The sequence below is a fragment of the Sparus aurata genome, chromosome 1, assembly GCF_900880675.1.
Source record: "Sparus aurata chromosome 1, fSpaAur1.1, whole genome shotgun sequence".
In the NCBI taxonomy this organism is placed as follows: Eukaryota; Metazoa; Chordata; class Actinopteri; order Spariformes; family Sparidae; genus Sparus; species Sparus aurata.
Window position 1 is genome coordinate 7826611 of NC_044187.1, and position 280941 is coordinate 8107551.

A 280941-nucleotide genomic window follows, 5' to 3' on the forward strand; every position below is an offset into this window, starting at 1 on the left:
TTAGCGGAGCTTGTCAGGCTTTTGCAAGAGCAATGAGGAGCGATGGAAGGAGGAGGGATATGTTGGCGGTGGAGGTGGGAGAGGAGAGAGTGGAGGAGAGGAGGGAGGGAGGGATGGAGGAGGGGAGGAGGGGGGGGCTTGTTCCCATGGAAACTGTGCAGTCAGCACATCTGTACGTGTTGTGCGCTGTCCTCTCTCATCGGCATCCCGCGGCCTCTCTCCACCACAGCTGGACATGACAGCACGCGCTCACATGCAGGAGACGCTGGCGCAAAAAATATACGCACCGCCGCTGCCCTGACCCCGTTGCCATGGCGACCAAAGAGCCCCCCCCCCCCTCAGCCCATGGGATGCTATCGTAGTGTACGAACAAATAAAACAATGCATATGTGTGTGTGTGTGTGTGTGTGACAGAGACCAGACATCCACACAAGTTGCCGCTGGCATTTGCCCTCCTCGGTTTCATCACCAAGATTTTATCCTCCTCCTTTTTTTTTCTCTCCCTCCCTCCCTCTCTCTCTCTTTCCATCACCCTCTTTCTCTCCCTCTTTGCTCCGTCTTCTTTTTTTTTCCCCCCCTCTCTCCCTCTCTGTCTCTCGCCCCCTCTCCCTCCAAGCATGAGGAGAATCAATATGTTTTCAATTTGCAGCAGAGCCTTCCTCCTCTGCATCCTAATCAGGCTCCACTGGCCCTTTAACTTCCAGAGAGAGAGAGAAGAAGAAGAAGAAGAAGAAGAAGAAGAGGAAGAAGTGGGTAAAGACCTCAACCAAAGGACATTTTCTAATATGCAGCTAAGATTTCCAAGTCAGGATCAGTGGAGGATGTGCTGACGAGTGTTTTTTTTCTGCAGTTTCACTCCGGGCCACATGAAGCCTACAGAGAGCAGAAGTCACAGCCGGGTTATCAGCTGTCCTGTAACTTCAGCTCAACACTGTAACTCACTGAAAGCTCTCATCGCAGATTTATTCCATTGGTCCTCCTGGAAATAAAGTATCTTTATAGCACTTGGTGATTTTTATTAGTGAAATTGTTTGTATTTAACACAACCGAAGATCATGTGGAAAGGCAACATTAGGAACTTTGTGAAAAAGGGCCACCACTTTTAAAAAAAACGCTTGGCAGGTGATTGGACGAACCGTCTGTCTACCAGCAGCTGATTAAATCAAGCTCTTGCTGATGCCGTTGACAGTAGAGTGGAAACATCTTGACCATCGAAAAAAGTTTCCATTGTGGCTCTTCTGTCAATGAAATAAACTCCCTGGTTCTGATATAACTGATGATATAGCAGCATCCGTCCCAACCTCTTCAGGAGCCACCATTGTTTTTTTTCCAAACATCACCTCTGTCACTGGTCGTCCAACCTAAACCACTCCCATAGTTTCCCCAAAGGACACTGATTGGTTTTAACAGATGGGGTTCGGCCTCAGACACGTAGCTTGAAGCTTCAGGAGATGGATTCGCGAGATGCACGATCATGTGATTGCTCAAATCTGCCTGGCAAGGTAACGATGAAAGCAATTCTTAAAATGAATGAACCAACACTAGTTTGATTGATACTCCCTGGAGTGCACATAAAAAAAGAAAAACATGATTTAGGAGAATTAAACTAAAAAAGATACATTTGTTTTGGGAAAATTAACTGTGAATGGTTGTGTGATTTCAGAGTTGATCATGTGAGGGTTTAAAAATGCTTTACACTGACAAAACAGAGCTACATATTTATAATTTGGGTTTGATTGTCAAGGTTCATCTTTATTCTACAACACACAATATATTTGCAATTAGAATAAAAACAGTAAAAAGAGGCCAAAACAGAACAAATCTAATTATATAAAAATATAAAAGTAGCAGTATCAACATGTAGCGTGCGCTTTATGACATAATGATGATAATATTTCAGTGCAGTACCAGGGCTGGATTATTACTCATTTGTATTATTATGTTATTACAGCTTTGCACAAGGTTTCCTCTTAGTTCTGGAACAGACACCGGTGGTTCTGGTTTCACGTCTGTTCTCCTCAGATACCCGTCAACCATCTGACTGCAGTGGACACGCCAGCAGCCGACAGTTACACATTTAGTACAGTTCATTCTGAAAAGGTGCCCCGTGGTGTTCTGGGACACTAGTGGTGCTGTTTTGATGATATATGCTTATATTTTCGTTATTTCGTATTCTATCCATTGACCCTTCTTATATTTCAATAAGAAATATGTTTTTTTAAAACTGGTGGGTGCGTTACAACTTCTGCATTCTGTCTTTATTGGCTCCTGTCGCTGCTGTATGGACAGTCATTATCATCTTATCCTCTTGTGCTCGTAAAGCAAATGAAGTCAAGCTGATTCATTAAGATATTAAGAGGAATCTCTATTTGTCACATCCATTCATACAACAGTACAACATAGTGCAACTTGGTCAGTGTATTTAACCCTAACGGTGCCGTTCTAAACTCTCTTTTGATAGTGACAGTTCTTTTGACTGACGGACACAGCCCGATCATCGGGATAAGTCCGAGCTTGACATCTGAACCGAACGTGGCATATTGCGTTGACATCATATGCCTGTTAGCTACCTTTCACCTGAGGAGGTGGAGGGGAAGGAGGCGGAGTTATTCCACCCAACAAGGCTTGAAAATGGGCGACTGCAGCTCGAGTGTGTGGGGACCTTTCGGACCATCTCCAGGTGTTTTTCTGCCGGACTAAAACAGGCCTTTCAAGTCAAGCCATGACGTTCTCTGAACCCTAATTAACAGGTTTCTGTGCCTAAGATGAGCAGCAGTACAGTATCATCCACACGAAAACAAGTCAGGAACACACTGACGGAGAGAATCTCCAAGAGGAGGTCACGTTATGAAATGAAACGTTGGGTGAGAGAGAGAGAAAATAGAAAAAGCTAAGGGTGAAAAGAAGAGTAAAAGACATCTTGATTGAGCTCCTCGGTCTTTCTCTCCCTCCGCTCTCCTCTGCCCCCATTAACACCGACTTCTGAGGACGGAGGACCACCTGGGACCTCCCTCGTTCACCCAGGAGACGAGCGGAGAGAGGAGTTCACCTCTGTAACAGCAGGGTCTGGGAGACAATACCTCAGAGGACTGAAAATCCACAGCAATTAGCCCGTCTCTCTCTCCCTCTCCTCGCGCTCATTCCTGCACTTATCTGCTTATTCAAATTGTACCCGTGGCTTATAAGGACGGAGGCATACGTGTTGTCTGACGATTAGCTCTGCGACCTGACAGCCCTGACCTCGGACGTGAGGCTTTTTGTAGGTGACGAGTCGCTCATCATGCGTGAGAAAAAGTGCTGATCACGCAGTTACACAGGATTTTTCAGCCTAGAGGTCAAGAGGGTGAGCAAGGTTTTATAAAGTCTAGAAGGAAACTTCACAAACTATCAAAACTAACCTTGATTCTGAGGCCTAAACATGTTCGTATACTTGGTTTTAACAGGACAGTGACATTGTAGTCATTTCTCACGTTTAAAAAAAAACACTGAAATAAGATTAAAGGGATATTCCGGTGTAAATTTAATCCATGGTCTAACACACCGTGAAACTGTGTTAGACTCCCTCTCGAGAGATCAAGTTAGCAGACCGCTAATTTACGGAGTTTTATCAACCTCAGAAACGACCGCACGACAACAATACACTGCAGTAAATGGATCCAAATATAAACCGCCACCAAAAAGCCACAAATAATGCTCAGAACAGCACCAAACTTCAGCAACAGTACAAATAGGGTCTCAGCACATAGTCCGGGGCATCTAACCTCCGCTAGCTTAGCTGGATTTCTATTGTGACGCTAAAAACAGATTTCAACTCTCCTCCATCAGCTTCCGGGTCGGGGAAGTCGCGACGCGACGATTACCGAATGCGATTAGAAATGATCAATTCTGTTCTTTTCCCTGTCCGCTCTCAATAATAACTGTTATAAACTGGCAGGTAAGACACATATGAACTTTGATTGCTTTTCCATGGAGTCATAATCATACATTTTCATCCATGAGCTGCGGAACTCTACTGCACTCGGTAATCGACTCGTCGGGACTTCCCGTCAACAGGAAGCTGCTGCAGAAGAGTGATAAATTTAGTCAGCTTTTCAGTAGAAATCCAGCTAAGCTAGCGGAGGTTAGATGCCCCGGACTATGTGCTGGGACTCTATTTGTACTGTTGCTGAAGTTTGGTGCTGTTCTGAGCATTATTTGTGGCTTTTTGGTGGCGGTTTATATTTGGATCCATTTACTGCAGTGTATTATTGTCGTGCGGTCGTTTCTGAGGTTGATAAAACTCTGTAAATTAGCGGTCTGCTAACTTGATCTCTCGAGAGGGAGTCTAACACAGTTTCACGATGTGTTAGACCATGGATTAAACTTACACCGGGATATCCCTTTAACATGGAGGTTTCTTGTGTCTTCAGTCTGAGCTAGAACATTATGCATTACATTACATTATCAACATCACTTTTCGTCCGTATTTCTGTTTTCCGGTTATAACTGTGTCTTCTTTGGAGTCACAGAGGACAAACGCATGAGGCTACAAGGAGAACGAGCACAAACATGTGTAACACAAACAGATGTCATGCAAAAGAAGAAGCGCGAGCTGCACAGCACTTCAATTAAAGTCAACTGTTAATGAATGCAGAGACGTTTTAAGGCGTGAATACACAAGCGTGCGGTTAGCGCACTGATAAAGAGCGTCTGCTTGTGATTTTTTTAAATTTGTGTTGCTTTTGAGGATTCGGTAAGCCGTTCTACAAATACCGGGAGAGCGCCGATGTATAATTTATGTCATGCAAATTATTCCTGAAAAGGAGGTCAGGTCAAAAACATCTGACCAAGAAAAAACACACACAAAAAAAACTTGCTATCCCTTTAGTTAAAGAGAAGGAACGACTGCAGATACCTAAAGTTAGAAAAAGGACACACTCGATATTGATACCTGTATCTCGACAAATCGTGTGTGTGTGTGTGACAGAGAGAGAGAGGGAGATTTGGGTGAAATCACGCCTAAAGAGCTTTGCATATTCTCTCATAAACAGATACATTTCGAATAAATAACCAAAGCTGTAGCGTCACAGTTTTTTTTTTTATTCCTCATAGTCTCATGTTTGGGAGTACAGTGAGCATGCTGCTGTTTACCCCTCAGGTAACGGCTGCTGATAACAGTAAAAATGTTTTCCGACGGGGTCAGCTAAAGACCAGAACGGGAATAAAGTCAACTTAGAATAAAGCTGCTGTAACGATATGTGAGTAGAAAAACTGCTAAATTATAAGAGCTCCAGTTTTTTCACACAAACACTCTGACCTATTTTTAATTTGGCGTACCGGCTCGCCTGTTGTCTCAGTGATGGTCTCATTTGTTCGGGGCAATTAAAGTAACGTCTGAAAACGAACGTGGACATGATTTATTTAAACGACTCCACTTTAACTGTAAATTAGAAAAGCAGCAAAACAAAAGAAGTGGAGCAGCATGAGCGAACTGAACGTTTTTTAACGTCACGTCTCCGTTTTTTTTAAAGAGGAAAAACTCCAGAGAAGAAAAAAAGAACAGCTGGACAAACAGATGTGGCGGCATCCACTCTGAGAGGCTTTACAATGTCTGGTTTTGCTCCATCGCTACGGCGGGAAAAAAGAGCATGAACCCCTTTACATCAGCACTGGCAGGAAATTTTCCATTGTTCTCCCTCTGAAACAATGAATAAACCAGGATGCCCTCTGCAGCGCACTGCCACGACGTGAATGCAGCACGAAGTGCTCTTAAAAATATATTCAAAGCTGCACACTTTTCCTTTTCTTTCGCTCCTCTCTTATCTGCTCTTCCTCTCCCTCCACATTGCTAATTCACCAGCCCACCACCTCTTTTTTTTTTTTTCCCTGTCTGGCTGTGACTTTGCTGGTGGCGCTGGAGCAGAGCAAGAGGAGGAACTTTCGAAGTAGGCCAGGTTGCAGCAGGTAACGCAGAGTCATTCATGCAGACTGGAAGCTCGCGATGAGAGCGAGGAGGAACAGGACACCCTGGCTCACCCTCAGGCAACGAGCGGGGAGAGACAGAGGAGGGGAAGAAAAAAAAAAAAGGAGGAGGAAGGCGGAGGAAGGATGGAAGAAGAAGTGTGAGGGAGTGTGAGGGAGACAGTAAGAAAAAAGAAAAAAAAAAAGAACCGCGAGGGTAGAAAGGAAAGATAAATCGAGGAAGAGAGGAGAGGGAGGAAGGGAGCCGAGCCACGTTAGCCTAAATTAGACATGTACAAACGGGACTCTTGTCTGTGAGTTCTGCGGGTGCATCGCTTTGTGTGTTAAATACTCCCAGATCCACATGAATTATAATTGTTCTTAAAATTAAAATTCAGCGCACACGCTCATGCAGCCACCTTCTGCGCGCTCACACAGACGTTCACCCGCAAACGGTTGGAAAACGCAGCAGGAGATACGCAAAACGGCTGAAATCGCTCACACAGGGCAGGACGCAGTTCATCCAAGTTCAATTTAGGTAAAACTTTGACACATTCAGTTGTCACAAATGCTAATATTTAAAGCTGTGATTGAGTGACTGAGCAGCGATTCCAATCTTTAGCCATTTGGGGTCAATGGAAGATTAGAACACAATACAGACATAAGATCGTCTTCACAGAAACATCCCGGTACATAAATGAAGAGCAGGTCGATACACAGAGACTCAAAATGACAAATATGACCATTGCCAAGATGACATAGCCTCATCAAGTTATCACTTTAAATCTGGAGACAGCTTCAGAGGCCATGACGCCTAAAAAGCTCGACTTCCTGGGTGCAAAATTTCCCAGATCTCCTCCGCTGTGAGGCCTGACACCGAAAAGATCGAGCTAACTTCCGGTTTAGCGCCCTGCTCTCTTGAATGGGACTAAACTAATTTATATGTGCAGCTCATCTACTCTTTCCAGATCAAATTATGATGATGATGAAGCCATTTTTCATCTGTTTCCCCGTGTAAGCTCGTGCATCACGTGACGGTGTGGCTACTACTGACGTTGGCCTGGGTTGGGCCTCGGCACCACTTGTCCCAGTTTAAGGAGCGATTGCGGTTTGAGTTACGTTACGTATGTGACAATCAAAACATAACAAAAGACATTTTGTAGGATTGCATCGTGGGAGTTGCTGTCTTGATTGATAAACAGCCATCATTTGCTGGTGGAAATGTTCGAAACAGTGTTTTTAAATGTTGATGAAACACTTCGAAACAGTGTTTTTAAAGTTTTTCCCACAATGCATTTAGTTTTTCTTTGCCTTCCTCGCTCTCTGAGTTTCCGGTGGAAGTTTAATAAAAATGATTGATAATTTGAATATTGTCTGGTAGCTTTAGAACCACTTGAAAACTTTATAACAACAACGATTCCCTTTTTTTACGAAGGAGTGCGCGAAAAGAAAAAGCTTGAGTGTTTGATGTGCATCTAACGCCGCGTTCAATACGTAACTTGACAACGCAACAAGACCTTTCGAAGGTGAAGGCGATGAAAAACGGCCAAAACAACAGACAGAGCCGCAGGCGCGTCATCGGCGCGGGAGATGCAGCGGCGACAATGCAGCAACAAACGCCACGCTGGTCATGATTAAGGGATTCTCTGCGCCTCTCCTCTCGTCTCTGGCCATCAGTAACCGGAGTGTAGCAGGGACTTGAGGCTGTGGCTGGATGAGAGGAGAGGAGGAGGAGCAGAGTAGAATGTTAAACATGTCCTCTAGACCCCAGAGGAGGAGGAGGGAGGGCGGCCAACATGGCAGACTGTTCACTCTCTGCCTCTCTCCTCTTCTCCGTGGCTCTCTGTGTTTTGTTTTTTTTTCTTTTCCATCCCTCTCTCTATCTCCTTTCTCTCACTTTCCTTTTTTCACTCCCACTCCATCCGCAGCTCTCTTCTCCTCTCCAGTCCAGGAGATCTTTTGCATCTTTCGTTCTGGGAAAAACCGTTCGCACGTTCATCGTTTTTCTGTGTTTCGCGTTTTCTCCAGAATGTCCAGGTTTAGTTTTGTCACTGCGATTTGTAATTCACTCGGTGTAGGAAATGTTATTAGGCTAAAGGATTTGCGTCACCGAATGAGGTAACGCTCATTTGAAAGAAGTTAAACCTGTTCCTTCAGAATGATTGATGGAGCAATATCATAATACCCTCGCCGGACGCTTTTAGAGCACTTAAATACCCTCGATTAACACATCCAAACTGTTTTTTTTTTGCACATTTAATCATCTTTTTAAGACATTATAGGTGAGATTCTTCAACAGATTAGGACAAGCAGCAGATTGTGATGGTACTACAAATGCACAAAGGAACTCAGTGACACTTCCAAATGATTTATTTTGATTGATACGGCTTTTGATTGGTGGATTGGACCTCCATGGCTGAGGTTGTGTTGTATTTAGGCAACTAAAACTACTCGTTTCATGTGAGGAAGGATTCTTGTTATGGTTAAAAATGAGATTGACACATCAGGAACTATTCACACAATCACAAGAGGGAAAATGCATTTTCATATTTTTCGACGCACACTTCTTTTACTTGATTTAGCTGTGGTTATAAAATTAACAGACTACATTCTGGTATCCTGTGCTGCATGACAAAAATGTAAAAGATAAATGTGTCAGTTAATTGTGTTGAGGATTGAGACGAACTTAACATTTTGTGAAAAAGTTGCTTCTTGACAAAACAGCCAGCAGCACCCGGCGAACTTGGAACAAGGGGAAGCAGCGAGCCTTGCCCTGCACCCCTAACGCTCATTAATTAGCATTTTATATACATACATCTCTTATATGGTCCTTAAAGGTCCAGTGTGATGGATTTAAGGGAATTTAAGCCTACCAGTCTCACGCCAAATCATGTAAGAGACCACTAGTTAGTGACGGTGATGGTCTGGCTCGCCCTGGTGCCAAAAGTAGACATGCACATGGCACTAAATCCTACATACAGGACCTTTACTAAAACCTAAACAAAGTGTAATTATTCTGTGACTTTGCAAAACCAAAGATTAGACATAACCCCCTGTTATTTTGCTAAGCTAAGCTAACCCTCTCCTGTGGCCGTTGCTTCATATTTTGCTCATAGACACGAGTGTTGTCGATCTTTTCACTTCTTGTCTGAGCAGCCATAATCCACACTGTCAGAGTTTTCTAGGAAATCTATAAATAAATCTGACAAATACCCGTTCCGGTGATCTGATGCAGGAGTTCTTCAGCTTCATATGTGGACCGAGACATCACCACGAGCACATGTCACCACCAGCAGTCGGTGCAGGCAGCTGTGGGCCAATCGGCGACGGGACAGAGCCTCCCGCATTACATCCAGATCAGACCACTGCTGCAGCAGTTGTGGCCTTTCAAAGTTTGAAGTTCTGACATTTAATTACAGCATCCCCAACAGGCAACTTAGTGTAATTTCAAAAAAACGCTAGAACAATACCAAGATCCCTCTGTGAAGATTCTCAAACAGAAGCCTCGCTGACGTCTCAGGCCTCATCTGAAACATGTATGAATTTAACAGCCGGCTGAACCGCTCGCTTCGCTTTCTCGGTTCATACATCCGCTCCGAGTCTCCTGAATTTCTATTTCAGGCCGGCAGCCTTGTACTGTATGTCGAAAAGCTGTAGTGAGCGACTTTGCATATCAGAGGCTGCAAATGGCAGCGAGAGATAACTGTGGAAAATCTGAACTTTGGTACCTAGAAATCATGAAAAATGTGTAGGAATGGCACCTCCTCTGTGAGTTAGCCTTTGTACCGTATAGCCCACAGCGACGCTGCTGCTGCTGCTGCTGCTGCCGCTGCATGTGTAGGATGTGAGCTCCGTGCATCTGAAACGTCACAACTCATCTCATCTGAAAGAATCTGCCTCTCAGTGCCAGCGTGGAGCCATAGATTAAGATTTGACTCTGCATATCCAGAGCAGTGCAGCTGTAATTCATGATCATGTTAACAGACAGTTTTAAATATCCTTCACATTTCAGTTTTCATGGAGACCTACGTGTATGTTGACCATGTTAAAGGGTCAATCCAATGATTTACCCATGTTTTATTTTTAACTGAAAACTGGAAGTGGTGTGTTTGAAAGAAGTGGGCACTTTGGACGTGGGGCGGGTCTGACAAACATGTTGCATGATGGGATATGAAGGATCCAGTGCTTTTGGAGCATGACCCGTGCTTAGGACTAAAACTTGTCCGTCTCTTGCGAGTCCCCGAACTTAATAACCCGCTTGTTCTCACTCACAACACGTCAAATACTGCAGCCTGGTCAGGGGCCCAAATTTAAGGTAATTCCCTCTCTAGCATCACTTTTCAAAGCACCCCCGTAGTGCAGTAATACAAAGAGCTAAACAAAAGTCTCATGTTACGCAAGCTTTATTTTGAAAGTCTAACATAGTATGTATTAATGCTAACTTAGAGCACGGAGTCCTTCCCTTGCAAAACCCTACAGAGGTATGAAGAGTCAGGTAGGTCACCTTTTTTAAATCTTCTTTCTTTTTAAAACCTGGTGCCTACATTTCCCACAATGCAACTTAGACACTGAGTGATATCACTTCAGAAAATGCATCCGATTACATTCCGCTTCTTCTGGAGCAACAATCGCTGTATACTACTTTTTTCAATATATGCTGCAGTCCTCCCCAAGACCTGTAAACACCCTATAATGTGTAAAATTGGTGGAGTTACCCTTTAACCTTTTAAGGCCTGCTTAGTCCCCATTTTTTTGGGATTAAGCATCCTCTTTTCTGGCAACATAAGGCCAAGAAGAGAAGCACTAATAGTGCTGATCAATGAACATGTGAGGATATTATCTGGATGCATCCATGAACGACAAATCAACATTATCACCAACAGGCTGAAATATATCCTCAACCCGTCCTCGCCTCCAAACATAAACAGTTTGTTACCTCGAGGCCAGCCTGCTGCACTGAGAGTGTGTCTGTATCTCTGTGTGTGTGTGTGCATCTGTGTCTGTATCCCTGGCAATCCCCATGAAAATACCATGTGGCTACGGAAGCAGCCTATCACAAGAGGGAGACAGTTGCCGTGCTTCTGGATCCGGAGAGGGAGCTGTCCGTTTCAGCGCCGCGGCGAGGAGCAGCAGTAACCATGGTGCACTGCGAGGACGGACAGGATGTGACTAATAAAAACACAAACAAACAAACAAAACATGCAGGGACATTTTTACACAAACACGACGAGTCCATTTGCAGACATAACCGCACATGTCCGGGAACGATCCCGCGTCGTTCGCCACCTACACCTACGGCTGACGTCTACGTTTGCATGCATAATGTTTTCAGGCAACTCATTTACCTTTGAGTTAACACACTGGAACGTGTGTAGTCTGTGTGGTCGCTGGAACACGTGTTTGGATACGATAAAAAGGATATTTCAGCGGTTTCGACAGCAATCAGAATCATTGCCTCCCCCTGCGAGGCGAGGCGATGTGAAACATATGACAGAGTCAAACATACAGAGCACGGATCACTGAGCTTTACAGCCCATCCCATCTATTTCTGCTGAACCCATCCAAGCCCTTAACCGCCCCGTCAGGTGTTTCACACTCGCTGCTCGCCCCCCTTTTTTCATCATCTGTGTCTCGTATCCTCACCATCACCACCACCACCACCACCACCTTCGCCAGGAAATTAAAATACACGTCAGTCTGCTGGAAAAATAATAACTCGGTCATGATAATAATAATAACGCGACGCCTTATTGATCCCCATTGGAGGATTGTCTCTTTTTTTATTCTCACCCCAAGAGGTCAGAGGTCAGAGGTCGGAGGTCGTGGGGCGGTGCCTCCCTGCAGGATACTTCAGTAGCCAAGAGGGATTGGACATGAAGCATTAGTCACACCTGATGTCTCGGGAAAAGCAATCCCAACCGTGCATGTTTCTTTTTAAATTGCCATGTCTGATCTGACCGGAAATACATAATATGTCACACAATCTAACCCCAGATTCATTTGGCAATTTAGGGCAGCTGCACTGCAAAAAATATCCGCCTTACCAAGCTTCTAATTCAGGTCCACTGCCACCATGCTCTATATATCGATGACTTACATTTATACAAGTTAGAAACATGCACTCGGGACGCTTTTCAGTGTGTTTAGACTGTACATCTTTACATTTGATCACATGTAGTGCAGCAAAAGAAACACCTAATGAGCGTATGTGTCTCCACCAGGAAATAAAACGCCAGAAGTTCATTTTGCTTCCCAGGTTTCCTTGAGATAACTGTGATGTAATTGGGTGCTAAATAAAGGGGAACATGGAGCAGCTGTTGATCTGCAGCTGAGGAATTTATCCAGTAAAGGTGGGACTCTAACTCATAACCTCTGCAGCAGCTACTGAAATCCTGTCTGAGTCGAGGGGGATTATGGAGATTGTTGCACTTATTCTGAGTATTATTTCATCTAATTACAGCACTATGAGTACAATGTACCTGATTCTGGATTGTTTTGTTTTTCTAATCTCATTATGTTCTGTTTCTGTTGATTTAATTTGGCTTTTTGTGGTGTTTTTTAATGCATTTCTTTGCCTCACGTGGAGCACTTTGAGTTGCAAATAAAGTTGCATTGCTTCGATTTCGATTTGAATATATTGTGAAAGGACGTCAGGACAAAATGAGTCTGGAGACAATCATCCAACAAACAAGTTGATGGAATGCATCAATTTTTTTGTCACCGCGGATCCACAGGAGGCTTTTTCTGTTTCTTTTTTTGTTTTTTTTTCTGTCTTGCTCAGAGAATTGAAACAGTGAGATGCAGCATTACATGAACTGACTTGTTGAAAAGGACATTTTTTGCAGTGCGCTTGTTTTTGCGTAAAGTGCTGCTGCTGCTGCGCACGGAGCATCTCTCTCTCTCTCTCTCTCTCCCTCTCTCTCTCTCTCCCTCTCTCTCTCTCCCTCTCTCTCCCTCCCTCTCTCCCTCCCTCTCTCTCTCTCTCTCTCTCCCTCCCTCTCTCTCCGGTTGTGTCGATTTTTTTTTTTCATCCTCTGCTTCTAACCATCATCCACCCCCTCCTCCTCCTCCTCCTCCTCCTCCTCTCCTCTCTCCACTTCTATCTCAGCTCTGCGAAGAAGAAAAACGAGGAAACCAAAGGATTGGTGTGTTGCTCGACTTGAAATTTTATATATATATCTATTTTTTTGCGCACATTTTCCCTCACGCCTGGCAGCCTCGGCAAAACCAAAATAATAATACTAACAATGATCAGCGCTTTTGATGATATCTGATCTTTTTTTTTTTTTTTTTTCTTTTTTAATGTGATGACAGTAGACGGGCTGTGTGTGTCTGTGTGCGCTCGCTGTGCTCCGGTTGGCCGTGATATAACCGTGTAGGATCGTTTGGATGCTGGAGGAAGAGGCTCTGACGCTCCGGGAAGCTTCGTCCATCCCTCCGTGTCCTCCTCGTTCCTGCGACCGGCTGCATGACCGGTGATGCTCGGCCTCTCCGCCTGGATGCGCCCCTCTCTCCGCGGTGTGCCGTCGGTACCGCTGCCTGTATCCCCCTATAGCAGATTTCCAGTGTCGCCGGAGAAAGGTCTAGGGACCACATATGGAAACTGGGGATCAGAATTTTAGGAAAAAGGAAAACTAAGCAGGCTGTCGTTTGATTTTCATTAACTTAATATTTTTTCCTCCTCCTTTTTTTGGCTTGATTTTTTTTTTTTTTTTTATTTGGAGAGAGGGGTTGATCGTCCCTGGTTGGTTTTATTTTCCTTCATCTCTTTAAGGAATGGCTGGTTTTCATGGCAGTCATGGTACCGGCTGATTATTTGGCATTATTTATCACTCTGTCCTTGATTTTTTGGGGGGAGCATTTGATTCTGCTGGTTTGAATTTGTTCTTTCATTTTCTTTCAGCACATCCAGTCCTTTCCTTTCCTCTTTCTTTTTTTTTTTCCCAACATATTTTGGGCCCTGCCTGTCTGTCTTGCCTGTCTCCCGTCACCCTTCTTCCCACTGAATACATGTGATAGGCTGATTCTCTCAGAAAATGCCTGTGATGAGCCTCCATAATTCACTGATCCACTGGGTTGCATCAAGGTAGACAGATCTCATCCTGAATTGTGCCATCATCTGTTAGAGGTCTCTGCTTCTGCCTCTTCTGTTTTATTTTTTGGGGCCATTTTAAAGAAATCAGGCCGCCAACTGTGTTAGTCTTAACCACCCTCCACCCCCACACCCCGGTGTTTCTTCATCCCTGTTCAGTATGAATTAATTCACACTGCGTGCATGCGTGTGCTCGTCCGTGTACAGGTGTGTGCCAGTGAAAGTTTGGCTCTGTGAGCGAGTGTGTGTGTGTGTGTTTGTGTTTGTGTGTTTGAACCCGGAGAATGACAGCGTAGGTTGTGTGTGTGACGGCCTGTGTGGGGAAGAAAAAAAAAAGAAAAGAAGAATATCAAGCGCTACATGCACATCATTCCATACATCACCGTTGAAGCTGTGAGGATTGTAATACATGTTTTTAGTCAGCTCAGAAAGCCAAACGCAGGCCTGAGACGACCACGGAGAGAAAACAGAGCAAAGTCCTCCATCTTCTCATTATCTCGGCCTTTTTCTTTTCAGAGTTTGACATTTAGAGGCCTTCCAACTCAACAAAGTAGGCCTAGATCCCAGACCAGGTCTCTTGTGGGATCTGCTAGAAGCCTGTGTTTTTAGGTCAACATTTTTTTTTCCAGAGCAGGGCAACTTACTGCCACTTGAGGACTAGATTTTAGAAACCTCTGCAGCTGAGGGTTCTGTCATCCTCGCCAAAGTCTGTGTGACCCGTCTGTCGGGCCAAACAGCCTCCCATCCACTCCCCCCCCCCCTCCCCAACCTCACCGTCATCTTAATTTTCACCTGTTTGCTGTCCCAACCCAAAACCAACCATACGATTTCCCCCGAGCTCCCCTAACTCCCCCGCCCCCCCCAGCGGCCCCCCGCTACCGTCGTCCGCCCGACACCGCCCACCCCCCGTTTTCCGAGCTGGCGTGGCGACGCAAACTCACAAATATTTACTTCCTATACATCAAGAGGAAAGGGGGCCCCCCTTTCGTGGAATGCGGCAACATGGGCGTGTTTGACCGCGGAGTTCAGATGCTGCTGACCACGGTAGGGGCCTTCGCCGCCTTCAGCCTTATGACCATCGCCGTGGGGACAGACTACTGGCTGTACTCGCGCGGCGTCTGCAAGATCAAGAGCACCAACGAGAACGAGACCAGCAAGAAGAACGAGGAGGTGATGACGCACTCGGGCCTCTGGAGGACCTGCTGCCTGGAAGGTGAGCCGAAAGATGCCGTATATATACATGCACAGATGCACCGGCAACGCTCAGGCAGATCGATTCCTACATGCCCACACACACACATACACACAGTCCTGCATTTGCACTCACATGCCTACACATACGCTCACATGCCCACACTATTCTGTATGTCCTCTGCATCCATTTCCACTCATGAAAACACTGTCTTTAACCTACACACACCTCTGCTCTCGCCATCTATCTATCTATCTATCTATCTATCTATCTGCATGTCAATCTGCTGCATACTTCTGAGACAAAGTACTACAAGTCCTTTGGGTTCATGCACAAATTGTATACACACTTGTGTATTTCACAGTTTACCTTTGAATGTAAAATTGCAGCAGTCTTCTTTTGTAAAGCTACAAAGAATGAACCCTGATCTGAAACCTTTAGCGAAGAGTGCAGCACCTTCCTTCCAGACCGAAGATGTTTGGTTGCCTTCTTGTTCAGGGTTTCAGGGTTGTTGTTTTTGTACTCTGTCTTTGGCCGGCGTGTAGATTGGCCTATTAATTGTCCTAGAAGACATCGGCTTGGCTCACTTAGCTTAACGAACACACCGGACTCCAGAGGACACGGATGGTCCTGGAAGGTATACAGCTGACTCAAACGGTCGTCGGTCCTGCTGTTTGCTTGTTGCCACTGTTCATCTTCATGGCTGATAAACAGAAAAATCTCCAGCGGTCTGTGTTAAGATTGGTGCAGATTTCTCAAGTCCACCTTCATTTCATATTCCTTGCTGGAGTCTATGTAGGGCATGTTGAGCTATCTCACTAATCCTTCCTCCTCTCCAGACGAGCCTTGAAATGTTCTGCTGTAGGAAAGAAGGATCCGAGATCCTGAGTCCAGGCATAAATGTTGTTTAAATATGAACCAAAGCCTTTGCAGTTTTCTCTAGTGAATTATTTTATCATCATTTGAGTCTAAATTCCCTCTGCATTGCATCTTCCTCGCTGTATTTGTGGCGGGGGTGAACTCACGGATGACAGCTACCTCCATTGTTCTGGGTAGTTGTTTGCTGAACCATCAAACAAGGTTAGACTGAACATTGAAGAACATTATTTTGCATAGAATAAGAGTTTAAGACTCACATAGGTCCAATATACAGATGAGGTAGGATTACAGAGATCCTAAACACATATTTTCCTTTAGTCAGTGGTAAAGTTGGGGTCTGACTGCAGCACTCAGTCTTGTGTTGGCGCATTATTTGGTTGTTTGGAGGGTCATTGTGTTCCTTCGACTCCTCTGGGCTTGTCGACAAGAAGCTGAAGCACAGGCTTGTTTGGGAGATTAATTCTTGTTTAAATGTGTCATAAACTGAGTTTGCCCAGCATCACATATCATAAGACATCACATACAGAAAAGTCACAAAAACAAGTTGTGTGCGGTGCAATGTTATGTCCGTGTGTGTGATATGAGCGTGTCCGAGTCCTAATCTCAACAACTGCCCTTAAATATATTGCTAACAGTTAATGTCAACCTGTCTAACTTTACTGACAAACCTAAACTCTCAGAGAGGACTAAACAATCCTGAAGTTGCGAAGTTTGCACCCACACATACACAGGAGCATACACACACATACTGCAGAGAGTCAGGAAGCACGCACACACATATGTGATCCATCTCCATCCTGAATCACATAAAACACTTCCTTAGATTAATTTGATTTGTTTTACTGATGACAGTTTCAGTGCATTTGTGTTTTTTCCTCCGATGATTCGGTTCGTCGTCTTTTGGTGCTCGCCGCATGCACGGCACCTGTCGTGTCATCTTGATCTTGACCTTTACGCCAAATTGTGCAAAACTTTTGTCCTAGTTTCCAACTTTACGCTAACGTTTATGTGTATGCACTATGAATATGTGAGATGGTAGCTTCTGATTTGCCATCTAGGGATTTTTAAATACATCAAAATGAACATTGTGTGACGTGGACACACAATGCTGAGTCAAACCTCTTTCTATAGGAAGCTGTCTGTCATTACAAGCACCTACCTATTACTCATGTGCTGTGTGTTACGTGTTCATGTGTGTGTGTGTGCAGTTTTGTTTATATATACTTGCACTCACGGAGGGAGGTCCGACAGCTTTATAGGGACCTAAAACGCTTAACCCGTAACGCAAAGCATTATATTTAAGGATGAAGACTTTGGTTATGGGTTAGTCTCCAGGAAATGAAAGTAAGTCTATGTAATGTTCCCACAAGTGATAAAACAAGGATGTGTGTGTGTGTGCACTCATGCATATCCAGTCATGGTGTTGACGCTGTGACGTGACTCTCTCTTATTGTGACCTCACATTTGTCGCATTGGTTGAGTAACACAACCTGATCCTGTCACACACCTGGTTATCCGTTGTCACAAGGCCCCACCGTTACATTAAGATGTGTGGGTAGATTAACTATAACAAGCTCCTCACCTCAGCTCATGAGTAATCATTGAACTATAGTGGCGTGTATGGCAGAAGTCACTATATATATTTATTTTCGGTACCGCAGCTGGTTCTTTCTCTAACCTGATGTTGAAGCAAAGAGATGTAATAGAAACACTAAGCTCTTTACAACACTACAACTGAATTTCCTGATCTGACATTTAAAAAAATTTCAAAAGATTGAGTTCAAATAAAGCACATTAATGTACTGAAATGTAATGAGTAAGAGCTAGTGTCAGTTTAATGTCAGGTCACTCTGTCATGGACGGTAATTGCATCGCTTAATTCATTCAAAAATGTAAATCATGTAGAGTTGGGGGTTGAGGTTGAACCCAAACATGGCTTATACATACTCACTCCATCTTTACAGCGCTGTTAATTCACATCACAATTTCACATTATGCCCAGATAACTTTTAGCAGATGTTTTGTTTTCTTGTTTTGGATTTATAGCTGGTTAAACTTTTCCTAGATGAGTCTTTTTCAGGTTCAGACAGGTGATCTTCTGCAGCTAACAAGGCAGCTATCACAGTCACGATGTGCAAATGAAGCTGAAACATTATAATAGGCAGACAGCTCTTTAAATAGTAATAAGTAAATAGTACTGAAGATAGATTTTGTCAGCTTTCCTAAGTACTAAATCCTTCCTACATCTTTATTCTGTTATAGTAGCAAACTCATTTTTCAACATACATATGTGTTGTGCTTCCTTTTCTGCATGAAACACTTTTATTATTGCCAACATTTGATGAAAGCTTTGCTCCTACATTTCTAAACTGTTGTGCTGAGACGGTGATATCTTGGCGATACCTTTATCTGAGTAAAAGACTGATGGTGTCCTAAACTCTGCATCCTGCATGAAACTTGTGGCCTTCATTGGTAAAAGTTTGTTGGGTTTAGACTTGTGGAGTGACATGGGACGGATTTAGCCAAGAATACCAGGGTAAGCCAATAGGGCAAGGGGAATATTATAGCTACCAGTGAGGAAAAAACTTGTTACTTAAGTGAAATCTCAATATTTGGTAGTTGCAAAAAAAATGTGAGTCTCTGGAAGATGAAAACAAAGCTCCAACTGCTACAAAATTATTGACATTAGCAGTAAGATGCTAATGCTAGCTATGTAGATAAACTGCTCAAAAAGGCAGAAAGAGGAAAAAAAGGAGACAGTTGCTGGACGTCAGGCTCCTTTATCAGGTCACTTACATCAACCAGAATGAAGTAGAACTAATGATCATCATTTTTTTAAGCGAGCGGAAAAGAGACCCACAAAAAATGTTTTATTTAGCTCATGAGAAATGAGTTTTGCTCTTTTCTCCTGCACTTCGTGACCACGTTCTTTTTCATCCTGCATCCCGAAAATTCTTCTCAATGATTTAGCCGTGTTTGTTTGAAATCACCTCAAAAAGAAAAACAGCGTGAAAACTTGTTTCACCTCACTGCTTTTTTTTTTTTTCCTGAGCATCCGTTGAAAATGACTAATTTGGTGCAGGTGTGATGAAAGCTACCTGTGATCGACCATGTGACCGCGTTATGTAATCACACTAAAGGCAAGGTCACGGGAATGAATTCACTGCTGCAAGTTTGGAACTTCTTCGGTCGCTAGTTTGCAGTGAGTCTGAGGACAAAATGTGTTTATCTTTTTAAGACAGAGAACATGAAATCTTGGCAGAGGTTGCAAAATTGTGTCACATCACCAACACATTTGTCGATGTGAATGCAGCCACGCCAACTCACTCCATGTGATATGCTTATTCTCCCCGCTAAGTGGCTTTACTTTTCACACTCTAAGCTCACTCGGTGTCCTTGGCACTGGAGATTTGAAATGGTTAAGAGCAGAGAGGAATCTGAGAGAGATCCAGCTCTCGCTCTCTGTGTGCTTCGCCTTCAGAGCTACAGTTGCTTTATAGCTGCGTGGTGCAGAGAGGAGAAAGAGAGAGGAAGAGAGAAATTGGGAGGTGTTGAGAAAGAGAAAAAAAGAGGGAGAAAAAAAGAACAAGAGAGAGAAAGAGCAGGCAGCCCTGGTTTTCTGTCACACCCCCTCAGGCATCCTGTGCTATCTTTAACACACAGGCCTACGTTCTATCTAACCTATCTTGCCCCGGCTTTTAACATAATACGTCACAGTGTGTGCTTTTATTTTAATGCTCGGGACATTATGTACACGATTCGCAGATACCAGTGAGTGATGGACTGTTGTGGTTCTGTCATCCCGGTAACACGTTAGCATCGTAAAAACCGGAAAGATCACACATGACATTTTCACGTTGAAGCCCTGAGTTACACGTTGCAGATTTGATTATGTTTCTGCTTCATGCTTAGGCTTTCTTCACAAATGTGTGCGTGCTTGAGAGTGTGTGTGTGTGTGTGTGTGTGTGTGTGTGTAAGGCAGGCTGTCTCAGAGTTGGAGTGCATTACGGCGATGACATTAATTATGCTAATAGCCATCAGCTCCGTTAGCTTTGCAGTGCTGATCGTCAACAGAGCCTCTCCACGCTGCCTCTTTATCTAAAGCTCCGGCTAGTGATACGCCAGGATGGGGAGTAACTAATTACATGGAATCAGATTACAAAAAAAAAATTATCTGTTCACACGAAGGAAACACACACACACACCACCTCTTTATCTCAAGCTTCCAGTTAGTGGTTCAGTGGATTGGGGAGCACAAATGACATGTAATCTGATTACCGAAGTAATCTGCTTGGGAAAAAAAAAAAAAAAAAGAAGATCTTTCATATCAAGCAACCAGTCAGACTAATTACAAATTACATGTAATCTGATTGCAAAAAAAACTTACAGTGGTGCTTTATCTGAGGCTTCATTACGTGATATGATTGGATTGGAAGTGATTATTACGAGCCGATTTATTCCAAATTTGTGTGATTATGAGTGATGTGGGATCTGCGGGCTGCCAGATAGGAAACAATTCTGGTGATGAAAATACAGACAAATTAAATGACGATTTGAGGAGATAGTTCTGTTAACACTCCTCAAATTACAGCCGGCACTTTAAGTGACTAATAATCACCTTTAATTTTCTTCCCTGTTCTGGTGGGTTCTCAGTGTACTTGGTTAGATAACGACCACATCTGTGCGTCTGGGAGAGTTACAGGAGACGCAGATTTGTTTTGGTTATTACTTTTGTTGTGCGTTGTTATCTAATCGCATTCAAGGAGGTAACAAAGCAGTTATCACAGAAGCTACGACAATGATAATGTTTGAGATCAGAGTTTTCCTTGTGTTAAAATACGAGCTCACGACAGCATTCATTCATTGTGTATCATATTGCTGTTAGGCATTAGAGAGGCCCGCTCGGTGTGAAAAGAGACACATCCTCCCACTATGTATTATGGGACCAGTGAGACAAGTGATTGTAACTAAACTACAGTTTAGAATTTCTTATTTGAGTATTTCCATTTTCTGCCGCTTTTTTTACTTTACTTTACTTTTTTTCTCCAGTGCATTTATTTTATAACTTCTGTTATTAGTTACTTTGTAGATTGCACGCTGCATCACAGCTAAATTGATTTATTTTATCAGCAGTCCGATTAAAAAAAACCCAACAAAACAGTGATATCAGAAATCAGAAAAAGATTATCGATAACCAATAATCATTAACAGTATATAAATTCATGCAAATGTATCTTTACATGCATGTGGATATATGTGTTATTTACTTGTACTTTTGATACTTTAAGTACTATTTGTATTCCTGAAAGTATCAAACATGATTTGCATGAATGAGACGTCTACACTTTCAAAAATTAAATTGTGAAAAGAAAACATTTTAATTGAGGTTTTGCGTCATTATTATTGTAAACAAACTAAGAAGTTATTGCAAAAAAAACATTGTGATTGGTTCTATTGCCCCTTCTTTGCAGATGGTGTTTTTAAGGGTCTATCCAACCTTGTGAGCATTTCACAGACTGAAACAATTGTTGGAAAGCCCTTAAGCATTTGATTTCAATAATAATGTTAATGGTAGATCATCAGAGAACTATGGCACTCTTAATAACGTTTATCATGATGGAGATGTATATTAACGGACATCTGAACACCATCACCTCCTTCACATTTTGCATTTAACTGCCAAAGAAAGACAAAATGTATTATTTCCACACATTTTTGACATCACAAGTAACCGGCTTCTAGCAGAGCAGAGGTGAAACCCACAGTCCCTTCATTAAGATTCAAAAAGATCTAACACGCTATTTATGGTGTGTGATGGAGGAGTGCTGGGGAAGGAAATAAGAGCCATTGTTCTGCCTCTGCACTGAAGCTGGCAAACAGTCAGCATCCAGCAGCGCTCTGTGGGCGTGCTGTTGTTGATACTGTAATAGAAGTGACTGACAGGTCACGGCAGCTGTCAAACCTCAGCCGTCAATGTGCTGCAGCCGCCCAACTCCTGGAGACTTCTTCTTCTTCTTCTTCTTCTTCTTCTTCTTCTTCTTCTTCTTCTTCTTCACGAACCCCACAAAAACCTGTTTGAAATTATTTTTAGCTTCATAACTTATTTAAATTTATTTATTTTATTTTTTTTCCGTCTATCGTGTAAAGTGTACGCCCAGGAATATTTTATTATTATTTATTTTTTGCAGTAACGGCCAGTAAATTCTGGAAAATCATACACTCTGTTTTGAAAATATGTTGCCTGGGTGTGAGTTTCTTTATTGGTGTTTACTGCTGTTTTCCTCACAACAGCATGACATCTTTTATTGCAGCGATATCAAACAGATAGTGCTCAGTACTCACAATGTGCTATAACAAATATAACTGGAGAATAGTCTTGTATGAACTCCATAATTACTCATTTTTGGAAGGGAAGCAATTTACAACATGTTCAGTTCTACACTTCAATGTTTTTAGTCTTTTTATTTTTCTAGCATGCTAGCGTAGCATGGCTGTAGCGATGGTAACGCTGGTCAGTGAGTCCAGATAAAGACTCACTAAAGAACCACTCAGCTGATTGCCATGAATTTGACATTCGTGGTCTACAGAGAAGGATTTTTAATGACTTTTGTGACCCACCATCTATAACTTTTAATAGGCTTATCATCTTGTGGGAGTCCAGTAAGTTTCTAACATTTTGATAGTGTTAAATGGCAATAAAATAGTGTTTGGTTTACTGTTTCATTAAGGTAAATCTGAAGAGAGAGCATAATATATGTACGCAAGATATATGTAGCATTCAGCTAATGACAGTTAGACTTATTCACAGTAAAGGTTGACAAACAAGAATATAATCTACAGAATAAAACAGGAAACAACTACAAACCCCAAAGGTTACAACAAGTTTCAGACGACAGAACTGACTTTACACTAAATCTTGTGGCGCTGGAACTTTATTTTTGTAGTTTTAAACAGCGATACCTACACAGGCGGCGATGTGTGCATGGATAAACATCACATTGGGTCTCTTAACATAGAAAAGAGCTCATTCTACATCTCTTAATCTATCTCAATCAATCACACATACAGTTTTAAACTCTGTGATTGTGTATTTGTTCTTAAAATGGCATTGATTTGTATAAAAGTGCACACACACACACACACGTCTCAGCCTCGGTCTGATATCCATGCAGCCATCACGCGTCCCGTCGGACCCCCACGCTCCTCCATCCAGCAGCTATCGAGTCTGCTCCAGTTGGATTCGCTCTGTGTGCCTGTCAGCCTGGACGGATGGCCCCCGTGTCGGTGGTCCAGCTGTGGAGGCTGGCTCCAGAGATCCAGCCTGTCGTGGTCTTCCCGTGATGGATCTTGCCTCAGGACAGTCTCCCGTTCCTAGGCACAGACCGGAGCTGCCCTGGGGGCCCCAGCCTTGACAGGTGGAGCTCAGCAGGCTTTAAATGCTGCTATTAATCTCCATCACGGCGGGTTTGAGAGCGAGCGAGGTGTGTGTGACAGGAGATATGTTTCTGGGAATGAGGTGTGAGTGTCTGAGAGTGTGTGTGCGCCGTGTGTGTGTGTGTGTTTGTAGCAGCATTCAATTTTAGCTTTCATCACACTCAAAATCATTTTGTTACTGGAGACATCTGAACCCTTTGAACCTTTGAAAAGCTCACCACCTTTGATAATTTCCATCTAAGCAGCAGTGGCCTGGATTGTCAAAACACGTGATCTTCTTTGGATGGGAGAAAAAATTCACCTTTGGACCCTGGGTAATTTCACAGTTTTAAGAGCAATACTTATTTTCCCTGAGCTGTAACAGACACATGTTGAGACGTGGAGGTTTCTTGATGACAGCTAGAAGCAGAGCAGTCATGATCTAAAGTCTTTAGGTCGATTCAGTGTTATTTCAGCCTTTGGAGAGAAAGAGGAGTCACAGAAAATCTACATTAGACCTACATTTTTATGTTTTTATGTTAGAAGACTTGTAGGGACGAAGCACAAAGGTAAAGGACAAACCTTTTTCTTAGAATGGGTCAAAGTCCCAAACCTCTACAATGGAAGTGTCGAGTACAAAGTCTGAATCAGAAGGGCCACCGAGCAAATTACTGAATATGTGAAAAGAGTAGTAAAAAACCCTTTTGCTGACTAGAGGAAGCTGCATTTCTGCTGCAATCTGATGAATTGCCTCCAGTTGCATTGTGGGTAATGTAGGCACCAGGTTATAAACACCAGTCCGTCAGTGTAGCATTGCGATGTCATACCACTGGACTCATTGTGGACGGTTTAAAAGGTTGAATATTAAGATGCTGTCGTTCATGAGTTTTTCTATTTGTAGTTTGCAGGATTTTTTTAGGAAAACTCTACGATGGAGCCAAATGGTTTCCCTACCTGAATGACTGAATAGGTCACAAAATGACACACCTATATGGTCGAGGAGAGTACCAGAAACAAGTACTGGACCTTGGTTGTCACATGGTTAACGTTGTGAAATTGTATATTGGTAATTTACCTTACTTGTGTTACATAAGTCAGCGCTGACTTCTAGTTTCACACAGGTCAGGAGCATCCATCACAACCTGATCTTCACGTCTTTATACTATGGCGTCTCCTTTGCTCCCGTCTTAATGGCCGCCAGAGGTCATAACATAAATATGTGTCGTACTAAGCTGCAAAATGTTTGTTTTTCTGGTCAGACACCACAGCATCATGTAATCCAGTGTGAACATCAGTTTAATTATTGAACATGAGATGGTACATGTGTCAGCTGGTATGTTTTTACAGTACATATACATCATATTTATTATCTTTTTATCACCCAGCGGTTAAATCCCTAATGACCCTCTGCTCATTAGCTAATTAATGCAGTCGATCTGCAGCAGCCCTCCTCGTCCTCTGCCGCGGCGGCGCCAAGTATCCACGGCCGCGTGTCGCCGTGACGATGCGGCGCTCGGCTGGCGGCACAAGGCCGCCTGTCAAACAGGCATCACGGCCTCTCAATCAAAGAGACTGTTTACGAGCACTCACACACACCTGGGACTGACACACACACTCGGCTCCGCACCACAGGAGGGACATCAATCACACACACACACACACACAGGAGGACACAGGGCACATTTACATGCAGGAACATGCACACACATAGTCACAGGTGCGGCGGAGACACAAGGACACGCAGTCGTAACACGCAGCGGGCGTTTACAGCACGTTTAATATTTAAAAAAATGCGACGACTCGCTTCGTAGGCTCGGCACAAGTATTCCATCACACAACATGTATCGGATGATTGTTTTTCACTGTGTGTATTATGATCCAGATGCAGATTAAAAATGTATAAGCACGTTCTATTATTAAAACAGAAAAAAAGAGAAAAACTGAAGATTGTGCTTTCTAGTCAACAGCCTCACTGTTGACTAGAAAGCAGTAAGCTGGATGCTAGAGGCTGTCGGATCCAAAACACGCTGAAGAAAATGCTACTGCTGGTATATGGAATACATTTTTGTTGGGATTTCTTTTTGTTGTAGACCTTTAGCCTCAACTCTCCTGTATATATACTGAATATATAGAGATTGTGTTCTCTCTCAGGTTTAGCCAGGGGTCCTAAGCTTCAAACTACAACACTGTATAGTGGGACATTTGAATGTGCGAGGCTTCACAGACACGTTAGCAATAATACATGCAACGTGTGGTTGGGAATATTAACAATAGGAAATAAAAAAGAAGTTTTCTCCCCATCTGTGCTTTTCTTAAATCTTAAATCTAATCTGAAGAGAGAGAAATCACCCTTGAGTCGAGCTGGACATCATCCATAAACATATGCAACCTGTGACTGTCATTGTAAAAGAGCCACTAGCATAAAAGGTTTGGAGATACTGGACTAGTTTTAAATCAAGTCCTGGTGTTTAAAGGGATATTCCGGTGTAAGTTTAATCCATGGTCTAACACACCGTGAAACTGTGTTAGACTCCCTCTCGAGAGATCAAGTTAGCAGACCGCTAATTTACGGAGATTTATCAACCTCAGAAACGACCGCACGACAACAATACACTGCAGTAAATGGATCCAAATATAAACCGCCACCGAAAAAGCCACAAATAATGCTCAGAACAGCACCAAACTTCAGCAACAGTACAAATAGGGTCTCAGCACATAGTCCGGGGCATCTAACCTCCGCTAGCTTAGCTGGATTTCTACTGAAAAGCTGACTAATTACCACTCTTGATGCAGCAGCTTCCTGTTGACGGGAAGTCCCGACGAGTCGATTACCGAGTGCAGTAGAGTTCCGCGGCTCATGGATGAAAATGTCTGATTATGACTCCATGGAAAAGCAATCAAAGTTCATATGTGTCTTACCTGCCAGTTTATAACAGTTATTATCGAGAGCGGACAGGGAAAAGAACGGAATCGAGCATTTCTAACCGCACTCGGTAATCGTCACGTCGGGACTTCTCCGACCCGGAAGCTGATGGAGGAGAGTTGAAGTCTGTTTTTAGCTTCACAATAGAAATCCAGCTAAGCTAGCGGAGGTTAGATGCCCCGGACTATGTGCTGAGACCCTATTTGTACTGTTGCTGAAGTTTGGTGCTGTTCTGAGCATTATTTGTGGCTTTTTGGTGGCGGTTTATATTTGGATCCATTTACTGCAGTGTATTGTTGTCGTAAATTAGCGGTCTGCTAACTTGATCTCTCGAGAGGGATGGATCAAACTTACACCGCACTATCCCTTTAATATGGGCTGTGTCAACTAGGTCACAAGAGTCCTAACCAAATAAAACTGGACTCGCTCTCCGATGTTCAAGATGTTTCATCAGCACAAGACCAAAAAAAAAGATGAAATCCCGACTTGTTCTCTGCTGTATTTTGGGGCTGTTGGTTCCCATTTCAGATTTCCATATTCGCCCCCCCACAGGATCTTCAGTTTATGCAGAAAAATAAAGCCTCATCGAAAAAACACTTCACATTTGTTTGTGTACAAATTGAACTAAATCTCTACCGTGAATTAGGAACAATGATAACAGCTCTGTGTGAACAAACGAGTGCTCACTCGTAACTCCGTTTTCCTTCAGAGATTAATTTGATCAGCGATGGTAAATTACGCCGTATTTTACTTTACTCTGGAGTAATAGTGAATCACGTCATGTACCGTATCGTCTCTTAGTGTGGACACGTTTGACCAAAGACTTTCAAGAAGAGGTTTAAGAAGCCTGAATATATAAGTTTTCTAACAATAGACGGGAAAAACAGAGAGGAAACAAATACAGTATGTTGTGTATATTTCTCTTTAAACTATCTCGTGACCCCTCGGATCTATTTATTTACACCGAGAACCACAGTCTGGCAGTATAGTCACAGCGTAATAGTGTGATTTTCCACCATGATAACAGTTATGTCATGTGCTGCGTTTTCACAGTGGAGTCCGGTGGTTTAGAGTAGTAACAGTATGTCACGTTCTTTGTTTTACAGTATAGTAGGTTGAGCGTGGTGTAGCAGAGAGCTGTTGGCACCTCCACACAGTCTGTTTAACGCCTGGTGGGAGAGGTGCTGACAGGCCGCCTGCTCCCTAATCCTACAGACATCAGGAGCCAACGGGAATGACCAGGGAGCTCAGTGTGTGTGTGTGTGTGTGTGTGTGTGTGTGTGGGCAATACGTATGTACAGTATGTTTCCCTCTGCATAGATAGACACGCTAAAATTTGGTGCAACAAGGTTTGTTAAATACCCCCTGCCAACCATATCGCCAGTATTAATGGTGGCTACTTTTGGAACATTTCTGCAAATCATGGATTTATTGAAACCTGAACCACGAACCATGTCTGTTCTTTTGTTATAAGTTGTGGCAACACTGTGCTTGCGGTCTGGTTAAGTTAAGTCACTGGAAAAAACTCTTGGTTAGGGTCAGGAAAAGATCTTCCCGGCCTCCCGTTGAAGGTAAATACTGGCGCTTTGGGTTGGTATGTCGGGTAGGACACCAACGCAAAGCGTCATGTGACAGTCAACAATCAACTGTCTTACAAAGTCGTAGGAAGCAGTGGCGGTTCTAGACCAGTTTTAATAGGGGGGCCAGGTTGGGGTCGGCTTTTTTTGTAAGGGGGCACATACAACCCGGAAAAAAAGATAAATCCCTCATTCAGACAAAACAGTGTTTACAATTTCAGCAACTTTGGGAAGTAAACTGCTGAGACACTTTATTTCTGCCTTTCCCTTCAAAACAAAATCATTGCAAGAAATCTCTCATTGTATTACTGATGCAGACTCCCTGTCAAGGGGGCCACAGGGGGGTCCAGACTTGGAGTTACCGGGGCACTGGCCCCTGTTGGCCCCCCCTATAACCGCCCCTGGTAGGAAGTGTCTTACGGAAGAGAGTAACATTAATCTTTTCATCATGGTTTGAAGGCGGGGAACCTAGTTTCAATTGGCTTTTTTACAATTACAAAATAAAAGAGAAGAGCCATGTGTTGTTCACACACTGTGTGTTGGTGTAACCTGGACACATGTACTGTTCACAGAACATCTGCTTTTTCCTCAACACGCTTTCTCCATGTTAAGCCCTTTCTTTGGTGCCAGAACGAGATGTGTAGGAAGAACAACAAGACACCTGAAGCACACAGTGGCAACAGTAAAATCGAAGCACCAGAGTGGATAAACGATGAAGACGTATAACTTTTTCTGTCATATTTTTCACCTGCAAACTCTCCCAAGATCTCTTAAAAGATATTTTGCTTTGGTTGCCACTAAAACAGCTGGCCATTTTATTCTGGCAAAGGAACACCTGACAACACAAGAGAAACTCTAAGATCATGCATACGTCGGCTGTGTTTGTGTAAAAGGGTCTATCGATGCCGGTCGGAGCCCTCGGTCCCGCCCCTCCATCAGTCAGAGCGGAGTGACGGATCGACCGAGCTGCTCTCAGTGGGAACGCAGGGTGAAGCCGCTGCCGCCGCTCCATTATGGAGTTTGTCTTAGTCGTAACATATGGTCAGACTGATGGAGTAACAATGCTGTCATCTGTAAGCTGCATGAGTCATAAACACACACTCATAAACACAGTGTCTCTCTGTGTGTGTGTGTGTGTGTGTGTGTGTGTGTGTGTGTGTGTTCCCACTCTCGCTCGCCTGTATATGATACATTAGCCCATTGATTACTGATATGCAGTCAGACAAGACGCCTCGAACAAACCCAGACACACACACATACACACACCGACACACAAACATGTTACAAGACACAAATTGCATTTCCTTGTTTCTTATGATATTTTACTCCCACTTGCACATTGTGTGAGTAATAATGGATTGAGCATTATGTAATCATTTTAACACGGAGCCAAAGTGAATCAAGGACTTCCGGGGTTTGATTACAGAAACAAATAACAAAAAACCTCGATCAAAATCCCCTTTTACACTTGTAACAGCTCTAATAACTAAAAATCCACTCTTGGAGCGGCGCCTTCTGAGCAATATGTTGTCTGGCTTACTTCAAATGCTCAGATCAGGACAGCTCTTTGACAAACAATCCTAATACTGTTGTTGATTTTTTTGCTTTTTATAGCAGCATTTTTAAAAACGCTGTTTCACATCGGCCCCGGATCTTCATGGTCTGAACGTCGCGGCTCGACAGTCACACAGGTGCATCAGTGTTTTCTTAAAAAAAAACAAAAAAAAAAACACAAGCTCGATGTTTTTCTGTGGCGGGTTTGCTGTCGACGACTGTGCGTTTGTGTTCATGCATCCACCTTTAGAAGGGTCAGAGCTCAGAGGTTAAAGGTCAAATCTGTTGTCTTGTAAGGTCAAGTGATGTATTATGCAAGAGGACACACTCTCTCTCTCTCACACACACACACACACACAGCTAGCTTAAATGAGCAGAACCACCTAATTATCTCACACACCTGAAACCATTTTGTCAAAGAGAGCATTCCTCTAATTTCACATGTAATGAGCTGAATATCTGTACTCATATTTATTTATGTTGAAAGTTTCATGCGCCAAAACAAACAAGCAGAAACATGTGAAGTAGTAAACAGGCTGCTCTAAAGCTGTAAGATGATATTTATGTAGTTGCAGATGGACTTTTGTTGGATACAATCCAGGACACGCAACGCAAACGCACCACCTGGCGTGTCATCGAATACACCTCCAACACCGGGATATTTAACAGTGGTGCTGGACAGAGTGCAGCTGCAGAGTTTAAACTGCACAGAGAGTAACTCACACTTACAGTGCAAACATAAACAGACAGTCACTGACGTATAATAATAAAAAAAGGCATTTTATTCTGAAGGAAAACAACCTAAACCTGTAAATCTTTAGTTGCATTCATGCTTGTTCATTTTCCTTCTAGACACAAGATATTCCTCTGTTATTCCTGTTAATGTGTAAAGGCAATGTTATCTTTTCTCAGTCTTTCATTATCCTGTTAAAGTGCACACACTTATTAGATCTCCATGACAACGCTCCATGAATGCCGACTGCTCCAAAAACTCAAGATCCGTTAATTTCAGAGTTGCATTGACTGATTGTTTCTGCCAAGATGTTCTCACTCCCACCTCATCGAACATGGCAGCTCTGGTAACTACTACTACTACTACCAGTGAACCTGTGGATACTCCCAGTCACTGGTGAAACAAACAGCTCTATGATCTGCTTGTTGACTGCGCGAGGTAGCAGCCAGATGTCTCCGCGGCGAGGCGTCAGGTTCGATTCATCAGATTTTTATGGTCGCTGGGATGAGTTTACGGCTAAGCGCCAGATGTGGCGAACTCACGTTAACGGTAATGGTGCAACATTAAGCGGGTTATGATGAACTCTGGTGTCTGTGTTTTACGACTGGCGGTCCGCAGTAAATCCTCAGTGTGTTTATGTACTGTATAGTGTGTCTGTGTGTGAGTTTGCACTCGTCAGGGAGGAAACTATGTATACAGTGTGTTATGTGCCCGTCAGGATGCATGTGAGTGTGTGTGAGAGTTCTGTCTTTGTGTGGATTTTACAGATCATAGTGTGTTTCTTGGTCTTGAGGAGTATTCGACTTACGTGAGAGAAAAAAGTTGCATTAGGCATTTGTGCCTCCAGACGAAGACGCACAGAATCCGAAAACCTGCCTCAGGTGACGTCACTTGAGTCAGTTGCTGCTGAAGACAACCGGGAAAATGCAAACAAATCCAGGGATGTGTACTAGATGATTTAAAATCAAGTTTCAGGACCTTTGTGGTTCAGTTACGTTAAGATTTTTGCCCATCAAACATATGAGAGCAAACTTCGGTTGCCAGGTTGAGTCTCTGAACTGAGTAAAGGTGCCATCGTGATGTTCCAGAGATAAATCTCACCTTTGGCTCTTTTTTAATGTCTAATGGCTGAACATTGCCGTTTGCTTATTCCCTTGTTTACTCGTCGTTGTGGAGTTGCGGCTCCTTCGACGCTCGCTTCTCAGCGGGGTGGCGCTCTGAGCGTTAACCCTGAAAGAGCAGCGAAAGGCAAGTAGGAGGTAGCGATTACTATAATTAGCAGGTGAGTGTTTTTCCTGAATTAATCCGTCATATCCTCCGGCCTTTTCTGATTCCAGCGCCGCAGTCACGGAGCGGAGGCTTGTGCATGAGGAGGAAATGGTGTAGAGGAAAGATTAAGCCTGAAGAGATGGAAAAACAGACCATAATTCAGGTTTTGTAATTTACATGAATTGGCTTTAGGCTGTTCTCTCACAAGAAACAGTTACCGTTGCTTAGCCTTTTGGGCACGCACAGTGTCTCAGGTGTAGATCCTAATGGTTTAATCTAAGCTGGTTCCAGAGAATTCATGCTGAGCAAGACATCTCCATCGGTCGTCCTTAATCACAAAGCAGAAGGAGATTTCCTGCGTGCTTCCTCGCTGTGAAATAGGGCAAATAGTCTTTCATGAGAAGTCATGGATAAAACCGGAAAAAGCAGTCTGATTGCAGAAGTTTTCAAAATGAATGCCAGGTCGGTTGCTTCATTTCTTCGGCGCTCATCACCTCCTGCAAGACTGAACTGGAGCGGCCGCAGAGAGACGTACAGTAAGTAGCTGCGGAGAGAGTCAGTTACTGACACTTTTAAACACTCGCTGATCAATCGCAGCGGCTAAATGAGCCAGTGAAACACTGTGGTTGTATTGGGAAGGTGGTGGTGTGTGGTGGGGTGTAAACGCCACAATGAGCCTGCTAATCCATTATTCCCCCTGTTTAAGCCACTATGCAGTCTTTGTTACTCCAAATGTCCTATTTTTAACAGCCGTGTAACAGAAGAAACACATTACCAACACGGTTCTTCCTGTTTTGCAGTCCGAGGTTGGAATCTGTCGCTTAGCTGGGGTGAGAATTTAGCAACCCGCTCTGCAGAATGAATGTTGGCAATGTTAAAGTTAAAGCAGCATTATTTTTACCTTACCGTAAAGTGTCTCTGTCACTTGTTTCTGCTCTATGTACCTGTAGTGAGAGGATCATACACAGCATCACATACATGTGTACTTCAGCATACAAGTATTTAACACATAACATAACAGTGTCATGAAATAATGAGTTTTGTAGTAAGCAGGAATTTGTATTTACAACAGTGCACAAATGCCAATTTCTACAAAACCACATGTATGTTTAAGCTTCTCATTTCTTTATGTTGCCACGGTCGTTGCTTATGGTCTAGCTAGGGTCATGTTCCCAAATTTCTAAGATTTTTTTTTCCAAAATTAGGCCCTATGTTCCCACATTTCTAGGACATTTTCAAAATTAGATCTTGTGTTCCCACATTTCCCTTCAATTTAATGGTTAGGGTTAGGGGTTAAGGAAAGCCTAACTCTAAGGAAATGTGGGAACATAGCATCTAATTTTGGAAAAAGAATCTTAGAAATGTGGGAACATAGGCACGCTCCCGTCTTGGTTGCCACTTGTTCTGAAATACCTGTTGTTGGTCGCCACAAACACGGCAGGCGACATCCCGACATCTCGTCCAAAATATGTATATTTTGTCACAATTAAAAATGCTGATCTCTTGTCAAAACTATCCAGTGGTTTCAGATCTACAGCACCAGAGACCCCAGGAAAAAATATCTTGAACGTGAGATCTTGGCAAAAGTGGCAAATGTGCATTTACGATTCAAACTTTTCTAATTTCAAGAGCGTAATTACCACTGGTGATGGGGCGACTTGTCCCCTTCAGTGTGACTGTTGGCTTGTTGGTTTTTTTTGTGTTTTTTTTACTAAAAGTCTCCGTGAGCAGCGTCCTCACTGTCCGGCCGTCATCATCCAACTGAGAGAAGATCTGACTTGATATAAACAGACTTAAATTTGTACCATTTTTAACCACAGTTATGCCAAATATTGTCCTAAAAAAGCTAATGATCTGTCAAAGCCAGAAATCCCTCTGCACTGAAGACAACATCATTCCCTTACCTCTGAAAAACAAACCTGCAATCTTGCTCTCTTTGCTCGGATGAAGATCCAGTTAACGTAAAGGGATTTCGATGTGTAAGCTGGATGTGCTTTACTCGTTCAAACAGCTGATGACATGGATACAAATGGCGATTGGTGCTGTTCTTGAGAGAGCGGGGAGCTTCTTCCCTACCGCAGGTACTGCAGCGCACGAGTTGAGTCAGAACATGAAGCGAAAACGATTCAGCAGTTTCCTGAAGCCCTCTCAGACGTGTGAGCTCAGGTCAGTGCAGTGACGGCAGCGTGCGGACACAAAATGGCCTCCAGCTAGTCTGCTTGTTTTGTTTGTTCGGTAGCCGCGCTCGGATGTGCTGACGGACAGGTGACACACGCAGAAACGACTTTATTCGGGGCGGGTTTGCAGTGAATATGTATTCATGTGTGTGTGTGGACTTTCGGTGTGTCTATATGAGGATAACATTTAACCCTCATTAACGTCGCATGTTCCGTGTGTTTTGAAGCTCCAGATTGTTTGCTGATCTCTCCCTTCCTGAAGACTTCCTGTTAAGTATGTAATGTCAGGTAAAATCTTCAAAACTAGACGCACAAAAAAAACAGATGTCACAACATATCCAGAGAAACTGGGTAATTTTTATTGTAATTTTAAATGACTCGCCAACAGTGAGCCAATCAAAGTTATTAGAAAGGTTGAAAAGACAAAAAAAGCTGGAGTTGTGTGATAATTGTACGGTTTAAAAGGCTGTCTGTGCAATATCTGATTGATTTTGGTGTTTTTTTGCGTTTTTGTGATGCAGCTGTGTTTGTTTTGTGTCCACGGTTGAGCGCAATGTTTCCTCCTTTCGCCTGCAATGTGTTTTTAAAATGTTAAAAGCCTCACTGTGGTCTGCTGAAGTACCTGGAAAAGGCACCTCTGTCCAAGTAAATCAACAGAATCACACATTTGTATCAGTGCTTCAAAGCAACATATGATCATCGCCCGCCCAGTCTCACGGCAAAGTGTATTTCAGACCCGCCGATCAACTATGGCTTACGTTGACTTGGCTTAAAAAGTACATGCACGTATGAAGGTGTAGTACCAGCAGGGGGCGATATTGACTGACGCAAAAGGACGAGCCTAGCATTAGAAGAGCAGAAAGTTCGCAAACCAATATTTAGCCAAATGCTAATGCTAAATGTAAATTTAGCATTAGCATTTGTATTTGGTTAATACAATATTGGTTAATACATTTCTATTTTCTTTCACGTCTCCATTAAACTCATGTTTGGTAGCTGCTGCTCCGAAGTCTCTGCAAACTCTCCTGTACTGCTTGGAAACACTTTGACTTCTGTGATGATGATGATGTTTCCACCACAATAAATCTAAACCCTCTTTGGCAGATGAGAAAATGGAATACGTTTGGCGTTTGTAGTGTTTTAACAGGCATGAAAAACCGATATCATCCTGTCGATTGTCGGGTTTGGATGCTTTGTTTTGGAAGACAAGGACAAAATACATATTCTTCAATTTATTTACCATGTGGGACGAAATCAAAGACAAATCTATGGACAAAAAGAAACATATCGCTCAAAAGCTCAGAAATGTGATTTCATTAACAAGCTGCTTTTTTTAAACGAACAGGTGTCCCACCGGAAAAGTTTCCATCTGGATTCTGAAAGAGACTCGGCTCACTGTGGTTGTGCCCTTGCCGAGGAGGAGGCTGGTGTTTTAATATGCTCCTTGTGATATTAAATGAGAATTATTGGGCTAATTTTTTTCCACCGCTGTTGAATTAGAAAGTGTTTTGAAGTCGTGGTGAAACACAGCTGAAGGCTGGCCTCGTGGTTTCAAGATATTTATGGATCTAAATAGTTTATGAACTTTAGGAGGGGCAAATATTTTTGTTTTTCTTTCCTAAGCAGTTCGCCCTCCCGCGCTTCTTTCTCTCTGCCCTCGGTTCCTTCCTGCTCGTCGCAGAAACGCTCGGGCGTTTTTTTTGTTGAATATTCACAGATAATTTAGGCGGCAGAGGACACAAGGAGGGAGGCGGAGGCAGGAGGGGGAAGGAGAAGGAAGAGGAAAAAGGGAGAGGAGAAATAAAAGGAAGGGATGAACAGGGGAGGTGGGAGAAGAAGAAGAAAGGAGGGGTGGATGGAGGTGACCTGGCGGATTCCAAACTCTGCACCCATTGGCTTCTTTTCTTTTTTTTTCTGAAACGAAGGGAACCAGAGGCGAGAGCTGCAGCGAGGCGCTCCTCAGAATACTGGATGCTCCCTCCTCCCCTCCCTCTCTCCCTCTCTCCCTCTCTCTCTTTCAATCCCTCCCACATTCTCAAGGAATCAATAGTCGCAAATTAATCATTCTGCCCAGAGCGCTTTGAGGGAGAGAGAGCCGGAGAGAGAGGAAGGAGAAAGAGAGAGAGAGAGAGAGATGGTTTGCATAAAGACAGCGAAGCAGCAGCAGTGTGCATAATCACACCTTCAGTGCTTTGAGCCTGATTAGATGTTATTCATTGTTGTTTCACTTGTTTGGGGATGAGTAATCATTGTTGTCATGGCGATTGTTGTGGCGCCCCCGTTAGACACTCTTTATATCATTTTCAGGGGAGGAAAATATCTCTCGGTCTCCCGGTCTGGAAATCAAACAGTCGGGGATTTTAAAGGCACATCGGCTCCGAGATACGAAACCGAAGAACGGAAGTGTCAAAAGTTTGATATTCAGGTTTTCCGTCTTTTTGATATGTGAACCAAACCTATTTAAAATTATACACAATCAAAACAAAATTGTATTCACACGCGCGTCACATATTTGTGCACGACATACACTTGAAATACGTTTTTTTTTTCCTTGAATTTCATCAGCTATCAGCCTCGTCTTCTTCTTTTTTCCAGATTCTAATTTGTCATCGCTCGATTACGTTTTTAATGGATATTGCTGCATATTCTGTGTGATTGTTTGAGCATGTGTGGGATGTAAAAACCTTTGTGTCTCTGACTGGTTTTTTCATATTCCAGCCCGGTCTGATTGTACGCTTAATAAGAGAGCTTCGATTTATATCCTCAGATTGTGTATGCATCAAAATCCAAGAGTTGAGGATGTTTGTATTTCTGGTTTTGTGTCACGCTTTAAAGAACGGGAGTGAAAAAGATCCGGATAAGATTTTTAAAGGGTTTCCTCCGAGCTGCACTGTCTTCACACTTTTCTGTTTTGTTTATGTTTCCCTGTATTTTCTGCTGACTCGCAGCTCCCATTTCAAGGCTGATTAATCTATTGATTATTCAATCAATCCTTTAGTCTATAAAATGTCAAAAACAATGACAAATGTCGGTCACAAGGTTCCGCCGGAGACCAAAATCATGTCTTGCTTACTTATTGACCAGCAACCCCAAAAAAAAAAAGGCAACAACAACTCGTGCACTGAAATCCAAAAACCAAAATAACTGAGAACTCGTACTGATTGAGTGTATTCTGACTTCTTCTGTGTGGAGTATCTTGACATGTTGGTGCTGCCACGGACGTCACTGACATCCCACAGGCAACCAAAAATAAAGTGTTTTTATTGGAGCTGCATGATTATTATTTGTACTCGGGAAACAACCACATCTTCTCCTCCTTTTAATATCTGCAGCCCATCTGCCTAATCCCCTCACTCGGAGATAAGCGCTAACTTTCAGTACGCGGCGCGTGTAATTAGCATTTTAGGACGTCGTGCTCATCACCATCAACTTTTTTGTGAGAACAAACTCGTAAAATGCAAATTATACTTTTGCTTCTGCTTTAACATTTAACTGCGGTTGCTGCAACTTTGTTCTTCCGTGTAATTCGTCTGGTTCTTTTTTTTTTTTTTTGGCCACGTTTGACGGTGTTTACAAGATGCAGCGATTTGCGAACAGTTGCTCATTTACACATCCAGCAGTTACAAATTATCATTATTCGTTTGGAGTCGCTGTCTTGCAGCCAAAGCGAATCCAACGCTTCCAAAATGTCCAACTTCGGTACCAGAAAAGAACAACGGAACGCCACTCAAAGTCCTACAATTTGCAATGGCACCAACCACAGAGAAGGAGTAGATGTATTAGTAGATTACAGCATTTGTATTAGGCTAATGATTTGAATATATAGATACGTTTCCAAGTATAGAATCTGGCTTCAGACATATGTCCAATATTAACTCTTCACTCTCTTTGAGCTCTGTTTTGGGTCTCTTTACCAACTCCTGGGGTAAATATTGCGCTTTTTAAGCTGACATGTTCCGTTATGTTCAGCAGCTAATCGCTAACTTCGTCCGTCTGCCGCTGGGTGATGAGAAGGTAGTGTACAGAGGGTTTGTAGAGCTTTTTTGCCCAAAAAGCTGACTACTGTGGCCGGAACAACCCTATGGGAGCAATGAGAATGAAACAAAACAGTAACCTTATGGGTCGGAGGGATAAAGATCGAGCTGGAACTTGTTAGAAAGCTCTGTGATCTGAGGGGGATCTGCAGATTGAATGGTGACTCATTGTTGGTTCATCAATGTGAGCGACCCCGTCCAGATTGTAGACTGTAGAAGCCCTGAAACTGGTACCAAATAATCCGCAACATTATTCTACAGCTAGGACATATAAACATATATGCCCACACACTTGCACGCTCTTTTGCCGACCCTGCCCGACCCCGTGTTACACAAACACGCGCTCAGACAGCTTGCGTGACGGTATGTGTTGCTTTCTTTATCGAGGCTGCGAGCACATGACTGTGACACGACACCCCCCCAGCCCAAAACAACAAGTTCTTCTGTTGCCGCGGGACGCTTTTCAGTTTCATTCTCACTGCGGGAGAGATCATCTCTGTCCAGAGAACATCTGGGCAGAGGAATGAGACGGAGGGCTGGTGTGTGGAGGGGAAGGGAGAAAAAAGAAAAAAAAAGAGGGGAAACGAACAGTTTGAACATTTGGGCGCGCGTGGAGAGGGAAAGCGAGGAAGTCGGAGGAAGGAATGAGGGGTGGAGAGAGGAAGGGAAATTGGGAGACGGAGCAGATGGAGAGACAAACAGAATCTGGAGGAAGACGAGAAGCTGAAGTGAGAGAGAGAGAGAAGGAGTGTGAAAGGTGCGGGATGGAGAGAGGCAGAAGAAAGGAGAAAAGAGAAGAGGAAGACAGGGACGGGTAGACATGTGCCAAACAACATCTGCGAAGGGAGGGAGGAAGAGGAGAGGGAGCCGTGGATGCGTGCGGGGAGAAAGCTTTCCAAACAACATCTGTAATGAGAGCAACATCTGTAATGGGAGGAAGGGAGGAGAGGTGAGGCGAGAGGAAGGGAAGATCTCAAACTGAGAGTGTGGCGAGGTGATGGCTGACGCCGCTGTGAGTGATTCTTACTCATAGTTAATGTTGTTGGCGCAGCAACCAAGTTGAAAAAAGAAAAGAAAAAAAAAAGCCCGACCACTGGAAGCTGCGGCCGTAACATCAGCTGACGGTGACCGGCAACACTTTCATCTTGTTTACTCCTTCGCTGAATTTGGGGGGAAAAAAAACAAAAAAAAACAACTTCACCCCAGCTGAGCTTTTTGGGAAACATCATCCATCAGCAGCAGGCGCCTCAGGTAGCACGGAGCTAGCTTTTAGTCTGGACGGTCGGATTGTGACACTCTTTGTGTAATAAAGACCGCAGAGTCGTCCTGCTGTGACACGTCCTGTTGAGTCTCGCATTTGGCATTACGGCAGGTGACATCTTGGATTTTAATAACCAGTCATGAGCTATGGATGAGAGGGTGGAGCTGGGGAGGATGTCCTGAACTGATCTGACTGAAAAACCCAAGAACTCACCGTGGAAGCAACTTGTCAATCGGAAGGTAGCAACGCCCTAAAGCGTATACCCTGCAAGAACATCACGCTGTGTCGAAGAAGACTTGAAACGAGCGATTGAGACCGTAAAATCATTAGGAAACTGTTCACTGAGGGGATAAATCAAGTGACAAGGAGGGTCATTTCCTCATAAGCTTCAACTTCAAACAATCAGACTTGTTTCTGCAACCAGTGGAGTCACTTTTGCTGCGGTGGCTTCACTTTTTCAGACGTGGAAGCCTTTTCTACAACCAAAAAAAGGTCAAGGTCCGTAAAGGTTGAGCCTCACAAACAAACTGACTCGACAGCGTGACGAAGTTTATCGTGTCGAAACAGCAGAACAAAGTTTGTGATAGTCTGACTATACAGTATAGCTCGGTTCTAAGCACATCTGAGCACAAGCAATAATCCAGCAGGGAAGTGAAAAGGATGGTGTTTGGTACCAGGGGAGCTAATTAGAGGAATTAGGGGCAGGTGAGGGTCATGTGACAGGGGAACAAACGTTAGAGGTCTTTGTGTTTACCTAAATCAGCAGGCATAAAGCAACATAAGTCATTTTTGGAGTCAATATTCCCTCCCAAATGTAACTCATTCTTCTTTAATGTGTCCTTCCACCTCTTTGATTGGCTTATTAGCTGATTAGTTGTTAGAATCAAACACTAAATACAGGTGAAAACAGGCACATTTCTTTAACGTAAGTCCTCCATTAATTGTCGTCGTTGACGTTCAATGGTTAATATCTATTTCAACCAAAATAAGAATACATTTAAACTGCCTCCTGCAGCTTTCAGTTTTCTGGTTTGATCTCCATTAACTTCCAAAGAATGTATGTGGCTCTGTCGTAACGATCATCACCTTACAGCCTTACAGCTGACTTTGAATTGATGCATGATTACAATTCATCAAAATGCTAAAATTGTGACTTTAGACTTCAGACTTTTATTCATCCCACATTGGGGAAATCCACTTGTTACAGTAGCAGTTAGACAGACAATAAGTACAAGACTTAAAAAATACTAAAAAAAATTTAGATACAAAATATAAAGGACTATACGCTTTGTGCATTATATACAGGAGGTAAGTGTGCATTGTATACATTTAAATAAAGTGTAAAAGTATTGCCTTGTTGAAGGCTGGATGCATAAATACAGTTTTTGAATTGAACAGACTCAGTGTAAGAATATAATAAATAACAGTAGATAAATATATCAACTACAAAAATCAAAACAATGAGATGAAAGTTAATAAAATGTTAGTACACATATTCATTTGAGCCATTGTCAGTGATTTTGGTTGAGGTTTGGGTCGGAACATTATTGACTCGTTTCCGTAGTTTCTCGTTCAGATTTCGTACAAAAACTTTACATGAGATCAACTGTCTACTTGACAACTCTAGCGAGTGTTGTGTGCTTGTGAAGTGGTGTATATGTGAGTTTCTGGGTCCCTCTGACCTGTTAATAGCGTGTTTATAGGCCACTACACTGTCAGCAGTGGTTGCTATGGACCTATATGAGCTTTTGCACAGCCGTTGCTATGCAGGGAGAGAGAGAGAGAGAGAGAGAGAGAGCCAGAGGCCCATGCAGTGGATGAGTCATAGCCCCCCCAGCCCTCCCTCTCCTCACGCTCATACCCCCTGCTTCCCTTCCACTGACTCAATGGGACCTCACACACACAAACACACACACACACAAACACACACAGCTGGGAGTACACATGCATGTGCACGGACACACACACACACACATGCACACAGAGCTCCTGGTGGTTTCTTACCAATCCTCTCACTGGTCGCCAAACCTGTTAACATGTCTTCCCTGTGGATAACAGCTAATGGCTCATGTTCATATGCATGCGTGCACACAAACACAGCATCCACGCGCGGACGTGCTCGTGGACGCACACGCGCAGGAATGCAGCCGCAGATATAAGCACGCAGGTGCACGAACACAACCTTTTTTTTTCCACACACGCACTCCTCCCTCACCGCATTCTGCCCTCGACAACCACCGCCGAGGTGTTTGAGGGAAGCACTTAACCTCGTGGCTGCTCATTGAAGGGCCGGTCGGACTACGAAAGCTCAGAGGTGTGAATGTGTGGAGCTGAATGAACGGGGAGCGCGACAGCTCATCGGCGCTTCCTTTATGAATTAAGATGAGGGAATCTGCATAATGTAAAATTAGAACCATCTCTGCATGTAAGATTTAGGGACACGTGACCGGACCCACGGATGGGTGGAAGTGGGATGGAGACGGGGAGACACAGCTAAGGAAACATTCAGCGATTAATTAGGCGGCAGCGCTGAGCTAAAGGGACGCTTCCCCACATTTGACCACCTTTTTTCCAGTTTTGCCATTATTAGCAAAACCGTAACATCCATGAAAGCATCTGAAATGAGACCAATGCAGCGCCGTACAAGTCTTGGGTACGGCACCGAAACTTGGGGGATGCCGCGTTCGTGTTGACATAAAAAACCCTATATTTTCAACGGAACATCTGGGTCCATGTTTTTGGTGACCGAAAAAAGGTATCATGAGTCAAGAACATATATTTTCCCGACTGTTACCAAGTGGTTTGTGTGACTAACCTGAACCAGATCATAAGCAAAACATTACGTCATAATCTGCAACTGAACGTACATTGTCAACGTTTCTATAAAACACTCTCATTTCCACCTCTGGCTCATTTACTGGCCAATAGTTTTGCTCAGTAATTGCTCAGATAACATAACAACACGCTGCCAAAGGGAAGCCAGTGAATGACCTTTATGACTGAGTGACCGATCCGGGCAGCCAGTCAGTGATCTTCCCAGCTCCCCATGGATGAAGGCGTGATGATGATGATCATCTTCTAAAAATCTACTGACAGTCAGAATTATTGGTACCAGACAGCAAGTGAAGGTAATTAAGATGAAATGAGGCTTTATGTGACAAGTTTTCAGCCTTTATTCTGAAATGTAACGTGAGAGATTTCAGGATGACATCACAAAACAAACAAGAAAAGAAAACGTACGGAGATCGAACACATCTGAAGTCGTCGAAAGCACCAAAAAATCTTGACATCTGGTGAACATCTAGTTTGGAGGATGAATCTGCAGATTCCGACGCCGTGACTTCAACAAACAGAGCAACAAAAAACAAACAAAACAAAAAAAAAAAAAAAGCCAGACATGAGGCGAGATATGGAGGGAAAGGGGGGATGCTCGAAAAAGAAAAGATGTCGGGACGGATGGAGTGAGAGGAGGAGGAGGAGGAGGAGGAGGAGAGCAGACCAGTGTTGCTGCTAGTATCTTGGTTATTTATAGTTTAAATGTCCTGGCTCCTTTTTTGCCTGAATTCATTGTCTGCCCCTCTCTGTCTCTTTCCTCCTCTCCCCCTCCAGCCTCTCTCCCTCCCTCTGTCTCTCCCTCTCATTTTAACTCCCTCCATATCTCTCTCCCTCCCTCCCTCCCCATTCTTTCCATCTCTCATCCCGCGCGCTGACTTCACCTCCGCCCTCTCCATCTCCATCTCCATCGGTCTTTATTTCCCTCCCTTCCCCGTGTCCCCCCTTCATCGTCTCTCTTCTCTTTCATTAGATATTGGGTCAGTGCTCCCCACTCCTCACCCTCCTCCTCCCCCCCCTCCCTCCTCCCCAACGCACTGATGCTGCTCACTGGTGTGGCGTTTCTTTAGTAATGTTACGCAACGGCCATCACAGACACACTGTGGGGCATGGGAGGGCGGCGGGGGATGAGGGAGATGCTGGATCAGGAAGAAAGGCAGAGGATGAGAGACATGAAGGCGCAGAGGGAGAGAAAGAGAGAGAGAGAGGGGGGAGGAGGGAGGGAGGGAGCTATTCATTGCTCATTGACCCACTATCTTTACCCGGTCTCGTGGTCCCGTCAGTCACATCTCAACCTTCATGAGCTAATGGCTGATTCTGACCCATTTTACACTCCCGAGTTTTCCACCGGAGCGTTAATGCGTCTTAATGCGGCGTAATGTGTGACATTATGACCGCGAACAGCTTTTCCATTCAACTTTTTGTTTGTTTTTTTTTTTTTTAGTCCGTAAACCAATGCACAGATTTCAGGTCATAAATACACAAATAACCTGTTTGTATGCGTGTTTTCGCGGCCTACGACCGGATGCGTAATATTCAAATGTTTTTAATTGCGTCGTAGCAGCAGTGAGTCACTCGGCGCGCTGAGAGTGAGACCGCTGGTTAAATCATTTATTAGATCAATAGGCCGCTGCAGTTAATTTGCATTGGCTTTTTTTTTTTTTTTTTTTTTTAAAAGCAAGGGGAATATTTTAGGCTGTGTGAAAAGGTTTATTCTAACATCTTCAACCAAAAGGCAAAAATATGAACCTGTGCTAAAAAAAAAAAAAGTGATTATGCAAAGATGTTTGGATGACTCAGGACTCTGTAAGAGGGGTTAATTAAAAGCTAAAAATATTATGCTGAAATCCTCACAGTCTGAATGTCTCATTAGTGCAACAGTAACAATGCTGCGGCTGTAAATAAACATCGTGTTACCGAAGGGATGATACTGATTTTACTTTTACTTTGACTGCCTGCGTTCTGGAAACTCAGATTGTGTTCCGCTCGAGGCATTGATAGGCAAGTAAAGTTTGAGAAAAAGATCAGGTTTTATTAAGAAGCTGAAGTGTCTGCACGCTCACCGGCTTTATCCCTACGGAGGATTGAAACTGCCAAACAATAGAATAAACAGATAATTAAAAATGGCTCCTTAAATATGTAAATTTGCCAAAAACAAGACTACAAATCAATGTCGGCATTGGTTCATTTGTAAAATCTGACATAAATTAATATTAGTGTTTTGCCTGTGTGTTTATTTACCTTTTTAAGTACTTCATATCTTTATTTATTTTTTATTTCTGACTGTTTCATCCCTCCACACGTCACGCGCCTGCAGCTGCCTCACAGTCAAACCCATCCAGACCCTCCGACAACACCTGCAGCAACGGAAGGCAGTTTGACTGATGTTAAGGTCTTTAGATGAGTGTCACGGTACGACGACTCGCACAACAAAAGCAGTTTTACCCACCACCACTTTTAGACAACTCATTTACACAACAGCATTGACATATGGAGGATAAGGAAGCATAACGAAGGCCAGATTGTGTTTTCTATCAGGAAAATGTTCATTAACGTATCTGCAAAGATACAGAGTGCGGCGAGTAAATGCTTCCTGCTTTTGCAAAATGTTCCCATACGATACAACTTTTTAGAGCCTGAGTGTTTTATTTAATTATCACAGATATATCGGCATGAGTGAATGTAAATAAAATAACTTGCTTTTAAACATAACATAATGCAGAAAAAGGATCCTTAGTGTGATTTATGATAATTAAATTTCCATGGAAGTTTACCATTTTGGCGCACTAAACTGTAAAATATCCTGTCTCTGCAAAATTTTTGCTTGATAGTCACATTTAAGGTGTTGTTGCAGAAAAATGTGCATTCATGTATACAGTATATTCTGTACATATGAGAGTATCAGCGAATATATCTTCATCTGAATGTTTTTACTCCCTAACATCGGCCCCAAAGATCCAGTTAACGCTCTAAAACTTTTGTTACTTCCTGTGTATTCTATTAACATCTACAACAATCTTTTCCCGAACTTTAACCTTAACCGTGCTTTTGTAGCATGAATGTTTTAAACAATGATTTGAACCTCCAGTCTCCAGTGTCAGAGTCCTGCACCGTGCACACCCACTACACAACACCATCCCTGGTGTATGACTTCTCTGAGGTTCGGCACTTCCTACACTTGAAAAAAAGCGTTGCCAGGAAACATAATCCAGGCGGCAATTAGGTTTTCCTGCTTAAATGTAATTGGGACAAAAAAAAACAAATGAGTAGTATATATATTTCTAGGAGACAGACTCAGTCCCACAGCATCAAGTTACTGCAAATGAGTCGCGTGCCCCGTTTATGTTCGTCATTCAGCGTTCGTGCTGCAGGAAACACTGGAATAGTAACCGAGCAGTCAAAAAGCCAGGAAATATTGGGGTTTTATTTGCCTGCCCTTACTGGAATGCATCACCGACATCTGAGTCAGTCTCTCGGATTCTTCAACACTCTGGTTGTTCGGCCAAGCGTTACTCAATTTCACAGACCTTTACTTAAAATTCTTGAGCGGATTTCAAACACCTCATATGTTCATAAGAAATCAAGTTAAAGTGTCGAAACGTGACGCAAAAAGACAAGACAAGAATTTTTCAGTTTCCTGAAATCGCCGCTGACAAAAGTCATGTTGAGTTCTTCACATTGATGCAGATATGCCAGATCTAAAGAATAGTCAAAGCCTGACAGTCTCCCAACTATTCTTTAATTTCTGATGAGCTGCCAGTGTAACGACACAGCAGCATTAATCATAATCACACAGTAAGAATCAGAGCGCTCATCATCGTCCTCTCGGGCTCCGCCGGCCAGCTCGTTGTAACAGAGAGGATTTTGGAAGGATGTAATGTAGAGCTGCAGAATGAGGCCAGGTAGCTGTTCCACATATAGCTGCCGGGTGTCATTTTACACGGGACTAAACATCTGTTGCCTCATTTATCAATGAGCTTTGCCGGGACGCTCGCTAAGTTCTTTCGTTACCGTCACCTCTCCGTCTCTCACATCTCTTCTGTCTGCCTCCTCTCTTTCTGCTCTCCCTCTCTCTCGCTTTTCATTACCTCGTTTTCCTCCTTTTTTTCCCCTCGTTCTCTCCCTCTGTGCCATATGAATTCATCTGGAGGCGGGGAGGGGGCGGGGGGGGGAACATTGCAGAAAGTTTTCACTAAACAAAACTAGGATAGAGCAGCGAAGGGACCGGAGAGAGCTGAGGGACTTCTCAAAAAAGGGGGACAGTCTGGTTGTTTGCAGGTGGTTGCTGTTACTCCTCCATTAAAGCTCGTTCAGCCCTGTTTATTCACTGCAGCGTTTCCCATACCATCGCCTTTGGGGGCGAAATGGTCTCCTCTGTAAGAAACAAAATATTTTATTTATGTCGTTACGTTGTGAGTTCTTCACTTTTCAAAGACAATTAGGCTCAGAGACTCTCCCTCTATCCGCTATGTGTTTCTGCGCTCCTTTGCAAGTCACTGATTGTGTCAACTGCAACACCGCTAGAAGGTTTACGTAGCGAGATAATCGATTATTTTTAGCAATTAATGATGTTGCACTGTCTAGAATAAAGCTGAAAGGTCTGGTGCATGTGTGTTTTACCCGAAGTGGAGATTTGTCGCTCAGAGTATGAGGAAAACCTTGAGAAAAACAACCGTAACATTTTGTGGAATCGCGTACATTTTTAGACAAATATTGGTGAATTGCGTGAACGTTTTTACAGACGGACACAACCCTGAAACTTCCCAAGACAGTTACTTACATTAGGACACTTAGTTTTACAAGCAAATGTTAAAACAAACTCATCAATGTGTATTTAGGACATTTAACAAAAGACGTGTTAAAACCGACCACTGCATGAAAAAGCAAATTCTGTAGAGAGACTGTAAAAATGAGCCATGCTAAGTACAGAGCTAACAGGCTACGCTAGCTAGCTTGTAGTAATGTATCCCAGTGTGATTTATGTATCCTGATCTAATTTTTCAGCCCGTTTTCAGGCGTTTATTTCATGGGGGCAACAAATCACAGCTGTGCATGCTGTCCTTCCTTTGTACTTTTAAAAACTAGAGAGTTGTGCACCACAAAGCTGTACATTGGTAGTTCATGTAGTCTACTGTTTCCATTCTGCATTTAACGATTTTGAATACCAGAGATGGAGCAGTCCCACCGAGTTAAACCAAAAGTCCTTTCAGGAGAGGTCTTGCCACTTGGCAGCCATCTTGGCAACACCCACAGGCAGTTGTTTGGGGCAACCAACACCTGGCCCTTATCTTAGAAAGTTTGGTGACTTCAAATTAATGTTTAAATGCTCGTGGATTACACACTGCCGTGACGTGACGCCATCTGCTTATTCTCTAATGTTTGGATAACCTCACCCAACCTCCTCCTCTTCCATGCTTGGTAGAAGTCCGTCTGCGGCTGCACCAAATTGGTTGAAACTGTGAATATTTACCGAGTTCTCCGGTCGGTGCAACAAGGCAGTTGGCTGTGTTTGTTTCCTGGCTCAGCTGGTGAAGCAGACGATTGGGTTTTGAAGTGAACTGGTAGGATTCAACCTCGGTCCTGACAGTGGTGACTTTTGAGGGAACGGAGAGCTGGAACCATTTCAGCTGTCTCGCACATTCTAGTTTAACATAACCCAGATTTGCTGGAGAATAAAGTGCTATGCAAAAAAAAAAAGAAATGTGAGACAGGAGGAGATGGTTCTTCTCGAACTAATGCTGTTAACGTATTGTCTGCTTCGTGACCATGGGAGCATCAAAGTGCGTCACCTAGTTTCTGGCACCGTCTACTTTGCAAGGACGAGTGAATGAATTTCTTCGCTGTGGCCAGACACTGTGATCCTGTTTCCACCATGCAGTTGTTGTCGCAGTCACTTTGAGAGTCGGGATTCGGTAAAAAATGCTTTATTTCCTGCTACGGCTGGCAGCTTCAGATTGCTGCACATGTTTTTTTTGTTGTTGGTGGGGGGATAGCGAGGCTGTTTAACGTGCTCTGAAAAGCTGCAACCCTTGTTTGAGAGTAGTAGGCACTCACCACGTTGTTACACTCTTGTCCTGAGAGTGCTACATGCCGGTGACACAGCTCTGTCCCTAAAAGCGTTGCCGTTGCTCTCTGAAATTACACAGATACGTCTGCCAACAACAAAAAAACAGCCTTTTACAGTACAAATCTGATTTTATATGTACAATACAAAAGAGAGCTGTAGTTCTACAGTCGGGGAAATGCACGAGGGGAGATGTCTGCAGCTGCTTGACTGATCCGATGCATGATGGAGCTAACACGCTTCAACATTTTACACCACACCAGTGCAGATCTAAGTGCCCGTGGTGCTCTTTACATGTACGTTAGCTTGTAAGACACACGACTACACCCGGAGAACAGAAAGCACCGAGACAACGCAGTGAGTGAGGTTAGAAGCAAGGCTAGCCATGAAGACACAGGGGTCTCTATTACAAGCAATACTCGTGATAAGTTTTGTGTAGGTCAAGGTAGAGAGAGTCTCTTTTCTCTTACTTTTCCTCACTGAGTGTTCAGAAATGTTCCCGTTCAGTATAATTCGGGGGTTTTGCTGACTTGTACTCTTCAGTCTTTCGATCGGTGTGGGTCGAAAAGTTTCCTCCTGCTTGATTTACAGCCGTTTCAGTGGTTCCCAGTGATTCCAGTGTGACCCAGTTTTACAGTGAAACAAATTATTCCCACTTTAGAGTCTTCAGGCATTATTCGAGATGGTTACTCTGACTGTGAGCCTTGTAGTCTCATCATTTTACTGCAGCCTAAATTACAACCCCAAATCCGGTGAAGTTACGACCCTGCGTAAAACATCCTGGCCCCGTCCTTGACTGTGAACGGCTGAACCTTACAAGGATCACGATGATATCACCTGTTACCAACAAACCTTTTTACCTAATAAATGTTCCAAACAGTTGTTTTTAGAGAATTCAACAACTTTTCCAGTCTTTTGCTGCCCCTGTACCAACTTGTTTCAAATGTGTTTCTGCAGAAAAATTCTGAAAAAGTACAGATTTACAAAAATGTATGACAAAATTGTTGTATTCGTACTATTTTCAGTTGATTATATATCAAACAGGATCGCATTATATTTTATTTATGAGTCTTATTTTTTTTCAGAAGAAGATTTGCAGCGATTTTGTAAATAATTTGTTCATACTTCGTTCATGATTTTCCACCAACTGTGAGATATTGGTCAGAAATTCCATATTTTTCAGAGAAGCTTTAGTGACTTTTATTCTACTCATACTTACGTTAGTAATGATTTGATGTCAAATCAGAGAAAATCGCTGGAAGTCTGAACTCGTACTGAGAGAAGTGACGACATTACACCGATGCTTGCTGTGTTTCACTGCTTTCCTGTGAGTTTTTAGAATTGATTTTAAGATATTAATGTTTTTGAATCTTCCTTTAAATCTATCCCAAGACATCACATCTGTCTTAATCATTTCATATTGTTTTGAGTTTTTATTGTAAAACACATTGTAATTTTGTTTGTTTCTATAGGTGCAATATAAATAAAGTGATATTATTATTAACTGGTAATCGTCCGCTCACACCTTTGCTGATTACGGCCAAACAGAGTGCGCAGCGTAAAACGTAATCACCATGCACGACTCTGTCAGGTTCAGAAGTGAGCTTGTGCGTTACACATTAGAGCTGCTCGCCTCATTCATTTTAACCCTGAGGGAGATTTTTAGCAGCGATGAACTCATTTGGACTGAAAGTGTGAACACCTGGTTGTGGAATAGTCTCCGACCACCTGGCCTCTTTGGTGGCCTTCGCCACGCTGCTCCTGTCCTGCCAAATTACAATTAGAAAGCCGTTTGTGCTGCTGTCACATTAGCAGCTTCTTGTTTTGTGCCACATGACAGCACACTGCTCCATTTCTCTCCAAAAAATCAAAGACAGGATGGTGCCTTTCATCAGCAGCGAAAACCCAGCAGTTTTCTTTCCTCTGTCACATCTACACATCAAACTAATTTATGTGTTGTGTGCGCACACACACACACACATACGTGCGTGCCTGCAGACAGGAAAAGTAATTGCTTACTCTAAATTAGTTGGTGCAAGTAGGGTGAGAATCTAATTCCACATTTATTACAATTATCTTTAATAGGTCTCTCTATTGTCGAATGTGTTCTGAAATTGTGCGGAAATGAATTGGGCTGTCCGGGTTCAAAGATTAAAATGAAATACAGCTCACAATGAAGTCGTTTAATGAAGTGAACGCTTTTCATGCGACGCTGTTCTTGGCTTCGTGAAGTGGAACACATCTTGGATGTCATGAGTTTTTATCTCGAAAGACACGAAGAGCTGATTTTTTAATTCACGCTCGTCGATTGCTGAGCATTTTCAGAGTACGACTGAATCAATACACTAGCGCGTATACGTATGCATGGCAACACACTCGATAACGAAGATCCGAATCTTAAAAGAATAAGATGTCTTCCAACCTTCAAAGCAAGAGGTTCAGCAATGCAATGAATCCATGAAAATTTTATGGGGGTTCAGTCGTCGAGGCTTAAAAATAGTGTATGACCTGCATCACTGGATTCCTTTGATGGGCTCTTATAGTTTCTATAGTGTTCATGTGGATCTGCAGTGGCAGGTCACTTTGGAGAGTAAGGCAGTCTCTCCTTATCTGCAGCATGGACTAATAAAAGAACAGAACAACGGAGCTGATTGTCAACATAACCTGCTGGCACTGGCTGTATGACTGGTTAAGGAATAGTTCAGCCTCCAAGGTGCAACCTGCCCTGCACCGTTTGCATTGACAGGAAGACTTCACTTCACCATCAGTTCTGGGTAAAGTTCAGTCCAAACCCACAAAATCCAGAACAGCCAACAGCTACAAATGTAAAATTACATTACTTTTACATCTTTTACAAATGAACCTTACGTCTCGTTTTGTTTTGTTCATGCAGTTTTAACTAGTGTGAGTATGTTCTCCTGCACTGTAATGTGTCCTTGGGTGTCTCCAAATAAAATGTATTATTATTTATTATTAGTGATCAAAAGGGTCCAGCTAAAAAATCCAGCTAAGCTAGCGGAGGTTAGATGCCCCGGACTATGTGCTGAGACCCTATTTGTACTGTTGCTGAAGTTTGGTGCTGTTCTGAGCATTTTTTGTGGCTTTTTGGTGGCGGTTTATATTTGGATCCATTTACTGCAGTGTATTGTTGTCGTGCGGTCGTTTCTGAGGTTGATAAAACTCCGTAAATTAGCGGTCTGCTAACTTGATCTCTCGAGAGGGAGTTTAACACAGTTTCACGGTGATTTAGACCATGGATTGAATTTACACCGGAATATCCCTTTAACTGCCTGCACTTTATCCTGGAGATTTAGCTGTGTAGTATCGTATGTATGGCATCCAGTTCCGAATACAGTCATATGTTTTAGATATCTGTATTCAATACAGATGGGGAACCTACAGTGCACGAGTAAATGTTTGCAAACGCGTGAAAGCAGAACAAAAAAAGTGAGAAAACCATCTCCTGGATGAATTAACGTTAAAAGATCAAGAAAAGAACAGCGACACATTTTTCCGTGCATCACACCTGTAAGTCAGCTGAACTGAGCAGATAGCCATCTTTTCTGTGCAGCACGTCTTCTTTGAGGTCTCTGATGTTCATCCCACCTTTGCAGCTGAGGGATTACTTTAATGGCATTTTAGCATACAGATTGACTGAGCCATAATTAGCATAAAGAATAAAGACACTATGCCGAGTATTTGCATAACACACAGCGCTGGTTCAGAGGAGGGCGTTTGTACTTTACATTACATCTCTTACTCCCCCACACACACTCAAACACACACTTCTACACACACTTTCTGCAGTGGGTTAGGGTGTTAATTCTTCATAAAGGGACGTCTGATAGCGTTTCATCACACTACATTAACTTATCCTTAACAGCCACGAGGTCAGTCGACAAGCAGGCCTGTGATTGGCTTGTGACAGCAGAGGGGTCACCAGGGTCTCACATTATTGGTATAAATCACCTGCGGAGTGTCACGTGGGGCCGTCGTGCTGCGAGGATAAGTGGGTGATGGAGCTGTCCTGACCCCTGAGGTGCAGGTTGGTCTCAGAATAATAGTATCTGTTCCATGTTTAAGCAGGATGTATAATTTAACAGGGGCAATTTGGAAGAGCGACACCTCATTATGACGACTGCAGGGAGAGGAGGAGAAGGAGAAAGGAGGAGGAGGAAGGAGAGTGTAATGAAATAGTTTATTTCAATAGTAGAGATGGCAGCACAGTGGTTTGACTTTTATTCATACAATCACAATATAGAGAAGCTGTACAGTGCAGCTCAAGTGTATGAAGTATGTAATTATTCATGTATTTTAATATATAGTCTTGTTTATATGTGTGCGTTTATATTGTACTTAACACGCAGATTAACAATAAAACAACTGGCGATAATTAGGTGGAAATTGTCGTAAATTGAAGACTGTTTAGTGCCGACTTGTTTATTTGTTGTTCTAAATTAAATAGTGTGTAAGTCAGCAAGACTTTAATTTGAATTTCAACTCTATTCTTTATCTGTACAGGCTTGCGAGTAAACCTTCAAACTTCTTGTCACACGCCTGCGTCTTCGGGCATAATTTGGCAAAATCTTATTTGTATATTTGTCCAGAGGCTGAATGTTCAAGTTTGTATTTACATTTCTTTTGCAAGGATCAGCTTTTGGTATTTGTGTAGCGTGAACACGTACGGACTGTTAATAAAGTTGTCAAACAGCTGCGGTTTAGACATAAAACTGTCTGGTTAGTTTTGAGAGTTAAATCACTCAGTTAGGTTTAGGAAAACATCCTGCTCTGTGGATGAATAACGTTCACTTCCGTGTCTTGCGCTGAGTTGCGTGAATTCACTTATTTACGCAACGTGACTTAAGAACAAAATTAATGTAGGCGCTTGGTCATACAATCCGACTCTGACGTTTTCTTAACCATTGTACTTGAGGGGAGCTTTCAGAAAAGAGACTAGAGGGAGTTACCTGGAGGGTCAAATTTAGACGCGTTGGTGAGCTGACCAGGCTGCTGTATTTGACGTGTAGGGGGTGAGAACAGGCTGATATATTTCAGATTTGCATAATAACTGTACATACACAGCAAATTAGTGATTTAGGAAGGATATGGAAATTTGTTTACACATCCATGGTACACCCACACAGCTGTTTGCACTCATTTTCCCTGATTAGACGTCTTCTCAGCGCCGTGTAGGTGTTCAGACCGTGATTGATTGACATCTCCTGCACCTGTTTGTCAGTGTTATAACAGCCAGTGGTATAACTTATTCCTTTATGCTTCTTATTTTTAATTTAGTGGCCTAGCATAATCCTAACTCTGCCCAGTGTCGACCTGATCTGAAGTTTAATCAGTCTAAGTAAATGACAACACCTGTGTTATGTGTGCAGGGTCTATTATAAAGCCCAGGTGTTCATTTAGTAATTACATTAACAACGGCCTCAGTGTACGCAGAGTCAGCACGCACAAAACCAGGATCCTAAAACTGAAGCAGCAAAATGGAATCTACCCATCAATAATTTATCACGCCTGTGCTTTTTCTACAGCTCAATGTTGAACTGCCGTTTAAAATTCCACCAACGTTAATTCTTTCAAAACCAAAATAAGTTTTTCATTAACAGTCCTGAGAGTGGTTGAGTTTTAAATCGCTGGTCTCATACGTAGCATGAACAGAAAGACAAAAACATAGTTCATTATAAAAATACAGGAGCAGTCACAATAATGATACTTGATTTCATTACAACAAGGTTTTGGCTAGGACTTGCAGAACAAGCGTATATCGACATGAAATTTATGTTAAACATGAGTCCACACATTTCTGACTACATGCCAATATATCGTCTTTTTCTTCAAGAATATATTACAAAACATAATCAGTATACAGTTTGATAAAACATTGGTAATATATCATGATATGTCTGAAAATGTATCTGTTGAAAAATATATGTTTTCCAATATGTTACTATTGTTGTGCAATGTATGAAAATGGCAATTATTTGGATCTTTGTCAATTCAGAGAGAAAATATCATTCTCTGTATGCAATTAGCATATAAGTACATATTACAGTGAATATAATATAGTATAGTATTAAATATATTTTTGAATACATTCAAATATGACACCAAACATAAGCTTGTGTCATCTCTTCACATCAGTGTGAAAATTATGAGTTGGATAATTGTCACAACACTGTTTAATTGACACAAATAATGAAAAAGAAACTTAGAATGTTAATATAAATTAGATCTACAGGAAATTAACATTTATTTCTGATGCATAAAGGCTGTCTGCTCCTGAAGCCTTAATGACAAAGATGCTGTAAGTTCACATTGTGTTCCTTTAACTGGAGATCTACATGCATTTCAGTGTTGGCAGGAAAACTATGTGCCAGTTGTGACTGATTTATCAAAAAAAAACATTATGATGATTATGAGTAAACCTCACAAAACTGGTCTCGTAGTCACAAAATCAGAACACAGACAGGAGGAGCCGATTGACTCATCTGATGACAAAAGAGTAGTAAGACCATTTGTTCTTGGGTAAACATGTGACACATGAGAACAGTGTGTGTGTGTGTGTGTGTGTGTGTGTGTGTGTGTGTGTGTGTGTACAGTACTCTGATAACTACAAGTGACTGTAAAATGCTCATGACTGAGGCTCATAAATGAATAAGAAACAACATGCCAAAAAATGTTCAGACCCAATTCATGTGTTTGTGGCCGTCTGTTGAAGCCGGTGCCATCGCTGGATCTCAGATGATGACATAATGCTCCACTTGGGACGCACAGGTTTCATCCCTGTCGAGACAATAAAGTGTGCTCTTGATTTTGAATTGCAGGAGGAAAGAAAGAAAAGAGAGGGAGGGAGAGAGGAGGAGGAGGAGGAGGAGGAGGAGGAGAGGAGGGCCGAGCTGCCAGCTCAGTTCAAATGGGAATCTGGTCCTCGGGGTACATGCACATGTATGCATGTGAGAGACAGATAGAGGAGAGAGAGAAGGGAAAGGGAAAATGCAATTCCAGATTACATGTGCTTGTGCTGCAGCGTGGGTGGGCATGTGTTGGAGGGAGTGAGGGAGAGTGTGAAAGGCAGAGAGAGAGCGAGAGAGCAGTGATTGAGGAGATGATGGAGATTCTGCCCGGCAGTGAGTGTGTGAATTGCTGTGTTTGACATAATGTGGGTTTTTTTTCTTCATGCGGAGTAAATTAAAACTGAAAAACCAAACACTGATACAACGAGTATTATTATTAAAGTTGAGGGACGAGATGATACAACACTGTTTTTTTTTTTGTTCTGTTTTTTTTTTTTTTTTTTTACTGTGTCTTCTACTTTGCACATCTCCTAGCAACCACAACAGACACCATTTTGAATGTTTTATAACAGTGTAGCTACATGTGAGTTGGATGGTTGAGAAAAATAACAGAAATCATGTGAAGACGGGAATGTTAAAAATGAACGGTGAGAGTGGGAGGGAAACTGAATGAGCCGATATGTTGTCTTGTAGTAAGCAGTTAACGTTTAACCTGGTTTACAGACCCTACGAGGACTTGGTGAAACCTGCAGAGACACGTCACATGTACTGACTTCCGCTTGAAGTCCATTCACTCCTGCAGGGACTCCTTCAATACAGAATGACTTTAGGGAACTCAAGCATGTTGAAAAAATGTGTGGTGGATTTAAGGGAGACTGTATGCCACAGGTTAGCGTTACAGTGAAAGAGTTCGAAGGCAAAAGCTGTGTTTCCATAAAGCATTTTGATGCTCATTATTAAGAATATCACATTCGAAAATTCATGTTCCAGAAAAACAACTTCTTCTAAATCATAAAAAAGTTTGCACGCTCGCTTGAGGTGTTTTTTTGTCCTTTGCAAATGGGAGTCAATGCGATTAATGTTTGATGGAAACAGATTTGCCGACAGTGAACTCTGACAGTGAACATTCAACTCACATGACTGATCAGCTGTTTTTCCGCCATCTGTCATTGCATTTCTTTGTCATGCAACATGGCCACCCGATCAAAAGTAATTCCTGAAGACCTCTCTCCGTTGTGTCTCTGGGTCTGTTTACCTCTAGCTTCTGTTTACTTCCACATCCACATGTGACGTAGCCACGTAGCCCACGACGCGTCATCCTTGGACTAAATTACGCTTTAGGTAGCCTAGTTGATTTGCTCAAAACAGTTTACGAAAATGCACCAGATTCACACTTTGACATTTTTTTGTATCTTGCAAAATTTCACAAGTTTGCTTAAAATTGGCTTGACACTTTATGGAAATGTGGCTATATTTAGCATGCTGGCTGTGTGACATATGCATGCATCTTCATACTATATATTCTCAGTGTTGTAATCAAGAGCACCTAAACTAAATCAAAGTTATGACCAGAGTTTACCGAGACCAATCGAAACGTGTGTGTGTGTGTTGACACTTTCATTTTCAATCATCACCTTTTATCAATGAAAGTGTTCAAAAAGGTGTTTTTGGGCTATACCACAACTTTCCCAGTCTTTTTTTCATGCCTCTGTCCCAACTTGTCTGAAACATGTCACAGGGATCACATTCAGAATAAGCATATATTTACAAAAAATCCTTTAAATTGATGGGATAAAACATCAAACATATTGTCTATTATATTAAAAAAAAGGTTTGGCAAATTATCACAATGTGTTTTATTTATAGTTTACACAGAATTTGGGTAGTATGTTTGGTTTCAGCACTCTCAGAAACATGTCATTCTCATCATATTATCTGTATCAGGAGTTGACAATTATATCATGAATGCAGCAACGGTGCTGACAGGAAACAACTGGGACTGTACCGTTATTTATAGACGGCATTATCTCAAGACAGCGCCGATAAGATCCACCCGTAACAAACCTCCAGTGGAACAAATAATAATGTTTTCGACGCTGATGACTCAGTCTTTTTTAAAGAAATACTGAGACCTCATTCATGTCCCCTGGAGATCAAACTACACCACCCGAGAGACCTGAGCTCATCAACACTTTATTTCTCCCCTTGACTAAAAGCCTCTCGAGTGCACACAGCATGAGTCAAGTCTATTTAACTTTGTAGTATCCCTCCCATCTGCACAACAAATAGTTACAGTAAGCAACTGAGACAAGAGGCGATGTGAATGTGAAGCTATTTCCTCAGCGCTGTTGGTTCATCACAGTCCTCTCAGAAACGGAAAAAAAAAGAATTTCAGCACCGAGCTCCACACAGTTCACGCCGAAATTATAGAATGATGAAAGCGTTTTCGCTGAAAGGTTTCCGAGCCGCATCCTGGTGAAATATCTTTAATGTATCTATCAGAGTCTACGTGATGAAAAACACTTTGTTCGCCTGAGTGTTTGCTGAGGTGTATTAAAGATATGTAAATATGAAACAGGCTTGTGGTAGACTTCTGTCATCATTTTTTCTTTCACTTTTATGTGTCGGGCTTTGGTGTAAAAATTGTTTGTCTTCTCCGTGGCCATGATGAAAATGCAGAATATCTGAAAACTTAGCCGTCAGTGTGGCTTCTCGACAATACGGCTGATGCTATAGTATGTGTGTGTGTGTGTGTGTGTGTGTGTGTGTGTGCCTGTAAGTGTGACACATATTGCGCAAGTGTGTGTGTGTGTAACCGATGCCCATTTGAAAGCCGGGCGCGAGTCTTTCGTCCTTCAATCGCCAATTAACAAGGGCCCATTTAATTGCAGTGGTTTGGGAGGGCATACAATTACCACTGGAGCTGAACCAAGCTAAACACACACACACACACACACACACACACACAATTCTTCTTAATGAGCGGCACTATCAGCTCTCCTTTCTTCCTCTCCTTCATTTGCATTTTCGCTCACTCTCTCCTCCTGCCTCCTCCTCCTCCTCAACTTCACCCTCCCGCCTGCTCTGTCGAGGCGTTTAAATTGAACTCCTCCCGCTTTCTTTCCTCCTCTGTCTGTCACTTTCCGTCCTGTGATGTGTTTCCTTCAAAGCTGCCAAACCTCTCGTCCTCTCCTCGATTCCTTTGTCTCAAATGTTGCATCTCTTCTCCCCCTTTTCCTTTTTTTCCTTTTTCGCTCTGCTCCGCTTCTTCTCCGTCTTTGTGTTTTCCCTGACTCCCTTCCTCTTGTTCTCGTAGACCCCCTTTTCTTTCATCCATCACCATCTCAGCTTTGAAAGTGATGAGTTCATGGACATTTAACTGAGCAAAGAATCACAAGAGGCAACACACACAAACATGCATTTACATAAACATTGTTGGATTTGATTATGTTTGCTTTAAACTGTTCCATTTCTCCAGTCACATCAAATGAATTCAGTCGTTTTTTGACTTCTGTCTCGTTATAACTGTTCTGCTCTTTGTTTCCGTCTCTCTCACACAGGTTCTTTTAAAGGCATGTGTAAGCAGATAGATCACTTCCCAGAGGACGCTGACTACGAGGCGGATGCTTCCGAGTACTTCCTACGTGAGTCCTTCTCCTCCATCCATCTCTGTATTCCCTGAGTTTATTGTGCCTCATGATCATAATTACCTCAGCCAAGGAGTTTATGTTGTCACCCGTGTCTGTTTGTTTATTGGTCAGTTTGGCGGTTTGGCGGTTTGGCGGCAGGATTACACTTAAAAGCTGCTGAACTGATTTACCAAAAAACTTGGACGGGGCATGGATCTCAACTCAGGATGGACCCTATAAACTTTTAGTACCCATCCAGATAAAGTGACAGATCCAGGAAGAGTTTCTCTCACATTCTTTAACATTGCAAGATTGGGTGTTTTTCAACATTTTCATGAATTTCCTAGGAAATAAAAGGACGAATCTTGATGAAAAAACAAGTCAGTATTTAGCTGTAACTGAGTACAATACAACTGAGAAGCAGATCCATCTACAATACATGTCACATCACATTCACATTACATGTTAATGACCTGATGTTTGTATTGTGAGGTTCGGGAGAAAAGGCGAGAAGGCTGCCCAGCCAATAACCGCAGGTCGAGGCTGCATTTAAAAGGATTTTGTTAAGCCAGTGAATATTTTTAAGGACATCTTGGGACAATTTCTAGCTGTTTTTGTGGCGACAATAACCAGATTTTTTTGATTGGAAGTCGGGACATCTCCAGCTGTGTTTGTAGGGGCGAAAGCTGGCATTTTAAGCCAAAACATATTTTCCAAACCAAATGTTTTGTATAAGCCCAGCATTGTCTCATCATATAAATTGGAAATGGAACCTAAAGAAACACTAAGATTTAACATAAAGAAATGTTTAAGTACAACAGCTTTATCTGTGGGATGATTCGAATTAACATGATTGAAGTTTCAAGGACTTTTCAGAAGTTTCAGATACAAGAACAAGTCAGTATCAACTTTGCTATCGGAAACCTTGAACTAGGGGGACAACAGCCTGGGACAACGCGGAAAAAAAGGAGGCAGCTGGGGCAAGAAGTTAAAGGTTAAAGAGAAAGGGCGATGACAAAGAGTTGAGATCAGAAACTAGAGGGAGCTGTTTAAAGGTGGAGGTCCTCAAAAGAGGAGCTGGAAGTCAAGGTCTGAGGAGGAGGTCATTGATGTGGAAAAGGATGAAAGATGGGCATCCAAATGGAGGATGAAGCCTTCGAGAAGACAGATGTTGGGGGTGAAAGAGGACAGGAGGACAAGGTGGCAGAAGAAGGCGAAAGACAAGGAGAAGAGAAGGTGAAGGAGGTGAAGGACAAGGAGTAGGGTACCAGTGCAGTGCTGTTGCTCTCCCAGCGGCTTGCCAATTAGGACACTTTCTTCTAAAAATACTCCAGGCTCCGCTATATGGGTCACACCTCTCCCTCTCCTCCTTCCTTCTATCCATCCCTTGCCTCCTCCCTCTTGCTTTCCATCCATCTGTCTGTCCATCTCCACGGAGGCCTGCACGCCTGTCTGACAGCTGGTGGATGGAGGCTGCGGGGTCGAGCGAGGGGATAATGGGGAGCAGGACAGAGCGGGAACTGAAGTTGCTGTCAGAATCCACTTCAGATGGTTTTTAGAAAGTTCCAAGAGAGTTTGATTTGAACAAAAGAATGCACCAGAGTTGCTGTCACAATGAGCCACAGTAGTCTGACAGTAGTCTGACAGTAGTCTGTCGAGATTTTATGAATTTTTTACTTTGGCGGGTTTTATGGGTTGAGCTGTGATTTCTAAAGGTCCTTTAGGACTTTATGAGTGGCTCCTCTGTACAGCACCTTGTTGGGTGAAGGTGGAGGCATTCAGATTAATAATCCGAGACAGAGATTAGACATTGATCAGTTGGTGGTCTGGTGTCCTTTACACTTTTCTAGCAACTAAAACAGCAGTCACCATTTTGGGAATGGAAGACAGAAGATACTGTTCATTTTGAGTTTGTTACATTTTTCCCAGGTGAACCGCTTATCCTGCATACCTTCTTTACCCACTGTGTACCACTGCAACCATTTTAAATACCTGTTCACTAGTGTGTTTGTTCGAACATGAGGCTAACATTGTCAAATGGTTGCAGCTTTCGTTTCACACAGAACACAACATAAACATCCTGGGTGACAATCCTATAAGCAACCCATACATCCAAACCCACCTACTCCCGGTCTAATCTTGCCATATTCTGGTTCACTTGAGTTAGTTGAAATCCCGGAACTTTCTTCATCTGTAAAAGATGCCATTGAGATTCACTATATTGCCAAAAGTATTCACTCACCTGCCTTGACTCGCATATTAACTTAAGTGACATCCCATTCTTAATCCATAGGGTTTAATATGACGTTGGTCCACCCTTTGCAGTCATAACAGCGCTCAACTCTTCTGGGAAGGCTTTCCACAAGGTTTAAGGGTGTTTATTGGAATTTTTGACCATTCTTCCAGAAGCGCATTCGTGAGATCACACACTGATGTTGGACAGGAAGGCCTGGCTCTCAGTCTCCGCTCTAATTCATCCCAAAGGTGTTCTATCGGGTTGAAGTCAGGACTTTGTGCAGGCCAGTCAAGTTCATCCACACCAAACTCTCTCATCCATGTCTTTATGGACCTTGCTTTGTGCACTGGTGCACAGTCATGTTGGAACAGAAAGGGGCCACCCACAAACTGTTCCCACAAAGTTGGGAGCGTGGAATTGTCCAACATCTTTGTCAATGGACGTGATTGGAACACCTGATTTCAATCAGATGGATTGGTGAGGGAATACTTTTGGCAATATAGTGTATCTGGGAATGAGAGAGACCTGATCTCTTAATCTATGAGATTCAGGAGGGAGCATAAACCGCCTACAACTAAACTAATGCACTAAACATAAAACTTCATAACTGGTCGGTAACAAAGGCGCTTTGGCTGTAAACCCCGGCTCCAATTGTTGCATGTTCTTGTACCGTTCACTTCTCCAAGACATAAATATTTAAAACGAGTCACTCTGTACTTTCATTTGTCTTTTAAACAACTGGGCTTTGTAGTTTTGACCAAACATTACTTACAAAAGAGAAAATAGGCCATTTTTTGGGGACTATTTTCTGCATTAGGATTTTATCCTCATTCGGTGCACTGGTCATAATTTGCACCACCAATTGATTGATTGAAAATAAACTAGTTGTTCCCATGTTCAAGCCAGTAGAGGAACATACATCTAGTGTAATGGTGTGGTGGTGTGCGGATATCTATAGTACATAATAAAGTAAAGCTTAGCTGCACAGGAAGTAAGTCGAAGGAAAATAAAGAATACTGCCAGGCTTATCCTTTATCTGTCTTAAAAACATATCAAACCCAGTTACCCCTGTTTTTGCATATGCACAATGTTAAGATGAGTCACCAGCTTACTAGTGAGCTGTTCAGCCAATAAGAACCACTTCTAGTCGTGATAGTGGAGAGCTACACGCCGCACATATTCAGCATTGCTGTGTCAGGTCGGTAATTGTATGTGACTGTGACCATTTGACAAATCGTCCCTTCTGTTCTTATTCCGCTCGTTTTCTGAGCACCACTTTAATAGAGTGCAAGATCACATAATTATTGTAAACGCACTCACACACTGACTCTTGCACTGCTCGCTTTTGGTTTCCTGTAATCTTCAGTGATATGGTAATCAAAGCTCATTCTACTGCTGCACTCACTATAAGTCACTCTGAATCACAGTGTCAGCTAAATTACCAAAATGACAATGTAAAGTGCGGATGATGATACGTTCTGACAGATGGAAATGATGCAACATTTGTTTATCACTCATACACATTCCCTCCTGGAAGCTTCCCAACGAAACCACAGTCTTACAAGTGGCAGCCGAGCAGCTCTGCTGGACTGGTTGAGCTCCTTGTTACCCATTCCGTGAATGAGGGGAGACCACTGCTCTTTCATAACCCCCCCTAAGAGCCTCAATTGTCTGTTCTTTCATTTCCAGGCTGCCAACTTGAATTTCAATCATATAGTTTTTAATGGCCAAAGCCTGGGATAATGATACGAAAAAAGATTGCCGCCGATCTGAGAGTGCAGCAGCTTTTCAATTTTAGTGGGAAAATCTTCATTCTCAAAATGACTCAAGCCAATTTCTGGAAGAGATAGACATAAATATCACAATTCATGAACAGACTGCCACAAATTAGACCACTTGTACCAACAGCGGTAGACCAATATTATACGGAGGATGAAAGTTGTCATTCATTTTGGATTCTTTACACTCTCTACCCTCTCTCTCCTTTCCCAAGAGTCTTTTCGATCTCTCTCTCTCAGTCTCTCGCTCTCTGAGCCGTCTCACCCTGCCACCCCCACCCTCCGCACTCTCTGGGTGAATTTGTACATGTGGTTATGTAAGGGCGAGCAGTCAGCCTTCCTCCTGCAGCAGTACTATCAGCCGCAGCCACAGAGAGAGAGAGAGAGGACAGAGCCACCACCCCAATCCTTCACTACAGCATAAAATAGAGGACAGGGATTACAGTTTACCATGCTGGTGTATCCATGTGAACCGCAGAGCAGAATTGTTGGAAATATGAGTGATTCATTTATAAATCATAAACGCAAGCACAGCTAATATGTGAGTGAATCTGAATAGATCAGATACTATGATCACATGGTACGTAAATAGCATGGTGGGAGAAGACGTTTTAGGAGATCAATAATGTATGGAACTCATCCATGATTTGATTTGACTTTTGATTTGAACATTTTTTGCTGAGTGTATTGCATCTGTGTTTGGAAAGATCAACAGATCGTTGGTTTTATGTCCTAACAACAGTCATTTACATTTTCAAATTCCTCTAAAATTACCTGGGTATTTAACATCAGCAGCTTGACTTTTTCCTGATGGCTAGAGTTAGGCGAGCTCAGATATTCCAGAGTTAAATTGTTGTTGTCCCCTTCTGAGATTAACAATAAACAGAAAAAAGATAGAAGTTCAGTTTGCTGCAAATTTTTGATTTTCCAGTCTGCCCCGCGTAAAACTCATTTTTCCAACTGATCGATAAAGGATCTCAGAAAAATAAACTAAACCTGTCAGCGTTACCTCCAGTACCACTCGATTGATGGTCTAAGGAAAAGGATAAGTGTTGGAAAGTGCAGCCTCAGGCTGGCGGAGAGCGAGCTTTCTCATCTTTGAAGTGTTTTTTTATTTAAAATTTGAGTATAAAAGTACTGGTTGAACCGCAGACTCTGCTTTTGATTGCGATGGTTAAAACTGAGAGCTCATTTCAATTCATGTGATTTAGAATTGAAATCGTGACACCTCTTATCTTCAGTCTATTGCACTGTTGCAGAATGCTTTAACACTTTTAATTAGTTCTCGTCTTTGATATACAAATCATTATACATATACAAATCACATTTTTGCACATATACAAATTATTTCAGAACAGATTTAAATACATACAGTGATTAATTTAGATTTAGTTCTTTGGGTGTTATTGTCAAATTCCTACTTTCATTGATCACAGCTGCTTTGGTAATTGAAAGCACATCACGCCGGTTGACATGAGGTCTCTTTTGGTCTCTTTTACGCATGTGGGATACGACTTTCATGTTTTCATTCTGGATCAGGTCCAACATTTTTTTGAACCCGTGAAGACCTCTAATTCACATTCTTAGTGGACAGACTAGAAACATTTGGGAAATATCCAAATAAATGTTATCCTTTAGACCCGTGGTGACTGGAGCTTTTGGGGCTGTTGCACTGAAACTATTGAATGCTCTGCCAGCACTCTTACACTCTGCTGATTCTGTGGATTATTTTAAAATGCAGCTAAAATCATACCTCTTTAGACTGACCTGTGTACACTATGTCTGCATTTCTTGTATTAACTGTATTTCATGTATAGATTTTATAATATATATGGGCTTGCTAGGTCACTTCATCTTTTATCATTTCTTTCTGTAAATTGTATGATGCCCTTGTGAAGCTATTTGTGAGTCTGTGAAGTCACTCTACAAACAAAATTTGATTCTGAGCTTGAAATCATTGTCTTTTGGCTGGTCAGTGGAGCATTTCGAAAGTTGAAATGCATTCAGAAGTAGAGATGAAATGCAAAAATATGCATGAGACTAAATCAAAAACTGGGGCTGCAGGAGCGTTACATCCAAACTGAAAGAAAGTGGCAGTATTTAATTAACACTTAATCAACACTTAATTGACACTTCTTCTGTCTATTAATAACCTTTTTTATCATAATCACAGAATGTCCTGGTAAGTGTAAAACACTGATATCAGAAACTTTTCCAAAAGTCCCAAATCATGCCGTAACCAACAATGGCACTGCACCAAACAACACAGATTTCCTCATTAATTTCATCCAGACCATTCATTTCAACGTGACACACAAGTGACAAGCTCGACCGAAAACAAAGATGATACGAGGACATAACATTCACTTCGGCCTGCTGAGGCTCTATGATGTCCTACATAAGTTTGATGTATAGTCTAATGTGCAACATATCTCTTCTGCTGTCTGCTATTATTGCACATGAACTCCTGCTGTCCTTGAAAACTGAGTTGCTATTTGTTTTATCGTACAGTCGGTCACTACACATCTGCTGCACCTACAATCAAATAAATCCATACCATTCATAGCTTCATTTTACTTTTTTCTATATTTGAAACACAATTTTACTTTGATGAAAATGTTATGAAATAGGAGACATGTCTGAGGCATGGTTATCTTTGTGAGACTGTTTGTGGGCACATCACAGAGTGCTTTTAGGCTGATAACAAACATACGGTGTGTGTTTGGGGGTTGATTTAAAGGATGTGATGTGCGCAACACTTTGGTGTTTATGAGCCAATGTGTGCATGGTTGTGTGTGTGTGTGTGTGTAGTTATAGGATAGTATGTTGGCTGTGTGTATGCAGGGTTAGATGGAAAGGGTGTGAAATATATAACACAGTGTGTGAATGTGTGTTTTTGTAGGTGTGTGTTTGTGTGTTGTATCATGCATGGAGCTGTTGAATGGGATTAGATATGGCTAACAGCTCAGCTCTGGCCCTAACTGGCTTGAACAAGGCACAGGAACACACACACACAAACAAATACACACACACATACACACACACACACACACACACAAACATGTACACACATATGTACATATATATTTGAGAGGACCATCACTGAAAAATGTATAACTTTGTCCCTCAACCCAACATTTAAAAAAATGTATTGTTTATTTGGATAAATCAAAACAACACTGTCGATCACCAAGCACAAGAAAAAGGAAACATTAATAATAAAAGGGTACACACAATGTGTTTTGCTGAGATACAGTGAATGTTTCTTGACAAAACTCCACAAGAAACCTTTAAGTTAATACCAGAATGTCAAAATATTCAAATACAAATTAATACCCTGCAATAAAAAACTAATTAAAGTGGCAACCGACAACTTTTTCCCACAACAGTTTCTAAGTGGCATTCGTGTTGGCACTGCTTTTTTCAACTTCATCTTATTTGTTTTCCTGAGAGTTGCTGATACCACCACATGACAAAATGTGAGTTTATTCAGTCATTTAGTCTTTAGTACAAATGGAATCACCAGATAACCTTCCTTTTCCTGGCTGACCACGTCAGTGAAAGACAGAAAATATGTATAGTTTTAGAGAAGTTTGAGTAACACTGATGGTTATATTATTCTATGTCCATTACATTGTGCAATCAACACATACTTCAGTGATACATTGGAGAAGAGAATACTGGCAGATTGAATAAACTGTTGGAGTAAAACAACAAATAGTTCATATCAAAATTAAATTAAAATTATATGAAATCTTAAATTGTTGAAAATGATTTCTGCTGTTTTAATAATGGACAGTAACGTTAGTAGTTCAACAATGCACACACTATGTGTAAGTATGATTTATAAAACTGAATACGTTTTTCGTAGGCAGCCTGAATCTACAAACTCACTCTATACTGACTATAACTGTTGCAAAAGTATCATGAAGTAAAAAGAAGAAGTTTTAAATAATCAAGTAAAAGTGCCTCAAAGTTAAGACAAAACAAATGAAGTTTTTTTAGTCCATTTATTTAGTAACTCGACACCATTGCGCAAAAAGCCGCTTTGAAAAGGGAGAATCGTTCAAAGTGTCCCCACTTAACAAAAATGTCCCCACTCATATCATCCACAACTCGGTCCTCACAAAGATACAAATTCAAGAACGTAAATGCACACATACAGACACAGTTGTGATTTGCTCTGAACACTCTGACGTGGAAGCGGTGCGCAGTCTTGCCGTTGCTAAAATTAGAAAGCTGGATCCTCGTACATAATGCTAATACTCCGGAGCGGGAGGAGACACGTGACGTCACCGACTGATGACGCCATCCGACTCACTGATGTCACCGCGGCTATTTTGGGGAGCGGAGTTGTGACATGGAGGCATATCACGATTTACATGAGTAATACGGCATGATAATGACTGGCAGGCTGTGCAGGCACCCTAGTGTGTATGTGTGTGTACGAGCATGTGTGTGAATTTGTGTGTGTGTGCGTGTATGTGCAACATTCTTGCAACAACACACTGACACAGGCACGTGCAGACGCACACATCTGCCTGCTGTGTGTTCATGCTGATATTTTTCTTCTTACCCTCTAAATAAGATGCGTTCATTTTCTAAATACGATTCCACTGGTGAAAACGTCTGTCAGCTTAACATGGACACACACACACACACACACACACACACACACACACACACAGAAGCACACTCACTCATGCAGTTGGTTATTCCCCTGTAGCTGTTTTGCCAAGTTCCCACAACCACATGTTCTTTGCTGCTGGGCTCTCCCACGTGGGCGAAATGTGTGTGTGTGTGTGTGTGTGTGTGTGTGTGAGAGAGAGTGAGAAAGAGAGAGAGAGCAGATCGTTCCTGCGTGGGTAGTGTACAGTGTGTACGGGAAACACCCCACTTTGGAGCAGTGGGTAGCAGAGTGAGCGAGTGAGTGGGTGGGAGGCTGATCGATGAGTGTGTTCACTTTGTAGCTTGTTGAGCTGGTGTGTGTGTGTGTGTGTGTCAAAGTAATGGTGCACTGTACTGTAGTTTGTGTGTATAAATTAAAGTGAGTGTGTGTAGGTGTGCGTGTGTGTGTGTGTGTGTGTGTGAACCCAGGGAGCTCCCAAGGTGGTGTCCACCCCCGCCTCTATAATTCAGCCACAATTACAAGGCTCTCCTCTGCCGCAGCTAATGAAACCATAAGTCAGCCAAAGACCCACACACACACACTTACACACACACACACACACACACACACAAACACACACACACACACACACCACTGCAGCAGAACCAACCAAGCAGTGGGAGAAATAAAGGGAGGCTGAAAGTGTAACAGCAAGATGAAAAAGGAAAGAGGTTTGAGAGAACGAGGAAGTTTGTGTGTGTGTGTGTGTGTAGGTGTGTGTGTGTGTGTGTGTGTGTTCTGCCTTCTGTCTGTGCGTTGTACCAGAATCATAGCGCACAGTAGATATTGTCACACACAGTGTTGCTTAACTTTGTTCATTTGCAGAGACTCAGCCAGAGGTTAGAAGAAGAAGACTAGCTTAGCATCAGCTTCTTGTCACCTGTGTGAACACGCAGGTTATGATCTGTGAGGTGAAAGATCACACAGCTGACGACTGGTTATATTCATGATTAACTGCAGTTCTACATTATTGCAACAGTGGCATTAACATCAATTTTCTCTTCCCTTCTTCCTCCTCCGGATGATTGTTTCAGTACGTACAGGAATGACGCCGACTCTCTTCCGGTTCTAAATAGCATCAGTAGAATAATAATCCTCCACCACCGCATGATCCGACAGGGAGACATTGCAACGATATTACATATCATTTTGTACTCGGATAATTAGCAGACAGGGTCACTAGTCCAGGGTATACCCCATCACTGTCTTAATATGAGCTGGAGCTAATATTAATCCCCCTGCAACCCTGTACAAATAAACGGGTATAGATAAAGGATGGATTGATGGATGCAGGTAATCAACTGTTGATCCCTTTGCTAGTTATGCTCGCTTATTGCTTAATAAAAAAAAAAAAATGTTATACAAGGTGCACATTATAGTATGAAAGAGAGTGTAGGTGTTAAGAGCCTGACTGATACTGGATTCTAGGGGCCGATGCTGATACTGACATTAGGAAATGGAAAATACTGATGTCAATATATCGGCTGGTGTTCACACATTTTTTGCAATGATCCCTCGAGTGTGGTTATCTTTGTCGTACAGTCGTAGTTTGGTCTGATTTAGGCAAGAAAAGCATTTGGTTAGGTTTAGGAAAACATTGCGGTCTGGGTTGAAAATCATTACGTTATTTCTGGAGCTCTCATTAAAAACACAATGACTGTTGGGTCGGACACTGGACATGAAAGTCATCTCCTAAATGAAAATCCTGTCCTTGTTCAACCCGACCAACCATCCCCCGACTTCATTCTTACATAGACTTCTCACTTTTATACTTTTTCTCCAAACCTTGTCCTTTCCAGCTGTAGTAGTACCTACGAACAATAAAAGGTAGCCAAATAAAGATGGGTCATAATAAGCTGCTTTCACTTTCTGCCTTTAACACTTGGGACTTGTAACAGCAAACTTGGTTTTCTAAAATTACATCAGTGCACCGAAACAGTGAACTTCATTAGAAATGTAATCATTTCAAATTAGTCAAGCATCTTTTACTGAATTTTAATTTCATAAAAATGTGTGTTCATGTTGGCACATAACATCCACAACGATACTGATAGGCCGATAAAATCAGCCAACCAATATATTGGTAACCAATATATCCAGTATTAATAGCGCTTGCTCAATTTTACTTTTTGTAAAAGTGAATTCTGACTACATTTATCTTCTGTATGTGCCGTAAATTAATATATACTGTTTATTCTATTTGATCGAGAACACAGTGCAGAAAAAAAAACTGCTAATTATTTATTTTAATAATTTAAAGCTAATTAATCAGCTAGCTATTTAACAAGGGACATTTAAAGTGTTAAGACACTGTATAGATGTGAACATCTGACAGCCGAGCACAAGTTCTATTATACACGACTGGAGCAAAGTTTCAGAACAGGCAAAGATCTAAATAAATGGCCAAGGAACAAAATTCTTGCCGCAACATTGCCTTGGACAGCAGATGTTTTGCGAAAGCGTTTGACTGCTGTAGTTGTGTTGTATGCTGAGGCAGAACGGCCTGAAGTTTACAGAGATAATCACACAACCAGGAAGTCAGAGGTTCAATCCCCACCGCAGCCTCGAGCATCCTCGACAAAGAAACCAAAGACATACTGCAGACGTCTCCTCACACTGCTGCCGAAGCTCGTTCACTCTCGACTCACCTCTCCTCTCGCTCCGTCTCTGAGCCGTGATGTGCTTGGTGGCAGGGTGCGCCTGGAGGCCGGCGCATTTGGTTAAAAATTCTTCCTTTTAAACTCCCTGCCTTCTGCTTAGAGCGCTAGTGCAGAGAGGAACGGAGAGAGAGAGAGACGGAGATTGCTTGAGGCAAAGCAGCTTCACAGAGAAGTGAAGGCCTGCAGTCTTCTCGCTCCTCCGCTTGTCTCATCTTTTTTTTTTTCCTCCCGCTTTCATTACTTTCGCTTTCCTATTCTTTTGTCTTTTTCTTCTCACTGTCATCCCTCTATCCCCTTGTATTTTGTCAATTTTTGCTTCCCACCACGGTTTCCCTTTTTGTATTGTCCTGTATTTGGATTGCCGGTTCTTGAAAGCCAGTTATTAACAGTGACTATTCTGCTATCTTTGATAACTCAATGCATTCCTTTCAGAAAATAAATCGCAGTCAGCTGCAAAGATAAATTCATCTCTAATAAAGAATTTAAGATTAGAAATGAAAATGTCGGCGCCTACATTCTTACTTTATAGTAGTGTGGCCCTAACATACGATACCCAACAACGCTTTGCAATCTAAAATGTCTGTGACATTCAGTTCCTTCCTTTTGCTAGCTTAACTAGCAGCAACAACTCACTTTATTTTGTCCAATGTGTAACATTTAACTCAAATATATAATGTTTAGAGACAATGGTGCTTGCAAAATGCTGCATAAAACAGAAGTATAAAACATAAAATCCCAGTGAATAGCTTTTTTCTTTCTTTCTTTTTTGTCCTGAGAAAAGACCTAAAGTCTTTGAGGGCTCGGCGATCATCACTACCTAATATGCATGTCTCGCTGACAAACAGTTCACATTTAATGACATCTGACGTTTGGACTGTTAGTAGTGTTGTGAAACGGCCGTGGTTTGGTTAGGTTAAGGCTCTAAAACTATTCAGGTTTAGGACAATACCATATTTTGTGTTAAGATAACTACAGTCAGACTTGACGTGACACATCGTGGAATGTAAAGTGACGCCCATGTTATTTATGTACATAACTTATACATAACTTATAAAAAAAAAAAATCGCAACTGATTCTTCGTCACAAACTCAGGAAACACCAGCGCTCAACTGATCCTGCTCCTCCAACCACCGACCAAGCTGCCATGTTTGACGCGTTGGGAATGAGAACGCGCTGACGGGACAAAGTGCTGCGTTAGCATGATATCATGCTTGCAGCCATCAAACCGGATGTCCCTTCAACAAGCTCGTGCAGCTAATGTCACAGTAGTTAGCTAGCTTGCTACAGCTGATAAAATCTGCCAGCAACAGTTGTCGATTCAGCAAAAAAAAATCAGTCAGTGGGTGAAAGTGGGAAGCTTGATTTTTTCTTATTATTACTCTCTGAAATCCAGGACAAAATGTTTTAAAAAGAAGTCTGACTTTCTAATGGCCAATGTGCCGCTGTCGTCATCGTACACTGCATACGTTGCGTGCTGAGACTGCTCAGCTCGACAGGTGTAACAACAGTTCCGAAGGCGAGCGGGGTTTAGGATGTGGTCAATACAAATCTGATTATAAAACACAACCTTGCCGCCATATATTACCTGCTGTCCAGGAATATATTCTGTGCGTGCGGGTCCATCAGCATCAGCAGTGTGTTCACCTCTAGTGAGTGATAAATCAAGTGTAGTACAAGTGTGTGTGTGTGTGTGTGTGTGTGTTCGAGTGCATTAGTGCTTACTCTGGAAAAAAAAAAAAGACGGGTGTGCGTACAGTATGTCGCTTGCATGAGGGGCTTTCCACCTTGAAGACAATTTGCCCTGACAGCACATGTCAATGAAGAAGAGGAGATGGGGTTAAAACAAATAGGATGGAGGAGGAGGAGGAGGAGGAGGAGGAGGAGGAGGAGGGAAAGCTTGGTGCAGTGCCAAGACTGAGGTCACCTTAATATTTGATCTGCTTCAGTGAATGGAAACATCTCAGTACAGAAAGAGAGAGAGCAAGAAAACAAGAAGGTAAAACAGAAAGTGAAGGAAAAAGGAGTTTGATAGTTATCTTCGTAAGTGACATGTTCTTTTTCTCAACGGCGGTTTTAAAGGAGCTCTTGAGCAAGGCAGCAAAGTCTGGGTGATGCACTGGGAATCTTATTTTGCTAGTTTTGACCATAATTATACTGGAACTATTCAAGTCTCACGCCAAAGCTTGTAATAGCCCTGTCCATCCACTAAAGGTTAGGGTGTGGGCTTGACAGATTTGAAAAATGGTTGGGCACTATATTCATAAGACTTTCACCCAGATGACCAGAAGAAGTCCCACGTCAGACCAGTGGACAATTTTCCTAAACCTAACCAAGTTATTTGATTTTAATTGAAAATGAAAAGAGCGCAGAATGTTTATTTTTGGTTACTTGACCACAGAAGAGAGAGTATTATTTCTGATAAACAGGTAGAGCAGGGCTATGACATGGTTTGGCTTGATATCTTGTTTCTGGGTCGACATTTCAACAACAAGACATGACGGGGGGGGAAACACACTGTGACATGTTGTAGACCAGCCAAGATTCCAGACAGGTAAAAATCACTTTACTGAAATATTCAGGAGAATCGATTACACATGTTTTTTGCCCCGTTATCGTCCCGATTCTCCAAATCGACAATCTTGAGTTGTAAAGATCAGATCATTTTACATTTTCAAATTCGTCTTTAAAGTGATGTGCGATATAACCGCCATAATCTCCAGTTGATCCTGCCTTTAATTTAGACGATCGAAAGTGAACGCTCATTCCGACCGCTCTTCAAATTTAAAATAGAAATTGTGATACCCCTGAGCCCCATTACACATTTTAATGTGATGAGTACAACGCTATTGTCACTGATAAATAGCATAATAATGAGGGTAATAATGACTGAACCCACAAGGAAAAGTAACAAGTTGTGAACAAATGGAATCATCATCTCAGATTATAGTTAGATTCTGCAACCTACTGCAAAAAAGTACCAACCACCCAGAGAAGTTTTAAAATAGACAAAGTGTCTTCCAGGGAATGTTATATATATATAAATATATTATTTACTTCTGTACACAAGTTGAAGATTAACTGAGAGCAGAGCATTACATGTGAAGTTTATTATTATTATTATTTATTTTCTCTTGCTGACTTTATCCGTTTGCGTTCGCGCAAAGAAAAAGAGAAAATCTGTTATCTGTACCGAGGGAACAGACCTGCGCAGGGAATCGTATCGGCATGAAATCCGCTAAAAGTTCAGGAATGTGACATTGGTCGCCTCAGAAACCAGATCAAGCTCCGTGACCACGGCGGCACCATGACAACCCCGAGGCCAATCAGCAAATCAGCCACGCAGAGGGCAAACAGACAGACAGCTGATGGACAGACTGATAGGGGAGGGAGAGAGGACGGAGAGTTGGAGAGATGGAGTGATAGAGCGAGGGAGAGGGACACACTGCACAACGGAGGGGAGATCTTTGATAGCAGAGTCAGGAGAAAGAAAGGTGGAGGAGATTTTAGAAAGTAAATACACTTTAATTATGAGAATTACGAAGTAGTCAAAGCAAATTAGGATATAACGCAGAATATATTTAACTCTGAAAGGGTCTTTAAAGGATCATATTGCTGATACGACTCTTTGCTTCCATCCATATCATCTATTATTTGGTCATTCAAACCATTTGTGGTAATGATATCTTTAGCAATGACCGTTGTCCTTCTTCTCATGTGTGTGTTTGTGTCCAGGCGCTGTACGAGCCTCCAGCATCTTCCCTATCCTGAGTGTGATCCTGCTCTTCATGGGGGGGCTGTGCATCGCCGCCAGCGAGTTCTACAAGTCACGCCACAACATCATCCTCAGCTCCGGCATCCTCTTCGTCTCCGCAGGTACGGAGGGAAGGAGAGAGGGAGGAAGGCAAGGAAGGGTGAGGGAAGAGGGGGGGAAAAAAGGAGCAGGAAATTGGATTGAGTAAAATGGAAAAAGATGATGTTAGATGAAAGAAGAAATAAAAGGTTTGGCCAAATGGAAAGGGGAAAAGGGAAAGACAGAAGGAGGGTAGAAGTGTATTGGATGTTCTTTAGGAGAAATGATGGAAACTATAAATGAAGGCATCTTGAGAAAATCAATTTCCTTTTGGATTCAACATATCTGTGTTTGAGTACTGTCAATCCAACGAATGGATGGAAACTGATACAAAACTGGACGGAGGACAATACAAAGATGTTACCCTTGAACCTGCTCTCATTGATTTTTTGGGGTATTTGAGGGCAGTATAACAATGTGCAACAACTCTGGCACTTTGACTTTCAAACTGTGGCATCGTGCCGTCACTGAGCAGTGTTATCTTTGTCACGTCATGTCTTTGGCCACGTGATGAGTTTAAATCAAAAGTTTACTGTTTAATTATTTTTCTCCAACAACTCCTGCAGGAATTTTCAGTCTCTAGATGCTAAATGCTCCACTATGTTCACAAGCTTGTTGCTAATTTTGTCCATCGCTTTGATGGTGTTCGGCAGTCATATATAGAGCGAAGACGGAGCAGAGACCCCGTAGTACATGTAATGCTCCATAAAACATTGAACTAAGCCTACAATAAAGTCTAGCTAACTGGCAATATGTTTGGATTATACGTAGTTAGTCACACTTTCCCATCCCAGGTCATCAATACTGACGCCTTTAGCATGTGTGCAGCAGATCCTTACTCCCAGAAGACCTTACTTACATTATTCCTTGGGAATGAGGTCAGCCTGAGTTAGCTAAATGGTTTGTTTTTATGGATAGGCACCATGCAGGGAATTAGCATAACGTTAGCCAGCTCACATGATGGCAGTCATGGGTAGACTATCATCAATGTTGTGCAAATTATTATTTTTTTAACAGTTTATTTTCAGATATATTATGATTTTGGGGAGTCTTTGATAAAGCTGCAGGCATTACAACCAAAACAAAGAGCTGAAAGGTGAAAAAATCCTCTGTAGAGTGTTGGGAAAATTCAAAATTCATCTGATAAATAAATGTTGGTCAGTCATTAAAAGTTACACTTTTCACATCAATAACATGTCAAATAGAAGTAAGTTTCTTTTGTATTCCTTGTGTTTCTTCACCATTCATCTTTTGATTCTGCTCTGCACAATGTCAGTCACATACGCATAGAAGAAAACTGAAAAGATGCTGAGGATGAAGAGGCACAGTATCAAAACAGTTGAAATAAACACAAATGTCTGTTTTGTGGAGCAGCAACAAAAAACAAAAGATAATATAATAAAATAGCGCTCCCTGACCAGCAGGTGATGTGTTGCGTAGCGTTTCACATGTTCCGTTCAGCGATCGCCTCAGGACGAAGCTAGGGAGACAAAGATAGCGCAGGTTGCCATTTTGCCGGATAGTTTTTGTGTTTTTTTTTTGCGAGTGCATGCATGTGTGTGTTTGTACTCTGGTTCTAGGCCATGGCCTACTGTGCTGCACTAGATAACTAGTTCCCCCTCCAAGTCAGAAGTGAGAGATGCAGTTCTCTCTGTTTCTCTCACTCTCTTTCCCACTGTGTCTGTCTCTCTCGCCCTGTTGCTAGGCTAAGAGGAGGCCACTGGGATTACACTCTAAAAATAAGGTGTCCCTGATACTCTTCTGCTCTGATCCATCTCAATCAGGTCCTCGCAGGCCTCGCACCTCGGTCTGCTTTTCTGTGTCTTCATACAGTATTGTTTTCCACTCGTCGTGTGCTTGTTTGTCCTTTTGTCTGCCTCTCTGTCTGTCCGCGTGTCTATTTCTGGCTACAAACAGACAGAGTGATGATTTATGACAACGTCAACATATGATCCAAAAAAAAAAAAAAAAAAGTGGGGAGGGAGGAAAAGGAAAGAGAAATGGAGAGGAAAGGTGAGACAGGATGAGAGAGGTTGGCTGTGAATTTGAACATAGACTGGGGAGGGTGAACAACTGAGATGCAGAGAAAGATATTCAAAAATAAGAAAGTAACGTAAGGTTGAATCTGCCCCATTTTGCTTCTCAAAGAGGGAGAGAAAGCTATCGGGAAAAACAGAATAAAAGAAGAAGAAAAGAAGAAGGAGGCAGGTTGCTCCACTGGAGACAAGAGAAGAAGAGTGAAACTTGGCAAAGCAGACGAGCTGACTCTTTATCTTTGGTTTTTTTGTGAGCACTAGTTTTTTGTCAGTGTGCTTAACAGTTAATTGTTCAAATTCAAACGTACCTGTTCTGCCATCACGTCCACCCACTTAAACGACTGGATAGGTTGATTGTCAGTGACTCTGACACAACTTGACCGTTGCGTACCAGCGACAAACAAGACCTTTATCGTACACTTGCAGTTTTAGGTTTGGTTGAGGCAAGAAAGCTTGGTTAGGTTTACGCTCTATCAACTCCGCTACTTATAAGTCTTGAGTCTTCCGATTTCCCTTCTTGAATGACGAATACAGACCACCGCCACCTGGTGGTTTGGAGAGTCATTGCCTCTCACAGTTGCAGAACATGGAGGGTATTCTTTGCAATGTATTCAAGCGCAGCTTTTTGGGCAGAGACGACATTAGGCGATGCGACAGTCGGCCTTCGTTGGTGTTCTTTGAAGTTAGTTTGGTTTGTCTTACTGTTAAAAATGCCCACCCAACGTTTTCATTGTGGAGTAAAGGCCCAATGAAAAATGTCGAATCTGTCCATGAATGTGGCTGTTTTGCCCCTAAACTCCCGTACATGTAGATAAAAGTTCCTCTGTTGAAATTTTAATTGATTTGTGAACCACTCGCACAATGTTACACTTCCTGTTTTTCAGCTGACAAAGATAATAGCTGTGGTGACTTTGGTTGTTCATTGTGTGGGCCTACTTGAGTAACAGTTTGGCTGTGTTTTAGGTTTGATCTTATCTCTCTCCCTCTTTTCTTGTCCCAGGCCTGAGCAACATCATAGGAATCATTGTGTACATATCAGCCAACGCTGGGGACCCTTCCAAGAGTGACTCCAAGAAGAACAGCTACTCCTACGGCTGGTCCTTCTACTTCGGCGCCCTCTCCTTCATCATGGCCGAAATGGTGGGTGTGCTGGCCGTGCACATGTTCATCGACCGCCATCGGGAGCTCCGAGTGGGGGCGCGAGCCGCCGACTACCTCCAAGGTGCGGCCATCACGCGCATCCCCAGCTACCGCTACCGTTATCGACGTCGCTCACGCTCTTCGTCCCGCTCCACAGATCCCTCGCACTCCCGCGAGGCATCACCGGTGGGCCTGAAGGCCTTCGGGACGCTGCCCTCCACCGAGCTGTCCATGTACACGCTGCCCAAGGGCCAAACGGGCACCCCGACAGCCACCTATAACTCCACGGAGAGGGACCACAACTTCCTGCAGGTCCACAACTGCATCACGAAGGACCTGAAAGACTCAGGCAACACCGCCAACCGACGCACTACTCCTGTATGAAACTGATAGAGGGACCTCAGACACTTAAAAAAAAAATCAGAGGGAATTTTGGGGGGAGGCGGCAAAAGACAGATCACGGTGTAAGGAGACGGGAAGAGGCTTAAATGGATAGATGGAGTGAGGGGTAAGCGGCGGCGGGGGGAAAGTTCTGAGCGCTCCACAGCACCTCAGATGATCACTGAGTTTCTGTTTAAAAAAAAGGAAACAGAGAAAAAAATGCATAAAAAAAGAAACATGCATGATTTTCCCATCTACCATTGTTTAACAAGTTTTGAACATGTTTGTAAAGATTTGAGGGGGAGGATGGGGAAAGAGGAGTTCGGGAGGGGGGGGTGGCCGGTGGATGTCTGTCTCGGGGCTGTGGAACCGTGGAGTGGTGGGCTGGGCCAGACTGCCCGATAAAAGGCGAACTTTATATTTTTTACTCTTCCTCAGTCTGATGAAAAAGGGGGCGTAGTTGACCCCTCAGCCCCGCCTATGATCCCGCCCTCGCACTACCATCCCACGAGCCCCCCCAACACACACACACACACACACCCTAACCTCCCTTAAACCCCACTCCTTACTTTAGTTGCTGTATCTTCTTGATTTCATTCTTTATTCGCATTAATACTGTGAACCATTGCGGTGTGGGATTTTAGCAGGGAGCAAATTCAGGCCGCAAAAAAGAAAAAAAAAAGGAGAAAAAAAACACATAAGTTAATATATGTATTGATTATATATAAATATATGAATATATATGTTAATAAATCATGACTAGACTTCCCTGGCGCAAAAAAAAATATATCAACAAGGAAAAAAAAAAAAGAAAGAAAACAAAGCAACCTACAAGTGAAACTAAATCAAGTCGTCATGGAAACCAAACCAAGACGGGAGGATTCATCGTGACTGGCTCATGTGACGGGCAAAAGGCTTCAGCCTACTTGATAAACTGATATTGGTTAGTATTAGACACATCATCACATTCTTTTACAACAACAACGAAAAAAAAAAATCTTTTGGCCTTCCGCCGGAAAACCCCTGGCAGCCGTCGTTGTTCAGGGTCAACTAGAGGTGAAAAAGTTGACCTCACCTTTTTTTCTTTTTTTTTTTTTGTTGGCTCCATAAAGGGGCGGAGCGAGGAGAGAACTCTGGGTAATGGAGGATCTCTCAGCAAACTTGAAGAAAGACTGTGGACAGTGAAAATGTCACTACTGCCAAAGACACAAAGTAGTGCGTGAGAGAACATGGCTACCAGCGAGGTGAAGCTAAGTGACTCCAAAAAATTAAGAATTTACATGCATGCTAATCAAAATCATCCGATCTGCTTTTAAGGAACCTATGTTTTGAACAATTGAACAATGATACCATGTAAGGGCAGTGGGGTGACAAAGTAGAAATTAATGTTACAGTACTGTGTCTATTTCAATTTTTCATTTCTTTTTTGTTTTTGTTCGAGTGGGTAATCTGGGGTGGGGCTTCATTACGCTTGAAACAAAAAGAACAAACTTTGGAGAACGTATCAAGGCTTTTTTTAAACAGAAGAAAAATCTTATCTTGCCTTTTATTTTTTCTCTTTCATTTAATTTTACTTTCTCGGTTCCTTTGAACTCTCACACAGCCTTAGTCTCTTTTTCTTTGTCTCATTTTTTTCTTGTTCTTCGGTTTTTGCGTTGTGTTGTTGTAAATGAGAATTTAAAAAAAAAAAAAAAAGCGTAATGTCTTTCAAGGTGCCAAAACTGAATGATTCTGAACTTGGATGCATCAAGTCCTGATGACGAATAAAAATTGAACCCCCCCGTAGGGAACAGAACGAGTCTACTGTTGTATCATGTTTGGTCTTAAAACAGAGTCCAGTTGAAACCAGCACCTTAACCTACATCAGGATTTAAGGCATTTTAGCGAAACAAGAGACAAGCGAAGGACAGGTAAGAAAAATGAGAACACAGAGAGACAGCAGAAGGGTGACTCGCATTAATTCAACCCTTTAACGCACAGCAGTAAAGAACTCATCTGATGGTTACGACCCAGTGAACACGGTGCAACACAAAGCCTGTGAATGAAGCGGTTATAAAGCATTGAGGGATAACAGGCGACTCAAGAACTTTAAATGTGCACAAAGTGATTCTGAGTCTTATTCCCAGCTCGTCAAACGAACTGCATGTCACTGGCTGCCCTCGTTGAATGGGTTGGATCAGTTTAGGGGGAATGAGGTTGGTTAGGTAAAGGGAAAAAAAACCATCAGGGCCAGAGTACGGTGGATCTTGTGAAGAATATCAGTGGGATCCATAATAATGAGACAATCAACTGTCTTTCTCCAGAATCGCTGCACATTTAAACTTTGTGGTTTTGACAAACAGCCGATAAACTCATAAAGAAGTTCAGGTGGTTGACAGGAGGTACAATTTTTTTTCCAGGTAAAAGAAAATATCTGTGGACGAAGAAGATCAATTTTGTGAGTGTATCCAACCAGTTGTGGGTCGATTATTAACAGTACACATTTATCGCTGATAAACAAGCAGAGGTGATCGAGCATTGTGGAAAAAGTTTGCCGCAAACATTTATTTCTCGCAGCGTAGTTCACCTGTTTATATTTTGTCTCAGCGCCCTACCTGGGTCAGATATCACTCAAACATGTACACCTGCCGTATTTAGATTGTTAACTTAACATCTGGGCACACGCCACTTCAATCAGGTCGTGGGCTGCCAGGTTACAGTGACAGATGCGTTATGTGTGTGTCTGGCTAAATTATGGATCTGTGTGTGACGATTATTCATAATAAAGTTAGAAAAATTCTGCTTCCCAGGAGAAACAATGAGATGGGAGATTGCCTCGCAATACGGAAGATATCCGGGGAAAGTGTTGGACGGTCTGCATCATAACGACAAGGCTCTCGAGTCTCCAACGCCACCGCCTCATACTGCACATTTTCTCTCACAGAAAACATTAAAGTTGCTTGTTGGGTTAATAGCGGTGGAAAAAAATGCAGCAGTACATTGCAGCACAGGCGTGACTTCCTGAGGGTGCAAACAGTGTGTACCGCAACATGTTGGTGCGGTTTATTAATACTGTTACACACTGTGTTTTTTTTTTAAAATCCTGGCTCCACAATGAACACTCTGTCCTTTGCACTTTCTTACTCAGTCATCCACGGATTCACTCTCGCCCCATCGCTCTCTATTCACCGTCACTCATTCACTCTCTCATCTTCATTCATTCACTCCCCGTTGGCTCTCCAGTAGCCGGCTGACCTGTCGTCCCATCAGCTGTGGAATAAATGTCAAATTCTTCAACATCAGCCTCGATTGTCCTGCTGCATGATACTCTATGTGTCTCTATGTGCTCTCTCTCTCTCCCTTTTTCTATCCCTCCTTCCCTCCCTAGCTCCCTCCTCTCTCTCTCTCCCCCCTCTCCCTCTCCTCCCCTGGTGCGATGATCAAAGTGGCTGGCATGTCTCTCTGCAGTACTGCTGTGATCACTGAAGAGAGGCGAGCGAGCGAGCGAGGGAGGGAAGAGGAGGGAGGGGAGGGGAGGAGAGGAGAGAGAAAAGGGAGTGGAGCGCTCGGGCAGCCCGATTCAAGCAGCGCCACACTGCCCCCCTCTGGCGTGGAGGTACACGATGATGTTATCACATCAGCGCTTCGAACTCGATGACCTCGCCAAAGTATATGGAACATAAATCTTCGACGAGAGTGGAAGCGCCATGAACATAATGGAGGGTAAATCCAGTTGACAATCTCATTTGCAGAACAAGAGTCACTTCCCCTTTTAAGATTAAGGAGCCGGTTGAGGGTTCGCTTTTTGCCGATACCCCAGAAAATATCCCCCTTTTTCAACAGCCGGTTGGCAGGTATGTATATTTCTTTTTAAAAGGCTGTAGACTTATTCATTCCAATGATTCATTACAGCCTGACTAACACTTGGGGAGGTCCAGGACTTCATGAAGCGTCTCAATGTTGAAGCTCATTTATCTACCTGTCAACACCTGTCTATATACTGGTGACCATTTGGCCTCTGACATCTCACTTGGGATGTGTTCCAGGTTTTAAGTCCTACAAACACAGGGAATCTGACAAACTGCTATCATTTCATAGCTTCTTGGGTAAGCCTACCAGGTATTTACCTGCTAAATTCATCGTAACACAAACGTGTTACTCGGTATTTACCAATGGTAATAAAGAGTAAATACAATACCTAGTCACACATTTTTGTTACCATATATTTACTGCTTATTACCAGCAGTAATTACCCAATAACACACTATAATTTACCATATAGTTATCAGGTAAATGCGCAATATTTTGGCCATAGTTTCATTGTATTTACTTTCTTACTACCATTGGTAATTACCTAGCAACACTTTTGTGTTACCATTCATTTACCAGGTAAATACCTGGTAATTAGGGGACTGTAAAAGAAAGGCTTACCACTTCTTGATTGATCTGCAACTGAGAAGACAATGGATAGTGTAAAATCTGGAGAGACTTAAATCTCAGGGTTGGTAGAACTCAGTGGGGATGTTCAGCACACATCGTCATATTTGCACTTCAGCCCAGCTCAGTGGACGGAGCCAGGCAAGCTGTTCCCACTTTTTTTTCAAGTCTTTATGCTATGCTAAGCTAACTGGCCAACTGCAAAACAGACAGATGCAACACCGATTCTCAAATCTGTCTCCATACTAGAAATGGAGCAACGTGAACTATTCCTTTAAGGGGTAACAATTAAAAATGAATGGGACCCACTAATTAGCTGTCTGTTTCAATTCATACTACATAACTCAGAGTTATTTTTGAGTACACGACACACAGACGGCACAACACATAGACTTCTTAGTCATTTCAAAAACTATATTACAATATATTTTCACATATAGCCCATACAGGTTACCTAATCCTTTTTTTTTCCCCCAACACAGGGCATCATGGTTTTCGGCAGAACCTAATGATAACAAAATTAATTGTGATAATGCGGGCGAACTTGGAGGCATTGTGGGTAATTTTTGTCACGCTGCAGTTGAGACAGGAGGGTAGCAGATCTGGGGGAACAGCTGCTGTGTCCTCCCTCACCTGCAATTAGCAAGCTTTTTAGGTCATGGACAGTTAGGGGCTATGGAACAGGCCATGCTTAGACACACACACACACACACACACACACACACACACACACACACAGACAGACAGACACACAGAGCAGGAGAGACAGAAACCAAGGTTGAGGTCAATTCAATCAAATTACTACATTAATATGAGTTAGCATAATTTACAATTACTGTATAATGGAATAATGTGGTCGTATCGCTACGGGGCACGACTTGATATAAACTGCAAAGGAACATGGGAAAATGCAGGCAGGAAGCCGTTACTTAAAAACTCAAAGTGTTGATGATCGAATGGACAAAATAAGTGAGGCAAATCAGCAGACAGGCAAAAGAGGTGATGCGCAGCAAACGAAGCGAGTGTAGGTGTGAGATCTGAGCTGGAACTCTGCGCCCTGTGCTCAGGCTGGGTCATGAATACAAACCCTCTGTTTGTCTGGGCGAGGAGCGCTGCGGTGAAATATTGCTGAAATAAAACCCAGAAGTCCTGAAGCGGAGACTCAGACCTCGCACAGATACGAGGTGTGGAAATGCACGGTGCGCTGCGACCGACTGCAGTTGTCGATGTAATAAAGAGCGCGGCGAGCATCATTTGTAAAATGTGCACACGTGGCTGCGTGACATTTCTAGGTAATCTGAGTACAAATAAATGAGTTTATCCCAACACTGTGATTAGTGCTTGAGGTGTTTGCTCAACATTTGGCATTTGCAGCACGTGAGAAGATTTTTAATGCAGCAATCCAATATATTACTCCACTTTTGATTCACCGTGATCACCTGTCAATACCAAATGAATGACGGTTTATGTTTGAAGGTTTCGCAGCAGGTGTCTGCAGATGTTGGCTCAGCTCACAGATGCTTTGGTCCACGACTCCTTTAGATGTACCGCACAGCTGACACTTTGTATGCACTTCGTATGCACTGCTTTAACAGTGTGACCGATCAGTTCTGACCTGTCAGTGTAAATCTAAAACACTAGCCGACCTCTTTATATGACGCTGGATTACTTATTTAATATTCATATGAGAACGATCAAAGTGCGACCAGACGAGCGGCTGCACAGATGACAGATCCTGCTCCGTAACACGGTAACAGCAGGAGAAACACTCATTTATTTGCACTAAAAAAATGCAGAAAGACGAGACGCTCCCAATTTTTTCCTGGTATGTAGAGTTTATAGTGATGATAAGATGAAAAAATCATTTAATAAGACATTATTTTCACCCTTTTCGAGACAAAATCTTCACCGTAGCTGTTATGCTAAAAGTGTAAACGCACACTCCATCTGAAGTGGTAAATTACAACTGTTTAAATCAAAGTGGGACCTCGTGGCTTCCAGAGAGTTGGATTATGCGGGACGAGCTGTACATATTATATGTATATATTTTTGGGGTTGTTTTAAAATAAGTCCCCACCTACTTCAGTTCTTGAGGAAAATGCCTCAAAGCTGTTTCGCTGTGCAGCTTCGGAAAAGTTCTGTGGACGATGAAACTTCACCCAGCTGTTCATCGGCCCGAGGGCGAGTAGATAATGGCTGAGTTTTCATTTCTGGGTGAACCTTTCCTTTAAGAGTATGCAACCTTTTTGTCACTCCCTATTTTAATCACTTGATAGAGCATGGCACCATTATATAGTACAGCACTTGTGCGCCCACTGGGGCCATGCATGATCAAATGCAGGCACTTACGCTATGCTTTGAATAAAAGCAACCGCCCGGATGGCACATGTAAGCATTACGATGCGAGGCTTGAGCAGTTTTAAAGCATTCATTAGTGGTCTGCTGAGTACTGCGAAAAAGACCCCGCATTAATTACTGTATATCATAAAATAATCTTCAGTCGAACGTGGTTGTAAGCCAAAGTGAAACGGATCTCCATGTCCAGTGGCAGTGGTCAGGGTCTGCGTAAGTGGAATGAAAAGCGCCTACTCGTTTTACCCTGACACACACTCACTCGGTGGACAGCCGGACCACTTCCTGTTCATCCCGCAGTCAGAAACATCACACAGCTGACCTCTGTCACCCGCTGCAGCCCTCTCAGCTCTGAACGGGAGTGGCTGTGACCACCGTTGCCCTCTCTTGTGGCTAAAAGATGAACAACAGCAGTTGTTCCTGCTGTGCTACAGGTCTGCGCCAAGGGAACAAACCTGCTCTGAATACTAATGATTGAGAGCGAACGACCGCATTTAGCAGGGAGAGATGACTGAGCGCGCCAGAAGTGTATAAAGACACCAAAACATTTCTGCGATTGTTGACCGACCATCTCAATATCAGTGGAAATGAAGAAGTCTGTCCCAAAGCAATAAGTGCCGGCCCGCAGTCTACCCTGAGATGTTATTATATTATATACCCAAGACAGGATGCTCCATTTTAAATGAATAGAAGACAGACTTTAGGATACTGCTGAGTGTTTTTTTTTTTGGGGATGGTCAAGAGCTTGTGTTACTCCGTCAGTAAGAGCTCCTGGAAACTCTGCACACACACATTACTCACATTCATATGCACATTGGTGGGCTAGAAGAATAAAGCAGAAGGTGTGTAATCTAGACGCTGTACACGAGGCACCCTAATGTGATGGACAGTATTGCAATTATTTGGATTTTGCACCCGTCAGCCGCGGAATAAAAAAGAACGAGCAGACGCACCAGAGAACATACGCCGACAGCCTCGCGCACACAAATAGACTTTACAGACGCAAAAACAATGAGGACGGAGAGAAAGAGGAGAAGAAAGATCCTAATTGCTATAATTATGATCACCCACTCAAGGAGTGCAAAAACATTGTGCTGCAACAACAATTACGTGATGTTAAATACGGATTCTGTAAGAATTTTTCAGGAGGGGGGAGAAAAAAAAACTTCTACTATTAAAGAGTTCTGTGGTTTTTAAGACGGCCGGTGTTTCTCGACAAATGCCAAAATGCAACTGGCACAGAGAGCTGAGAGGAATCCTAATTAAAAATCAAATTCGGTGACAGCGCTCCCTAACGAGGACAGAGACCGTCTCATGATTATTACATGCCGCAGTCACTTTCGATGTAGCGCGTAATGAGATAAAAAGCATTGTGTCTGGCCTGAACCGGCGCGCCCTCGTTTGAATGGTGGCAGCTGGTCTGAGAGACGGGGAGAGAGAGAACAAGGACGCGGCTTTGACCTGGTTTGAATGGAAGACCGCTAATTAGAACGGTGATTACTGGTTGTTAGCGCCGCACCGGGGACACGCCTGAAATGATGTGAGAGGGGCTGCAGCTGGGGAGTTAACACAACAAGAGAGAGAGAGGGAGAGAGAAGAGAGAGAGAGAGAGAGAGAGAGATAGAGAGAGAGAGAGAGAGAGAGAGAGAGAGAGAAGGGGAAAGGATAGGATTGGGGAAGACACAGCAAGAAGGGAGGGCGAGTGAGGAGAAAGTGAGACAGAGAGAGAAGGACAGCGCGAGATGAGGAAATAAGGCAGACGAGAGACAGCTGAGGCCAAGAACACAGCGACTTTGAGATTACAAGCAAACATGGAAAAAGGGGGAGGGGGGGGAGGCAATAAATACGGGTGAGTTTGAACCTTTTTGTCCCGCCTAAGATCAGGAACAGACATCTCTGCAGAGGAGAGGAAAAGAGGGTACAGACTCTCCTCAACAATGAGCTGGAGTCTCCATTGTGATTTTGGTAATGACCCCGACCATCGCCGTGAAAGTAAAGCCCTCCATCTGTGCGGAGAACGAGGAGATAAGAGACAACACGCCTTACCGCCGATTATCATAGAAAAGCAACTTTTATTCATCCCAATATCAACAAGCCATTCAGCGGTACAAAAGAAAAACAGGCTTTCTTTTCATGTAGAAAGCGTATTAAATTCCCTGAATGGAAATCCTGTGTCTATTATCCTGTGAGTGAAAAACGGAGGTGTGTGTGTGTGACCGGGGAGGGGAGAGGGGGGTCTAGCCGGGACTCAGGTTCTGGATGGTCTCGCGGCGTTCTTGGTACAGAGCGTGGAAGGTCCGGGCTAAAGCGAGGAGCGGCGCGTCGCAGTTCTCCATCTCCTTCTGCGGGAGACAAACACGAGCAGACAGCGGTGAGTGACGGTGTTCTCCGCTCATGCATAAATACAACACATCCCATTTGGCGCACTTAAATCCAAACGTGAGCACAATAACACGTCCATACTGAAGCACACTCACAGCTGATGTCTCGTGGTACTCCAGCCCCTGGCTCTGGGCCCAGTCCTGGGCGATGGAGGCCTGGACCTCTCTTCTGGCAGACAGGTCTGACTTGTTACCCACCAGAACACCTGAGACAGACAACAACAAATGTGCAAAAGCAGAGAATATAATACCTGTACTGTTAACTGATTGTCTATATAAAGTACAAGGTAAGACATTTTTATGGTGGAAATGTTTAAACGAAGGAAATTAACATTACTACATTAATTAACATTCATTTTAGATGTCCCAACATACGTAGCTGATCTGTTATTAGTGTCCATCCGTTCATCTATTCTACATATTCGTCACAGATGTAATTTAAGGGATATAATATGTAATTATTGATTATTAATTTAATAAACTATTATTATTAATGTATTCTAATTAAATATTTGTATTATGTATATGTTTATTACTGTGCTTTTATTCTTTATAATAATACCAGTATCAGTCTCAAAGCTCTGGTACCATGCAGCTATTTCACAGCCCTACCAGATATTACTCTCCTTGAACATCCTTCACATAATGAATAGTGGAAAATCTGTGCAAATTCTGGATAAATTGCGGTACGAGAAGGAAGGTCAGGGGTCATGAAACTGTAGAGTCGGGGAGAAGTTTTACTCTGGCACTGAATTGAGAGCGACTTCGCGAGTTAACCATTTCCGACGGTGCTCCTCAAATGCTCTGCCCTTTAGAGGACTCACCTGGAACGTGGCGACCCTGGCAGTGAGCGCGGACTCTCTCCATCCAGTGGCTGCAGTTGGCAAACGACTGCTCGCTGGTCAGGTCGAAAACCAGGCACAGCAACGACAGATCGCCCCACTGCGGGAGGGAAGGTGATGGGCGATGGCGTGGTGGGGAGGGAGGGTTGTGTAGGTGTCACATGCAGAGAACGAGAAGAGGGAGACGAGTTGGTATCGAATCAGCTTACTTCCTTTTTTTCGTCTGTGACAAAATACATAATTCTTCAGTATCCCCCCCCGTGTTTGTACTGTAGGAAAGGATGTGCAGCCCTGGATGGTGACACCCGCTAGTTTCATGCAAATGCGAGCAGTCTCACCATTTTTTCGCAGGCTTCGACTAATGTCTGCTTCCCTGCAGAGTCTATGATGTAGAGCTCCTGGAGGGGAAAGGCGAGAAGGGAAGGGAAGGGAAGAGGTGTTATACACGGAGATTTAGTCAAATTACACGGTTTTAAACGTCCTATTGTCTTTGGCAATGCCATTAACGTTCATCCCACTAGGCTGCCCTATTGCTTACTGAATACAGATGAGAAACTAACAGTATTAAATGTCCTGGAAAACGTCTTCCACGGGCAGTAATGGATTCCAGTTCTCACCACCCGCCTTCAGTGATTTAGCGACTTTTATTACAAAAAAAAAAAAAAAAAAAAGTTAGAAGCAGTGTGGTGGACACAGTTTGAAGAAGAGACAATGGCTGGACTCACCACGCTGTCGTTGGTCTCTGGGATGTTCACACATTTCATTAGCAGCTCCACACCGCTCGTCTGCCAATAACAAACACAGTCGAGATGTGAATTATAATGCTGCTGTTGTAATGTCAAGCTGAAAGACCTTTTAAGAAGCCTGCAGGCCACGTCTCTGTCTTTTATTTGTACAATGTGACTGTATGAAACAGCATATATTAAATACAAAATACCGTACTGTGGTGAGTGTATTTTTGTCTACATTTCCTCAATTTTCTTTTACTTTTGCTTCGTGCATTTTCTCCAAAAGCTGCAGTTAATCGAATCAGATTGTAGCTGATCCTTCCCGTCAGCATGCGTTTTAGAGAAGAGAAGAGAAGAGACATTCTGGCTGTCACAGAGTTGACACCATACACAGCAGCACAACAAACTGTCTGGTTTGATTTATTGTTAATGTCCAAACATGAGCATCACTAATTAGCAGCTTGGCTTGGCTTGAAAGCAGCGTCTCTTCCAAACCTTCTCTCCTGTGTCTCCGTTACTCCGAATCGTATTTTTCTTCATGTCTCAATAAAGGAAAAAAATGCCTGTAGGGAGGGGACGACCGGGTCTGTTTAAGTCTAAGATTGATACAAGGCCCGTTCGTTCAATTAAGACATAGTGAGAGTCTTTAATTGTTAATGAAAACCGGAGAGGCACCAGATACATTTATGCATGGTTGTTACCCAGGCTGGCAATTTGTGCTGAAAATCAAAATGACAAATCACAGTCAGATCCCACAATAATATAAGAATAATAAAATGTTTTTCCATCAAACAGTTTCTTTTACGTCCACTTTAATCGATCTTTCGGCGATCTCACAGCAGTGGTAACAAGCTGAAAATAAAATTCCAATACATTACTGGCCCGATACTGGAAAATGTAAACTGTATATCGCTTGATGATGAAAATTATCGTCAGTGAATGGAGCTAACAATATGAAGGCAAATTGCTTTCATTGACGTAACATGCACAGCATCCACACACTCGATACAGTTAGGGGCAGTATGCGTCTTTAACACTGGTTTGCAATCTGCCAATAAACACGTGGAAGAAAAAGAATAAGTGCAGAATGCTGTTTTCACTCCGTCTGTACTGAAAATCGGATATTATTTCTCATTAGACATTTTGACCAAAGCAAAACCCATTACCCTCTCTCAGCTGGTCTTAACTGTCTCACCAGTTAAAATTACAGAAGGGACATCCACTTTAGGGGTGGGTAAAAATATCGATACGGCAATATATCACGATACTTTGCCACCCAATACAATATCGATTTTTCAACTCCAAAGATCGATTTAAAAAAAAAAAATATGATTCATGTTTAGACGCGTTGTGAATGCAGTACGACTTCCGCACCTGCACTCCGGTAGGTGGCGCTAAAGAGCAACTCTGCTGTGCGGAGGGTGTATTTCTGTAGTAGAGAGAGTGGCTGAGGTCTTTGCAAAATGGATAGCAAGTTAACAACGCCTCCGCAATTTAAAGTTGACGTTTGGAAGCACTTTGGCTTCAAAGTTAAGAGAAATAGCAAGAACAACGAGCTGGACAAAGAGAATATTACTGCCCGGAAATTTCATGGGAATTAATGAAATGGAGAGGCTGTTTTGAATGAAATAGTTTTGACTCAATTTGTCCTCTGATCAATCATCTGATGTACATATACAGGTACTTGTGTTTTCATCTTTATTTATATCGCAATAGCGTGATACGTATCGTATCGTGACCAAAGTATCGTGATACGTATCGTATCGTGAGGTTCTTGCCAATACCCACCCCTAATCCACTTCTAGGTAATTCCAGTTCAACGGCAACGGCATTTCTTCTTTATTGAGACATGAACAACATTAAGATTCAGAGTCATGGAGGCACAGGAGAGAAGGCTTGGGAGAGAGGCCAAGCCAAATTAGTGATGCAGCAACAAGACTCAGGTGCACCTGGATGAACCTGAGAGCCAAACGTGTCATCGCCAGTTTGTTTTTGGTGTCAGAGGAAGACAACACGATTGCTTTTTGCAATACATGTTCCACAAAGGTTCAGAGAGGATGGAGAAGGGCTGAGAGTTTAAACTCAAGAAATCTTATTAGAGGTTTTGCTCACTAAGGCTTTCTTACCCTCAGAGGTGTACAAACTACAGGTTAGGAACTTGTTTTTACAATACAAAAAATGCAAAGTTATTGGTTATGTTACCATATTGGCCTTTAGAAGCAGGTAATTATAAGTTATTAGTATTGGCTGGGAAAAAAAATCCATATCAGGAAGCCTTACACATCTAACAGAGACGGACCAATACTATTATTTATCAAGAGTGGTGCTCGTGTCCATCAGATGAATATATGTATTAATATTCACTCTCCACCAACTATCACCCAATATTTGGCTCTATGTTCACCAGCTAGTTACTAACTTTGTCTGTCTGCCGTTTGGTGCATGAAAGGAAGAGTACAACAAGTTTTTTCAATAAAAAACAGCTGTTTGCTGCAGCTACGAACGACACTCATGAGAGCTGTCGTGACTGACCAAAAAACAGGAACGTTCGGATGCCAGAAAATCCATACACTGAGTTAAACGACACAAACATCTGTAGAGCAGCTTATCTGTAGATTGTCGCTACAAGCAGCAAATTTCAGACACACATTGACAAGTAGTCACGATGTTAATACAAAAATATTGATTTTAGCTTCGCCAAATGACGCAATAATTTCAATGTTGAATGCTGTCCACCCCTAATCAGCTGTACGACAACAGTTTTACCGAAAAATTTCAATTTGAAGGAAGCGTTTGATCAAAGAATAAGTTATTACAACAGACAATTATGAATCTGACTAAACATGCAAAACTATTCTGACAGTTGCGGCTGGTAAGTGTCTTTTGGAGGACTATAAGAAAAAGAAAAAGTACTTGTTTGAGCTTTGGTGCAGAGGTTGGAGTCATAAGAAGTTAAGATTTTGGAAAATGAATACAGGGCAAATGGAGGAGGTAGATATAAAAAGGAGACAGACTGCAGGCAGTAGAGGGCAAGGAGGATACGATAAATATGCTCTTATCACAGATGCACGTTCTTCACAAGCTTTGAGATCTAATGAAGTCCTAAGTGGACTGGATGGTTGCAGGCTGCCTTTCGCCACCGTGCATCCTCTGGTATGAGATCAGTGGTGACCTTGAAGAGGCAAGTCGAGGTTTCTTCACATCAGCACCAAACTCTAAAATTGATCTGATCTCCTGAGCTCACACTTAACCGAGCGTGTCAAATGCCAGAGAGTAAAACGCTGAAAACACACACACATACTTTTCGCACTCACTGCCTCTGTGAAACACACACGCACACACACGCACACACCATAGACCAACATTTACCTGATTCATACACAAAAAACGGTTCATAAACCAGCATCCACACACACACACACACACACACACACACACACAGAGAAACGATGAGGCGGTCCTGCTTAGGAGCGGTCTAATGAGCTGGTGTGATGCATAGGAAGCCTCTCGCTGGAATGTCAATGAGGGCCTATTAGTAACAAATAAGCTTGGAATATTGCTAACGGGCCGTCTGACATTTTCAAAGGAGGACGTGAGCAGAATGGCCGACAGCCTTCGCTACCCTTCAAAATCAAAAGTTGAGGAACATGAGGGATGACTTAGGTGTCTGCACAAGGAATAACTCTTCGCAGGGGCTGGTTTCTTTTTCGCATTAGTCACAATGGGAAGGACACGCTGTTCCCTGCTCCCATCTGCAGTGGAAATCTCACAGACAAAAGCCAACCTGATACATTTACTAATGCTTATAATGAATATTGATAATATCATGAGTGTTAAGTGATGTGTTTATAGTGGTGTACAAAACAGTATAGACAATTTTGTTCTTTGTAGAGCCCTATCAGAGCCTCATTGCCCGAAGTGTAACAGAGAAACTAAGTATAAATTGAAAGGGTTTATGTCCTCGGGAGCATGAATGTGCTCAGTAAATTGCATGTCAGTCTGTCCAGTCTGATTTTGATATTTCTATAGTGGAAATCCTTGACAGATTTTGGTACATGTGGTAAGGTCAGTGGTTGGGTTGGATGTACAGTCTTCCAAACTGGCATGTGACGGTGTCGAAATGAAACACTGCGATGGATTGTTGTTGGGAGTGGGACTTCTGCATCTGAGGTAGTACTAAACTTCAAAGTAAATCCAACCGGTCGTTGCAGAGATGTTTCTCAAAATCTCTTAAATGTTCAGGTTGCAATTTAAATTGAAGTACATGCATATATATTCTAAATACATTTGTAGTAAACAGCTCCAAAGGTTTGGATGGTGTAAGTTGTCTTACATGCAGCACTTGGTGCCAAGTGAGCAGATAGGAGTTAAAAGTTAAAAATATTTCAACTAATATCGAGCAAGTGGCTGGCGTCAGATAGGTGTTTTAACAGTTGCATAGCAACAGCAGAGAGCGTGACCAGCACTTTCCCATGAGCATTTGTTTCAGTGCATCCAGCTAATAAAGGGGAGTCTGGTGGACGCAGGGGTCTCGGTCTACTGGTTCACATCCTAACCTGCATGCATCTCCCCTTACTTTCAACACGACAGCCCTTCTCAGTTCTATATTGCATGATTTTTTTTTTTTCTTACAGAATTGCACTTGAATGTTCTGTATTTATCTATTTGTTTGTATATCTTCATATTATGCAACAGTACAGATGTGTTCAGGCTTGCGTGGAGTTTCATACTGCATACTTAGCCAGTGCAAATTAAAAATGCAGCACTATCGCGGCGCGTTTCTACACTTTTAATACTCTACTAGCTGAACACGAACAGACACGCACAGCATCACAAATGAGTGGGTAAAGGTCTATGCAGTATGGAGAAACTCAACACTGTTGTACAGTGTGTGTGCAGGCTTGTTAAGTACCTGTTCTGGTGGCGTTCCAGAATCCTGCTGTATTAATTATCGACGTTCCTGTCACCTCAAAACCCCCAATACTGCTGATACAACAGGAGCTGAACAAACACACACACACAAACACACACACAGCTCTTGTCCAGTATTTTACCCACCGACCTGTTCTCTACACTAACCAGCAACAGAGCTTAATAGTATGCTCATGAATTAATGTGCAGAGGTTGCGCTAGCGCACATATTTATGTTCACGAATGCATGCACTGCACCTGCATTCACTTGTGTCATTTAGTCAGCAGCCCTTGAAACTTTGCCGGAGAGAATCAGTGAGCAGCCATGACCCCATTTATCACTGAGTCAGGTTAATGACACAGTTCCCTCCCTCATGCAGATTAGCATAAATAATGCAGATTAGCCTTCTCTGCATCAGCATTAATTGTTACATTATGCTGTTTAGCACTTCAGTGATTCCTGTAGAAGATTTAAGAGACCTCTGCAGGTCCTTGAAAAGCTGGCGAGCAGTTCAACTCAAGAAACTACTTATGTAATAGGATCATGTTATCACTGACTACAGTCTCGATGATTTGCAACTGATACACCTTGCCAAAATCTTATGACCTCAGGCAAAATTACCCAATATTAAACTGGCAATAGACAATGTTTTGCTTTAATCTATCATTTCTGAAGTAAATACTGATTGCACAGTGTAATGTCTGCAGGACATTATGCAATTCGGTCTGCAAATGGGCTGGATTTTTCCCTAGACAAATAACGGGCAGTTATGGCACAAAGGAGGCACATCTGCCATTGAATAACCAAAACAGGAAAAGGCATTGTTTTCCCCGGTCACTAACCCCAGGTAATAGTGGAACAACTAAATTGACTGTGCAAAATAAAAAGAACCCAGCTAATGAAAGAGGTAAGGAAGGTGAAGAGAGAAAGTGATAGAAACCAAGGTAAAACAGGAGGAGAGCGCTCCAGTGTTGTGTGAAAGTCTGTTCCCCTGTTATTATGCATTTCCGGGTCTTGAGACAGTTCAAAACCATCATTTGTTCCACTAAATCAGACTGTAACAAAAGCTGCCTGCTTATTAATACAACTGACTTTAATCTGCCTTTCTCATTACACTGAGATCAGGGTTACTAAGTACAGATGGAATTTTTATGTTGTTTTTTTTATACTTTGGACAGTAGCAAGGCTGCTAGCTGTAGCCATGATGCTAAAACTGTCTTTGCAACAGTGGTGCCAACAGATTCCCAACATGGAAACGCTCAGAGGGTGAAAGTTGAAAGGTTTCTCCATTTCTGCTTTAACGTGGATATTTCAAGTATTAAAAGTAAATATAAAAGTATTGATTGATTTTGTAAATTTGAAATATGTGGCTATACATGATTAATTTTGCAAAACTACATTACTCTATGTCCCATAATGCATAGTGTACTGTTGTTTACCTGTGCTGTCTGTTTCTACAATGGAGCATGCTCAGATCTCTCCAGGTATGACTGAACAAAACGAGTAAAACGTGTAAAACTAAAGCAGCAGACTTTGCTGATTAACTGCTGTAACACCGGGCAGGACTGAACAACTGTATATTTGATCAATATTGCACTACTTCAAAGCACATAGATCAGTTTAACCCCAACATTTTGTTGTCTATTTTGGACTAGCAAAGAGCTAGACTAAAACTTCATGAGCTGCTTCGTCTTCTTACCCCTCCTGAATGTAAATATATTAGCCCGTGGCTAGTTCCTGACTCGGAGCACTACCAAATCCCTAAATCCCTCAAACAGTTGTCTTACAACTCAACTCCTCTGTTATGACTGTGTGATACGATTACAATAGAGTACATCCTTATTAATATGAGGAGCGTTCTCCACACACACTGCAGTGGATTTGGTAGTGCATGCCCTTGCTGTGAAATGTGTTACAGCATCAGCGCTTTATTCCTTTCCCGGTGATGCTCTCACCATGCTGTAGTTCTTCTGGAAGAGACTGCCATCACTGTGGAAAATATGGGAAAGTGCACTTTTCCCCACAGCAGCATCTCCTACAGAAACACGCACATACACACAGAAAGACAGACAGAGACAGAATGATATAATGCTGTTCTGAGTGCATGGACTTATCATGCACCTTCCTTTATTTGTCAGATGGAGTTTGCAAGCTGGGCAATACGGAATTATAAGGTAGAATAAACGAATACGGCCACATTTACAAGCACTTGTTTAGTGTCAAATCAAATGTCTACTAATGTTAGCATTAATGACTTCTTCTGTGATGCCAACACCCGAGGTCAGGTAACATCAAGCTAATATCAGTGGTACTGAAAACAACAAAGCTCGCAAATTGTTGTTCTTTGCACACTTAATGTGACAAACCCTTGCGATACGTAAACAAACATAATTTTAGACGTAATACGATTGTTTTAGGCCGAAATGTTTAGCAGTCGACTTGTTAGCTTTAACGTTAGCCCTCGTACCGTTAACCATGTAGCAGACAGATGGACTGACTGTTAAAAAACCTTACCGATAAGCAGACACCTCGCCCTCAACTTCACCATTACAGCTGGTAGCTTCCGGACACTCTAGGTTAAAAGTATTGTTTCATTTATGACGCTAAAAATACTTTTTTTTCTGTTTTAACTGTCTAATATGCATGGAGATATCGTCTTCCTTGTACCTCGGCAACATGGACACATCGCGTCTCTTAGCAACCAGCCACTGAGGCGTTTCATTGGTTCAGCGGGCGAGCACGTGCAGCGCGTAGCTGAGCTGTCATTGGTTGGCTTTGATGACGTAAAACGTGCACTGAAGAGGGGTATTTTCCCCCTGAGAATATCTGTCAGGCGTGTCCCCCCGACACAAGCACATAGAGAGAGATGTATGCAGGTATATTGTTAACATTCACTCTGAAATTTATTTTTCTGTTGGAAAGATATGCTCTTTGGTTTCCTAAATAAGAGTAGTAAACAGAAAGAATGATATAAAATCAATGTTTTGATCATTTTAGGAAAGTAACATTATCCACAAAGCTGAATCTAGCCACTCAAAACTTATATGTGGTTTTTGAAAAGCAAGCTAAGCAGTACTTTAAAAAACATCTCAGATTTAGGTGCACTATGTTGTTTTAAAGAAAAAATTAAATCAGACCAGAAAGATCTTAAATGACTGATTATGTGTTATGCCTAAACAAACAAACTCTTTGTCTACATGACAGAATAAACTGACCAAACAAACCGACCTTAAAGGACAACACAATTTCATTCTTTTTCACTTTGTTTATATGTGACGGACCCTGCCAAAAAACTTGATTATTCACTAGAAAAAAATAAATATTTCAGAGGTTGAATTATTAACTAATTAGTATTGTAAACATTAAAATTCTTCTTTTAAAAAACAAAAATAAAAAAACTACATTGTGTCCCTTTAAAAATAAAATGAGGGAATATGCGGGAACCTTTTACCTGTGAACCTTGTTTATTTCATCTTAGATCTCCCCCTGGCCCTGCTCTTAACTTGTCTTAACATGTACTGATGACTTTGTTTCATGTATTAATTACTTTGTTTATTGAATAAATTATGGGGGGAAAAAAAAAATATTTCTGTCAGGTAAGCTTCCCCAACAACCTGTGTACCATCTAACATTAATTCGCTGCTTTGAAACGTCAACCATAGCCCCAGTTCATTTGTAGAACTGGGAAAAAGACGAAATTCATGGTCAGTATGGGTTGACGTTTACATGCAAAGCCGAGCACGACCACCAGAGGGCGCGCTTCTTTGTTTGCCTCTGGATCTTAAATCATGCTGTTGACATGGACTTGCAGTTTTGTTCTTCTTCTTTAAAACTTATATTCATATATAGGCCTACATAAAAAATGACTGTAACACAATTATTATGTGTCCAAAATCAAAATTAATAGATGTCTAATCTTCCATTAGCACCCTGAGACATGCTGGTTATTCAACTTATCTTTATTAAACATAATATGATGATTGAATCAGCTTCTCCCTCTTTAGGCCCACACGTCACGTCTGCTCGGGAAGGAGCTCCTTTTAAAACAAATAGGGGAAGAAAGCGCGTGACTCCTTCAAACACGTGCGCGCGCTCGCCGAGGCGTGACAACGGAGGCGCGTTCACGTGCTCGCCAGCGGCTCCGAGAGAGAGGGAGAGAGAGAGAGAGAGAGAGAGAGAGAGAGAGAGCGCATCATCACAACAGTGGCACACAGCCTCCCCCTGGCCGGATATCGAGAGAGGACAACAGGGGAATTTAGAGGTTAAATTAAAAAACAACAACAACAAGAAGAAGAAGAAGAGAGGAGGACACGAGCATCCATCCATCCACCCTGCACCACCTCCACCAGCAGCACCACCTCCACCTCCACCACCAGCACCTCCAGCAGCAGTGATAGTAGTAGCAGGAGCAGACTCGGGGTATTTTTTTCCTTTCTCTCTCTCCGCTTCGGTCGCCCCGGTGCTCCACACACACACACACACACACACCCTGTGCCTCTGAAGCAGCCGCGGAGGAAGAAGAGGAGGAGGAGGAGGACCAGAGAAGGAGGCTGTGCAGCGAGGAAGGAGGAGGAGGAGGACCATGGAGGGGATGCAGGCGTACGGAGCCGGGAAAGCCGGAGGAGCCTTCGACCCCGTCACCTTCTTCCAGCAGCCTCAGACCATTCTCCGCATAGTGTCTTGGGTGAGCGGCCGCTGTCTCGTAACGACAGGGAGAAAAAAAAAAAAAAAAAAATACACATAAGTTTGTTGTTGCAGAGTTTTCTTGTGTTTTCTTGCTCTTGTAGGCCATTTTCTTACACCTGCATGTGTTAAATGTGGATGTTGAGATGGCTTATTATTATTATAAAAAAAGGGCCCAGATAGTATGTAGGTCAATGATTAAGAACACATGATGCAATATTGTATTCTTATCTTATTTCTCACTCCCATTGTGTGTGCATGGAGTTTACCTACACCAGGCTGCTGTAGGCCCAGACTGGGTCCTGATCCCTGTTTCCTTTTTTTCTTTTTTTTTAAGTGTGCATTGTTCATTACACTGTCCCCTCCTAGTCAGCAGCTATTGTTTCCTAATAAGCATAGTGAGAGCTCACAGGCATGCTTAAAGGATTTCATAACAACTAATTTCATAATAACTGCCCACCCTCCCTTCCCAGCGGAGGAGGAGGAGCACTGATGAAAAGGGATAGCAGCAGTAGGAAGCACTTTTTTTTTTTTTTTTAAAAGAACAGGATAGTAAACAACGTCCCCCCCCAAAAAGTCTCCAAAAACTCCCATCAGTGAGTCGGTATATCACAGGAAAGATGTGATACCACTGCAGATTGAATATTCCAGAATAACTTTACGAGTAGCTTAAAGTATGACAGTCACAATGAACTCAAGACTTCATTATTCGGTTAGGAGGCCTCTCGGCTCCTAATGCGATTTTCATTCGGGACGAGGAGCAAAGAATATATCAGAAAAGCAGACGCACAGTCAAATGCCACTAATGGAGAATTATGGGATTCTTATTCATTAGGGAGCATCGAGCAGAAGCTCTGCCACTCCTTTCTCTTTCCACTGCCTCTCTCTGTTTTAGCTGTACATCTGGTTTTTTTTTTTCTGGTTAAATAAATGACATTGAAGGTCGTTTTTTTCCTCTGCCAGACCTCGACGTCTCGCTCGTCTGCTCCCCGTGGAGGAGAATCTGTGTGGTTCGGACTCTGATAACGTTCACGTCGCTTTTCAGACTGGCATGAATTGGCAAGCGTCTCGTCATCGGCGGTGTCAAGCCAGGGCTCAGAATTAGCACCGGCCAGCAGCCGAACGTTGGTAAAATATGCGAGTGGCAGATTTTTCTTCACCCACCAGCCTGTTGAGCGGCTGGTTGAATATGAACGTTCGCCAGTCCATTTATCTAGTGTGGGAAAAAAGTTAACTTTTCATGCTGGTGTCACAAGTTGTCCAGCGGTGATTAGATCAAGATTAGAGCACCCGTGTGTCTGATTCAGTCATCTCGATTGCACTTCTGCATAAGGAATGTGTGAGTTTTAATCGTTACCTTGACGTTTTTTCTCATTAAATGCACGCAGAAAACAAGAAGTGCGTGTTTGACTTTGCGTGCAACGCTGCTAAATCCGACAACCAGCGTACAGGTTTGTTCTGAACGGTTAAAAACATTTTCTTTAAATATTAAGCGAAGGTCATTTTTTTTCTCCCAGCAGAAAGTCACACAGTTGGGATTATGTCTTATTTATAGGACTGTGTCTTGTGTCTGCTAAGAGCCTTTTCAAGTACGCTGAAAGGATAAAGAGGCAGGTGGATACACAAGTTACACTTTCCATCGGGTCAGAGGGGCGAGGATACTTTAAAGCTGCTTTCAAAGTCAAGACTAATGAACACTAAAAGGGAACTTTGCTTTTTAGGCCAGTAGGCCAAACTCACGCTTCGGGTTGTTTCATGCCGCCGTTCGCTGAGAACTGAGGACAAAATGATGGATTGTTTTTCAAACTTTAGAACAGAGTTGCAGTCTGCCGTCACGTTTGGTCACGTCACGGTCTTGTTTCCGTCCCTCGTGACTGAAGACGTGCGGCACGCGTGACTGATTGTCAACTCAACGTTCACATGAAACGTGACGTGTGTCGTTCAACTGAAACCGCGAGTGTGAAAGAAATAGGTTGCGAGCGTTTCAGCGCTTCGTGAGTCATGTGCGTCTATCAAATGAACCGTGAGATAGTTCATATTTACGTAAGCATCGGATTTCTTAGAGTTGTGAGGTTTGAAATACTTACTCGTACAGTCATGGTTTGAATGTGATGAAGCATTGTTGGTTTTAATTTGACGAGGACTCGGCCCAGATAAAGTACTGGTAGATGTGCTGGAGGTTTGGAGGTATTTGTACTTTACTTTTACGCAGCTTTATACTTCCACTCGACTGCACCTCAGAGGCAAACATTGTGCTTTTACTCCAGATCTTATAGAATATGATGCATTTACGTATATTTAACAAGCAAACTGCATATGATAATAATAATAATAATGCATTTTATTTGAAGGCGCCTTTCAGAGCACTCAAGGACACCGCACATAACAACAAGAGTACAACAAAAGATAGTAGACGTACAGGACAATTTAGTGCAAATAAATAGATAAGTAAAAGGATGCAATTACACCTCACCAAACAGGAAGTCAGCCGGGCCGGGTTAGGCAGGGCTGAGCTTCCGGGGTGAGAATAGTGCAATGGATAAGAATAGGGAAGAGTGGGAAAAAAAAAGGAAGTTAAAATGAGCACAGGTTTAATTATCAACAGCAGTGAAATGCAACAACAAGTTAACGCAGCAGTTATATTAAAAAGATGATAATAAAACACTCAAAATGAACCTTTTTCAAACAGTACCTTTACTTTTGTACTTCAGGTTTTCTTGCCGATATAAATGCATTACTTTTACTTGTAGTGGAGTATTTTCACAGTGTGGAATTACTACTTTTATTTAAGTAAATGATCAGAATACTGTTTTCACTGTTGTTTTACTGCATGTGGGACATGAAGAGATTCTAGTTCATAAAGTAAGACCGTTACTTTGTGCAACGTGACATGTCACAATATATAATAATGTTTTTTATCAGTTTAGATTGATGATTTAACTCAGATTACACAGTAGATCAAGTTATTGGGTTATGAGATGATTAAATATTTACACTATAAGATATCAGAAAACAGTGAAAAGGCCTTTTTCTATTTCACTGTCTAACATGAGACCTTCAAGTGAACAAATCTCAGAAATCTTCAGTTTATGATGAAACCAAACAGAGCGAAGGAGCAACTCTCACATCTTAGAGAGTGAAACCAGCAAATGTTTGGTATTTCTCTTCATAAATGACAATCACACACACACAAACTCCCACACACAGGTATGGAAAACCCTCACGAGATGGCCCCGCCCCCCAGGTGTCACCAGAGCAACAACGTGTCTCCATAGTAACAGCCCGAGCCGGAGTTGTGATGCTGCGTGTGATGGTGCTAAAACTCAGTTAGCTGTGGACTGTGTGGGAGGAAACTTATATGTGTGTGTGTGTGTGTGTGTGTGTGTGTGTGTGTGTGTGTGTGTGTGTGTGTGTGTTGGAATGGGTTTGTTTGCATGGCCGAAGAGAAAGAAAGCGCAGTTTATGAATGGCGGTCGAGGGCTCTCTCTGCCGTCCCTTTCTCTTTCTCCGGCTCCCACTCTGCCTGACGTGCGAGGGCTGAATGTGGAGGTGGGAAACAGTGCTTTTGTGTGATTCAGCCTCAGGGAGTCGGTCCAGTACGTTTTTCGATGATGCCCGATGAAGGAGAAGAAGAAGAGAAGAGGAGTGAATGTAGTCACAGATGGAGGGGAAGCACCCATGTGTGTGATGATGTTTGAAATATTGAACATTTGATTTGCTCTCTGAATTAAACTAAAAAGGTTCAACTTGTCCCGCAAAGTTGAGATCTTGTTGCCAGTGGTTCTACTTTTGATTGCCTTCTTAAAAGAGAGAACTTTTCCAGCTTTCTTCGCTGCTTTGAGCGTTTAAGTTCTGCTGCGGTTCGAGGCTTTTGGGAGGCCAACATGAAACATTTATCAAATCTTGATGCACCTAAAGACTGTCTTGGTTCGGCTCTGTGCTTTCTTTTTCTTTTCTTTTTTTTTCCTCCACTGAAGAAGCGTCTTTCAGAAGTCGACACGCCCGGAGCAGAGTGTCTGTCTGCTCGCTGTGTGGATTTGCAGATCAAAGTTCAACATCTAACTTGGCGCTCACGCAGAGAGGAAAAAAAAGAAAGTGATATTTGCCGAATGTGTGTGGTTTTCTTTGCAACGGAAAGAACAAACCTTTGCTTACTTTCAGTCACAGTCTCTCTGAAACAGCCATTTTGCATACGTTGATCGTGATTATAGTCTCGTCTCGGCTAAAAGAAAGACACAAATGTTAGACTCAGAGAAGGAATGCTGCAGAAACAGAGAGAGCTTCATGAACAAAGCTGGATAATAAAGAAACAAGTAAAAAAAAATGTCAAACAAAGCACGACAAATGGGGATAAAACCTACAAAATAAAACAGGAAACGATTGAATACCGAAAAACCATGGCGGGTGCGTCTTTAAGTAGCTTTAATTTAGCTCCGGTGAGGATTTGCAGTTTCAGAAGTTGGTAGAGTTTTGTAACTGATGAGTAACTATTTGATATCAGCAGCACGGACGCAGCGCATTCTGTCAGCTCCGTGTAAAACAGGAGCGCACTCAAACACGAACACTCGCAGTTTGTTAGAGCCCACGTGTCAGAATCCAGACACACTTTGAAGGCTATTTTAGCATGCAAGTCCCTTATTTGCATTGTATAAGTGGGTTTTATTAGCGTGCACTCATCGTGTAGTGAGTGTGTGTCGCATGTGTCTGCGGATCTAAAAAGAGCCTTTCGGTATTTTCTGCATCAAACATTTAGAAATGAGCCCAGAGTAACACCCAGCTGTTTGTCAAACAGGATTGTTAATAGATTTTGGTATTTGGCTCGTCAGTGTCAGTAAGTCCCTATAAGCCCTCCACCGATTTGTCGACACACCACAGTAAGAGATGGACTGCATTGTCTTCCTCAGCCAGACTGTCCTCTCGTCTGTACATTAACATAAAAGATGTGATCACGTCTGCTGTGGTTCTCTTTTGGCTTAAAGCAAAACTCTCGCCAAAATGCAACCTAGGCTTTTTCTGTGAACGTATATGAGTCAAACCTTAGTTTAAAAGCATAATTACAAGGAAAGAGGCACTTTTAAGATTTACTATATAATTGTCTTTCAGGTCAAACTCATTTTCAATGGGAGTGCTATGGCCACTTTAGCGATAGCATCAAAACCGCTATTTTTAAAACAGTAAGAAGTCTCGACACAACATGAAACTTTGCTCGTAGTATCACCAGGGTCTCTACACATGAACACGAGCATTGAGAACATTGTTTGTGTACACAGAGTTTACTAAAAAGAAGGTTTTTGAACAACTCATGTTAGCATTAGCTTGTTCCGCTAGCCGCCGTCCTGCCAGCGGAGAAGTATCGATCTCCGAATGCGACTTAACCTGGAGGACAGTCAAGGTGGAACGCCCCTAAAGCTTAGTTTCATAAGAATGCACGGATAATTTGTTGTTTTGTCATTAGCGAAGAAACAATATTGACTTGAGATCTTGCATGGATAGTTGTTGCTGGAAGACAGTAGCGTTCCACCTTAACTCTCTTCCAGGTTGCGTCACATTCTAGGATCGATAATTCTGGCTGCCATGACGGCGGCGAGCGGAACAAGTTAATGCTAACATGAGTTGTTCAAAAACCTTCTTTTAGTAAACTCTGTGTACACAAACAATGTTCTCAATGCTCGTGTTCATGTGTAGAGACCCTGGTGATACCACGAGCAAAGTTTCATGTTCGTGCCCGTAGCACTCCAATGAAAATGAGTTTGACTCGAAAATGAGAATGCGGTAAATCTTAAAAGTGCCTCTTTCGTCGTAATTATGCTTTTACACAAAGGTTTGACTCGGGTACATTAAAAAAAATCCTGGGTTGCATTTGGAGAGAGGTTTGCTTTAAGCAGAAAAGTTAAGATAAGTATTGTTTGTCTGTGTTTCACGCTGCAATGATTAGTCAATGGAAAGGAAATAGTTGCCAGCTCTTTTGATGATCGATTAGTCGCGTCAGTCATTGTTTTCATGTCAAACATTTGCTGGTTCCACCATTTGAGTCTCTCTGGTTTTGGACTGTCTGACTGATTAAAGAATGATGATGAGATGAGCCTCTGTTCCAATCACTTAACCTTATATTGACTAAAAGATTTAATTACTCATTAAACTAATCAGAGGATCAGTCAATGAGGAAAATAATTAACAGTTGCAGCCCCATCTGTGTTTGCGCTGCCTGATTAGAAGCACATACATCTGTTTCCAGGCCCTGAAACTTTAGTTAAAGGGTCTTTTATCTGCGTAGAAATGTGCAAATCTGAGAAAGTAATCTGAGGAGGTCACACAAATACCAGCTGAGATGTTGACAAGTATTGAAAAGAGACTTTAAAATCTTGACCTTACCACCACTAAGTATATCAGAGAAGAGAATACAGGCAGCATTTGAGGGACAACAACAATTTGTTTGTAAGTGTTAGCACGCTAAATACATCTGAGCTCCATAACTGACCACTGTTTTACTGTTCTGGGTAACAGTTGTGGGGTGGAAAACAGAGATTATGTTCATTATCAAGTAATCTGAAAATCATTTTCTTAATTGGAAAGTACAAACAGTGAAGCCCATTAGCTCCGCTGCCGTGGTGGACCGGAAACGGACCGCGCACGGACCTGGCAGAATTTGGGGGGTCAGTGGCAGTCTACACCCGGAACAGTTGTACACTGTGGGCCCAGATCAGAACAGTTTGTGGTGCAGTTAAACTCAATGGGTGAAGCAGTTTTGTATCCAGACTAGTGTTTTTGTTATCAAGTCTACATTAAGGGGCGTCCCGAGCCGCTGACCACTCCCTGTTGATCTGCATGAGCACAGATTGCAAACCTCCACCTGCTCTCCTTCACCGCTGTCAGGATATGAAAAATGATTCAGACGCGCTGATACGAGCGACTCTGAATTTTGACGCCAGCGTTACGGGTTTTAACTTGATAAGAGGCTGAAATGAAACCCGGCTGCTGTCAGGTGTGTGTGTGTGTGTGTGTGTGTGTGTGTGTGTGTGTGTGTGTGTGTGTGTGCGCACTCGACCAGAGATCACTTGTGGAGGGAAGAAGCTCAAGTGGACCGTGTTTTCGTTCCTCCCAGAAAAGCTGATCACATCCGTTTCAGCAGTTGGATTCTCCCAGTTTTGCTTTCATTGATATAACGTCGAGAATCAAAGCTGATCAAGTCAGTATTTTTTGGTCCAGTTACTTATTTCAATTAAGCAGCTTATAAAGAATTAAGGTGTGTCAAATTGGTTAGATCAGCCTTGATATTGGCAGATTCCCCCAATTTTAAGGACTCTGATCAAGATCAGGGCCAAATAAACTTGATCTGGACATTTCTACTACATTTGGTTGAAATGTATATTCTTTATATTCTGTATATAAACTGTTCCTTGTGACAGATTATACAAATCAAGTGTTTTAAGAGATTTATATACAGAAGCATGGAAAACACAGCTGTGATGTAAAAAGGTAATTTGTAGCAGTTGGGTTACAACATCCAAACACAGTGGTATGCTTCTTATATCAATATAAAATCTAGTGAAACAATATTTAAATCTGAGTATCTTCGTCACTCTGGTCTAAAATTACAGGTTGAAAGAACTGAATGACCACCAGTCCAGATTGCTGGTTCTGCTTCTCCTCTTGCGCTCGCCTTTACAAGACTGAGGAAGCGTCTGTTTCCTTTGCAGAGACGCAGCCTTCATCTGTTCATGTTCTCGCTAATTGCCTCCCGGATTCGACCAGCGAGGGGCTGGCGAAGCGCGATGAGGGCGTGTAAGCGAGCGGGCGGGTAGGACGGAGTGTAAAACGTGTGGATGTGAGTGTCGCCGTGCTGGACTTGTGATTGTGTCTCAGTCCGTCTCATTATGTACCCTTGGTGCTGCAGTGGCTCTCCTTGAATCGTACTTTGACAAGGTCTCCTCTCTCCATCTCCCCTCTCTCTCTCCCGCTCGCTCGCTCTCCGTCTCCGTCTCACTCTCTCATTACATGAGCAGCTGCTGCCATGGTGACAGCAGCAATCAGGTATGCCCAGTCCAGGCCAACATGCTGCAGCAGACAATAAGCCCACACACACACACACACACACACAGACAGGATGAAATGATCCTGTATTATTCAGCGGTCCAGCCTACTCACTGTTGACTTGTAGTGAACGTCGCCTCTCTCCCTCCTTTTACGAGAGAGGCTTTCTGATCATTCACTGCGGTCGCTCTCTGACATAATGTTGTTGTTTTGCCTCTGACGGAAGCTCAAACACCAAACCTCAGCGAATCACTAATTTTCCGTTTTATATAGAGGATCTAACCTGTGTTTCATCTACGGGTTTGTCTCCTCATCAGTGTGTCAGAGCGCTCGGCAGAGATTGGTTCTTTCCTCCAGTGTTGTCGTTTTTGAAATGGTGATCGCTTTTTGCAATCAGCTGTTGTCACAATCTGGAGCGAGGGCAGCGAAAGCTTCACATACACACAGATTGCAATCATTTCAAGGAGCTGTGAGGTGCAAGATTAGTGGTCAGAGTGGAACAGGGTCACAAGTAAAGAGAAAACAGAGTGCAGAAAATTCTTTTTTTTTATTTCTCGGAAGATTGCTCTATAACTTTTATGCATTGCTGAATAAAGTTGTTTTCCTTTTTAGATCCCGACCGATGTATTGGTTGGCTGATCTTATTGATTGATATTGGCATGTGACAGATAAATGTGTGTTGTCCAATAATGTCCGCAAAAAAAAACGTGCTTGGGATAATTTAGGACTGATAAATTCCTGGTACAGCATGTTTACTATTTCACTGCATTGATGTCATTTTTAGGCAATGACATTTCTTGTGCAGCTTAAAGGGATACGTTTAATCCATGGTCTAATTTACGGAGTTTTATCAACCTCAGAAACGACCGCACGACAACAATACACTGCAGTAAATGGATCCAAATATAAACCGCCACCAAAAAGCCACAAATAATGCTCAGAACAGCACCAAACTTCAGCTACAGTACAAATAGGGTCTCAGCACATAGTCCGGGGCATCTTACCTCCGCTAGCTTAGCTGGATTTCTATTGTGAAGCTAAAAACAGATTTCAACTCTCCTCCATCAGCTTCCGGGTCGGGGAAGTCCCGACGCGACGATTACCGAGTGCGATTAGAAATGCTCAATTCCGTTCTTTTCCCTGTCCGCTCTCGATAATAACTGTTATAAACTGGCAGGTAAGACACATATGAACTTTGATTGCTTTTCCATGGAGTCATAATCATACATTTTCATCCATGAGCCGCGGAACTCTACTGCACTCGGTAATCGACTCGTCGGGACTTCCCGTCAACAAGAAGCTGCTGCAGAAGAGTGGTAAATTTAGTCAGCTTTTCAGTAGAAATCCAGCTAAGCTAATGCGTTACATTTCAACATCCAATTGGTTCAGCCATCAGGAACTTTTTCATTACCAGCTTTTACCGGGCTGAACCACACCGGTCAGATTTTTTGTAGCTTCTAACTTTATGGTTTTTCTCGCCCTGTTTCAAACATCTGCTGTGCTTTCCTGTTTCACCATGTTCACTTTCAGCTGTTTCAGGAGTCATGTTTGGTTACTGCTGCTAAAAAACACCACATTTCCTTTCATACTGCTTCATAATAAAAGCTTTTCAATGTCTAAGTAATGGCAGGGCTTTTATTGTGAAGAAGTTATAGTAAATGAAACGTGTTTGTAACTGAATTAGCCACTTTGTTAGCGGTGATTCTTCGACAGCATTGCGGGGATCAGGACAAGAGCGTCATTGGTTTAAGACACACCTTCAAGCGGGTGATGTAAACGCAAAACCCCGGCCGCGCTGTGCTGCCGCTCCGAGTCAAACCGAGGAGAGCCAGGCGATTAAAATTTCGAGAAATGGGTTTTAAATGTCTGACTATCGACTGTGCTGCGTTGAGACTTGCTGTGATCGTTCAAGAGAGGATCAGGATGCTTTTATCAATCGATTTATTCCCTCCACACTTGTCTGATACTTGTTGACATTCCCCACATAAAGGCAGGTCCATTAAAAATGAGCTGAAAATGTCACAGTTTTCTTGTTTCAAGAAGTCTTGAAGGCTCATCCGAGACATGGCTCCTTATTAATACTGATGTTTTTGAAGCGTAATCACATTTTGAGATGGTGACATTCGCTCGCTCTGCAGGAGAAGGACTCCGCTTTCCGGTACACTTTTTTCTCGGATGGCATTTTCGTTTATCTGCTCGGTTGTGAGCGCGCTTGCGTTGAAGGTCGCGTTCGCTGAGACCTGGAAAAATGCGGCGCTAGGCCTCGGTCTGGTGTGTCCTTCAGTGTGTGTGTGTGTACGTGTGGCTGGTTCGAATGCAGGATTTTCTGTGTGAGGTACAGTGTGTGAATACCAGGGTGACACGAGGCTCGGCTCCATTGTCCTGCGCTTTACAATGCATCCAAAAGGGCCTTTCAGCCGGCACAACAGCAGCTTTAAATCATTTACAACCAGCCCAGACTGGACTGATATGATTTGGACCTATCAGGTGGCTAAGATGGCTGTTTGGAGTGTGTGTGTGTGTGTGCTTTGAATCTAGCGTTTCAGATTTTGGTTTTGTTTTAATTTAAAACCCACAAAAAAAGCTGGGGGAGAAGTAGATAAAGAGAAAGGTAGAGTCTGCAGGAAACACACACACACACACACACACACACACACACACACACACTTCTGGCAATCAACATCCTTAATGTGCAATTTGTAAGTGACCCTCCGATGGTCACAAGATCAGAAACCCACGTGGTCTCCTTCACAGTGCCTGCTTTCATCACCGCCAGGAGCCTTGTGATCTGTCGACGGATCAGAGAGGCCAGGAAACCTCCACACGCACACACACACACACACACACACACACACACACACACACACACACACACACACCTCTGAAGAAGTCATATACCGACAGAATCACAGCAAAAAAGGAGCGGTGGGGGGGTGCATGAAGGAGAGACACATATGAAACCGTATCACATGCTCCACTTTTCACGGCTTCTAAGCGACTGAGGAATGTTTGGGAGCACCGGGTTCAAGCATTCACATTCCATTTGTTACACATATCTGTGTGCACTTCAGTATTTTCATCTACAAAGTGTGCTCCGGCGCATATAATGCGTCTTTGTGGGACGCGCGGGGTCGAAAAAGGACCGTCACGCCTCGCGATAAGCGGCCGTGTGTGTGTACGTGAAGGACATGCTTCAGCGCCAGCCGTCGCAAACCCGGCTGGGTTTCTGCTGGCAGCCGGAGAAAAAGAGCTCAGTAATTCAATCCGCCCCGCGCCATGTGACGGCAAATATAATTGTGACCCTGAAGACGATGCGCGTTTGCTAAAACCCGCCGAACTAGGTCATGCCACAACCAATCCTTATTTCGAGTAAGTGCGTTTGGTGTTTGTGTCACTGGAACGGGCGGAAAAAGGAAGAGGGGAAAAAAAAAAAAAGAGCGAGTGAGGAAACTAGAGGAACATAGAAAGATAAAAAATCCCCTGGTGGTGAGTTTATTTCCCACTGGAGTCTCTCAGGGGAGCATCACAAAACCCAAACTGTGTCACATCACTGAAAAACTAGTGGCCCTGCAGGTCCTGCTGTCCTTGTTACAGAAAGTGACAAACTCCCTCCTCCACTCCAGTGAAAAACAGCAAGGGACACAGTTGTACATGCTCCACAGTCTCTGTGTGGACTCCAGCAGTTTCAAACTATTAATTGGAATGTGGCCGAGTGCAATGTCCAAAATTGCACGTGCTGCAATTTTTGGATAAAGATAAATGTGTGACAGTGTGATGCAGAAGTTATAAATGTGTTGTTTGCACTATGAGGCCCACTGCAGTTACAATAAATGTGTTTTTGGGGCATTTTGTATTTGCATTAATAAGAGAGAGATGAGGGGAGGACGTTTCTGAGCAAATAAGTTTAGTTCACCGAAGGAAAACTGTCAGATTTATTCAAAAAGTTGCAAAAATACGTACTGAGTGAGTGACATTACGAACGAACCTCCGTGCTAAACAAAGGGACGGATGTGTTAGGCTTGTGAAAGCTACGTCGGGTTAGCGTTAGCAGCTTCTCCGAGAGCCCTTAACATTCAAGATGCAAGATTACAGCAACGATACGCGTGTGCATCCCAGAATTGTTACTCACAGGCATGAAATTGTGTAATTTCTGTTGTAATTTCTTCACCAAATATACCAGAATCAGTTCCTTACATTACCATTATCATTAGAAATATGAATATTATAAAGAACATCCAGCATTCAGTTGTAGCTGCAGGCTGTTAAATTGTATGAATGTGTTATTTTAAAGGTAAACTATGGATTATGGACCAATTGTTCTGATGTGTGTCAGTTTAAGTGAATGTTTCTGTTGTGCACATGAGAAAAATCAAGTAAATCGACCTGGAAAAAGTCTTTTCAGGCAAATAAATCTGTTCTGTCGAGTGAGTTGGAAGACTTGCTGTGCTGATCAGTAAAAAAAAACAACAAGAAGATAGATAATAGAACACACAAAGAATACACAAACTTCAAGTGTGCTGCAGTTTTGCCCGATGAAAGTGTTCCAGTTCGCTCCGACGGTCTTGAGACTGAAACATTCTTGGTAAATATCTTGAGCGCAGGTTCATTAGCCGACTCTTCTGAGGATAAAGAGCATCTTATATCCCACCGACATCATGTGATTCAGTGTGTGTGTGTGTGACTTTGTGCCTTCTGACCCGGATCCTAAAGAAAGCCGGGCATGTGAAGCATTGGACAAAGTGTGTGTGTGTGTGTGTTCATTTTTCTCAAGAACGCTCGTGGGCAGAGGCAGGGCGAGTAACGAGGGGAGAAGGGAGAAGACGAGGGGGGGGAGGGAGGAAGGGAGCGAGCGAGCGATGATGCAGCCGGTCTAAAAATAGCGCCGCCTCCATACCCCTTCTGCCCCCGACGCTTCCCTCCGCAATCCCTCCATCTCCTTCCTCCATCTCTTCATCATCTCTTTCTTTAATGAAAAAAAGGGCTGCGGGTGCACGGACGGGAGGGTTTGAGGTGTTACTATCCTCAACCCGCACATCCTTCCTTTCACGGAGAGAGGAGCGCGTGAGGCCAAGACCGACCAGAGAGCAGAGGAGGAGGAGGAGGAGAGGGAGGAGGGGGGGATGGAGGGAGGGAGGGCGAGGGGAAACAGAGAGGTTGTGCATGCTTGCTAACAAACTGTTCCTGTTTGACGTCCAGGCTCCAAATGCCAGCTCATGTTTCGTCTCTGCGTGATGCAGAAAGCCATTAGATCTCCACTCAAGTTGTCCGAAGACGGGCGAATTAGTGATGTGTTTACAGGCTCGTAGCACAATATGACCACATACACTGTAATGTACTGAGTCACTTGTGTTGTTGCTGATTAATACAAGTGACTCAGGCGTTACTTCATCTGATAGTAAGATGAACGGCCGTTACATAACCTCAAAGAGTTGCAGAAGGTCATTTAATGTCCAGAATTGTACAAAGTGAGGTCTGGGTGCTCTATAAATACCCTGAAAGTATCAAATCGTCAATCCTCGGAGAAATGCGCTCTTAAACGAGCCGTGAGGGCTGATGTAACGTTGTGATGTCACAACTGTACGGTCACTTGGTGGGCGGTGCCTGTTCAGGCCTGTGAGAGCTAACCAATCAGAGCACGCTGGGCCTTTCAGGAAGGGGGAGGGGCCTTAAAGGGACAGGAGCGTTCAGACAGAAGATGAATGGAGGTGCTGCAGATTTTCTAATTCACACCTAAAATAAAAATTTGGACCTGACAATGAGCTCAATATAGGACATTTCAAAACTGTTTGTTTACATAGAAAGTTCTTCTGGACGTCTTTGAGACTTTAGTAATATTTTGATCCTCTCTCCTAAAATGCTGTATGCTCTAATTTTTTTCTAATGGCAAATACTTTTATGAACCGTATCACAGGCTGGAGCTTTTATTATTTTGTTTTCACCAACAAAATGTTTCAACACTTTCGTAATTCGTTCGAATGAATTTGATGTTTCAATATTTGTTGGATAGTTTTAAGGAGCCAAAACTTCACCAGAGCGTGAGCACAACGTTGCCACGACATAGTATACAAAACTAAACCTAAAGAAATGTAAAGCTGCAACATATTAGTAGAAACATTGCATTGTATATTTTTTCTGGTGGTACAGTTGTCTGTTCTGATGAAGTCTAACATGTACACACACACACACACACACACACACACACACACACACACACACACACACACACACACACACACACACACACACACACACACACACACACACACACACACACACACACACACAGTTAACTAGGCCAGCACTGGGATAAAGTCAGGCATGGATTGCAGGGAATTCCCTCAAAGGATGATACGATATATCAAAGCAAGGTGACTTTTATAGTTTTTTCCCCTCGTACAGTCGAATGGATTCAGTCTCAGAAATCTGATTTAACAAACTTAAATTCTGCTTCGACTGACACTTCAGATGTTGAGTCCTTGGTGTCAGGGGTGAAAAATGTCCAAGTGTGAACCAGACAGTGGAAACAAGAGCTTTGAAAGCAGATGAAAGAAAAAAAAAAGTGAAAGAACAAAAAAAACAAACTGCGCTGACTGACTGACATCCCTGTTTCCTCCCGGCCTGGTTGTTGGCCTTCACAGTCTGGGCTGTCAGTGGATGCTCCGTCTATTGTGCGCCCGGCCTTTGTACCGCTGTCATTTGTCTCATAAACAGAGACACAACAGCTGGGTAAACTGTCCAAGCAGCTCGCCAACCCCAAGGTTCACGTCTCGCTTTCTCTCAATCCAACACACACACACACACACACACACACACACACACGTTCAGAGTCCATCAGTCACCGCGGTTAAAATCCGCACACAGACTGCAGACAAACATAAAAACACAGTCTCGGTCTCATCCAGACAGAACAAGCTCCCCGGAGGTTCGGTTCTGAGGGTTTGTCAGTTTGGATGGAGTTGTCTGATCTATCAACTGAAGTACAGAGTCGACCGCTGCACTGCACTGCGGGGTGGAACACCGGCACTGTGGGCGTCGCGTATGTGTGCGGTCTCATATAAAAGGGTATTTTTCCGTGATGCCGCACAGATCGGAGGAGAGCAGAGAGGGATTAGATGGTATCTTAGTAACCTGCTCCTGTCACTGAAGCCATTTTGTGGCCCCCTTTGCGTCTCCGCTCCTCGAGGCGAAGGCAGGCAGGAGGGGAGAAGGAAATAAAAAAGAGAGGAGAGAGGACGAGGAGCGAGGGATCGGACGTGACCTCCTCCCGCCGTGAGATTGACTCCATTTTGTCGCCCTCTTCGCTCCTTCACCGCCTCAGACAAGCCGGCCCACGTCAGGATCAAACCTCGTTTAAAAACTGTTTAAAAAAAGGATTTTATACGATCAAGAGTCTAAAGAGGGCCGTGCGATCCACCGGTTGAATTAAACTATTAGCGTCAAAACCACATTCAGTGAGTGTTTTTGTCAAATACAATACACAATGCTCGATTTACTTTTCATCACATGGTGATCAGTGTCACATCAGCCCAGTTAAGTTTTCAAATGATAGTTTAAAGGCAGTGATTATCTAAATATTTATAATAAGAATGTGTCAAAGAGAGTCGGCATCCACATCTGCAGCTGTCCAACCCGCACACTCACTGTTCTGATTCGCTCTCATTCCACTACAGACGTTTGGTTTTCTTTTTTTTTAAAAACACCTGTAGTGGATCACTTACCAGCCAGACAACCAAAAACAGAGCTAAAAGTGAGCGTATGTGGACTGTAGACTCAGAAAGAGGTGACGTTTTGATGGCATGTTGTGTTTCTGCTGACCCCAAGTGGCCAACAAATTTAGTTGTTGCAGGTTGAGTGTAATACGACGACTCAAAGCTTTCCCAGATGTTTGTGAGCATTTGGTGAAGTGGTCTGGGTTTCTCATAAGAGCCACTCCCAGACTGTTGAGGATGTGAACCTCACACTGGTTTGGTTCGACGGCTATGGAGTGAAACACTCTGGCCAGAGAATCCGGAGTGAGACGATGCTTTAATCTCCAATGGCTCCGTGTAGCATCGGCTCTAAAGCTCACCAATTAACATGATTACCACCTTTGAACAGAGCTAAGCCGGCTGTTTCCATATTTCGTAACGACTGCTGGTGTTTTGTTGTATTGATCTGTTGTGTGTTTTCCCCAAATATCAAAAACAAGAAACTGGTTTCCACCTGAATTACAATTTTCCTTTCAAATATTCTGGTGAAGCAGAGGAGAAAAGTCCTGCGTGTTCTTGCGCCGCGTTGATTTAGCGAACGAGTTCCTGTCGACATCCAAGCTGATCACCACTGAGGCATTCAGAGACGAGATGCTGTTGTGAAGAGCACTTGTAGTTCTGTTCAGAACGTCACATGATACTAGAGATATGGTGTAGGTGTGGTGTGCTACATGGTTGAAGATGCTTCTTATGAACTGCACAAAAAATTCAAAAGGTAGATGGATTTGTAAACGATAAGTAGTGCGTTTAATTTGACCTGAATTGAAATGGCAGGGGCTACACACATTTAAATAAAAGACACCGGGTCATTTGCATCTGTAGTCCCTGGACATTAAGGCGTAATAATCTTTGTAATCGAAATTAGATCTGAACAAATGTGTTCATCCGTTTTCCCCCGGGTAGTAACACAAGCAATAGTGATTTTCGCATCTGTGTGTTCAGTATCGATGTCGCACTGAATTGCAGAGTCGCAGAGGAAGGCGCACGATTCCACAGTCAAACCTCATATTTGAAGAGAAAACCCAGCAGCGCGCCGAGCACAAACTGTTTGAAAAGGACGTGAGCGATTATTCATAAAACTCCCCCGCAGGGCTGTCGTGACATTAAGGGGCTGAGAGCGTCGCGCTGAAACATTTTCTTATTATTCATGAATTACCCGGTCAGTCTAAATATACCGTCTGACTGCAGCAGGTGGGATTCTTTTGAGACTGTCAAAGGGCTTTTTTTACTGACGCTGCAGCAAAGAAAATCAAAATGCAATAAAGCTTCACGATAGAATGGAATCCCAGATGATATCGTAACGTTTTATGGCATGTAGCAGAACTATTTTAAGGCGTTTTACAACAGTTCCCGCTTCAAATTGGAGGGTGTGGTGCAGTTCTTTCTTTTTAAAAGAGCTGTAAATTGAATACCAGCAGGTTTTGGAGTGCTGGTCTGACAACTTAAAGCACATTTCATGATTAATTTTTGATATTTTATCGAAGAAAAAAAAAGATTTATCTGCAGAGTAAAAGGATAATGCAAAAATTGTAATTTGCCAATTTTATTTCAAAGACAATGGTTAATAAATGTTCATTGTGAGTTGTTACTGTCTCCAAATATGCAAATACTGTATATTATAAGATTTACAATATTTAAATCTGTCAGATCTGGCCTGATATTTGGATCCACAATTTCAGAGTTTTATTCAACGTGATCCGTGTGTTATCCCGTGTGAAATTAACAAAAATGTCTCGTGATGATTAAAGAAATTACACAAAACTCTAAGACCTGTCCCTTTAATTGGATCCTCATCAAATGTAAGTGGGGTCTGTTCTGGGCCGAGAGCCATCTTCCATCCGAGTTCGGTGGAAATCTGTTCTGTCATCTTTGTGTAATCCTGCTGACAAACCAACGGATCCACCAGCCAACGAACAAACAAACGCACAGATGTCTCGCACCAAACGTCTTTAAACTGTATCCTCTTTAATGACGGTCCAAAAGGTCCCGACAGTGTCTTGCGCTACAAAAAGCCTGCGTCACTCCCTTTCTCACCGTCCCGTCCCTTCTTCCTCTTCCCCCCCTCCTCTTGCAGCTCTTCTCCATCGTGATCTTCGGCTGCATCGCCAACGAGGGCTACATCAACCGCCCCAACGAAATAGAGGAGTACTGCATCTTCAACCGCAACCAGAACGCCTGCAACTACGGCGTCTTCATGGGCTCCATGGCCTTCCTCTGCTGCATGGCCTTCCTGGCCCTGGACGTGTACTTCCCCCAGATCAGCAGCGTCAAAGACCGCAAGAAGGCGGTGCTGGCTGATATCGGACTGTCAGGTAAACCCCGTGCAAGCATCTTGTTTTACTTTATATTTATAACCTTCATATGGCTCCTCTGTTACTTCTACACATGTATCACTGAAATATTCTCTACAAATACAGACTAGGCTGTATATTAACCATGTAAACATCACAATAAAAGAAGCAAACTATTTTTTTAACCTATTGTTCCATGCATTTCAAGTAAATCTGATCTTATCGAGTGCAGCCGACGACTGCCGTAATGTTTTCTCGCCGCATTCGCCTCCCACACACAGACGAAAGAGGCTCCTCAAGAGAATTAATGTTCACTCCATAGCATCAACACAGAGACGGATGCATGAGCAGGGCTGTAAATAAACTCCGTGTGCTGCAGAACTGATACAAACGAACCTGGGACAAATCATTTCGAGCTGAATGGTTCTTTTGGAAAAAAGGGATTCGTAAAGCGAGCAGCTTGTGAGGCAATAACGTTTAAAAAGCTAATAAAATAAATTACAACAAGGCAATTACGGAGCACATGTCCCATCGACAGCCACGGCTTACAGAAATAGATTTCTTGACCTTAAGTGTACCCCCATGGATTAGTACACCAACCAGCTCGGATAGGTCAGTACGTGGCCCGAGGATTTCAGATTTTATGGAAGTTTGTTCACGGAGTTTTGAGACACACTCCTACCTCCCGGGGCCTGCGGTACTATCAGCTTATTAAAATGTTATTGGAAGAATTAGAGCGAATATAGCCGACACAAAGGAGTAGAAAAGTGCCTAAAAAGCAGCAGAGCACATTGTCATCTGTTACTTTTCAGTCATTTAATGGCTGATAATGGATGGACGAAAACTGCTCCTCATAAACCAGTTTAACAAAAAACAGTTCAGGGAGGTTTTTGTAGGGATGACAAGTCGGCAGTTCATGGAACGTTAGGAAGAAAAATTCAGAAATTAGAGATATTTAATCTCTGTTTTTTTAATTACTGTTTATGCCTTCTGGTGTCAAATCTAGGCTTGGGTGGTATCCAAAATATGTGTTCGGGGATCCTGCATTTCAGATTCCAGTTACTGATGACAACTTACAAGTTGTACAAGACTGCAATGAGTATCTACTATTCAAAGCTCAGGGATTTTGGATGGGCGCTCTAGAAACATGACAGAATAGTTCGGTGCAGCTGATCTGTCGCTGGTTCCCCTCCTCTTCAAATATCGACTTGCTTTGCTTCCGCTGCCACGACAGCTCAACGTGCATTTTCTTTTCAAACTAAAAGCCAGAAAATACCGTAACAGCTGTTTGATATTGTGGAAAATACTGCATATGATCCCAAATATGGTGGTAGTCGATAATGATAATAATCTTGTCGAATCATCTCCAGAGAAACAGTCCAGTGATCATACAGCTGATACTGCTGCTGTTATACCACTTTATGCTATGCGTCAACAAGCACTACCTTCTTCCCAACTCGTACATTTCTTCTCTTTCACACCAGTATCGCGGCGAGGCTACATGAGATTGGGTTGATCAGAGAACATATTTTATTCCCGCGTTCCTTGACAGATTTTCCCAGCTGATCAAAGGGCCTCAACATCTCCCCTACCCTCAGAGAGCGTCTCTGAAAGAAAATGACTTCTCGGAGACTGTTGGGTTATCATGACAACAAAAGGAGAGGAGCCGTGAGAGGGATAATAAGTAGAGGAGTGCTCCTCTGGCGCTAACAATCCTCTGAGACATTGTGCTTTTTGTGTTCCTGCGAGTGGCTTCCTCTCCGTCTCTGCTGCACCGCTGTACTGCAGTGAACTCAGACTTGATGACAGGCTAGTAAAGCGTGCAGGCAGTTAATGAGGCCGTGGCTGTCACATACAAGATTCTCCTTCCCTAGTTTCATCACTCATGCACTCTCCGTCTCCTTTTCATTCTCCTCCTTCTGTCTCCAAGTTTTAGTCTGAAATGCTTTAACACACTGCACTGAAACCAGTGAACATCTGGCACATGTGTCCTGATCACACCTGGATGTTTCTGATGGTCTGTCTCTCCCACTGGAACACTTCCTACTGCAGTATATGTCACTGAATAGGGCTGGGTATCACCAGGTACCTCGCGATACGATACTATCACGATATTTTGCCCACGATAACGATAATATCACGATACAGCGATTCTGCCATAATCGATATATTGCAAGGAATTTCATCCACGATACATCACGATATCTGTGTCACTGAAGAAATTCAGAATTTATTGACTGCACTGCATCCATTTCACAGGAATTACAAAACATTGTCAATCAATTTCACATGAATGACAGCCAAGTAAACAAAGAGTATATTGCACAGTGTCTCTTCTTAACACACACACTGACTACAGCTATCATTAAATATCTATATGTGTGGGTTTCATAGCTACTTAAACCATTTTTTTTTATTTTATTTGGTTGTATACCCATGTTTGAATAAAGATAAAGCTGTCCTCCGAAGAGGGGTAGTGGGCCAAAAAAACAAAACTTTTTTTTTTTTTTTTACATTTTTAAATATCGATATTTGGCACCAGTGTATCGATAACATACCTCAAGACGAAATATCGCGATATATCGTAGTATCGATATTTTGGCACACCCCTATCACTGAATCCCTTTGACATCTCGATCTTCCTCGAGTTGCATGAACTCTACAGCAGCATAGAAAACATCTTGTTTTGTGGGTAAATTCTCTGCTGTGTCTCTTTTTATTTTACACGGTGTTCCACAGGGGTCTATCCTCGGCCCCTTGTTGTTTTCAGCTGATTCGCAATTGTCTCCACTGTGCTTCACTGTTACGCTGATAGTACACAATTTAATCCCCCCCCATCAAGACCTCAAGCTGTTGCAGCTTAGCTTTCTTGGCTTGTACTTCCTAAGTCAGTATGTTATTCATACTGTACAAAATAAAGGCAAATGTCATAGATGGCTTTACAATCGATACAGCATCTTATTTGTTTTGGCCCTCAAGACATTTCTGTGTAGTTTTTCCTATTCTTAAATATGAAAACTATAAATATATTGTTGATTGTTCAGCAACGAAAACTAGTGGCTAAAAATCTGGGGATGTCAGTTTATTCTGTGAAAGAAATCTTATAACACTCAGGGAGCTACGATTATTTGCTTTCTTGCCAAGACTTCGGAGGAAAAGATCTTTGTTTGTGTACTGCCAAACTAATCTAACCACCTGCCGACTCAATCTTCATATTTAGTGTACAGACAGACGAAGGTGTTAATCTTCTCATCCAACTCTCAGTATGACAGCAAATAAGAGCTTTTCCCAAAAAAGTCTGAAGTAAAAAGTATTTCTTTAACAGTTCAAAAAAATGGTGAAAACTGAATGTCTTATCTCAGGTGGTGTCTTTTTTTATTTGTCATTATTTAACTCCGTCTCTCTCTCTCTCTCTCTCTCCAGCGTTCTGGTCCTTCATGTGGTTCGTGGGTTTCTGTTTCTTGGCGAACCAGTGGCAGGTGACCCAGCATGAGGACAACCCGCTGAGGGAGGGAGGGGACGCTGCCCGGGCAGCCATCACATTCTCCTTCTTCTCCATCTTCACCTGGGTAAGGGGCCTCCACAGCTCAGTGTACAACCCTGATCCTAGAAAAAGCTGGGACACTGTACTTGCGCATGAAACTATGAACCTGCTTGTGAAAGACTGAGCCTTTCGAGGATGCCCTTATCGTACCCAACCATTATACCATCACCTGTTACCCAGGTGTTTTTGAGCATTCAAAAGACACAGTTGGGCACTACAGATTCATTAACACTAAACAAATACACAAATCGTGTATAGTTCATTTTGCAGCAAGCTATTTAAGCTAACAGTTGATTCTAACGAGACTATTACACTGAGTTAATGCCAAGTTTTACTCCTTAATTAATTTGCCGGTCAGCCAATTTGGTAGGTGGCACAGTTGCCAAAAAAGCGCTGCTGTTTGTACTGTTTTCATTTGCGTATATGTCAAAAAGGATCAGCATGTTTAGCAGCTTTTTTGGAATCGGGGTTGTATAACAGTGTAACAGAACATGGCACAACAGCTGCCATTAGGTGGTGACAGATAATGCTGCGGATGGTCACATTTGCTTTCTAAAAAACGTGCCACTACTGTTCCTCCATCTTCTTTTCGTGCTCTGTGTACATGTGAACTCATATGCATGTGGATGTTGTTCCAACAGGGCGCTCAGACTCTCTTCTCTATGGAGAAGTTAAAGAACGTGTCGTTCGAAGAGGAATACACCAAGCTGTTCCCCCCGCAGCCCAATCAACCTTTTGTCTGACTCCGCTCTGTCTTCTCCTCCTGCTGCCGTAACCCTCCACAGCTGGTCGCACACACACACCCACACACACTCTCCTGCTACTTGACTGTGGCTGCACTCGTTTAAAGGGTGGAAGCGACTGCATTTGTTATCCAAGTGTGAGGAGAGCAATTGTTACCACCGAGATGTTGCTGGATGTTAGTTTAATTACCAATCTCCGGCCCTCAAGCACGTTTATGATAATGTATGTGCAGCAGGTGGGTTGATCAGTATGTGTGACTCAACAATTACATTGCCAATATGCTGAGATTTCTGGCCTTTAACACCTACTTGAATCCCTGTCATCTGTTCTGGAAAAATAAAAGCTTCCTGCCCACGTGGATATTAAAATTCTCCGGGCCAAAAAACTGGTATTACATGCTCACGTGCACCATCGTCGCCTTTGATGGAAAAACCAAGCGAAAAGCATGCAAACGCACTCCTGCCTTTTAAATTGTTGGGTCATTAGATTGATATGAATCCACAGAGACCTGTGTTAACTCTCCATATTCACGGCAGGCAGCTCAGCAGGTTGTTGTTCGGGTGGCTGGGTGTTTGACGGGTGTCGCTTCACCATAAGCCTTCAAACAAGTGCAGTCCTGATTTCCACAGCAGGCCATCACTTATTCTCATCATCATGAAGGTGTACAGAGTGATTAGTGCTTTACTTTTTCCACCGCAGGGGTCGGAATTATCAAGCTAAAGGTTTTATATGAAAAGATTTGATTCAGAATGTGATTTATTCGATCTTTGTAACGAGTTTTTATACATTTATCGAAGTGCATCGCTTTAAGCTGTAAAAAGTGTTTTATTTCTCCTCGTTTTTGATGACGCCACATTCAAATACTTGGCATCAACTCCAGACTCCATACCTTTAAAGGGATAGTTCAGCATTTTGGGAACACAGTTATTGGATGAGAGGATTGAAACGTCTCAAAAATATGAAACTTGAGCCGGCGGCCGGTTCTGTTAGCTTAGCATAAAGGCTGAAAAACAGGTTGAAACAGGAAGCGCGATTCTGTTTGACGGCGACAGAATCCACCCAAGCTCACTTGTTAAGATGTTATAGCTCATGTGTATGATTTGTGAAAACAACATGTTGCTGCGTTGTGTCGGGGGGGGGATATGTGCCAGATCATTTCTTGGCTACGAGCAGCGACATCCTGTAGCGACACGACTTCAGGGTCAAACGGGGCAGAGGGATGTAACACGTTGATTAATGTGCTGTAAAAAGGTGCTGCTAGGTGGAATTTCTGGGCCTTTGGACAGAGTCGGGCTAGTGTTTTCATTTTCTTTATGCTAAGCTAAGCTCGCCAGCTCCTGGCTCCAGATTCGTACAGGGTGCTGCAGGAGTGAGTCCCAAAACCCTCCGAAACGAGTCGGCACAAAGTCAAATGGGTCTTTTGGTCAGATGCCTCAAATTCAGTAAACCGCAAAAGACTTTCACATGTAGTTCTGCGACATTAAAAACACGCCAGCGACGATGCTGCATTCACATGCCCCTCGGACGATCCCACTTCCTGGGTCGGGAAGTCGTTATCATGTTGGGATTCTGGGTGCCACACGGACGCCAATCAGACGTTTACAGCTCTTTCCAGCATTTGAAAGTTTTTACGATCATTCCGACATCAACACACAGTTAACCCGCTCGATAAGTCTTAAATAGGAGGCTGCGAGGACATTACACGTCATCGCGCTGAACACTGAAGACTGAAAACTTATCAAGTAATTGTAATGGCACAGTGCAGTCTGAGGCTGAGTGGTGGTGATGCCGAAGTCAAACGACCGTGCTGTTGTTTGTCTATAGCATAGCGTTAGCTTCTTTTACTTCGGATGAACACATCTACGCTTCAAAAATCATAAAAGTGGTATTCATCTGAAGGGTTTATCCTGCGGAACAAAAACGTCTGAGCATCAGAAACTTTCGTCCACCACACAGCATATATTCTGCAGTATTTCAAATTGGGAAAAAAAAAAAAAAAAATCCTGCTGCATTTTGTCTGGAGAACAGGGGGGGGGTGACGCTCACTATCGGCTTGGCCTACAAAAATCTGCATCCCCGCTGCACTCCATTGACAGGCATTAAAGTGGCATCAATCGTCTCGTCTAACTCTGAAGGCGTGTTCCCAAAATGTCAAACTCATCCTTTGATTTCTCCAGTTTTGTGTTTTCAAAGTTTTTCCACTGCAACTCTCGACGCACGTCCGACGCCTTTTCCCTCCTCGTGACTATTTTATCGAGGTTCAGCAGGTAGATTAGTTGTTTTTACGGCTTTTTGAGATCGACTCCCCAGTTTAAGCAGCTTTTAAGACGATTTAATTGAAGCATCAAACTGTTTTACTGCATATTCATGGGAGTTTTTACGGCCTGTAACTGTGCATGTTATTGGGTCGTAAATTACTTTTATTGCGTTAACGCTAAATTAGAAACATTCCATTTGAGCGCAAAGTCAGAAATATCCGGGTTTGGTCTGTAAATTGTGTTATTTGATGAAACGGGGAGCACGGTGACTTTTCTGAGAATGTATTGCCTTGTTTTCAACCCGCCCAATAAAATATCTGATGGAGACAGAGTGGTGTGTCGGACGGAGAGAGTCAAGACGGCGACATGAGATGGAGTTCAGACAACAACACTAAATAAAACGAACAGCTCCGAGCGCTCCAATCCACTCGACCCCCTCCGTGTTCGCCTCCTTCCATCTGAGTGTCTGTGTGTGCTCGCGCCGTCTTCAGCTTTCATCCTCTGCTTTCTTGATTTATCCGTAAAAGCTGAGATTTGTGGTGTGTTTTTTGTTTTTTGTTTTTGTTTTTTTAAGTGCAGGGTCTCAGCTGTTTAATAATGCAGGCAGGTTTAATTGCTTGGACCCTCTGTGGACCGGAGCAGCACTGAGGTGGCGTTTCTCATTACGGAGCTAAACAGTCGCGCCGCTGCCTGTAGAAGTAGCCTGCTTAAATGACTCGCAGTAACTAATAAGCTTTCGCAAGCCTTCCGAGCCAACTAATCAATGTTTCCTTCTCTCTCTCTCTCTCTTTGTTCTCCCCCTCTTCTCCGCTCTAACACCGCCGCATCTCCGCTTCCACCTCTGATCATTCCTCCGCACCTTTCACCCATCTTTGCCTTCCTGTCGTCCACCTTCTGTCCGATCCCCTCCGTCCCCAAAAAAAAAAAGGCGGGCCTGTCCTTCCTGGCCTTCCAGAGGTACAAGTTGGGGGCCGACTCGGCCCTCTTCTCCCAGGAATACACGGACCCCAGCCAGGACGCAGCCGGAGCCCCGTACACCTCCTTCGGTGGGGACGACGTGGAGAGCCCGGGCGGAGGAGGAGGAGCGGGGGGCCAGGCCAACAGCGACGGGGCCTTCGACGGCACCAGCGGCTACCAGCGTCAGGACTACTGAGATCTTTCTGGGGGGGGGGAGTGTGGGTGAAGTTGCCTGTATTTCCTAATTTAGAGCGGGGTTTGTATGGTTTCTTTCACACTAACAATCACCGGGTCAAAAATCAACCCCAGTCTCGGGGGTCGACGTAGCGCTGACGTAGGTCCAGAAACAACGTTGTTAGACTCAACCAGCTTAAAGTCTCCTTCCAGTCAGAAATCTCTTCTTCTTCTTCCTCCAACAGTTGAACGTCTGAGTTGACTGTGCTGAATAACGTATGAGCGTAAGTTTGACGGCAGAAGGTTGTTTTCACAGCCCATCGATCAAAGTAAACATTTTCTCCGTGCTCGCTGAAAATCTGATACCAAGAGGCGGGGCTACGAGCGCGATTAGTGACATCACACAGCTTTGAAGCCAATCGTGGTCCAGTGATCGGCATACACAGGTGTGACGTGGAAACTTAAAGGCGTACACAGAGGACGGACTTTATGGTGAAGAAGGGGAGGGAAGTCAAATTTGTTTAAATATATAAATAAGGAATTTTATATAGGCAGAAGTAGGAGGTCTTTAACGTGATAGTTTTTCCCCTAGATGATTTTTATGTTTCCTTAAAGGTGCAGTAAGCAACTATGGAGAAAGATAGTCGTCAAATACCCGGACGGGTCTTTCTCCAGAATCGCTCACCCCGCCTTTAATAAATGTGAGAACGTCCATCTTTAAAAAAAGCGTACTACAAAGACCTTTTAACTGATTATGAATAAGTCTCAATGCCCGTCACAAGGTCATATTCCCACTGATCTGAGATATTAATTCAAAATAAAATGAAAGAAGCTGCTCTGTAGTCAAGATCTGCCAAGAGATCAAAGTTCCTAGTGGTAGTTTTACTTTAAACAGTTGTTAAGTGCACAAAGTGATGTGTATATGGCATTCATAACAGCAAAGGATACATTTATTATTCATAATAATCATCAACAAACTAAGTTTAAAAAGAACTGGAGTAGACTGTAATATAAACACTCAGTAACGCTCACACTGGGTCAGAACAACCCGTTGTTTTGGGCGTTTTTAATCCATGGTTCTGGGCACAGGTGACACGGCATTACATCGGCGCTGTGTCATTTTGACCTGGTGATTATTAGTGTGTAGATGGAACAATGAGTGCGTTTAGGCTGTGGGAAGAAATTCAGTGGATTTCATACCTTTCACTTATTGGTCGGATGAAAAAAACAAGATGTCAGCCAGGAGTGAGTCTGCAGTAGAGCAACACACAACAAACACGGGGGGGGGGGTTCAGGGTATCATAGGAGGGGGTCTTTGGATGCAGGTAGACACTCGATGCAGTCGAAGATGTCAGGAACAGTTTATGGTAGAAAACAATTTAAAAAAAGAAGAGTACGCAGGAGGGTGGGAAGAAATCCGGAGGTCAAGCTGTTTTGCAGGAACGGTCACCCTGTAGCAGATCAATGCTCTGTGACCACATCGCCTTCATCTTCTGAGGTCTGCTGTCAGTCAGCAAAATGTCGTCAGTGTTAATTGGAACACACACACACACACACACACACACACACAAACAAACAAAACTCTTGAGAGGTGCATTACAGGATCTCAGCAGAGACAAACAAGCAACAGTGGCATATCTGGCAACTAATTCCCCTCTACTTGTTAACCGGGAGTGTGTTGGTGTGTGTGCTTAAAAAGTCTCCTTTGGGTTTTAACGATGTGTGGATGTGGGACAGTGTGTGTTTTCTTGTTTCCCCCCCCCGAAGAACAGGCTTTTTTCTCTTCCTTTTCCTCGACTGTTGCCTTAGTGCCGACTGCCAAGCGAAATCCAACGAACACAGGGCGACGTCGTACCCTACATGCACAGAATCGCAGCTCTCTCAGCATCTTTACGGCAAAAAGCTAATTGAGTTTCGTCTCGTTTTTGTCCTCGAGCACCAAAAAACAAAAAACAAGCATTCGTCATCTTCGTGCATCCCGAACGACACAAAAATCAGCAGGCCTACAGACGACTAGCCACACCGAAGAGCTGCAGGGTCTTTATCTGTTGTGCGTTTTCCACTTTACTTCAAAACAAGAATCTGCAGATGAGGCAACCGTGAACATCTTGAGTATTTATGAACATGCATAGCTCCATTTTCTTAAAGAATAAAGTATATCTATCTCTCTATAAATATATGTAAATCTATAATTAAGTATATTTAGAGTGTTCGGGGGAAGAAAAAACAAACAGATTATGCTTTATTTTAGGGCATTATGCTAGTTCTGTACAAAAAAAAAAAGAAAAGGCAAAAGAAAGACGATCTATGTTCTGTTGAGTGTTGTTGTGATGAGATTTAACGGTGAGGTCCTCCATGCCTCGTCCTTTATTTTGCTTTCAGGCTAAGGAGATGTTTTTATTTTGGGATAATAATAACTAACTATAAAAAAAAAATATATATAAAAATACAGCGACAAAAAGTGTGACCAAATTACCAAAAGTATATATTGACTTATATACTTTATACCGTACAACCGTGTAGACGTAGAACATGTGTGACGTTCCTTTGTGAAATCTGTTAAAAAAAGCAAAAGTACGATTTAGGAAGAAAAAAAAAAAACTAAACGATTGTGTACAAAAATGTATGTTTTTGATGTGTTTCGATTTTAACCAATAAAAATAAAGAAAATGCTGATAAAGATGTGAATGGCTGGTCTGAGATTATTCGGGTTGTGTCCTCCGTTGCATCCGACACCCGATTCTTCTTCTTCACACTTAGAAAGAGAAACAACTGTATCGTTATTATCGGGTCATTCCAAGTTTTAGGAACATGTGATACTGATCTGCTGCAGTGAGACATAAATGTGGTTTGTCTCCCTCCAATGGCAATATGTTATATTTAATCTAAGTGCAGGTTTTATATCGACATGTTTTGATTTAGTGAACGATAAAGCATATTCATAGCTCTTTTAATTTACTTCACTCACCCCTGTAGATTAAAATCATGGATTGCATTAAAGAGAAGCTGCTTAGTAGTGATTTACTGCAATTCCAATCAGTTTCTTTATTTATGATAAGCATTAAAAGCATACCAGGCCTTTATAAAAGGGCATGTTTTTAGCTGCATCATCCAAACATACACCTCCTCCTGAAAATCCATTTATTCTATCAGATTACCATTTTTATTTTACTAGAATATAATAAGAGCAAACTGAAATACTAATAAATTCTGGTATAATGGTATTAATTGCGTCCCTAAATAGACCTCAAATGTCTTCAAGACAAAATTGTGTCAACAATGATGCTCATGAGGTTTAACATCCATCAGCAACATGCAGGTGCAGTTTACTGCTGCAGTTCATTTTTAAACCACAGGGTGGAGATGTTGTCAAAGAAATCCCACCTAGCAACAAACAGGAAGTGGTGTTTGCATGTTTATTTTTTTCTCTATTTTAATTTTATTTATTTTATTTCATGAATGAACGAACTCTGCAAGCGTGTTACGTAGCAACCGTGTCGAGAACTGATATAATCTCGCAGTAAAAATAATCAAATTCACGAGTACAACAAAGTAAGACGGGTGTTGCCTTAAAGGGGTGTCGGAAATGTGGGCGTCTAGTAATGATTGGTAAATCTGAATGTGAAACGCCAAAAAGGCACGAGAATGAAAGACATATGGAGGAAAGTGTTAAATTGGTGCCAGCAGCTGAACCGAAACAGTGTTGATTAATTAATGTATGATGTGGAAAATTGGATTATTAGCGTATCTAAATATCTTTAAAAAAAAAAAAAAAAAAAAAACATAAAACTGCTAAACCAACTGTACTCGTCATATCTTCCAGCTTTGACTTAACGATGGGTTGTCACAGAACCCATAATATATTCTCTTACAGTGTTTCTATTTCATTTTACTATACAGCGTTTCCCATTTAATGTAATGACAGGTGGGTGTATTCGCTCGACGCTTGTTTTTTGGATTTTACGATGGATCCTGAACGCATCGTGTACCGTCCAACATGGCGGCCCAGCGAAGGAATTTGATGCAGAGCGTGAGTGAAAACTGAGCTATTAACACTCTCACAAACCTCTAATGTCACTGCTGGACTGCTCCTGAGGACTGCTTCTGTCTCATTTACCTCCCCTGGTCGTCGGCGTGTTTGTTTCGCTCACTTAATTGTGTTATTTCGTGTCATTCAGTGATGCTAGTGCTAGCTACTTTAGTTGAGCTGGTGAAGTGTTTTGCTAACAGTTAGCTAGCTAGCCCAACTTTAATCTCAAAATAATGCGATTTCTTAGCGTCTAATCACGCAGGACAGTCGGGATTACTGAGAGGAGGAGGAGGAGGTTTCATTCGACTAGTACCAATTGTGCAGTGTCGTATCTGTCACACACAATGAATGGGTTAACAGTTAATTAACGTTACTGTAGCTAACGTTTAAGCGACAACTAATTAACTGGACCATTTGCTCTTTGCGAGTGTTACAGTAATGTTTAACGTCCTTGTTGACGCTCATGTCAGCATGCAGAGACGATGTCGGTCTGTCGTCGAGGTGTAGAGTCTTAAAGTTGATCAGCTTTGGTCGCCAAGTTTTTGCACACATACAATAATTGTTGCACTCACTGTACTACTATGGACAGATGAACACAAACTGCTATGATGCACATGTATGTAGGTGGACAAATGTGTATGTAAAAACAACGTTGACCAACACAATACAGTGTCTATACAAGTAAATTGATTATAAATACAACATGTGCAAAATAATGAAAATTGAATTCATGTACATTTTGTGGGTGCTGACATACAGTAGATGCAGAATGTAAACTATAATCAATCTTTGTGTTATACTTTGGCATCTGTTGATTGCTGAGGAACATTTGTGCTTCCCCTGCTGCCCAGTTTGATGCAAAGTAGTATCAACGTGTTACACACACACACACACACACACACACACACACACACACACACACACACACACACACACACACACACACACACACACACACACACACACACACACACACACACACACACACACACACTTGTGGCGGTGCTGGCAGTAAAATGCTTACATGCCAGCCCAACCTACATACAAATATCAACAAACAACATGTTCATCTAGAGGGGACGCCCAGTGTCAGCTACTTTAACAATAAGCCAATAAACAAATGCCTCTTCAGGGGATAATCAAACTGAAACATGCTCCAACAAGCTCCAGTGCACCAAAATGTCAAAGCTGAAGGTGTATATGAGCTTAGGTTTCCTCAGTAGAATGACATGGGTCAGCCAAGAGAATACAATAGGGTCTAAACAGATCTGAGCTTCTGGCTGGTGATCTAAGGGGATGAGGTTCAGAATGAGGGTGAGGGCCCCCCGGGTGCCATTCCCCCACCTCTTTTAAGCCTTCACATAAAGGGTGTTGTCACACCGTGACTGGCTGGGAGTGAAATGTCCCCAGCTGCTTCCACTTCTCAATCTGGAGTCAGTCTCCTCCACCATGAGCGCAGGTGATCTGAGGCCACATTTACACATAGCTGGGTATTTAGAGAAACAAATATTTCCCCCTCTCCGTTTTCAATAACATCGTGCAAACATCATTTTCAAAAAAGTTGTTATTTACATCAACCTGCATAAATACGCCTTCGAGCGCCATTATAACTGTGCCAAACCTATGGACAGCAGTGTAGGGAGAAGGATAAAGCCATGCAAGCCAATCAGAATCCTCAGAATCGTCAACAACGAATAACACGAGCGACTTCCTGTTCCTTTCAAACAAACTGTAAACAGGGTTCTCACATGACAATCATTTTCTGACGCATAATGTGACGTTTGAGAAACTAAAACCCCGTTTCTCCCAGTTGACACGGCAACACATAACCACCGTTATCAGAAATCTCCACTTTGGCCGGAGTTTTTAGAAATATTGTTTTCTGTGATAAAAACAGGGTTTTCATGTAAATGAGAGGCCAAACCTCAGGGAAATATCTGCGTCTTCCCTTGGCGTAAACGGGGCCTCAGAATGAGGGTGAGGGCCCCCTGGGTGCCAATCCCCTAACTCTTTTAAGCCTTCACATAAAGGGCGTCGTCACATGATTGGCTGGGAGTGAAACGTCCCCAGCTGCTTCCACTCCTCAATCGGGAGTCAGTCTCCTCCACCATGAGCGCAGGTGATCTGAATCTCCTGCAATTAGTCCAAAGGGATTTTTGAAAATCAGCCCAAAACAAAAGGAAGATAGCAAGTCGTAAACAATGGGACTGCTACACAGTGACAGTAACACATGGTAATGCTTTTAGGTAAGCCAGGGCGAAACAGGTTTATTTTAAGACTTCCATATGCAGGAGAAAGTTGTCAGCTCAAAGGGAAACGTGTCAGAAAGTGCACATACACCACACTTGACAATGCTAAAAATACCTTAAAATGGAGAGAATACGAGATGAACCGCTCACGCAGACAGTAGGGAACCACTGAATGTGAATGTGAAGATATTCTGGCTGAGTCAAAACACAGGAAACACAGTTTTCAGTTTTATAAAACTACTTAATTCGACGGAATTGTGTTAAAACGCTGTGAAAATGGTTGCTGGATAAATTAATCTGCCTACCAGTCAAGTAGCAGGCTATTTGCCAACACTTGATAGTGTAATTAGGAGGTTTCAGGGGAGAGATAATTGGGTTTCCACAGACAAACAACTAAATGCCTCCATTATGGTTTTAACAGTTTATCTACAAAAGTATTTGTAAATACGTAACATCTGTTCATGAGTTTCTACTGTCATCAGCTCAAATCCTGGAGTGAACTAAACGATAGCACTGCAGCAGAACCACAAGCAGATCATTATCTACACACATCACTACTTATTCTTTAATGTAAAGAGAATGCAGTTGTTATGCACATTTTCCTTATTCCCTCGTTTTGTTAACCTGACAGCACGAGAGCTGGACAGATGACCTGCCGCTGTGTCAGATGTGCGGTGTCGGCACGGCGCCCAACTGTGTGTACGGCCCCGATGGTAAAGGAACTCAGAGCCACACCAACGAGGATGGACACCTCGGGTTCAGGTGAGACGCTGCTGAAACGAAAACACCCTTAGTAAGTACAGAGAAGGAAGGAAAGAGGAAAATAATGTCATACCAGGAGACTCTTGTCAACACAGGGCTCTAAGGAACTGTCTAAGCCTCCATATTCAGTCATTAGTTCATGGAATAAAATGCACCTCTGATGGTAAAACTGTTTTCAGATCCATTACATTAATGATGTACGTGCAACTGGATGATTAGTTTTACAAATATTATGTCAAAGTGAGTCATTTCTTGCCAAAGTGGTAATAACTTTTACACTTTTTTAGCTGTGAAAGTATCCAAAAAGCTAAATCAGAGAAATGCATTTAACTGGTTCAACAGGTGTCCCTTTTGACTTCGTCCAATCGTTTCCCTAATCATGTTTATCATTAATTCCTCTTGTTATTTAAGTAAAAGTTAAGCCACATGTGTTTTTTTTCTCCACCAATCAGAGGGGAGGATGGCTGTTTCCTGTACGGGGTTTTTAACGGTTATGACGGCAGCAGAGTGGCCAACTTTGCCTCCCAGTGTCTGACAGCTGAACTGCTTTTAGGACAGCTCAACTCCAGTCACACAGACAACGACGTCCGCCGGATCCTCACACAGGTCTGTGTGTGTTTATATTACGTGTTTGATGTATTACAGATTACAAAGTAAGCCGTATAATGTGTAGCTCCTTCAGTATCCCCCCTGACCCTCAGTGTTATAACCAGTAAAGCATACAAGGGGGGGAAAAAATAGAAGCAGTTGTGTGATGAATGAATGGAGAGTTTGGATATGGATGTTGTTGAACAAGAAGCTGCTTCTACTTCTATAAAGCACAGAAAGCAGAAGGGGGTAACTGTAAATAATATCCAGAGGGTTATGCAAAACAAGCGGAAAGTCCGGTTTCTGCTGAAGTCAGTTGAAATTATCAAACCTCAGGAGAGATATAACGTCCCACTTTATTGCAGCTGCACATCTGATATGATCTGTGTTTGCAGGCATTGTAGCTCCGTCAGTATAGTGCTTCCAATATGACAGTCCTGCTGAACCACAGGAGACACACGAGCTTAACTGATGAACAGGCCAGTGAGGTCACCTAGTTTATTATTTTCTTGTGATATCAAGGTTTCATCTCAAAAAATCATTTTCCTTACAGCTTAAGTTGGTACAGCAGAGGATATAAAAGCATTTTGGAGGAAAACATCGAAGCATGTGTGATGAGAACCTAATGTATGTATAGAAACAGGGTCATAGTAATTCTGAAACTAATCATTCTCAGCATATGTCTTACTTTATATTTATGCACACACTACCTGTAAGTCTAACAAGCATCTACTTGAAATCTGCATCTGGCAGGTGCAGGAGTTGATTTTCTGTGCTGGTGTCATGATTAATGTAGTGTTGTAAACACAGAAACCTGTTCTGAACCTCTCAAAACCTGTTCGTATAAATTGCCTGTCACGGATTCCAAATGTCATGATATCTGAGGAACAGTGGCGTGCACAGACTTTTTGAAGGGCAGGGGCGAAAAGGAAAAAAAAGGCACATACAGCGTGTTTTCGCCTCTGAAGAGGGCACTTTAGCACGCATTTTGGCTTCCAAGAGGGCACTTTAGCGTGTTTTTGCCAACCAAGAGGGCACTTTAGCGCACGTTTTGGCTCCCAAGAGGGCACTTTAGCGCACGTTTTGGCTCCCAAGAGGGCAATTTAGCGTACGTTTTTGCTAACCAAGAGGGCAGTTTATCATGTTTTAACCAGCCAAAGGGGCATTTTCGTGTTTTGGCTCCCAAGAGGGCACTTTAGCACGCCCGTGCACACCACTGCGGAGGAAGTTAGTTAGAAAAACATATCTTGTCTACGTATTTTCAAGCAATGCAGCTTAAAAAAACAATGGGTGTGTTTGTCAGAGCTGTTGTGCAGTATAGGTGCAGCAGTTCTTGTTGGTGTTTTATTTTTTTTTTACCTTTTTTAATCTCTCACTTGGCATCGATGTGTTTATATAAATTAGCAGCTGCTGTCTCATCCAGATAAACATGTTGTTGTGGTTGCAGGCCTTCGACGTGGTGGAGAAGAGCTACTTCGAGACGATAGGTGATGCTCTGGCTGAGAAAGCTGACCTGTCCAACTACCTCCTACCACACAATGAGGTACACACACACACACACACACACACACACACACACACACACACACACAGATACTGCAAAGCATATTGACAGATTAAGCCGAAAATTGAGGAGAGGAGTTCTCTGTTGGTTTCCATAGCAACCGCAGATTTGGGCATTAGTGTGAGCTAATGCCCAGCCATTGGAGAATGAGCTTGTTATGTTCTAATTGGGCTCATCAGCCTGTTTCATTAGATAAGCTGGTTTCTGTTTCCCTCCTCTGGATCCAACTCTCCTCTGCTCCTCTGCCTCCACATCTCTTCCCCCCCCCCTCCATCTTTCTCTCTCTGTGCCATATCTCCTCCTTTTTCCAGTCTTCACTTCACAAAATGTTACTGATATTATTGCCGGTGTGGGTGTTTTTGTAGGACGATGTTAGTCACTTTTTAGTGCTTGAGGTGGTTGATGAAGAACGTAAAGTCCTAATCTCCTATTCTCTGCTCTCACACTTTGTCTTGTTTGCTTATCCGACTCTTTCATGCTCGCTATCTTCTGTGTTCTTACTCATCTCTTATCCCTTTTCATCTCACCTCCTGCCTGTTTTCTTTTTTCCTCCTCCTCTCCTCTCGTCTCATGTCTCTTCTTCAATGCTCTTTTATTTCTCACCTCCTCTTTGATCATTTGTCTTGTCCCTCTTTTTATCCCTCAATCTGCCTACTCCCAACTGTTAATTTCTTAATTTCTCTCCCGTTCCTGCCACATTTTCTTTACTTATCGTTCTCTTCATCTCCTTCTGACTGCTCAGAACGTGTCATTCCACCATTCATCTCAGAATCAGAAGTTTCAGGAGCGTCTCAAGGAGCTGGAGCAGGAGGTGTCGGGAGGAGCTACGGCCGTGGTGGCACTGATCCTCAACAACAAGCTCTATATCGCCAATGTTGGTACGGACACACACACACACACACACACACACACACACACACACACACACACACACACACACACACACACACACACATGTCAACACAGGCTTATAAAGTTATCCTGATGCACAACGTCTGACTCAAGAATCTGCCTTACACCAGTAGATGTCAGGCTTAAACAGGTCTTGTTTTAGGGCTGGTCACTCTTTAATAAAAAACCCAGTCAGACACTATTTTACTGGACTGATTAAGTGGTGTTCACAGAAAGCAGATGCGAGAGCTCTCCCAGGAGACCGGGAAACTTTTTCAGCTGTGTCATGGCGAGCGGCGAGACATTTAAACGTAACTGGCACTGAAAAATTCTTAAAACTCAAAATCTGAGATACACAGAGATGTTGAAAGTGGTGTGATCGCTGCCTCAAAAGCCACAAAGCGTCACATGACCTCATCTGGCTCATACAAAAAAACAGAGGTGCTGCCAGTGAACACCCATTTTCAGCCGGGCAAACCGAGTTATGGAGTCTTCTGTCTCTCTCATGCTCCTCTTGCGTCTCTACCCAGAGGACACAGGCGCTATTTTTAGTAGCATGTAGGCTAATGCATCATTTGACAGAGGATGGAAAGGTTGAGTTTGGATTGAACAGATATTCCTCTTGCTTATTTCACATCCAGATGCATTAAGTATGAGTTGTCGAGTTAAGCTAATATCCTGTTTTTTTGATTTCTCAACTTTCTGTTGCCTTTATATCAAAGGTGCTGTGCACGTATTGTTATTGTTGATGTATAATTATGTTGTATAGATCAGGACAAAGTCAACAGCAGCTGCAAAACAGTGCTATTTATGCTTTTTTGATTCAGGGATTCACAAGGGCAAATGTAAGGATCATTCAGTAAGATCATGTATGTACAAAGCCGCTAATCTATATATTTATATTTAAGAGGTAATTTGGCTTTGTTTCTGTAGTAAGCAGGGAAATCTAAAGGTACAATATTGAGACAGTTTGTGTCACAAAATTCATTCGGTCATGTGATGTGTGCAGTTGGTCGTCAAGGCAATGAAAGCTGCTACATTCACTAGTCGGCACCATGAATACCAGCTGGTTAAACACATTATTATTTTTATTATATGTACACATTTGAGCTACATGTCGACATATTTTGCACTGAAATGTCTTCCAAGTCAAATGTTGCTTTATAAAAAATTTGCCTCCATCAGTAATGGTGACGGCGCTGGTCATCAAACATCGGAGAAATTGGTCATTAGGAATTCCCCTTGTCATGCTCTCACTCACTCAAAAGTACACATATAGATAAAGATGGTATCAACCGTGGGAAGGGTTCAGATTATTTCGATCGAAAATAACCAAAAAAGAAATGCTGTTTTTCGCGGTGGTTTTGAAATACCTAAACCAAAATCAGCAGATCTGTCAGAGAAAAGATGGAATGCCCCAGCAGCAAACCGTGTGTTTTACAGACTGTGCAGGGAGTTTATTTCTTCAGAGGAACCAGAAGATTGTTCCCACAGGTTGTGTTTTCTGTGGCCTTCAGACAGATGTTGGAATCACACTTGTTTCATTGGAAACATACCTACAGTGTCAGTCATTGTTTTTGAATCCTTGGTGCCAAATCAGGCTCCTGCAGCCAAGAGCCGCAGGGGCAGTAGCATGATACTAGCTCTGAGTGTGTGTGTGTGTGTGTGTGTGTGTGTGTGTGTGTGTGAGATGGTGTGAACTGATTCCCTGCTGACTCCTTCAGCCACAGAACGGAAAAGAAGCATTTGTCATTTATATTTTACTACACCAATCAGCAGTCCCATTTTAAATCCTTAACTGTGAGAAAACTCAGAGAAGACTGTGGGAGTCACGCACACGCACACGCACACGCACACACACATTCTGCCCCAGAGGAGCCACAGGCGCTCCTTAGAAGTATTTTTCTTCAAGAATCAAAGTTAATCATAAAGTACCAGACCCCAGCTGCTGTAAAAGGGGGCCTGTTTCATGTAAGCGGACACTGTAGCTATTATTACTTCCACTTGATTTAATCATTAATCAGGGTTACGAGTCTTCTTTTAAGGTTGCACTTTTTAAAAGTAGCTGGTAATGAGTGTAAGTCAGTCTTTTAGATGTGTTTCTCTCTTTTTGCTTACATCTTATATTCTCTAGCAGGCAAAGCGCCCCGTCACCCTCTCTCTCTCTCTCTCTGATTTCCTTTTCTTTTGTCCTCAAGGACGTGGCACAGAGCAGAAAATGGGGGGTGTGGTAATTAGTAGCGTGTAGAAAGGAGGACTGTCTCCCCACTGGCCCGTTGCGCGCGGGTCGAGAGTTCAGAGTTGACAGAACACGAATCCCAGGGAGGTTTCAACATAAGAGTAAGTGTGCTCTGAAAAGCTCTTCCAGCTGTGTGTTGATGTGAAGTAAATTTGACAGTTAAGGTCGTATGACCCATAATTTGATATGCTGGGAGTGTGTGTGTGTGTGTGTGTGTGGGGGCGACTGCCAAGGGTACGCGAACATACGACAGGCACAGTCGGCTGTTCTTTTCAGATATGTAGCAATTGCAGTTTTGTTTATAAGAACATTAGGATTATCACCAGTGTTAACAAGAGAGTATAGTGTTACCAATAGACTATTACGACGCTTACAAAAGCAATGTGTCCCGTCAGCGCTGACTGATTAACACACAGAGTCGCGAGGGATGAAGCCCGGGGGCCCCACAGCGAGGACAGAGAGCGGCACATGGGCCCCCTTCTGCAATTTCACCATAATGGTGCTGATTGGATGTCCTTGTCTGCAGATTAAACGAGCAGCTGCTCCAGGGGCCAGATGCAAAAACCGCGTGTATGCACAGAGACAGAAATATGCATGCGGATTCTGTTCGTCAGATTTGTAAAGCCGTGCCTTCGCCCAGTTCTTTTATAAAAATCTCTGTCATCGTGGAAACAGGCGCTGATGCTCAAACTTCATTTCGGCTTTAACAATTATTCATAAATGGTTGATGATGATGTGGAAATGCCTGCAGGCATCCGTTTGTCTAGCAAAACTTTTGTTCCCTCTGACACTCATTAAATTTGTCAATGAGAGGAAAGAAGAGAAACTACAACTGCTTGTGTTTCATCAGGAAGGTTCTCTCCTGGTGTTACGCATGGCTGAGGCTATTTATGTACCTGTAAAGCATCATCGCTTCATGATCAATGATTAATTGATGGAGCGTTTATTAAAACTTCACTGAGTCACGCTTCACACACTCAGAGCTAGTATCATGCTACTGCCCCTGCGGCTCTTGGCTGCAGGAGCCTGATTTGGCACCAAGGATTCAAACACAACGACTGACATTGTAGGTGTGTTTCCAATGAAACGAGTGTGATTCCAACATCTGTCTGAAGGCCACAGAAAACACAACCTGTGGGAACAATCTTCTGGTCCTCTGAAGAAATAAACTCCCTGCACAGTCTGTAAAACACACGCTTTGCTGCTGGGGCATTCCATCTTTTCTCTGACAGATCTGCTGATTTTGGTTTAGGTGTTTCAAAACAACGGCGAAACAGCATTTTTTTGGGGGGTAATTTCGACCAAAACAATCTGATTGTGTCAGAAACTTTACGACCCTTCTTACGGTCGATAAGATCTTTATCTAAATGTGTGCATTTGAGTGAGTAAGAGCAAAAGACGAGGGGAATTCCTATTGACCTATAAATCTCGTGTTAAAGTAAGAAAACACTCAGTAAATGTCAAAGTTGTGCACAATTTAATCTACGTGATTAAACTCTGCATTACACTTTACAAGCAACAGTTAAGCAGCGTCGTCGACACCAGTGATGGAGCGAGAGGACCGAGATAGTGATTCACCTCTGAGTGACATTTTACTGATGATAATTATAACGAAAATAATAAAACACCCCGAGAAGCTGGCAAACAACGGAAACAAAGTTCTCGTCTGAGTTTATGTCGCGCCTTGTTTTCACGGCCACTTCGTTGTTTCACCCACACCTTTTCTAGAACACGTCATTTATACATTCGGAGCTCCTGAACTTGCTTTTTGTGGGTGGAGGTAGTCCCACAACAAGCTGCTGCTCAGCCACCCGGAAAAATGTTAATATTAAAATAAATGAATCATTGATCTGTCCCCGGTCAGCTCATGTGTCAGCAACTGGCGTCATCTTCAGTTATTAATATTTAGCTTTTTGTAGGAGAAGCACACTGTCTCCACTGGTTGGTTGGTGTGGGTTTGTGCCTGTGAGTCACCTCAGAGCAGCATCAGCGCATTATCGTCTCTGCATCCTTAATGTGTGGAAAAATGAGTCAGCAAAATATCTCATCCTTCAGAAAAGATGGAGTGGAATTAAAAAGCCTCTTTGTGAAGCCTTTTGTGTGCGTTCGTCTGGGATTCCAGGTAGCAACCGGGCACTGCTGTGCAAGTCCAGCAGCGACGGCCAGAACCAGGTCCTCCAGATCGGACGGCCCCACAGCACCGACAATGACGAAGAGCTGCAGAGACTGGCTGCACTGGGTGAGTCACGCAGAAGGACGGACACATACTGAGAATACAGAATACAACACAGATGCACAGACCATCTGAACAGGGTCAGTTCTGGGAACTCCAGCTGAGATCTATTTCCCTTATTGTAGCTTTATTTTAGAATATTTTTCTATTAATTATATTTTATTTGAGACACAGACTATCTAACTTCTGCTGCCAGAGGTCTCTGAATCAAATCATGATAATGTAGTTAGATGATATGAGCTAGTTTTGGATCAGGCTAGTTGTTATCTTCATTGTAAACAACTATATAAATGTAGCGGACACGAGTCGGGCAGAAATGTTTTATTTAGTTCACGTTTAGTCACATTTGCCAACTTCCTTCCTCATTCTCTAACGTATCATCGGATGTTTCCTTGTTTCCTGTGTCACAACTCTAGGGCCCTTTAAAATCTGTTTTATTTTTTCCCAAATTCTGTTTTTTCCGTTTAAATTTTGGGAATCCAGTTTTTTGTTTTACCTTTTACTCTTATTTTACTACTAAAACAGTGTTTCTTTAATGTAGATGACAAGATGTACACAAATAGAATAGAAATTACCTCAAATTTATTGAGGTGACAAACACATTTCCTCAGGACTGTACCGTAGAGTAGCTACACTAAAGTGCATCAAAAACATCTGATTTCATCACGTCTTCATACAGTAGTATATTTTGTGTTTTTATGGGTTTAATTTGGGTTTCATTGAATAAAAACATGGTCAGCTCTCAGGCAGATCCAGTAAATGTTTGCATACCAAAATTGTTTTGAAAATTTGGGGGGGTGGGGACTTGTTGTGCCACCCAGATTTGCTTCCCTCCGCGCAGTTTTCCTCAGACATACGTTCCTCTTCCACACGAAAACAGCATTTCAGTGAAATTATGTCAAATTCCGCGTTTAACAATAGATTCCGTTTTAATCGGCCAATTCCACGATTCGAATGAAACACACTGTTACCTTGAATAAAAATACAGGGTTCACTGGGTTTGAACATGGTTGGAAACATTTAGGATAACATAAGATACATAGCACGATCTAGTCATTTATAGACATTTTAATACAGTAGTGTTACATATTATACGTTTAAGATTTAAATAGAGCTCAGTTCAAGTGATTTTGAGCCGAGCTGCAACAATCACTCAGCCAAGATGACAGACATTTGATGGTTTCAACGTCTTGAATGTAAAGATTAGCTGCTTTTTCTTCAATGTAAAAGAGGAGTCTTTGGACTGAAGGAGCAATTTGAAGACACCACTTGAGGCTCTGGGAAATCACGATGAGCACTTTTCATATTTTTGTGACATTATATGAATAAACGATAAATAAAATAATGAGAAAATAATCAGTAATGACAGTAATCATTCGTTGCAGCCTTAATTTTGAGTCAGCCATGCCTCAGGACCTACTGAGATGAATATTTTAAATAATCTGATTGACATCCTGTTTCACCAAATTTAGAAGCAGTGCTGCCTCCGTCTGCTGCTGCTGCTCTGCTGACTTTGCTGTTGCTGTTTTTCTGCGAATTAACAAGGCAAGAATTAATTACGAGACGCGACTTAATCCTAACAAAAACAAAAAACAACTCCTCGCTGATCAAAATAAGAATAATAATTAAGAATCAGTCACATTCGGATTTGAATATTCAGATGGTTCTGACTTTTCTGTAGAAAAATCTGCAGAGAAAAGCTCTTTCAGATTTAGTTTTACGTCTTTAATTCAGCACAAAGTCTTCGTTGCGCTGGCAGAGAGGGAAATCTGTAGCATACGTACATTCAGACGTATAACATTTCATTCATTGCATTCTGAGCAGGATATAAAGGCGGACGTAGACGGCCATTAGCGTTTACTAGCTGGCATGGAGACACACTTAGAGCCATCTATCCGCGGTGGACAGCCGAGCTAATGGTCCAGTAATGAGGGTCGTGTTTGAAACAGGAAATACATACGTTGTGATTAGCTTTGCAGAAGATGCATTAAGTGTAGCCTGGCACCTGTAATGAATATAACGGTGAATTAGCTGCATTGTTTCCCAGCATTTCACACTGTCAGAAGAGGGGGCCAGACCTCTCTGTCTCTCTCCCTGCCTTCTGTTTGGAGTCACATAATTATTCTGTTGTTCCGGCTCTTTTCTGAGCGATTTAAATGAAATGGCAGTCATTCCATTAACCCAGCTGAAGGTGACCTCTCCCCCTCGTACTTTCATCCACCCCCAAACACACACACACATCCCCCCTTTGTTCCTTCCTTCCTCCCACCCCCCATCTCCCGCTTCTACTTATTCCTCTTGTCTTATTGCTTTATCCTCGTCTGTCCCCAATACTAAACCTCCTGCTCCTCTCCCCCACCGCCTATCATTATTCTGCAGTCCTCAAATTGATCTCCAGTCTGTCCTTACTGTCAGCCTCTTGCTGTGTTTTAATGTTTTCCTCTCCTTTCCTGCTCTTTTCTTTACACAGGTGTGGATTCAGCTCGTGTCAGGCAGGCGGGGCAGATTGCTGGTCAGAGCAGCACCAGGAGGCTCGGAGACTACCGGGTGAAGTTCAACTACAATGAAATCGACTTGCTCAGGTGAAGTCACAATACCAGCCATTGTTTTTGTATTTATCAGGGATGCACTGACAATAGCTGTTTTTAGACAAAGCACCAAGCCGCTAATTTGCCCGTCCTTTTGGCGGCTCGGTCCGCGGTTTCAGACAGAAGGCGGCAAATTGGGGGTCTGTTTTGGTCCGCCGATTTCTGCTTCGGAGAGTACACTTATTTCCGCCTCGCCCGCTATCTAAAAGCAAGGTGTCAATGTGCCGGCCTCTGCGTGAGGTGGGCGGAGGTGTCGATGACCTGCACTGTTGTGCGACCCACAGCCGGGGAGTTTTAAAACCAGGAAACAGCTGATCACAGCAGTCAGTCCTTCACTTCATCCGCGGACATTAATATGAGCAACTGGACAGCCGCTGAGATCCAGGAGATGCTAGCGTCTCCTCGGCCTCTGTAGCTGTTTGGTTGTGTTAGCTTGTTGTTGTGTCAGCAAGCTAGGAACGGTCGCTACTTTCAAATTAAAAGCCCCCCGCTAAGAACCCAGTTCTAAACTCCAGTGGGGTGCAATGTAAAGCTCTTATTTTGAAGACAAATTAGTTGTCACTGTTCACAGCCCAACTTCGAGCTTCACGTCACGTTTAGTCTAGTTTAGTTTAGTTTATTAGTTTATTATATCGAAGACAATCCCAATTAATTAACTGCATCAACAACAGTAAAAAGGGCAGCTTTAGCCAACATGGCTAATATCCTGCTGTAGTCCCCGGCCAGATGACAATAGGCACCCTAAAAAACAAAAAAAACAAAAAAACAAAAACAATATATTATAGCACACTGATTAAAAAGAGAGCATTAGGATAGCTAGGATACAAGATAAATCAATAATGATGATAAGATAAGATAAGATAAGAAAGGATAAGATAAGATAAGAGAAAACAGTGAAACATCACATCGTCACATGTTTACGCCAACCTCAGAGGCGGCTTTTAGAAAAGGAGGAATATTACACCTCCGTTTTAGAAAGACAGGCCGGCACATTGCCGCCCTTACCTTGGAGCAAATGTGCCGCCTTTTCTATCTAGAAAGGGCTGCTGTCATAAAATCAAATGTCTTTGCAATAAGTGATGTTGATTCGGACAAGCAGCCAAGTCTTTTCTGTCACAACTATTCCTCACCTCATGTTCCCGTGAGTAAAAATAACCCCAGTGAGTTTCAGATGTATTTGATAAAGAAGGATGATACCACTCTCGTGTCTGTGTGATGAGTATGGAGCTGTAGCCAGGAGACAATTAGCCTAACAAAAAGACTGGAAGCAGGATGAAAACAGCTAGTCTGGCTCCGTCCAAAGGCAACAGAGCCGTCCTGCCAGCACGTCATGTCGTATCACGTTTCCAGTCCAATCCAAACACGAACAGAAATCTAAAAACAAGTTTTGGTTTTACCAGGAGTTAAAGTGTGTGTTGGAACTCTTTCTTGCTCAAGCACAATAAACGGCCACGATGACCAAGACTCCTGCCACTGTTTTTGCTTTTTGATGGTAACGTGTTGATCAGTATAAGTTAAGAGTTCCCTGCGGGCAGATTCTTTTAAAACTTTGGACAGAGCTTTGCTAGCTGTTTAACCCTGTGTCCAGTCTATGGACAGTCCAGTTGAGCACAGCTAAGCCCTCTGCCAGTCAGAAATCAATTCCTATTTTGTGCGCAGACAGGAAAGAGCTTCTTATTTACCTCTCAGCAAAAAAAAAAGCAAATTAGCGTACTTTCACTTGTCAAACTTTTCCGTTAAAATGCTTAATTAGCTGCTACAGTTCCACTTGACTTACAGTTCTTAAAGTAGACTGAGTTTCTGGTATGTGTGTGTGTGTGTGTGTGTGTGTGTGTGTGTGTGTGCACTCAGCACTACCTGGACAGTGGAGGCTCTGTCTCCATTTTACAGTCTTCATTATCAGATCTGACACCGTTCCAACCTTTCTCTTACCCCGGCTGAGCCTCTTGAAATTCCACGATCCAGGGGCCCCCTCTCTCACACTTCTCATTTCCTCTTCCTGTCTGCAGTCCAGGCCAAGCAAATCAGGCTCAGGTATCTACGAGCCATTCCAATTATAATCCTCAATAAAACACACAATAGAATCTTTATAGAATTTCCGCCGCGGCGCCATCAAAGAGAGTGCAGGAAGTTTGATGTGGACAAAGTATAAGCGATTTGTTGGATCTATGAGATTAGATGAGGTTTATTGTATTTAGTTCAGGTGCACTTATGTCTTTCTTTCTCTCTCTCAGTTCCTCCCTCTTTCCACTTCTTCTCTCTCCTCGACGTCAATTTATCTTACTGACATGTCTCTCCGTCCTCCTCCACCACCAGCGCGGCAAAGACGAGGCCAGTCATCGCAGAACCGGAGATTCACGGCAGCCAGTCTTTGGACAGCGTGACGGGCTTCTTGTTGCTGATGTCAGAAGGTCTCATCAACGCGCTTGAATCCGCCCACGGCCCCGAACAGGCCAATCAGGTCAGAGGGTTCATCCTGACGGTTTCAACCACTTTCCCTCTGCTTGTTTTTCCATCATCTTTTTATAATCTCTGCATAAATGTTTCTCCTCCTTCTTTTGGCAAACCACCTACTCAAAACCACACAATTTATATCTTTGTTCTTTCTAATTCCTTCCTGTCCTGTTCCTCCCTTCCTTCTTATGCCTCTGCTTTTCATCCTTTCCATTGATATCATCTTTGTGTTTATATTCACTGCCCCTTCTTGAACTCCGAGGCCTGTTTTTCTCGACCACTTTTGGTCAGAGTTTCCATTGCTGTTATCTTTCGCTCACTTATTGTATTTATTTTTATTACCTTATTGGGCCTCTTGTTCTTCTATCTTCTTTTCTTACTTCTCTTCTTTCTTTTAGTTCTTGAATTATAGCAACAATAAGAAAGAATAAGGGAATTCTTTATTGATTTTCCCACAGGGTAAATTCTGGTCTTACAGAACTTACAACTTAAGAAAATAAATATTTAAAAAGGGTATAAATTAGAAATAAGATTAGGGTGAGATAGAAACCAAGCAAGGCAGTTAAACTCAGAATTACAATAGCTATTAGGTAATAGCAGTACCCACAATTGGTATTATACTTGAGCTAATAGTGCAATACCTTCAAAGTGACATAGGGGTAAGATTAGTGCAGCATAGTCAGCAAAATGTCGTTTATGCAAGAGTAATACGTATTTAAAATACACAGAAGGCTTGTAGACCGCGCCGTCTCGTAAGTCTTGCAATCCTCGATTTCCTCCTCTGCTGTCCATCGTAGGAAATCGTCGCCATGGTAGCGGCGGAGCTGGCCCAGGCGGCCAGTCTGGAGGCGGCGGCTCAGTCGGTGGTGGACCGCGTCAAACGGGTGCACCACGACGTCTACGTGTCGGGCCGACAGAGGGCCACATACTGCTCCCGGCACGAAGACATGACCCTGCTCATCCGCACGCTCAACTACGTGCTGGCAGACGGAGCGCTCACGCCGACACAAGGTAGAGAAGGGCATTCTGGGATCGGGTTACGCTTCACAGACCTTCGCCTGTAGCTAATGTTCGCACCAGCTACGTCAACAGTCTTCCTCTTTTAGAACTTTAACATTCGAAGTTTTAGCGACGTGTCGAAATTTCCGTCAGATGTCTATAGAACATAGAAGAATCCGAAGACTTTAGGTCAGTGGTTCCTCACCATTTATGAATCTTTAACATCAGCATTTAACATATATTTAACATGTCAGATTGTATTTCATATTTCCTGGTGTTGAACTATTACGTTGTCTGGAAAAAGCAAAGATGAATGTCTTAAAAAATGGATGTGTTGCTTTTTTCCTAACCAGTCGATCCTCTGACACTCTTAAGATTATAGATTTAAAAATGATTAAAGGTTTCTCAATAAATCTTTAGAATTTATATAGTATTGGACCGTATTTGATGTTAGGATGTAATATAAGCTCATCAGCTTTATATATGAATCAGAACTTACAGTATTTGGATCAAGTAGCTCGGAAAAATACGGTGTGCCAAAGTTATCATTCTGCAGCTGTTGTTTCAGTTAGTCAGATGTTGATGCAAGATTTAGGTAAATCTGAGTATCAGAATGTTAATGCTAGATTTGGATTATATTGAATTCTTATGGTTTCTCAGGCATGGATTAAACACTAGTCCCACACTGGAAACTAACACCAGCAGATAGCTGCACTTCAAAAGAGATCTTGAATAATACGGGGTCTATCCACACCTGAGCAGCCAGCTTTAATGAAAGAAATCAAAAGATTTTGAGAGGCGCAGTCAAGAATACCACACAGAGCCAAAATAACAAAGTCCAGGCTGAACAAAATCCAATTTTCTCCCGGTTCCCAAGCTGCCCCATTTTATGCTGAGGCTGCACTCAGTTTTACTTTGTTTTTCTTGATAAGAGTACTTGTGACAAGTCTGAATAACAACACAGGTTGTACCTCAGACATCTTCATTTAAAAGCAATCACACAGCAGCCTTTAACTTGTTGCAGCTCTGAGATGATCAGGATTTATAATTAATGTGATTTTTTTTTAACACGTGTACGTCCTCTGCGCTTGTTTCAGGTGGACGCATCTACCCCGTGTCAGTGCCGTACTCCAACAGCCAGAGCACCAGTAAAACCAGCGTCACCCTCTCACTGGTCATGCCCTCGCAAGGCACCCTCACCAATGGAACCAACACTGCCTCCACCTTGGAAGAAGGCACCCCCACTCCTGGGTGAGCTCCGTTTCACTCCTCGTGTTTTTTACTCCCTTGCTTTTCTTTGTTTTTTTCTGCTGTGTACGCTCTAAAACTGCTTCATTTTTGCTTTTTGTCGCTTGATTTTAACTCCCTTGTCTCACTGCTGAGCTTTATTCTGACTCCTCTCTTCCCTCCCTGCTCTCAAGTTTTATTTTAGATCTATTTTAGATGAGCAAGATTTTCAACTCCCTCGTCCCTCGCTTGTTTTATTTATTTTAGGTAGGCTTGACTTTCGCTCCGCTTGGTCCCTCCACTGCTATGCTTATTTATGTGTAAGCGTGGTTTTCACTTCCCCGTCGTTCACCGCCGGGTGCCTGTCGATCACTCCAGGGTCCCTCAAACTGACTGGAAAGGGAAGACTGATCAAGTACAGCTGGGAAAATATGTTATTATTCAACTTTCCCATTAGCAAACAGTGATATGTCGTATACTGTAATTTAACCATGTAAAATGCAATTAAATCTGCTTGTTTTTTCTATGTGTGCAGAAACAAATTACACAGGAACGCAGTAATGTCCAGGAAGTCCAGTCGAAGTATCAGATTATTGTGTTAAAAGCATTTTCAGACACCAAAACACCACGTTGGTTTTCAATTCTCAAGACGGGAATTTACATCTCTGGAAAATAACCACGCTGGCTTCCAGCTGCTCTGATTGTATCACCATTTTCGTTTACATATTGGATCCTTTTTTGGAAGAGAAATGCATTACCTCGGCTCTGATGTAGCCGCCTGTCTGTCTGTAGTCACTCAGTGTCCTGCCAAAAAGCACTATCCGATTGGTTTCAACGTCACGAGTAATAGCCTATCAACACTGAGAGCTGCTCTGTCGCAGAGGCTGGAGCTGCTCTGGTAAGCAAGTGGAGCTGTGTGTTGATGTGAAGGCAGCAAATACTGCCAAAGTTGGTATAAGCAATCGTAGGATCTATTTCTATGATGACAGACGTGCGTAGTTTCCCAGTTACACCACTGAGCAACCCAGAGTCACAGCCAGCAGGATCTCACTCAGTGGAAGCAACAGTTCAGAGTGAAACACTGCAAATATCTGTGTTGTGTATCTTATCTTTTCATTAGATTAATACTTTAAAACTTTAGTGTTACTCTAAAAAGTAATGGTGGCAGTAAAAACTGTACTTTACACTAGGGGTGGGCAAAAATATCGATACGGCAATATATCGCGATACTTTGCCGCCCAATACAATATCGATTTTTTAACTCAAAATATCGATATATCGCCGAAGAGCGACTCTGCTGTGCGGCGGGTGTATTTCTGTGGTAGAGAGAGTGGCTGAGGTCTTTGCAAAATGGATGGCAAGTTAACAACGCCTCCGCAATTTAAAGTGGACGTTTGGAAGCACTTTGGCTTCAAAGTTAAGAGAGATAGCAAGAACAACGAGCTGGACAAAGAGAATATTACTGCACGGAAATTTCATGGGAATTAATTAAATGGAGAGGCTGTTTTGAATGAAATAGTTGTGACTCAATTTGTCCTCTGATCAATATCATCTGATGTACATATACAGGTACTTGTGTTTTCATCTTTATTTATATCGCAATATCGTGATACGTATCGTATCGTGACCAAAGTATCGTGATACGTATCGTATCGTGACCAAAGTATCGTGATGCGTATCGTATCGTGAGGTTCTTGCCAATACCCACCCCTACTTTACACCATGCAGGTTAAATTTTGGAATTCATCTGCGAATCACAGATCACCTACGTTTTTTGTTACACCGCTACAATAAAGCACGCTAGTTTGGATTATATCTCATTTATATCAAACTGACAGCTGACGGGACGGGCCTTCAGTCAGTCAGGTTACCTGCATGAAACCACCTGTTGTTAATATAAGTGAACATGAGCAGCAGCACTCAGGCGAGGATCTGTGCACTCTTATCTCTCTCCATTTTTCTGCCCTTTGCTTGCTCGTCCGCAGGGATTGCTTCTCCATCTTCCTGTCGCTCACCGTCTGACTCACGTCTATATTTCTCTCCCTCATTGGTCCCGACTCGCCGGTATCCATCCCGTGTCCTACGCTCTGTCCTTGCCTTCCCCCTTTTTTCCGCTCCTCTAGCACGTTCCAGCCCGCTACCTGCCAAACTTCTGTCGACATCCTGCAGCCCATAATTGAACTCCCTCTTTCCCCTCTCTACCCCCTCTGTCCTCTCCCTCCTCTGCCCCTCTCTACCTCCCTCTTCTCCCTCTCCACCACCCCTCCTCCCCCCCGTCCTCTCCCTCTTTCCACCTCTCTGCTCTGTCTCTCCACCCCCTACGTGGACCCCTTCCTCTCCTCCGTTGGCCCCACATCTTCCTCCTCTATCCCCACCCTCATACCCGTGTCCTCTTATTCCTCGACCCTCCCAAACCAACCACCTGTCTCCTCCTCCCTCTTCTATTCCTCCGCTCTCCCCAGCAGCCAGAGCCCCACGGCCACCCTCCAGTCCACCAACACCCAGACACAGAGCTCCAGCTCCAGCTCGGGAGATGGCAGCCTGTTCCGCCAGAGGGGCAGCCAGGCGGCTCAGCCGGACGAGACGGGCCGGGTCCCGCCTTACGTGGACTTCAGTCAATTTTACCGCCTTTGGGGAAGCGACCACAGCGACGGCCAGAGCACCCAGGGAGGACTGGGACCCCAGTGAGGCCAACGAGGAGGGGTGCTCGGTGCCAGTTGGAAAAGGGACAGACTGGGTTTTTTTGGCAAGGGGGAAGCACACGGATTGAAAGGGACAACGATTTCATGAGGTGGTTTATCGGGATGACCGATAAAATGCAATTAATGTATCATAACTAAAAAAAAAAATAAGTGACCTAAAGGTGCATGGAGACGCATGGTGACTGGGGTGAAAAGCAGGCACAGAATAACCTGCACACAGTGGAAATACAGTGTCACTACACACCACAAAGTCACGTTTGCTCCTCTGTAATAGATGCTGGTCATGAGTGATTGTGAATATATGTAATCCAGATTGTAGCCGTTATCGTCAGGCGTAAAAACATGTATCTGCAAACAGGATTCTCATAGACTTGAGGGAGTTTGTGGAGTCGAGAATGAGTTCACACAGAAAAGGCCTTAACATGAAATGAATGGATGTGTTTGGAACTAACTTTTTTTTTTATTTGTAATGAAATTATATCTCCAAATGAATCAATACACTTTCTTCTTTTCTATTCACATCAACACTTCAGTTCATCTCTCGCCTGAAATAATTCATTCGGCTCGATTTTTCACCAGACAAGAACCCAAAGGGTGACTCATGTCGGTTGGCATGGTGACACCTGTGGTGGCAGGTGGTCACATGAAAGACATTTTAATAATACAAAGTCCAGAGTTTCATTTTAATGACAGAGGAGGTTTTGTGCCTGCGGAGGGGGGCAACAAAGCAGCCAGACAGTCATCCAGCTGAAGACGAGGAATTCGTCTGCACAGCTACGCTCCCAAACAAACTACTTCTTCTAGTTAAAAGTGAAAGCACATTTGGTTTTAATCAGAGGATGATTAAAACAGCAGTGCTTCTCATGGAAGGAATTCGAGCCACAAATGAATTGTGTTTTTCTTTCAAAAAAAAATAAAAAATATGCGCGCAGACTTTCCTGTGCGTGCACGGTTAATTTCTCCTGTAGCTGGAAACTGAGACGAGTGTGAAGAGAAGCACAGTACGGAATGCAAATGCACTGAATGATTATTGCATCATGTAAGCACCAGCCACGGTATTTTAATGCACATTTAAAGCAACAATATGCGAGAATTGGACGTACGTATGGAGGTGTTGTGATCAAAAACTACGGGATCTCTCTCCACCAACATTCCCCCCCAAAAACGTCCTTTTCTGGGCGGTCCAAAGAGTCTTTAGTCTCATGGGTTTAAACACCAGAGATGGAGTTCCCACTCCAGCAGAGTCAGCTAGCTGCATGTCTGCAGTTGGCAGCAGTTGTAGGTTACATTAGCAATAAGCAAAGCTGTCTGTCCATCAGGGAACTCAATTAATCACAGAGACGTGAAGCAGAGCACAGAGAGGGAAGAACATTATCTCCATAAAATAAGTCCGGTTTCACCGACGTAGCTGGTGCTGTGTGACTAATGTTGCATCCCAGACAATTCGGAAAAGTTCCAGCCTCCTACTACAAAAAAGTACAATGACAATCCATCTACCACGACTCCATGAGGGAGTGAGTCGCCCGATGTCAGCGCACATTGGGACGAGGGTAGGATGTGTTCATAGACGACAGTATTTGTATCAGGCAGTTGAACGTCAGTCTTTAGACACATTTTAAGTTTAAAAATGCCATAAAATAAAATGTATAATGGCGTCTGTGACCTCGTCTGTCCGCTCTCTGTCTCCATTTCGCTTACATATGCCAAGACGCCGCACTCGCGGGTTCACTCGTGTGCACACTTTCCAAAGAGTCATCATTTTGTTAAAGTCAGCCAAGTTTTTTGAGCGCTTTTGGGATCCTTCACCTGGAACGCTTGGAGGTTGGAAGAGGTGGCATTCACCTTAGAACAAGTCAAAGCTGTCATTTTACAACATGATTTCAAAGGATTAACTGTGTCAACCTTAATAAAAATGTATGTCAAAGTGATTATTGGTAACTTGTGTAAAAGGTTTATCTTCCAAGAATGATCATACTATATAAATGTCTTTATAAATGACATAATTTAAGGCCTCAGGGTTCAATTTTGATGGCAGAAACAACTGATAAGAATGCCAGCTACGTGAGAACGACTGCTCTCACCGAGCACGAATCCAAGTCAAACAGCCAAGAACCTCGACCTGGAGGTTTTCAGGGATCAACAATGAAGTGATTCACTGGCTGCGTAATGTGAGACAAGCTGCAGCATGAGAAGAGTGTGAGATGTGGGGGGGGAGAGGCGGCTTACTGGAAGCTGAATCAGAGCGCTGAAGTGAACCAGAGCTTTACGATGTTTGAGTCCCGGGCTGCGAGGCACGGGCTGCTCTTTCAACGTGAGATTTCAAAACAAAACAAAAGGACAGATCTGGGCTCCTCAGCGGCGCGACAGTGATGGATGGCGAGTAGCTGTGACTTGAGCGTGTTCACAACGCGGCGAAGTAAAAAAAATGATCGACCATCATGCGATGGGCGAGAGCGGGGAGGGTCTCCAGGAGGAGCTGAGTGATCGTTGGAGCAAAATGGAGCCATCCGTCAAAGTCAAACAGAGTCATCACTCCATCCCGCCTGTCCCGTGATTTCAGGATCACCTTTGACATGATCAAAAGTTTGGTACTCGCTAATTTAAAATTCCCAAACTCCCGACTGCTACATTGCTGCACCCCTGTCTTCTCTACAACGAAACACTCAAGACGTCTAATATTCAGAGATTCAAAGAAACATTCCCAGCTGTCAACGTGAGATTTGCACTGTGTGCTTTTTAGCTAGTTGCCGACTCTCTCCGGCATTATTTCCACAGCTCCTCCCCCTTCGAAGTCGGCAGTTAATCTCATTCCCCAAATTAACTTCCCACTTATATGAAACCCTAATTGGCTTAATCAGGGAAGTGATTAGAAACACACACATTAAAAAAAAAAAAAAAAAAAGAAGTAATGAATGGGAGAAAAATGACTTCCCATTAAACTTTCCAATCACCGAGTTGGAGCTCTGCTCTAACACACAGTTGTTTAATATCAAAGCTGACGCAGGGTGTGTCGCTAATTGCTCGTTTGGTGGATAATTGGTGTTTTCCTCCCGCGCACGGCCACGACCCAATTCATGAAAAGTGGGTTCAATTAACTTTATTGCTCCTCCTGGGAAACGAAGGGGAGATGAAGAGTCAGGTGAGCGACGAGAGGTGGAGCTGAGCTGCCGCCATCGCTGCGCAGTTCATGTCGTCTCTGCCCGCCTGTCAAGTATCCTGGATACTCCGTGCACGTGCATGTTTGATCGTGTGTCTTGCTGCTGCATGCTGGGAAATACCGGTGGCACGTGCTGTTGAGATGGATGGTCTCAGAGGGAGCTCCGTGTAAGCGCCACGGCCCCCGGATGTCCAACGGTCTCCAGGCTCCGTTTGAGTTTTTGGAGATTTCAAAAGGTTTTATTGATATTATTTATTTATGACAAGGGCGATACACACAACCTACATCCTGTAAATGTGCCAGCGTTGACACATTTTCAACTGCAGTCCTTTGGTAACATGTTTTGGAATCCCTTAAAGTGATAATACACGCAGATAGCAAGACGCCGCGAAGATAACAACAGCAACACAAAACAAGGATTTTCAAGGCTGAAGCCGCTCAGAGCAACGAGAAACACGCATGCATTCTCGAGACAGTAATACAAAACACCGCTTTTGGCACATCTGCCGTGCAGGCACTGTGAAGGAACGGCACACAGCTGAGAGATCTGATGTGACTGTCAACTGACTCCGGTTCAGATTTAATGAGTAACAGAACAGCGATCAAGTTAAGTGTCCAGTTGTGGTTGAGGAGGAGCATCAGGACGAGAGGCTGGAGTGATTTGTTTTCAGGTTATTTAACATAAATTAACCCTCCTTGAATGCGTTGTGTTGCGTCGATTACAACACACGTAACTCTCAAGACTGAACATAGTTATTTTAACAGAAGTTATAATCATCTCCTAAACCTAACTTTGTAGTTTTGATGCCTAAACCCGACCGGCCTGCTGCCGTTTCACTACATAAATAACAGTCCAAAATTCTTCTGAAAGTCTAACTGGACTTTGCATTTTACATACAATTGCTATCTCGACCGCTGACCCCCCCCTAGAACCGCCCCTGAGGCAGATAGAGGTCACAGTTTAAGGTCACGATCTGGGAGTGGAGAGAAGAATCCGCCTCTCAGCACCTGTAAAAGCTTTCATCACCTGCGTCCAGCGCCAGGCCAGCTGGTTCCACCTGTTTCCAGTCGAAATGCTCAGATAATCTCACCGGTCTCCTCGAGGTACCTTCATATTTCAGGATTAAACAGATCACGACACTGTTCAGCGTTCAGGGATTACTTTTGTGTGCTTTCTCTTCATTGATTTCAAGGAATCCTGCGTAGTTTGCCTTTAAAACGAGGTTGCATTCATTGACAGCAGCTCCTGTCGGCAGCCACGTCCTCTCAGAGCCTCTTGTGATTGTGATTTTTCACCGTTACTGAAAGATCTTCTCACTTTTTCCCGCAATCGGACAAAACCCTGAGGTCGCTTTGTCTCTGAACACGAGCGTCTGCTCTTCAAGTTGCTTGATCCCGTCTGAGAAACCTTCACCTCCAGCCAGACATCTTCCTGCCACTCTGACTCGGATTGGCTGTTTGTTTTTAACCAGCCCATCAGATGGCAATGTGGAGCTAGTTTTCCAGTTTCCCCGTCACGGACCGTATTGACGACAGTGTCTTCAAGTATCAACCTGTGCCCCGAGGTTGTGACTTGGTCTGATTAAATGTTTTTTTCTTTTCTTTTTCTTTTTTTTTTTTCTTAAAGTTCCCAGCTACAGGATTGTCCTCCTTCTTTGTGGGCGTGTTTAGAGTGTAAACACACCCAGCGAGCATATCCACCGTTTGTCACCTAGCGAGGGTGTGGATTGCCAGGTTTTGTCAGCTCACACTCACTTGATTGTTCTCAGGTTTGATGGCAGTGCTTGTCTGTGTCAGCTGGAAGTGCTGCAGGACATAACAGACTAGAGAGAGAGAGGGAGAGAGTGGCGTACCTGGAGCTCATTGATACACCTTTGGACTGAGGAGGAGAGAATGAGAAAATGCAGGAGGTAAAAAACAAACAAAAGTACTCACTAACTGGGATATCTGTGTGTGTGTGTGTATGTGTGTGTGTGTGTGTGTGTGTGTGTGTGTGTGTGTATTAACGGATGCAGGCGTGACAGCATGCCCGCCACTTCTCTGGAATAAGAGGAGAGATCCTGTGATCACTGTTCTGTCAAGTCGCCGTTAGAATCTCACAGCGAGCGTGATGAAAGTCTGACACTTTGTCTCTGAGAGTAAACGCAACTGCTGCAATTATTATTATTATTCATATTATTATGCATTTATTTACGTATTATTTCATGGAAGTTTGTGTGTTGGGATCCGTCACGGGGAAGGCGGCGATGGACGTTTGTTCACCTGTGAACTTCCTGACGGGCAGCGCACTTTCAGAAAGATGCAACCACGAGTTGTTTTGATATTCAGCCCATTACTGATTTGCATTGATCACATCCTGGTCTGACGTTTGAATACACCGCAGAGTGTGTTGGTCATGAAAACAGTTTCCTAAACGTAAGGAGTCTTTAGGAGAGTCTTGATGGACTCGTGGCAGTTTTGTATTAAAAGAATCGCCAATTTGAGTGTTAGAAATGTGCTTTTTTTCTTAGTTTTACGTGAAAAAAATCAGTCTGACTTCATGTGTTCTTGTTTGATATGAAGCTGGAGTTGGTTAGCAGTTAGCTTAGCACAACGACTTGTAGACGGTTACCTGGCCCTGTAAGATCCACATACCAGCACCTCTAAAGACCAATCAGTAGCACCTTGTTTGATTTATTTGTGGGGAAAAAGAAAAGATAAAACTGGTGCTAAAATGCGAGGTTCTGGTTTTCACTGTGGAATGACATGCTGGACTTTTGTCTTGGATGGGATTAGTGACTTTATGGAGTCCTGATGTGGAACAATAAGATAATCATCTCCTTAAACTGGGCTTTCTTTCTTGAGCACACAGACGAGCGGTGCTGATCTTCCGACCTAACTCTGGGCGAAAGAACAAATATGTGTCCCAGACTGGTATTCTCCCAAAATGTCCAACTATTCCTTTAAAGGGACAGTTCATCACCTCCTCACCCTCCTGAAGATGGAAAGTCAGAAATCAAACTCTTCGCTGTAGCTGCTAAGCTAAAAGCGTTAGCGCGCACTCCTTCTGAGTTCAGCCGACCATCGAGGACGTAAGTAATGTCTTTTTTTTCCGAATCTGTTTGGGCTCTCAGAGCTTCCAGAGACTTGGATTACTTGTGTTTTTTTAATTGTAAAATAAATCCCTTCTTCGGAGAAAAATGTTTTGTGGACGACAGAATTGACCCAACTTTGAGAAAATGAGGAGATGAAGACTGAACTTTAATTTTCAGGTGACCTGCTCCTTTAAGTCACAAAGCTTTCGACTTCGGTGAACGTTACTTTTACAGTATCTCTCTCTCACACACTCACACACACACACACACACACACACACACACACACAGTACATGGCCACATTTTGACTCTCTCTCCCTCTTGTCTCAGAGAACTAGACCACAGATGACGTTGCCCTTTTTTCCATCTCACACCTCCACGTATCTCTAACCTCGCCTCGAGTTCAGTCCGACGGTCGGTCTCAGGCGGTCGGTCTCAGGCGGTCGGTCTCAGGCGGTCGGTCTCAGGCGGTCGGTCTCCAGCTCCAGATTTCTGTCTTGTCACTGTGGAATTTTATCCGAGGGAAGTTCGGCGGTGGCAGGGGTGAAATCCAAAGCCGACAGTAAAGTCTGGACTGAGATGAAAGTCCTCCATAACCTTCATATCTCCAGTGTCATCTGAGAAGCTGAATATTTTACATTCTGCATTTTAGAGTCTGTGTGTGTGTGTGTGTGTGTGTGTGTGTGTGTGTGTGTGTGTGTGAGGAAAATGAGATGCGTGTTTAAAAATGGCAGTTTTATCTTGAACAAGAGCTTCCTGCAGAGTTAGGGTTTCATACGAGGAGACAGAAGCAGCCTCTTCTGTGCCAGATTTTTTTAAATAATTAATAATAATTGCATTTTTAATTTGACCTTTTCTTCTCCTGTCAGTACTTAAGACTTGCTTTGGTGGTGTTCTTGTTTTCGGCCATTAAATGGTCTTTATCCCAAGAAAGATCCTTTTTTTTTCACTGTCTTACAATCAAATGTTGTATTTGTGCAGTGTGTATATATATATATATATATATATATATATATATATATATATATATATATGGCTGAAAACGCCACTTTTAAGAGATATTTGGCTTTGTTATTTGTCATCGTATTATATAACTTCTTCATTTTTTGGGAAATTGCTTATTTATCATATATGTTACCTGCTGCAACATTACAATGAATGGTTTTATTTCATTGGAAGATATTTTGTCGTGTTGACTTCGAGGTCTTCTGTCTTTGGGTGATACCTGTTTTTTTGTGTTAAGGAATTTTTGTAAGTTGCATGCAGATGATGTCACCTTGTTCTTCTTGGACAAAACGTTAATGTTAAGTACCTTAAATATTGCTTTGGAGACAACCTGTGACATGAGCTGGAGAAAGTTCTGACTTCTGGCTGTGTTGGCGTGGAATGACCCAAATATAAGCTGAATTTTACACGCGAGTTAAAAACAATAAATCACGCAGGTAAACCCTTTTTATTCTGAAGGTTTGGGGACATAACTGAAAACTATTTTAGGTTATATAGCCTCCGTCTTTTCCTCTTGAGGCAGAATTACTGCGTTATATGTGTAACTGCAGCTGTTTTAGCCGTGATTTAGTAATAGGGTTTCTTGTGGCCTGAAAGTGTCCACGTTTAACACAGATTTACTTAATAACCCTGTTATATGAAACAGTCCCCTCTGAACACAGGATGTGCTGACAGGCTGGGATCAATATTTGATCAAAAAAAAAAAAAAAAAAAGAAAGAAAATCCCCCAAGTAGGATCATTTTATTTCTCTTAAAACGTTGGGGGCGAAAGTGTTATTGTATTATATAACTTCTTACTTTGTGGAAGTTGCTTATTTATCATACATGTTACCTGCTGGAATATCACAATGAATGGTTTTTATTTGGGGGTTTGGGGACATAAGTGAAAACTACTTGAGGTTATATATCCTCCGTCTTTTCCTCTTGAGGCAGAATTCCTGCGTTATGTGTGTAACTACCGTGATTTTAGTAATAGAAAATATAGTAATAGGCAAAGAAAGGACAAAGCGTATTCATTTTCCCTAAAGCGACGCGTTTTTTTTGAGCCATTATCCTTCTTGTGACCTAAAAGTGTCCACGTTTAACACAGATTTACTTAATAACCCTGTTACATGAAACAGTCCCCTCTGAACACAGGATGTGCTGACAGGCTGGGATCAATATTTGATCAAAAAAAAAAAAAAAAAAAGAAAGAAAATCCCCCAAGTAGGATCATTTTATTTCTCTTAAAACTTTGGGGGTGAAAGTGTTATTGTATTATATAATTTATGACTTTCTGGAAGTTGCTTATTTATCATACATGTTACCTGCTGGAATATCACAATGAATGGTTTTTATTTGGGGGTTTGGGGACAATAAGTGAAAACTACTTGAGGTTATATCCTCCGTCTTTTCCTCTTGAGGCAGAATTCCTGCATTATGTGTGTAACTGCAGCTGTTTTAGCCGTGATTTCAGCAACAGGGCGAAAACTATTTTCCCTAAAGCGACGTGTCACAGCTATAGCATTTTTTTTTTTTGATCCACTATCCTTTCTTGTTGCCTGAAAGTGTCCACATTTAACACAGATTTACTTAATAACCCTGTTATATGAAACAGTCCCCTCTGAACACAGGATGTGCTGACAGGCTGGTATCAGTATTTGATAAAAAAAAAAAAAGCAGAAGCAGCCTAATATCTGTTTCTGCGAGCCTCCCTCCTCCCTCCAGCTGCCGGCTGCTCAGAGGGAGAACAAATGGAGGCTGCGAGGCTGAAGATAGCAGGCTGATGTGAGGGATGTTGCCCCCACACATCCAGCTGTATTTACTGTATAGCTAACAAGCTCGCTGACTTGCCCGGTCGTTAAAAAGAAAAGCAGTGATAGGTATAAGTCTCAACTGTATCACTGCTGCCAAATAACGAGCACCTGGACTTCTTCTTGTTCACATGAGTGAACAGCTCTGTGTGAGACGAAGCGACGCGACCGTAACCTGACACGAGGCCTTAAACAGATGGTCGCACAAAGGCTAAGAAAGAAACATCAACAATATGACAGTCACACTACGGAGTTGTGTTTCCTGCAAAGTCAATAGGCGAGTCGGCCGGCGGAGCATCGCCTCCTGCTCCATCGAAAGACGAGTTGGTAAAGGTCAAGTTTATTTATAGAGTGCTTATTCAGCGTAACCGGGCCGCACAAGAGTCACATTGCGAGACAAATGAGAGGTAGCTGTTACAGCTGTAGCGTCAATACGGCACAAATTGTAACAAACACACGCTGGAAAACATTAGCAAACACAAAGTTTGTCTCCACAAGCTGACAAAAGCTGGAAGACTTCCCAGATCTGTGAATCCGCGTCTCTCCGAGGCCTCGTGAAATGATCCAGCTCGCAGACGAGGCCGGGAGCTGAAATCTTAACATATTCTTTTTCGAGGCTGAGTAAACATGGTGGGTTTTTTTTTTTTTGGTCACTTGTTTTTTAGGTTTTTTTTTATTGGTTCTTGGTGGTTTAAAGTCGGGCTGGTGGCACGCCTCTGCGGATGGTAATGTCAGCCAGTTCACCGCTTTGATCCAGACGGAAATATCTCAAAACAACCGCTGGATGGACTGACGTGAAATTCTGTGCAGGCGTTCGTGCTCCCCAGAGGATGAATCCGACTGACTCTCGTGATCTTGTAACGTTTTTCTTGAGCACCACAAGCAGGAAAAAACTTTCTTTTCTCTTTTCCTGCTCAATATCTCTACTGGATGGATTACCACAAAGTCTTTGAGAGATTTCCTGACTCCCAGAGGATGAACCCTACTGACTCCGGTGATCCTCCAGAATATGTTGGCAATATGTTGCACCTTGAAGCTTCCCCGGGTTACATTTTCAGCGATATGTTGTGACAACGCTGTGCTGATGTTCTGGTTTGGTTTAGGCAGGAAAACATGATGTGTTGGCTTAAAATACCTGTGTTGGTCGACACAAACACGGCAGAGGATGTCGCCACTTTTTATATTGTATTTTGTCGAATTAACACGGCTTGAAATTGTTGAAACACACTTTTGAACTCCCGCTCCAATTCAAGAACTATCTCATTAGTGAAGAGGTCAGATTATGTATTTGACCGGTCAGTGAAGCTTTCTGTAACACACAGGTGTTGCCACCACAAAGTGTAAATACCAGGAAATGCACATTAGTATTCAAATATGATGCAAGTCATGTTCCCCGGTTTTGTTTGCCTTCATTTAAGTAAATGATTAGCTCGGTGGAAAGAAAAACAAACTGGTAAAACACAACGCTTCAGAACAAATCTACAGGTGTTTACAGCTCATTCCAGGTGTGCGTTACATGCGTCCGTTTTGTTTTTATTCTGATTCCTTGATAAAAACATTGGAGGTAGTTTCTGACGTTTGATTTAGAAAGATAAAACTATTAGAGGTTCAAATAAACAGAAACGTTGGTTGCGTGTGCTCGGTATGAAATTAGCATCGCTTCTCGTCAGGTAATCGTCCCCGAGGGCTTCCCAGTGTGTCGAGCTGTTAGACAAGTTTATCCGTAAACTATTAAACCATAAACTAGTTATAACAGAGACTCATGCGTGAGAGGGAATGAATGATCACAGCCGACCTGGAAACGTTTTGATTGTGAATTTAACTGCGGCGATCATATTTAAATACCTGAGCTTTCCAACCCCCGTCGGAACATTTGACTTGATAGCAATGTCAAATAAAAAATGCAAAGTAATGATAATCACGGCGCACAGCTGCAGGCAGGTCTCTGACTCTCGTCGTCTCTGGATGGGAGTTAATCCCGGCTGGGTTCGGGCCCTGGACTCTGTGTTCACCACTTTGCAGGATTTGGCTTCTCTCTCTAATCATCTGTAATGCAAGATGAGAGCATCACAACAATGTATTATCAGCATTACCAGTGTCAGACTGTTCCCCCTTTTTTTCATTTTCCACAGACCATTATTACAGTGTTTGTCTTTTATTGACTACTATGTAATTGCAGTTTGGGAAGAAGCTGCACTCGTGGCACTGAGGAGTCAGAGAAGCTTTCCAAGGACAATGCGGGTCTTAAAATAGCGCCGCAGCTTTAATCCAGGTTCCTAAAACCAGCCGAGGAGACTAAGTGTGCATGTCGAGACATCGTAGAGTCTTATGTCTCTGAAAGTGTTCATTGTTCAGAGGTCAACCCGGCCGGGCTGATAGCAGAACCAGTATATCATAACCGACCAGTCACACGGTCGTGATGTCACGGCGTCGTGACTCATGGTGTTGTTGTTCCCGTAACATTATAATAATTATTATTATTATCTTTGACCATCACGTCAACTTAGCATAAACACATCTGTCCTCATCTGGAGCACGCTGTCAGGGTCCAAAGGGTTGAGTAATGACGCTCACACCCAGCGATGTGCACAAGGGGGGGTCGCCCCCCACTGCTCACACCCATCTGGAAAAATATTGTTACGCTGCTCGCATATTATTTCCCATTTTCTTTTTCATTTTCCTGTCACTGTCTGGTCGGGTTTAGGCAAATATGTTCTTTTATATATATATATATATACATATATATATATATATATATATATATATATATATATATATATATATATATATATATATATAGATATAGATATGCATGCGCAAAGCCGTGACGTTACAGAGATGCGCGCTAAAGTGCCCTCCTGGGAGCCAAAACGTGCGCTAAAGTGCCCTCCTGGGAGCCAGAACGTGCGCTAAAGTGCCCTCCTGGGAGCCAGAACGTGCGCTAAAGTGCCCTCCTGGGAGCCAAAACACATGCTAAAGTGCCCTCCTGGGAGCCAAAACGTGCGCTAAAGTGCCCTCCTGGGAGCCAGAACGTGCGCTAAAGTGCCCTCGTGGGAGCCAAAACACATGCTAAAGTGCCCTCGTGGGAGCCAAAACACATGCTAAAGTGCCCTCGTGGGAGCCAAAACGTGCGCTAAAGTGTCCTCCTGGGAGCCAAAACGCACGCTAAAGTGCCCTCCTGGGAGCCAAAACGCGCGCTAAAGTGCCCTCTTGTGAGCCAAACGCGCGCTAAAGTGCCCTCTTGTGAGCCAAACGCGCACTAAAGTGCCCTTCTTTTCGCCCCTGCCCTTCAAAAAGTCTGCGCACGCCACTGCGCACACCCATCTGGAAAAATATTGTTATGCTGCTCGCCTATTATTTCCCCTTTCTTATTCACTTTTCTGTCGCTGTCTGGTCGAGTTTAGGCAAAGATAGTTTTATTTTTAATAAATATGCTCGTTGCAAAGCCGTGACGTTACAGAGACGTGTTTGATCAGGTGCACTGATCCACCTTGTTTGTTGAAACCTCACAAACACTAAAATACACCCTACTCTGCCTCTGATTGGCTCACCCTGACATGTTTACCCCAACCCTTTTCATTCCTAAAGCTAACCAACCAAAGCTAAAGAGCACAACCAGTCAAGGGTGAGTCTGAGCAGCAGCATCCGTGACGGGTGTTACGTAAGCTGAGTTCATGCGAGCCCACGGGTGTCTGGTCTGAGCCTGGTACTCAACAGGCGTACGAGAGACCGATCTTAAAGCAAACACAATGTCAGCATTTCCCCAAATCTCTCACGATTCCTTTAAAGGAACAGTTCACTCAAAAGTAAAAATGTACCTTACTAATCACAATGATTTCTGGAGCGTCATGGCAAAACCAGCGTTGCAGCGTTCACCTGGACAACCAAAGTAGATGGGGACCTCAGAAAATGGCTCAACGGTTCGATGGTTGATATTGTGCACCCGCTGCAGGCGGGATATGTGTGCTAGCGCTTTTAGCATGACGGCTACGGCGAAAGCTTTGATTTAAAATGGAGTGTAAATAAATTGATCTGTGATATTCTGTCATATGAAGACTTGGATGAGCTGTTCGGAGACATTCAATGTTTGTTTGCGGTTGTTTTTTTGCATCTTCACCCAACTTTCCATCGATTTTGGGATGTGCAGTTATTATTATACATCACATATTTTCATTCTTATCATTCTGGGGTGAACTTTCATTACAGCACAGGTGTTTCTCTGGCGCGCCTGACACTCTCGTCTCCAAACACAACTCATGTCTCTCCGTATTCTTTTTTTAATCCATGCAACCATTTTTTCTTTTTTTTTTAATTCTCAGGTATGTAATGTGCACGGCAGCCTCACGGGGGCTCTGCTGCGGTCCCAACACTTTCAGTCGTGTTTTTCAGTTGCTGCGGGCTGTATAAAATGTGGTCGGATGTATATTTGGGGGTTGCAGAGGAGATGTGGAAGTATCAGAGGGGGAAGTGGCAGCATTAATGACGGCAGCCCGCTCGGGTTTGGACCTCTGCAGGACTGCTCTCCACCAGCACCACCCCTCCTCCTCCTCTCTCATATTTCCTCCTTTTATATCTCCCTCCCCTGCACGACGGGCGCCCCCCTCGTCCTCCGCTGATAAGCAGCATAACGGGGGAGGAGCTCTGTTCTCGCGGGGGCTCCTCCTCCTCCTCCACTGCCTTCGTTTCTCTTTCCCTTACACACACATACATACACACGCTCGCCCTCCACCTCCCCCCTCCTCCTCCTCCTCCTCCTCCACCACCACCTCCTCCTCCGTCGTGCAGCCTGTCTGATCGAGAGAGAGAGAGAGAGGGAAGATGATGTGAAAGAAGTGAAAAAGAAGAAGAGAGCAGCAGAGAAGAGAAGAGGGGGGGGGATCTTATTTTTCTTGCGAGCGGAAAAGGCGTCACGCCGGGCGAAGAGAGAGAGAGAGAGAGGGAGAGAGAGAGAGAGACGCATCACGGAGTGGGAGACAGAGGCGACTGGAGGGGAGGAGGCGACAGCGGCTCGTAAACACGACAGAAAAACGGCGAATAGGACGGCAGACAGCGGCGATCGCCCCCCCACCGCCGACCCCGTGTCCCTCCTCATCTCTCCATCTCCATCTCCATCCCTTTTTTCTCCCCCCTGCGCCGAAATCGGCTCATCCCTCCTCTTTGCGCACCGCGGCGGCGGGCTCGGTGTTTTCTGTCCACCCTCGCTCTTTCTCGCTCCCTCGCTCGTATCCCGGGAATCTCCTCCGCTCTCGCCCTCATTCGGCGTTAATACGCGGAGAAGAGGAGGAAGAGGAAGAGGAGGAGGAGGAGGAGGAGGGCTGGTGCCATCACCGCGAAGCCGACCGACAAGGATCCGACTGTTCCAAGTCCTGCTCGGGACGATCATCGAGTAGCGACCCCGATCCTGGTGGATCGAAACCAGAGGAAGACGCGGAGGGAGGTGTGTGTAGGGTGGTGTGTGTGTGTGTGTGGGGGGGGGCGGTGGGAGTAAACACTGCGAGATGACTGGAGAGTGAACCCGGCTGAAGGCACCGAGAGAGCGGGGGAGAGAGAGACCCCGGGCCCCCCTGGGTTTACCACCGACACTCCAGCATCACCGATGCGATGGCTTAGCGGCTCCTGCAGCAAAACCGGCAGAGTAGACTCGGACCAGCAGGGCTCCCATCCACCATGAACCTCTGAAAGACATCCGACACAGGCACAGATGGGTAAGAGAGGAGATGATGCTCTGCTGCTCTGACGTGATGGTTTCTGTTTTTTTTACGTGATGATTGTGGATGTGCTGGAGGTTATTGTGCAGAGGGGGGAGGGAGGGAGGGAGGGAGCAGGGAGGCTTGTGACGTGAAGACCCCTCTGCCTCTGCACGTACAGTGTCAGACCTGTAATGTAGAGGAGGGGGTGTATCAGTGTGTGTGTGTGTGTGTGTGTGTGGTTGATGAGTTTAGATAGTATAGATGGGTGGAAATGAACAGATGCCCCCCTTTTTTTTTTTTCTTTTTTTTTTTTTTTTTGGGGGGGGAGATGGAGCAGCCTATAGCTCCTGTCACCTGCTGTGGTTCTGCGATGTTAAAGGACCCTGTGAGGGTTTAATTGTAATGACACAGAAGGAGTACGAGCACCGTGGATGACCGGTGAACAGGTAGGGGGCTCAGAGGGCAAAGGGGTCATCATGTGTCACAGAGAGAGACACACGATGTCTTGTAATCCATCCATCACCTGCACAGTACAGGACTCGAACCAGAGACGCGAGCCGGTGTGCCTCGAGTCGACTGTCCTGATGACTCGACAGGAAAAAAAAAATAAGCGACTTGCGACTGAACCTGAACTTGGAAGTGTGAAAAACTTGATCGACTCGTTTTTTTTTAGTCCGGCTGCTCCAAGGTGACGAGGAGAGGAGTTCAGTAACAAGTGACTGAAATTCAATAAAGGTTAATAATAGATAACACCTCGCAAACAGGTTGGATGAACCGGTGCGTCGAACTTTTTCGTGTAGTTGCGCCCGCTGAAACATTTAAACACTATTTATTTCCTCAACATGAGAGATTTTCAGTTTTTTAATCTGACCTGCTGAGTTTCAGGCGCACCGGTGCTGCCAATGAAGATGTTCAGTCGCAGTCGACGGACCAAAACATCGGCGCCCTGCAGCCCCGGTGTTAGACAGGTAGTAACACTTCAACTTTTCTCTTAATGAAGACCAGATTCTCTAAACTGGACTCGACGTGACCCGGCGGTTCTCACTGGCTCTGTGGATTCACGCTGTGAGGATTTGGGTTTGGGCCGCCCATCAGTGGCGGTTCTAGACCAGTTTTAATAGGGGGGCCAGGTTGGGGCCGGCTTTTTTGTTATGGGGCACATACAACCCGTAAAAAAGGATAAATCCCTCATTCAGACAAAGCAGTGTTTACAATTTCAGGAATTTTGATTGGGTAGTAAACTGCTGAGACACTTTATTTCTGCCTTTCCCTTCAGAACAAAATCATAGCAAGAAATCTGTCATTGTATTATTAATGCAGACTCCCTGTCAGGGGGGCCACAGGGGGGTCCAGATTCAGAGTTACGGGGGCACTGGCCCCTGTTGGCCCCCCCCCTAGAACCGCCCCTGCCGCCCATCCTTGAATGAAGCCACGGTGTTACGCGGCGTTAGATGCAGCCATGTTCCACGGGTTCCAGTCCCTTCACTTTCACACATCGCCTCTCTCCCCCCAAACACCTGAACCCGATGGCGGCGCTCGGCCTCGTCGCCGCTCCGTCTTCCAGCCCAGAGGAAATCCCTGCTCCGCATCGCCTCACCTCGCCTGAATCACCCGGCCTCGGGCGGGTTTGCCTTCCGCGGGCGGCGACCGCGAGTCCTCGCTGACTAAAAAACATTTTCATCTCCCATCTAGCCGATCCAAAGAACAAACACCGTCATCTGTCCAAGCCGTTTCTAATTTCCCACGAGAGCGGGATGGGCTCCCTGGTCGCCGTTTAGGGGTCAGGTATTGATCCGGGGTCCCAGATGGGGGCCGGAGTAAGCTGATCCCTGATAGACCGTTAGGTGCATATTTAGTGCGAATGAACGAGGGAGCGGTGGAAGCCTGGAGGTTCTAGTGGAGCGGGTGAAGGTTGTGACTGTTGAGAAACGCCGGAACAGTCTGGCGGCGGAGTGTAAACACAAACCTCTTTCTCTTTCCCCCTCGACTCGCCGCCCTTGAGCAAGGGAATTAATCAGCCGTGATTCTATTAGCCTGGCTCCGTTGGTGCAACAGTGGCAGTGTGCCGTCGTACCTGGCAGCTCCCAGGTGTGAACGTGTGAAACGTGCGTCGCCGGTGAGCGCGCTCGGCGCGTTCCCTCGCGATGGGTCCAGGTTTTTAAGGATGCACGTCTGGTGGAGGTAATTATTTGACAGTCTGGTGTCGCTCCGAGGCAGATCAGTGTGTGTGTGTGTGTGTGTGTGTCGGCTTTGTGCAGAAGAACAAACCCGCGTTTTAATTTGCTCCAGCAGCTTCTTTTGATGAACCGGCGGCCTGATGCGTTCTGACTTGTTTGGACAGTAAATTGGAGTCCTGGATCCGTACCTGCCACTCGGTACAGAGAGCAGAGCAGGAAGGAATTTGAGCCCGTGGAAAGCAGGAAGTTTATACTTCAGTACGTGTGCAGCAGCATAAGCAGAAGGTAGAGAGGGGCCTGCGACAGCCATGTGCCGCCGCCGCCGTCGCCCGCTCTGCTCCTCTGTGGTTATCTCGCCGTGGCTTCAAATGGTTCGACACAGTGAACCCGGCCGGCGGCCCAGATCCTCCACGCTTCAAAACAACAACATCAACAACGAGCGCGTCTCATGGGGTCGCTGGCCTTTTCCGCTTCGCAGTGATGCTGATGCTAAGAGACAGGCCCGTGTGTGTGTGTGTGTGTGTGTGTGTGTGTGTGTGTGTGGAGGGGAGGTGCGGGGCTGCAGAAAGAGGAGGAGGAAGGCAAATATTAAATGTTTCTCTCTGAATTTGTGATGCCACAGTGGGCGACTTAACACTGGCGTGACACTTGAATCAGGGCGAGGCAACACGTCGATGTTACATCTTGATATGAGACCGTTTATTGTCCTAAAGTGTCGGAGATGGTTATATCATGATATGTTGTCTTTTCCTGGTTGTGACGGCTGCATCACAGTAAAGTCATGTCATTTCTGTAGATCTGTGTTCATGTTTTGCTCCAATAATCATCCTGACAGCGTTGTGGAGGTGTTTGGTCTGATTGTCGACCGGTCTCAGCATTTATGAAGTTCTTCTCAGGAGAGAACTAAAATATACGGTGTATTGTGTATCACAATATTATTCTCAAGGCCTTGTCATCACAGCCTTCACCCAGGTGTGTGGTGTTGAGTGTGTGCGAGTGCATTAGAGACAGAACAGGGAGACGCAGGGAGTCGAATGTAAAGCTGAAGAATGGATGGAGGGATAGAAGTAAAATAGACCAGAGAGACTGAGCAGGCAGGAGAGGGAGGGACGGTGGGGGGGGGGAGGGAGGGAGGGAGGATGTTATCCAGTCGTGTGTCTGCGAGAGTGTGTGTGGACTCCAGAGATCCACCTGAGCCCCGCAGCTGAAGCCTCACTTCTTTTGCCAGATCTGATTAAGAACACACTCCTGTGATTCCTCCTGCTCCTCTCTCTCTTTCACACTCCCCCCCAGTTTCACTTCAAATCAGCCGGACTGGCACGACATGAATCTGTATCATATAGGGGGGGGGGGGGGGGGGGAGAAATTAATTCAGAAACAAGAGGGGGGTGCAGAGTGTGTTAGAAAACGGTTCAGATCAGAAGAGAATTATAAACAGTGACCTTGGCAAAAAAATCATCGTGTGTGTATATAACAGGGTTAAGCGAGTATTAATAATTGAACCCTGTGATCAAAAACATTCTGTGACTCTGGTTCTGAAGCTGTTCAGTAAATAGTTTTCCAATAAATAATAAATATAGCAACTTCTGATCAGCCCTTGAAAATATGGCTGCTTAGCCCCGCCCACTTTTGGTCTGAGCCCTACAGACTTCTGTTTCGGATCCAGGAACTGTAATTTATTTGGTTAAAGAGGTACAGCAGATACAGGTAATGATGTGTATACTGAGTAATACTCTATATGTTTCTACATTACATATATTGAGCAGTATTTGGCATTTAAAGGACTAGTCCAGCATTTTAGCCAAACATTGCATGCCTGTGCGGTAAAAATGTAACTATTGCTATCGGCTAAACTTGGTTCTGACAGATATTTTTGCTCCAAACTGTCGTTAATCTCTTGGCCTTTTTAAAAATCCAACACCGGTCAACCTCTCGTAAATCTGAAGCAGGAAAGAGCAGCCGATTAGCTTTCCAAAAAGACCGTAAAAACTTGAGGACTGACACTGCTAGCTTGAGACTATGCTAAGGTCACAAAGCTCACGTGTAGCGACGTGAGTGTCGACTGTCGCTGAAGCTCACTGATTAAAATGTTATACTGCATTTGTTTAATCCGTATAATATCATCCCACGTGTGGGAGCGCCAGTCGGTCGTTAAATGCAGGGTTACGTGCCAGGATATTTTCTTGGCCGGGGACAGTTGACTTCCTGGATTCTCAGCTGAGAAATCCTCCAGCGACTCCCCCGCGAACGGTGAATTGACGTTATTAAACCTTCGTCGTAGAGTTCTCGGCGTGAAAGCGAACAGCGCCGAGTCCCAAAATGTCAAACTACTCCTTTAAAACAGTTAGATGGACGATAACTAATCTGTCCGGCTACATCTGCCTTGGCTTTGTGTCGTCAGTAGATAACAAACTTATCTCGTGGTCCGGCGAGGGTTTCTATCTCTTCCTCCCCCCCCCCCCCCAAAAAAAAAAATAGAAAAAAGGAAGCTTTGGTTGTCATGTTTGGAATCCTGGGGCTCTTTCACAACTCTGAAGTTATTAAGAATGAACGTGTCAAAAGAAATGATAACTGTTAAAGTGGTTATTATATTTCCGCATACGAGTCGTCTTGTCTCATTAAACTGTCACGTGCGGCTTTGCACCGTTTCCCATTTGTTTAATCAGCAGCGTACAAACAGCTCTCACACTCCCGCTTCCTTTTCTCCTCTCGCACAGCAGATTTCATTATGTCGTTCCCTCTTTTCACCGCCTGCGACTGAAGTTGCAAGGCCAAAACAAATGGCTCCGCTGGCGCACAAAGAGGCCCGCCGGTTAACGCTGCCAGAGGTGATCCGGGCACGCGGAGATCAGCTCCCCCCCCCCCCCTTCCCACTGCATCCTGTTTTGAAGGCTTTCCCAGTAAAAGACTGTTTTTTTTTTTCTTTGTAAGAAATCAGATGTTAGACGTGAGTCACCCAAATGTCAGACTTATTGTGATCGCAGCGTGCCGATTTTTGAAAAATCAAAAGGCTTGCAATCAGATCAAGATGTTCAACTTTCCAGACTTTTACCTCGCTGACCGGTGGGGTTGTTTTCTTTTATTTTGGATTAGGGAAGGTGAAGACCTGCGCTGTTTTTAAAAATCCATTTCAAGGTCTTTCCAAGTCAGACATATTGCATTTTGTAGGAAGTGAGAGTTTTAAGTCTGCAGGAAATGACCCACAGAGCGGGCTTGTTGCTGTTGTTGTTGTTGTTGTTAGCAGATGGATGCAGACGTCTGATATCACGCAGCGTGTGAACACCATTGAAGGACGGCAGAGAGCCGCGAGGACAGTTTTTTGCATGCTAGCAAATTGAGCAGAGTCGATGTGAACAAGCTTGACGCAGAATGTAAATTATCCTTTTTTTTTTAAATGCAAAAGATGTGTCGTGCGCAGTCTTTCCTTCTCTTGGATGGTCGAGCTGCACCGTGCACATTCGAAAGGCACCCTGGCTCGGTTTGCAACGGCCTGCTCGACGATAAGATGACAGACAACGATAGCGAAAAATAGCACGTTCGGCATTGTGGCATCTGTGATTGCGGTGCAGAGAAGTTTGCATGCTAACCAGCTAGCCCCCGGCCCGTCTGGCTCACTAGATGCACTGCTAACCAAGCTAATTAGCTAACAGCAGCTACAGTTAGCGATTACTCGGCAGACGTGCTGCCTCTTTTTATGGTTTTTGCACATCAGCGCAGTGAGTCTGGACTTCGCAGCGAAATATGAAACTTCTCAGTCCAGCAGTTAAACTACTGACAGAAACTCGACAGAACATCTGAAATGAATTTTTAAAAAACGATATCTGCAGGAGTCTCCGCACGATTCAAAACTGGTGCAGGGGGAGAGCTTGTTGATGTGTCTGTGGGTGCTTCCTGCATTGAATTGACACTGAAACTAGTCTGCCTTCAGGGTGCACATTGTCTTGTTTCCTGTAGCACGAAGTTAAAAGTTCATGGCCTGAAGCGGCGGTTGCAGATGAACACAAATGGATCTGATTCGCTCTTTAAGCCGCCGCGGCAGAATAACCTGTGAAAGAAATGCGACGTATGGATGACTCATCTATGGTTACTGTCATTCGATCTCACCTGTTTATCCACAATGAAACCTGCCGGGTGGAGAAATTAGAGCAAAGGTTGAGTGAAGCCGAATAATGCCGAGGCCATATTTGTCCCAGAAGCTAGTGTTACTTCCTGCCCGGGGAGGTCTTTAGCACTAAGGTGGGCTTTATTCCTCTGGAAGTCTGCGGGACAAAGGGATGTTTTCAGCGCCGGGACACGGTAGGGTTTTTTTTTTTTCCTGGTGAGCGCTGAGGTAATTACAAGACATAGCTCAGTGGAGTGTGAAGGAAGAGAACAAAAAAAAGACATGCAGCAACATGAGTTTTGACTGCTGCCCTTCCATTGACCTGGCTCGTACAGTAGAACCGGCCCCCCGTGTGCATCAGTACCACCGGGCGTGTGCGTCTCCGTCTCCAGGATGGACAAACAGCGTCGCGCTATCCCAAACCAACGGGGTTACGTAGAGGCGAGTGCAGCCGGCTGCTGCTGCTGCAGAGGGGGAATTAAGCTGTGTTCCGCCTCTGATCTGGCATCTGCACACACACACACACTCACACACCGGTGTAGGCTTCTGGCTGTGCTCACACTATTCCTGAAGAGAGAATCAGACACATGACATACATCTCTTCCCCTACTTTTGACATCTCTTTCTGCACACGTCTACACAACCGAAAGTTTGCAATGCCTCTCTCTGTCTGCCTGCACACCTCCTACACAAGGTTCAAGGTTCGTGCACTCATTATTTTGCAACACGGGGGGTTTTATATCGAGTGTCTTCGGGAAAGAAGCTTCTTTGTTGCCTGGCAGTGGATACTTCTGTATGTCTTGGCAGCAGGGTGAACAGGCTGTGTGCTCCCCTCTCTGGCCTTGGACAAACTACGCCGATTCTTACTGTTTCAGTCAGGATACTTTCTACCACTTACCTGGTTATCAAGAACCTAGTATGGGAAAGCTGCTTTCTCAAGTCTCCTGAGAAATTGAAGCTGTGTGTGACGACCCCGATACATTTTTTGTGACGTCGACTCCCAGGAACCTTAAACTGTCACTCTACCTCCGCTGTCTTTCTTTACTTTTTTTTTTTTTCTAAAAAGAAACAATCAGTTCGCCCTTCGGCGTGGGATTTAATGCAAAGACAACGTAACAGGTGTCAAAAGAGTGAAATGACACTCGTGAATAGTGACGACACCTCCAGTCGTTTGTGAGGCTCCGTATCGGTGATCGATTCCTAAGTTACCCACGACCGCGCACTATTGAATTTTCCCTGCCAGGCAATACCTGAATTCGATCCTTTTTGTTCTCAGTTCTAAAAAAAAAGGAAACAAAAAGACCATTTGTCGTTTTTTTCTTGCAGCCGATCGCCACGAGCATTCTTTGAATTAATGTGACGTGTGACAACCACAGCAGCTACAACCAAAAACAGCCCGAGGTGTGGTCAGATACACTTCGTACTTGACGGCCGTCCAGTGAGAACGAAGTGGAGGATAAATCGATCAATAGCGGAACTCTGCTGGTTTTTGTATCCTAACTTTTCTAAATGATGCCCAGGCCGACCGAGTTGTTTGGCAGCGGCGCTTGTTAACACGAGCTCAGATTCTGCTGCGGGAAACATCCGCCATTAGTTCCACTTTAGGCCGACAACATGACGGCGGGCTGAGCTGATGAAAGGGATTTCGAGGCGAGATGACACCGCGTGCATCTGCAGCTGTGTGAGAGCAGGGGGGGAGGTGTGCTGATATTTATAGGCATCCGCTATTATTGTTATAAGTTACGATGAAATGATGTCCAGATAAACGATACGGGGTGAAAAGAGTCAGATATCTTCCTCCTGATCACCTTTTATGAATCAGAGATGGAGACAGTTTTTCCTACTGGTGGTTATTTTGTGTTTTGCGACTTTTTTTTTACCAGCTTTTTTTGTCTCCAAGCTTTCAGAGGCATCCTACACATGTCGCGGCACTATTTCCCACCCTGAGAATGAACATCCACGCTCCGCATTTAAATCTGTGTTTCTTATAAGCCTTAATTTGCATGTGTCAGTCATCGTGATAATATTTTAACTTGTTATGTTAAGCTCCGGAGGATTTAGCGTGGTCGTGCGGTTTCTAATTGTGACGACTCGTCGTCGTCATCGTCGTGTCGCCGCTCGGTCTATTAAGGAATTCCGCGCCGTCTTCCTGAATGTTTTGTGGTTTTTTTTTCCATCCGTCTGTCAAATTTCTCAGCCTCCGAATCACGGTGTTGTCCCGCGGGTGCTTTAGAATCCGTACAGCACATGACAACCTGTATTGTTGCACCCAAATTATCATAATAACGAGGCTTTCATTATTAAGAAAAACGATTTACTCGTTGGATTTGTCTTCTTGGGAGTTGCTTGCTGAAGACCGGGTCGACCGTTGGCACACTTTCGGCTTTTTACGACGGCGTTTAGCATTCTGTGTCTTAACCGTGACCTTGCCTGAGTGCCGGCCTGTAAAGACTACTATCATGGAGAGCTCGTAAAATAATCCTAAAGGTGCTGAACGGATCTCATAATATTTGCCGGCCAACGTAAAAATGATGGACTTTGGTCAACGCAGCAGCAACAAAGCCAGCGGTCGTATACTGTGAGATTCTGGCCCGGTTGTCGTCTAAACATAAAGCTCATAAAGACTTTGCACTGCAGTTAGTCCCACTCTGTAACCCCCTGAATAATCTCTCACACACATCCGTAAACACGCTCGGCCTCGCGGCCGGGGTCTTGAGGGGGGGGGCGGCAGTTGTGATGATGAAGTATGGATTTCTGCTCTGGCAGGTCAAACTGAGTGTGGCTGTGGCTTTTTTGTGGGGGTGGATGAAGAGCTCTGCACACACTGCTGCTGTCTGACCGAGCGTTGAAGGAACCAGCGTAGCGTAGCTTTTCCTTCCCTTTACCCTCCTCCTCCTCCTCCCTCCTCCCTCTCCTGCTGTTTGGTTGGTGCTCCCCCTTTTCTAAATATGGCAGTTTCTCCCTCCATGACCCCGGCCCCCCTTCCCCACCCCCCGCCGTCCACTCTGACACACCGCCGCTGTGTCGTACTCCTGTCAGACAGCCAAGGCCGAGTTTACCACCGGGGCCAAAATAGAAGTTGTCTGTCCTTGAGGATGTTTCTCTCTCTCTCTCTCTCTCTCTCTCTCCTTCTGCATGCCCTGAATCCTCTCTCGCCCTCTCTCTTTTTTCCCTCACCCCCCCCTCCCCCCTTCTTGGTCACCTCAGTGTCACCTTACAGTCGTGTCCCGCCAGCGAGACCTCAGGAGAACCCACCTAGCAAGGGAGAGAAAATGGTCCTGACCTGTGCCCGACCCAGCATGTGTGTTTATTGAGCCTAAAGTGCTGGAGCGTACCACTGCCACACAATTTACGGGGGGGGGGGGGGGGAGCCAATTCAAAAATGAAGCACAAGTCATGCATGGGTCAGAGATGAAAATGCAGATATGTATGTGCGAGGCACCAGATGGTTTGCGTTTGTGTAATGCAGGACAAAAACATTTCGGGGGGGGGGGGAGAGGCAGTTTAAAGTCGTTCGGTACAGTTCTGCTGATTTGCATCTGCTATCCGTTCATCTCGGTCGAAAAATGGGCCGAATGTGGCTGAACTTCACGACGGCAACGTTTCAAAAGCGTTTTTAAAACAAATCAATGCACTGACACGGTGCACTGGAACGACTGGACTGTGTTCTTTCCAGCGGATCTTTCAGCAATAGCCATCAAGGACAAATGTGCATGAGCTCACATACTTTCTTGACCTGCACCTGCACTCCCGCGGAGCAAAAAGAAACTGCTGGAAGCTAATGAAGCTAGCCGCATGCTTGGTTCACGGTGCAGAGTCACAGAAAATAAAGACGTAGACGCATTTTCACCCGTTTTTTTTCACCCCTAGTCGTGCCCACTCGTGTTCCTCTAATGCTTCTGCGCGCAGTTTGCTTTCCGTTTGGTTTGAACCCACTTGATATGTAACGCTGCGTTCGAGTGTTTAAAGCCAGCAAAATCCAACATTTTACAGAAGGGCACGGTGCATTGTATTCCGTCGACCGTTTGCTGTAAACATCCAGGAAAAAAAAAAACATCAGATGATGTCAGACGTCAGAGAACGAGGAAGGAAGCCTTTCAAACATCACCTCGTCAATGACACCTCGTACGTGTTAGATTCACATCGATAATGAAGGTCGCCTGACAGTAAACACGGCGACTCCCATGTTCCCACGTTACTTCACGGCGACATCACACTGCGTCTTTTCCTTTCTGTCTGTTGATAAATTAACATATCATCTACTGTGTGATTTAAACCTTTGGACACACAGACAAGAACTCGTCTTCACACATCTTCAAATTGCGTTCAACTGCCTCAGACGACCGACGGTCTCATTCTAGTTATGATATTTCTGAATACTTCTGATTACACTAATGTTGAACTTGCCAGGCGTAGCTTTAACTAAGGTGTCCTCTGACCTGCCGAATGCCAACCGGATGTAATGACAACCTCGGTAACACTCTCTGTCCTCACGCTGCAAATCTGACACCTCAAGCTGGTTCAAGCAAACTCCGAGAGTTATTTCTGAGTGCCGTTCAAGCCGGATCTGATGACGCTTTTATGGGAATTTACAGTCTGAAGTAGAGAAGAGGAGGAAGTGGGAGAGAGGTCAGTGAACAGTGAGAGTGTTATCTTCCTTTGTGGGGTGTTTTTTTTTTTTTTATACATGCAACTGCCGTTGGTTCGAAGGTTGTCTCACTGCAACAGACACACTCGTGTTTCATCGCCTCCCGCGAGCCTGCAGCGTATCCTTAAATGATGCTGAAAAAGCCCGGCTTAAAAATAGCCGACGATGCTCGCGCCGTTTTCCCCTCCCGAGCGCGAGAATGAAGACGCGCCGTTGTTCACTTGTCAAATCCAGCTAGGTGTGAAGAACAACGCGCATTTTCTAGAAAGCACTAGCGTATCCGTGCACCGGCGACGGGTTGCTCATGTCAAGCACTCAGAGTATGTGCTGGAGAAACGAAGGGCGAGCGGAGGAGAGGGGAAGAATGTGGAAAGATCGGCGAGGACCAAGGTTAAAGCCGCAGACGGGAGACCGAAGGAGAAGGTCGGGGGGCGTACTTATGATTCATTTTAACAAGAAAAGCAGCTCAGCCCTCAGCAAAGTATGACAACGATGCAGTCATCGCGTTGCTTTCTTTCTATTCGGCCGTCGAGAGGTACCGACGTCAGCGAGGACCCCGTCAGTCGTAGTGCGAGGGAGGTGAGATGTGAACGAAGGTGGGAGGGGGAGAGAGAACGAGGGCGGCCCGCCGACTGTTCGTCTGTGGACGGATGGATGGAGAGAGAGAGAGAGAGAGAGAAGGGGGTGTGGGTGGGAGGGAGGGAGGAAAGACATTTTCATCAGGATTATCCTGCAGCAGAGAATCTCATCTGGGAAAGTGGCCCAGTGCCTAGCAAACACACACACACACACACACACACACACACAAACAAACACACACACAAACACAAACACTGCCTCAGGAGGCTGCAAAAACTCTGCTTCACCTCCGTTTGCCCAGGAAAGCCCCTCTCTCTTTTAGGCTTCGTGCTACACTGTGCAGAATGACTCGACTGCTCTGGATCTTAATATGTAATTCTGAGAATTTGTGTGTGTGTGTGTGTGTGTGTGTGTGTGTGTGTGGTCCATCCATCTGTTCTCCCTGTTGAATCTCGCTGGAGTTCCTCCCACTTGATTACACTGTTTATTCTGCGTGCGTTCCCCAAAAAAAACCCGTGCCCACCCCCCCCCCGCCGCCCCGGCAGCAGGCTGCAGCCGGGAAGGAAAAAGCCTCGATAGCGGCGAGGTGCTTTGTATTCCGGGCGTGGAGACATCAGGGCAGATGCAGAAATAAACCCTGCGAAAGGGTCAAGACTAAGACAACGCACATGGACAAAGGCAGAATTACGTAGGGGGCCAGAACGATTAGTCTGCTCCTCGGATAATTGATCGGACAAACAAATCTTGGTAATTGATTCTTTGTTTGGCAAAAAATGCCAAACGCTGGCCGGCTCCAGCTCTGCAAATGTGAGGATTTGCTGCCTCTGTCGGGTTTTATATTAACGTAAATCAAACACTTCCAGGGTCTGCGCTGCTGGTCAGATAGAACCAGCGTTTCAAAGATGTGCCCGTTGGCTCTGGGACAGTGTGATACCTGGCAGTTGCTCGGCATTTTTGGAGACCTTTTTTGTCTCCATTTGACAGTGGCGGTGTGTCGATACCACCGCGGACTCTTAACGAGCCCACGTCCTTTTGGATCCACGCGGTTTCATATTTTCAGCCTCGCACAGTTTTGCCATGAAGGTATGTAGACGTGCTCTTTGTCAGCTGACTGCTCGTGAAAAAACTCCCCGCGCTCCGCCATCCGTCAAACCTGTCACCGAAAACAATAGCAGGAGGAAGCTGATGCTGTATTTATAGCTCCTCATGGTCTCATTAGGTCGACTTAATCCCACATGCAGCTGTAAACGATCTCCATCATTACCGGGGTTTCAGCGGGGTAATCGGTGGAGATCTACAGCTCGTGATCCGACACGAGAGCTGCAACCGGGGTGTGTAATTTTTACTTTTTTAGATAATAACAGCGCGACTAAAATCAATCACTTACTTCCTTCATTTTTTTTTCAACTCGTCCCTCGGGAGGCTGAACTTAATAATTAAAGGCTGCTGACTGTTGTTTGTCTGTGCTGCAAACCTGCATTCTGTCCAATGACCAGCTCACTGGTTTCAGAGAGAAGTCCGACAGTATGTAAGCTTATGAGAAAATGACCCTACGTCTCACTTGATTTGTGAGCTGTGTAGAAGGTTTCCTAATGAGTCTGTGGTCCCGTTTAGAGTAGAATAACCAATAAAGTAGGTTGTACTTCAGGAAATTGTGATATCTTGTGATCGACAAGAGCCAATCAGGATACCCTCCCCCACCCAGCGCTGTCCTCTCATCCGGTCACATCTGGCTCTGGAAAAAAACAAGATGGCGGAGGATGTAATGCCAAATCCGTGGCTTTAACACGGTAGATCACAAATCAATGGGTGGTGTAAATCAAACACTTCATGGCTTCAGTAACTGCGAGAAGTTAAGGGCCAGTTCGAAGTAGCATTAGCCGCTAATGCTAGACTTAGCTGCGTTCCTGGCGGCTACTTCCTGCCGTTGCATTCATCTCTCAGTGGTCACTGTGAGGTCATTCCACCTTTTCATATTAACAGTTCTCATCATCACGTTGATTCGCAATACCAGTGGCGTAAGCCGAGTTAAGCTGAAACCCAGCGTCGCTGGGATTCACACTCTTTCCCGCACGTTAATGCTCTTATTTCGATAGTAGGTCAATCTTAAATACTTTCGTCGGCCGACGTACGCGCGGCCCGCAGTGAAGATTAAAACCCAAGCTTTGGTTTTCTCACAACCGTGTACGAGTCACACGACGCTCTGCACGAGACGAGCCAGCTGACATCGAACCGAAATCTGAAGAATCCGCGTTGTGTTGTTATAAAGGTCGGGTTTCGGCGCCGCATTCAGCTGCCTCCACCTCAAAATGCTGTGACTGTTGCGGACGTTGTTAGCGCGTTAACACTTCTCTCGCGGCGCGCTGGGACGGGATCGGGTGTCGCGTCCGTTCAGCTGCGCGAGATCAGGATCGAAGCGGACGACTCAGACATCACTACAACGTGCTCTGTTAGAGATTTTTAATTTGCGGTATCAGTAATGTGATTAACCGTTTTTTATCTTAATCGGCGCCGACTGGTTTCCACCACAGGGTCCATAATTACAGTTCCTGCAGAGAGTGTGAAGCCCAGCGGACGGTGAAAGATTCTGACGCTTTTTTTTAAAGAAACGTTTTGTTCTTCCTATTAAAATGAATCACGTCTGAAAGGTTTTAGAATTTGATTTAGTGCTTGATTCATGAGGATTTTTTTTTTCCCCAAAACCACGATTGATTTTTTTATGACATTTCACTGCCCGTTTTATTTCACATCGTCACCTGAGCTCGCAGAAGTGTTACATCTCAGCCCCCTTCACCCGTTCGCTGAGATCACCTGAGGCTTGGATTTGATTTAGTCTGTAAGCCAAGAATGGAGGAGCTGCAGTGTGTGTGTGTGTGTGTGTGTGTGTGTGTGTGTGTGTGATGGAGAGAGGCAGGCGGGGGGGGGGGGAATGGAATACATGCTGATGCATTTTAATAAGAATGGTGGGAAGTGACGAGGGAATATTCATCACATCACACTTTCCCCGTCTCCTCGTGGCATCATCTTGTTCCCTACGTATCATCGTCTGTGTGATGTGTGCGTTACGCCGCTGTCATGTGCCTTTTGTTAAATAAATAGCTCACACACACACACGGAGATCTTGGTTTAGAGCAGCTGTGGGGGGGGCGCGGCGGGCTGCTGGTTTAACACACCCTCTCATAAGATCAGAGGTTGAGTCGACTCCGCTGTTGATAAGATTAGATTCGCTACAGGGAGGCGATTTCCAGTCGAGCACTAAAGCGACGCCGCTGGCTGCCCGTGACTTTTGATCAGTGCTCAAAGACGCACGCCTGCATCTCTGGAGTGACGCATAAAAAGACTCGCTGTGTCAACATGGAGATTAAAATACTCTCGAATCTGGGTCAGCGTCACCTGAAGTGTTGTTGTTGTTGTTGTTGTTGATTGCTGGCTTGATTAAAAACTGGCTAATCGAAATCGCTGGCTAACCGAAATCGCAATACGGCGAAGTGATATGGAGCTGCGGTTTATAGGTGAAATAAATGAAGCATTGCGGTGCTGCGCATGTTATTTTCTACACGTATAGAAACATGCTTGTGTGATTGAAACCCAGCAAATATCACATTATCAAAATGTTGATGTTTTTTCAGCAAAAATTAAATGCAACATTATTCCATCGTCAATCACAATAAGTCAAAATAATCTACTAGTACATCTATTTATTTATTTTCTCCATGCTGCCATATTTCATGGTCTACTCGTTGGAATACAATCATGACCTTGTTTTGTGCATCTCAGCACAACCTTTGAATTGTTAAATTGGAAATATGGTTTGGTGCGTCGATAGAACTTGACCATTCGGGATCGATATCACAAGATGCTTGAGTTTGTTTTGGAGCTGCGGCTTCATACCGGCGAGACATAAATCCATTCATCGCTTGCTAACATCGTATATTTCTCCCAGACTTCCTTCTTTTCTCTAACTGTCTCCGCGACTCGTGGTAATAATGAAACCTGCCGCTCTGACAAGTTCAGGGATGCTTCATTTATGTACACTAAAGCACGCGTGTATGTATTTAATCCATACGCAAACATGTTTTATGATGTCGTGGGGTATTTGAGTTTGAACATCGAGAAAAATAGGTGGTGTATATTTAGAAAGGCTGCGAAAATCCGATAATGGAAAAGCACATTATTGACGTTTTCACTAAGAATTCTGTTCACGTTTCAGTTCCTCGTCTACAGTCCATTGATTTGTTACGTGTCCTGGTAGCTGAAACATATGTTCGAAAAGTTCAAACAGATGTGAGCGGGTACGTTCAGAGAAGTAAAGATTGTTCGTAGTGTTTTCTGCTTCCTGTTTCAGGGTTCGTACACATTTTTCAAGGTCAAATTCAAGCACTTTTCAAGCACTTTTAAGGGTGTTTTACAACATTTTCCAGCACCTTATCGCTGGGGTAAAATACATATCTACAGGAATATATATACTCATTATTATTTTTTTCACTTTTTATCACAATTATGTACATTGTATTACGCTGTAAACATCTAAAATGATGTTTCATGATAGGAAAAACTTTAGAAATTAAAGGAGAACACAAAGTTTTATCCAAAAAAAGGGAAGCCACTTGGCGTTCTTCAGGTACACTCGCACCGAGACAAAGAGAGACCTGAGAGCACCCTGTAATTTTCTTTTTTGACATAAACTTTTATAAGCTTTTCGCTTATTCATCAAAGTTTATTAATATTGAACGTGTCATCAGTCCAAATTGCATCAAATTCACCTTCTCCTCAGCCATCCTTCTCTATTCCTACCAGGCTGCGTGTGTGACGACAAACACACACTGATTTTATTTCTCCTTGTAATAAGAAAACCATCCAGTCTGATCCCAATGTTGCCAAGACACAGAGTTATAATGTCAAGCACTTTCAAGCACTTAAACTAAAATCCAAGCACTTTTCAGACCTTGAAAACACAACTTTGAAATTCAAGCACTTTCAAGGATTTCAAGCACCCGTACGAACCCTGCTGTTTCCACTGGCACATGCATGCCCACTGTGTTTGAATGCTCACGCGATATGCCTTTTCTGGAACAGGTTGGAGATAGTCTCTGCATCAGTGTGGACGCAGCCTTACATTCTTTTCACTTGTTTTCTTAAACACAAAGAGGAGAAACTCGCATAAGTCAGATGTAATAAAACGTGCAGAACCGCGGCTGTGTTCTTTGGCGTGACGTTTGTTGACTGAAGTTAAGGAACAATCCCACCGAGCTAATGTTCAACATTTTTTTAATAAGCACAAAGCCGGGAACGCGTTGCGTAACCTCGGGTACCGCGATGTTATCAAATCCCAAACATATCCAAAGGAATATGAACCAATTTGGACCTGATCCTGTAGTCGGTTAACCCGTGGCGATCCGTCGGTCGGTCCACGTGAGTCAGTCAATAAAAATGGAATTAACGGAGCGGCGCACCTTCCTGCCCACCTCGCCTCGTAGCCAGATACTGACCTCTGAAGGTTTCTGCCTGACGCTGGCGCTTCATTGTCGTGTAAAGGTTGTGTAAGCAGACACCTGTCCCACCGGCACCGTATCTCTGTCGTAGGTACCTGGAGCGACACAATGCAGGGCTGAATAGGTGCGATGGAACCGCGGCGAGTGTCAGGGGGGGGAAGGAGGACCGATTGTGCGGAAAGGTCGTGCGAAAGATCAGCTGTGTTTGGGACTTTGTGTCTGTTTGGAGCATATGGGTCACACACACGAGGCAGCTCACGGTTTAAAAAAAAAGGTGTGTGAGATAAAGAGGTGACTGTTACACACCTTTGTGTAGGTTGTCGGTAACCTAATATATTTTCAGTGACAGCTAGAATAACGTGTACGGGTCCTTTTGTGTGTGCTCTCACAGAGACGTTGCCGCGGGCGACTACGGTACGTCTTCGCTAACTGACGAGCGTAAAAGCCTCCAAACAAAGTGCGGATTATGTCACGTAGCACGTCATTTGTCCCTTTCTTTTTGTTCTCCGTGGCTCTTCGTGACGGGAATCTGAGACTAACAGGCCCGTCAGGTGAACACAGGTGTCACTGTCAACAGCATTATACTCTCTTAGGCGAGGCTTTATTGTATAGGTGTGTTATTTTCTGATATTGTCCTCATTTCCCAAGAAGTTTCCCTGAAGTAATGTTGATTCTCCACGTACGATTAACCGTACAGTCTCATTGCCTATTGATTTCTTATTTTATGCACCTAATTAAAGGCACTTCACTTGGAAATGTACAAATGCCATCACACTCTTCTTTTAAGGGAAATGTCTCTGATTTCATCAGGACATTTTTATGATTACAGACCTGTAAAAAATGTTTTATGATAGTAGTGTATTCATATTAACAATGCATTCATGTGTAAGCAGCAGTTTTTAATGATGTAGCCCATCAAAGTGGCACTGATTCCACATATACATGCAAATACCTTGGCTGACCATTGGATAAAAAAAGCTTGGCAGAAGGTTGGAAAGTATAGAACGAGTGTCTTTCGCCAGGCTGCACCTGCATTTACCTGAATGCTAATATCAGCCTGGGAACATGCCGGTATAATGTTTGCCATCCTGGTTTAGAGATTAAGCATGTTAACATTTGCTTAACAAACTGATGTTCAGATGGGAATGTCAATAATGTTGCAGGAATCTGATCATGAACTATATTCCAACATGTTGGATATGTGCAAAAAATCAACAAAGCTGTCAGGATTCATTCTCAGGGGACCGAGTAGAGAATTTTATAGAAATCTGTCCAATTGTGTCGATAACAACATCTGACCAACATTCCCAGCACGGCTATAAAGTCATATTTCCCCTCTGAAAAGCCTTAAAGTAGAAGTAAACAGGAACATAAAATGGAAATAATCAAGTGAAGTTCCTCTACGGAGCGTTTACGTACGGTCCGCAAGTAAGAACCCACTGCATTATGTTCAAGTTCCAACGCTGATTAGAGAAGTCTCTTTTCTCCCCCAGCGTGATTGCACATAAACGCACCGCTGCAGCCGACCGCACTTTGATCTGCATCTCACACACACACACACACACACACACGCTCCGAAAAGGCAGAAATAAACACAATAATACCAGAAGAAGTCTTGGTGGGAACCAGTCTTTTTCGGGTAGGCCGCTAAAATAAAGTCAGTGTGTGAGAAACGCTGCCGCCTCTGACGAACGACTCTGCTGCTGCTCTCTCCTCCGCACAGCTCAGTCTGGAAACAGATACGTCCACTCTCTGAGCTGTAACCTTTTACAAACTCTCGGGCTTATCAGTCAGGTGTCGGGGTGCGTATACTGACTCGAGCCTTTTCCTCACGCAGGTCTTCTTCAGGAGGAGGCGACTCGCAGCACCAGCACGTCATATTACACTCGCGGATGATAATAATGTAGCCGTACATCACGTTGTCACAGGAGATTACAGCTATAAAGGCTGTTTTCATATCTATATTGTGCTTTTAATATATGAAAATGGGTGTTTATCTATCGCCGGTGAGCTTTAAGAGGCATTAGATTGTTTTTACATGCGACGTGATGAACGGCCCTCGTAAAAAACAAAAACAAATGACATGATAAAGGTCCGCAGTTGTTACGATTCGCCGGCTGACACGCCAGCCCGTCGCCACATTTGCTCATGACGGCATTACATCAACGTAATGACAATTCAGAGATGGTTTTATTACGGATTATGTGACTGTAAGCGTGTGTGTGTGTGTCAGACTCACACACACTCACACACACACGCACGTACATGTTCCGACCCCATCAGGAGCTGTGATACAGCACTATTCCAGAGACAGGAGGTGGCTCCGGGGTTGAATGGGCTTCATTGTGTTCCAACAGCACTATCTTGGAGACAGAGTGGCGAGCCAGTGAACACACACACACACACACACATGCAATATTCTGTACCCAGGCCTATGCTTGACCCCACAATGCTCCCTCTCATGTTCTGTTCCCCTCTCTCTCCCTCTCGCTCTCTCTCTCGCACTCACACATAATGAGAAGCACTGTACTGGAATCAACGGCCGTCTTGTTCTCTAATAAGCGCTGCATATTAACACTGTTTGTCCACATTAGCTTCACTCTCATCTCTCCCCATCGCCACACACATCTGACGCGCTCAAACACGCGAGAGCGTCCGGCCGCCGTGTCCCGTTTAAAGCAGCCGTACGGGAATGTGTTTATTTCTTCGGTATGTAAATGTTTCTGCTGCGAGTCTCTCTCTTTTTTTTTTAACAGAGCTAATTCCACATCGCGCAGGAGGAGAATGCGCGTCGGTTTTTCTTTTCGACCAGCTGTGAGCGATGCAGCTGTCGGGACGGGCACTCAGACAGTGTTAACCGTCTCACGTTGCCGTTGGTTTTCTTAACCTTCTTTCTGGTCCATTACCCGATTTTGAGGCTTAAACGTTCTCATGACCGCGGAGGAAAATCACACTGGCAATTAGAGAACGATCTCTACTAGCGAGCGGACTGATTTACTTTTCTCTCCCCCTTTTTTTTTTTTTTTTTTACCGTGCTATAGTTCAGCTTTAGGCCCACAAGCTGTAAAATCAAAAACATCCTGCGAGAGGAGCTCAATATATTTTAGGTTTCAGTTTTATTGTCTAGATTAGAACATCATTATCTCAGAAATACTCTGAAATATTGTGATTTTGTTAAAGGGGCACGTCACCGTTCTAATTCTTGAGTGACAACTATTTAATACATTTGAAATTTGGGGCATTTTTTGATTTTAATACCTTATGATTTGTGACTTTTAACCTTTAACATTGTTTTAAAACCAGCTGTTCTTACTTCGAGGTGCAGTATGTACGAACCGGCCACTACCTGAATCCATACTCCAAACAGCTAACGGTCGACAAACCACCAGAGTGACTGCTAACTGCTGCTAGCTGTAGCTGCTGTTAGCAAGTTAGCTCGGTTAGCAGTGCGGTTTACAGCCCACGCTGGGAACTCGGAGTGGTTTTATGAGAAAGGAGAATGTAACATAGACACAATTTAAATAGTGTCAACACTGTTGTTTATCCACACTCTGCTGATAATGTTAGCCCATTAAACGTTTTACGTACTGCACCTTTAAAGCTTTGAACATAACTCCTCTCAGTCTATATTTATATCCATTGTTTTTAGCTAATCTTAACATGCTACCACACTAAGCTAAGATGCTTAACACGGTAAACATCATACCGTCTGAGCGTCCTGTTGTTTGTCGTTGTCATGGTCAGCATATTAGCGTGCATTCGTTAGCATTTGGCTCAATAGCTCAACGCGTCCCTTTGCATAAGTATCACCGCCTCACTAGCATGTAGCAACTGTAGATGCTTTACCATCTGATTATAGAGCGGCGTGTCACGGTGTTTAGCTGCATCTTATCTGATTGAAACAGCTCTGTGTGTTTGCACGTCTGTGTGATTATCCTGCCCTTGAGAGCAATATTTCCCACGATGCTTGTCATGTCATGTCGCATGTTTGCTGTACCTTCTGTAATGGCTTCCTATATGACACGTTTATTACCTTTATTGTCCAATTACATTCTGTTATTTTTGCACATGCTAGTCAGGTTGGCCTAGCTTGTTAAGAGGCTGCAGCTCCTTCTACGTCGTTAAAATCTCTGTTTTTGGGAGCATTACGTTGTTTTTTTCGTAACTGACGGTTAACGTTACGTTTGAAAAGAAGTACATGAACCGCGCCAACTCATCTGCCACTGCGTGTTTCTTATCGCAGGTTGATTTCCCACAGAGATGACTTCTCACTACTGATTTCAGATAGCCGCAGAGTAATAAAGAAACACACAGGCGCGTTTATCTTCGCACGTCTGCAACCACACACTTACTCAGAGAACCTGCTGTTATGTTCCTTTGCATGGGTGTAGATCAAAGCGCCTTGATTTTGTTGAGTTAAATGCATAGAAATATTATTTTACTAAGTGTACGGAAAACATAAAGGAGCTGTGACCGCTAAACTGAGCTCAGGCGGAATTTTATGTTCTGTAAAGCGTTTAGTGATTGCAAGCAGGAGGGACGTGCGTCTTGAGCTTCGTGTTTTCTTTTTTTTTTTAGAGCTGCACTGATGGCAGAAGAGGAAGTTGAGATGTGATAAAAAAAAACACACTGAGAGCTGTTGCATGCACACACACACACACACTGTGTTGGCTGTCTCTCGCGTGTGCACACATGCTGTTAGATCTGTCTCCTCCGTCACGCGCACATATGCTCTGACACTTCTATATCTGTGTGACACAAAAACACAAGCTCCCCTCGCTGCTCTTGTTGTGCTCTCGCGCTGTAAACGGCGCAATCGGCGGATGTATACGACGCGCGGCGGAACCACGACTCCAATGCGAATCGGCCAGCCAGACGATGGTGAGCGGATCTAACAGCAAAACCGACGCGCGGGTTTCGTAAATGAAAGGATCTGAGGTACAGTTTGTTGTAACTTCTGCTTCAATCGTGGGCTCACTTCCTCGTTTCCTTGCAACACTTTTGCTTAAACTGGACATGCTTGTGCGGCCGAGTTTTCCGACAGTAGCAGTTTCTCAAGACCTCGAGTGAACTTTGCCTAAAATTAACTTGCATCAGACCGGGGGCGTTTGAACGCGTCCTCCTCGGCTAATGCACGAAATGGAGCTGCAAGGAAAGGAAGGCCGACTCTCTCTCTGTTCCAGGCAGGGCTTCATTATCAATAAACCTGCTGATTGCCTCCAAGATTGATGGATTGTTAACCCTTTAAAATGTCAAAAAATGTAGTCCCAGAGCCACAAGTGACTTCTTGAAACCGTTTCTTTTGTCCAACAAACAGTCCAAAAACACAAAGACTCTACGTTAACTATAATAAATGATGCGAGACTTGAACCAAGAAATATAAAACAAAAACTATCGGTTGCTCGTGCACGCAGTAGAAGCAACACACATGACGACCAGAGATTTACTTTTGCACGTCCATAAAGTTGCGGGACTCGAACTTGGAGACTAAAAGGCCAAAATGATGCTGCAGAGCCGGAGATGTTCAAGCTTTTAGTCCCCTCGAGGCTCCGGCTCCATGAAACTTCAATAATAGGTGGCCTGCGACGACGACAACAAACCCATTTAGACGATGCCGCTACTACACCGAACACGGCGCTGTCACAACAAATCACAGTCTTGTCCGTTAAAGTGATTTAGGGGCTGCAAACTAACAATTATTCACAAGATGAACGGTCTAATAGTCAATAAAATGTCAAAACAATTGTGAAAGAATGCTCATCAAACGCTCCCGGAGCCCAAAGTGAAGCGTCCAGATCGCTTCTGTCGTCCAAAACCAAAAAAAGGACAAAGAAAAAGCAGCAAAATCCTCACGTTTGATAAGCTAAAACCAGCAGCTGCTCGACTGCTTCTGCTTTCTTTTAACCGAGGACTTGCTGCTCTGCTAAAACCTCCTCGTGCCGACTAAATCCAAAACAGAGAGTGTTTTTTACGAGATGATAGACTCTCGACGTTGGTGCACTTTCTTGTGCCTTTTTATTTTTGGCTAACGAGAACTGATCTTAAGAAAACTGTTCCCCCCAGCACTGCTGCCACACAGGATGATTGACATTTAAAAAAAAACAAAAAAACCACACACCACTGCGTCGAGCCCTCGGCACCGGAGACGCCGTCCTAAAAGCGAATCACAGGCGAGCTCTTTTTAATCTCTGAACATCCTCCCCTCCCTCGTTTTTTTTTGGGGGGGGGGGACAGCCAACTCACACATTGCTGTCGTGTTATTCTCATTTTTGTGCAGTTTTTAAACATGAAATCTTCCCGGGATGACTCCAGGACTCTAACAGCGTTCGCTGCCTTGCTCACGGGCAACTTGATTCTAGTTGCTAATAAAAGGGGAGAAAAAACGTTTTCCCCCTCCTGTAGTTGTCGCCGCGGTTGTTCTCATCAGCTGTCTCATATCAAGGTCGCTTTCATCCGTGGTTTAGTTTCTTATTGTCTCTATCACACACACACACACACACACACGGCTACCTCGCTCTTGTGTTCTCATTTCACGTCACCCCCCTGCCTCCCCTCTCTCTACCTATTTTTGTCTCCTCCCTCGTTCTCCCGGCCTGACTCGGTGTCACGCTGCCTCTCTGCGGGTCTCCTGCCATTACTGCCACTCTGCCGTCACACTGTTTTTCATCGCCGCTAGCTGAAATGTGATGGAGGTGCTGCTGAAAGAAACCTCCATTATTATACGAGTGGATTTTGCTCTGATGAGAAGGAAACGGAGTCCGTCAGGACTTCAGGATGATAAACATGTAGATCTGATCTAGTCTGACGGAAGGGATTTCATTGAGTCCACAGCTTTTCCATTACTGTAGCTGCACCCTAAGGTAATAGCTTTACACCGCTGGCTCCACTGTTGATGAAACTCTAAAGAAAGCAAAAAGGCCATTTATTACGTCGATTATTCTAATATTGTTGGACGTAATGAGTATTTCGGCCTCAACAAGCCGCAGATTTTTTCCCCCGTCGTTCAGTAAGCTGCGACAAATTTGCTCGATCGCAAAAGTGTCGAGTGTTTCTGTCGCTTACAACTCGAGAGCTTGGTGAAAAAAATGCGTGTGTGGGTCCATCAGGCCTGAAATGAAGCCGCTTTTAGCTAAAATGTACTTTATAAAATCAATTAACCACCAGGAGAAAGAATCCAGTCGAAACGTTATGTTTCTTTACCTCCAGTTTCTATTTTGTGTTGTGATAAGGCTGTTCTGGTACGTTCTGGTTAGGGTTAGGCACAAAAACCACCTGGTTAGGGTTAGGAAAAGCTTAAAATACATGTGTTTGTCCAAACAACATAGCTGGAAATGTCTCGAGGATGATCTCAATGATGCGAATGTGAACGTATCAGCGTTTTACAGAAACTGGCAACTTGTGGTTGTTGGTTTTAAGTCACATTGCGGTGATTGACAGCGGTGTTGTGCGGTGAAACACTGACGCCGTTGTCTTGCCCAGCGATTTAGCGACATGTTTGCAGGGTTTGAGGAAGCGTTGGTGCTTCCCGTTGATGCGGACAGACTGTACGGAGAGATGTTGGCAAACGGCTCTCTTCTGGTGAACAAAGCTCGCTGTTTTCCGCTTATTTTTCGGGAAGGAGCAGCGTGCGTCGTTTGTGTGCTCATGCTGACGCGCGTGCACATTTAAACGTCCGTAATTCTGCCCTTAAAGACTCATTGACAAGCCGGGAAGTTAGAGAAAAGGCCCCCCGACCGCTCTGTGCCCCTCACTGTTACAGCGACATAATGTGGCATTTTATCAGAAAATAGAGAGGCTGTTTGTGCGTCTAAACGATCCAATTTGTCTGTTTGAGCGGCGTACAGCTGCGTTTGCTGTTAGAGGGACTGCGTCGCCATTGTCGGCTTAATTCAGGAATTTGTTGTTCGGTTTCGGTTACAGACTTTCTTTGTCCTTAACGGGAGACTTAATTTAGGGGCCAATCAGGAAGAATACAATGCACGCTCGCGCAACAACGTACAACACGAACGGGGGCGAGATAAAAATGAACAATGCCGGAGCGATGACCCTCCGCGCGGCAGACCGGAGGAAGATTGACCTCGCGTCACCCGGCCGATTCACATCCTCTCGCCTGCGTCCACCTCCTCTGCTCGGCGCTAATTGCTCTCATTAAAGAAACCCGCCCTCCTCCTCGCCCGCTCACTTCGGAGTCCGTCTCTCCGCCGTGATCCTTTTAAGGTCAGAGGAATTTTGTTTTTCTTGCCCCGATGGCGGGGGAGCGAGAGGCCTTTCCTGCCCGCTCTTCTCTGGTTGATTGAAACACAAGTGATCCAGGAAATTAGGCTCAATTCTGCTCCCGACGCCCAAAAAAAAAATGCAAAACGTAAGCAATGCAAAGACCAGGAAATTGAATGCGCGGTGAAGTGGAGCGCGGTGAAACTTTGCAGCGGGTCGGGGGGGAGTCACCGCGGTTTAGAGCTGCGGTTCACAGACTTCCTCTGTTCGAGTCAGTGGGTTAAGGGGTTAAGGTCAATGAACTGAGAGCAGATCAACAAAAGAAGGTATTTTCTTCTCCCCGGGCTGTTTAATTTGAAGTCGTAGATTTACAGTATGTATTTCCACTTTCATCTCGCTGCCTTTCCGGCTTGTATTGACGCCAGAGGGGGGAGGCTTGTCAGGGTGGGAACTACTGGGTCTTAGCACAGTTCTTCCTGGAAGGTTTCTTTTTTTTTTTCTTTTTTGTATTTCGTCATGGCTCCATGCCCAGGCTTTTCTACTTTAGATTTTGCAAATAGCCTCTCTTCTTGAGAAAACTCCCCCCCCCCAAGGCACAGAAAGTAGCTTTGAGACAGATGGGATACAGATGGCAAAGAGAGAGAAACAAAATCTTAATATTAAAAAGCCTGAGAATGGTTCTCCGAGGCGGGCGTTTGGCTGGGAGCGAACAGGTAGCTCGAGCCGATTGATGTTTTTTTTTTTTTTTAAAAAGAAAGACAAATTGAAATCCTAGAGGACACTCGCCTAAAAAACATTGATTTTTAAGTTTTAATCATAATTCCCCTTCACTGCCCAGAGACAACAAATGTGCTGAAAATAGCCTTGGTTGTGCCGGTGCTGAGACAATTTACCCACGGCATCGATTGAGACCGCGCGGTACGATTTAAAAAACGTCTTCTCTGAGAGGAAGGGTAGAAACATTTCTTCAGTATTGACACCGGCGTTATGGATCGTTTCTGACCGAACCTCCCAGTTCAATCCGTCCAAACTGCGTGTCATCAATCCCATGTCTCCGAGCGGTCGATTTTGTCTTCTGGAGGTCCAGATAGCTGATGTTTTCTTCTATTGTACTGTTTTAATGCTGGAACTATTCCTGGATATCTTTTCGCGTCGGGATGGAAACACATTTTGGAGCATCTTGACAACACTAACCTGATTGTGTCAGGATTAGCAGCTCTTACATGTCAGGTTGACCCTCCGAAAAAGGGTTAAAGGCAACGTGGAAGATCGTTTGGCTGGTCGCGTTGCGGATCACGGTCCGTTACGGCAGCGCTTTTCATCCTCCGGCCTCGTGTTCACCTGCACGGCACGAACGCAGGCAGGAAAAACAAACACGGAGGAAAGAAAATGTGACATAGAACGAGGTTATTAAGAGCCGGAGAAGGATTCTCACCTAAAAGACGGGTTAGTTCTGCCGCAGGAACGTAAAAAAAAAGGCAAAACAGAAAAACGTACGTTCCAATTCATGATTAATTTGGATATTTTTTTTTTATCTTACTCACATTATAGGCTTCTATTTCTTTTTGCAGCTATAGTTGAAGGGTGTTTTTATTTGGCTTTCATATTTTGTTACACGGTTAATTGAAATAGACAAAAAACAAGTTATATTTGTTCATTGAGTGGACCAAAAATGTGCCGTACGTCGTCGTGAATCTGGATATGAAATATTTGTCCACGTTTCAAAAGCTCTACCTCTGAACCTGATCCGCAGCAGAGGAGACAGCAGAATTATGTAACATCAAAACGAACGATGCACTAAATCAAAAGCGGTGCAGAAAAAAATCTCCGTTTCGTAGACGACAACGTGATTCTTCTGGGTCCGGTCCCAGCTGCACAGCCGTCTGCAGAGGCAGCGCTCAGAGGGGGAGGCCGACACCCGCTAATCAACGGCAGCCATTAGTCGTCTCATCCTGCCATCACGAGAAGGAAGGCTTAACATCACTAATAGGCCCTCTGTAATTGTGGTGTGTATGTGTGTTTGCCAGCGCGTACGTGTGGCTGATTGAAAGCGGCGGAGTCAAGATGAGGAGGAGCCGACAGATGTTGCTGAATTGCCAGGAACTCAATTAGATCTCGTCGAGTTTTGCGGCGTCGCGAGCCTGAACGTACGTGCACATGAGGATATGAGTTGTCTATAGGGTGAATCTGCCTCTTTTTTTGTCCCTTGTTTGTCTTCTTTTTTTGCATACACTCATTTGCCTGTGTGTGTGCTTCCTGTCATGCTGTAACATCTAATAGCTCTGGTGAGGTGCTAGCCCGAGCGTCGCGCTCGCCCTCCGGGGTTTAATGAGCTGCCGGTCGCCTCCTTCTCCCTCCTCTCACATTTCCCTCCGTAAACAGCCCTGGTGTTCGACAGGTGCTCATTTTCAAATGATCCTTTTATTTTTTTTGCGGAGAGGAAAAAAGAAATCCCTCGTTTGTCCGGCTGCCAGTCAGTCCGTGTGACTGCATGCATGTTTCGGACGCGGCCCCCTTATTTACCTCAACGCAGGAGTGGCAGGTATTCATTAAAGACGTGGCGTTATTCCTACTCGCGTGGCGTAAAAATGAATTCCTGACCTTTCAGTGACAACCTGAAGTGCACGTATTTACAGAAACTACTCGTACTGGAAGCTTTTATTAGACGAGTCCTGCTACATTTTGGTCCATTTCAGACTCATGTGAGATACGGCATGTGATTCTATGAACTCGGTGTTGTATTGACTACTTGCAGGGATGATTGGTGAACTACTGAGACTGGCAGGCTACACGTTCGCTAGCTGGGAACATGCCAGCGCTAGTCAGTCACAACATCTTCCAGGTCCTCTTTTTGTTTTCTCTGTGGTCTCGGCTACCAAGCTCGCTAGCTCTCAGATAGCAGGTGAACATATCGTCCTGTAAGCGATGTGAGCTCATGAGATTGCAAGAAAAACATTTTATTTTGACGGTCAGACACATTTTTTCAGGTAGAAGTGCGCTGCTGAGAAGATGTTTTATTGGTTTGAGCAACTGCTATATCTGTAACTACCAACTGGCCACCATTATTGGGACGATTATTAAATTAGTTTCTTTTATAAATATTCTGTAATGTCCTTGCCTTTCAAATGTGCTATTTTTCCTGTTTCAGTTTGCCTTGCACAGAAAGTCAAACATCTTGTGGGTTTGTCCGGCTCTCCAGACGAAAACCTGCATTTTAAAGACGACACATTGAGCTCTGCGGGTGCGAATCTCAGCCAAAACAATTAAACAAGCAACAGGTATAATTAACAGAATCAAATTACATTGAGAGTTGAAATAAGAATAGAACAGTCCTGGGGATGATTAGCATGCGGATCACCAACTGCTTAAAAGCTCCCTCACTGTTTTTCCATTTTGCACGGAGGTTTTAGTGTAATATTCTCCGGGGCGTCCCGTTGTGACCGGTGCCTGGTTTGGATAGATGTTTTGCTGCGGTTCTGCACCATTAGCGAATGAAACGACCAGCTAATGATGAAGAGCCTTTCACGCTGCGCCCGCAGCTTTATCAGCAGCATATGCCCGCGCTCGCCGCTCTCACATGTGGCACGCGCACAAGTTAAGGTTCGACGGCGCAGGTGAATATAAATGAACAGCTGGAGCTCGTCTGCGCGTTCCCCCTCCGGCGGACCACGGTGGTTTTTTTAAATCATGCGGCGACTGAGAGCGCAGGGTTCCACTTTAAAGGAGCTGATTTCGCTGCAAAGGCTCCGTCTAATGCAAAGCTGCGCGTTTACATGTCGCAGCGTCGCGCGATTGAAACAAATGACAGGAAATTTCAGGGCAATACAGGAAACAATCGCACACACAGCGTCCCCTGGTAGCACGATCCAATTAGTGGATTTCAGTTTGTAGTTGCTCAATACTAACATTTAAGTTCCCCCCCCCCCCCCAAGAGGGAACTAATGTTGGGGGCGATGCTGCAACTTCTCTCCGTGCTGCAGTGTGTGTGTTGAAATGTTTTTCGAGGAGGCGTCTGTGGTTTTCGCAGAGATGCTTCATGTTTGTTTGGATGAGCCCTCGCCACTTCCCCCCCCCCCCCCCCCCCCGCTCTTTCTAAATCACTCTATTATTGCATGAGAAATTCTCTGGAAATGAAGTCATTATTTACATTTTGAAAAAAAGCAAAAAAAGCAGAGAAAATCGTTCCATTTGCCTCCAATCAACCGTAGCGCGGGAGACGCCTCGAGTGGCTCATCAAGCCGCTGTGACCCATCTGCTCGGGGTTTAATTCTGGAGGATCGGCAGAGAAAAAGTTGCGGCGGAGTGAGTGTCGTCGCGCATTTTTTTTGTGTTTTATTTATTTATTTCGGGGGCTGTTCTGCGAAATCATTTCATAATGAGAGGAAAAGCTAATTAAATACGCTGAAAGGAATCCTGAAAAGACCTTTTGTTGATTCATTAATTTCCCTTTTCTGAGAACTGCTACGTGTCCTCTTGTTGAAAAATGTATTCCTGTACAGTAGTTTGCAATCTGTGGTGGCACCTGCTGCCGTCGGTGAACCTCGGGCTTCGTTTCTCCTCAAAGTGACTTTGAATTCGTCGAGGTTTCCCGACCAGCGACCTCTTCGTGGTCGCGTGAATGATGCCCGTCCTCCGTCGGTATCAACAGCAGAACGAGCTCGATTGGTCGCATGCTACCACAAACGGAAAATGTGACCTTTGTCTTCAGCCTAAATGAAACGTTTCATCGCTTGAAACTTGACCAGACTTTTAACCAAATGAGCGGGCGACCACAAACACCTGCTAGCATTAGTGACAGTTACACAGAAAGCTCTGGCCGATACCGAGAAATGACTTTGGACACGTGCGGCGATCGAAAGCTCCAAAACAGCCACTGAAATAGTCACTGTGGTCGGACTGTTTCCTCCAAGATAAGGAGTAAACCTTCAGCCTGTAAGTCAAAAGAGATGAAACATCTTGAAAAGGAAATTAGCAAACGTGAGGCTCATGTGACGGCTGAGAGTTATTCCAGTTTGTTACGGTACTTTTTTTTTTTTTTTTATGGTCATTGAGTGTGAACTCATACCGAGAATAGCAGCTGCCACGAGGCTGCTTCTTTAGACATGCAGTCGTTTACCAGTTTAGCTTCGTTGTGTTATTACTCAGGTGTACGGGGAAATGAAGCGCTTACGTGCAACGTACGTTGGCGGCTCGGTCGGTGGAGCGTGTGACCGCGAAACAAAGATTCGAGCAGTCCCGACGAGTAAAACAGAAGCCACAAAAGTCAGTCAGTAAATAAATACATTTCCAGGTTCGTTTCAGGGTCTTGTAGTGTAACAAACGGATCTGCAGGGACGGATTCATGACTCCGAAGCTACTTGCTCAAGTTCATCGCTGCACGATGGATCTAATTTAGCATCCCATCGTTTAATCATCACACTGCGCCGCCGCGTTCATGCAAACGACGCGCGCTCGCGATAATCACACCTCTGAGCTCCTCCAGCCCGGCCTGAAATGATTCCCCATCATGCTTTACCGCCTAAAAGCCATCTGTGGTTTTCTTATCATGTTGTCCTCTGATGATTTATCCTAATAAAAAAAAAAAAAATGACTAATGCGTTCGCGTCCATGTGCCGTTATGCTTTCCAAGGAGTCCCCGAGCATTTGGCTGTGCGGGAGAAGGGAGTATACCTCGGCGTCTTCTGAAGGAGTGGGAGCTTTAAAATGTCAGCGAACTTTCTCCCCCCCTCTCTCTCTCTCTCTCTCTCTCTCTCTCTCTGTGTAGGCCCGAGATGACAGGGAAGGGAAAAAAAAAACTAGTGGAGTTTCTGCTTTTGAAAGAGGAAGATGGAGACGGGCTGGAGGAGAGGCAGGAGGAGGGAGAGAGAATGACAATGAGGTGTCAGCGAGGAGGGGGGGAGATGGAAAATGGTGACAAAAGGTGTTATTTGTGTGTGTGTGTGTGTGTGTGTGTGTGTGGAGATTAGCATGAGCACAGCAAACAGCCCAGGGTTATTTACCCGGCTCTCGGAGGGATCGGACACGCTAGCACGTAGCCTTTTCTCTCTCTTTCTCTCTGTCCCCAGCACGCATCCTGCTGACGAGTAGCTCAGGGTGTCTGACATTATCCTTTTCTCGTTCCTCTCCCCCCCTTCAGCCCGTTTTTTTTTTTTCCTTTTCCCTCCTCGTCCTCGACCTTTTCCCAGCCGGCGCCCCGAGTGCGGGCGAGGCTCGCGCCGTCGAGGCGGGAGGAAGGGTCGGGCCGGAGATAAGAGCACTTGAGATGCTAGTCGCCAAAGGGTCAAGGTGGACGCCGACGTGAAGGAAACGCGAGCTGAATGTGGAGCTGCGGCCTCCGAATGAACGCTCGTCGTTTGTCTTTGCTCTGACAGATCATCCACAATGTGCTCCACGTTCATATCTGACTCGGATCTCAAAAGTTGAGGTTAGTGGATCAGGGAGGGACGCACGATTAACTGGAATGGAATCAGGATGGTAATATGGCCAAGCTGCATTTTATTTCTCTGACATGATTAAGTGTGTGTTGGCTGCGGACATGCCCCGGCCCACAAAGTCGTGTTTCTCCAGTCGCGAGATAACGTGTTTATTTGGTACGCTCGCCCGCAGATGTTTCATTATCATGATTATTTGTTCAGTGGAAATGAATCTGTGATGAAAGATAAGCCCCGCTAATCGTGAATCACATCGCAAATCGTAGTTTCTGTCAAAATAATCTAAAAATAACAACACGTGTCACGCGGCCCTGCTGGCGAAGCATGTTGTTTTTCTTCTCCTTTTTTTTTTTTTTTTTTTTTTTTAAGGCCGCACCAATGAATCATTTCTACGTTGGCAGACAATCAAAAGAACTCGGCAGAGTCGGTTGAGACCGCGAACGAGTAAAGGCGATGAAAACTGGACTGAGCAGACGTCCTGAAACACACGAGTTGAGATAAAAAGCGAATTCTGCTACTTTATTGTGTAAAGCTGACCAACTCGCGCGGCTTTAAACGTCATTTCAATTCGGATTTCCGGTCATCTCCGTGTTGTTGGGGGGCGGCAGCAGTCGTCCACAGAGATGGAAATCTTACAAACGTGACTAGAATAGCCGCCTCTTGGTTGTTTGCACAGCAGAAGATAAAATCTGTTCTCCGAGAGTTTGGTTCATTGTTGATTCCTGCCGCCTCTGTGCGCCCGTCGTATGCATTTTTCAAGCTGTGGAGAAGTGAGGGCTGTCTGCGCGCCTGCAAAGTGGCGGTTTGCATCCACGTTTGTCCAGACTCGTAGTAAAACTTTTATGAAAGGTGTTACGAGTGGAGGATTGACGGAAAGCTTCCACACAATCACCCGAGGCTCAGTGTCTGCAGATGCTAACCCTGTCACAGTGAAGCTGACCTTTGACCTTTTGGATATAAAAATGTCACCACATTCACGCAAAACTTTGTCATGATCAGCACGTGGTTTCTACTCGTGTCCGTGTTTTTTGAGGCCACAGCGATCGAGTGGACATTTTGTGCCAGATTTAAAGAAAATTCCCTCGCGGCGACTCTGGAGATATTACATTCATGAGCACGGCGTGGCAATTACTGGCGCGGCGGCGTAAAAACCACTCGGCTAGCGACCACTAGACTCGAGAAAGATAATGCCCGTTGTATAATTTGGCTGAAAGGAGCCCTTTTGACACGGGGAGACGGTGGCGGGTCGGGCAACAGAGGAAGTTCTCCCCCGCTAACTCTAATTGAAGCACCTCCAGACCTGCACTCTCTCTGAGCCGGTGGGATGAAAACCTCCTTCGAGTGTGTCAGTCAGTCGTGTTCCGACTCTGACAGTGACTGGTGTCGATGCGGCAGACTGCAGCCGCCGTGACCTCTCGGATCGGCCGAGGGAATAATAGACTCTCTTTTCCTTCCCGCAGCGCCCCGTGGAATATATTTCCCATCTCCGCATCTCCGTGTCCCGTCCTTTTATTTAAATACACCCTGTTATCTGTTTTGTGCATATTTTTCGCGTCTTTAGGCCATTTATCATCAAAACAGAGTCGGTAAAACGATCGCTGACGTCGAGACGATCCATTTAACGCTCTGACAGCACGCTCGGCTGATTATATAGTCTGAAACCGAGCATGTGCTGTTCAGTTACAGTAATTATCCGCCTCCCTCTGTCACGCCCCCTCTCTCTCTCTCTCTGCAGCCCTGTGGGGTCATTATATAACAGCGCTGAGGTCAAGGACGGCAGCGTTCGGTTGTGTTTTTTTTTTTTTTTCCACTGCTGTTTAGCAATTAAGCGTCTCTTCACCCAGAGTGGTGCCATCCAGCTATGATTGCGAATCACTGAACTGCACCCAGGTCAGTCTCCGGCACCGCCCCTTCAACCCGACCGCGCTCGAACAGTGAGGAGTCTACGTACGTCAGCGTCTCGCTCCGGATGCCAGGCTTCCATGGCGACGCGGCGGGGGGAGGCAGACCTGAAGTGTCATCATCGAATTGCACCAGCGCCGCGGCTTCTGTCGCTGCAAGATCGTCTGTTTCACAAACTCTCCGCAAAGTATTCTGAGCAGCTTGTGCTGTCAGACAAAGAGCATTCCTGGGTGTTTTTTGTGTGTGTGTGTGTGTGGGGGGGGGATTTTATTAGCATTTCCTCCGCCGCTTGGCGACTTGTATTCTGCGCGGAACGGAGACCGATTAAAAAGAAGAGAAAAAAAAACCTCAGGAAGTTTATTTGACTCAGAACAGGCCAGCGGTCAGCGCAGATCCAGTTGTTGATTCTCCCAAAATTAGGAACAGAGCAGATGCTTGATGATGTGTCGTGGACACAAACCCATGTTCCCACGCAGATGCCTTTTAAAAATGACACATCGCTGTTTTTTTTTTATTCCCAGACGGGTCACGGAGAGGTGAGAGAGGGATTTTTAGGCCGCAGAGCGTTGAGAGGTGACGGATCATGGAAAAGTGGAGCGAAGCTCGGCTTTAACAAGTTATATTTCCTGGCATTTTGTTTGTGTGACTTTATTTGCGGACTGGCTTTCCATTCGCTCCCGCTGCCCGGTTCAACTCTGTGCCGGGGCTAAAATTAACATCCCGAATGTCAAGTCTGAACGTGAGGGAGGGTGTGGCGCGGAGGCTTTAACGCTGTTATGGTGATAACAGTAACTCACACAAAGAGCCACAGTCTCCCTGAGTGGACGTGTATTCACTCGCACAGAAAGGCACACACACTCGCTCACACCCCGCGTCAGGAATAGTCGAGAGGCGCAGCAAACTCTGAATTCCCAGCGTGCACGGCGCCTCCCGAGCTGCGCCTTTTTCTGAACAGATAAGTGAGCCGTGGAGCGCAGAGACGGGCCTTGTGATCGCACTTGGCACCGGCCTCCGTTGCAAGTCTGGACAAACGCGGTGGGCCCGCGAGAAGAATCTGCCAGACCCGATCGGACACCGCCGCCTCTCTCACACGTGCAGCGGCGACCGCTGATCAGTCTGTCACACCGCTTGAATTCCCTCTCGCTCAGACAGGAAAAGAGCCGCGAGCAGCGCGAGGGGCAGGAAACAGAGGAAGTTTTTGTCAGGGTGTGTGTGTGTGTGTGTGTGTGGCAACAGCGCAGGTCCAAACATGCTTTTTCGGGGTCGTGTGAGGAGAGTCGACGTGGTTGTGGAATGAGTCAACACATGAGGTCTCGGAGTCAGCTGGCACTCTGCAGCCGCTGCAGCTCGAGTTCGAACACACGTGTCTCAGCTTCAAAGCGATGCGTGTCTCACACGGCAGTCGACAGCCTGATAGGGACGCCACAAGAAAAAAAAAATCGGAATCAACTTGAAGGTAATCAAATCACACTTCCAAAAGGCACGTTCACAGGAGAGCGGTTAAAGTGCCACTCGGCCGCACGTGCCGAGGTTTTTTGCGACGAGAGCTCTTCATTGAGTGCTTTAATGTGATTTTTTTTTTTTTTTAAAGCTGCGCACAACCGTAAACCTACAGGGAAAAAAAAAAGGGGGAAGCAATCCTCAGAATGTCATCAGAAACACTTTTAAACGGGACGGTTACTCAACACTGCATCTCATTGAAGTGTGGAGGTGAACCGCCGCTGCAGCAAAAAAAACTGCAGCGCTGAAAAGTTTGCAGAGGCGGCAAGTAAATGGAAAAAAAAAAAAAAAACCAGGATGATTTCACTCCTTTAGCGAATGTTTCTCAAACCGTTGCCACCTGTCTTATGACCGCTATTGGCTCGGCTTATCGGCCCCGAATGACCCGCAATCGAGTGACGTGAGGCTGCTTTTACAGGGCCGAGTTCCTTCGCGCCGAGATAATGCGGCTGTTAAAAAAAACGGAACACTTAACGAGTTCAGACTCCAGCCTGTAATCGGCCCCATCAGTGGTTTTCCTCCAGCCGAGCGTCAGCCAGAGTTTATCTCCAGTTTTTTTTTTCCGAGCGCGCTTCTGCAGAGGAAACGTCGTTCTCCATCTTATTATGAACCGCAGCGCCGACGTCTTCGCACCTTGATTTCGGCGTTAGCAACACTCGCTGTTGTTTTGGGACGGTCGGATTATTTTGCGTGACTTCTCCTCGACTTTGGAAGCATGGTGCATTTCCTTGCGAGAGGATCGCCAGAATGCAACTCTGGTGCCGTAACAACCCAGATGAACGTGCCACGGCCTGGCTGAGAGTCAGTTTGGGCCTTGAGGGACGGGCGGAGGAGAGCGCCGCTGTAAATCACAGGGGTGTGTTGGATTTATGACACAGTAATAATCAGCACGTCCATTGTTTTTGATCATTAAGTCGTTTTTCATAATCGCTGGCAGCTTGAACCAAAGCATATTAAACCACGTTGCCATTTCTAGATTTGATTTTCCTCACTTAGGAACATTCATGGCATTAATCAGTATCTGTGCGGCCTTTTTTTTCCCCCCCCTCTGCTGCAGTTACTCTAGACGGCGACAGATTGGGAAGCAGCTTATAGATAAAAACGTACAAGCGACACGCGCGTGCAAGCACGCAGACGCCGGCCTGCCGGGTCAAGCGGCGCGTTTCGCAGGAGCCCCTCGCACTGCTCGCTTCTGTCAGGAAAACCCTCGGTCGACACCCGGCCGCACTTTTTCGCACACTTCCTGTTTTACATACCTGAAAGTGGTTCACATGCGCTTGGGTGTTTGTTAGCGAGAGCGGCACTGCCATCTGTAAGAGGGTTAAAGACGACATCGAAAGTGAAATATGGTGGATTTATTTTCTGATTTCTGATAACTTTAGATGCGAGATCCTTCTGCACAACATGTGTTCATACTTGCTGGTTTTATGCGCAGCGTTGAGGTGTTATGACATCATATTACAGAGCTCAGCAGGGAGAGATGAACGATTCAAGCTCAAGCACTCAGTATGTTTGGGCTTTTTGTTCCATGAAGGTCGATGTGTTAATTCTGCTTCTTGACTAACCAGCGGCGAAAGATGAGAAAATCCAAATACTCAAAATACTCAAAATACTCAAAATGAGGAAGTCACTGTTCTGTTATTGCGGGTTTTGCAATCGAAAGCAGCCGTCAAGATCTTTATTCTCGGGTAAATATTGCAGATTTATTACCGTCTGCGTCGGCATTTATCTCCCTTTGTCACACTTCCTGTGTCCCCGCGTTGTTGTGAGAGAACTCGGTGACGGAAGCGGCCGGCAGCGTGTGCCAAGTGCTTTCAGGGCTTTTAGCTGTTTCGTCTTTTTTTCTCTCTTGGACGACTTTCCAGGTGAGTGAAGAGCAGACGACAGCGGAGGCAGGAAGAGCGGAGCAGATAGCCCCGGCTCGCTTTCCTCTCCGAGATCACACAGCTGACAGGAATCACCTGATTCTTTCATCTCGCCTCGCGGGCGTTCCGCTCCTCCGTCTCCTCTCTCTTCGCGTTCACTTCTCTTAATGTGCCGCTCTGCCTCCGCCCTTCCCTCGCCCTCCCGTTTCCATCCTCCCTCCCTCCCTCCCTCCCTCCCTCCGTCGCTCCCTGTGTTTATATGAACTCTTAATGATTTGATTAGAGCCAGTCGGGTGATATTGCAACTGTCAGATAAAACCCCCTTTAGAGTTATCGTACTCGCATTAAGGTTGTAATCGCAGGAGCAGAACTCGATTAACCCAGCTGGATTACTCAAATTCCTCTTGGCACCAATACAGCTTAGTGACTTCCCTCGATGAAGAGGGAAAAAAAAAAAAAAAGTTTTAAGTGGGTGACAGAAAAACAGCTTAAACGTTAGAAGGAACACCGTCAGTATCCACGCTGGTGCCAACGGGAAGGAGAAGCACGTCTTTTAAATATATCATTCCGTTAGCTTCCTACTTCCTGTTAGCTTGTTTAGCCTTGCATACATCAGCACAGGCATTAATTTATCATGAAACACTCGAGGTTATTGCCCTACTTTAACACCGGAGATGATACGGAGGATATATTTGTGTTGTGTGCCAGTGACAGTGATCTGCAGAGTGGAATTTATTTGGACGTGTTTATTGGTTGGAAAAAGATAAATATTAGTTATCGGGGACAGTTATTATCTTGATTATTCTATTTTCAGGATACATATATTAAAAAAATGTCCATTCAAATTGAAGATGATGTCACCCAACAGTCCAAAAAACCCCAAATTCCACGACAAAATAGGACGTTTGAAAACCTGGAATGATCTGTTATCAATTAGTGAGTCAACGTATTGATAAATTAATAGTTTCAGCTCGAGCGACGGGCTTTTTTAACACACAGTATGTAACTGTAGCTCGAAGTCGCTTAATAAAAAAGAAAAAGGACATAAATGTTGAGTCAGATTGATGGATTGTCATTAAAAAAATACATTTATCTAAACTAGAATCCTAATTTGGACTCTTTTTTGTCTAAAAGCGTCTTCAGAAATCACACAAATTGATCAATCGATTATCAAAAAAGTTGCAGATTATTTTGATATGAATTGTAGTAAGATCATTGAAATCGTGATGGATTTGTATGCTGCATAGGCAGGAAAGTGCACTGGAATTGTAATAATTAATAAAATAATAATAACGCACTTTAGAAAACGGGGACGATCTCAGTGATTGCTTGAAAAATGACCTCCAATCAACAAAGCGATTAATCAGCTGATTGTCAACACAGTCCCCCCCCCGCCATCGTGGAGGTTAAATCAACAGACTCAATCATACGTCTGATCTACGCCTTGATTTTCTTTGCCTCAACTTAAAAAAAAAGAAGAAGAATTTCGTTGTGTTTGTCAGGTTTGTGTAAATCTCGTTTCCTTAATCGGGCTATTAACCTCAATCTGTGAGGCGGCGGCGGCGGCGGCGCTGGAGTTGTTTGTGTGCGTGTAAACAGACCGAATCTTTCATCTCTCACTGCTGAACTTTCTGTTGCACATCCTCCTCTCCCTCTCCAGCTCTCCTTCACATCCTGATCTCGTCTGCAGTCTTGATCTCACGCACACACACGCACACACACACACACAGCTTCTGGCTCTTTCTTTATTCGGCGCTTGTGCTGCATTCCTCCCCCACATCTCTCTCTCTCTCTCTCTCTTTTTATTTCTATTTCTTCCTCTCCCTCCCTCCTTCCTCCTCTCCCTCACGTCCCACAGCCACACATCCTCCCGCTGCACCACCACCCCTCCCTCCTCCCTCCTCCCCCCTCCCCCTTTTAAAGACTGCCCTCCCGTCCCCCTTTTTATCCCTCAAGCTGTTTCCTTCTGATTTTCACTCCTTGCGTTCCTCCTCTCGCTAATCACCGTCCCTTCACTTTCGCTCTCGCTCTCTCCCCGTCAGTAGAGTGCCTCCATCGACCTGTGATTAAAAACCGTTGCCTTGGCCGAACGGGCTGCGATCAGGTGAAACCCTCGACTCCCGTCCGCCACTTGTTTCCCCGGCGCCGGGGCCTCGTCGTCCGCCGCTGATCAGAACGCCCACTTACCCCCGTCGCACGAGGGTTAAATTGAGCAGCCGCTTGCAGGAATCGAATGCGCGGCGGTAGATTTCACGACTGCGGGCTGCTTAAAACCAGCGTGGCCACTTCTCGGCATTCAGTTGCCATGTTATGCATGACACAGCAGCGGTTGCCGGACACAAAGGCGCCATTCTCTGGGTCCATCAGGCCCGATTCTGTGCTTTCAGCAAATCAACTGCCTGGACTGTACACTAATGCAAAGACCATAAGGCTTAACCGGAGCCAAAATGGAACCTTTCAGCTTCCATCTTCCTGTTTCCGTCATAACAATGGAAGCCACACACACACACACACACACACACACACAATAGAAGTGTGTCAGCGAATCCTTCAGCCCAGTGTTTTTTGGGTGTTGACCTACTTAAGCTAATCCCAGGCCCGTGTGACTGTGCGCCGTCTAATCAGGCTCAATTTACATGCGAGCCGTTTTGATTTGAGTGTCACCGACGAGGATCGAGCCGGCGTCTTGACCTTGGCCGGTTTACCGGATCGTTAGCCGGCACGACCGATTCCATGAAAAAGGTGAACGCGGGCGGCTTTTCGACCGGAGGGGACGCAGCGAGACAAAACAAACCAGACGAAAAGGACGCTACGAGCGCGAGCAGGTGCGCTTTTCACAAAAGCTTGGCTCGCGCCGCGCCGTGTCTTCAGACGGGTAAACAAACACACCCCGGAGAATTGACAGTAAAAACCCACTTGTGTCTGCTGCCGTTTAATTTTCTCCCACACACACAGACAGACGCGGCGAGGCCTGCGCGCTTCCATGGGTGGATGCAGATCCACAGCAAAAAACCACCGTCGTCCCCCACGATCCATCTCTGTTGTACTCACACACACACACACACACACACGAGCCAAACTAATGACTTCAATACTTCAGGCGCAAACAGAGGCGGTAGTCCTTTGCAGCAAACAATTCTCAGTTCAGCAGGCATCCGAGGAGGAAGAGAGGGAGGACAGGAAGGTGGGAGAGGAACCGGGAAGAAGAAGAAGAAGAAGAAGAAAAAATAATCTGCGAGAGAGAATTGGTGTTTTCATCCTGTCTTGAAAAATAATGACACACCTGGGGAAAGAACTGCAGCAGGGAGAGCGTGTTTGTTTACCGTCAGGACGATCTGCAGAGCCCCGCTATTACAACCAACGCCGGCGTGACTCAGCCGAGGCCGCGATACGATCACAATGCAGATCGGTAACGAGCTAACCGTAGCCGGAGAGACGTAGCGGTCCTTTTTCTCCGGCGTCCGATAGAGCCGAAGCGAGTGGGCGTGGCAAACGGAGGAGGATGGATGCTCGCAAATGGCTGAAGGAGTGAATCACTGCAGTGGAGATTGCTTTTTAAGAGAGCCGGGTTCATTAGCGGAGCGGCGCGGTGATGTACGATGGCGCAGGGGATTGTTGGGAGCGGGGAAGACGGACATTGAAGCCTTTTGTAGTGGAGGGAAAGTTTCCCCCCCGCAGGCCACAGATGTATAATTGGCTTACCTTTTTAATTCGGTGTTCAGTCGACAAGGCCGGAGGCTGCGGCAGCTGAACTGAGATCAGCGCGGCTGCGGGGAGCCTTATTAGCTTTTCAAGACAGAACGTTCTGGAGACGGAGGGAGGAGAACTGAACTCAGATCAGCGTCGCAGAGCTGAGAAGATGCAAAACTAGGAAAAATCTGATTGCGTGCCTTTCTGCTGACTTTCAGCGAGAGTTGCAGGCTTCACCGCTTTTTTTTTTTTGTGTGTGTGTTTCTTTTCTTTTGCTGACACTCTTTATCCCAGAAAAATAACATTTCAGTGCTCGGCTTTTCAATCACAGCGGGCTTCATCAAATATGTAACGTATCTTACGTAAGACGTCTAAACGATAGCTGACAAAGCTGCACAAGTGAATTACTGTAAGGGAGGTGTTGTATAATGTTACTTTTTTCAAAATTCACACCACAGGAATCGAGCCTCATCTGACTTCAGAAGCAGATCGACCACATTCGCTCTGAGGGCGACTGTTCCTGAGATATTCATGATTTTGAGTCTGTCGATTATGAAACTTCAGTTTTTGACTTTTGGATCGACAAAGTAATCCTCATTCGAGGTCGTGCTTTCAGCGGCATCTCACAGTATTCACAAGCACTTAAAGTTCAAGACTGAAGGGGCTCAGTGTCACAATAATACATCAGTTTCCTTGTATTATATGTCGGTGTGTGAGTGGATTGTAATGCAACTTGAAAATTGAGACCTTCCCCCGCCTGAGTCGCCTATACAAGCCTGCGGACGATGTAAGTTGTGACTTTATGCTCGTTCTCGAGTGCCTACTGTTGGTATCAAACACTCCACAGAGCCTCTTTAAAGTTAAAGAAATTCAAGTTTCAAAAGTTATGGTTGTAATAGGTTTGAACTTAAGTGCAGAATAAGTCAGTGATATTTTCAACAAAAGAGCGGAGGAGACAAACAGATAGGAGTGGTTAAATGTATATGTTTTTAAATTTGTGTGTAAAACAGAGCCTTAAATATCTTAATTACATGTAAATTCCCCATTAATCATATAACACAAGATCAGTGTCAAGAGTAAGTAAAGTTTTTCCATCAATTTGAGTCAGTATGAACAGAATAAATCATTGATGTGAGCCTGATTGAATCAGATTAATGCAGACCTACTTTCAAACCTCATGTGTTTGTCCAATTACTACGTAACGTACGTAAACAATGTGTTTTTTATTCAGTAATACACGTAAAAGTAAAGCTCGGAGCAGGGAAAGCTTCCAATTGCAGCGCTCCCGGTGGCGGCTTATACAACCAGACAGGCCGACAGATGACTAAGAGGAATTGTACAGTTCCGAGCACCTCTGGCCAGGGTGGGACCGTGCCTGCTGAATTGGCACATGACGATGTCTGCAGTTAAACATGTCCTCAGGCGGAAATTGTTTATTAGCTCAACACTGTAGCCACTGCCCTGAACATGAATCTCCAACTGTCTCACCCTGCAGAGGAAAACATCTCCTGTTACCACCGACATACGTCCCTGCGCCATGTTTGAAAGCATACACGTCTCCGCGTCGCATGTCCGCAACTTAGCTCTTACCTCATACGCTTAAAACGACGCTGGCCGACTTGCCAAGGAAGCTTAGTTACGACTCAGGGAAACACTGCTGACAACGAATTTAATCGAGTGTCTTGTGTTCTCCTAAACCAGTGGCATGCACAGACTTTTTGAAGGGCAGGGGCGAAAAAAAGGGCACTTTAGCGCGCGTTTTGGCTCCCAAGAGGGCACTTTAGCGCAAGTTATGGCACCCAAGAGGGCAGTTTATCATGTTTTAACCAGCCAAGGGGGCAGTTTAGTGTGTTTTGCCAACCAAGAGGGCACTTTGACACGCGTTTTGGCTCCCAAGAGGGCATATTAGCAGGTGTTTTGGCTCCCAAGAGGGCACTTTAGCACACGTTTTGGCTCCCAGGAGGGCACTTTAGCACGCGTTTTTCAAAAATTGAGCCACGAGGGGGGGCGACTCCTAACTGAGCTGGTTTAATAAGGACATAATAAACGGCACATGGAGACATAATGTTGCAGCAACGTACTTCTTTTCATTTCCTCTCACTAACAACAACAACAACGCTTTCCCTACGGCAACTCTGAGGGGACACGCCACTTAATTGCAGCGGGGAGCCTTTTGAATCATGATGTTACAGGGTTCAGGGATTAGTAGTTGCTCAATTGTACGTCCAGCACCTCTCACCCATGTTAACGTTTTCTTTAGTTAATTAAGTGGACTCGAGTTGGACCTCACGTACACTGAAACCGGCTGAACAACATGTCTCCACAACCCGAAGTGCAGTTTAGTAAAACTACCTTCATTCCTGCTTGTAAATAACGGCCTTAATAATAAAGCATAACAATAACTTGACAGCTTTTTTGAGCAGCAGCTGGAGGTTTTAATCAGCGTATAAGAAGAAAGCCAAGCAGCCTGCAGGAACATGACATTTAAATTGAAGCTACTGCGGGGAAGGAAGGGGAAAGAAAAAGGAGGACAGTGTTCCATTAAAGTGAGAGCCACCTTTTTTTTTTCTGGGATGAGACTGCAGAGATGGAGCAAAAAAAAAAAAAAAGTAATAACAGAGGAAAACGGTACAGTGCAGCTGAGGCGGGATCGGGGTCTGAACATGTCGGCAGTGCCTCTGCAGGCTGCTGGCGTCAGAATGTAAAGAGAAAGTTGATGAAAGAAAAAGGAGGAAAGGAAGGAAGGAGGGAAGTGAGGAAGGAGAACGGCCGAACGAGCCTGGAGAGAGGAAAATGGAGTTCAGCTGAGGCTTTTATTGTCCCGGAGGTACAATGACTGTGCAGCTTTTATAGTTACAAACAAAACTTATACAGGGACATAAAACCAAAACACAGACCACCACCACCACCGCCACTGCTGCTGCTGCTGCACGCTGCTCACTTCAGCTGCTAATATTCTTAAAACAAAGCACTGCAGTCATTCTCTCATCGGGCTGCTGCTGCTTCTACTGTTACTATTAAAGATAAGACTATGTTTGATTTGTGTGATTACATAGGTGTGGTACGAGTGTAGCAATATTGTCTAAATGGGTGGTGATTAGTTGTTAACATTGAAAGGGGCGGACCGCTTATATTACACGTCATTGCTGGAAGTCAACCTGGGGAGAACACTGCGGCTGAGGTTTTCAGATTTCGCTTTGAGTAACTGTTTGATTAAATCCTCCGTCTGCATAAACTGATTTATTGGATTACAAGAGTTTTTTGTTATTAAATCAACACGCTTCAATGAATATAAATGACCCAAACAGCTTGCGACGGCAGTGAAAATGTTTGGAGGAAAAAAAACAACAAATGTGGTTTGAAGCAGCAAGTTCTGTTAGAGAAATACACAACGCGGATTTATTTCAGAAATGCTAGTGTGACCTCATCTTTACGTTGTTTTGACGAGGATGCGTGACGGAGGAAGGATACTTTACAGGTGAACAATAACCTCCATCGTCTTAAATGACACCGGTGTCTTTTTCTGCTTTATTGTCCCTAAAAAGAGAGTTTTCATATCGGGCGTCGTAAGCCGACACCGATACGACCTGTGATGATATCTGCCAGCTGAAATATGGTTTCTCTGGTTATGAATGACACTTCTATTCAGTGCTCTCTTTAGGATCGTCATTCGGGATCTCAGGTTGGACTCGGACAGTCGAGATATTTGATAAAAGTCTGTGTTATAAACTAGCAGTAGCAGCCCGAAGTGACTATAAGCTGTATTTTGACCTCTGCAACATGAATTTAGCCTTTTTTGTTTCATCTATTACGTTTGAAGTCCCCCAACTTTATGGAAGCGCAAAAGTAAATATCTCTTCATCACATGTATTTCTGATATCGTATTAAATGTGCATTATTTGCCTTTCAGGACAAGTCCAATCTGTGCTTTTTTGTAAATGGGATAAACGGATGCAAATAAGTGGTCCTGGGCAAAAATCAAAGCTTAGTCACCGCGGCAAAAGGCTGCTGTAAGCTTAATTATGTAACAGAGTTAATACACAAACACAAGTGCTTTACATAACATGTTAAATAGGGAAACACAATATACTTTAAACACAGAAGTGTATGCCTGATTTCAAGGACGGCCGGTAGTGCACGGTATATGAACCCAGGGCGGATGTAAAAAGGTCGGCGCAACACAACGGAGAACACGCCACATTTTGTACGTTCTGTATGTTCACAACATCTTCACTCGGTGAAATTCACCGGGCCGCTGCTCACAGCTGCTGCAGGCCTCTGGAGAGGCAGCGTTAGATGGGGATGGATAGATGTGGAGAGACGGTGAAATGTACCATGGAACACTTGTCTCCACCTTCAGTGCAGAGAGCGAACGAGGGGGGGGGGGGAGAGAAAGACCTCACGGACCGCCACGGAGCTGAATTATAGATGAGGTCGGAGGGATGGAGGCATTCCACCGACTTTCCCCCATCCTCCCACCTCAACCCACACACACACACACACACACACACACACTAAATCTCACCCAAACAATATTCCTCGCACGCACCAAATCTCTCAGAAGCAGCACGCATTCCCGCTGCAGTTCCAGCCCTGCACTTCCCAATATTCATGTACACCTAAAACCCTGGTTCTATCTCGACATACACACAGTTTCACACTCACACACACACACTTTCTGGGGCCCTCACCATGCCTGCATTATTGAAACCCACTTAGCACGCTGGCTTTCTCCTGACATCTGACTCACCAAACCGGTGACCCATAAGCCCAGAGAATACGAGCTGAATTCCCCGATTCTGCTGCAGAAAAGGAGTCGAGAGAAGAATATACTCTGATATTCTGGTGTTAGAGAGGGACGGCAAGACAGGAAGAGCTCCTCGTGTAGCTGCAGTCCAGTCGCCGGGATAAAAACGTGGCAAGCCACTGATAGGTTGGCATTTGTACGTGTCACCGTACCGACATTTCTATGACACGTCCGACTGACTGACATGTCGGGAGGTGGAGTTGCAGGCGAGGAGGCAGCCAGTGACCGCGGTTTGAGACTGTGTTTCAACGTTTGTAAGCGTGACACCCGTTGATATATTTAACAAGAACTTTCCCGTTGTGACTGTGGTGGATATTATTTTGACAGGGTGCAGTGGCGGTTCTAGACCAGTTTTAATTAGGACTGGGAATCACCAGGTACCTCGCGATACGATACTATCACGATATTTTGCCCACGATAACGATAATATCACGATACAGCGATTCTTCGATAATCGATATATTGCAAGGAATTTCATCCACGATACATCACGATATCTGTGTCACTGAAGAAATTCAGAATTTATTGACTGCACTGAATCCATTTCACATTTTTAAATATCGATATTTGGCACCAGTGTATCGATAACGTACCTCAAGACGAAATATCGCGATATATCGTAGTATCGATATTTTGGCACACCCCTAGTTTTAATAGGGGGGCACATACAACCCGGAAAAAAGGACAAATCCCTCATTCAGACAAAGCAGTGTTTACAATTTCAGCAATTTTGATTGGGTAGTAAACTGCTGAGACACTTTATTTCTGCCATTCCCTTCAGAGCAAAATCATTACAAGAAATTGTCATTGTATTATTGATGCAGACTCCCTGTCAGGGGGGCCACAGGGGGGTCCAGACTCGGAGTTACGGGGGCACTGGCCCCTGTTGGCCCCCCTCCTAGAATCACCCCTGACAAGTCAGGCACCAGAGGTGTTCATGGCAACAGAAAACAGATATCTTAAACCAAAACATGATCTTTTCCTGACCCTAACCAACAAATACTTGTGAACTTGAAGCGATAATCTTCAATCTTTGCAGCATATCTTCGATAACGGACACTTGTAACGATGGCTGTTAAATTTTAGCATTGTATTTGTTCGTTTTAGTTTTCTTTATTTTAATTTAATGCCTTTGATTGCACGTACAAACAAAAACTCAGGTAAAAATGAAGAAGAGGAACTCTCCACAAGAGGAATAAGAGAATAAGAGTCAGTTTTCAAATCTACCATTTTGAGTCCTTAAAAGCAGCAAAATGCCGCATTAAAGTTTTTAAAGCCACCTGATTTGTTTTTTCAGATTTGACATTTATGTTTGCTTTTGTTCCACAATGCAAACGGAACAGAGAAGAAGAAGCTATCAAACCCGTATTCTTATACGAGGCTATGGAGCGCTCATCTAAAAGCAATATCACATTCACATAAAAACTACTTATCACAATTTAATACGATAAGTTTAATGCAGTTTAAGAGCCACAAATCAATCATGTGGCAGGCAGCTAAGTGGATCCAGGGAAAGACGCTAATGCACCGGCATTATGGGCTTGAAAGTTAGAAGAGATAGAAACTTTTCCTTTTTTTTTTTTTTGCACATGCGCGAAGTGAGACGCCTTCATCGGCATGAATGTGCAGCTATATTTGAACACCTCATCCTGTGTAAACACACCCATGGGAGCAGGTCACAGGATGCAGGAACACAAAGCCGGGTCAAAGTCGAGGTTTGGTTCTGGTATTTATGGATGCTTTTATCCAACAAATCAATCACAACGTGTAGAGACGGCGCTAACGAGCCTCCTGGTTGTGCGGTGGCCAAAACGCAAGCCTTTTGGTCATGTTGTGATGCACTCAGGGCCGACACATGCCGTGTGGCACTCGTCCAAAAGCTACAGCTCAAAGCATCGCATACTGTTTGTCAAGAACAAGCTTAACACGGTCAGAACCAACAGGTCCAACATGACTCAGAAGCCGCAAATCAAGCATGGCAGCCGGCCAGATGGATCCAGGAAAAAAAGCCTCCAGTAAACATGCATTACGAGCACGGACGCCAAACAAACCTTTTCCGTGGAGAGCATACAGTATACGCACTGCGCGAACGGCTATAAATGGCGGCCATGCTTGGGTAAAAACATCCATGGCAGCTACGAAAGTCCCCGTTTTTGAACAAGTGAAACTTGTTATCAGTCAGCATAAGCCTTGAATCATATCCTGTTGGCAGAGTATCAAGGAACATTCATTTCTTGAGTGACTTCCTTGATAGTTCAACGTCCGTCAGCTTTGGTAGGCCTGCAAGGTTCTGATGGGTCTGATAGTGAATGAAAGGGAAATTAGAGAGATTGAAGAGAGGAAACATTTGTCACTCTCCTGCCTCCTAAAGGGGCAAAACGAATAGAATTTCATATTTCTGTCCCTCCGAAGTGTTTCTGGTGTAAATGACATCAACGGTTAGTGGTTGGACCAGCGAGACTGAGCACTGAGGGTGTACGTAGCGTCTTTGGAAAAACAATTTGTGATCTCTTGGCTTCCAAACACTTGGCTCCATACTGCTGATCCGTCGTAAACCATTTCATGTTTCACGTTTGGTCTTTTTTTTTTTTTAAAGGTTTAAAACAAGTCCCCAGCTATTTTTGCCAACACCTCTCCTCCGGCTTTCCATCGGCTTGAGGGTGAACTGTTCCTTTAATACCGCAGGAGGAACAGCAGAAGAGCCAGCGAGGGCTGAAGAGTATTTCTGGTTGAGTTGATGGAAACGCAGCCAGAGAGCGACACAGAGTATGACGGTAAAACTGTCAGAGTGTGTATGCACACTCCTGATGGCATGTTTGGACAAGGAGGGGTGAAGAGTGGACGAGGAAGTGCAGCAATCCAGGTGACTGCGTGGGTAAAGTTTCATGCTCTACCCGTGGAACTGCTTCGTTTTCTCATGGAGGCAACCGCCTATGAGAGAGTTGAGCAGGAACAACAACAGGGGGGAGTGCCGTCAGCGGCGCGCGGTGAAGATTTACTCTTATTCTCCGGTATCGGGAGGATCAGCTCCGTTTAACTTTTGCTCTGCGACTCGTCCATCTCTGGAGGTGGCTGCTGCGTTGACGATCCAGATTTGACGTGCTTTTATTTCTTTCCCACATTCAGTTAGTTTCAATTTCACGCGGCGCTTGTTTATCGGATTAGCGATTTGCGCTCTCCAGATGGATTTTTGGAACAAAAAAACCTGCAGGAGAACAAGGTCTGTATGAAAAATAGTGTTAATGAGATTTCAGGTTTTTAGCCCGCGGTACGATTAAACACCTCTGGCTGCGGCCGATGATGATCTTGATCGCGGATTAGACATTTATTTCTTGAATTAACTGATTAGTCGCTTTGTCTTTGAGAAGTCGGAAATAATTACAAAGGCCCCCAAACTGGTATTATTTAAAAAAGGCAATAGGCTCCAGAGGAAAACCGCATGACTAATATTAAATAAATACGTGCTGAGATGCTTCCATCATGGTCACAATATGCTTGGCAACAACATCTTCCATTTATCAGGCTTCATCTGCGTTTAATCCTGAGACGAGGTGACGGAGGAGGACATTAAACTGTGACCTGATCTGCATCGACCCCACACCTTTTACATACCGTCGGTTTTCCATTACGGCGCTATTCTGTTTCTGACCTCCAGCGTATAAAAAGGGATATGACATTACGGGCTGTCACTGCGAATTAGAGGTGGATTTCATCGTTCGTTGTTGAGATTCAGTTCCTGTCAGTCAGTTCGGCAGGATGACTCGTTCATGTAGTTCGTTCGTTCAGTCGCACTTCCGGGTACAATGTCAATCAGCGGTGATTCACGTAACAAACAGTTCTCAGCTCCTCGTTCTCAAACGATCGCGCTAACGGTCAACATAACACTGCAGTTCATGACCAATACATAGCTGCAACTTCATGATTATGTGTATTTTTAGACAACACGACAGTTAGCAGCTAACAGCTAAAGCCGGCTAGCCAAGAATGAGTGACTGAGTGAGAATCACAGGAGTGAAATCAGTAACTGAACGAGAACGAGAGCTACGAACGAAATTAAATGTTTGTTTTTTTTCATGGAAACGGTTGATATGCATTCCTGTTTCTCATTGGCTAAAATTCGACGACAGTGTCCCAGACCCAGCATGCGATTGGCTGGCTCTCAGTCCTCCTCACCACTCTGATAACTGAACAGTGAACAACGCAGCGACTGGTCTGTGAGAACGAACGAACAAACGAACGAGAGAGAAATGAAACGGGTAATGAGGTCAGTTAGTTCGCGTTAAAGAGTCGTTCGTTCGAACTGATTCGTTCGCGAACGAGCCATCACTACTGTGAATATACACATCCCTATTCAGGGTTCGTACACATTTTTCAAGGTCAAATTCAAGCACTTTTAAGGGTCATTTTTAAGATTTTCCAGCACCTTACTGCTGGGGTAAAATACGCATCTAAAGGAATATATATACTTGTGATTTTTTTCTTCACTTTTTATCACAATTATGTACATTGTATTATGCTGTAAACATCTAAAATTATATTCTATAATAGCAAAAACTTCAGAAATTAATTATCCAGTCTGATCCTAATTTTGTAAAAGACACATAGTTATAATGTCAAGCACTTTCAAGCACTTAAACTAAAATCCAAGCACTTTTCAGACCTTGAAAACACAACATTGAAATTCAAGCACTTTCAAGGATTTCAAGCACCCGTACGAACCCTGCCTATTGTGTCCCAGCCCGTGTATCATCCCTCGCTCTCCCACCTGTCGCTGGCGCTCTTTCTTTTGTCAAGTTTTGACAGTGAAACCCGTGAAGACAATCGCTTTGTATTTCAAACGTGGCGCAGAAATCCCCGACCGGTTTGTCGCCTCATGTCTCGTAAACAAAAGGCGGCCTGTTAAAAGTTTGTGGCTCATACTGAGGCGGAATCGTCTTGTTGCGCACAGAGCAATTACGAGTCGGTTCCTTTTGTTTCCAGAGCCACGTAAAGACGCTCTAATTGGGCCAAACTTGTGGTCGTCCGCTCGGAAGTTTGTCTCGCTAACTGCTGCACCCAAGGTGCTTCGTTTCGTTTCGATACCCCCCCCCCAGGGTGCTTGTTAGGTGAGGTCAGCGGACTGGCCGGAGACTGTGGGTGGTGCCGAGTAAAGCCTGGAGACACTTTGTAGTTCAGATGAGACGATAACAAAAAGCCTTTCCCGTGTGGAAAAGATGTTTGTGAGTTTTCTTTGTGCTTGAAAGAGAAAGGGGGGAAAAAAAGGAGGATTTAGTCAAGGTGGCCGTGGAGCATCACCACACGCACACACGCACACACACACACACACACGAACACACACAGAGCGAAGCTTTACTGCCTCCAGTTCTTATAAAACAAAGGCACGTCGGCGAGGTACTGCACCATTTGTCATCCCACCTATGAAACACTTTTGCTGACTTTGCAAAATGTTTCAAAGCCGGCGAGTGTGTGTGTGTGTGTGTGTGTGTGTGTGTCTGGAGGTTGTTGATGTGTGTCTGGCTCCGTGTGCCTAAATCACATATATACACACATATCTGCACACACTGTGGTTGTCGATTCGAGGGCTGAAATAGTGCGCCATCGAGCAAACCAAGTGTAGGATTGGTCGCCTTCTGTCGGTGGATAAATGATGATGGTGGCTGATTTTCGGCCAGTTCATGACAGAAATACCTGCAGTAAGTTGTCTACGTCAGTCCGCGGTTAATTGAGATGTTCCCAGGAAGCTTCAGAAAGAAATAAAACAACCACTGGAATGCTAAACCCGTCGTGCAATGTGAAACTGAGCACGTGGCGACCGTGCGCTGATTCCTTCTTTTGGAGTTGTCGGTCGACGACAGCGTGACTGTTCCTGTCCAGACAATAGATGGCAGCGCAGAAATAGACACGGGCCTCCCGCCCGCCTCTCCTCCACCCAACACAAACAGCAGAGTCAAACAAAGGGTTGCTTAACCGGCCCAAGGCTTTTTGTGAGTTTTCAGATCTAAAAATACCGTGTTTTTTTTTGTTTTTTGTTTTTTTTAAAGGGCTCATTTGGTCCTAAATTATATTCAGCCAGATTTGACGCCCCCTGAATGTTCCTGTTGCAGGAGGAGAGACTGATCACGGTAATTTACAGTTAACGAGGTCCTTATTTGACACTGGCAGCTCACGACATGCTCTCTGTCGCGCGGGGGACGAGAGAAATGGGAAGGGGATGCAAATTAGATTCTAACGAGGGACCAGATTTGCGCAGAAGCTTTGCAGCGTTTGACCCGCGACGTTCTTTCTGGTGTGATTTTCAAGATTTCAGTAAAGTTTTGCGTTTGTTTTTTTTTTTTTTTATCTGATTTTTGCCTCTTGTTCAAAACTAAAATCGAACTGACGTGCGCCGACAGGTTTTGTTTTCAATTAAGCAACACGCATTATGCACAGTGATGCAATTTGCCCCTCGTTAAGCCTCCGTAGCCATGACGACAGACAGTGCCGCCCCCCCCTCCTCCTCCTCCTCCTCCTCCTTTGTCTGCGAGCCCCAAATTCAAGGACCAACCAAGTTCAATGTGAAATTGGTTCAGCGGGTCAGCAGTGGCAGCACTTACAAACACACACACACACACACACACACACACAGACACACAGTCAGACTGATGCAATTAGAAGCAGTTCAGTGCGAGTGCGAGTGCTCCTGGCACGTACGTTCTCTCTGCGGTTGTTTATCACTCCGATCGGCCTCCCTGTCTCCAAACCAAATGTTTGGGCTACGTTCGTCGAACCGGCGGTCTGGGCTTTTCTAAACTCTCCACGGGTGCATGTGAAGTCCCAGAACCTTTTTGAAAAAATTCCCACAGAGCCAGAGTCGGGTGGGGTGGTGGAGAAAGAAAAAAAGAAAGGCGAGCGGGGAGTTTTTGTCTGGGAGGAGCGATTGTGAAAGTATATGGCCGAACTGATAAGATAAACAAAGTGTCGTCGGGGAGAGGAGCCATCGCTCCGCCCTCCGCCGCCGCCTCTGATATCAGACTGTCCTCAAATAAAGAGCTTTCAGTTGCATAAACACAGGAACTCAAGCCGGCCGGAATGAAAACACACGGAAAGTAGTTGTCTGAAAACGTCCTCTTCCCTCAATTCAATGCATTCCAGACCTGAACACATGCCCAGTTTTGATTGGCTGGTTATCGCCGTGCAGACGGGCGAGCGGTGATAACCTGCCCAGACTTTTAAACAGCTTTTAACAGGCTGTTTTCTTCCTGAAGTGCTTTTTTTTCTTACGGCAGGTAGGCGAGGTAAGGAATGGAACAAAGGTAGAGTTCTTTAAAGCAAGCGCAGAAACTAAATTAATGCAAAAATGCATTCAAAATCTTTATCGAGCAAGTATAAATATCACTTTTCATACCGTGACAGTTGTCGGCTCTCGCCCATCACTGGCTTGACCACATTTTCTGCATACTTTAAAATGCATTTTCAGCTTCGTGTCACTGGAGAGATCTTGATTAGTTTATGACGAGCATCAACATGTGACATCTAAACAGAGCGCCGTGCCATAAAAGGACGATTACAGACTCATTTGGAAAAAAAAAGCTTCAGCGCAAATCACAAAGTTTGACTCCGAGGTTTGAGGTTTGATGCCGCCAAACCGTCGTGCATTCAGCTGGGTCGTTATTCGCTTTGACATATTAGTAAATATAAAAATGATTACAGGACACAAAGTGAGCAACGGAACAATCAGCACATGACTGGGCTAAGTTAAGTTCCCGGCGTTTATGTGTGCAGCGTGAAGCTGTTTGCAAACTGTCATATCGTTATGCAACCCCGTGCTGTGCGATGACAAGCGATCTATCTTGAACCTTAAACCTATAAAGTCAGATAAAAAATTAACCCGATGCCGCCCATCATGACGTTACCAGGGTTATATTACCTTGGGCGCGGACACCGGACATAAAACCTTCTGCTGACAAACTGGGCAGTGATGTTTGAAAGATAATGGACGTCCAGTGAGAAACGCAGCGTCGGAAACTTTAAATGCAACTTGACTCATGCGGGCGTCTAGGAGTCCGTTTTGACAGCTCCTTTGTCCCGCGCCCGTCACACAAGACAAAATCTCTTGACGGTCTCTTTGCCATCAGTCCAGCGCTGCCCTCCTGTCCGGGTTTTCTGCTTTGTACTCAACAGGTTAGTCGGGTGTTTCATCCTAGTCATGTTTCAACAAAGTGCCGTGTCGAATGATGAACGACTTTGTCTAATCCTGTGGCCTTTACAAACACTTAACGCTGCGTTGCGTTGCGATGCGATGCGATGCGGCGGGATGCACATTCCTGTCTTCTGGAAACCGTTGCTTATTAAAACATGTAGTGGATTGCAGATTGATTCGATGCAAACAAATACAAATGATAATTGCTGCCAGATATCTTTGACGCTTTTTTAATTATGTGCCCTCCCTGCAAAAATAAACAATAGAAACATAGAGGCAGGAGGAGGGTGGAGGCAGGGAAGGTGCAAACCCACTGACGCTGCTTTTCTTAGGAGGACCCATGTATTTAAATGGGCATTTAAATGACATAGTCATCAGTCCAGCTAGGCAGATGGTGTAGATGTAGATATCAATCGTGTTTTCTTTTATGAGGGCTATTAGAAGGCGGGCACTGTTGTCTCACCTGTAGAACTCCACCCTGTGCATAGCCTGGCAGGCGGCGCTGCAGTGGAGAGGAAGGTTTGTAACCAGACTGACAAAGGCTGGTGAGGTGAGAACAATGGAATAAGGACTCTCAGGTGTTGGCTTTGAGGTTCCTGGTCAACAATCAGCTGACTGAAAATGCGTCTCTGCTTGTAAGTGCTTCTGAATATGCTTTGGTGACGGGCTGGTGGCGTTTGGTAAATCGCGCGGTCAGTTTTTAATTAAACTGTTCGAAACTTTTTCAGTGTTGAATGAAAGTTTTCTCCAAAAGTTTGAACCTTTTTTTTTTTTTTTTATGTATTTACGCCTGTTTTGAAAAGCTGGCAGGTGGTTCCTTCCTTGATGAGTCAACTGTTCTTTTGTTATTCTTCTTCTTCCTCTTCTGTGAAAGACACCTGATCCAAACAAACAATACAGCTAAACACTCCAGTTGTGTTTTAACACTCAACAAACACCGCCTGAGGCAGTAAAACTACTATTCGTTGCCAAGAACATTAATGCGAAGTGATCAACAGACGAGTTTTCTGCGCCACCGTAATTGTTAGTCACACAGTTTAATGGTTATAGAATAATGAAACCATCTGCGTTTGCATTGGTTCCCTGTACAGTTTTGTCTGCCAATGGGCACCAAGGAAAATGAAGTTAAACTGTTTCTGTTAGAGAGTAAATGATTGAATGTCTTCTGCCGGAACACAGTGGGGGTTCCCCCTCTGTTTGGGGGTTGAGCTGAAGTATTTTGGTGAAACAAAAGCTGGAAGGTGAAGCTTTTTGTTTGTCAGTCGATCTACATTCCAACGCTCATCCGTGTTCATGAGCTTTGGGCAGTGACCAAAAGAATATGAGTGGCTCAGCCTCGGAGATAAGATGAGGCGCTCGACATCTGGAGGGAGCTCAAAGTAGAGCTGCTGCTTCTTTGCGTTGAAAGGAGCCAGCTGAGGTGGTTCGGGGCAGTTGATTAGGATGCCTCCTTGGCGCCTCCCTTTGGATGTTTTCTTGGCACGGCCAACTGGGAGGAGACCCTTGGGCAGACCCAGAACCCGCTGGAGGGATTATATATCTCATCTGGCCTGGGAACGCCTCCGGATCCCCCAGGAGGAGCTGGGAAGTGTTGCTAGGGAGAAGGGCTTCCAGAATAACCTTCTGAGCCCGCTGCCAATGTGACCCCACCCATGAAAAGCAGGCGAAGATGGATGGATGATGGGAATAACTCGCGTTTCGTGCGGTGTTGTTGTTGGTGTTCTGCAGTGTTAAGGAAAGCAGAAATGATCCTGTTTTCTTTGCAACAGCGGCACCAGCAATCATTCCTTTTGGTGGAAACAAAAAAAGTTGTCTGTTGACACTTTAAAGCAAAAATCTTAGGATAGTATACGTCCTCCAGGAGTTTGATAAACAATCTGTCTTTTACCATTTAAAAAAAAAACATTTTGTGCATCATTCTGTGACTCCTCTTTGGGCCTTCCCCACATCTGACATGCGGCACCTTGTGCATTTTTGGCACAAGAAAGAAAGAAAGAAAAACGCCTCTCACTTTGCTCTCCGTCACCGTTTCTTTCGGTTTCTCCGTGCGAGAGACGGGACTTTGATTCACCCCTCGCTTCCGCCCTCTTTGTCTTTTTTAACTGTGAGCTGTGGGGGGGGGGGGGACGGCGAAGAGCGGAGTGACAGAGGGAGCAAATGTGAGGGGGAATTGAAGATGACAGATAATCGCGGGGAAGTGAAGGAGCCGCAGAGAGGATGTGGCAGTGGAAGACGAGGTGGCGCGGTGCTCCAGCGATACACCGAAACACCACCAGCCTCCACCTCGTCTCCTCCTTTCCTTTTGTCTTCGTCTCTCCCCTCTGCTCCCATCTCCTCATCCCTCCCATCCTCTTCGCTCCCATGAATGATTTGTGTTCACGCCAACGGAGGTATTATGTATGCTTCGTTTAGGTCTTTGAGAAAAAGGGCAGCGCAGCATCTCGGAAGAAGAAAATGGAGTGGTTACACAACGTGAAAATGTCTCCATCCGGTGACGGTTGCATATTTGTGCCAGTGCTGCAGTATTAGGGCCGGCCGAGTGAAAACAAAGACACATTTCCTTCCCACAACATGACCTGAAAAAGTGCAACCAGAATCTCATTTAAGAGGTATAACTTAGGACTTCATCGTCGTTAGTCAGGATCTCTCTGAAACCGAGTGGCTGACTAACTAAAGCCAGCTGATGTCACAGCTCAGCCGAGGAGGAAACCGTCAGTGTTTACATCCCACGCTGTCACAAAACACCGGATCCTCTTCAAATGGCTGTCAGCTGAAGTTTGACAGGGAGAGAAAATAGTTCCTCCACATGAAACTGCTCACAGCAACATCTGTGGATTACCCTCAAGTACCTGTTTCATGATTTCTGGAAAGAGACGCCGGTGTTGTTTTCTTTTAAAATCTATGCTTGTATGTGCCGAGTGCCATCTCGCTCCATTGTATTAGAGAGTATACGGACAATATCTCCGAAACTCGGCCACTCGCACAAAAACACTCATTTATTTGGGGCTGAACTTTCCCTTTTAAAATGACGAATGAAACTTGACTCCAGTTGGACTTAACTCTGTTTGACTTGGACTGACTTGAGATCCTCCAGAAGTCTGCCAAAAGATACATTTTTGAATCAGTCTGACGGCAGCCAATGAGGCTTCGCGAACAAGAGGAACATGTTGTGATTGGCAGAAAACCAAAGTTCGGGACTTGATTTGACTTGGAATTTACCTGACTTGACTCGGGACTTCATTGCCAAGACTTACTTTTCCAATCTCTGATAACTCACTTTCAGATTACAGGACTTCGACAAGGCTATAGACTGACTATTTCCACTCCTGTTTGGATCTTAAAGGGATATTCCAGTACGAGTTTAATCCATGGTCTAACACACCGTGAAACTGTGTTAGACTCCCTCTCGAGAGATAAAGTTAGCAGACCGCTAGCTAACGTAGTTTTAGCATCCTCAGAAACGACCGCACGACAACAGTACACTGCAGTAAATGGGTCCAAATATAAAACCGCCATCAAAAAGCCACAAATAATGCTCAGAACAGCACCGAACGTCAGCAACATTAGAAACAGGATCCCAGCACATATTTCGAGGCATCAAACATTTGATATAGTTTCCGTATTTGTTGAAAAGGACCCGTTTACTGCAGTGTATTGTTGTCGTGCGGTCTCCCCGAGAGAGGGAGTCTAACACAGTTTCACGGTGTGTTAGACCATGGATTAAACTTACACCGGAATATCCCTTTAATGCATCCATTTTCGGCTGTTAAAATGCATTTGAGCCTTTTGTTCGGTCTCAAAGTGCTTCGTCCTCTCAGAGCACCATCACTCTCCGTCCTCTCGTCTCCTCTCTGCCCTCACATTCGCTCCTCTAGGCACCGACTCATGCCTCATTCATCGCCATCCTCCCTCCACTGGACCACATCTCTCCGCGCCGCCACCTCCTCCCACCCCATCCTCTCCCTCTCTGTCCTCCCCCATCCTCAGCTGGACTTCACTCCTCCCCCCTGCCCTTCTTCACTCCCCACATCGCTCTCCTCTCCTCGTTTCACATCCAGCAGTCAGGACCCTCGGGGGGTGGGTTGTGCTGAACTCGCTACTTCGGATTCATGCGACGCGCCGCTGGGAGGTCACCGGCAGAGTCGGCTCGTTTTCTCCCCCCCCGTTAGCTCAGTGTTTTGTCTTTTCATTTCCCCTGCACATCGTGCGCTTAATGTGTTCAGATGTCCGGCGTTTTTTTTTTGCGAAAGATGGATGAGGGTGTAATAATAAATCTTGCTGCGTAAGCATCGAGTGTCCCCGTTCCCTTGACCCGGCGCTGCCTGCGCCTGGCTGAAAAGGAAATCCCACTCAAAGCCAAGACAGATGCTCATATTCAGAAGCTTTGAGCCCACTTTAACGCTCTATCGAGTCCATTCTTTTTATTGCAACCGAAAGAAAAATGTTGGTGAAACGGATCAGGCGGACGCTTACAAACAGGGCCCGATAAGAACCGCCTGGTCCGTCCCGCTCTATAGAAATCAGAACGTTCTATCCGTCTCCTCATCTCTCGTATCGTCCGCACTTAGCAGCTCCGCCGCGAGAAGCCAGACATCCGTGTAAATTCTGATTCCTCCTCTTTCGGCTCACTCTTTCCTCCGTCCTTTATCGCCCTCGATGAAAAGCTACAGGATGGAAATTAAATCCAATCATTTAATCAGCGCGATCATTAGCATACATTATGTACAGCTCACTGGACCGCCAAAGGCAGGACTTTGATTCTAAGTGCGGCCAAATGTACTTGAGGGGAACCAGTTTTTCCAACATTTGTAGATTGAATATAACCTGAACTCGCACAGATTTGTGTTTGAACCTAACTTTGGCCTACAAGCGCAACATTCACGTGTTCAAAAATCGTAATTCACGTGCTCTAATCACTTTTATCGCCCACGCGTGAGCTGATTGTGACGTGACTTGAAAAACGAGACCTTCTTTTTCTCCGTGTCTCCGTGAACGGTTAGTGGCTTTCTTCGTGAAGGACTCGGCTCGGAGAGTCACGCTCAACGCGCGTTCTCGAGTGCCTCATGCTAGCAGAGAGCAACGGCGGCTAACGTTCGCTCAGAAATGGAGTCGGCCGACGTGAAGTAACAACTTACAGTGCAACACGGGCTCCTTTCAAGTTGGCTCATGGTGATTCTGTTACAAGGCGAGATTAGCATTTAGAGTGACGTTTCAATCCAAGCTAAATCCAATATTCAATCTCGTTGTAGCTCTGATTTGGTCCCCACCTGCTACTGATGGAAATACGTGGCTCTTTAGCTCATAAATGCGTCTTGTGTTCACCATTTATCAGCTCACGCGCGCCAATTTGATGCTGGGCTATCACCCACGTGAATAACACGCTGATAACTGGTGAGTGAACCACAGCGGTGAAGCTGCAGGCTGTAAATACAAAAGAGTGACAGAGCAGAACAGTATGGTGGGTTGAAGGCAGGGCGTGGTGTGTGCCGGATCCTGCCGAAACCGGATCCAGAACCTCCCAGATTGGAACCAGCACCTATTTGATAGGATCTGCCACCTCCTTTGTCTCTGTCAGACGCCTTGTGTGTAACATTTGATGATATCTAACCCGTCCCTCTCTTATAGTATCACCCACTGGAGCTTGAAGTTGATTTTGAAGAGACGGAGGGAGCAGTCATGTCACGTAGCGTCGCCGCGCGGCACAATGACTTTGACTTTGTGCGCGAAACGTGAGCCGAGCTGTCGTGCGGCCCGTGCCAGTTAGTGTCTAAATATTTTGGCATATGATGTGTGCTGTGAAAAGATGGAATGAGTGCGGTTAATTTGAGACGTGTGTGTGCGTGTGTGTGTGTCTAGGTGTGAGTCGCTACGGAAATAGATCGGAGCGATCGATCAGACAGACGGACGGAACGTGTCACTCAGTTTGCTTCCCACCTTGTTTTCTTCTTTTCACAGTTGTTTGTAGTAAAGTCAGCTCTAATTCCATCCCCGCCACTGAAGCGGTGCACAAGCAGAAGGCGAGACGAGTCGACAGGGAGGTGAAGGGACAGAAAAAGGGAGAGGAGGGGAGGGAGAGCTCGTGCAAACGGCAACAATCAGCCGTCACTTTTCACGGCTCCCTGCGGATTCAGAGTGATGATGATTGTGGACGCTCTGATTAATAAATGTGAAGAAATAACGCTCAGTTTGTGGTGACAGCTTTAGCTTTTGTTTCGTTTTAAATGCTAGCAGCTAGACATCGTCCAAGTGTGCTGCAGCCACTGCGGATCTTTGATATGCTCCTTCTCTTTTTTTTTCGCCAGAGCAGCACCGTGTCTGTTCCGGCACCTTTTTGATTTACAAATTCGTTCACTGGTTCAGGAGAACTTGTTTTACTGTCTGGAACATCTGAATTTTACTCCTCCAGCTTGTAAGATCACCTATAATTAGATCAAGCTAACTCTGCTATCCATTTACATAGAACAGTCTGTTTCTAAAACTCTAATTAAATCCTCTCAGTCCCCAACTTTTTTTTTTTTTTTTTACTTTTGAATGACTTTTTAACTATTTTATAATCAGCCCGCAAAGACCGATGCAGCTAAAAAATGGCGATTGTTTCATAATGTTTGTTAACTTTTGAACCGCTGATCCGATCCATGTGATTTCTCAGGTTTGTAGTGGAATCACACATGTCTTTGTTTGGGCGTTCGGGGGCTTTGGAGTGTACACTGTAGGTGATCACGCCACTACGCTCTGCAGCATTGATCTGTAAGGGTACACATGTTGTTTCTTTGTCTGGGCAAACGGGCAGCGGATGACTTTATTTCTCCGAATGTCGATGGAAGTAACTTTAGCGTTTGTGTGTTCTCGTGATTTGTGGGATGGTATCATTATAAATGACTGTAACTTGCACAGGAAAGGTCAGATGTGGACAAATTCTGATGGAGGTCTAAAAACATTCAAGTGCATTTTTTTTTTAAAAAAACTAAAAAAAAAGGCTTGACTGGTAAATTCATCCATTCTCAGACAAAGCATATTCTAACGCCGGGACCTGAAGAGTTCCAGACTGAATCGAAGTGATTTGTGGCTCTCGATGCCGACTGCTAGAAGAGAATAAGAAAACAAAAATAAATACGAGACAGTCGACGATTGTTCTCGGCTTTTGAGGACTGAAGTAGAAAACAACATCTTGAGTGGAAAAAAAAAAAAAAACACGCTGAATATTGTTGCACTCAATCCAGCTTGAAGGCTAAAATGCAGGTTCGTGGCTCCGTGCACTTGAGTCCTCCTGTTATTTGGACTATTGCTCTCACCAAAGTAAAGGAGTGGTGATTGATTGTGTGTGTGTGTGTGTGTGTGGGTGTGTTTTTGAACAACCCCGAGGACATTGCTTTTAAGTCGCTTGAATTGCCGTTCGCTCGCAGGGGTGCAGATGAGAATAAGGAGATTATTTCAAAAAGGGGAAATTGTTTTCCGATGTCATTAGCCGGACTCATGTTTCTTCATTTCCCGTCCGTCCAGGATGAAAATGCGGCGGCACAGGGTGTTCTTGCTGTGCACGGTGGGCCTGTGCGTCATCTCCTTCCTCCATTACTACAAGGCCCTCCACTACGTCTCCCTGCTGCGCGAGCTCTCCGCCCCGTACCCCAACATCAAGTCCTTCATCATGGTCACCGGCTTCTTCTGGAGGGAGAAGGGCGCGGCCGCCACCCCGCTCAGCCCCGCCTCCCCTGAAGAGGCCCCTCCCCTGCCTGTTCTCCGCCAGTCGGACAGCAAAGGCAGACCCCCGCCGGGTTCTTTGGGAGGCGGGGGAGGGGGAGGAGGAGGAGGAGGAGGAGGAGGGCTGGACCTGGGGATCGGTGGGGTCATGGTCGGAGGCGCTGGAATCATTGGCGGCGCGGGGTTGGAGATGAGGTTGAGGGAGGAGCCAGCGCCCCCTCACCCGTGGGAGAAACCGGAGGAGAACCACCGAGGAGACTCTCCGAATGAGGTGAGACTGGTAAACTTTTATTACAGCATATTAAGTCACCAGTAAGTGCAGCACAACAGCCCTGCAGTAAAAGTGTTGTTTTTTTTTTTTTTTTTATAGAGCCTTCTTTAGTAGTTATAAGCTTTCTAATTCTGCGGTGTTGTTGCGTTGGATTTTCCCCTCCTAACAAGATCTCACAGCACTGTGAAACACTCCTTACATTTTCCGTTCTCTTACGTTGTAAAGCTTCGAGCCCAAATTGGTTCTTTTTTTTTTTTTTTTGTGTGTGTCAGGTGCCAAAAGAATCGCTCTGCACCTGACGCTCCCCCACTGTTGAACAAGGACCGCTCTGAAAAAGCCAATTTCGGCTATAGACATTGTGATTTTTTTCCAGTGTGGTTAAAAAAAAAAAAAAAACCGGAGTGGAAAATATCACACAGACCTCACGACACATGTTTATCGACTTCCTCTTCAAGATGAGCAAAGACCGACAAAGGAAAACCTTTCGACACATCGACATGCAACGTCACTATCACCTTAAAAATATGCACCTCGCAACGTAAGTCGTTACCGCAGGACTGCTGTTCTGTTGCGTCTGAGTGACATACCTTCTTTCAGTCTGGTCTCTGTAGAAGTGTTTGAATGGCACTCAGTAGAGTGTATACCTCCGCCAGGGCTCAACAGTCACTTTTGATTCAGTCAAGATGAAACCAAACTCTAATTATTTGTGTTTTTATATCAAAATTCCAGTCGTGTCTTCGTCCTGTAAAACAAAACGTCACGCGTGCTTGCGTAAACTCAGATGAAAACAGGGAGATTACACTAAAATGTAACACACCATATTGTGTCCAGGATGTTCAGAAGGCCTCCAGTCACTCTGTGATCAAGCTAAGACGCACTTCCTGATACTCATCTGTCACCTGCAGGAAGACAATAATCAATCAGAAGTATCCCGTCATCTGTCCTTTTATTTAAGAAATCTACAGATCAGTTTTGATCAAAGTTGGTGGAAAAACTTCAAAAATACAATTGAATAATCACACATATGTAATTGAGAATACATATGTTATTCGCTTTATAACCATCTTTAGGTCATTCTAATAAATATTACCTCACATATCATTAATTGTCTCTTATCTTATCCAGCCGTTACCCTGTTTTATAACTGCGTTCTGCCTCTTAATTGCCAAATCCTTTTTTTATCTCAGGCACTTTTGAACATGTGCTCTCATTAACGTATTTGCATTGCAATGTCTGCTTTAAGTCAAAACAAATATTAATAAAGTAACCTCAATCTCAACCTTAATCACTTTGCAAATATATTTTTCAACCTTCAACAAGTTCCCACGCCCATGTTCGTGGAGGCTTTGAGACGAGAAAAAGAAACAATTGCTCTGATGTTGATTTTACTCACCTGGTTACCTAGTTACACTGCAGTTTTGAAGATATAATACGACTTAAAAGGACAAAGGTCATCACCAGAGTACACAGAAATACATTATTAGGCAGTAGGAACTATAAAATGTCAATCATCCAAACTATTTTTGGCCAGCACCGTGATAAAATACATATGCAGAAGGAACTGCGAACATTTAGCTTTTTTCGTCGTTTGTTATCAACTTTCAAATGGCTCTCAAGGTGCTAAGCTACTTTCTTCTCCATCTTTCTGTCCAGGAAAGAGTTGAAGACCACTTGAAGCCGCGGAACCCGAGCCACCCAGCCCACCCTGCCGGGCCGGACCTTCCAGAGGTCCCATTGGCGGCGAGAGACCACCATGTGGTGATACAAAAGGACACATTGCCAGACCCCTTAGAAATGATGGGAGACCTCCACACCCGCACTCACCAGCTTCAAGACGACAAAACCTCGTACTTTGTCCGAACCAAAGCTGGGGCCCTTTGCTTCAGGCAGGGGACGGAGGTGGCTACCCCAAAGGAGTACTCTGGGAAATCAGGGGGGTCTGTGGTCAATGGAGCCGGGGAAGGTGCTCGAGCTGTGGCGGCCGGGCAACGGAAACCACTGGAAGTCCAGCAGCAGCCCTCCCTAGCTCCAAAAGCCAAGGTCAGAAGCAGGGGGGGCAACGGGAAGCGGCTGGTCAAGTGTGTGTGTCGGCCCGGGTGGCACGGACCTTACTGTGGCGTTCCCACCATGGTGTACCACTCCAATCTACCCACCAAGGAGCGACTGACGCCCAGAGAGACCCCGCGGAGGGTCATCAACGCCATCAACATCAACCACGAGTTTGACCTGCTGCACGCTCGCTTTAGCGAGCTCGCCCAAGCCGTCGATCTGTTCCTCGTTTGTGAATCCAACTTTACTGCCTATGGAGAGAGACGGCCTCTGAGGTAAGACAGCATTTTTCTTTTTTTTGAGAGATTATACGTGCCATGCCTTTAAGGTCAAGGTAAGCGTTAATCCTCAACTGAGCTGCCGTGTGGCCATCGGCAGATGGTTTGTGCCCGACAGAATGGCATTGTAAAATGGCATTCATGCTCAGCAAACTTTAAGATGGATTAAAGACGTAAAAGTGTGCGATATGGTGACGGGGCTTGAAGCACAGCACAGTGATGAGAATACTGTGTGTGTGTGTACGGTTTAAAACCTGCTTCCCAAAAAGTTGGGACACTGTCTAAAACATAAATAGGTAATCTAATTTGGGTCATTTGCAAATGGCTCCATTGTTTTGTTATTTTGCATCTCGTCTTTTGCAATTCAGAGTCGTGTGTTAGACAGTACCGTTCATTCATGTCATGTCAAGTCTTAATCCAGATAAATGAAGTGATTTCAGGTCACAGGTGAAGCTCCATCTACGCCCCATAATCATATTCATTAGCACGCACTCGGAAAGTTGCCGAAACTCCAAGTTCGCCGCCGCCGATGCGTTGGCTGGTTATCGTTGACAGCTTACAATCTTTGTTTACAGCCAACCTTCACGCGTCTTGACTATCAGCGCGCCGAACGAAAATTACAGTGAAGTTCCCTTGGCAACAACACGAAACGCCTCGGGAGCAATTTTACAGCAGATTATGACAAGAGCGACACGATCGACTCTGCGTGGAGCCTTGGAGGGAGAGATTGGTGTGTTCAATCATCGGATGTGACACCGCATGAAGGCGGCTACATTCAGCGAACGATCTCTTTTTTTGCGATTGCGTTTGTCCAGGTTAATTGAGTTGTTCCCTCCAATCGCTGTGGTGTATGTGCAGTGGGCTTTTTGACTGAGAGGCATCATTTGTCAAACGCGGACCTTTGACGCCTGTTATTCTTTATCTCTCTCGGCATAATGCGTTTCTTCACAGTTAAGATGTGTTTGTTCTACTCTACCAGGCAACACTGGTTTCCGTTCTGTTCTCTGCAGTATGAAATATCAATCAGGCCGGCTTTTGAAGCGCGCCTGAGTCGTGTAATCCATAAAATACCTGTTAATTTTCCGTCAAAGTCACTTTGTTGTTGCATGGTAATGCAGTTTATTGGGAAAGTTACAATCAGTCATTATGTGCTCAGCCCCGTGCCAGGAAGAAGTCGGAGGAAGTTTCGTGGTCAACAAAACGGTTTTGGAGCGTCACAGCAAAACAGCGTTCTCCTAAAAAAACAGAAGTAGACGGAGACTTGTTTTAAAATGTAAGAAATGGATTTGTAAAGACATAATTTACAACATTCGGACGAAGTGTTCTCTGTAGCCGTTAAGCTCAAAGCATCGGTGCACACCCTGCCAGTGTCATTTCCAATCAGTTTGAGTCCTCTGGGCGTCCGAAGACCTGGAGAACCATTTTTATTTTATTACAAGTCCCCATCAACTACAGTTGTTTCGGTTGCTCAGTTGCTGCGACGCATTTTACGGGTTGTTAAAGTTCAAATGCGTTCATGTCCATTTCCATTTCCCTCTTACTGAAAGTCAACACACTTGTTGATTGCATGGACCCCATGCTTGTTGTTAACACATGTGTTTGACACGCATGTGCTAGTGAAGCGTGAGATGCAAAACCCTCATGGAAATGTTGTTTCGTAGCACCACTGGCAGTAAAACACTTTTTAAATGCAGACTGACTCTGGAATGGCAATCGAACCTTGACAACAAGTAAAAAAAAATGGAAATCAACCGTTACTTAAAGCGATAGGTGCAAATAGTTATCTTTCTTTGGATAAAAGAATGGCACTAAATGGCATTTGTCATTTTTCCCCAGTTTCCTGCGCCTCCTCCTCAACGGCACGTACGACTACGTACGTCACAAGATCCTCTACGTGTTCCTCGACCACTTCCCAGACGGGGGCCGGCAGGACGGCTGGATCGCCGACGACTACCTGCGTACCTTCCTGACGCACAACGGCATGTCCAGGGTGGTGGGCGCCAGACCGGACGACGTCTTTGTCATCAACGACGCAGATGAGATCCCGGCGCTTGATGGCCTCCTCTTCCTCAAGCTGTTTGATGGCTGGACGGAGCCTTTCGCCATCCACATGCGCAAGGTAGCAGCGATATGTCAGCTCGTGTGTGTGTGTGTAGTCGATCAAATGTTTTTTTCTCCAGGATGATGGTTGATGCATGTGTCATTCAGGAAATTGGTCCATTCGACGTCCAACACATTTGTTTTGAGTCCAAAAGCTCAATAAAACAGAGCGACAAATGAACCACATGTTAGGCAATGTGTTTATTATTCTGGTGTTGCTCTGCTCTCTCCCCACATCCAGTCACTGTATGGATTTTTCTGGAAGCAGTTTGGCTCTCTAGAGGTGGTGTCCGGCTGCACGGTGGGGATGCTCCACCACGTCTACGACGGAGACGGCATCAAGCTCCGGCGTCGCGAATACTACACCATGCCCGGCTTCCGTAAGTACGAGAACGACACGGGCCACATCCTGGTGCAGTGGTCGGTGGGCAGCCCCTTCCACTTCGCCGGGTGGCACTGCTCCTGGTGCTTCACGCCCGAGGGGATCTACTTCAAGCTGGTGTCGGCGCAGAACGGAGACTTCCCGAGGTGGGGCGACTACGAGGACAAGCGCGACCTCAACTACATCCGCGATCTGATCAGGACCGGGGGCTGGTTCGATGGCTCCCAGCAGGAATATCCCCCTGTGGACCCCAAAGAGCACATGTACGCGCCCAAGTACATGCTGGAGCACTATGAACGGTACCGCTACCTCCTGGAGAACCCTTACAGCAGAGGGTCTAGACTGACAGAGGGCTAGGAGGGCTCAGCTGGGGAAAAAAAAGATGGAGCGCAGTAACTAGTCAGGCCTGAGCGAGGCCTCCAAACACTGAGTCTTTTGGGGCGGAACGGTACTGATGAACTATATCTCTCATTGGAGCGATACTACGTGTATCTCCACCAGGCAGCACTGACGTTGCAGGGATTTAAAATCTCTTTAAAATCCAATCATTATTTTGGGGTCAAAAAAGAAAAAAAAGAAAAAAAGGGAGCACTGAGTAACATCCGCCGCGGATTTTACGGAGAGATCATTTAGAGGATGCAACCACTGGATGAACAAAATCATAGATTTCCTCATTCCTCCCTTTTTGGGGGGAGGAAACCAAGCTATCTCTCTTTTCTGTCACCCCGCCCACCCCCCCCCCCATCCTCCTTTTCTTCACCCGAGCCTGCTGAGAGTAACGGGGGCCGCTTTCGAAGCAAAGAGACGGATATTTCACAGCCCCGCGAAACCTGTGGAGACGAGAAACTTGGTATTGAAGGACCGTTTTTTTGTTTTTCACGTCTGTCTGTTTGTTTGTTTGTTTGTTTGTTCCCTTCCGTCTGTGTTTACTGACGTTTTACGGACCGATGCTCACGATTCACTCTCCACCTTTTCAGATGTCTTCCTCCTCATAAGTCGGTGACCTCCTTCCAGAAACAGACAGACGCACGGTTCAGATACGATTATAAAACCCTATTTAAACACCCCCCCCCCCCCCCCCTCCCCCTCCCCGCTGGAGTACCCACTGCCAAATGAAAAAGGAACGACTCGATGGAAGTGTTTCCCCCCCGCTCATTCATGTCCTCACACTCATTCACATGCACCTTAGACCTGTGGAAGAAAAAGCTGCGTGTGTGTGTGATCAGTCTTTCTGTCATATTGCGAGGGGTTCGGGGCTGTAGAGGGAGGGAGGTGGCGGGGAGACGATCAGCGAGAGGAAACAGACGGTGAGAGAGAATCGTCGGGCGGGGGGGGAGAAAGACAGCGAGATGGGAATACAGCGCGAGCGAGACAGAAGGCAGGAAAGAGCGGAGAATAATGAGGGAGGAAGAGAGCGGCGATGAGAAGGGACGAAAGGGAGGCTCTCTCTCTCTCTCTCTCTCGACGTTTTCTTTTTCCCACAGTGCCTGCTGGTGCACGGGTGTCGCAGGCGTGATCGTGCGGAATATGCGTGTGTGTGTGTGTTTGTGTTCAGACAGCGCTGAATAAATCACGGCCCCTGTCGATGGCACCCGAGACGGACGGAGCTGGCTGTTGTTGTTTGTCCGACGAGAACAATCGAGAGCGGTCGCGGGGGGGGGGGGGGGGGGGAAGAGATCAACCTTCAGTTTTGTCTCTCCGTCTAGCCAGCAGCTGGGATGACTTTGTTTCCTTGGAAACTGAAGTATGTGGAAAAGGAGAAGGGATCGGCGTTTTTTTTTTTTTTTTTGAAGACGAGTGGGTGGGTTCATATCAGGCGAGGAGCTGCAAGCGATCAGACGAGGTCAGCGTCGAACTGCAGGTCCCCCTCCCCGGTTAAACATTCCGACTTTTCCGTGGCTGTCAATCACCCGCTCTCTGAAAGTGACTCCTCTTTCTGTCCTCTTTCTTTCTCTTTTTAATGCCGTGAAGTGTCTTTTTTCTGTCCGTCGCTGGTGTTGGTCTCGTCTTAATCCTCATTAACATGGCCGTGCTCTCTTCAGCTCAATTATATTCTCTCTCTCTCTCCGCACGTCCTCCTCTCTGACTGAAATGTTAAACTCTTCCTCTAACTTTCCTTCACACACACACACACACTGGATTTCACACTTAATTCTGGGTGTGTTGATAGTACTTCCTGCCAATCCTCACGGGAGTGTTTCAACAATAAAAGTGGATTCATCACGTCTCTGGCCGTGTCTCTGCAGGACGGGCCGGGGCAGCCCTGTGCCCACACATCTCTCTCATCAGTACATTCAGACGCTCGCGCCTCTCGTCTCCCCCCTCCACCCCCCCCCCCCCCCCCGGCTGTCGGCGTCGGCTACGTGCCTAAAATCCCCCACGCCCCACATCTTTTGGCAGAGGTCGGCGATGTTGCGGACGATTTGGCGAGCGCGCTTTTTTTCCCTCTGTGGGCGGGTGTCACGAGGGCTCAGCTCAGTCTTGTCAAAGAGAGAAAGAATCACCGCAGAAATATCAGGAAGCGGCGAAGGGGAGCGAAACATGCAGCAGACAGACAAGCACCGATCAAAAACCAGTAAAGTCGTCGTTCTCACTTTGAATTGTGGATCGACTGCATCCACCATCTGCTTCTTCAACGCCTGTCTGGGCTGTTACAGATGCGGTTTACCTCAGCGTCAGGCGAGATTCAAAGCAAACGGTTCCCCCAGGAGGAGTGCAAAGTTTCTGGGGAGTAAACTGAATAAGTTGCTGATGGGTGAGGCTTTCCTTTCTCACTACAGAATGCTTCCACCTGAGTGTCCTTGAGTAAGACTTGAATTAAAAACCTCCACACGTAGCGTTCAGTCCCTTTTTTCCCACAACTTTTTTCTCTAAAGACGGAGAAGTACGCTCGCTCTGGCTCTGCAGTATGTCCTCTTTCCGAACTCCATCAGTCCGTCAGCACACCGGCTCTCCGTGGCTGTTAGCTCACAGTGGGAAACTAGCAGATTTAACCAGCAGGCCGCCTGACAGTTGCGCCGGGGCCGGTGCCGCCGCCTCGATGGCAGAGCGGTCTGCGGCAGCAGCTGTTTGGGGTTTTGGCGCTGGTGCCGAGAGCCAAACCCCCATCCGAACCCCAGAGGGACTGCGGAGAAACGAGCTTTAAATAGGACTCGACATTAGACGAGTGACGAGATGACGGCTGCTGGACGATGTGACGCTTTTTTTTGTTTTTTTTTGTTCCCGAATTAGATTTTCTGCTGATGATTAATGATGATTGACGGGACAAAAAGAAACAGATGATGAATTTGAAAAAAAAAGGGGAAGAAGGGTAACACTCTACCCGAGCGGAGCTTGCGTAGGTTTGAGATGTTAAATCATGAAATCAGGCAGTCGTGTGTGATGGACGGTAGATTTGGTGTCCAAGCTGTGAAATTAAATCAGTTGTTTGCGGTAAACTCCCTCCGGAATTATTGTTAAAAAGCACTTTGTTTCGCTTATTCAGCCAAAATAGCACCGATGACTGTTTTCTGGTCGCAGCCGTTAAACATGAAACCGACCGAAATATCTCATTTGATCGCACAAAAACAAACAAAACCTCTCCTCCTTCCCTCTGATTTCAAGGCCCTTCAAATCACAACCATGTGCAGCGAAACACAAGTTCATCCTCTCATTTACACGCAGTAAACGAGCAAAGTTTGTGCTTTATAGCGCAACGTAATCCCAGAAACTGTAACCTTGGGGGTGTTGTTGTTCAATCCCATCCAGGATTCGGGTGTGTGTGTGTGTGTGTGTTTAAGCCCTGCCAAGAGGCGTTTAACCAGCGTTAACTCCCAGCTCTGCAATCAGGCTGCACATCTGGCAAACGTGGCGCGCGTGTTTGCATACGTATGCCGTGCACTTTTACAAAGCCACGTGTGTGCGCGCGTGACAGACGGAGTGACTCACGTTAGATAAGGGGCGTCTGGCCTCGCCGAAAGACAAGCCAGGGTTACTTCACCCGGCCTGTTTGCCCCGCCATCGCCACGGCAACCGTCCCTCTTGATGAATTCCTGAGCTCCCAAACAGCTTGAGGTCATCAGACCAAGATAGCCGAGCGACTTGCATCAGAGGCGGAGGGAGAGCAGAGGGAGGACGATCGGGAGGAACCGCCGAGACCTTGTTGACTGTACTTGCGCAACCTGACTCGAGGAAAAAGGAAAAAACGGATAAAAATGCAAGAAGCATCTCATTGCACGGTCGTTATCGTTAAGTGTCACATCTCTGCAGAGCTGAGAATAGTGACACATGCGTGTGGTGTGAGCCTGTAACAAGCACACACACACACACACACACACACCTTTTTCATTTCATCGATTTGACTGACTCATCGCAGCGAGCAGACAATTTGCAAGAGGAACAGAGAGGTAGACAGAAACACTAATAAGCCAGGAATAAAACATGAACGAGCAGTTATTTCCTTTTTTTTTTTTTTTTGTTGGATTGAACAAAGGCAGGAAAAACAGGTAAAGAAAAAAAAAAAAGGGGAGTCCTGTTTCAATCAAAGCCACGGCTTGATGAGCGGAGAATCGAATACAAAAAAAAAAAAAAAGAGACATTTCCGGAATAATCCTTCCACCGCTGCTCCCGGCGACAGTCGTATCGGATGAGGCGTGATTGCGACGCGCGGAGAGGAGGGAGGTAATAAGCTTGACCGAGCGGCTTTGATTTTTCACTTTGATGTGGGGGGAAAGTCGTCGCGGCGGTGAAATGAAAACCGTCCGAATGAAGGGAGCCGCTCATCATCCCCGTAAAAGGAAATCTATAAACGGGTGACAAAGTCAAAACGCGGTTGTGATGTTGAGCGACCGAAGCAGCCTCGCCGGGCTCATTACGGATTTAAAGTCTTTGATAAACAAAAGGGAAAAGGAGGGACCGTGTCTTGCTCAAGGACACTTTGGCAGATTGCGTCCACTCAGCAGACGGTATAGCGCCGAAACAAACCTGTGATCTCTGCAGCACCGGCCTGCCGCCACTTCTGTCATGATCCGTCGTAAATTCAATAAAGCAATAACATACGGGAAAAATCAAAACCAAAGACAGGAGCTCGGCTCTTGACGTGATCAGGTTTTTTTGGGGTTTTTTTTTTTGTTGCCCTCCGACCAACAAAAATCATCCGCGATGAACTCGGCTCCTTGCTTCAGGTGATTGGAACAGAGGGAATAAATTAACTGTAAAATGCAAAAAAAAAAGAGAGCGACTCCACCGCAGACTCCGCGTTTGGAGTTGCGTTGCTAGGTAACAGCCGGGGCGCCGTCTTTTATTTCCTTTCAGTTATTGATATTAGCAACAGGAAATGAACTTGGACCCGTTTGGAAGGTTGATATCGACCCTGCTGTGTTTTCTAAATAAACATTTGCGATGTTCCGTGCGCAGGTCGTCTGCTCCGGTTGTATTCAGCGTATCAGGCGTTAACTGCTGCGTATCATATTCCCCCCTGACTTTCTGCTTATTTATCGAGACGTACAGGTTTATTCCTGCACGTGGTTTATGTGCCCAAAGGCTTAAAAGAGTTGTAGTTGAAGTTTAGGGACTTTGCAAGACGCGTATTAAAGAAAAGAGTGATCATGATTGCTGCAGCAGAGGTCGAGACATCCTCTGAAAAAACACTTCTCACTACATTTCCCCACAATGTGACTCCAACCTCCACGGCCCCCCTCCCTTCTAACTGCACATGTCTGCCACCTGTTTCAAATCTGTGATAAATCTGCAGTCCGCGAGCCAAAAGGTGAAATGACGTCATTATGACATCGCTCGGCAAAAGCCGAGGAAACACTACACGAAACGCTTTCCGCAGGCTGACAAGAGCCGACGATGCCTCCTTAACCTGCTTGTGTAAAACTGGTGAAGCGCCCCTTTAACGCATCCCGAGACGAGACGACTTTGAAGACGCGGAAAATTGGTCACGAAAATCAGAAACATCTGTCCAGAAACGGTCACCGTCAGAGCCTCACCGCCCTCCGACCCCTCTGCTCGGCACACACGCTAACCGTGGACACATGTTTTGTAGTATTCAGCACGTGTGTGTATCCTGTACAGATGTGTGTCTCCAGGGCTGGTGGTGCAGCTCCACCACCACCACCACCACTACTACAGCCACCCCCCCATCTGTTGTTGTGCTTGCAGAGCGGCTGGCTGCCTGTCTGCAGGGCTAACATGCCTTCACGGCGCTGGCCCCCCTCCAGCCCTGTGGCTCCCACCGATTGATCTTTTCCAAGAAACATTAGCGGCAGGCAGGCCGGAAATCAAGGAGGCGGGTGTGTTTGTGTGTGTGTGTGTGTGGGGAGGGGGGGCGCAGGGAAAAGAGGGGTCATTTTACCGGAGACTCTTGTTGTCGAGATCATTTCTTTTCTTCCCGTGGCTCCTACAACCGGTCCGAAACAGCACAGAAACCGCCAGAAAACTACCTTTGCCATCACACGCATCCGCGCGTAAAACTTCGCTGCAAAGTGAGAAATTCCATTCTTGTAAAAAATTTGATTTTTTTTGTTTTGTTTTCTGGAACAGGACCCAGGCTCACGCCTCCGCGGCGACAGAAAGCTGCTGCTATTGTCGTCTTGGCTGTAAACATGTTGTTATTCTCTCCGTGCGAGCGACGGAAAGCGTTCGCATTCCACAAGCTGAGCAATCACATTAACACCGACAGCTGCAGCGATGTGTCACCGCCGATTGGAAAGTGCTCGGCGTTACTAAGCACAAGTGTTCCCCCCCCCCCCCCCAAAAAAAAACAAGTGCAAGTCTCTTTCACGTACGTCTTTGTGCTTGGTTTGGGAATTCAGGCCTGGACTTGTTAGTGTTAGACTGAAACAAATAGTGCGAGAGTATCCAGGTTTGGTTTTTTTAGCCGCCCAGATTTCGAGACCTCTCCTGGCTCCACACGATGGAGGTCAGTCGAAATTCAAGGGAATTTCATTTGGTGCCCGTCCAGTTTTCCGCGGAACCGCTGAGCGCGTTTATTCTGTGGAGCAACAGAGATTCCTGTTCCTGGAAAGAGAAAGCTGTGAAAACAACAAAAAGTTTTTCACCTCCATTGTGCCGTGAGTGGAGGCAAAACAAAAACCAAAACTGTTTGCGTGGACGGAAAACCAGGAGAGGAACGATGAGAACATTTGAGTGAGCTAACCTGTGACAGGATTCTTTACACTGAGCACTGGATCCTTTTGTTTATGGGTCTTTTTTAACGAGTATTTCGACTGGGCGCGGTCCAATTCTGTTCAGTACAAGGAGCCAAGCCGCGTAGCTGCATGGGAAATGATTTCCCCCATCACGCACTGAAGTGGACTCCCAATTTAGCAAAAAAGAAACAGATCAAATTAAGAAGGTTTTATCTGAAGCAGTGTTGAATATGAATCAGCGGAAACGTTTGCGTTAATGAAGGCCGAGAAACTCCTCCGTAAGCGCGTCACGTCTTCGTCTTATAAAAGCAACAAAATATAAAAGGGTGGGGGGGGGCGTTTGTGAGTCAGGACTCGTGACGCGTCTCTGAATGTGTTCCAGGACAGATTGTCGGCCTCGGGGTGGGGCGCGGGGACGAGACGCGTCCAGGAGTCCGTATGTTGTGACACCGCGGATCAAAAAAGGAGATGAAAGTCGGCGTGGCGCCGCAGAGACAGATGGACGCGCTGACACGTACGGGCGGGAGACGGCGCGCGAGGCCGACACCTGGCTGCAGATCAAACGCCGTCAGAAACTGGAGGGAAGGCGCGAGCGTCTCTGTGTCTGAGAGAGAGGGAGAGACAACAGTGTGTGGCCAAAAGTATGTGGACAACACTGCCAACATGACTTTGATTTTGTGTAGGTTTGGTGAGGGGGGGGGTTGCTTTTCATGGTGAATTTTCAAAATAAAACAACCCTATTTACAATAAACACACCGGAAGCTGACGAACAACGAACGATTTTAATTACGTAGCTCACTCACCCATCGTAGACGCACAACATTCAAGGAAAACTGACTAAATGAGCGCAATCGGAGTAGGTAGGTTAACAAAGGCGTGATGCCCGGCTTCTGAATCTTCAGTATTTCTCTGTTACGTTGGATATTTGTGCAACAATCAAAGTTTTAGGTGTCGGGTAATTAATCCCCCTGCAAAATTGGCCAATTTTCAGCTTTATACTTCAGTGTTTGTGTCTGCAAACGTCCGTATTCGCTCCCTTAATCGCTGCCTCAATTGTTCAAATCCGTAGCGACGGCCAAACTTTCCCCTCGCGCTGCGTTGACGTAGGATCCCATCACTCAGGGTGCAAGAAGCTGATTGTGAACATGTGTTGTCAAGGTCTTTAAAATACGACCACGAGCTGCAGCATTCGACTGCTCCTACTTTGCGGTAACAGTTTAGGGAAGGCCCTTTCCTGTTCCAGCGTGACGATGCCCCCGTGGCCAAAGCAAAGGTCCATAAAAGGTTTTTTCCCCAGTTTGGCGTGGAGGACTTGGCCCGCGCCGATGCCCTGACCTCAGCCCCCATCCCGACACCTTTGGGATGAATTAATTAAAGCTCTTCGGGGCTCAATCAAAGTTTGCTGCGGCCAAGATCCCAAAAAAGTCCCGTGGAAAAGCCTTCCAATGAGAGTGGAGTTGATTCTCAGTTGTCCACATGCTCCACGTCCATGTTGTGTCTTTATTTTTTTTTTAAATGCACGTGTGTGTGTGTTATCTGCTTTGTAACACAAGCCTGCCTGCAATGTTTCGAAACTTGGCGTCCATCAGCGCGAGGCAGGGACCGAGCGACAGACAGAGACAGAGCGAGAGAGAGTGACGGGGGTCAAATGAAAGGGGGACGGTAGCGCGAGGGGGGAGAGCGAGCTCGAGCCTCCAGAGGGCCTTGAATTCCCCGCCGCAATCAGAAACGGGGACAGGGATGGAAAGAGGGAGCGACCGATCCACACAGACGGGTTTTTTCCACATTTAAAAAGCGTCTACCTTTATTTCTCCCTTTGGTTTTTGTTTTGCACTTGCGCTTTTTTTTTGTGTGTGTGAAGCCGATCGATTCTGTTTTTTTAAATTTTTAAGACGTTTGGTGCGAGTCTGAGAAGCGCAGAGGGAGGGGGGAGGAATCTTTTTTTGGCCCCTCTGTTTTCCTATTTAACTTTGTTTTTGTACTTTTTTTTGGTAACTTCATCCACTTGGCAGCTTGATATTTAATGTCTTTTTAAGGCGGTGTGTGTGTGTGTGTGTGCGAATGTGAGTGTGTGTGTGTGTGTGTTTAAGCTCATAAGCACTGTCTCAGCCTACTGCTAGAACAAACTCCCACTCCGCCTCACCTGCTCTTTTTTTTACCTCCGCTGATGCTGTAAAAAACAAAAACAAAGGGGGGGATGTCATACAGCGGCAGCCATCTTGTTTCGATGACATCATACTCGCTCAGCATCACGTAACCACTTGGGTTTGATTCGTTTGTTTTCCCATCGCGGGTTTTTATTCATTAAGTCATTCGCCTTCCTTCACACATGGCACGTTCAGATAACACAGCACATACCTACACACACACACACACACACACACACAGTACAGCCTCTTCTTTTTTTTTTTTTCTCTCTCTCTTTCAAACTGTGGTCTGATTGTGGCCGCGTCCTCTGCCGGTCAAACAGTCAGACTACTGTAGCCGCTCTGTTTGTTCCCCTCGCTGTTATGCGATCGCTATGAAGGCTCGCCATTGTGCGACCAGAAAACCATTTTTTTTGTCGTCGCTCAGCCACTCGGAACCGGTTCGGGCCAGAGCACTGACCTGAGAGGAACCCAACACACGAAGAAGAAGAAAAAGAAGAAGAAGGAGGGGAAAAAAAAAGCCTGCCCACATCTTTTGTTTAATGTTCTGTGTCTGTCTGACGGGAATGTGATGCCGGTTTGATGCTTTTTGTGTTCTGCTTTCGTTTTCCCCCTTTTTATCATCACTGATGTTTTTGTTTTTTTTCTCCTCCAAATAGACAAAGATGTCAAAAAATGGGAAAAAAAAAGAAACTGAAAAAGCTTTTTATTTGAGTTGCGTGCTGAAATGCAGGTAGAACATCTGCCTTCAAAACTATGAATTGCACCTTATTGGAGGGTCGTGGTTTTATCTTGTATTTGTTTATATACGTATAGGGGGATGTTTCTGTTGATTCTTTTTATTTTTTGTAATGTTGTCGGAAGATGTAACAATTAGCTCGTCGGGCAATGTAATGGATCTGAAACAGGGTTATGATTTTGCTTACTGATGCCAGGTTTTACGTCATAATTGATTGAGTCACCGGCGTTTGCAGCGAGACGACTTCATTATGCAGCAAACACAGAATGAGTCACGATGGTCGTGCAAGACTAGTCAGACAGATCTCCAGGAATGGATCGTTTTTAGTGCTGAGAGAAAAAAAACAAATCTTTACTCCATAAAACAAGAACTTTTATGGGCACAGACCTCAAAAATATTCCGATTTGCACGCTTAAATTGAGCAATTAGTGAAATTTTGTCGCAGAAATGAGATAAACAGAGTTTTACTCAACAACAAACACTTTGTTTCTCTACACATTTGAAGCAGAAACTTGGTCCAGACTTACATAATTCTGTAATTAAGACAGTTATGACCGTCTGGCTAATTGCTGCTTAGTGAAGTCTTGGCCACACACACACACACACAGTAACCACTAGGAGGCATCCTGCATGTCCTCTCACATATCACACAAACACTTCCTCCGCCTTCCGTCCATCTTGTCCTTGAAAAAAAGGACAAATGACTAGCAAGACACCATGTTGCTTCAACACACACACACACGCGCACACACACATTTTCACACATCCACATCAACAATACGGCCTTGGCAGAAGACTGGCACCAGACATGGCGCTGCCACCCGGTCTCATGTCCCCGGGGCAGAGTGTTGTCTGCAGCCAATTAACCAACAGGGCCGGTTGCCAGGGTCGTATCCACCTAATCCTCTCCAGCCTCCCGCCAAGTTGCCAGATTTGGGCCCTCCTCTCTTTGCACAGCCTTTGTAGTGCTTAAATAAATAAAAAATAGGTTTACAATGTGAGAGGGATAATGAAAAGTAGGTTAGACAAAACGGTCTGGGTGCTTTTTTTTTCTTTTCTCCCGGTGAAAGGGAGCGGGTTGCAGACGCCTGCGTGTCGGGTTCACCTGCGACGACCAGTGCAAACACTCGACGTACAAACACAACCTGAGCAGCCGAAAGAAACATTCTTTCGAAGGCCAAATCACTCCTGTCCAGGCATCCGTAACACAAAATCTGTCAGGAGGAACACAAAGCAAGAAAATCTTTGTTTTTTTTCTTTTTTTTTTTTTTTTACTTTTGCCATGTGGGCATACCCGATTACATATTGTGACATTGTACAGTAACACAACCTGTATCCCCTGCCTCCCCTCTCTGTTCCCATGCACTGATAATGATTGTATATGGTCGCATAGTTTTATTTTTTATATCATGATCGGGGGCTTCAATCTGTTTTCTGGGGTCGTTTATTATTTTTTGTGCTTTTATTTTGAAAACGGTTTTGATCGGTCTCTGTATTCGGCGTGCGGGAGAGTGTGTGTTTGCACTGTAGCTTACTGAGTGTGTGTGTGTGTGTGAGAGAGAGAGAGAGAGAATGAGAATGAGAAAATAAGACTGGGCGTGTTGTTGTTTGGCGGCTCGGTGTTCAGCTCCCAGTGCACATCAGCCCTTTTTGCCTGTGTTCATCATTGTGCCAGTGTGTTCAGGTGTTTCCCTTTGCCTCTTACATCCGTTCATCCAAACGAAAGAAAGAGAGAGAACGGGAGATGAAGAGGAGGAAGAGGAGGCAGAGGGCCTTTTCCCTCACAAAAAAAAACAAACAAAAAAAAAGGCGGGGGAGAAAAACACAAATGAGGAAAAAAGGATACTTTTGAAAAACGGATATTTTTCTCCTCTGTGGGGGTCACAAAGAAGAGTGTACATTTCTAAGTTAATTGAAAATGATGAATAAAAAAGCTCATTTGTTCTCTATATGAATGGCTGTATGTTAACCATGAACAAAAAGTAATGAGTTCTATGACAAAGACATATAATAAATTAATTTTAAAATTTTAAAAAAAGACAAGCTCCGTTTGTTTTTGTGACTTCGAGGCATCTGTCGAGGTGACGGGTGGTGCTGGAGGGCCGCCTGCGTGTGTGTGTGTGTGTGTGTGTGCAGATGTGCTGCAGTGTTTGCTAGATTGCGGTGATTTGCATCATCCATCCCTCGTCTCACTAGAGGGCAGCACCGCAGCACACATCATTACAGCTCATTAGGATGCATCACTGCGCACACTTCATGTTGCTTTGGATTGATTTTGATGGAGAGAAAAAAAACTTCTAAAAATGTCCAAAGCTCCTACTGGAAAGGTGTGTATTGTAATAATAGCACCATTTATTTTTGAGTTTATAAGTTTTAGTTCAACATTGCAGACGTTGAATGAATCACAGCCGGATTAACCTTTCAGACGGAGCTCCCATCAAACCAGCCAACGCTCCAATCTTGAAATAAACTAATCAAATGATCTCAAACTCAGCGACAAACTGAGGGACATTCATTCACTTTATTTGTATTAATATGCTAAATATGATCTAGGATGCCGTCCGACTGTCTTTGATTTTGACTCCCTCTCTTGCTCTGTAAAACAAGATGCATTAATGCAGAATAAATCTGACTCGATTCTGCTCATGAAGCAACTGAAAAGATATTTTTGGAGGTATTTTTCCTTGTTGCTGAGAGTCGGACGGGAAGATCTACACCACTCTCACATCTGTCCGCTAAATCTGAAGGACACATCGGGTCTGGCTCTGTCAACAACTAAAAGGGTTTCCATTTACGTGGGCGATGTGCCTCAGGAAGTAGTTTACCGTAAGAACAAGGACGTTTGTCTCTCTTTGTGTGTGGATTGAAACAAACGAGCTGCAGTTTTTCTGAGCTAAGAGCTTATTTTTTTTTAGCTTTTGTCAGAGACGTGCTAGCTTCTTCCCCCCCCCCCTGCTTTCAGTCTTTATGCTAAGCTAAGCTAACCAGCTGCTAGTTCTAGCTTCATAAATTAGCGTAAAGGTCCAAGAGACAGGGTTCGTACACATTTTTCAAGGTCAAATTCAAGCACTTTTCAAGCACTTATAAGGGTCATTTTCAAGATTTTCCAGCACCTTATTGCTGGGGTAAAATACGTATCTACAGGAATATATATACTCGTGATTTTTTTCTTCACTTTTTATCACAATTATGTACATTGTATTATGCTGTAAACATCTAAAATTATGTTTCATAATAGCAAAAACTTCAGAAATTAATTATCCAGTCCGATCCCAATTTTGTGAAAGACAGAGTTATAATGTCAAGCACTTTCAAGCACTTAAACTAAAATCCAAGCACTTTTCAGACCTTGAAAACGCAACATTGAAATTCAAGCACTTTCAAGGATTTCAAGCACCCGTACGAACCCTGAAGAGAGATATCAATCTTCTCATCTGACTCTTAAAAGTTAAGATACGATACAAAATCAGTTTGATTGCGATGTTTTCTTTATGTTCTAATTGACTGCAAGCGTGCAGATTTGAGCTAAACTTCGAACTGCCGGACGCCTTGTTTCTATTTCTTCAAGGCGCTTTCTTGAGATGTGTTGGGGATCGGTTGATTTATGAAGGAGGTGGGCTAATTATATAATACCTCTGAATTTAACAACAGAAAACCCTTAATAAGTAGGTGGGAGCTGCCTGGAGGGAGATCGGCCAGGTAGCGGGAAGTTTCTGGTTAGAAAACAAAATGTGTGAAGACGGCAAGTATTCGCCTGTCTGAGGTTTGTTGAACAGAAGTGACTATCTACTGGATTCGGCGGGAACAGACGGACTCTCCTCTCCTGTTAGGACACAGTGCAAGGCCAAAAATGTCAAACTATTCAAATTCATCTTGCAAGTACTGTATGTAATCAATGTGATTACCGAAAACCAAATTGACCTGCCGTGAACCTGCTTTTTTCGCGGCCCCTGGGGTTTTTTGCGGGGTCCCTCAGGGCAGCCGGCCACCTTGCCTGATTGGTAGTCCAGCCTCGCTTCTAATCACCCACATTAAGTCGTTGAATTGAGCAAATTATAGTGATTGTAAAACTGTAATGTCCTCCGGGGACGCATCAGTGCCAAGATTATAATGACAGCGATACGGTGAGGAATTACTAAAACTGCGCTCAAATCAGCTGCACGCGCGACGGTTCAAGTTCCACCTCGAGAGTTCAGCTGCAGCGGTCCATCTTTCCATCTTCACCTTTTGGGAAACGCAATGGAAAATGTAAAAAAAAAAAAAAAAAAAAAAGGGTGTTTTGAGGCCATGACGCCACCGTGACACATTCAGCGGGGTGGAGGCAGCGATTGTATCTCCAAAACACTCAGTTCAGGTCCAGCTGAAGTGCCAGAGCGGCCACAATGGACCAGGGTGTAACAGTTCCCGGCCCAGTCGCACAGACCCAGGAATGCGCTGCCGTTGTTTTTCTTGCACTTCAAGTGGAGACAAAGAGGCACGAACAAAAAGTCTTTAAATAATCTCCCACGCGTCGGGTGAATGCAAACAGCTGCGTGCACCGTGCTAACATAAAATATACATAGTTGCAGGCAGACAGTGAGATGCAGGAGTATGAACACAGCGGTGGGAACAGATGTGAGTGTTAGTGCTGCATGGAGATCATAAAAAAAAACCATAACAGACACCATTTATTAGATTAACTGGTTTTATTTTTGCCCAATTATAAGGACTACGGATGTTGCTCATTTCTTAGCAACTTGTCGTGAAATTAGTTGTGGAGATTCTCGACAGGTTAACAATTTGTGTTCGCTCTGCAGCCTACTTTGAAGTCAAGATTTCCAGGTTTTCTTGAATGCAGCAGACGATATCGACGCATCCAGAGGCCGAATCCCGACGTGTTAGCTCCTCCCAGTGAGGAGGTGCGAGAGATGCGAGGAAGAGACCGAAGTGAAGGAGGCAAGGAGACACCTGTTTCCTCGCTCCAAGCTCCTTCAGAAGCCCCCCTCTCTCCTCGTGGTGCGTTCAAGGGATCCATGATGTGGGAAGAGGAATGAGGTGTGAGGAAGCATTCGTTAGCATGATAAAAAACTTCCCTTGTGTTTGTCTTTTTTTTTTTCTTGTCTTTATTTTTGAAAATCACCAACTCAGGCCGAAAAAAGACGTTTCAGGCACCATGGTGAGACGTCAGTGAGGTTTGTGGACACGTATGATTGTTCCTCTTGTGAGAGAATGAAGAGAAACTAAAATAAAGTAAGCAGACAGTGACACCTGTTGCCCAGTGATTGGAATCAAACACTGCGGCAACACAACACAGTGAGCTCTCCTTTTATTCCCCCCTCAGGCCCAAACATTACATTTACATACTGGATATTAAAAGACATGAATTGTCTGGATAAAGTTGTTAAGAGGACGATCCTGTGAAAAGGCCTGAATCATCCTCACACACACACACACACACACACGTTCAACCTGCCCAGCTCACCCAGAGTCCCTGAAACCACCTGAGCCACAACATCAGGTTAATAGCAGCCGTGATATTGCAGGTATTAAAACTGCATTTTGTTCTCGGGGCCTCAAATTGGCGATAACAGCAAGAGCCCCCCGAGGGCCGCCACACTTTCAGTTTTAATGTGCTTTTGTGGCGCAGATTATCAAATAAGTGTGTGATTAACCAAATTTCAACAGAGTAATTGCCACACGGACGAGGATTTAAAAAAAAAAAACAGTTGCTTAAAAACGATTTTCTCCAGTTTGTTATCCAGCCGTGCCTGCAGCCTTTTCTCTACAGCCACATGGGGCAACGTTACAACCAATGGAAACCAACTGAAGAAATATTTCATATTTTTGTATTATGCTTGAACACAATTACGTAAGATCACTAGATATGAATGCGATCACGATGGAGAAACATCATGAACTACAACAGCTACAAATGAAATAAGGAAAAGCAACATAATGTATGAAAAGTTTGGTGTAAACTCGAGCAGACTAGATAATTCATCATTCATTTGTTTTAGTTCTGCGAGGCATTTTAGCATCTTTCAGCTCATTGTTTTGTTTTTTGTAACCTTATCACGACTGTTTCCAGCAGCAGAGTTAGCGACTGGTGTTAGCATCTGATCATTTAGCGGCTAAAAGAACAAACATTTCCAGAGTTGGAGAGCAAAACGGAGCAGAAGGAGAGTGTTTGTTGGACTTAATTCATCCCGAGGCCAGAAACACAACCACCGAAATGAATGCTAATGTCGCTCCTTTACTGTTCAATGTGGCAACTGTGTGCTAACAAGTGTTTTTTACACTCAAGTGTAATTTTTCTACGGATGTCAGATACTTTAAAACGCTGGTATAGCTGACATCTAAATAATCATAGGATTAGTTAAACAAAACTTCAAAAATTTGTTTTTATTCTGTTATTTATAAAATGTGAATATGTAGCCTGCTTTTTTTCTCTGTGATACATCTGAAGAAACAAGAGACTGTCCACAAACTGCCCATTAAACTTGCATTTCTCACTCAGTTCTGCTCAATTATAGAAAACTTTCCATCACATTGAAGTATAATAATAATTATGATTCCTGTCCAGTGCGGAATATATCCCAGAATCCTCCAGATATCAGGTTTGATACGTGATCAGACGCCTGCTCCGTCCTCGCTCAAATTAGCAGATAAACTGTTGCTTTTATCTCCTCTTTCAGCAGCTTCCCACGGCTATTCAAGGGAAAAAAAACAGCAACGCCACTGTAAAGTTATTTCACACATTTTATAACAGATCCCCAGTTTGTGCGGTGTTTCATGCGGTGCGCTATATAAATCAAAATGGCATCACCTCCTGCAAGCCTTGGGAGCCCGTTAAGTTTAAATAAAAAGCTCCGACAGACGTGCTCGTCAGAAAGCTATAATCCAGCAGGCAGCGTTCAGCGGGGCTGCTTTGTGAGTAAGCGGCTCGAACAGCAAGTTCCCTTCACAAGTAGCATTTGAATAAAAGCGGAAAGCGATGCATTATTAAAATTGTTACTTCCAGCCATAATTGGCGGAGATTGTTACCGTAGTCCTGGAGACAGGACCAACACGTCATCACTCAAACGGTCAAAGCGCCATGGAAATCTATTTATACACATTTAGACATCTTGGATTGTGAATTTGTGGATCTGTGAGAATCAGAAAGAAAACTGTACTAAACACAACACATCGACATGATAAACAACCTTCTTTTAGTTCTTTTTTATAAACTTGGCATCACTTTTGTCCTCCGCCGTCGCCGTTATTCAGCAGTTTGCATCCAATGCATCCGGTTCCCAGTCAGCAGCAATAAATGAAGTTAATCTCATCACCTTCTAATATCCTCTTTGTATTTTTCCTAATTGCCGATGACTTGCGCCGCCATCTCAGCAGCAGCTAATGGCCATTCAATTTAAAAAAGCCTCTCTCCAAAAATCGCAGCAACCGAGCGATGTATGGGGAGCAGACGGAAAATTAAATGGACTGAAGTGCAAAATTCAATTAGAAAAGAAAGGAGGAAATGGCTCCAGCGTGGCAAAGAAGCAGAAACAGGACTTTCCCCTGCAGGGAAGATGATGGAGTGTCTGGCAGATCAGAGCGGTGCAGCATGTTCTGTAACATTCTTGGCACATTGTATTGTAAATCTGTTATCCGCTTTATTGCAGCAACACAATACATGAGGGAACACTGTGGCAGTTTGCAGTTTCAGTTTATTTAAACCTTTTAAACTGGCATACGTTAAGTGATGGATGCACTTTGAATTTGTTGTAATTAAAGCAAAGAATACATGCAGCATCAGTACGAGGGCGGACCGTTAACTTCCACCAAAAGAAAAAAGAATATCAAACAATTTTACTCAAAATGAGGGTGCATTTTATTAGTCGTTGCCCCCCATCGTGGTCCAATTGTTGAAAAATGCCCGCTTGCCCTCCTGGGAGCCAAAACATGCGCTAAAGTGCCTTCTTGGGAGCCCAAACGCATGCTAAAGTGCCCTTCTTTTCGCCCCTGCCCACACTATACTGCCCCCTTGGCTGGTTAAAACATGATAAACTGTCCTCTTGGGAGCCAAAACGTGCGCTACAGTGCCCTCTTGGGAGCCAAAACGTGCGCTAAAGTGCCTTCTTGGGAGCCAAAACACACGCTAAAGTGCCCTCTTGGGAGCCAAAACGCGCACTAAAGTGCCCTCTTGGGAGCCAAAAAACAGGCTAAAGTGCCCTCTTGGGAGCCAAAACACGCACTAAAGTGCCCTCTTGGGAGCCAAAAAACGCACTAAAGTGCCCTCTTGGGAGCCAAAACGCATGCTAAAGTGCCCTTCTTTTCGCCCCTGCCCTTCAAAAAGTCTGTGCACGCCACTGCTCCACACAGCGCTGAGTTGATGTGGGCCATGTTACCAAATAAATGAAGTGATTTAATTGGTGATCTCCTCCCTCCTACAGTTCCTGTCCGGTACATCTCTGCAGTTTACCTCGAAATCTAGCAAAAAAAATTACACCTCAAGGAAAGAAAAATCCGGCTGGTGAGAGCCAGGGGCCCCGTGTGTTAATGACAGTAACTCGTATAAACCTCCCGCAGATGTAAAACTCTGGATAGCTGCTGCAGAGCTAGATGGCAGAGATTACAGACGGCCTCGGGCTGAATGGATGGGTATTGCTCCTGTGTTGCATGGTGCTTTGTGTGTGTGTGTGTGTGTGTGTGTGTGTTAGTAAAGTAAAGCTGCCTCTCAGAAAAGCACAGGGTGGGTCGGGCTAACTAGGGCGAACTACTCTGTAATTTGCAACCAAAAAAATGGAGCCAGACAGCCTGTCACTCTGTGTGTGTGTGTGTGTGTGTGTGCATGACTAAATGAGTGCTTGCAGGCTCATGTGTTTGTATGTGTGTGTGTGAGTGTCATTGTTGTGGCGGGTTCAGCTCTGTACCAGCAGCAGCAGCTGCAGCAGGTCATTCAGGCAGTGCAGCGGCTGTATTTTGCTGTCTCCGTGTTGTCCGGCACCACGGACAGAGCAGAGAGCCACTCTAAGAGACAGTGGAGCAGGAAGGAGGAAAAATGCTTGTTGATGGATGAGCTCAAAAAGCCCTCTGTCAGGTGAACAGAAGTGTCAATGTAAAAGTGATGTTGCGTCTCGGCACCGCGACCTCAATTCTTCAAGTTGTTGACCTCTGAAGACGCAACAATTGACTGAAATGTTGTAAATTTCACATTTTGTTAAACGTCATCTTTGTGTTCGCCTGCTGTCTTTAGCCATAAGAGGGAAATGGCTGTTAAAGCAGGGCTGCCAGGTGTTTCTAGAAAAAATAGTAGTAATGGAGAAAAATGTGATAAATGCTCTTTAAAGCAAAACTCTCGCCAAAATGCAACCTAGGCTTTTTTTTATGTATCCGAGTCAAACCTTTGTGTAAAAGCATAATAAATGAAAGAGGCACTTTCAAGATGTACCGTATTTTAGTTTTCGGGTCAAACTAATTTTCAATGGGAGTGCTACGGGCACTTTTACGATAGCATCAAAATCTCTATTTTTAAAACACTAAGAAGGCTCGACACAACATGAAACTTTGCTTGTAGTATCACCAGGGTCTCTACACATGAACACGAGCAGTGAGAACATTGTTTGTGTACACAGAGTTTACTAAAAAGAAGGTTTTTGAACAACTCACGTTAGCAGTAGCTTGTTCTGCTAGCCACCGTCATGGCAGTGAATGTGACGTAACATTGAGGACAGTTATGGTGGAACGCTCCTAAAGCTTAGTTCCATATAAATGCATGGATAACTCATTGTTTTGTCGTTAGCAAAAAACAATATTGACCTTCCGCCTCATATAAGAAACAATACTAAAATCAAAAGCCGGAAAAGTCACGTGAGATATCGCGTGTTGTGTAGAGACCCTGGTGATACTACGAGGAAAGTTTCATGTTGTGTCGAGCCTTCTTAGTGTTTTAAAAATAGAGATTTTGATGCTATCGCTAAAGTGCCCGTAGCACTCCACTGAAAATGAGTTTGACCCGAAAACAAGAATACGGTAAGTGCCTCATTCATCGTAATTATGCCTTTAAATGAAGGTTTGACTTATTTACAGTCACAAAAAAAGCCTAGGTTGCATTTTGGTGAGAGTTTTGCTTTAAATAGGCCCATGTTGGATCCCTGATTGTTGTGTTTTTTTCATAATCTGACAAACTCTGAACCCTGTGCTCAGTCAATTAAGGAAACTTGGGATCCTTCGAAGGAAGTTCTGAGAAGCAAGAGAACAAAAATGAAGAGCTGAAAAAAGATTATCCTGGCAAAAAATGTTTTCCACCTTATCTTATGTCATAAAAACAGGAGAGAAGACTATTAAGATAAGATAAGATTGCCACATTTCCTTTCTTCTCTGGGCTTCTGTATGGTACCATTTTGCCTCTTGGTCCATTGTCCACTATCAACTTTCAGTTTTGTCCCTTTAAAAGAAAAATATGCTGGAAATGTAAGTCTGTTAATTGATAGGTCAACAAATCTTGTCCGGGCAGAAATATTTCCATAGCTGTTTTATGGATGGCTGTGAGCTTCGGGTGTCCTCGAGGGATTATGATTTCCTGGTCCCTGGTCCCTTCAGCCCCACCGTGATGGAGACCCAAAGATGATGAAGTAGTCAAACAAAAGGACATTTCAGCACAGTGCCTCAGGTTCATGGAAGGAGCAGATATCCAACTAGCTGCACATCTGCTGGTTTGCTATTCAGATTCGTACCCTTCAGACCTTTTCACCCATTACTAATTTATACAGCATCTCGAAGGAAACTCCGTGTAGCTGCTGCTTCGTCGCATTGAAAAGAGAAATGTGTTGGGGTTCAGACAGCAGGTGAGATTATCTCCTGGAAGCTTCCCTGCGGAGGTATTCAGGGCGCATCCAACATGAGGTGACCCGGGGCAGAGCCGGAACATTCGAATTATATATATATCCCATCTGGCCCGTGACGCCCCGGGAAACAGCTGTGGGCTACGTAGCGTAGGTTGCCGCTGCCGTGACTCGGAGCTGGACGGGACGGAAAATGGATACATTCCTTCTCGTTGTGCATTCCCACCGCTGCTTCCATTGGACACTAAAGATTAGGAAGAAGAAGCGAGCTGTAGATTCACATCAGATGACCTCAGGTGGGTTATTTCCTGCGGGACGTTGCAGGTTCTCACAGGATTAGAAAGATCGGGACACCAGGTAAGATCATCCCGCCGAAAGCCTTTTTTTTTGGACGATTTGGCGTATAAGTCCCCCCTTTGTTCAAGCTCGCCTATCCTCATATGACCTGCATATGTATTCTGTAGCACTTGGCAGCATATACGTACTCCGCCCACCTCCACAGAAGACGTTTCCAAGTATCGTCCAAAGGAATCAGCTCACTCTTTTCACACCACACGCTGTGCGGGGAGCAGATAAGAGCTCCCACCCGGGGCGTCTCTACAGGAGTTGACATTTTGTTCCTTAGCCTCAAAAAGTGCACCGGGGCAGATCAGCGCCTAGATCAGAGGAGAAACCTTATCCGTCTCCTCGAGGATCGCCCTGTCAGCTGCCTTTCTCTGGCTCGGAAAACGACTAAATTAGCCTCTGATCGAGAGATAAGTCAGAGCACAGCAGCATTCTCCCCCCCCCCCTCCTTCGTTGTAAAATCTGCACAGGGAGAAACTTTTGTCCTCCACAAAACCTTGGCCTTGTTTTTCAATTCACAGTTTATAACAGGATTTGACAGAAAATACTGGAATGCAGTGCGGCGGTGTGCAGTTGTTGAGGTTGATCTTTCCTCACTCTTTTGTTTGAGCAAGGATCGATGAGAAAAAAAAAAACACATTTATAAGTTCTGGCTCTGTTCTTGTTGAAGGCCCAGTATGTCATTTCTGTCCTTCCTCACTTTCTGGCGCATCATCCGAGGTTTCCCTGGAACGTTCAGCCACAAATAACCAAATGAAACGCACTGGTACCCCGAATAAAACTGGTCAAAGGTCATTTTTAAACAGTTTACTCAGATCTAATCAGATCTTTAATGTGCTTTAGGCAAACTGATCTCAAGACTGCTAAAGATTGTTTGCTATAGTTAGAGAAAATACACAACTTCACGATTGAAAGCTGGACATGTTGATATTCAGTGAAGACCAAAAAAAGGAAATACTCTTCCTCATCAAGCCGACTCGAACCCACTCGCCAGACTAAAAGTTGTTTCTGCAGAACCACTGAAATTAACACATTTCTTTAGGTTTTGGAAAGTCCATGTTTTGGCTTAAAATGACCATTTTGATCTGGTTATAAAGATGTCCCGATGTCTGGTTAAAAACATCCTGTTTTGTCTGCACAAACTTGGCTTCAGTCGCCTCGAGGCCTAAAATCTCCTGGTTGTCATCAAGGACACGGTGGAGATCACTTCCTGTCGCTTGTAACTGTACGGCTTCAGCTTTACGAGGTACTTTTCAGTTAAGGTGAGTCCTTTTCCTGATACGACCCTCAGAATCTCAGATTTAAAAAAACATACCCTAACACTGCAGGCTGAGGGATTCACAGAAACCCTGACATCAACAACAGATAATCCTCAGAAAGGATACAAGCGCGGCACCTGTCGCTGACTTGCTGACCTCCATTATGCCTTGTGAAAACATTATTGTGTTGTTATAACGTGACATCCAGCGTCTCTCACATTTGGACCAAGCAGCACCAGCTTCGCAGCAGTGGACGTGAACATGCGTCGACTACAGATTTTGTCTTTAAAAAGTTTGAGCCGTGTTCCGAACAACTCTCCGCGCCTCTGTCCTCTGTTGACCGGTGTGCTCTGCTGGCGCAAGACGAGATTTTACCTCGTTTGCAAAGACCCGAATCTGCTCGTCTTTGCTCAACTCGTGACCTTCACCGCGAGATAAAATAAAACCAGCAGAGCGTGGAGGACCGTCTGCCAGCGCCGTGTACCTCTCTCCCCCCCCCCCCCCCCATATATTTGACTCACCCGGCAGCAGTCTGGCAGTGTTCTCTGAAGAGCCATTACCCAATTATTACGTAGTGAGGCTTTTACAAGGGAAAACGGAGAAGAGTGAGCGATGAGGGAGAGACACTGCAATGGAAAATGCATTTGGATCGCATTATTCACTGTCGCTTTTAAAGGATTAAGACATTATGCTTAGAGTGATTTGAGTAACATTCATTGTCAACCTTGAACTGGGACTTGAGTACAACTTTCTTAATAACTCACAACATACAAAAACTTTATATATATTGGCATTTCCAACATCTATGCTCCAATATGGATCCCTTGAATGCATCATTTATGCGAAATAGTTTTTAGATTCATTGTAAATGTCTTAAAGGAATGATCAACCAAGATGGTAAAAATCTGAAGCTCTAAGCTGCAAGTTTCGCTGTATCTTTAAATGGATTTATTGGTTTTTACATAACCGAGGTTATGAGGTGTTCTTGACATCATGGCGGCTGAGCTGCCAAGCTTCCACTTTGAGTGCTGGGATCTTTTAAGGCTCTGAATGTGGACGGAGGCGATGGTATCAACAGACGCTCTGACCGCTGTATCCTCGCTCGGTCAGAGAACAGGACAGTATTATACTAATACACTTTGACTGTGAAGGTATTATGACCACAACACTCTATTGTAGTAACAATTTGATTGCAATGTACAAAGATGTCTACTGAAGTTATTCTAAGTGCCGTATCGTAGGCAACTGGACTTGTTTCAGTCTCTTAAAGTGAAACTCTCGCCAAAAAGCAACCGAGGCTTTATTTGTGATTGAATATGAGTCAAACCTTTGTGTGAAAGCATAATTACGACGAAAGAGGCACTTTTAAGATTTACCGTAGTTTCGTTTTCGGGCAAGCTTATTTTCAATGGAGTGCAGGGGCACTCTTATACTGGCATTTTTTATTTTTAAAAACAGTAAGAAGGCTCGACACAACATGAAACTTTGCTCGTAGTATCGCCAGGGTCTCTACACATGAACAAGAGCATTGAGAACATTGTTTGAGTACACACCTGCTGCCGTCATGGCAGACAAAAAATATCGATCCCCGAGTGCGACCTAACAGGCAGGAGAGTAATGGTGGACCGCTCCTCAAGCCTTCCTGTTAGGTCGACACTTTTTGTCTGCCATGACAGCGGCGCCCTGGAATTCAGTACCGAATTCAGTTCCGACTGCTTCGGCTGCTACCGATGTTAGCATGCTAGCCATCTAGTCCTGTCCAATCTTGTCGGTTTGTTGTGTTTACTTATCCAGAGAACCTGTTGGGAGCTTTGGAAACGAAGCAGACTCGCAAAATGCCAAGAAAAGGAAATATTCAACCTATTTTTCTCATTAAAAAGAAAAATACAAATGTGCACCTTCTGAATTCAAGTTCCCGTCTTTTACCAAACCAGGGTGAGTCTAACTATCATGCTAACTCATCGTGTAACACACTCTGACATTAAATAAAACTTACCAAAACCATCTGGGTTCATTTTATACCGTTCCTACAATCACCTTTGGTTTGGTCAAATAATTCTCAATTCACCGAGTTAGAAAATTCCAGCGCTTCACACTTTTCTTCTCCTGCTGATGATGCCCGACTCTCTCGCTCCTCTGCAGCCTTTCTCTTGTCCATACCTGTTGTCGTCGTCATCCCTGGAGCCAGAGCCGCTACAAAACACATCCATACTGTTTCACCTGTCGTCCAACCAGTCCTCCATCCCAGTTCGGCTGAGTTCACTGGGAGACCTTGTTGATGGTAGTCACTCCAATCTGAGATGGCAGTGCGGGCGGACTCCAGTAAGCTAATCAGACAACTTAGCATCATGGCTGCTTGCTAATAGCAGCTTATTGGTACAGCCACAGATAGCTTCAACAAAAGAGTCGCAAGTCCAACATGGTGAGCAGCAGTTAGCGGTTCTGCTGCTCCCTACAAGTTTGGAGCCACATTTGAATCTTTGTTTAATGCTTCAGTTTTACGCTTCTATGCTAATAATAATTTTCTTGGGGTTATTTTATATACAAGTCTTGGGTAAACCCTTCACTTCTATCCAACATGCCAAGAAAACGTCATCACTTGCTGCCAATTGTGAGGCAAAGAAAGAAAAAACTGCTGCAGACTGGTGCCGACATAAAACTCAGAATGACCTCAATGTGTCTCCATTAGGTAACACACACACACACACACACACACACCACCTAAAAAGGGGGTATGACTCTCCAGCCCTCAGAAATGATGTTGCTTACTTTGGAGGCTGTATGAAAGCTTAGCTGGCTCTCTCTCTCAGCACGCCTTCCTGTCTGCTCCAGTTATGCAGCGGCGGTGGATTGTAGATGTAGAAACAGCAGATCTGAGATTTATATCTTTGGAGTTTTTTCAGTTTTAAAGACTTGTAATTCTGTGATTTCAAGGAACCGTCGGGGACTGGGCTGCGTTATGATCCGCGGGCATATTTTCATTCAGCTTCTGGTTTCATTATTTTTCCTTTCCCGGCCACTCGTTTCGCTCTTACCCCTCCCTCCCCTTTTTTTTTTTTTCCTTCCTCCTCTCCGTTTCCTCCATCTACCGCTCGGCCCTGTCTCCCTCTGACAGATGAGTGTGGTCAGAGGTCATGTGGTTGTAATTAGGAGAGCGCTGCCTTGGCACTCCGCCTCGCTTCCTGTTTCTAATCTACGAGAAGGCAGGCTTCGGTTCAGGCAGCCCTGAGAACAGCTGTTCGCCGCCGGGGCGCAGCCTTCAAACTCTGCAAACTTAAATAAAACTGTCTTTAACCTGTCTTCACAGTCTCATAACATTTATCATAAAGCTTCCCGTCACTATGCCAGCTCCACCCTCCAATTTCCCCTTCTGCCTGATGGGTTACATAACCGCAGAGGTACTGAAGCGCTGGAATGCGAAAGGCCTCACGGTGCTACCATTGATCTAAGCGCTGATAATGACATTATCTACCAAGTTGTAAATCTTGTGGTCACATTTTTATTTGTATTTTTTTTACAGGGGAGTATCATTCGGAAAGATCTGATGTGCTCCTTTACTTGCAACACTTTCCTCGAAGTTTCTATACTTTGCTCCACATGTTGCTCTTGTTATCCAGGTCTGGTTCTTTCTCTGACTTTTACCCCCTCAGCCCTTTTTTCCCCCCAACACGTCTGTCAGTATAAAGAGCTCCTCCACTTAAAAGTCTTGTGTTTACATTGAGAGAAGCACCTTAAAGAAGTCAGCGCAAGTCTGGACTGGAAGAGGTTCAGAGTTACTGGCGTACAGCAGAAGAGTCGGTCGTATTTCATTCTGTTACCATACCGTGAACATGTGCAGAATGAATGAGGAGTTCATTACACAGCTTTTCAACTTTGAGGTTATTTGAGTTAATGTGACCCATTTTTACCAGCTGCAAGCTGAAGTAGGTGCAGCGTATCGAGATGAGACGGAGCATTAAAACATGATGATTTGTTTCACGAGACACGAGCTCTCAAAATGTAAAGATCCACAGCTCACTGATAAATGTGAATCTAAGGTCGACTAAACTCATCAGGCACTTTATGATTAGGTACATCTGTAAAATGTAATTCTGTCAAATACAACCTGTAGCTCACAACGGTCACGTTTTGGAGACAGTGTCGGAAATGTTCTCGTTACATTTTTAAGCATTAGAAGTGCAAAACGTTGGACTTCTACTCTTAAAACTCTTTTTTTGAATTAACAGAATGTGCTCCGAAGTTAAGTTTGATGTCAAAGAAGTCTGAAATTAGGATGCTCACCAGCTCTCGGCCTGAAAATGTCCACCGCCCGGCTGCAGGCTGAGCACCGAAATGCGTGAGAAAACCAAGACAATGCTGGCTATCTTCGGTTCACATCACATTGTTGGTGTTTTGCACTCGGCAGGGATAATTGGAAAGAGGATTTATGGCACCTGATTGTTTATTGTTGAACAGGATTAAGTGAAACAGCCTCAACCGGCCAGTTAATTTCGAGCGGTGTTGTAAAAGTTGAGTTAATGGGGTTGATCGCTGAAACTGGCTGTGAAGGTGCTCAGTTAAAGTGCAGCATGTTATTTTTAATTGGGCGACAAACTGAGATAAAAACTTGATTTAAAGTTTGGGCACGCGCTTGTTTTCCAGTGTCATTGTTTAATTTCACATTTTTAGTCATTCGCCCAGCGTTAATTCATTCTGTTTGTGTGTTCTTGACGCATTTTGTTGTCGTTTCCACGATTTGTGACCCCACCGTTGCATTTGATCGACTTTTATCTGCATTGTGTTCATCGCCAGCTGCTAAAACTCTCATTCTGTCAATTCATCCCCTCGCTCGACTTCTTCATTTGACCAGTTTTCAAATATTCTGTCCTACATCGCAAAACTAGAGTGAAACAAACCTACAACGAGGCCAAACTTCACACCTCAGGTGAACTAAACCAACCAGCAAGTAACAGCTTGTGGCCCGTGCACGTCGTCTCCACCGGTCTGGGCTGATGATCCAGGAAACTGCTCAGATGTCCTGCTTTGTTTCCCCAATAGAGCTTTTCAGATCTCCACTCAAGGCTTAAAGTATTTACAGCGCTGCAGTCTGCTTTTCCTCTAGCAAAGCCTCCCTGAGGACGGCATTACAGCTAATGGGAGGGATATGGCCAAACAGATGGAGCTGGCTTGCTGCAGAGCCATCCGCTGTCTCAGAGTTTGAGATGGGTTTTTGTTCACCAGTTTGTTTGTTTGTTTGTTTGTTTGTTTCAGAGAGAGTTGGGCCAATTTTGGGGGGTTAAATCTCAAATACGATTTCCCCCCCGAGTGGCTTAATTGAAAGCCAAGTCCTAAAGCCAGATGGTGTCAGTTGTAAAGATTCGGGAGGGTGAGGAAAAATTGTCCCATCAGAAAATGCGATGATGTAAATAAATAAATAAAAAGTGACATTTTGATATCTAAATGGAAACAAAATACAGGCTCCCGATTTCATGTGAGATTCTGAAAAACCTTTAATTATTCATGATCAAGTGTCTTTTTGTTGCCAAGCGATACAAAACAAAGACTTTTGTTCGTGAAGGAAGACATTTTGTTTACAAAAAACGCACAATCAGGCCCCAGCAGCATGAGTGGCAGCACAGATAGAGGCTGTGAAGAAGCTATAATACAACTATTTACATGAACTGCTCTGCAGTTCCAAGTTCTCAGTAAGAATATCTGTATTGAAATCATCCGAACCCCAATGAATTCCTGCATTTAGTAAAGAAGCACCTTTAGTTTCCATTTTTGATATGTTGGGATACACTTGTGTTTAAAGGGTCAGTTCACCAAAATTGCTAAAAAAAAAAAGGGTTAGGGGGTTGGGTTAGGGATTGGGGTTAGGTAGAGGGTTAGGGAGTTGGTCCAGTGTGAAGGATTTTCATTCTCCCTCGCCTCACTCTCCCTTACAGTGGACACTTAAAATGCAAAAAGGCCATCTCAGTGTTCGGTTTGTCCATTCTGGGCTACTGTAGAAATAAGTTGGTGCAAGGTGACGGAAGATGACCTGTTCCCTCTGTGGAATTTTCTAAGGTAACGAAGGCACAATGATTCTTAGTGTCAGGTGATGATACACCAGTGGAACTATAATTATGAATAATATATCCCATTTCTGCCAACAGATCCTAGTAAATTCTACATATTGGACCCTTAAAAGGGGGTTTTAGAGACTCCACTCACACTGAACATTTTTTACTGGCACCATTTCTTCAGTACAGTTCAGAATGAACCCATGAAAAACCTCCCTGAACTCAACATATACAGTTTGCTTTTCAGAACACAACACACCTAATCTGAGGACCAAAATCAAGGCAGATACACCAGATGGTCACTAACTAAGCAGCCATGGTTGAAATATAAAATATCTTAGTTTCTAGTAATTTACATTTGTTCTTAACTCTCAAATTCCAAAGATACTGACAATAAACCATTCTGCAGCCAACTGGGCAACAGAAGGGGGACCACGGTGAGTGAAAAGACCCTTCCCAACCTGGTTCCAGCTCCTCAGAGCTGAGTAGAAGGGTTTTACGCTAATTCTATGGCAAGACATCAGCAATTTGGGAGAACTAACCCTTTGAGGCCAAGTGTACTTCTGAAAGGCACAGAGGAAAAATGTGTCAACAAAAAAAAAGTTATGACATCAGTTACCGAACACATTTAATCAAACTCTCCATTCTTGTTAAGAAGCACCATGGCACAAATTCAAAAGCTGATTGCACAGATTTATGACTCCTGATACAACTTGTGTTGATACACAAAGTCCCTGAAAGGAGCGAACCAAGGAGGTAAAGTAGCAACGCACACAAGTAGGAAAAAATGATTTACTTTGTACCAAAAGTGAATTTCTAGTTCAAAAAGGAAGTCGGTCAACATTCCTTCCTAATTGTGCGCCCTGCTACCCTTTTTCTCTTTATTTTTCCTTTTGATTCCAATATCTTTTGGCGAGTCCTCATTTAAGAAAGCACAGTATTTTCCTCTCCAGGCTGAAAGGAATATTTAATTAAAGCACCAAACTTGTAGACGTCCTCTGTTTAGTTCTCCTATCTTGTCACAAAAAGCAGTATCCATGGCAACAATACCAAATAAATCCGACCCGGAGTTTTTCGGCCACTCCTCGTTATTCCATCGGTCCCGCTTTCACTGGATGCCAGGTGCCACGAGGTATCCGTTGAAGGTGATGTAAACGTCCACGTCGTCGCTGTAAACGGCGTTCTCCCGCTCCCGCTTGTAAAGCCGCACCCACACCTCGTCGTTCAGAGCCAGGTTCAGCATGACGCTCTGGCTCTGCATGATGGACCGCTCGCTGGGCTGAGCGTACAGGATCACCTGCTCCTTGTCGTTGTGCATCAGGTGGAGGTACGTCTCCTTAAAGTTCCAGGTGTGGATGTTGATGTTGAAGAAGTAGGTCCCCGGCACGTAGCAGTAGAACTTGCCCTTGAACATGTTGAAGTGCTCGTGCAGGTTGACGAACACCGTGTCGAACACCAGCGCCTGGTAGTAGTCCACGCTGTGCAGGGACTTGCGGCGTCCCACCGAGAAGGAAGAGTGGGGGATCTTGCAGGCGTCTCCGGGGGCACCCGCCTGGCCTTTGCTGCCTTTATGGCCAACGGGGCCTCTGGCGCCGGGGGGTCCCTCTATGCCGGGTTTGCCAGGTGTGCCCTTATCACCTTTGTCTCCTTTATCACCTGGACAGACGAGAAGAAACACAGGTGAGTGGTGAAGACAGAACCATCAGGGGAATCATCTGGACTCTTTGTACAGTTACTGACCCTGCTGGAAAAACCAGGCTGGTCTATCCTGGTTTTTCCAGCAGGGGAAGTGCTGTAGTTTTGGAATATTTTAGGTAATTTCCACCAAATGCTACGGTAATCATACTTCTTGAACTTCAGACAAGCATTTCACATTTTAAAACAACAGACTAGCTGTGTTTACATGGACGCTAATATGCCACAATCAGTTTTCACCCAACAGAGGCTCCTCTGTCAGAGGCTCTGGCTGGTGCACCGCCAATTAAAGTTGACATTTTACTCAATAAATGCTTTGTTTCGTCAACAATACATACGATGAATTTATGGGAACTTCGCCGCTCAAATCGAATACCATCGTGTTTCAAGCAGATTGGACACTTCACAGCGAGTGGAACCAACCGGCACGTGGTAAATGGACTTGCAATTCCATAGCGCCGTTTCAAAGCGACTCCAAACACTTGTCACACACACTCAGTCATACACTGATGGCGGTGGCTGCCATGCAAGGTGCCGACCTGCTCATCACGACCAATTTGGGGTTCAGCATCTTGCTGGAGGATACTTCAACATGCAGATCCAGATTCAGCATGACACTCTGAATCAAACCTGCTTCCTCCTGATTACTAAAGGACCCTTTGGGGCATGTAGGCGCACATCTTATCTACTTTATTTAACGTCTTTTGTAAACTCAAGTAGGAATCCTCTAAATCAGAACGATTTCTGTCAGGTAGAAGAAACGCTGTCCATGAAGCCAAAGCTACAGTTAAAGATTATATATGTTTAGTTCCTTAATGTTTTGACTTGTTGTGGCCGGTATCACCGACATATATATGAAAGAAACCTACAGATCTCGGGTGATTGTAAGGAAAGCCATTCTCTTGTAAATAGGCCCTAATGAACGGTGATTTTCGTTGGCGCACAACTCGGTTGCAGAACGCTCAAAACTTTCCAGAATCAGTAAGAAGTTTCCAGAGTTTCTGGCCGACAATCAGTTAGGATGAGGTCTTCGGCGTGTCACTTAAGTCTTCACAAAAGGCTGTCGTCGCACCCTGATTGAGGGAAATTGGCCCAAAGCTGCAAATCTTTCCATTCAGCTAAAAAAAAGAGCAACTAGCAAATATTGGGACTGCCACAATGTGACTCCTGATAACAAATGTTTCAGACAAGTTTAGACATTTCACCCCTGAACTTTCATATAAATAATTGTTTGAGGGTCATTTGTGAGTCAGAACTTTGTTTTTCTTATTTTCTTTTCAATGAATCATCTCATGACCCTTCAGATTTATCTTGTGACCCCCAGGAGAGGCACAGCCTTTATATATTTGGACTAAAAATACCTCACTGTAAATAAAAGCAGTTAAAACTAGCTCCATTTCAAACAGCTAGAGTAAAATAAGAAAAAGACTGCTGACATAATGAAGCGACGTTAACAATCTAATCATTTAATGTATCAGGAAAGGTTCAGAGTTCTTCTTCCACCACAGTTTAAGCTCTTCATGTGTGTTTTTTTCCCCTTCACGGAGAATTAAATAGATTGCTCATTGTGATAACACAGCTGTCTCCTTTTGTCAGCCGAGATGGAAATTAGTCTTCATTGTACCCACCGACTGTCAAAGACTGCTTGATTTTTTATTTTTTTTTTAATCACTAATTGGCTGAACCAGACAAGCACATGAAGAATATTTCTGATTTATGGATGTGAACTTGTGCAGCTGTGAATGAAAAATAATAAAATCAGGTCTTAGTATTGATCAAAACACACCGTTCATTCTGACGTGCACACAAATACACGAGACTTTCCGTGTTTGATAAATGGTAACAGATCCTGAAATGGAAACAAATTGCAGCGGGGCTTTCGCATGTCACAGTCCAAATCCCACTTATAAATCTGAAGCAATTTCGTTTAAAAAAAAAAAGGGAATACTCATATTTCATTTGCGCTCCCGTTGGACTGAGAGACAAAATGTTCTGACAGAAATGTGTCAGGATGCCAGTGACTTTAAAAGCCGAGTCAGTGCTGAACCCTTTAACAACCTTTAGTGACCGCCACTAAAAGGACCATTAGGAACTGCAAGAACATTGGATTTTAAGTATTAGGAGAGATCTTGTAAAAGCTAGAGGGCATCATAAAAGGAGGGCAAGGCTTGAAAGGTGAGTATTGAATTCAGGAATTTCAGCAACAGTTCAAAAAAAGGTCCAGTGTGTAGTGGCAGCTCGGTCTTTTAAATAATGAAGTTCTACCACTCAGGCGTTCCATTTCCATCATCGAAAAAGTGGATAAAACATTCACAGAGGAAGTTTTAATATCGGATCTATCGTTATGGATTTATTGTACAACGTCCTCCGAAAGACACCTGAGTTCCAGGCTGGATTATTCAGCTTCTGTAAAAGCTTTGCTGGAGCTGCACGGCTGCCAGCTTTCAAGGGAAAAGAAAAAAAAAAGAGTGAGGAGCTACAAATTACATTTGAGAAAGTTATGAAATCATTCCTGAATGATGCAAATTAGTCGTGTACAACTATGTGGGGTCTCAGAGGGTTAACAAGGGGGGAGGCATTTTGGTCATTTTGCTAAATGGGTGGACGGGATCCCTCCTTATTCTCCCTCAAACTGTCTGCAGAATATGTTCTGCTTCTCTTTAAATAGTTTTAATAGTATTAAAATAGTCAGTTGGATGTTTAAGCCCTCAGTAGCTCCCCCCCCTATATCCTTCCTACTTGCTGTATCCCGTTTCGACGCCACAACAACCAAACACCGCCTGGGTTTTTAAAATTATACCCGACTTGACAGCGAGCGCTGAAAATGATGAATGAGCTCATGTATATCCTCCTGTCACCACTCCTAACTGAAATGTTGCGGGGGCAAGTGAACATTTTGAGTGCTGCTATTGTTCCAAGTATACAAAAAAAAAAACCCTCTCTGCTCTGGAAATCAAGTGACACCGCTTATAGGACTTCATCACCATATCACTCTGAAGCAGCTGCAATAAAAATAAATTTAAAAAAAACAGGCCCGCAAGCTAAAAGAAACACTCGGTGAATGATAAACAGACTCGACTGTGAAACAAAAACATCCAGTCGTAGTTGGAGGAGATGTTGGTGACGGTATTAGTGATTTTCACATTCAGTTGAGGGGTCACATGCTCCTGTACCGGTCGGACTAAAGAAACTTACCAAATAACTTGCACCCTTCATGGCTGTCAAGCATCAAACGTGAATATATTTACTGGCTATGAAGCTCCAAAAAAAAAAAAAGTGCTCATGAGTTAAAACACGTCTGGTTTGGCTGAAGCACACAGGAAGAAGCCGCGCTGCTGCCCTTCGCTCACCCCGACCGACACTTCCTGGAGATCTGAGGCGAAACATACCAGCGATCCTCTGGACAGATGCTCAACGATCAGTCCAGCTGTGACCAGTGTCCACACAAAAGAGCCCCGAGGAGAGTTAAAGCAGTTTCCACAAACAGCGGCTTAGCAGCACTTCTGCGCTCGACGGCCATATATGGGGCTGAACCGCTTCTGCTGAAAATCAAATAAGAGCCTCGTGCCCGTGTGAGACTGTGACCTCTCTTTACCTTTCAGTATAACAGGGAAGAATCCACTTATAGCCAACAGCCCAGTCTTCAGGATAAAATGTTAGCAGTAAATGTTTCTGCAAATACGTCTGATATGTGTCCTATTACATTATATCGGCATTTGGACAAAAAAGGTGTCACATCATGGGGGAGGGGAGTTACAGTTCCAACATTTGAAAGTTTGACACCACTAGATATCGTTCAGGGAGGCAGCGGGACATCTCCAACTGTGTTTGTGTTGAGGGAACTCGTCTGTGGTGACCAAAGCAGGCGTTTTAAGCTAAAGCATGATCATACATTGGTCTATTGTTTACATTCATTTTGATAATGTCCTGCGTTTTTGTACACGTGAGGGAAACAAGAGGCAGCTCATTTCTATAAAGTTAGCGGCAATAACACTACACAGCCCCTGACGTTCAGCTAGCCAGCTAACTCAGCACAAAGCTTTGGGTAATATTACAGTATTTTGTCATACTGTAAACATATAAATGGCTTTGTAGCGGTACTGGTAGGAAAACGCCTGAGAACCAGTCCCAAACCACATGATATTTAGTATCTATGTGAATCCCAGATCTCACAAACACCTCTTTCACTGATGACAAACTGAAATAGGTTTCTTCCTTTTACCCCCCAATGGGAAAAGGTGTATAAAGGGACTCAAAGGGTGTCAAGAGGGTGAGTGAAGATAAACAAAAGAAACCAGTCAGTTGAACAGTCGCTCAGCTAGATTGCAGCATGCTCAAAACATTCCTCGATCAGGAAGAACAAAAGCAAAGCAAGGAAATCCTGACAGGACCTAAACAGACCAGAGATTCTGGTAGACAACATTTTAAGATGAGGTCTGCAGTAGGGGTGTGCCAAAATATCGATACTACGATATATCGCGATATTTCGTCTTGAGGTACGTTATCGATACACTGATGCCAAATATCGATATTAAAAAATGTAAAATGTTTTTTTAGTTGTAGTCAGTGTGTGTGTTAAGAAGAGACACTGTGCAATATACTCTCTGTTTACTTGGCTGTCATTTAAGTGAAATTGATTGACAATGTTTTGTAATTCCTGTGAAATGGATTCAGTGCAGTCAATAAATTCTGAATTTCTTCATTGCCACAGATATCGTGATGTATCGTGGATGAAATTTCTTGCAATATATCGATTATCGCAGAATCGCTGTATCGTGATATTATCGTTATCGTGGGCAAAATATCGTGATAGTATCGTATCGCGAGGTACCTGGTGATACCCAGCCCTAGTCTGCAGTGTGTCGAGGAGAGAATCAGATTAGCTGTTTCCCGCCTCTCTAAGGCCACATTTACACATCGCCAGGTATTTTGAGAAACAAATATTTCCCCCTCTCCGTTTTCAATAATAACATCGTGCACACAACATCGTTTTCAAAAAAGTTGTCATTTACGTCATAAACACGCCGTCGAGCGCCATTATAACTGTGCCAGTCCTATGGGCGGCAGTGTAGGGAGAAGGATAAAGCCATGCAAGCCAATCAGAATCCTCAGAATCGACAACAACGAATAACACGAGCGACTTCCTGTTCCTTTCAAACAAACTGTAAACATAGGGCGCTCACATGATGTTAAGCATTTTCTAGCATAACCGGCGTTATCAGAAATCTCCACTTTGGCCGGAGTTTTTAGAAATAATCGTTTTCTGTGATAAAAACGGGGTTTTCGTGTAAATGAGAGGCCAAACCGCGGGGAAATATCTGCGTCTTCCCTTGGTGTAAACGGGGCCTTAAGCCTTCACAAAAAGGGCGATGTCACGCCCTCATTAGCTATGTGGAGAACGCCCCAAGCTGCTCTTAATCTTTACTCAGGAGTCTCTGCACGCAGGTGATCTGAATGTACTGCAATCAGTCCAGAGGGATTTTGACATTCAGCTAAAATATAAAGAAAGCACCAAAAAAAAAGAAAAAAAAAAGGGATTTCTACAGCTGCACATCTAAAATGAAGAACAGAGGTTCCTGTCTGGTCCCTCAGAGTCAGAATGTTCCCTTGAGGCATCAAGTCACAGTAAACATGTTGTACAACTTCAGACCGATTCACTTCTTTTTTTTTCTCCATTCATTCATTCCACCTGTCTGCGGATTCAAGGTTCCTTCCTGCTGTGAGGAGACACGAAAATAAATAAGTAAGAAAACTGGGTCCTCTCAGCACATTCACCTCTCGCTCGTAAGAAGCACTGCAGCAAGAGAGTTGAGTCATGACTACAGACCAACATTTACAAACACATTGAAAGTAATGTGACAGCACGCAGCGTAACAAAGACTCTCTTAGAGAAGTGGCGCTTTGAAATAAAATCGCTGCTCCGGAGACGCTTCTACGTTTTGACTTTCTATACTGACCCGCTCGCTCGCGACAGATTGGATATGTGTCAAAAACCCTTGAAAGATTTTCTGCACGGTAGGGATTACACCGAATCACTAACATTTTAAAACTGCAGTGCTGAAAAGGAAAAGCAAGACATACTGACTTGACATGTTAAGCATTCAAATGGGATCCAGAGGCTTCCTGCTGGTTAACATATGTTGTCATTTACGGCTAACAGACTGCAAATGCAGAAATCCCAAACAAGAGATCGCGTATTTTGCATTTCAACTGTACGTGAGCCAAGTGGAACCTCCTGAATGTCTGCAGGGTGTTCAAAAATACAGATTAATCCTGTAGCTGATGATGTGTGTGTGTGGAAAAAAGAAAACGTGTGGGGGGAAGTGATGGCTGCGTCCGTGACTGAGTGTTCTGCTTTCCTTTTCGAGAAAAATCTGGCTCCCCGCTCGCTAAAACCGGGATCGGCTGACTGGCTGATTGTAGGCCACGCCGTTCAAATCCAATCACCGCAGCTTTGTGGGAGCAAACCCAACAGCGCACAGTTCAAGCATGCACACGCACAACATACACAGCACACACACACACACACACACAAACACTTAAAGCGGGCTTTACTGTTTTCAAGTGAGCGGTACAGAGAAGACGAGGGAGTGTGTGTTTGTGTATACGCGCAAGAGAACAGCTAGATTTCTTTCCAAAGAACAGTTTTTGTATAGTTTTCTGCCACATGAGCGGGTTCAGGGCCGGGTGAAAGCGCCCGATGAGACCTCCTCTCGTCCTCATCGCTCAGCTGCAGCCCAGCAGCACTGAGTGCTGTTTCACTGCCTCGTCGTTACAGAAGAGCAGCAATAAACCTTTTCCGCAGCAGCAACACTGACACGAAAAAACAAGGTAAACACAGGTTTAATCATCGGCAATTAGTGTTCTGTTCCTTTGGGTGTAGCGGAGGCTTTCTAATGAGCAAACATGCACAATAGCAGCACCTTGACTCTTAATTAGTATCATTGGTCACACCTGTATGTACCGGACTGTTTTATGTTAAAATAGCTGCTGTGATATGAGACAGAACTCCAGCTCCTGCCTCAGGGACTGATATCTCCCAGAAGTTGACTGTATTTACTCTTATTTTTTTTTCTTCAACTTTTCGAAAAGACCTTGAACAAAGAAAGAGGACTGCAAGAGCTCTGAAAGCATCTTTTTTTCCCCAGCTTGCTTGCAACAAAAGCAAATGAAAATATGACCCGAATGTCAAATAACAATTTTGAGCCAGGATGAATTGAATCATTTCATGCTCAATGAAAAGGTGCAAACGTTTTGGTGTGCAGTTGCTACTTTACCTATTTACTATATATTTAATCATTATTATACAGCCAGGATGGTACAGCGTCATGATAGTTAAAGTCCTTTTCTGTTGTATAAATAGGTGTATTAAATAAGAAATCTTAAAAAATAAAACAAAAGCTGATCTGAGTGCAGAGGATAAATTTAGCCACACTCGTGAGAGAAGCTGCTCTGTAGTCTGGTGTGGTCAGCCCAATGTTCCCACATCTCCCTTCAATTTAATGGTTAGGGTTAGGGGTTAAGGAAACCCTAACCCTTAGGAAATGTGGGAACATGGGGCCTAATTTTGGAAAGTCCGGAAGAGGATACTTCTGTATTGCTTGCCAGACGGCAGCAGGTTGAGCAGGTTTTGGCTGTTTTGTTTGTTATTGAACATGTCTACACGGTGCCAATCAGATGTTTCATACCCAGATATGTAAGGACACTCCCACGCAGGGTTTAAAAGCCTGCGACTCCCCTCCAGTTAATCAGAACTGAAGAAGCCTCTTGGATGGAAACGTCTTCAAGAAACTCAAGTCCAGTTCCCTACAATACGGCACTTATAGGATATATATACAGTAGTACCCAGATGTGTGTCCACGCGTTCTTCCTGCATGTGTGTGAGGCGAGAGAAAGAAAGTAAGATTTCCTTTTCATGGTTCAGCAGTTGGATCGATTCGGGGGTCGATCGCGGGTCAGGACAGACTTGGCTTGTCCACTTATCAAAGAACCCAGCAGATAAAACAGCCGAGTGATGACACATCGTTTGGATCGCTCTTTGGTTTCGTTGGCCGCTCTGGCTGTGATATTAGACACACATGTTCTCACAGATCCCTCTCTGCAGCTGCAGGAGTGTGGTTCCTGGATATTAGAACAAACCTTGTAGTTTTTAATCTCTTTTCTCTTGTAACTTTTTTTCCCCATCTCTTTTTTCTGTTTCCCTTCCACCTGGCTTTAAAACATACACCTGCACAAACAAACACGTAAAAACAAAGCCACGGAATACAAACGCACAAATATCGTTTCATATAACCTGCCACAGATTTGACTTGAAGTGTATCTGTGTTAATACTGAGAGGGTGATGTGATTCTACAAACAGATTCAAGGATGTAGATCTGGTTTTTATGTGTTTTGTGAATTTTAAGTTAAAGGCGTCCTTTTTTGGAGGTTTGATCTCAGGCGGACGCTCTACTTGTCACACTTCTACTTCAATTTCTTCACTTATACGTATATTCATTTGTTGATGTGTATTTTCGCCGACACAGACTGTCGAAAGCTGTGAGAGTCGTTGTTACTTTGGCAGCCTCCTTCTTTCAAAAAAACCCCCTTGAACCGAGGTTGTTTTTTTATTTTCAAGCAGTTCCAGGTTCTTTTTATCTGTCGAGCATCTAATCAAAGACGGTTTCGCTTCTTTGTCTCGGCTCCATTTAAACGCGAATGCACGGCTACACTTCAGCGCCACTGTTCCATTACAATATTCATGATTACTCTTCTGATTAAATAGAAGTCGTGCCAGACAGACAGCCATCTGGGAAAAGCGAGAAGAAGTGACCTGATCAAGGAAACCAAGCTTGAAAGCAGGAGACGGTAACACAGATATTCAAGAATGTTTTTGCGTTTTTTTTCTGTGAATGAACGTGCAACCACAAGCATTAGATTCGCTTCGTGGACGAGTATCTGAAAAGACACGCGAGTAAACAAGGCGGATTTCCATCCTGCAAGAACCGAAAGGACAAACTGGGGAATAAAGAAGCAAAAAGAACGGACAGGATCTTCAAGTCAGCAGCACTCGGAGGCTAGCCGAAGCTCCGGGGTACCTTTGAGGATGGTCATGTTGATGACGGTGCGGACCTCGGGCATCTGGTACTGGGCCGTGGCCGCCGGCGGCTCCGAGTGGTCGCAGCACCGCCTGCAGAGTCTGGATGGAGGTCTGGAGGGGGAGGGGACGCAGCAAACCAGGGGGAGGAGCAAAAGCAGCCTCGCACACACCGCCAACATGGCTGTCAACACCTGGGAGGGGAATGAAAAAGGAGAGTTATAGGAAGTGAGAAATGGAGGCGTGGCGAAGGAACACTTACAGTTCTCAAACCCATCACATAATACACGGTTTCTCCTGCTCAGAGGAAAACAAGCTAAGCTTAAGCCAAACAGTGGAAAACCATCAACACAAAGCCAACATTTTTGGGGGTAATTTTTGTTATGTTCTTCTTTATTCACATTCCTGTGGAGAGACAATATATTTCCCCAACATTCTCAGCAGAGTTGATGATACTGACAGTAATCATAAAGCTTTGATGGCATTATTCTTATGAATAAACGTGCAAAACTGTCTTTTTGCACTAAAAAACATGTAGGAATACCATTTTTCTGCAGGACAGTTGTCTCAATAGACCAGAATGCAATGCAGCCGAGACATGTTGTGGTGTGAATACGGAGCAAATGTGAAGTTATCGATACATCCCAGTTCTTACAACCCAGATAGCCAACTCAACATTTACAGCTCTGACAAACAAAACTCCTCCACATCTGAACTCTGGCTGCTGTTGGAAGACTTCTAGAAAATGTAGGAAATCATGAGAACCCACAAACATCTTGCTTTTGTGTTCGGTGGGAAAGTTTGCAACGACATTCATTCCCTGCCTGGTCAAACGTCTCTGCGTCAGTCACCGGTTGGTCTCCTATCAACTGTGATTGTGGGTGGACACATTAATCACTGCTCCTTTCATTAATCACATCAATCAGTTGGCTTTGAGTTTGAAAGAGACTTAAATAAAAGATATAAAATAAGGTGAACACGATAACAAAGCAGCTGGGATGTCAAACAAGACACCAGGAAAATAAAACGGAATAGAAAACTTGTCTACTGGCGGAGGGAGAGGGTGTAACTCGCGGCGTGCATCGAACATCACACACTGATAACACCTCACACTACACAAATCTGAGGGAGTATTTTCCATTTAACTTTCCTTTTCAGTTTTGATCACATAAAAAAAAAACCTGGGGTATAAAGTTCAAACCCACATGTGACAGATTGTCTTGTGACAACAGTTCTCATATGTAATCAGAGGACGTGGATTAAGAAATAAAAGCCAAAAGGAAAAGATATCTGGAACTATTTGAAAAAGGAAAAAGAAGGGAGTGAAGCGGTCTTGATGTCGGGGTGTGAAAACATCAGCAGCTATTCTGTCACTCTTGGCATACTGCGCCTCTTCTGTCGATCCAGATACGAACAAATTTCTCTCTGCGCACATTCTGATACTAGATGCAAGAAAGAATCATTTAACCTCGACAATACACTCAAAAAAGCAAGTTTTCAGTTGTCTGAAGACGTAACAAACCTCTGTTTATTGACAATCTGAGGTTCCGAAGACACTTGTAGTGGATTTATAATATAAAACAGAACATATGGAACGTGTCTCGTGATTTTACCCAGAATGCTTTATTGTAATCTGAGTGCATATGTTTCCAGGATGGATAATCCTGTGGGAGCTGGAGGAGGTTTGACTCAAACCACTGAGTCACACGAGACCGTGACGTGGCGTAGAAACCAACTGGCTCTGTAAATATTGTGTTTCAGTATTTCTCCCAGCACAATAAGATCCCATGATTACTCGTATCTGCCACTTAGAATTATCACCTGACTTGCTTCAGTTCTACAGTGGTTGACAGTATAATTTTGGATTTTCGAGCTCACGTCTCTCGAAGCTTTGTTTACAGCAGACAGCTGTTTCCAGTAAAAAGATCTCAAAACCGCACTGAACACTGAGGTGTCTGGATGGCAACACATTCTGATTTTTGAATTTACTTAGTGTAGATTAAATGATGACTAATTGTTTCTCTGAGTTAAAGAGTACAGACAGAGGGAAGCTCACAGCTCCAGGGGTCCTAAAGTAGTTTTTCAACTGGTGAAGGCTAAAGGTTAGTAGACGGCAGGCCATCATAAAGTACTAAAACCTGAAGTTGGCCCCCACCAAATGGTGGGAGATGCCCAAACGTTTATGTTCCCATAGAGGGATGGGGAACCCATTTGGGTCATTTTGGGGACAAGACCTACAGTTGACCGCAGCCAGGTCAGATGAGTTAGGGGAGAAGAGTAGAGAAACAGGTCAACTCCTCTTTTAGGCTATTGGATAATATGCCAAAATAACCAATTAGAAGAAGTGGGTGTTTACTGGGAAAGGGGCTCTAAAGGCCGGTGCAGGGAAAGAAACAGAGGGTGGCACTTGGAAAAACCTCCTAAGAGCAAAAGGCTGAGGTTTTGAGGGAGCAGAGGGCAGAGCATTTTTTGGCATTGCTTTGTCCACAGATTTGATAATATCAGAACACGGCCGCTTCTGATCAGGACTCAAGGCGCTAGATTTTGTTTCAATAAAGATTGCTTCTTCATTCCACCCGCCTTGACTCTGCAGACTCCTTTTATGATCAAACTACACGCCGACACCTTAAAGAAGAGAAGCCCAGAAACCACAACACTACCTGGTTACCTTAAAGAAGACGCTTGAAACTCCTTTTAACTTTAGCTAAAAGGCCAAACAGGCCATTTTATATTGACATTACACATATGAGATGACTTTTTTTGTCAGGATACGGAAGTGGCTGTGGTTGATGGTTGTGGTGTTACAGCGTCCAAGTCAGAAAACACTGTTGCAGACAGTTGCTGTGTCTCAATTCAGGGTCTTCATCCTTCGGAGGACCCGATCTTTGAGGTCTTTGAAGGCGAGTCCTTCAGAGAGACCTTGTTAACCGCGTCAGCTGTTGGTAAATGGGATGATCTAGCCTTTGGAGCATTTCCTGGTTGCTTCACCAGATGTTTTACTTCACGATTTCTGCCGCCCAGGCCCATGAAAGTGACGATCTGCGTTATGCGATGTCACCATTTTCTCTCTTTCTTTCTTCTTTTTCGGGTGCGCAAATAATCTTGGGATATGTGAGGCCACGAAGGATAGCAGCAGTGCATCCTCCAAAAACAGGGAAAAGAAAGAGCATTTGGAGGAGCCTTCGAATTAGGACACCATTTGCGCGGTGTTGTGACGTAATTGGCATTTCTACACTCGCAACCACCGATTGTACTTCAGGAGACATTGGGAGATTTTCCAGCTGTGTTTGTCCCGATGTCTGGTCAAAGAAAAATTGGTTTAGTTGCCTAAAATTTCCAGCCGTGTTTGCACCGACAGAACCACGTCAAGCCAAAAATGTGATCTTTTCCTAACCCTAACCAAGCAGCTTTTACGCCTGAACCTAACCAGACGACGAGCACAAAATAAAACTTATTTTCAAAAAGATGAGCATTAGACAATAATATCAAATTATTATGAGCATCTGTTCATTGTTTTGTCATTTGGTTCAGAGGAGTTTCTGGTCATCTCACGTCTCTACCTGAGAAGAATATCGAACTCTTCAGACGCTCCACTGTGTTCACCAGCCAGTGTCTAATTGTGTCTGTCTGTTGTTTGGCGCAGGGGAGGTAGCACACAGTGGCGTTATCAGTGATTATCTCGCTGCAGGCAGCTGGCGGCTGCCGTGAGAAGCAAGTTGATGAGAGTGGAATTTGAGGACTCTTCGAACCAAAACAATGAGATAAAAAACAATCGTTGAGATAAATCTCTAAAAGTCTCCGGCTTCCCCTCTTTTGCCTTTTTTTCACTCGACAGTATATCATCGTTCCCCTTTTTCCATCTCCTCCTCCCACTTTTCTGTCTTCCTGCCGCTCAACCTCACATCCAGACTCCGAAATCTACACGCGTAACACAAATCCTCAGAGAAGCAGACGACGGAGAGAACGAGGGAGCTGAAACAACAGGCGGATGAGAGAGAACGCGAGGAAAAACATCAACAGGATGGAGGAAGATGGGAGAGATAACAGAGCGTTTCCCAGGGGCCTTTCACAGCGACGGGTGAACGTTAACGGGATTTGAGATAATGGATGGAGCGTAACTGAGAGAATAGAACGACTGGAGCTCTTCCACAATATTTTCTTCCGACTTCTGATGATGAAACATAAACCGCAACAGTTTTGAATCAGCGTCACTATCAAAGCCAGCCAGGTGTCGGAGGAATATTCTCACTTACACGACATGTTCGAGAAGTTAGATCAGTTTAAATCTGCTGATGATTTGCAGCAACTTCATGTTTCTGCTCATCTGCTTTATGAAATATCCAAATGCTGCAGTTCAGTTTGTGTCACATAAGGAAAAAGGCAGCTTGAAACAATCGCACACCGGTTAAAAAAAATAAAAAATCATCTGTGGATTCACTGCCTGTGGCTTCAAACAAACCCACATGCTACTTACATTTTCCAAAGTTTACAGTTCTAGTTGGTTTATCTTTACAGGAAAACCTGCATCACTTGGTTGCGGCATCGCTTTAAATCAGCGACACCGATGTATTAGCAAAGACTGCTGAAGTTTTACATATGCACAGTGCAATGAGCAGACTGCAGTCGGTGAGTGTAGATAAAATTAATGCTTTATGCATTTTGTGTACGCGCAGGAGATGTATAAAACCTGCAGTGTGGGAGTTTTACATTCAAAGCCAACTAGATAAATCTCTGGGTATTTCAGAGTGTATAGTTTTTCAATCTGTCGTCTGGTCGCCTTCCCACGCTGCTGCACCGGTAGTGATGCATTTTACATCAACCAGCAAAGTTTGTTTCACCGGAGCTGAAGGAGAATGACAGAGTAGGCAACAGCAATGAGTGTACGGTGGAGTCTGTGGAAGTCATAAACACGTAGAAAGTGTTTGTGTGGTTACCCTCACTGCCAGAAGCAGGAGACAATGTTACACAATCCAGGGTTAAAGGGATATTCCGGTGTAAATTTAATCCATGGTCTAACACACCGTGAAACTGTGTTAGACTCCCTCTCGAGAGATAAAGTTTGCACACCGCTAGCTAACGTAGTTTTAGCATCCTCAGAAACGACCGCACGACAACATTACATTGCAGTAAATGGGTCCAAATATAAAACCGCCATCAAAAAGCCACAGATAATGCTCAGAACGATTACCGAGTGCAGTAGAGTCCCGCAGCAATGATCATCATTGAGCTGCGGGACTCTACTGCACTCGGTAATCGACTCACAGGGCTTCCCCACAACAAGGAAGGCTTCTCGGGTGGTGATATTTATTCCGACAAATCCGGCAACTATATCAAATGTTTGATGCCTCGAAATATGTGCTGGGACCCTTTTTCTAATGTTGCTGAAGTTTGGTGCTGTTCTGAGCATTATTTGTGGCTTTTTGATGGTGGTTTTATATTTGGACCCATTTACTGCAGTGTAATGTTGTCGTGCGGTCGTTTCTGAGGATGCTAAAACTACGTTAGCTAGCGGTCTGCAAACTTGATCTCTTGAGAGGGAGTCTAACACAGTTTCACGGTGTGTTAGACCATGGATTAAACTTACACCGGAATATCCCTTTAAGAAAGTTGGTGTACTTTGACCATGTTAGGCAAGCTACCAATTCGTTCCCAGTGGTCAACCACGGTACTGCAAAAATTAAATATCCCCTACATAGCATTTCCCCCCATAAACTACGATTCTACAAAGATTGTTTTATTGGATGGGCAACATCTCCGGAGTCTTTGTCAAAGAATGCATCTATAACATGGCTTTAGAACAAAATTTAATTTACATCAGGCTGTGAAAGCAACTTATCAGGATCCGTATTTACGTTTATTGTCAGGTGGTGACCTCTAGTGGCCATAGTTATAATTATGCGAGCAAAGGAGTAAGTCAGGCGACGCACCACACAGGGAGGAGGTCGAGGGAGGATGTCTGGGTCAAACAAGCACAGGACTTTTATTCATAGACTCTTATTTGTGTGTAAGTTCAGTCACGTACATTATATAACTGAAGTTACGCACACAATGAAGCTACGTGACTGAAGTTACATAAGGAGCCTCATTATTTCAAGCCAAGCCGCAACGTTTTCCGAAACCTCACCAAACATCCAACAAATGTCTGGTTCGCCGCAACGGTCATGTTGTTATGGGAGCTGCGATATAGTTCCACTTGGGAGTCACTGCCAATCAAACAATTCAGTCGTTTAAGTATGAAGATGTCTGTGAATTCTCATTTTTATAAACTACAACAGAAGCTGGCCATCCATCCAGGACTGTGACACGTTTGGTCGCCATGCAAGTGTTATTGACCTACTAACACATAATTACCTAAATTTGCCCCGCCAAACATTCAGCAGTTCTTTTGTGATAACCTGATGATGTAACACTATCCACACGATTTGTGTAAACATGTGTCTACACTCAGTATATCACTGCTCATCACTCTGCTCTCTCTGACTAAATGCTGCCCGCTGTAGCTGCAGGGCTCGATGTGGGTCAACCTGCAGGAGAGACGAGCTACTGACGTGTGATTAGAATCCAACAACAAACACTGAAATACTTTCTCCATCCTCTCACCAGCCTTTTTTGTGAAAATAGAGCCTGCAAACATGCCTTCGCTGAGTGTGTGTGTGTGTGTGTGTGTGTGTGTGTGTGTGTGTGTGTTAGGTAACCTGATTTCCCCGACACTTCTGTGTGACAGCGGCTGAGAGTTGATGCCAGATTTATGAAATCATAACCTCCCATGTTACCTTATAACCCCCCCTCACCCCCTCCCCCAGTCCCCAGGAAACCCCATCATAGCTGCCATGACTAATGAAGTGAACACACACACACACACACACACACACACTCCCTGATAATAACCCCAACCACAACACGCATGCACCAGTCATAATGAAGAAGCCACGTCTACAACGCCAGAGCATCAGTTTGGCATGCAGCTGCAGACCGGATAAACACACACACACACACACACACACACGCATGCACACACACATGCACTTACACAAACGTGTCAGTGAGAACGTGCACGGCGATTTTTAGGGGATAACTTTACAAAAAAAAATTTAAGAAAGCTGCTGCTGAGTTGGCGACTTGTGAATAACTTCTTCGATCCCTGCACGTCTCTGCACGCACGCAAACGCGCCGCCGGCTGTTCTTCTTCCTCTTCTTCTTCTTCTTCTTCTCCTTCTTCTCTTAATTTTCTTCTTTCTTTTTTTTTTTTTTTAAACCTCCGGAGGATTACCTTGCAGAGTCGTGTCGGCCGTGAGATGGATTGTCATAAAGTCGCTGCTGTCACATGTGTGTTGGGTTTCTTTTTTTTTTTTTTTTTTTGCTTTTTCTTACCTGATGGAGTTTCACCACCGCGGAGGAGGAGGAGGAGAAAAAACACAGTCTGCCGGTGTCAGGCTGAGAGGAGGAACTACTGAACCTCTCTCACTCCCATGCACACACTCTCTCTCTCTCTCCCTCCCTCTCTCTCTCTCTCTCTCTCTCTCTCTCCACACACACACCTCCATTCCTTCCTCCCCTCATCAGACAACATCAAACATCAGCCTTCCTCCCCCATCTCCCCTCCTCCTCCTCCTCCTCCTCCCTAAACTCCACATCCATCACTCTTACTTAAGAGAGTCAGAGACTGCTGCACATCCATCCAGAAGTTTTGTAACAGGGAGCTTAAATGCAGCATGAGGAAACTGTCACCACTCCAAAACAGAAATCCAGGTCAGCTCTCCCTCTTTCCCTCCCTCCCCCCTCTTCCTCTCCCTCTCCCTCTCTCTCTCTTTCTCTTTCTCTCCCCTGCGGTTCTGTGTCCATGACTCAGATTCTGGTCAGTATCACCGGCTTTTTTCCACCAGTGTGTCCCGTCCCCCCCTTCCAACTCTGCATGCCAGGAATAACTACATTATATCACCTCTCATAAACTCCCAACTGCGGTTGTTAAATCACGCTGCAAGAAGCTCTTTTATATCACAGTTATTTAATAAAAGAACACTGTCATCTGCGCTCTCATCGCATTCTCTGTCTCTCTCTGCGTTGTGACGGACCCGGCTGTGGAGTCGGGATAATGTGATGGAGAGGATAAGAAAGTGTAACACAGACAAAGTTCAGACGGGTTTATTTTCAGGGTTCGTACACATTTTTCAAGGTCAAATTCAAGCACTTTTCAAGCACTTTTAAGGGTGTTTTACAACATTTTCCAGCACCTTATCGCTGGGGTAAAATACATATCTACAGGAATATATATACTCATGATTATTTTTTTCACTTTTTATCACAATTATGTACATTGTATTATGCTGTAAACATCTAAAATGATGTTTCATGATAGCAAAAACTTTAGAAATTAAAGGAGAACACACAGCTTTATCCAAAGAAAGGGAAGCCACTTGGCGTTCTGCAGGTACACTTGCACCGGGACAAGGAGAGACCTGAGATCACCCTGTAATTTTCTTTTTTGACATAAACTTTTATAAGCTCTTCGCTTCTTCATCAAAGTTTATTAATATTGAACGTGTCATCAGTCCAAATTGCATCAAATTCACCTTCTCCTCAGCCATCCTTCTCTATTCCTACCAGGCTGCATTTGTGACGACACACACACACTGATTTTATTTCTCCTTGTAATAAGAAAACCATCCAGTCTGATCCCAATGTTGCCAAGACACAGAGTTATAATGTCAAGCACTTTCAAGCACTTAAACTAAAATCCAAGCACTTTTCAGACCTTGAAAACACAACATTGAAATTCAAGCACTTTCAAGGATTTCAAGCAACCGTACGAACCCTGTATTTTGGTCTTATTAAAGTTCATGTTTCACTCACGGGACCTGACATGCCGTCTGATGAGTTCGAGGTACAAATCACTCTAAATACATATTTAAAAAAGTGGTTTTCTTTTCCAGATGTGATAGAAGTTAATCCAGCAGACAGCGCCGGATCTAACATCTGGGTGTCCAGACGCCCAGTGGGCCCGCGCATGTGAGCGAGAGTAAAAATAATGAGGTATAAAAGCAGCCGTCTGCTGCATGTACATTTTTATGGGTGTATAAAAAGTACAAAAAACAAACGAAAAGCAGCTGTGATTTTTATTCTCTTCTTTCTTTTTGTTTTTGTATTGATTAATTGGTACCTACAAGGAGAATGTGTGTGTGCTCAGAGTTCAGCATGTTTAGGTTGTGAAGAGAAACTGAAGAAGTGGGAAACATCCATCAAGTGGGATAGAAACTCTATCAGCCTCGGGCCCTGTGCACACGTACGCGGATATTTCTTAAAACAAAGCTTTTAACTTTGGTTTTGACCTCTGTAGACATGTAGACGGAAACTGAAAACGGAGCTTTTGGAAAACTCCTGCCAGGCCATTTTCAGTGTTTACGTGTGTTTGTGTTTTCATACCGTTGGTGCGGGCGGGAAAATGTTTTTTGAAGAAGTTTTTTAAAAATACCAGTGAACGTGTGGACTGGGCCTCAATCCGGTCTTTAAGAACGGCTCAAAGTCAGCAAACCACTGATATAAATAAATGTCATACGTATCATAGTGACAATTCCCTAAAACATGTCATATCACGCTCTGTATCGCAAGACCAAGTGACGCACACCGGCCTTAAAAAGACCTTCTGCCTTTACTAAATCGTTACAAAAGAAACCACCGTTAATCAAAAGCTTTAATGAAGCTGTTTAAAATAGAATTAAAAGGTTAGGAAGGCAAGTGTTTCTCATCTCATCCTGATCATCAAATACTGACGCCTTTTGGGTAGAATTTCAGGCCCAACACCGACTCAAAGCCTCTGTGTTTGGCCTTCACTACATTAAATCCATTTGGTCTGATACAATTTAAAAAGGTCTTTAAAAGCGTATCATCAGATTACTTCATGCCGTTCGTGTGTGCAGGGACCACCAGGAGGTCCGTCAGCGCAGCCAACAGTTGTCTCTGTAGTCGCTCGCTGGCTGAGTCCAGCGGGCACGGCTGTGTTGTGTTCTGGCTTGGACCTGGTTCTGTTCCACCCTCTGTTCAAACCCCACCGGCAGCGTTTTAGTGTTTCCCAACAGATTCTGTTTATTTGGTCAATTTTCCATGAATGTTGCACTCTTTCCACGGGTGAGTAGTGTACCTGGTTTGAATCACTTCTGTTTTGTCTGTCACAGAGTTAAGCAGGGTGTTTTATTTTGAAAACTGACCAGATGCCCCGTTGTCTGACTTCCTGCCCGGCTTGATCTGCACCGCGCAACTCGACGCGGCTTCCGTCAAAAATAATAGACTAGCAGCGTATTTCAAGTGGAGTAAAGACAATCCTGAAACTTGTTGCTGCGCGTCTGAATGGAATCACAAGTATTGTCAAAGAAAATGGTTGTGATCAGCTCCGATCAAGACTTTACTCAACGGTACCTCACACAGCTCGGTTAGAGAAGGACTTTTGCCCCCCAAAAAAGCAGAAGTACTCTTCCTGAAATCTTTTTTTTGTTTTAATCCCCCCGGCAGTGATGTGCACAAGGGGGGGGGCAGGGGGGGCCCAATTGTTGAAAAATGCGCGCTAAAGTGCCCTCCTGGGAGCCAAAATGTGTGCTAAAGTGCCCTCTTGGGAGCCAAAAAAACATGCCAAAGTGCCCTCTTGGTTGGCAAAACACACTAAACTGCCCCCTTGGCTGGTTAAAACATGATAAACTGCCCTCTTGGGAGCCAAAACACGCGCTAAAGTGTCCTCTTGGGAGCCCAAACACGCGCTAAAGTGCCCTCTTGGGTGCCAAAATGCGTGCTAAAGTGCCCTCTTGGGAGCCCAAACACGCACTAAACTGCCCTCTTGGGAGCCAAAACACGCGCTAAAGTGTCCTCTTGGGAGCCCAAACACGCACTAAAGTGCCCTCTTGGGAGCCAAAATGCGCGCTAAAGTGCCCTTCTTTTCGCCCCTGCCCTTCAAAAAGTCTGCGCACGCCACTGCCCCCCGGTGAACAACTTGCTGTAAATGGGGTGCCATGTAGATGCGACATGACAGCGTAGTAGTTTTCTTATTATACACATGGCTGAAACCAAAAAACAAAGGCAACAACATTCATCTGACGATCTCTGAGGTCTGTTTCAAAGCCATCTGGGGACATAGTAAGTCAAAAATAATGGTTGTTTGGAAGCTGGCATCAAAAAAGAGCACCAAACACCCATAAAAGACAAGTTGATGATACAGTGTAAGATGGGGGAATTCCACTTGATATGTAGACTTGTAGTCAAACCGAGACAAAGTCAGTCTCTCCTTTTTTTAGTGGTCTATTTCCTGGAGCTTACTTGTACTTACAGCTTTCATATGGAAGTACGGCTGTGATGGTAAAAAACAGCTAATTATACGGCCAGCGCCGCCTCATAAAGACCGTTTGTTACCAGCTGCTCTTCACCAACTTGCTGCCTTTGTGAATTCCTGGAGCGTTCTTCATTAGAGGGTCCTCAACCTGGCAACACCGACTCCGAGTCCATCCACATGAAAGACTTTTGGAGGAGGTTGGGTTTGCTCCGGGGGCAACACTAACCATCAAACCTATTTCTTCTCTACGCAGGTCTATAAAATGGCAGCAAGAAAGAGAAAAGGGAATTTTCTCAGTCATATTTTAGGCTTATTCTCTTACTCTCTCAAATTTCTGACGTTCACAACCCTCCCACTCTTCTGTCTGGCCGTTCATCACCCACACTTTTCCTCCTTTTTTTTGCTTTTCTTCTTGTTCTGTTTCCTGTCGGCCAACCAGATGCTACAGAGGTGAAGAAGAAGAAGAGGAGTGGAATCTGTGTGTGTGGCAGGAGGTTGTGTTTAGACTGCGCAGACCAAATGTCCTAACAAAGCAATAAAGACGAGGGGAAACATCCCAGGATACAGAGCAGCTCACATTATTACCAACTATTTAAATACAATGACCTTGCATCACACCTGTTCCCTCTACAAGAAGTATCAGTATCAAAATATCAAGTTTATGATACTTACATGTTTTGTTAAGCAGCAAATGTTGCAGTTGCATGATATCAAAGTCACCACCACTAAGCTTCTTACTACAATATACTGTATGCACTGTCTTATAAATTAATCAATCTGCAGGTTGTGAAGTTCAACTTAAGGGGCGTTCAAACCAAACGCGATAGACGCGAATTGAGCGGCAACTCTACATTGAAAATCAATGTAAATGGCACGATGACACGCGATTCAGCCGGCATTGGCGAGACGTGGTGCAAATGAAGCATCTGGGGCATCGGGAGTGACGGGAATAAAGTTGAAAATATCGAACTTTTCAGGCGGCATCGCGCCGCGACATCCAATCAGCGACGAGTTCAAGCCAATGACGTCACTTCCCTCACGTACGGTTATTTACACTCAGACCAACATGGAGGAGAAGCTAATTGTAGCTGTGTGTGGGCAATGACCCGAGCTAACAGGTCCTCGAACTGGGCTCCGGTCAGCCTGAGGTACCGCTGGAACCGGTCGTCATCCAGACGGAGCTCCTGGAGGAGACAGTGAAATTCCCCAAGCTCCGTGTCTCTCCGGAGGACTTCATGAACCCAGACACGACAGCGGGCGGTTTTCCGGCGTTTCTGGGACTTGTACAGCAGGTACAACGGTGCAACGGTGGTGATATCAGCCATGATCTACGTGGAAAGAGAGCAGGTTGAAAAATACCGGTTCAAAAATGAGCGAGCGAGCGCGTCGTCTTGTTTTTCCCCCTGAGCGTCAAGCGCGACAAGGGCGAACGGCGCAAATAGTCCAAAATGATCAAGCGGCGCAATACAAGCATCTCAAGCGATTATATTTGCGTCTGTCGCGTTTGGTCTGAACTCCCCATAACAGAGTAAATAAGTGTCTTTATTTGGTGTGATGACTCTTAAACCTCTGTTGTCTCCGTGCTGTTTT

The 280941-nt window shown here is 44.2% G+C and overlaps 6 protein-coding genes across 8 annotated transcripts; 4 read left to right on the plus strand and 2 right to left on the minus strand.

The window, feature by feature from the left end:
• The first annotated feature begins 14720 nt into the window (after positions 1 to 14720).
• Positions 14721 to 78921, plus strand: cacng2b (calcium channel, voltage-dependent, gamma subunit 2b). Its single transcript, XM_030433486.1, has 4 exons — positions 14721 to 15245; positions 58307 to 58390; positions 73452 to 73592; positions 76606 to 78921. The coding sequence occupies exons 1-4, from the start codon at positions 15035 to 15037 to the stop codon at positions 77127 to 77129; spliced, it is 960 nt and encodes a 319-aa protein (XP_030289346.1). The 5' UTR covers positions 14721 to 15034; the 3' UTR covers positions 77130 to 78921.
• Positions 78922 to 85946: 7025 nt separating this feature from the next.
• ift27 (intraflagellar transport 27 homolog (Chlamydomonas)) lies at positions 85947 to 95460 on the minus strand. The gene is made up of 7 exons (XM_030395533.1): positions 95272 to 95460; positions 94713 to 94792; positions 87843 to 87902; positions 87456 to 87515; positions 87100 to 87217; positions 86372 to 86481; positions 85947 to 86236 (listed from the first exon to the last, which is right to left on the minus strand). The coding sequence occupies exons 1-7, from the start codon at positions 95303 to 95305 to the stop codon at positions 86132 to 86134; spliced, it is 567 nt and encodes a 188-aa protein (XP_030251393.1). The 5' UTR covers positions 95306 to 95460; the 3' UTR covers positions 85947 to 86131.
• Positions 95461 to 96891: 1431 nt separating this feature from the next.
• syngr1b (synaptogyrin 1b) lies at positions 96892 to 123697 on the plus strand. 2 transcript variants are annotated; one of them, XM_030416279.1, is made up of 4 exons: positions 96892 to 97441; positions 115294 to 115531; positions 118934 to 119079; positions 119696 to 122983. In XM_030416279.1, the coding sequence occupies exons 1-4, from the start codon at positions 97340 to 97342 to the stop codon at positions 119795 to 119797; spliced, it is 588 nt and encodes a 195-aa protein (XP_030272139.1). In that variant the 5' UTR covers positions 96892 to 97339; the 3' UTR covers positions 119798 to 122983. The 2 variants fall into 2 exon arrangements, with proteins under 2 accessions (XP_030272139.1, XP_030272128.1); XM_030416268.1 differs by lacking the exon at positions 119696 to 122983 and adding an exon at positions 122985 to 123697 and having other exon boundaries at positions 96897 to 97441.
• Positions 123698 to 127109: 3412 nt separating this feature from the next.
• On the plus strand, positions 127110 to 149375 carry tab1 (TGF-beta activated kinase 1/MAP3K7 binding protein 1). Of its 2 annotated transcripts, none has more exons than XM_030416248.1 (11): positions 127110 to 127217; positions 130098 to 130228; positions 130681 to 130834; positions 132264 to 132359; positions 133123 to 133258; positions 137633 to 137749; positions 140214 to 140325; positions 142648 to 142792; positions 143583 to 143796; positions 144882 to 145035; positions 147474 to 149375. In XM_030416248.1, exons 1-11 carry the CDS (start codon positions 127185 to 127187, stop codon positions 147697 to 147699), a joined length of 1518 nt encoding a protein of 505 aa, XP_030272108.1. In that variant the 5' UTR covers positions 127110 to 127184; the 3' UTR covers positions 147700 to 149375. The 2 variants fall into 2 exon arrangements, with proteins under 2 accessions (XP_030272108.1, XP_030272116.1); XM_030416256.1 differs by having other exon boundaries at positions 147477 to 149375.
• Positions 149376 to 161515: 12140 nt separating this feature from the next.
• On the plus strand, positions 161516 to 229363 carry mgat3b (beta-1,4-mannosyl-glycoprotein 4-beta-N-acetylglucosaminyltransferase b). Its single transcript, XM_030414751.1, has 5 exons — positions 161516 to 162447; positions 223519 to 223987; positions 225641 to 226311; positions 228151 to 228433; positions 228656 to 229363. Exons 2-5 carry the CDS (start codon positions 223520 to 223522, stop codon positions 229151 to 229153), a joined length of 1920 nt encoding a protein of 639 aa, XP_030270611.1. The 5' UTR covers positions 161516 to 162447; position 223519; the 3' UTR covers positions 229154 to 229363.
• A 27325-nt stretch (positions 229364 to 256688) lies between these two features.
• Positions 256689 to 275594, minus strand: c1qtnf6b (C1q and TNF related 6b). The gene is made up of 3 exons (XM_030425685.1): positions 275412 to 275594; positions 268042 to 268234; positions 256689 to 258924 (listed from the first exon to the last, which is right to left on the minus strand). Exons 2-3 carry the CDS (start codon positions 268220 to 268222, stop codon positions 258377 to 258379), a joined length of 729 nt encoding a protein of 242 aa, XP_030281545.1. The 5' UTR covers positions 268223 to 268234; positions 275412 to 275594; the 3' UTR covers positions 256689 to 258376.
• Between the last annotated feature and the right edge of the window lie 5347 nt (positions 275595 to 280941).

Bases quoted from the DNA above. Each gene is read 5' to 3' on its own strand.
- cacng2b (XM_030433486.1), top strand. From the start codon at position 15,035: ATGGGCGTGTTTGACCGCGGAGTTCAGATGCTGCTGACCACGGTAGGG. The intron at 58,391-73,451 runs GTGAGTCCTTCT...GTTTGTGTCCAG, and splicing joins TGCTTCCGAGTACTTCCTAC to GCGCTGTACGAGCCTCCAGC. The intron at 73,593-76,605 runs GTACGGAGGGAA...TTCTTGTCCCAG, and splicing joins CATCCTCTTCGTCTCCGCAG to GCCTGAGCAACATCATAGGA.
- ift27 (XM_030395533.1), bottom strand. From the start codon at position 95,305: ATGGTGAAGTTGAGGGCGAGGTGTCTGCTTATCG. The intron at 94,793-95,271 runs GTAAGGTTTTTT...GTGTTTCTGTAG, and splicing joins GGCGAGGTGTCTGCTTATCG to GAGATGCTGCTGTGGGGAAA. The intron at 87,218-87,455 runs GTGAGACTGCTC...TCCCTCCCGCAG, and splicing joins TCGAAGCCTGCGAAAAAATG to TGGGGCGATCTGTCGTTGCT.
- syngr1b (XM_030416268.1), top strand. From the start codon at position 97,340: ATGGAGGGGATGCAGGCGTACGGAGCCGGGAAAGCCGGAGGAGCCTTC. The intron at 97,442-115,293 runs GTGAGCGGCCGC...CTCCTCTTGCAG, and splicing joins TTCTCCGCATAGTGTCTTGG to CTCTTCTCCATCGTGATCTT. The intron at 115,532-118,933 runs GTAAACCCCGTG...CTCTCTCTCCAG, and splicing joins GGCTGATATCGGACTGTCAG to CGTTCTGGTCCTTCATGTGG.
- tab1 (XM_030416248.1), top strand. From the start codon at position 127,185: ATGGCGGCCCAGCGAAGGAATTTGATGCAGAGC. The intron at 127,218-130,097 runs GTGAGTGAAAAC...TTAACCTGACAG, and splicing joins GAAGGAATTTGATGCAGAGC to CACGAGAGCTGGACAGATGA. The intron at 133,259-137,632 runs GTACGGACACAC...CTGGGATTCCAG, and splicing joins GCTCTATATCGCCAATGTTG to GTAGCAACCGGGCACTGCTG.
- mgat3b (XM_030414751.1), top strand. From the start codon at position 223,520: ATGAAAATGCGGCGGCACAGGGTGTTCTTGCTGTGCACGGTGGGCCTG. The intron at 223,988-225,640 runs GTGAGACTGGTA...CTTTCTGTCCAG, and splicing joins GAGGAGACTCTCCGAATGAG to GAAAGAGTTGAAGACCACTT. The intron at 228,434-228,655 runs GTAGCAGCGATA...CCCCACATCCAG, and splicing joins TCGCCATCCACATGCGCAAG to TCACTGTATGGATTTTTCTG.
- c1qtnf6b (XM_030425685.1), bottom strand. From the start codon at position 268,222: ATGTTGGCGGTGTGTGCGAGGCTGCTTTTGCTCCTCCCCCTGGTTTGC. The intron at 258,925-268,041 runs GTACCCCGGAGC...TCGTCTGTCCAG, and splicing joins CAACATGACCATCCTCAAAG to GTGATAAAGGAGACAAAGGT.